Below are 288,358 nucleotides of genomic sequence, written 5' to 3' on the forward strand. Positions count from 1 at the left end.
GAGAAAGTCTGGTGCAGAAGGAAGGCAATTTAATGATAGATGGGAAAGCGAATACATGTTTGTGTTTCAAGGAGAAAAACCAGTATGTCTTTTGTGTTATGAGACAGTGTTGGTAACAAAAAGAGTACAATGCACATAACCGAGTGGCAAACACAAGGGCCAAATACTAAATTACATTTGGCCCTTTAAAGGCAACTGCGAGGTTGATGTGGCCCCCACTGAAAATGAGTTTGACATCCCTGAACTAAAAGTGTATCATGGAAGACTGAAAAGCAGTCTGCCAGTACACGTAGTCTATCCCTCCTGCAACTAAAGGCAGGACTGAAGTGACCATTTGGATACCTTCCACATGCGCAATAATAAATATCCGAAAAGTGAAACGTGGGGAAAAATGCACATGAATTCATTACAATAGGGGCTGACCTAAACTGCCCACATAACAATAAAGGTGTTCAGGCAGCGAGGCGACGCATGGTCCTCACTTAGCACAGCAAAGAGCTGCATGGTTGGACTCTGTCAGATTAGTAAATTCAGCCAGTTGTGTTAGTAGCTTGCTGAACAGGCAAAAATATTTCTCTGATGCTTTACTACAGCCACCTGTCAGAGGATGGGTAGAGCAGTCAGTAACCCACGGAGATCCCCAAGGAGCTTTCTTCTGCCTTTGTTTATTTAATCACAGCAGCGAGAAAAGATGATTCAGCCTTTCACAAGAGACGCATAAGAGGTATGAAAGTGAACGAGACTTCCTCAGCCAGCTGTCCTGAGCTGGTATGATCTGATCACTGCAGCTTGCACCTGGGGACCGAGGTGCTGTGGCATTTTTGCCATTCTTGCCCATCCCCAAGCCCCCGGCAGATTGCCGAGGGTGCAGGCTCCCATCTGGCAGGTCGACTTCAGTACCCATGATGGAGAACTCTTACCCATTCCTGATGGTCCTGGAAAATAGATGTTCACAATCACCCTCATTTTGGACACTAAAATAGAAAGCACATTTCTGTCTTCAGTCTCCTCAGCTAACCGTGATTAATTTCTCTCTGGATTTGGCTTTTATGTGCACCCCAACTGACACCCATTATTTTTGATTCTGTATTTGATGAGATTCTGCCTTTTCCTTTTTTTTCTTCCTCCCCATTTTACTGTAGTTGCAGCTCACTCAGTATCTCCCTAATTCAATAGCTCTGTTCTGGGATCTGGCACAGTACTCGATCAGTCTCTTTGCCGATACAATACTATTTCTTTCCTCACAAAGACTTTGTTTTCTTAACATCCAAATTGTGCAGAGAGACCCATATGTTCCCATAGTCCATGTGCTTTAAAGCATAGCAAATTACTATTTAGAAAAAGCACTCTGTAGTCCCCTGAGCAAGCTGAAGCATGCTGCTTGGCATGATGCCATTCCCATTTTACAGTACAATGTAGTCTCAGGGAGAAGGTTCTCAAGAGGGCACCAGAGCTGATGTGCACAGTGGAAATGTAGGTGCAACTAGACACCGACTCAACCACTGCGCTCAACATGTAGTATTCTGCAAGACAAAAACATCGCACGTTTTAAATGCTACACAAGGCACATGCTGAGCTCCCCTACCTGTGATCTGCAATGATTAAAATCCTTCAGCAATCCCTAAGTACACCAAAACCTACCTCTAGCGATTTGGAACCAGCAAGGGGTTGTGTGGGAGTGCACAGGGCTTTCTGCTCAAGCAAAGTGTTTGCTGGGGACTTATTAAAAGCCTTACCCCCTTGTCTTTTGTCTTTTCATGTTTTTCTTCTGTGTCAAATATCTGTTCTCACAACCCTCCCCCAATTTGCTCCAGTCACCATGTGAGCAGGCACTTTGATTTCAGTGTACCAGCACAGCTCCCTGAAAGCCTTGGGAGCCGAAATCAGGGGAGTGACCGGAGCTCACTTCTGACCTGCTACAAAAAACCCACATACTCTCCACAGGTAGCCCTTGTCTTCTGCTGAGCAGGGGAACTGTTCCTTGTCAGCAGCCCAAGGAAGGGCTCTTGCTTGCCCCAGGCATCTGTGAGGAAGCAGCTGTGCTGTATGTTCTCAGAAGAGCCAGGTGGCTCAGCTCACCTTTGGGCTCAGGCACTGCAAAGGGACAAAGTAGCTGCTGAAGGGGTTATTGCAAAGTCTTGGCTGGTTATCCTCTGTTTCAGTCCTGTTTGATCCAGTTAACCTTTTCAGCTGGGGAATCGGAGGTGGAGCATGCTTCTTGCTCCAGAGTCTTCCTGCAGAGTTCAGGCTCCCACAAAAAAGTGAACAGCCAGTGCTCGCTGGGACTGGGACCTCCTTCCCATCAGGTGGCTTCCTGGGGCCCTGCACCTCCTCTGCTGCATGATTTGGGATTAATTTCTTAATCATAGAATCATTTCAGTTGGAAGAGACCCTCAGGCTCATTAAGTCCAACCATAACCTAACCCAACTCTAGCACTAAACCATGTCCCTAAGAACCTCGCCTAAACACCTTTTAAACACCTCCAGAGATGGTGACTCAGCCACTTCCCTGGGCAGCCTGTTCCAGTGCCTGACAACCCTTTCCAGGAAGAATTTTTTCCTAATATTGAATCTAAACCTCCCCTGGCATGACTTGAGGCCATTTCCTCTCATCCTGTCACTTGTTACTTGGGAGAAGAGACCAACCCCCTCCATGCTACAACCTCCTTTCAGGTGGTTGCAGAGAGCGATAAGGTCTCCCCTCAGCCTCCTTTTCTCCAGGCTAAACAGCCCCAGTTCCCTCAGCCGCTCCTCATCAGACTTGTGCTCCAGACCCCTCACCAGCCTCATTGCCCTTCTCTGAACTCACTCCAGCATCTCAATGTCTTTCTTATGATGAGGAGCCCAAAACTGAGCACAGTATTCAAGGTGGGGCCTCACCAGCACTGAGTACAGTGGCACAATCACTTCCTTAGCCCCGCTGGCCACACTATTCCTGAAACAAGCTAGGATGCTGTTGGCCTTTTTGGCCACCTGGGCACACTGCTGGTTCATATCCAGCTGTTGTCAATCAACAGCCCCAGATCCTTTTCCACCAGGCATCTTTCCAGCCACTTTTCCCTGAGCCTGTAGCGCTGCCTGGGGTTGTTGTGACCCATGTGCAGGACCCGGCACATGGCCTTGTTAAACCTCATACAATTGGCCTCAGCCCAATGATCCAGCTGGTCCAAGTTCCTCTGCAGAGCCTTCCTACCTTCCAGCAGATCAACACTCCCACCCAACTTGGTGTCATACGCCAGCTTACTGAGGGTGCACTCAATCCCCTCATCCAGATCATTGATAAAGATATTAAACAGAACTGGTCCCAATGCTGAGCCCTGGAGGACACCACTCATGACTGGCCACCAACGGAATTTGGCTCCGTTCACCACAACTCTTTGGGCCCAGCCCTCCAGCCAGTTCTTTATCCATCACAGAGTGCACCCATCCAGGCCATGAGCTGCAGCTTCCCCAGGAGAATGCTGTGGGATATGGTGTCAAAGGCCTTACTGAAGTCTAAGTACACAACAGCCACAGCCTTTGCCTCATCTCCTAGATGGATCACCTTGTCATAGAAGGAGGTCAGGTTGATTAAACAGGACCTGCCTAGTCCTGTTTGGTTTTCCTTGCTGTGTTTTGTTTGTTTGTTTGTTTGTCTGGGGGGAGTGGGGAGGGTTGGTTTGTTTGGTTTGTTTTTTCCCCAATAGATTTGGAATAATCTGTTTTGGTTTATTTCCCTCTCTTTGCCAGTGCCTCCTCCCCTTCAGTTTTAGGGTATCACACATACTCTGCACACTCTTGTGGAGCAGCAGAACAGAGAGTCCGGAGGAGGATGAGAGCAGAACTGTACTCCTAGCCCTGCAGGTCCCTGAGGGCAACCGAGAGGCATATGGCACATGTAAATTTTTGTTTCACAAATTTCACTGGTCTGACCCATGGACCCACCCATGAGGAGAAGCCAGGCAGCTGTCACCTGTATGGGAGCATGGCCTCAGTGTTGTACAGCTCATGAGGGCCAAAGAAGATACTGCAGTGCTGGAAGGCAATGCCTGGAGAAAATTTGGACAGCAGCAAGTATCCAGCTGTGTAGGACACTGAGTATCTTCCTCTCACTGCTAGCAGGGGTACGTACACAAACAAAGAGGTGGAGATGCAGGAGGGCACCTAAGAGAAGCCCAAACTGCCTCGACACCCCCAAGCCCACACAGGGCGCCCCAGCATGAGGGCCAGGCCAGGCAGCGAGGGACTCAACTTCCCATTGCTTTTTCCAGGTGAGGACATTCCTGCTCTGACCTCCTCACAAGATTTGGACTCCCTGCATATACAGTAATTTGTGTATGTTTCAGGCTTTTTACTGGTGCATCAAACATAGTGGCAGATCACTTGGAGGTTTGGAGACCTTCTGATACCTGTCACTCCCACTCCTGCTGTCCTAGACAGCAGGAACCCTCATTTATGATGAATTCCTCAAGCCCATATTGTGCTTAGATTAGGCAAATTTCTTTGCTGCTTTGGTAAGAGGGAAACCCAACATCTATATCAGGTAAAATGGGCACTGTGAGTCATTTGCACCGGGGGCAGACTTCTGCCTTTTGAAAATAAATCGCTGTGAAATATGTAATTGGTTTTGTCTAAGATGGAGTTAATAGAGTTAATTTTCTTCCTAGCAGCTGATATAGGGATGTGGTTTGGATTTAGTATGAGAAGAATGTTGATAATACACTGATGGTTTGGGTGTTACCAAGCAATGTCTATACCAAGTCAAGGAGAAGAAGAAGGAAGGGGAGATGTTTGGAGTGATGGTGTTTGTCTTCCCAAGTAACTGTGACATGTGATGGAGCCTGACTTTCCTGGAGATGGCTGAACAGCTGCCTGCCCATGGGAAGTGGTGAATGAATTCTCTGTTTCACTTTGTTTGTGGCACAGCTTTTACTTTACTTGATAAACTGTCTTTATTTCAACCCACAAGTTTCCTCGCTTTTACCCTTCCAATTTTCTCCCCCATCACACCAGGGAAAAGCAAGTGGCTGCGTGGTGCTGAGTTGCCAGCTGGGGTTAAACCACGACAGCAACTCTAATTCTGGAAAGGTTTTATCTTGCTGGCCATAGAAGACTTTGGTCTTTGCATTTGCCTTTTTTTTTTTCCCCATTGCTACTCCTTCTTCTGCTCTCAGAAGTAACAGGCCTGAAGCTAGAGGTCTGAGACCATGTGCATAAATTGCTGTTAAGTATTGTCCTGGAATGCTGTTAAATTCAATATAATTTCTGGGAATATTTGTGTTCATTCAGAAACAGTTTTGCTTTATGCAGATTTCAGTGGTTTTCCTGTCAGAACCAAGGTAATGACACGTCTGAATTGATCCAGTGCCTGGATAAATTGCTCACGTTCAATACAAACAGATTTTGAGTCCTGCATCTGCATTTACACAGCTTAGGAGCACATCTATACTGAAATAATTCAGTATTTTGCACAGCAAGGTCTCTACGGCAGACATAGGACAGCAGCTCACTTTATTTATAGTAATTTAAAAACTGACTAGTATAAAACAAAATTATTGGTGCCATTTGTGGCAGAGAGGTTACCACTTTATTCTCAGGCTGAGTATTTTCATCACCTCATTTTGCTGCTTGGCCTCTGTTCCTCTTCTGGGCCCTGAAATCTCTGGATTTCTCATCACTGGATCTCATCTCGTCTTTCACTGGATTTTTTGATGCAAATTTCTACACTGGAAAAGCTCCGGTAAATCCTTGAGAATCTCCATGCCAAAGAGCTGCCTGTACTGAGGATACAACCTTTCTGCTCCTGCTGCCTTGTTGCACGACTAGTTTGTTGGTCATTTTCTACAGTTCTTTGGGGATGAGGCGGTCATGTTCCTGTTTGGTCTCCTCAGCCTCACACTACCCAGCTGCCCAACGCAAGAGGTCACCTCTGCATATCTCAGTTTGTTCACTGTGCAAATTGAGTCTGAGGGATGATCTTATTCTCCTGTCTTCAGGTTCAGCAGGATTATTCCCTCAGCTGTTCTGCCTTTTACTACTGGGGCCATGGCAGGCTTAACCTCAGGCAGAGTACCAAAGACCTAATAAACAGGGCTTATTATTTTGAGCTTGGTGCCACACTAACCTAGTTACAGAGCTTAGAGCTGGCACACGTCTGGCTGAGGGCTCTGCAGTGCTGATCTGAGCAGCGTCTCAACACCTTGAGAAACACGGGGCTGTTACAGTCAATGTGCCCACCAAGACTGGATCATCCCCAGCAAGACAGGCACAGCTACAGGGACTGGGAGGAGCTGCTGGTCCCAGAGCACAGAGGGGTCTGCTAGGGGCAATGGTTGTTTGCCACTGCCCCTTCGATTGCATCTGATACTGATAGGATGTGACCTCTAGTTTGAAACCAGTCTTTAAAAGCAAAACTCACCCTGCACAGTGGCCCCAGGAGTGTTTCTCAGCTCTTTGGTTTCAACACGTATCTGGAGAGAGTTGAGAAGGGCAATGAAGCTGGTGAGGGTCTGGAGCACAAGTCTGATGAGGAGCAGCTGAGGGAACTGGGGCTGTTCAGCCTGGAGAAAAGGAGGCTGAGGGGAGACCTTATCGCTCTCTGCAACCACCTGAAAGGAGGTTGTAGCATGGAGGGGGTTGGTCTCTTCTCCCAAGTAACAAGCGATAGGACAAGAGGAAATGGCCTCAAGTTGCAGCAGGGGAGGTTTAGATTGGATATGAGGAAAAAATTCTTCCCAGAAAGTGTTGTCAGGCATTGGAACAGGCTGCCCAGGGAAGTGGCTGAGTCACCATCTCTGGAGATGTTTAGAAGATGCACAGATGAGGTTCTTAGGGATGTGGTTTAGTGCCAGTGTTAAGTTAATGTTTGGACTCAATGATCTTGATGGTCTCTTCCAACCACAATGATTCTGTGATTCCCTGGTGGTGTTCCAACTGCTGGTCCATCAGTTCCCCTTGGCGCTCCCTGTCCTTGGGAAGGCAGCGCTGCACAACACGGTCCAGCAAGTCCTCACCTGAGAGACCAGGAATCCAGGAGTGCAGGTGGAAGCAGGGAACACGTATTGAGCATGACGTGAAAAGACCAGCTCCTACTGAATGCTGTAGTAGTAATTTTGTAGATGCAGCTATCCAAAATTATGTGCAGTAATCGAAGGAATGTAAGTAGCTCCAGTAGGGCATGCTGCACACCTAAATGTATACGGATGTCGCCCGTCCTGCTCTGCAGCTGTGGCAATTGCAAGTAGATCTGTTCGACATATCTTTTTGACAGATCACCATTATTGATTTCCCTTAGCTCCCATCCCAAAGGCTGCTTTCCAGTAAGGGTAACAAGATTCCTTTTGTTCCTAAAAGTCTAAGTTCTGAAAAGATTTAGTAGATAAAGCCCAAATTACACTGAATTATAAAACTGACACAAGCTCCTCTACCTGGTTCCTCCTGCAGATTGCACCACAGGTTTAGCACATCCTGCTGATGGGCAGACACCACCCATGTTAGGAAGAGGTGGCTTTGCAGACACCTTGAAAACATGGTGGGTGCTGCCACTGTAGACAAGATCCTTATCACAGAATCACAGAATCACAGAATGTTGGGGATTGGAAGGGACCTTGAAAGATCATCTAGTCCAATCCCCCTGATGGAGCAGGAACACCTAGATGAGGCTACACAGGAATGTGTCGAGGTGGGTTTTGAATGTCTCCAGAGAAGGAGACCCCACAACATCCCTGGGCAGCCTGTTCCAGTGCTCTGGCAGCCTCACTGAGAAGTTTCTTCTCATATTTAAATGGAACCTCCTGTGTCCCAGTTTATACCCATTGCCCCATGTCTTATCAATGGTTGTCACTGAGAAGAGCCTGGCTCCATCCTCGTGACACTCACCCTTTATATATTTATAAACATTAATGAGGTCACCCCTCAGCCTCCTCTTCTCCAAGCTAAAGAGACCCAGCTCCCTCAGCCTTTCCTCATAAGGGAGATGCTCCACTCCCTTAGTCATCTTAGTTTCTCTGCACTGGACTCTCTCCAGCAGTTCCCTGTCCTTCTGGAACTGAGGGGCCAGAACTGGACACAATATTCCATATTCCAGGTGTGGTCTCACCAGGGCAGAGTAGAGGGGAAGGAGAACCTCTCTCGACCTACTAACAACCTACTAATACACCCCATGATGCCATTGGCCTTCCTGGCCACAAGGGCACAGTGCTGGCTCATGGTCATCCTGCTGTCCACCAGGACTCCCAGGTCCCTTTCCCCTACACTGCTCTCTAACAGGTCATTCCCCAACTTATACTGGAACCTGGGGTTGTTCCTGCCCCGATGCAAGACTCTACACTTTCCCTTGTTATATTTCATTAAATTTTTCCCCGCCCAACTCTCCAGCCTGTCCAGGTCTCGCTGGATGGCAGCACAGCCTTCTGGCGTGTCAGCCACTCCTCCCAGCTTGGTGTTGTCAGCAATCTTGACGATAGTACACTCTGTTCCCTCATCCAAGTCGTTGATATATTGAATAGTACTTGTGTTTCTAGCCTGGCAAGAAGAAATATAATGAATACTGTGCAGGTTGATCGGTCGTTCAGCTCTAGGTACTCAGCTGTCTTCCTGGTGCAACACTGCTCCATCAGTGATTGAGCCATGGACTTGGTTTCAATGTAAAACACGCGTCTCTCCTGCTTGAACTTCAGCTGTCTGAGGCTGATTCCTGCTGATCTGGGGATAGTTATCAAGCCCTGTGTGTGCAGCTGAGTCACACAGAAGCAAAAAGAATTTACTCATTAGAACTTGTGCTTTTTGGAGGAAGAGAGTGTGCCTAACTTTTATTCTTGTACCACAAGTAACATTCATTATGCTTTTTGGGGGGTGCCATTCATAGAAAAAGTACAATTTTGAATGTGGCAAAGCTTTTAATTTGGATACTCCAAGTGCATGGTACCATTAGGAACTATTGTAGTGTATTTAAACAAAAAAGAATATTGCAGCCAGATATGCATTTAAAATGAACCATCTGCTTTAAACCAGAGTTCCTTTGATCTTTGCCTGTAAACAGTCACCACTTTGAGACAGGAAACTCCAGGAGCAGGGGGAGAGGTGTGAAATATCTGGGAGTCATTAAGCTGTGTGGCAGAAATGTAGTTACCAAGAGCCAGGAATAGCAAACATGCTTACACAAGACTCTTTTTAAAAGAAAAAAAATATTTTTTTCTTGGTTCAAGTGAAGTCCCGAAGATTTCTTGCCCTGTGGACCTGTGTGAGGTGGGGATGCTGCCAGGTGCCATCTTCCACCAGCACCTCTTCTGGTTGTTCAGCTTGGAGAAGTGAAGGCTCTGGGGAGACCTTATTGTGGCCTTTCAGTACTTAAAAGGGGCCTGTAAGAAAGATGGGGACAGACTTTCCAGCAGGGCCTGTTGTGACAGGACAAGGGGTAATGGTTTTAAACTAAAAGAGGGGAGATTCAGGCTGGACATGAGGGAGAAATTTTTCACAATAATGGTGGTGAAACACTGTCCCAGGTTGCCCAGAGAGGTGGTAGATGCCCCATCCCTGGAGACATTCCAGGCCAGGCTGGACGGGGCTCTGAGCAACCTGATCTAGTTGCAGATGCCCCTGCTCATTGCAGGGGGCTGGACCAGATGAGCTTTGAAGGTCTCTTCCATGTAGCATTACGAGCAAGCAAAGAAAGGTCCAGATGCCTCATCCCCACCTGCCCAGGACGTTCAAGGTTGCACTGCATCAGCTCTGCTGGCATGGGATGGCAGGGTGAGCAGTACCATGATGCTGAAAGAGTGCTAGAAAAGGGTTGGGGGTGTTTTTTTGGTGGGGTTGTGGTTGTATTTCCCACTCTCCCCCCCGCCCTGCCTTTTTTCCCCCTAAGTATGTAGTTTTCCACTGACTGGAAGCAATTGGTTGGCCACAGAATGAGTGGAGAAGTGTGCAAGGCCATATGTCAGAAAGTGTGCACTGCTGATAAAAGCTTCTGCCGTAGGTCGGCTCTGCTAGACAGGACAGCAAGGATTCCTTTTCAATTCTGGGTTTGTTTTGCACTCAGAATTTACTTTGATGTTTTATGAGGCAGCTCTTCTTGGATGTATTACATTTGTAATCAGAACGGCAGAAGCTCGTTAGTGATTTATAACTTGGCTATAAATGTTAAGCTGGGGTTCAACTTCAGACTGCAGAAGGACGATGATAGCTTGTCAAAGAAGTTTAGTAAAACAGACTTACAGAGAGCCTTTTGCCAGCTGATGGAACACGAGTCTGAACAAGGATCAGGATTTGATCACACTCAGAAAAGTTTGCAGGGTCAGAAAGCATTTGCAACACGTCTTGAAGCTGAGCAGCATCTCATCTTCATCTAATGCGTATCTCAAATGATAGCTTTCTTTTGCAGCTGTTAGAAGTTTAGACTAATATTTTATCTGGAATTAGGGGATCGATTAAAAAAAAAAATTAAAGATACTAACCATGAATGAAGTTGTGTAACTCTTCCCTTTTCCCTCTTCCAGCATTGCTAAACTTCAGCTGCTTGGTCAGAAATATTCGATATCAAAATACTGCCTGAATTTGTACTCACTCATATTTCTGCCAGCATTTGCAGATGGTTTTGAAAAACAAAACAGGAAATCAGATTTGGGGGGAAATAGGGCAAAACCATCTACATAAGCCAGAAAACCAACTGAAATTTCACACAAAAACGTGTGAAATTTGAGTCTCAACCAAAGACAGAACCAGGAGGATGATGAGAGCAACTGTTTAGCGTATTCCCTATGAAATTCATGGTGGTGCTGTTGAGTAAGTCTAGGCAGACGTAAGCTGCAGTTTTGGAAAACCATTCCCAGAACCAAGATGACAGGAAGACAGAACATCACCTAAAGTAACGTTTGGTTGATAAAAGCCATGAAAATTCTAGATTTGGACAAAAGGCCTGAGAACTAACAGTCCTACAATACTATTGCCCTCGCTAAACATAACACTTGTGAGAATTTAACTCAAAAAACCAGCAAACTTTTCAGGAACGGCAGAGCACAGCCTAATTAAAATGGCTCAGCACTGCCGGTGATCAGCAGGGGCTGAAACTTCGTTAATGCCGGACTGAAGAGGATTTATGAGCCCTATGAAGCTTCTTAAACTACATCAGCTGGTCTAACACAGTGAAACCAGGCAAGTCCTCAGTTATTTTCATTGTAAGGTATTTTAAAACAATGTCTCTGTGTCATCAGTGGTTACACACGTAAAGACAACTGGTAGAACTCATTCCATGTTTCACAATGTAAGTTCTTCACCTAACTCAGCACTTTCCCCACCAGAAATGCAGTTGGATCTGTTTGGTTCATTACTTTTTATCATTTTATTGCTTGCATGTATCTGAAATTAGAAGACAAACTGAAAAACAGGAAAATCCAATGAAACTTAAGAAAGCTTTTCCCGTGAGGGTGGTACGGGTACCATACGCATGGGTGTGCATCCACCATCTCAACCATGCTGTGATTCTTTGGCTCCCTATTTCACATTCTATCTAAGATTTATGCGATAAGTATACATGTTGTCTCAAAAAACACCTGTAAAAAGGCAGTCTCAGAATTCTTATAAAATTGGTATATAATGCTTTAAAAATTACTCTCTAGGCTGAGGTACCCTCCATCACACACTTCTATCTTGTGCAACATTAGTTGTAAAGGAAACAACCCCGCAAACCCACGCAGTGTGTCTACATCATATGGCCTTCACTGGTCTTCTACATTTAATTAGTATTTAATATCTAGCTTCCATGGGACGTGACAACCAACACAGACCTTGGCATCTGTCCCTCTGTTAGCAAGTGGCTGAACACACGCACATAGAAGTGCTTTTTAAAATAAAGCTGTAAGTTCTTTCTTTGAACTTGAAACACGGCGTCTTCCAAGATATTTTTAGGTGAAGAGATGTAAAACTCGTGTGAATAAAAACCAAATGTACACTTAAAAAAAACCCAACCCTGGCCTTATGAATACAGTATGAATATTGCTGTGCTCAAATGATGTACCTAAAATTTTACCATCAGCACAGACACACACAAACTCAGTTGTTACCCAAGGAAAATCCTTTAGGAATCAGTTTATAGCCATATACATAAGATGGCAGTGCTTATTGAAAGTTAAGAGTTGCTTTGATTTATTTGAAGCAGCACAAGAACACACACGCAGAAAGCTTGGAAAATACTAAAAGAACCCCAAACCAAACGCTGCAACAAATTTAAGTTAATACCTCATGTTAAGATAGCAGACAGGCCTCTGGGCGCTACATCAGCAAATTCAATTGCCCAAGGACAGGGCCCGGCCGGGTGCAGCTGTTTGAGCACAAGCAACTGGTCAGATGTGGGCCAGGAACAGCTTGTTTTGGGTGAGATTTGGGTTTCCTTGACGGTCTTGTTCATCTCCAGAAGGCACTGGGGAGTTTTGCTGGTCTGGTCAACCATTTGCAAAAGGTTGGTCAATTTTCCTATCAGTGCTGCTTGATGTGAATACACCGCGGGCATCCTGTGTGTGGATAGTGAACAATGCAGAGCGTAACGTCTGTTTGAAACACTGACTTCTCTGTCATCTGTAGAGTTCTGCCTAAACATGTTCAAAGGAGACTATAATTTCCATGAAAATCAGATGGCCGGTATTTTAACCCATTTTAGGAGTTCAAGGCCAATATAACCTTCATACGCAGAATAACCAGGATGTGTTTCTGTAATTCAATCGAGAGCAACTTATCAAGCTGTTTGGATTTGCTTCCATACACTGACAAAAGCAAGAAACTCCACAGCTGCACTGAGAAAGACTATTGAGAAATGTGATTTAAAAACTATTAAAGACTCGCTCAAATTGCCAATAAAATAATAATGTCTGAACAAAATATTTAGATACAATGTAATACGTTTCTTTATTATTTTTTTTAATCCAATTTGGAAAGGTCCCTTTTTAAACAAAACAAGAACAAAAAAACCAACACAATTCAGAGGGCTTATCTCATTTACCATATTCTTCCCCACTCTTCACTTATTGTAACACAAAGCAGCAACTTATATTATTAGTGCTCATATAGTGCACTTATATGAATTTTTTGACTTGTGTATTAAGCTTTAAATACAATGTATTTCCCGTGAGCATAGCCCAAAGGCTACACAACGTTACATTTTCGAAGCATATGTTGAAAAAAAATAACAGGACAATAAATGTATATCCAAGACAGTCAAACTCAAATATTTTGACTCGGCAAATTCTCTAACAAGTAACAGCAATTTTTAACTGCGTACAAAGCAGAACAGTGCCAACATGCCTCCGGTCCGTGAGCTATGGTAAAATATCAAGCGTACATAGAAAGGAGAGAAGCCAAAGAAAACCGTCACAAACTCGGAGCTAACCTGAGGCAACACCCCACGGCGACCGAACAAAGGCAGCCCAGTTTCCCACCCTACAATGCAAAGAGCCCAACGACAAGGAAAAAGCACTTCCACGCCACAGAAAGTGAAAACGGTAACTCCGTCCAATTTTGTCTCTGCGCTTTTTTAAAACAGCTTGTTCAAAAACTGGAAAGATGAACATCTAATTGCAGCAAACAAACGGTACAAACTATAGAGTCAGAGAAGCTCCAGAAGATTGCCACTTTCAACCTTGCATAGTGATAGCTGGCATTGATATTGCTACCATAGCTTCAGCAGAAGATATGGAAAGGAAACATCTTCACTTCTAAGTGATGCACATACGTAACATTTTCTTCACAAAATTCAGTTAAACAGTGTATTAATAAAAGGGAAAACAGCTCTAAAAAGGGATAGATAGTGTTCACAAGCTTAGAAATAAAAAAATACAAAACCAGAACATTCCATAATAAAAAACAGGAAAAAAATCAACATTCCATCATAACAGCACCTACTTTATCACTAAATAAGCCCCATACATGCAACGAACTACAACTATTGCATAAGGCTGTCAAATTAAAGGTTTACTTTTTCATATAAACAAAGTGTAAAAATAGCCATAAGTTGCAATCTTCAAATTTAATGCTATTGCGGGGATTCCATCCCCCCCACCCCCGTTTCATTTGGTAGCAATTTCGGTACACGCTTGACACAAAGGTCATTCACCTAGGAACCGTGATACAAATACATTGTGCCTAGGACAGTGTTGTCGTACCTCTGTTCCACCTTGACAGAGTTGGAATGCTCAACAACACTACTAAGCTCGGGGATGCTCTCGGCGGTGTCCCCAAACCCGTGGTAGTGTCCATAGTGCAAAGTATCTCCAGGGTCTTCCACCCACGAGGGCCGGTTAGAAACGCAGCTGCTCGGGCTGCCGTTCAGGTGGAGAGACCCACACATGTCGGTGGAATTATTCATGGCTTTTTCTGGTTCCTCGGTGCCGTTACTGGCGTGAATTCGGTGCCTGCTGGGAGAAGTTATGCCGGGGATTATCCCGTTAGGCGTTAACGTTAAACACTCCTCGCGCCGGGCGTCCATCCTGCTGTTGAGCTGCTGCGCGGCGGTGAAATCCAAATGCCCATTGATGGCACATCCATTAGTCAGGGCATTCAATATGGAGCTACTGCTATTCATATCTGCATTAAGAAATACACCTGTCACCAACAATTAAGAATAAATGGAAATACAGCAAAATGTCTCCACTATACTCCACTTATTTAAAAGAAAAGTTTCCGTACACAGCTTTGAAAATAAACCTGCCTTTCCTTTATAACCATATAGATAGTTCAAAGTAATAAGAGCTGACCAGTAAGCTTGTAGCATGGATTCTTATCTTGAAATTGCAACTATCTATCTACATTCAACGTGTAAATATGCCTCTATTAATCTTTGCAAAGACAGTGTGAATTTCTCATTTTTTCATTCAACTGTATGAAGTAAGTGTAGTAGACAACATTCTGGGCAGTATTTTGTAAGGTGGAATAAAAGGCATCTTTCCACCTCTACTGCAATTCCCTCTTGGGATAAAAGATTATGTACATACAAGAATTGAATATCTGAGTATCTGTGAGAGGGCGAAGGTGTTTTGTTTTTTCAGCTGTAATTTATCTGTGGCTTTTTTTTATTTTTAGTGGCAACTCTCACAGTACAGTACCCATCAGAATAGGTCAAATAAAGAAATGTTACATTGGGGTGCTAATATAAAATGTTTCCAAGTTCCTTTATTCAGAAAGTACTTCAATTTATCCAGCAGCTTGCTAGATAATGTACCGGACAGGTTTGTATTTAATGGAAAGTTTGTGGTAACATCTGTACAATCCACATGCAAAATGCCTTACAATAGCAAGAGCAGAGTGCACAGAAGACTAAAAAAGACCAGCAGCAGGAAACAAAATTCTAAAAATGTGCATGCAAAAACCACCGACAACTGTTTAAAGCATTTTCTCCTCTGAATTCAGTAATTAGTACAACAGTTTTTATTTCCATAGACAGATTTCCTCAATATGTCTGAAATGTGTGCTTTTGCAGTGGTACTCAAAGTACTAGCACAAAAAATGGGTGATATTTTCTGCCTTAAAAACACCTGCTGGTAAAGGACTTCTAAAATTTACAGCTATATTGGTAAAGATGAGCAAGGCAAATGTAGAAACTACAGACCTATCTGGTGACATTTAAAGCTTTTACATTCTGTTATTATCGTTAGGTACATGCACATATGTTTATGTATACATGAATGCATAAACCCATGTGCAGAAGAGGATTACATTTACTGTGTATTTCCAATTCCAGCCAGTAAGCCTATCGGTAACTTCCCACATTCATAAAACGCTGAGTTCCTGTTTAAGTAATGAGTACCACTGTTTGACAAGGAAGGATCTGCAGTTTTGGGTCTCTATTAGTCCTTCGCATGGGTATTATCTGAAATATGGATGACGATGCTGATTCTGCACACACAGCAATACCTAATGCCAAGAAACGTGTTTGATTTGTGTCTCATTGGATGTACTAACAGGAGTTTCCCGTTCAGTCCCTATACGAGTTAAAATAACCACATCAGCTGAACTCACTAACCACGAATTCTTACTGAAAGCTGAAAAAAACCCCAAACAAACCCATCAAGACGTCAGAGCTAATATTTCAGTGACGAAAACGCACAGAAAGAATTTCATACAGTGTTTATTAACTGAAAAGTGCAAAATTTTAACTGTTTAAAAAGAAACCCTTAATGGCTTTGCCAAATCAAATTTAATAAAAATGGCACTACTGTTAGGTAATATGCAGAAGTAGATAACGAATAGTTCTAGTGATAATTATAGAATCTTATTATTTGCTAAAAATTAGCACCTATAGTAATAGAGGATATTTATGAAAGACAATCATTTTTCCATAAATAAGAACACTTAGTAATTATCACTGGAATATATCATAGTCTACTCTTAAAGTACTGATTATATATATGTATATATATATATATATATTATTCCTAGCATATTAAAATATCTATTAATTATCATTCCCTTTGGTGAATCTGATCTGTGGCACAAAGCATAAACACATTTATCACAGAACAAATTAAAGTTAGAAATCAAGTACTGAATATAATAATGCACTATCATAGTAACTCCATCCCTTTACCTACAAAGTGCACGGAAAAAGCTGACCCAAGACAGTTTTACCCGAAACTCTATATACATCCTGGGCTTACTAAAAGCACCTTGATTAAGCAGCCCTTAAAAAACTTAAGAGCATTAATATTTACTAATCCTAGTAACACTTTGACTGTTTCATAAATACCAGTACAAAACACAAAAACTGTTTTCCAAGGTACGTTAGTTCCAAATACTAGTTAAAGACCGGTGGTGTTCAGTCTTTTATTTACATTAAAAAAACCCGCAGCAGGATCTTGTACTTATATCAGTGTCAGAACAACTTCTGAGCACATGGTATATGTCTAGACTATCCTTTATAGTGTTCAACTGTTTTAAATATAGTTCAGTTGTAACATGTTACTTTCAAAGCTATATAAGCAGTATGTTATGTTTCCCCATCAAGCCTTTTTATTAGCAATTAAATAGATTTAACGGAAATGAAGTGAATAACTTAAATTATTCCTGGATTTCCTTAGTCTGAATTATAGCAACTAAAAGCAAGGCACAAGGTAATACAAGCCTCACGTTAAAAGTGAAACAGCCATTGTGGATTTTTGTTTATCTGAAATAATAATAAACTACTAATAAACCTTCTCTTTCCCCATTACAATATATTGCATGAAACAGCTAATTTTAGTTACTAAACTCCCAATATAATGGGTGTTACAGCAATACAATAGTTTTCAGAACTCTAGACAACAGTGTGCAAAAATAAAGGACTAAGTTCTATACTTAAAAATAAAATGCATATTGATTCTTGCAACGACAAGGAGTTTGCATTGCAGAAACAGTGTATATTTCAATTTCTTTTGGTCCAACAGAAGTATTCTCCTGTTGTTTGGTGTCTTCAACCGTTTGAATGTTGTTGTAGTTAACAGGAAACTGTCCACTCCCACCTGATACAACAGCAAACTCTCTATCAACGTGCATATTGTCAGAATCGTCCTCAACTCCTCCGTTCATCATTGGTATTAAGCCATCAAAGCTGTAGGCTGATAAGAAAAGTCACATTTAGTCACTGGTGCACACCTGAAATCTCACCCAGCAAACAGATGAAACAAAAGCTTTTTGCAAAGAAATGTAAATTTTTCTCATCTGAAACCTTCTGACATGTTTGAGATTCCAAATGCAGAATAAGTACATGCCAAGTACTTGCCCATCCATATTAATCCCTCAAAATGGAGTTACCAGTGTAAGTATCACTTTGTACATACAAATCAAACAATTATTAGTCTTGATCTACGAACAGACTTAATAAAGAGCAGTTGAAGTTACTCACACAGCTAGTGTGACTGGTAGAGAAAAAGCATCTTGAGTGCCTACTGTCAGTCTAGACTGCTCCCTCTTTCACTACTAAGTCCCAGTTCCCTGTAACCCACCTCCCATTTACACCAGACTGCTCTAGGGACCCCTTCGAAGGCTGAACAAACAGATCTCCTGCCAAGAAAAGCCGACAAGTGGCCAGAATACTGTGGGAAATGCTTTAATAAGCAAGATGGGCTTGACTTCATCGCCTCTTACACCTCTCACACGAGGCACTGCTCCAGTACCATCTCAGGAGACTCTGTGCTGCTCTCGCTCTGACATCAACACACCTTCCTATATACACTGTACACACTCTTAACGTTTTGTTGTAAAGGGCTACTTCAGTACACTGCAAGTCAGCTCTCATTACCTTGTGCACAACACAAATTTTCGTGAACTACTCATTTTTAAAGAACCTTAAGTAACAGCTTAGAGGAAACCAGGGTCTGTGGATCAGTGGGCTTCAAATTAACCTAAACCAGGAAAGGTATTTTTCCTAGATATCTAAAGGACCATGGAAGTGCACTTTCATGTTAGCCAATTCCAGGGTACACCCAGTAATGCCCTCCATCCCCACCTCTCAAAGAACACCTAAAAGCAGCATGACCCAGTCACTAGCTGTGTGCAGCAAGTTAGTAAAGTGTAGCACGCACAGCACAGTGCAAAATCCAATGCACCAAGGGCCATGAACCATAGAATGGTTTGGGTTGAAAGGGACCTTCCAAGGTCATCTAGTCCAACCCCCTGCAATGAGCAGGGACATCTGCAACTAGATCAGGTTGCTCAGAGCCCCGTCCAGCCTGGCCTGGAATGTCTCCAGGGATGGGGCATCTACCACCTCTCTGGGCAACATGGGACAGTTTCACCACCCTCAGTGTAAAAAATTTCTTCCTCATGTCTAACCTGAATCTCCTCTCTCTTAGTTTAAAACCATTAGCCCATGTCCTGTCATAACAGACCCTGTCTGTCCCCATCCTTCTTACAGGCCCCTTTAAAGGGCTGAAAGGCCACAATAAGGTCTTCCCGGAGCCTTCTCTCCTCCAGGCCAGAGGGGCAAGGACCAGGCCTGCCATTAACACACCCCTGTGATCGGTTGGCCTGGTGTGCCACACCAACCACCCCAGGAAACAGGGTGAAATTTCTGGAATTGACTTCAGAAGAATGGACATAAAATCCAGCTAATGTTTCTAAGTAAAAATATAAAAACTATTTGCTATACATTCTGAAAGCAGCAAGGTATTTAGTTTTAAGTTCTGCTGCAGCCTTTGGAACTCATTCGTGTATCACAGTTAAAGAAAGTAATTAATTTGTATCACAGTATATTGTGTATCAGTGCTGCGTATTTTGAGGTGGAACTTTTTTTAATATTATGCACCCGATGGCAGATAGCGTGTGCATACAAACCAAACTACCCATAAGTAACCCCCACCCGCTACCCAATCTAGCTATTCCAGGACAAAGGGTGAAGCGCAGCTTAAGTCTTTATCTTCTTCCAACTCTGCTGCTTACAGGTTCTTGTCGGGGCATCTACTGTGCCTGCTCACCACAAGCAGGTTTTTTCAAGAAGCAATTGTTCTAACCTGTGGTATGGCCACCAATATCGGACCCTTCCCTGCAAATACAGGTTGCCTGCACTCTCCCTGAACATCTGGAATCTCCTCTGCAAGCAGTCTTTAAAACACAACAGGCCAGTGTGTTTTTGGTAAGGGTAAAATGACCACAAAATTGTGCCTGTTTTGTAAGAAGGCTCATTAAGCACAAATAGGTACCAATGACTTCTCACTACTCAGCTCTGTTATTCACAAAGCACCTCAAAACCAGTTATTCGTTCCCACACCAACAAACCTTTTACATTGACATGACAGGTATTATTGATGCCGGTGTCTTTGAGGGCATATACCTCAGATTAGAAATTTCAGTTTCCACAGCTGGGATGCATCTCTTAATTACTACCAAAACCTTCAGGCAAACACAGCAAAGCTTTTGCCTTTGTTTGCAATGGTCCTAAAAAGTCATACTGGTTAAAACTTCAAAAATTAACTACTCTGATTGCTTCTCTAACATCTCTGCACTTGCTTAGGAGATCTCATTCTCTTAAATGCATTGTCTTTTTGTTTGCTCAATCTAACACGCACTGGACCAACTGTTTATGCTGAAAGGTAATGTAAATACTATTTCATCATGACATATAGAATAAAATTAGGTCGGCCAGTGCCACCCCCAGAGACTGTGGGAACTGCTACCTATTGACTAGATTGGAGTCATATCTGAAACTAAAAGAGATTACTGGTTATGAACATCCAGGAGGAATAGCTCATCAAAGCAAAAAATAGCTATCTTTGACTTCAAACAGCACCTCCCAGTAACAGAACACGAACGCGCTGACGACATCTTTCTGTAGCTCTTAAGGGCATCTGTGTACTGCCTAAGATTTCTCTTTTCGTGTAGCTACTTAAGCACTTTATTTCCAAGAAGCAGTCTTGCATTTAATTGTGTAGGCACTCTTCTCAGTCATGAAATTATAGTTTAGTCCAATTATGTGAAATAACACATTCTGTTTATGATCAGCTATAAAGTCCTCTGTTAAGGTCTCTGATCCTGGTATAGTTGAAATGGTGACTGGATAGCAAGTACTAAAGCAAGTACTATGGAGTGTCAATATTGATCTAATTGATGTTGTCCATGCTGTATTTGGAAATGCTGCTTTACTCAGTTCCCTTCTTGTTATCTGGAATTAAGCACTCTACGAGCCCATCTTCTTTGGCTCACTGCAAGTCACATATGTTAGAACAACATAAACTTTAAACTGAAGAAAGTGTCTTCAAGGAAGACCTACAAAGTCCCTTTCCTGATGCTAAACACAGGAAAAAGGAACACTGAGTGCAGAATGCTGCATTCTTTTTAGTAAGAACTTAATGGGCTGATGAAGAGAAAAGAAGCAGAAGATATTCTCTCTCATGTTATTAATGGTGTTTGTAAGATGTAAAAAAGATTTTGTCAGATAGCCATCAAAAAGTATCTTTTGAGGCTGTACTATTGCATCATTGCTGGTAGAGGAAGCAGCAGTATCCTCAATGCACAAGGTTGAATAGGAATCCTTAAGGTGCACTCTAGTCTTACCTCCTCCTGAATTTATCAGTTGCACTTGGAACATGATCCTGGAAACTTAAGGTATGTTAACTTAAAATGTGACAGACATAATCCATCTTGATTTGAGAAATCTTTTTGCATTTATTTTTTTCTCATCCATCTCAACTAGTACACAGGTTTTGAATTGTGAATTACTCCTGAAGTGGAATTACTACCATCATCAGAACATCCAGGCATATCCGTGAATTAATGCAACATTTGGCTCTCCTGAAGGAGAAAAAATTGAGGAAGGAGTAGAAGCTAATTTCAGCTCCTAGTCTTCCACATACTATTCTTGGCATCATGTAACTTCAGCACTCTCTGTAAATAGAATTTCTGAACACACCAAGATGACAACAGGGAGAATCGAGATCTTGTGGCATGGAATAATTGTATTTATCTGCTTCTTGCATTAAATATGTAATTTAGATATGTCCATGAGTTTGTCAATAATACTCAACATCCACTCTGAAAGGCTTTAAAATGTTTATTTTCCTTTCTCAACAACAGCATCGTCCCATCCCTTTTACCTCTGGGGTCTCACCTTCCGTTCTAGCCTTCTTTACTCCAGCAGACTCCATGTCTTCAAAGGATCTCTTTCGACTTGTCCCACCACTGAACGGATTGGGACCTGCATTTTGATTAACCCCATTTAAGGTGCCATTGCTATAGAAACGATTCAGGTGACAGTTCTGGAGGTTCAAGAGAAACTGGGCACATTCTTGGAAGCCCTGGGTATGTGCAAGGTCTGCTGCTGTCAGGCCACTGGCATTTCTCAAGCTGTACAATACAAAGAAACTGAATTACACTCATTCATCAAGCCAGCTTGCTGCTGCTGCTGCCCTTACTGACTATCTATCTGTTGGTGATGAGAGAAAACATACACTTAGCAAATTTCTATTAAGAAATTAGTTATCAATCTTAGTTTTATAACTAACTTAACTTCTCGCACATATAGCTGGCTTCTAAGCAAAATTTGGGAGACAATACACTTTTAAATAAAATCAATATACTATGTGCCTTAAAAAAAAAAATCCTATTTAAACTTCTCAAAATGCTTTATTCTAAAACAGTCCGAAGTACCTGATCTTTACATAAACTTCAGACTAATTTAAGCCTTGAATTTTAATATCTTCTGCAGTTTATTCTGCAATCTATTGCTTTAACTTGAGCAAAAGATCAAATACTCAAAACAAACTTAACATGACTTGGCAATTGTTCATGGCATTCTGGTTTCTAAGGTAACAACAACAACATCACTGTTCTTCCTAATAATAAATATATACATATATAGAAAAATATAGATAAAGATGATATACTTAGTTATGCTTTGCTTATACTTCTTTCCTGGTTTGTTTCTCATTTCAAAGTGTGTGACATCATAAGTGCTGCGACTTGCTTTGTTATTTGAACCAAGACCTTTCCATGCAGGAGAGAAGAGCACTGGATTTTGAGTATTCTAATGAATCAAGGAGATTATAAACAAAATCAGGTAGGACATGTAGAGATACGGAGGTTTAATTTGAAAGAGTGTTGTATTGCATGCATTTACACAAACATACAGTATGTCTGTGCTTAGAAATACAGTAACTTTGTAAGTAAGTACACAAGAGTTGAGACAAGAGGGCTAGAAATGACAAAACTAGACTGTGAAGCGGAAGATGACAATAAATCCTTGCTAAGTTTTTTCCGCCCTTCCAGACAGATGTAACTAGTCAGAAAATTGAATTTTTGTTTCTTTGTTTCAGTAGTTTAGACAAGTCCATTACTTAAAAAACCAGAAACAGAGCAGCCAACAAAATAAGAATTTGGAAGATTAATAGATTTGATTCTGTAGAAACTCATACCAAGTGGAAAACAACTCACTCCAGCTCATGCAAAGAAAATAAAGAAAAAAGCACAGCTTTGCTTTCTAGATCATTGCAACTTGTTTGCTATAATAATTAGACTAAAATATCTTTAGAAACTATTATAGAAAGACTAATTCAATAAATGGATACAGCTGGATTACATACAATTTGGAAAAATTTGGTCAAAATACTACAGAATCAGAAAAATCATTAGGCTAGATCAGGGTAATTTCATTCCATATTACAGTCAACATTTACTTGGACTACCAGTGAAAATCCAGAGAACGGCAGCCAAGAGTGGTCTAGAAAACAAGACTTTAGAAGACTGAAAAACAGAGTCAAAAGAAATGATATCTCAAGGTGTAGCTATTAGTTCTGAATACCTGGAAGATAGCTGCAAAGAGAATAATCTGTGTTTCCAGTGCAGGCAGCATATGAATGGAATTAACATGAACAAAGGATATTTGAATCATATAATCGTTTTCGTTGGAGAAGACCTTCAACATCATCAGCTCCAACCATTAACCAGACACTGTCAAGCCCACCGCTAAACCATGCCTCTAAGAACCTAAATCTTCTCAATACCTTCTGGGACAGCGACTCAATTACTTCCCTGGGCAGCCTGTTCCAATGCCTGACAACCCTTTCTGAGGCTTGTTGCTTGAGAGATAGACAGGTCTTAGACATTAGGGGAAAGTTTTGGATCTGATCTCTAGAGGGTCCTCTATCTCCTCTATCTGATCTCTAGAGGGTCCTCTATCTCCTCTTAAGAGCAGATTATGATTTCAGAAATTCTGCAAAATCCAGTCAATCCCTTCCCATGCTGACCTAGACAGCCTGTTGAGGTCCCTGCTAACCAACATTCAATACTCTTTTGGTAGTTCTCATTTACTTGTGTAGTAGCATGTGGATGTAACACAAGGCAACTACAATTTAAGAAACAGAAATTACCACACATCTGCACCGGGCAAAAAGAACTGCTCAGTTCTCTGAAATCTATTTTAAACTTGAAAGCACCAAAAGGACACTAAAAGAAATCTCAACAAGACCAAATTAAAATTACAGAAAGATAAAAATGACCAATATGGTGTTGACTGATTACCTAATTTAATAAAACTTCAAAGAATAAGTAATTCTATCACTTACCAAATACTATTGAACAATACCTTTTCTTTGAAAAATGGACTACAAGACAGATTATAGTTAAGTCAGCATTTATCAAAGGAATGGCAATATAACTTGCCAGAGGCATTTTGAGATGTACAAACTAAGAGGCAAGTGTGTAAGGCTACATGAGCAAACTATGGGAAAGACAAGTTTCCCAGAAACAAAAATAAATGAACTTTAAATCAGCGTTTACCAGATTTAAAAATGTAATGACCTTTGGTATTTTTAGATCTGCCCTCCTAGCACCTCTTCCTGAACAGGTTACCATTAACAAGTAGACAAAGGTGTACTTGTTCTACAGGAGTATTTTGGAAGTACTGAAGAGTTTTTCAAGGGACTCAAGCACACTGGGTGTAACATGCTTGCTTCTGAGAGTTTAGAAACATCTCTCTTTAAAACCTCGTCTGAACTTAGCACACCAATTTCAACTGAACTTCCTGTGTTCAGAAGTTAGTAATGACAAAAGACGGGGAAAAAAGTTAAAGGACATTACAGGATCCAGATGACTCTAGAAACTGGCTGGCCAACTGCTACAGAAGAGAAGACAACTGTTTAAGTTCTCCCTGCTCCCTCCCGTTGGGAACACCAGTTTTCTTTAGCTGATTTTTCTAGCCTTCTCTACAGGGAAAATTCGGCAGTGGGAACACAAAAGGCAGCAAGAGCTAGATGTGCTATACTAGCTTACTGTAATAAAATGCAACTAAACCAAGAAAAAACAGATAACTCAATTAGCAACATGCACAAAGTAGGAAAGAAAATGCTTTTAACAGGTATGACAGAGTTCTACCAGACTGGAATAGTTTTATGAATTTCCAAACATGCAGAAATACTGTCATCATTGTGACAATTCTGAGTGCCTGACAGAAAAACGCTGTCTTATACAGTCCTTCTAGAAACCCTGAAGTGGTGTACTTGAATGAACTAAAAAGCCAGGGCATCTACTAGACCATTCTTTAAAAGCATCAATGGTACTACCCTGTCACAGCAGCAGTGACAAGGAACAGTGAACACATCTGTAACTGCATCTACAGTGCATGGTCCACCTCAAATGCTGCCAATGTCTGAACACGAAGCAGCAGCCTCAGCTTAGCCCATGAGTCAAGAATATAAAAGCCATTATTGTAAACAGACTCCCTTATAGGAATGAAAGCAGAAATGGTTCACTGGCCCAACTACACATAAGAGGAGTTCCATCTCTTAAGAGTAATCCCTATGACAGTCCTTGGTTATAAGCTGCAATTATATGTAAAATGATCATCAAGGGAAAAGAAGGAGCAGTAACTGAAGATTCATTTGGCTATTAAGTAGACTACATATGGCATGGACTGCAAAATCAACAGGCAAGGAACTCAAAGAGGTAATCAGTATTTTAAAGTAATTTTTCAATTACTTCCACTGTCAGAAGATGCACCCTGAGAGGTATTTATCTTCATTTCTCATAGCTGCCTACATAAAGGAAATTTCCTGCTGGTTTTGTGTTTTTTCCTTCTCTCCTTTTTTTCTTTCTCTCAATAAAGATGCAGAACTTAAGGACAACCTTATGTTCTTCTTCAGAGTTTTTCTCTAAGCTAGGCTACCTAACTGAAACAGGACTACGCAAAGAACAAGACTGGTATTTTTCAAATACGACCTTATGAAGGAAGAAGCTACCAGCAAGGAAGGTGTGGAAGGATGTAAGAAAGCTGTATTAAAGAAAATCAAAACTAAAGCTCCAAAAATATAATTCCCTTTTTGGCACCTACTCTAGCCAGGAACACACATGAAGGGTAGAACTGATGAACAACAGAAAAATTCCTTACTCAACCTTGCCCAGGATTAAACGTAGTTTTGGTAAGTGGTCAGAAAGTCAATTCACTGGATGCTTAGAAAACACATACCTTGCAACATTTAAAGCAATTCAAATATTTGAAACACGAATGACTCCTGTTAAGATCCTTTTACTTAGCTTTTTTTTTTACTTTATATTTTATTCATTATTTCAATGTAATTCATATTACTAGAAACAAATTGGAATCACGAAGCATGATATTATTTAGTGTCAGCCTTCTTGTAGGCTAAAATCCAGGAATGATAAAGACATTGTTTTTCTTGAAGTACAGAAGTATGATATGCTAACTCCAAAGCAAAAGAAGAAAGACAAGTGTAATCGGAAAGATATATTTTTGTATTTTAAAGTTAGTCTAAATAGAAAAAAATCCATGAGAAAAGTTGAGGAAAGTCCGGATATCGATAAGCAATCTTCAAGTTCCTTGCTGATGATATTTAACAGTTGAACTGTTCTGTAGTGACAGGTGTTTTTAAAATAATATAATAGTGCACATTTTGAGTTTAAGAGTTAAATCTCTTACTTTTTATGTACCTTTATTCACACAACTTCTACAGTGCTTAAAGCAGCATGCTTGTAACACACTTTTCTTCTTCCATCAAGTGATGTCCACCGGCAGTCTTCAAAACTGACTAATCACGTCACGAAGAGGACTTTTTAAAAACCTGTTTTTCTCCCTTTGGTTGACATCATCAGAACTCTATTTTAAAAGCTCAGTTCATCTGAAAGTCCTGGTACCAAATGAAAGCAGCTATAAAGAGGACACTGATGAAGCAGATGTTTACATTTCCTTCTGAAAGGCTTTAAAAATGCTGTCTCTGAGTTTAATTAAATTCTTGTTTAAAAACAAAAGAGATAAAAATAAGACCAAACAGGACTGGTGTACAGAAACCTGAAGTTAACTTTCAGTTTAATAAAAACAACCTCCTAAACTAAAGCTATTTCAAGCTAACCACAATTTGTTGTTTCAAGAAGTTCACTAAAGGAAGGAAAATCTGAGGCAAGCTCCCAAGAAATATGCAAGACATTGCCACCAAGATTAAGTTACAGAAAGAAAAAAATAACAAAAATCCCCAAATAAAACAAAACATAGAATTGTTTAAATATAACTACCTTTGTGAAAGAAAGATTTACTTCAAGATAACTTACAAAATTTACTCTTAGAAGGATCTGTAGAAAAAAAAAGATGACTTGTGCTTCTTACAGTGAAGTTGTTTCAATTGTTCATATTTTTATACTTACTGGAGGAAAAAGCAAGTACATTTCTATGTGTCTTTAACATAGAAATACATTTGAAATATGCTATTTTTCACTTATAATGTCACATACCTTGAAAAACAAAACAAATGTTTGCCACAAAAAGTCACAGTAAATCTTTTTGAAAAAAAACATTCATATATATGCAAAAAATTCCCTAAATGTTTAATTTTAAATAGTGATTACATTGCCTACAGCTTACTGTGTTTTTGTTAATGCCATGCGACAATCTAAGAAAATAAACCACAGTTTTTGTATATCAATGTAATATCTGTTAAAAAATACTGATCTCAACTTATCTATTGTTAGTTTACAAATAAAAATGTAGATACATGTAAATTAGGGTAAGCAAAGCATGCAAATCTATAGATTCTATATCTGAATTCCTAGATTAGCATTAAAACCAATCACCGCAACAAATACCTCAACAGTATGCCTTGTGTGCAGAAAGGAAGCGATACTGAACATTCAATGCCACAACTGTAAGGTTTTCGGAGAAGCACCTGTGGCAGTTTCAGCAGTTTCTATATGGAATGCTCCCCCTTTCTAGGATTACTTGAAAAAATCAAGTCAATTCGAATTACGTAGCTGTAAAACATTGACATGTGTAGTTTTTACAGTTTCAGAATCTTCTGTTTGATTTAAACGGGCAATGGTGCATAAACAGGAAACTTATATCATAAGGGATCACATATTTGCAGGCAACATTAAGATTAAAAGTTACATTAACATACATAAAGTGCTGTAGCACATTATTCAATATGTAAGCCATTATCATGTGACCACCTTAACAACAAGAAACTAAGCCTTTTATGTTTTTAAAGCATTATTACTTTCATCCTGAAACGAATCTGTCAGTTCTTCATTGAAATTTATATAGAATGGATTAAAATTACCGGTCAACTCATGGCTTCAATTACTTTAAATTTGGTAGGCTGTACCTCGAAAGAATTAGTAACTATTCCTATACAAAAATTAGCAGATACAAGGATTAAAACAAAACAAAAGAAGAAAGAGAAAAAAAAAAGATCAGAACACTAAAATGCCCACAGTAAGAAAAAAACGTTGCCTATATAAACATCAGTATACTAGTCTAAAATTTCTAAAGCAAAATGATTTTCAAATACTAGACTTTAAGTGTTTTAACCCTTTGGTGTCCAAATACAAAAGCTGTAAAATAGTTTCAAACTTTTTTTTCAGATACCAAGAGAAAAATCTTCTTAACTAAATAGACGTGTGTCACTGCTGGAGACGGCTATAAAAATTCATACCAGAATTACATACTGGGCATCTACAAAAGCACAAGTTGGTGCCACGTTTTTATTTCACAACAAAACATACAGCAGCTGAAATAATTTTAGACTTTTAAAAACAATGGTAAAGTTTCTCAGAGCATTCTCCAAAATCGTAACAAGGTGAATATCCTGGAAAGAAGGAAGCTCTTCTCTGTAAAGCCACTTTTTTCCACATCAAAATCAAGGTTCAGTACAAATTATGCAGCTCTAATCAGCTCCTACATACTTCAACTAAGGACTGAGCAAATGCTAGCAGAAGAATTCACTAACCATGGCAGGCAACATTACAATTATTAAAAGCATCACTATTAGGTAGTGATTTATTGCTGTATCTGCATTCCAGTTTATGTGCTTTAAGAAGACCTCAAACAGTGGAATGATTTTTAATATCTCTTGTAAAAACAATTCACATTTTCAAGTAAACTTTTGCTTGAACAATATAGGCCTATCTGACTTTGCCTGGTATCAGCAATCAACAATATTTTAAAATTCAAATCCCATTATGTAAGAAGTGATTCCTAAACACAACTCATAGAAGGAAGGTATGAAAGACTATAGTAACTCTTAAAGCAACAATCTGATTACAATAACACAAAAGACCTCCCTATTAAAATGAAAATAAATATTTCCCAGATCGCTAGCAAAAATGAACTCCAAATAAGCATCTTTTTAGTATTACAGCCACTTTAAATCCAAAGACAATGTAAGAGTTACTTAGGCAGCCAACTTCATGAAAATGAGAATTATCATTGCTGCTGCTGCTATCAAGTTTCTAGAAACAGACCACGAATTGTAGATAAAGTTGCTTACTATGAGGAAAGCTTTATGGAAGGCTTAATAGGAAAGTTTCAGTGCAAACTCTCTCTTGGAAAGATAAACAGCCCTACAACACAGATTCTGCCAAGATGCCTCTAGTAACAAACAAAATTACATTATTTCTCCTCAACAAGCCAACTGAAAACCAATTATAGACTAGAATAGAAAAAAATTAAGACAGGAAGCTTCTCTTAAATGTGCCAAACATGGAAGAAACTTCAAGAGATTTAGAACAGAAGGCATGGACATAATGCTTAGGAATAAAACTGAAGAGGTAAATGCATTTTAAAGTTTGTTTTTTTTTTTTGTGAAAAGGAGAAAAAAATATTAAGGACTAAAGGTATTAGATGAAATCATTATTTTCCTGTAATGGCATGGAGAGGGAGCCTGTCAAACTACAGAAAATTATATTTTTTGTGACAAAAATAACTTGATGCTCTTACTCAAGCAGACAGAGGATCTTTTGGATTAAGAATCTGCTGAAGTGCACAAAAGCAATTTAAATGAGCTTCGCAAGAGAGTTTTTTCAACTTTGATTTTTCTCCATTTAAAAGAAAAAAAAATATCTACCATGTGTGAGCAATATCAAGCAAAATACCAAGAAAAAAAGCTGAAACAGAAGAGTAACATTTTCCCTAAGATACACCTGGCAAAGATCCTCCAGCGTTTGTTAAGTATCTGTGCAAAGAGATACTTCTTGTCACCTGAAGCACTTGACAGATATTAGAAAACTTCTCTGACCAACCTGAGCATGTTCTAGGCCATTCCACAACTGCCTGGCAGCTTTTGTCCAGGTTCAAAGGTACCAGCTGAACTAGGATCAACTATACTGAAAAGACACAAACTAGAGCAAAATAATCCATATCAGCACAGCAGAAGTTAAAGCAAATACATTGCAATTAGTGATTCTTTCATCACATATCCATTCAAAATGTATCAGCAGATCAAGCACAGCACCCATACAGATCATCACCACCACCATCGGTGTCTGGACTAACTATCAGAACTAATCAGACTATTGTATTTGGGAATATACTGCACCCGTGTTTTTTCCACTGTATCTAACTTGTGCTCTGGCCAAGTTTCACTTTGTTTTGTTTCACTTGGGTTCTCCACCTGACTTAACCATATCTAGGTTTTCCTTGTCAGTAATAGCTTCTTACAGAAAAAAATAACCTGACAGGAAGCTGCACAGCGAACATTAGCACAGTATCATAGCCTGTTTCCCCCAAAGTAGGACAGGGTCTTATATTAATTTTTGCTTCAAAACTTATTACTTTTTTACATGTATAGCTGCCTGGGCACTATTTAAATTGACTTTTTAAATGAATTGTAACCAGGGCTTATTTTCAGAGTAGGATTTATATTTCAAGTATCCTTAAAAATCCTGAAAAATCATACTAGGGCTTATTTTAGGGGTAAGAGGTTATGTGAAGGCAGATCACTCCCAACAAAAAAAAAAAAAAAAATAAAAAGATCCCAACATTCCTGTCAAGACATCTGAGCTATCTTCATTTAAAAGTCTTGGTAATATTTCCATGTTCTTAATCCAGCTCTTTTGGACTTACAAAAAGCTGAGAAACCAGTGCTATAAATCATAAGGGCTTGTCACTAATGACTAAGGTCCCCTATGAAGCTGACCCATATCCTGTGAACTTCCTTTATGTCCCAGAAAGGTCACAAAATATCATTGTTTTATTAAAAGATTAAACTTTATTCATAAAAAAGTAGAACCTCTCACATTGTTCTCTATTTCTGAACTGATGTCAGTAACTACCGTTGTTATTCCATCCCCACTAAGAATAATCTACCCTCAAACTGAACTGAAGCTCAGTGGTAGGAGTCTGCCTCAGCTTCCTCCAACTATTCAGAATAGCTGGAACAGAAAACTATCCTTTTCCATCCTGGTTTACTGTAAGACTGAGCCTTTCTCTTCCGCCTTTTGATTTATCAATTATCCATGCATTTGTGTTCTGCTTCAGTATTTTCAAATCTTTCCTTGAGACTAAATCCAAATTACTGCCTCACTTCATGGTCACAGCCTCCCACATACCATGTTAAGTTATTCTACAAGCATGGGAATCAACTGTGAAACCAAACATGGAAGAAATTTTGTAGGAGAATCATTTTGCAGGAGAATTACAGTTTCACCACTGAAATGTACAAAACACTTTAACTTTGCCTTTCCATAAGAATTTACATAAGGCAGGAAAGGAAGAATCAACTCCAGCACCCATGGCCTCCAGACTGCAGAATAGCACTATGAGACTACAGTGACAGCCCTTAAAATGCTTGTTACATACAATGAAAGAAGAACAGCCACATCTTTTCCTCAACTATACTGCAATTAATTATGCAACAACAGTAATTAATCCAGCACTTTAACTGCTATGTGGAGAGCAGACAACCAGGTTTGCAAAAAGAATCATGTATGAAGTGGTCTGAGTTTGAAAAGTACTAAACAGATTACTAATATACTAATTAACAGATAAGAAGTGCACTATTGAACAAGCACCTAAATCCTATTCCTAAATAAATCATCAGTAAGAACCTAAAGCATTTTTCTTAAGATGAGGTTAATGACCATAAGGAAGTAGGATGTTGGTTATTTTCTGCTGGATCAATGGAGCACTACAGCCTCTAAAGCGAAAAGATGACATAGTAATAGCACTTCACAAGTACATTAACACCAGAAATGGACTGCACTCAATATTAAAAGTTTGGTAGTTACAGTTAGCTAGGTAAGAAAAACAAGCAGATGTTAAAAATCTACAAGAATCTGTTAAGAGTTTAAGAAGGCAGGAGGAAATCCAGAAACTAATGGAGATCTCTGAACCCTGAGACCATCAAAGAACAGGACATATCAGTTTCCTCTCCAGACCAAAATGGAATAGAAGGCTTAGGACACAAAGCAATGGCTGATTTCTGTGTTATCATCATTAAAACTACACATCGCTCTTCTGCCTCTTCACTACAGGTGACTGAATTTCACAAAGTCAAGAAGTCTGAGAAGTACAAATGAGAAGAACAAAAGCTGAAATATCACAGGAGTGGTCAGAATTAAAACATGAAACAGAATTCAAACAGAAACATATTACCATGCATTTCACAAAGGGCTAATCCAGCAGTATTAAAAAACTTCACATTGAACAGATTTATGTTATGGAAGATGGAGAACAGTTGTAAAGAAGAAATTAATGATGCAAAGAAGAATTAAAATTAAGCCACTGCCAAAGAATGAGAATAAAGTTTTTATTGAAAAACTATATACCAGAGATAGGACATTTCTGGCATTATACGAAGAAGGAATTTGCACATACAAATGTAGGCCAAGACAGCTTTAATGAGAAAGTAGCTGAAGCGTCTGCCTAAACTAGATCAACATCACGATATGAATCTGTCACCTGGCAGAAACAGATGCACTGGTATATTTATCCCAGCATGTCAGTTATTCTCCCCAAACCTGAAGATCAGAGCACAAGAAACCAGAAAGGAAAGTATCTCTTTTGGGTCTTGCACGTCCCACCACAGCAGACAAACCAGTTTTTCAAAAAGCCTTAAGATGTCTGGCAGGGAAATAAAAAGCTTTCCTGGGCTACTATTCAAGCACATTGATAATGAAACTCTGATGCAAACAAGTACTTGTGTTCAACAGGATGGATGTGTTACCAAGCCACATCCATCCCACATGTTCCACTTCTCTTTATTCCAGGATAATAGTGTTTGAAAATTCTCTCCTAGCTTTAAATTAAATCACTAAAGAACATACAACTGTCCAAGTGACAGTTACAGGAAGAATTTTTTTATTCAGAAGTAAGCGGACATAATATTCAGGTGAACTGCAAAAAAACACATATGAAGCTGGAAGAAGTTCAAATCAGTATAATTAACAGCTGCATCTGCTCATTTCTTTTAATTTGAGTGTCTTGTGTTTGTAGCTGAATTTTATATTTTTATATATGCTGTGGTGCAATCTATGTAACTACATTAATACCCAGCATTTCACAAAATAGTGTAAAAGAGCAAAACAAAACATGGCACCAAGAAGGCTTTTCCTCCATAAAGAGCTGTGGACACTCGTTTGTCATCATGATAAATAATACACAGTTAACCATACAGAAATTGCATAATTATGCTTTTTTAGTGAAAATCCAGCAGTTATTATGGATACTTTAAAAAGGTACTATCCACATTAAAAAGTCAGTTACACAGCAAACCTTTTCACCCATATGAGGACATTGTGACCACCTGCTTCCCCCTCTTCAAGGGTCCATGAATACCATAGTTAGTGGAGCAACCATTTTTATGGCTGTAGGACATACAGTGCACAGAATATGCTTCAGCTAAAATGAGAAGGTAAATACCACAAAAAAAATCAAAATATTTTCACTAGGGTACAATAATTATTTTTTAATATTATTAAAAATTTACACAGGAATAGAGACCCAAATTCTCTCTCATCAATTAGGAAAACAATGCAACAACTTCATGAAATTTAGAGACTGCAACATGCTGTATTTATCTGTAAAAATCAATACACTAACAAGCCTGAAATAAAGTAAGCTACAACAATTCAAGTGAGGCAATTTTATTCCAACTAAAATTCTTACTTTTATCCTACTGGACTACTGTCAATGTGCTTTGGCTTCCAATATAACCAAAGGAGTGAATCAAGTAGAAATACTGTAAACGCTGATATCAAAGATTACACTAGTTGAAGTTACTTCATTTTAACAACAATATTTCCATAATCACTCATTAATAAAAAAATGCATTTATTGCAATATTACACTACTGATTACTAGTGTTTGTGTAATAATGAAATCTTAACATCCCTGTTCTACTTTCTGTTAAAAGAGGGATGGTGCAATACTTGATGCATATTATACATATTGGGTATAAGCAGTATATTTCACTTTTTGCAGTCACAAGGGATATTCTCTGCATCTTGGCATAACTAGATTTTGATACCATAACTGTATGAAGAAGAAAAAATTGGATTAGAAGATCTCCATAAAAAGAGCCATACTCATCATCAGTACAGATCAGCACTTCAGTTCTAGTTAGTGCTTAGTTCTGTATTTAATAAAATTATTGCCTTGGTCATATATATTCAATTATAATTTCAGTTAACATATACAAATTAGAATTCAAATATATGGATGAAGTCTCTCTCCTCGTCTTCTACCTGAAGCCATAAAATAAAGGAGTCAAAATTTCTGGAGCATCTAGGTTTTCAAGATGTTAGAAAAATCAGGAAAACAACATTAGAGATATGGGGCCAGCTTTCAAAGCCAGATATCTCAAAATTAATCAATGTCAAAAGCACATACACTGATTTGGCCTAATTTAACATAATGAGCCAGGAGACTAGATTCTACAGAAAAAAACCCTTCACCTCCATCTGTTAACACCTCGCTCTCTCAGGTGATAGGGCCAAGTCCTGATATTCTAAATGATTAAAGATGGGTTGCTCCACCAGCCTATTGCATTTGCATTCCTGATTTTACCACTTCCTGGATAGCATCCGATATTTAGTTACCTATAAAACCTGTGACAAGTCTATCCTACTGAAACACAGGTGGAATGCTAAGTTAGAAAACCGACAATACAAATTATTTACTGTTGACTGAAATTGCTACAAACCTACGCTACTTCTGCTGCAAATAGCTTTGGTCAAAGGCAGATACCACTCTCCCTGTTTTACAGAAATGTTTTGCCTATGTCTTGCAAAGACAATGTTTAAAAAGCATAGTTTTAGTTCTGCAAGTAAAGTTGCAACCACATCTTGAACCTCAGCTACTCTACCATTTACATTTAAAGTCCTATGGATGTAAACACATCCTGTTCTTTACATCTGACTCTTATTTCACATGGTTTATGCAGATGTACAACTTCTATTTTGATTGGATACTTTGCAAAAATCACAAGATTACATACTAATTGATGATGATAATTAAGGTTTGCTCAATTCCACAGTAAATTTAAATCCAAGTTTATCTTAAGATATCTGAAAGAGAGTGCAAAATGGGAATTTATAAATTTAAGACTGATTTAATGAACTTGTCAGTAACTGACTGAGACAGCTGTGAAAATTATTTCAGTGTCATTTTTCTATGAAGTAACCTCTTCATATAAAGCAATCTGTTCTACTACTATTAACTTAAAAGGTACTATATTTCCTGAATATGATACGATTGAAAAGAGTTAAATTTTATGGTAGATTTATCAGGGCAGCATTTCAAAAACAGTAAGATGGAAACCAAAGGGTAAAACAAGAAATTAACTACATGACTCTTACTTCATTTACAACTTCAAAGTTTCATATTGCAGGTTAAAACACAGTAACTAGTTACCATTTAAGATAATAAGGCTAGTTCTAATTAAAACAAATTGCTAAAGTATTTACATTATTATAAGCCATAGAGCTTATACTCAACATTTCTAGGTGAAAACTGCATCCATTTTGTCCATGCTGTAAGTTGCAAAAGTTTGTGAGATTTTCTGAATGTTTTTTGCAGTACATAAACCTTTAAAGAAAAAAGTTAACAGGGCAAATACACGATATACTAACAAACAGTAATAAGCTAACTGTGAAGAGTGTGCGAGATGCTCTTTTGCACATAATGTTGCTTTTGCATTGTTGTATATATTTATTCACCAGTGCAAGGTGTAAATTTGTTGTAAAAAAATAACTACATGCTAAATAAAGTGTACAATTTGGGGTCATCTGACAGAAGTGTGATAAATATTTTAATACATCAGATACAAATGCAATACTAATGTAGCACACTGGTATTACTTAAGTAAAACAAACTTTATTACTAGACATGCCACACCTTTTGGGCTTCATTACAGCTGAACATGTCTAGCTGTCTTTTAATCAGATGTCTGCTGTTTTGACTTTTCTTTCTGACATTAGTATCTATGTTTACTGGTCTAAGTTAGTCAAACACACAACAATCAACAACAAAAAAAATACCTCACTTACTCTATTTGCGCACCATGAGCCACAAGGGCACTTATGGAATCCATACTACCAGATCGTGCTGCTTTATGAATAGGAGTTTCACCAACATAATCCTGTAAAGACAAACTACATTTTGTCAAGCATAATCTTCATAAAAATCAAAATCTTATTCTTATATTAGTCACTTTAATTCAGAAAGCAGAAATATAAAAGCAGCATTTATTAGCTAGCAAATGCATCAGGTACTTTATTACTACTTTAACATCTGCAGTAGGCTGTCACGTACATTAGATATTTAGCAAGAAATAATGCTAAGGGCATCTAACTCAGGAGGTAAGCCTTATGCAATACGTAGGCAATCAACAGTCGTATTCAGCAAAACTTGTTAAGAAAACCCCACAAGTCATACCACTGGAATGAGTTACTCTAACACCTTTATTTCCCAGCACTTCTGTTTCCCAATATGTTGGCCTGAGCAAGCCACGAATTCAGAAGCATTTGGCCAAGTCTGTGGGACTACACTGTTTTCAGATCTTGCTGACACATGTTGCTATACCACACCAGAAATACTCACCAGGTGAGGAGTATGTGCGTGTAACTCTACTGTACTGTAACAGCAGTACACTCAGAGTTAACAGGACAAGTCAGATCTCTCCTGAGACATACACATTGACTCAGGTCCTATACACTTTTCTGACTAACTTTATCTATTTACATTCCATTATTGTTAACCAGCACATCCAATCATTTAATCTTTCTGTATTATGTGCAAACATACTGGGAGTAGCGTATTATTCGGGAAACTCCTCTCTACAAGCTATCTTCTCAGATAACACGGAGAATCTAGAGCAATTTTACAGATGCAACTGGCAAGCAGCAGGTAAATGCCATGCATCATCACCTACAGGCTGCAGATGAAATTCAGTACTTGCAATTAACCATCAGTACTAAGAACCACAGAGGAGAATCTGTAATGAAATATGGCTTTGAAGTAGCAAGTAAATGTTCAGTTACTTGTTTATTATGATTTAATTGTCACAGTCCTCAACATTTTCAATGCAAGGCAAGTTTGTTTGTTTGTTTTCCCTTTCTTCCCCATCCTCTTTCTCTCCCAATTTTTGACAGACTCCACTTGCACGCTCCACTGATATTAAACATGCTCTACCTGTATGTGCCTATTTTTGCTTCCTCATGACTTTTAATAAAATATCAACACTGGCTCTTGAAGTAACCACAGCACCATTACTGAGTCACCAGTCTTCATACGTAATGGGGGTTGGCACCTAACTCTACAGTACTGGTTACACTAACTCTATTTGAAATGTGAATATATTCAAAATACGACCATACTACCACCTTCATAGATAGGAGGTAACAAGTGTTTTAAATTGCCTGCCAAGCTTCTGAGAAATTAAATCACGTCTTTTAGACCGTGTAAATATAACTTTAAGATGAATTTTGGATTATGTGTTATATACTCTCAATTTTTTACTTGCCAATTTTATTTCATGGTAAAATATTTTTGTAACAAGCTACAAATTCACTGAGAGTAAGCCAGTTTACCAGTGTTTAAGACATATACTCAGCCAGTGAACCACCTAACACAATAGTGGTATCTGACAAATTTTACCTTCTTATAAACTAAGGAAAATTGCTGAGGCTGACACAAAGTTTGGAGACAGAAAAGAGCAGAAAACTCCAAGAAGTCCTTAGCGATTAGAAAATGGCTATACAGCCCATCTTCCAAAATGGCTGTCTGTAGCTGATGAATAGAAGATTGTTTTCCAACTAAGTTTATATAATTTCTCATATTTATAACTATTATTGAAGTTACAAGAAGACAGAGGTTTTTAACAGAGCACACAATTTTATTAACCATCAAAACAGAAATTCATTTGGCACTAATTTATCCAGAAGATTATCTGCATAAGGTAATACATATTCCCATCATGGAAGCTGTCTTAAATTCATCATTTTGTTACTGCTTCCTTTCCCCAAGCCTTTTGTTAATGAGGTAGAAGTGTAGAAATATGCCTTTTTCGCTCAGCATTAGTATTTACAGACCCAACCTAATTTAAAAGATAATCACTCAATATAAAGTTCAGTTCACGGAAAGTTAGCTTAACGCTATCCTATGTTTGATAAAGATGACAAAAATCTTTACTAGCCCCATAAACCTAGCATGCTGCCCACGATAAATCTAGATAATTTAATTATGAAGTACTGCTGGGGGGGAAACGCTAGAAGGATGAAAAAATACCTTTGCAAAAGAACTCCTCACTACCGCATTACAAGAACAAGCCAAGCTTACAACAGCTAACAATCCTGCCACAAAGAACCAGGAAAACATTAGTATCTCAGAAGAGAATATATGTCTTGAGAAGGGTTTATTTAAATCACTGGCCCAAAGAAAGCGTCTCTTCTCTAAAGCTAAGGAATTGAGAAAGTACTTACAAGAATGACAGAATACACAATTTAGATTTTTATAGCATTTGTTTTAATTAGAGGACCTAAGCTTCAGTCATCACTAATGTTATCTTCTGTTGAAGTCCTCCTATGAGACCAAATCTATTGGCACTGAAATAGTTTCTGAAATAGTCTCCTAGCTCTAGAAAGAATAAATTCTCTGGGCTATAAACTAGATTGAAAAGAAAAAAATCTCCGAATGAAAAATGGATTTAAAATGCATTTTTCAACCCACCCAGAATCATGCATATAGAGAAAAATGAAATACTCTGTGAGTCTCAGAACAATTCTATTTTGATTCAACAATTTGATCGGATGGCACCAAAGAGAAAAAGCAGTAACACAAGAGGTTTTTCCAAGAAGTTTCTGAAAACTGTCTGGAGTCCTATACTAGCACATGTGTAAGACACCTCTTCCCTATCTCTTTTTGGTCATGTGGAACACACTAAGTTACTTTGAGGGGGCTCTACAAATTCCTAAGTATCTCTGGTAATATCTCACAGCCCTTCTAACTGTCCACGGTTCCCATATGTGCTTCAGTTTGACATAATCCCTTCTGCAGTAATATTCCAGGAAGGGAAACATCAATAACTTGTACTGGCCTTTCATATCTAGGGTAGAACTTTTCAGGGTCCCGTTTACCCTTCTGATGTAACACTGCACAAAGAACTCAAATTTCTCTCACAATCCAGAAATCACATTGCAAATAAACAAGCAGCAAGAACAATGAAGTTTTATAAAATCAGCATTCAAGGTAACAGAAATTTGTTGCTTCTGTGAAGACCAAGGATTTAGTGTACAGTGCTCCTGAAGACATGACAAAAAGATCCACAGGGCATCATAGGCACATTTAATTTCTGCAATTCGCTGTCACTGTCAAAACCCTCCCTTCCTTGGAGGAACACAACTAACCTTTTGCAAAGACAAGGGCAGTCTTCTCTAGCTTGTGGCCATGACTAGATTACCTTTGACTTCTATTTCATTTTAATGAGAAGTATCTAGCTTCCCTCCTTCCCCTATTTTTATTTATCTAGCTGAAGAGACTTTCGCTTTTTTGGCTTAAATTTTCTCAGTAAATCTATCTCAGCTAGGTTGACCAGTTTGCACTTACTCACTATACTGCTTAACCTCAAAAGACATTTCCTCTACTGATTGTTTATTTTCTCAAACTTCCTGCTAATTCCCAGGCCGCTTTTAGATCTGTTATTTTTCCAGTTATCTAAACAAATTAAATTTTTTACTCTATTTTCCCCCTTTTTCTTTTGGAGATCCAAACTTCTGTTGGCTTTAGGATATTTCAGTTAAACTTAGAACAAATTTCCCATTTTGTTCTCCAAGTCCCTGGAAAGTATTCAGATAATTTCACTCACTGTTACCCTTACAACCCTGTCACAAAAAAAAAAAAAAAAAAAAAAAAAGTACTTACCTGTAAATGTTTCTTTTTAAAACAAAAAGCCTCCATGCACATTTACACTGAAGGCTTTCAACTACATGTACTGGTTTTGGCTGAAACAGAATTTATTTTTTTCATAGTAGCTGGTGTAGTCCTATGTTTTGGATTTGTGATCAAAACAGTATTGATAATACATCAATATTCCATACTGTATGACATCATGCTCAGCAAGAAAAGCTAGAGAGAGGAGGGGGTGGAGTTTGCCAGGGCTGTCATTGCCTGGGGACTGGCTGGGCATCAGTCAGCTAGTAGTGAACAACTGAAGGATTTTTTTTTGTTGTTGTTGTGGTATGGTTTGGGTTTTTTTTAATCAACAGTTGATTTTCTTGGTTTTGTTTTCCTTTGTTTCCTTTACCTATTAAGCTGTCTTTATCTCAACCCACAAGTTTTCAGACTTTACCGACTCTCTCCCTCAGTCCACTGCCAGGGAATGAGCAAGCAGCTGTGTAGTGCTTAGATGCCTACTGGGGTTAAACCACAATACTATGCACTTGGAAAATATTTCTAGTATAGCTATCTGACTAAGACACAAAAGCACTATTTTACCTGAGAAGAAATATAAACTAACTCCATTCCTTAAATCAGGTGACTGAATTTCAAGTTCTATCAGCTGATCCCGTTTCCAAAAGCTGTTCCGATTTCTTAGAGCCAGCACCCTACACTCTCTCAAGGCAAGAAGTAGAAGCTGGAGAATGCTGAGTATTTTGCCTCATTCTTTGCTAAAGATGCTTTGAATTCACAATTGTTCCTCCTTCTGAATTTTGAGTACAGATGAGAAGAAATGGAATATTTTTCTACCTGGATTTAGTCCAAATCGTTGTTTAAAATACAAAACTGTAACATACCAAAGGAATTAGTGTTTTCTTCTTCCTCACCAAAGGTATCAGTGTGTTCAGTTCTTGCTAGTACCAGTTGTCTAACCCTCCTAAATCTATCTCCCATCACTGCCACATGATGGTAACTGGCTGGATGAAAAGTTAGAATCACCTGTAAGGATGCAGTATTTCTTAACCCTTCTTTAAAGACAGGCCACATAAAACTTTTTTTGGCCAATCAATGCAGGCAACATAGAACAGAATGTTTAATAGGCTGAGGCTAGAGGGAAAACATATTTAAATGAATAATAGACTTTTTGATCGAAAAGTACTTTGCACTGTTACAGTGAACTACAGCAGGCACTAGATGAGTGCAGGTCTTGAATCATATTGTTAAGAACTATTAGTAGGCACTGCCCACTTAACAAAACAAAAGACAACACAATGCACAGGACTTTCGAGTCCACTGCTGGGCAGAAATAGGCAGGTCATTACTTGACTCTTCAGCTTCCTCCTGTGAATTTTTATGGTGATCCTGATGGACAAGAACTGCCCACTGATCAGAGAGACATTTGTTTTTAGCCAGTACATACAGTTAAATAAGGGGGCTGTCCACCACAATATATACTCACAGAACTTATTTGGAGACAGCAAGGTACAGCTGGGACAAGCATTTTTCAGCATTTGTCCTTCACTGCTTCTGCTGCCTGAGAAATGTCCCAGGCAACTGTCACCAGCACCGAGATTTGCATTTTCAAGTTTTCCTAATCTTAAGGACTACAGCATGGGCTACAATACAATACCTCAGGGCAGATATGACAAAGCATGCATGCAAATTCTACTGAGTACCGGAGGTTTACGTTAAGACTGAGAGACTTGAGTGGATTCCTTTTCAGAAGCTATCCTTTTCTTTTTCCAGAGGTGATGGGTTAGTCTGTAGCCAATGACCAGGAGTCAGTTTGGAAGGAAAGTTTTACTAGTTTAAATATCAAGTATTCCCAGATCTTTCTCAGCATGTGTTTTGTATCCAGTGTCCATGGAACACTTGTCCTCACACAAGCATTAGCCAGTGACTATGTCTGTTTGAAGCACAGCATCAGTCAGCGAGCTGGAAGGAATAAACAAAATACACATCAGGAAAGAGTGCTCCAAAAGCTCAAAAGTGTGGGTGGAAGCCCTAGATGATCACCTGAAAGTGCCTGGAAGTTAAATAAGGAAACATGACCATTTATTAAGCAGTTCAAATCAAACAAGAATACTAGAATTTGACTGCAATTCAATAAACAGCCAGAAGGAATTGGGGAGAGCAAAGCATGCACTATGCTTTACACAGCCATGTATGAAACATCCCAAGTATCTGTGGGATGAGCTTGCTGCTGCAGGTATCACCAAGGTACGCTGTCTAGCTTTCAGTGCTCATGCATGTGAAACCAGTGTGACTGACCAGTTGCATCTTAACAAAGAACTGACATTTTTTGTTTCTACTACCATTTTAATTAACCACAGCTATTTTCTTACTTTATAACCAAAACAAATCTAAAATACCTCTTCTTGTATGTTCAACCAGTATTTTGTGGGGTCAAAAAAAGTCATTACATTCAAGTGTAACTTGAGCCTGCTGTTAACAACAGGCTTCCACAGTGTCAGCTCTTAGTACTATCTGTATTAGTGTCCTTTGCCTGTCAATACCTTAATCTGCCCTTCGAAATCTACAGGATACTATCACCACTATGTCATTTGAAAGCTTGAGAACCACAGTACTCTTCCTCCCGTGAAGGACCACAGATCTATTATTTGGATTTGCACTAGTAAAAAACCACCAATTTTTAAAGACTCCTGAGTCACTGGCTAGTCTTGGTGACTTCTTTAAGCTGGAACAAGTTTGCTGCCTACTTTTAACTGCATATTATACTGCCTTCTCCTTCCATTTAGAGCCATCTGCATGTTGCCCTCAGCCCACGGAGAAATCTCTCTGCATTCTTATCTTCTTTTGGAGGCTAGCTGCTACCGTCGTCTTTGCTATAACCTCACTCACTAGATGCAATTTTTCTTTCCCCCCATCACATTCCGGGACAGCAAGCTTGTTCTTCAACTCCATTTCAATCTCACTGGTCACTTCTTCTCTTTATCCTCATAGTTGGAAACTTTCATTCTTCTCATTCATTCATTTTCATTCATTCTTCTCTTCTCATTTAGCAGATACAGCAGACTGTAAGTCTTTATTCTGTGCATGCCATGTTTCCTCTCTAATCACTGTTTCTTTATATTCTTACCTGGTCTCCAGATGCATTTACAGTTCTTGTATTTTCTCGTGTGAAGATTCTACTACTATGCAGCAATAACTTATTGCATAAGTTAGTTTTCTCAGGTATCAAGGAGAAGATGCGATCTATAGCCTCTGCATCCAGTCACCTTCATTGTTTCTACAATTCTCCTGGTGTCTCACAGCTGTTCTCAATGCACCAGCCTTCTTTTCTGAAAACTCAACACAAACTTCCCCATTTCTTATTTTTGCATGGATTAAAAAAAAGAACCAAACTCTAAAAATGCAAATGTTCAAGTTCTTCAGCAGACTTAGCTTAACTCTACCACATATAAAATAGTCTGACTGTTAAATATTTTAAGAAAAATATGATGCAAGATTTAACAGACCAGACATTTTATGGATGCTGTGCTATACTACAGCTTTTAGTAAATGCATATTCTGTAGTACTAATTACTCTCATAGATTATTATAAACAATAGAGTACTGTCATAAAGGCACACATAACAAGTCTATTCAGAAATGCAAACACTCCTCCAAATGCATAATAGTTTTAAGCGCTCGATTATGTTACTGTACCAGAGTACAACGGTCCTTTACAGGAATGCATTCTCTGCTAACAAATAATTGTTATACATACTTACAGTAAAAGTAATGGAAAATTATTAAAAAAAACATGCCTTCAGTCTTTGTTAGTAAAATACATGTCTCTAATCTCTTTGCATTAAGTTACTGAAAAAGCTTTAGAATTAATCTAAAAAGAAGAGTATGAAACCAGATGCACCTTAAAATAAACCATGGCAGACCTTACAAGTTAAATGTACAACTAAATCATGAAGTACCACAAAGGTCTCATGGTTCTGTAGGTAATGGTGAATCGTTCCATTCTTAGCATATGTAATAAGCAAGGTGTTCCTCACTAGTCTTTTTTCTTTCCCCTGAAGAGGCATTACAATATCACAGTATTTTCTAATGCTGCAAACACCAGAGCAGCATACCATTTTCTTCAAGAAGCAGGAAGATGTCAATTTCTAAAACAAATGTTCTCCAAACCTTTAGCAGCTTAAAGAACATTAATTAGTCCTATCTCTTCTATAATAAAAATTGTCTATAACTGATAATTACATAATTTTACTTCAGTTGATGTTAATTTATCTGTTTGTGAATGTAAAGATCATATATGTAGTAAAAAAGGCCCAAGACACTCCTTCCAAAACTATATGCAGAGATGAAATATGTGTGAATCCATACCTGTTTGTTTATGTTGGCCCCCACTTGAATCAACCAATTCAGGCACTGTGGATGTCCTCCAAAAGCAGCAATGTGGGCTGGTGTTTGAGCAAAACGTGTTGTACTGGCATTTACAGAAGCTCCAGCTCTTACTAATTGCATTAGGCACTCCAGCTTTAAAGACATGAGGGAATAAAACCAAAGATGTTACACAGATGTGTTATGACAATTAGCACGTGCTAAATAAATAAATACATAAAATCTAAAAAACTAAACTTACCAGTGAAACTACATGGATGGAAAGCAAGAGAGAGTATTAGGGTTTTCCCCCTTCTCCCTATATTCCCTGCTCCTTTGGCCACAGGCCACACCTAAAAAATACTTAATTCTCACCCCCAAAACCAAATTCCAACATTTATTTTCAGGATGGCAGAAAAGAGGGTATAAATACCTCAGAGCTGACTATGAGAGCTATTTGGTTCACTTTCCTTAGGGAGAAAGGAAAAAAAAAAAAGTGTTCTGATCCAGCAAAGCTGCAAACATGATACTAAACAGACATTACTAGATGTTTGCCAAAACAAGAGTGTTGTTAGGAGATACATGGATGTATTCTCAAGAGAGTTTAGAGCAGGGATGTCAAACTCATTTTTGCCGGGGGCCACATCAGCCTCCTAAAATTACATTCAGCCCTTTGAAGGCAACTGCGAGGCTGATGTGGCCCCCAGCAAAAATGAGTTTGACACTTCTGGTTCAGAGGAAGGTAAATCAGGAAAACACAAGAAATATATTAAATTTCTTTAATGTTTTCTTAGAGTGACAGAAGCAGATTACTAATGAAAACGAACACTGTGAATACTATGCTAGATCTATAAAAGGAATAAATTATTTTCACCATTTTCTTTTTGTTACAGCTGAAGAGCTGATAAAAGCAAAATAGATTACATGTTTGTGGCAGCAGCAAAGAAAACCTCTTTGTTTTAATAAATTGCATTATTTTGCCACACTATATTCTGACTTTTATTTTCCCATCATACTAAACAGAAGTGTCAGATATCCAGCTACTATTTTTAGATGTTCAAAACATGACATTTGTAGAAGCTAGGCAAACCACAGTTATGATGACCTCAACTTTCAAAAACAGTCCAAAAAGTGCTCCTTTCCTGTCACACAGTAACATTGTCTTTTTGTTGACAGGAAAAGGAATACACTACGGTAAAATGAACAGTTTAGTCTAGGCTTGCATTTATTGTGGTTGGAAAACAAACACCACGACACACACATGCAACAGCAAAACAAAAAGCCACCACATTGACTCAAGGCATCGGTTCATATAAAACAAACTTCTCGAGGTCAGTCTCTTCCAGTTAAAGATGATGTTTGTTAGCCATAACCACAGCTATGGAATAATCTTTTCATTAAGGAGTAATTAATTAAAAAAAAAAAAGCATCAGAAAACCAGCTGTCAGCTTGATTACAGATAGATGCATAAACATCACAATTCCAACATTCTTCTCTACTGCTGTCAGTCTTTTTTTTTTTTTAACCTGTAAATTCCTCATTTTGATGAATTACATACATGACATAGAAGTACCAAGCACTGTAGTGAAGTATTTTGTATTAGTTCTGCAAATATATTGTGAACTTAAATTGTTTCCTCCCCCATATAATTTAAACAAACACTTACGAACTAAATCCTTTAGGATATACAAAAGTAGTTTTTTAGACTGCAACGGACCTGATACTAGACACAGATGTACCCTTAACGCACTGATTGCATGATGTAAACATGCAAGGGTGAGGGTAAGTTACAGTATTAATGAATCTAGTTCCATAAACCTCAACATTATCAAAGACAGTACATTTTCAAAAGCAAACAAGTACTTTTACTGCAACAAAAAAAATGCATTTAAAATGGTGTAAGAAAAATCTATAATTCTAGCACTAGACTACCTAAACACATTTTGTATTTGCTCCAGCTACAACAAGAGGTTCCTATACTATAACTGCAAACGAAGTTCAGCCAGTTTTTAAGACAACACACTTGTAATAGAATTAATTAGAAAACACTTTCAGACAAGCATTACAACTCTAGAGTAGAATAATATTTCCTGCACAGAAACCAGAGTGAAATTATTTCCACAAATAGAAAGGCATCATAGTCCATCAACTGAAAGGAGAAAAATATTGGACTGGTTCAACAGCATCATCTTTCACTGTTTAAATCCACTTTATAACATGGCTACATGTCATAATTATAGATACTTCTTTAAATGTGGTGGGTTTTTTCCTTTTCTTTTGGGTACCATTTTTTTTCATTGTCTCTTACAGAGTTTTAAACAATGAAGATAACATTTCATCCCATCAAAGATGAAGTGTGGGTCTTCTGCATCATGGCTGTCAGAGAAACCTGTTTCTTCCAAAATTATAGTAGAATGAAGTAAATTACTTCCATGGATAGGAAATGTCAACATAATGAAAAACTTCACTTGATTACCTATGCTTGAGATCAGGATACACAAGTCCACTTCTGCAAATAACCTTTTAGAAGATATTTTCCACTGTATTGTCATACCTAAAGTAGAGGTTAAACTGATTTAATGAAGAAGAAAGACAGGTCTCTGCACAGGCCACAACACTGGCAAAACACCAAGGAAGATACAGACTTTTTATCTGCACTACTGTTCCAAAAGAAACAGAATGTACTTAAGAGTCTTTTGCTTCCTACAATGTAAACAGTCAAATGGCAAAAATAAAAGTAGGAGAAGAGTGCAAGCAAATAGATGGGGTCAGAGAAAATGAAAATACACATGCACATGGTTAAAAAATGAAAATTAAATTAAGGGTAGTATAAGACAAAGTGAATTAACAGTGACTATGTTTTTATGCAAGCCCTTTATTTTCTACCTCTCTGCTAGCTTTTTAGATCATTAACAATTTTACATTGTGACCCATCTTCTCATAAATCTACAGGATGCTGGTATAATTTAGAGCACTATATAATTAACTCTAATTTGAATACAGCAACCATAATGGGAATTAATTTACATCTCAGGATACGAGCACTTCTCTGCAGCCAGGGAATATCCCAAAAATGCAAACTCAACACAGCAAGTAAATTTGGACTTGCTACTAACTCTAAAAGGAGGTCCACACTGTCTTTAAAACTCCAGATACTACAACTCCAGATGTTACAATCAGAAACACTGGATGTAGTATCAACCATTTTCAGTTGACTTTGCTTATATTTTAATTAATTCCAAGCTGTACAAGTATGTTTTGAAGTAAGCTATTAAAAAATGCTGTGTTTTCACTTTTAGTCTTAAGATAGTCCATTTTTATCGGTACTAGTATTAGATCAGTACTGCCCCCCAAAAGTTATCTTTTCTCTTTCATATATTCATTTATAACAGAACTTGATTGTTGATGCTACTGCCTTACTGCAGTACAAGTGCGTGGAAGAATATAGCTGTCCTACGATACGAGGGCTTTCTTCTGTGTTCAAATTGTGCAAAAGGTTAAAGGAAAAATACACCTCTATACTGCTCAAGTTCATCAACCCTAGACCAATGCTGTGTGTCCACACACACACAGGTGTTTCAGATCTCACTGCTTATGACAAGTTATTCCACAAGGCCTTTTTCTGGAAAGGAACTACATCAGTTTTGTAATTTCAGCCTCCTACAGAGCTGCACTTAGGACCAAAACATGTCTAGCAGACCATACTGCTAAACACCCCTATATCAGCACAGCTGTGAAGTTCTGTCACCATTTAATTTCCTTCAGGAAAAGAAAACCAAATGAGTGAAAATTCCACAAAATCTAAAAGCAACCAACCAAAACCCAAACAAAAACACAAAACCAACCAAACAAAAAAAACCCACAACCAACCAAAAAACCCCCATAAACCCACAAGTGAAGAAAAAAAAGGTCTTATTCAGTAACTACTAATAAACATTAAAAAAATTACTGGTTTAAAACTCTGATACTTCGAGAAATAGAAGAACTCTCCATTTGAAATATGGATGAATCTGAACTTGGAAAAAAACATAAATAAGAACATAAGACATGCATATGTATGCCCCCTAAAAGCAGTTATTGTTTCACTGCTGGCAACCATCTATTAAGTGGTAAAAGGTACAAGTATAACTATGCCACACAAACATGAGGTCAGTCAAGTTTGGGATCCAATTCCATTACTGTGTTCAAGTGTGTTGTAGTGTCTCTGGCTTTGAGAAAGGAACGTTACCTAACAAGACTATAAAATATGAAGATAATTTCCATAAATTGAAGTTGCCTGTACTTAAAGTGTCTTTTGCTTCCTACAATGTAAACAGTCAAATGGCAAAAATAAAAGTAGGAGAAGAGTGCAAGCAAATAGATGGGGTCAGAGAAAATGAAAATACACATGCACGTGGTTAAAAACAAAAATGAAATCAAGGGTAGTATAAGACACAGTGAATTAACAGTGACTATGTTTTTATGCAAGCCCTTTATTTAGGTTTTAGGAAAGCACATATATGCAAAGGTATATGAACCCCATTAATAGCCTATGTCATCTTTGCAAGTCTCATTTCATTTGCCAGATTTTTCCCCCCCTTATATGCAACACCACGACGTATCAAATTTTGCTGATAGTCAAGAAAGAACGTGGCAAATATAAACATAGTATTTTGCAGACCAACTTGTTCCATTTGTTAGCAGTTTCTGCAAGAGCCTCTTGAACAGAAACTAAAAACATACACAAAAACTCACATCACCTAGCATGGCTAGTAGAAAGCTGAAGTTGCTTAAAGGAAAAAACAAAACAACATACAAACACACTCGAAAGACAAACCAAGACTGTCACAAGCACATACTGAAGATAAATTTTTATGAGAAGAAAAACAAAAATAGAAGACTGTAATGGCAAATTAATATATTCGCATTTTCTATGAGTATACTTTATGATAAAATTCAAGGCACTCCACTTTTTTTTGGAGTGTAGACGATTCCTAGCTTCTTTCTGAACAGACAGAAGGCTGACTCAGGTTTTGGTGTTTGTCTTTTTATTAAGACTAAAGGACTACTTTGGTATGTTTCTAAAACGTTTCTCAAACAAGCACTGCAGATTAGATTACTTAACACATAGAAACCATCTCTTAATGTACTTTCATAAACCATGACAACTGCCTAAGTACATTCATCTTGCTTCTCTGGCACACAATCAATTAACAAATAAAAATATATTGGAAACGGAAGGGAAAACAGGAACAAGAGCTGCTCAAAATCTAAAACCAGACAAATCAATGTGAGGAAAAAAACCATAACAAAACCAAAACCCAACCCTCCAGGCTGGCATATTGCATAGGCCGGAACACCCACCCCATCAGAAACAAGAAAGGCCCACCAATTAAAAAAAAAAAAAAAAAAAAAAAATCAAGAAATTAAGATACTACTCATGTTAAGACTTGAAGTTAGAGACAAGCCAGAGAAGAAAGGTGCTTTAGAAATATTTGGGTACTTTTTTTCCATTTGCCTATCTCCTAAATAGCTGTTAATTCCCATTTTTGAGTTTGTCAATCCAACAAAGGAGATTGCAAACACATTTACGCTGAAAATGGTACTAGGATTCTCCTATAACATGGCTTCAAACACTGCCTGTCAGCTTCGAAAGATCATTGTCTTCTTTAATCATCAAGGTTCAGAAGAAATCGAATTCAGCGGTTTTGGGAACACAGGCAAATTCTACTTTTCACCTAAATACAAAGCTCTACCCATAGAATCGAGAAACACGTATACTGTTGCTATTTCGTATGTTTTGATCTCTTCTGCATTGCAACGACGTCAACGCTAACGCAGTTAATTCCGTATCCATGCATGCGTAAGACGGAGGAGCGCATCGCAAGCACAAGCATCTTCTTCCCGAACTCCTAACAAGTCGGTAGTCATAACACAGCCACCACAACAAACAGTCTCCAGGTGTGGGGCCCGCGGATGATAAGGGCCATGACCAGACTCCGCAGACAAAGCACGAAGGGAGGGAGGGTCAGCCGGGAAGCGGTGGCCGCCCCGGCGGTCCCTCCTGCCCCCGGCCGGGCCGCCTGGGAGGTCCAGAGTGGGTCAGCGTGGGAGGAGCCCCCTGCCCCTCCTTCTCCCCATTGGCTCCCGCCGCCCGGTGCCGGTGGCCCGGGCGCCTTTTGAAAGCCCGGCTGCCAGACGCAAGGCAGCCTCTTGTCACACACCTCACCGGGAAAGCAACAAAAAAAAGGGCCGCGGCTAGCGGGGGGTGGATGATTCGGGGACGGCAGGTGCCACCAACCCCATGATCCGCCCCACCCCCGCCTCACTGACCGCGGGGGGAGGAACGAAGCCAAGCGCTGCGGCTCTCCCCTCCCTCCCGCCCGATCCCCTGAAGAGAAATGAGCGGCAAAAAGCGGGAAGCTGGGGGGGGGGAAGAGAAGCGCGGCGGGCGCCTCCCGGCAGAGCGCACGCAAGGGGCAAAGATGGCGCCGCGTTGCGCGCCAGCGGGACTCGCGCCCTCCTTCCCCTTCACCCCCCGCGCCGCCCTCGCTTCGCCGGCCGCGCCGGGCCCCACCTTGCCGAAGTGCGCGGCCCAATGGATGGGCGTCCAGCCGTAGAAGGAGTCCTCGGCGGCCAAGTCGGAGCGGGGAGAGCTCTGGAGCAGCGCGCACAAGGCGGGCAAGTCCCCATCGCGGCAGGCGCGGTGCAGGGGGAAGCGCAGGGTCAGCAGCTCTTCGCTAGAGAAACCCGCCTCAGGGCCGGCTCCCAGCGACATGGCGAGCGGGAGGGCAAGGGGAGGAGGGGGGGAAGCGGCGAGAGGGGTGGCGGCGGCAGGGGCGAGGGGAGGGGGAATAGGAAGGAGGGGGGTGGGGAAGAGAGAGAAAGAAGCAGCGGGCGGGCACGGGCACGCTGTCCAGGCGGGGAGCGGCGGCGACTGCGGCTGCCGTTAGCTGCCCCAGCACAAAGGAAGCGGGGCGGGGCCGCGCGCGCGCCGCTCCGCCCCTCACGGGCGGGGCCGGGCGCCCCGCGGGGCGCCGGGGCGGGGCGCGGCGGGAAGCGCGCGGACGCCCCCTCATTGCTGCCCGGGGACCGTTTTTTTTTTTGCCGTTGCCCGAGGCGGGAAAGCGGCGCCGCCGTTTGAGGAAGCGGGTTTGGCAGCGGCCTCCGGGACAGGGCGGGAGCGGCCTACTCGGGCCTGGCGGAGAGGGACGGCGCCTCTGGGCTCGCCGGGGAAGGGCTGCCGGCGCCATGGGACGAGGGGAATGGCCCTATGTTTACGCTTCTCTCCCCCCCGCAGGCAGAATCTGCCGGCGGGAGGGCTCCGCCGCGGAGCACGGAGCATCGCCCGTGTTCCTGAGCCTCTCCTGAGGGGAGCGGGATCGTCCTTCCTTGAGGATGCGCTGCTGGCTTTCAACATACATTGAAAGGCTGAGGGAGCTGGGTCTCTTTAGTTTGGAGAAGAGGAGACTGAGGGGTGACCTCATTAATGTTTATAAATATGTAAAGGGTGAGTGTCACGAGCATGGAGCCAGGCTCTTCTCGGTGACAACCAATGGTAAGACAAGGGGCAATGAGTGCAAACTGGAACACAGGAGGTTCCACTTAAATACGAGAAGAAACTCCTGCACAGTGGGGGTAACAGCACTGGAACAGGCTGTCCGGGGGGGTTGTGACGTCTCCTTCTCTGCAGACCTGCCTGGACACATTCCTGTGTAGCCTCATCTAGGTGTTCCTGCTCCAGCAGGGGGATTGGACCAGATGATCTTTTGAGGTCCCTTCCAATCCCTAGCATTCTGTGATTCTGTGATACCAATTCAATCTTAATGCTATCCCATCGGGTTATTAACTTTCCAGAGCGGCTGTGCGATTAGCAGCAGTAGTGATAGAGGAAGAACATTTATGTGAAAACACGCAGGGAAGCAGATTTGAGGGAAACAAAGCATCAAGCCTTCCAGACATCAAGTAATCTTGTTCACCTGAGCAGGCCCTCCTCAGTTCAGAATGGGCTGTTCATGTGTGGAATATGTTTCCATGCTTGGGGCCCTGACCTAATACTTGAATACTCAGTTGTGGTGTTCCCATGCACAATTTAAGTGCTTTCAAACTAAAATCAGTGTCCCTTGTCACTGTGGGTTTGTGCTGTGTAATGGATAGCAAACAAAAGGATAACATTAGTGTCTGATTATAATGACAGTGCCACATTTTTAATCAAAACTAGAAACCAGTCCTTGAGTAATTACTCCAGAGAAACTTTAGGAAACTTCTGTTGGTTGCACCTGATTGTTTTCTGTCCAAAGTATTTGTCAACTACTTTTCTGACAGTGGTAAAATTAAATTGACGGTAATTTGTTTGTATAAATCTAAGTACATTCATCTGCCTCCAAAAATCAAAGGATATTTTTTTCAGTATACACTATTAAGCAATGCAAGCCAGGAATTATGTTCTGAGGTAAAGAAGGTAGAAAGTCATTTCTGCTGAAAGTACCAAGAGACCTAGGCATTTCAAAAGCTTTAAGGTCAGGTTAAATGGCCCATTAAGGTATTGTGAATTATCTTACTTAATACAGGAGTTATGATTTCTGAGAAAGTTTGTGTTTTTTCTCTCTTCTGGAAGCAAAAAATACTAATTAAGAAAAATAATAAAAATATGTGTAGTTGGCTTTGGATTAGTTTCTGTGCATAAGTAATGTGTGTTTTGTACTGAGGTGGGTAGAACCCAGTATCTGAAATTACTTGGTTTAAACTGATTATTTAATTACTTTTCTGATCGAACTAGTAATTAAATGTGTAGGGATGATAGAGTGTTTTTGTGTGTGTGTGGTTTGGTTTGGGGTTTTTTTGTGTGTTTTGTTTTTTGGCTGGTTGGTTTGTTTTTTGGTTTTGTTTGTTTGTTTTTATAGCATTTTTATTCCATATACTCTTTGAGGAGGAACTCTGGACTGTTGGGCTGACGTATCAATGTTAGTTTTCAGCTTTTGCTGAAACTGTCCCTGATCATGATTTTATATATTACTCACAACAAATATGTATTGTGGTTCCGTAAGTGTTCCTCATATTTATTTGCCTTCTGTGGATTTTGGCATAGCTAAAACTCTATATGTACAATACCCAGTCCTCATAGATAAAATACTAACATAAAGAAAAACACCTACTTGAAAGCAGAAAGAACTGCACCTTGGAATAGAGGCCATTATAAACCACCCTCTTGACATATGCTTCCCATAGCAAATAGAATTGTTGTACATATGTAAAACCTTGTAAAAGGAAAATAAATACTGCAGATGAGGTAATTTTTCAGTCTTTAGGGAGGTTATTAAGGAATTTGTACAGTGTGGAAAGGTGCCAATATGGAGTGGGTGCTTTGTTAGATTGTACTGCTCTCATGTAAAGAAGGTGCTTTCCAAAGTGCTATTGCAAACAGCAAAAAGGAGATTTGGCTAAAGATTTTTCTTAAAACATCACAGTGATGGCTTCAGGTAGAAACAGTGGATTTAGACTGTAAAAAAATCTAGGTAAACAAAACACCTTGCTTTTGTTCTTTAAGTTTTGTTTTGATCTGAACAGTCAAGTAATAACATATGGCTCTCTGTACTTAGGACAAGCAGCACAAGTCTGGTATCAAGAACTACCATATTTAACTATAAATTCATAAAAATAATTAACCTTATATGTGGTTCTATTTTTATAGCAGTATCAAGACAGAAAATATAAATACAGATTGCTTTCAAAAATTTTTGCTTTGACCCTAGCTGTGTTCTTCATTGTGGCCTTATTTAAACTGTAGAGGCTTATTTCATTAGTTTTTTTAACTGCAAAATGGGAATAATAAAAGCATGTCCTGAGTGGTGATAAGAAGCTAGATTAATCAAAGTGCTTTGAGGTTAAAATATAACACTATGATACGAACACATAGGTGAGGTTTTTCAACACTAGGAGTTACTGCAACTAATCCTTGTGTCCTCTAGATGTTTCTCTGCCTTCACCAAAACAAAATAATACTTAAGTCTCTACAAGGCTGCCAGGTTATAGATCTATGAATAATGTCTAAAGGAGGATGAATTACAAAGGAGCCATTTTATAGATGGTGGCACTAAAGCACGGGAAAGCTAAATAAATGCTTTGGCCAGGGGAGGGAGTGCTTCCAGCTACAGCAGCTTTCAGTGCAGTACCTGATCCTTTGCCTTACAAAAACGTTCATCTTACATTGAATCTGGCCTTTGTTTTCACAAGCTCTTAGAGTTTATCATCCTGTATCCACTTCTGTTTCCAGGTTATGTGGATTTTTTTCCCCACATATAGCTAGACAGATGCTGACACTTTATGTCAGTATGCCTGGTTTTGGGATTAAAGAATGAAGGTCCCATATGATAGAACAGTCTAAAGAAAAGAAAACAAAACAAAACCAACAAAAACAACAAACAACTCTACACAAACCTAACAGAAACAAAAAAACAAACCCACAAATTACATTATAAAAATGAGCATTACCAGAATGCCTGCTGTTAAAGACTACAGTTTCTTAGGTTGAAACAGGCGAACTGTTTCTTATGGTGTTATGTATAAGCATTGACACAGTCACTCACAGGTTGTTTATAACTACCATAAAAAGCAGTGAATATTAAAAACGTGGGTTATAGTGAAGATGAACAAGAATTACATATTCCTGAACTTGATTCATATTCAAGATTTGCATGTGGTTTTTGTCTCTTACTGGGATATAGAAACTGCCATACCAAGTAAAGGCAGTGTCCTATCTCATTTCCTTATTGACACTGTCTTTATTTGCCTTCTGGTGCTCCCTGTGAGGTGAACGAGTGCTGTTACTCCTTTTGGAAAGGGGGAAGCAGAATGCAGAGAAGCGAAGAGGCTTTAACAATGCCGTGCAGGAATTCCGCATGCGGAAATGGATCCTGGGATCTTAAGTTCCATTACTAGATTCCTCGTTATGAGGTCAACTTTTTTTTATTTCCTTGCTAGTGATCTACATCAAAAGTTCCAAAATAGGCAAGCACAAGTGCTCTCTATTTGACACTGATTCCGTAATCAGTCTGTAGTTGGCATATGACTTGTGGAGTCACATCTATCTCTCTCTGTTTTTTAAATTGTGAATCATTACCCAGATAAATATGAAAATATGTGGGGTTTTTATATTCTCCTTTTCAATTGACTTCCTTAATATATTTAGCAATGGGCTTTATAGGTTAATGGTTTTTAATAGAAATTACATTTTAATTAAAAATGTATTTCTTTAACTGCTGTCGTATGTTTTAAAACTGGGGACATGGGAATTGTGTGTTTAACTTTTTCACATCTCATTACATTCATTAACATTTCATTACATTATCATTCATTCTTTTGTACTTCTCTGTCATTATCGTAGCTAGCTTCTACACAGAAATTAAAGATAATTTTGACAATATTTCTGTCCAGAAGATCAGATATGTATCATATAAACCTGTTAAGAGGTTCAGACTTCTGACCAGGTGATAGATTTGGTTTCTCTGACAAACATAGCTGCTACTGTGATCTGTTTGCACATACCGTAAGTGAGGAAATTTAGAGTCATGGGTTAAACTGTAATTTACAACCTTTGGTGATAAAAGGGAAGCAGTAATACATAACATCTCAGGTTCTTCACACTTTCTGGTTTGTATGAAGACAGATTTTAGCAGTTAATATGTTTAATAAACTGAAATTCTTGAGTGCAATTAATAGTGTACTTACAGTATTATTTATACAAAAAATATATTCTTGATTTTTTTATGACTCAGAAGACTTCACCCACTAAATCTAGTAGCCCACATTTTTGTATATTTGAAAAGAATAGTTGTAGCTTATTTGCATTAATTTTTTCCTCAGTTCTATTTCTGGTCTTTTAAGTGAAGTGAGAGGCTTTATTTTTCTTTCTGTCAGATCAAGGAGGTAGACTTCAGGTTTTTTGGGGGCATTTAGCAGAACTAAATTTCCCCAAAGAAAGAAACAGAAAAACACATAGAAGAATTTATAGGTAGAGTGGTGTGGAAGAAGAGATTTGTTTTATTTTAGCTAAGTTTGCTTTTATGCTGTCGTTTGGCTAAAGGCTGAGAAAGCAAATGGTCTGTAAATGAGAACTTCTTGAATATTCAAGAGTCTAACAAGTATAAATTTAGAAAGTAAATACGTTATTTTAAACGATGTTTTGTGAACATAACTGTAACATACTCTACTTCTTCTCTGTTCCATTCTGATACAAATAAATTACATTTACCCACTTTTCAGACAGGTTGAATGTGGAGCATTTTATAGCTTGTACTGAACAAGGGTGGGTTTTTTTAATACTCTGGAATTTCATCAAATACATAATTCATTCAAATCCTTCCATTCTTGCTGTGGCAAGCTTGCGTTGGTTAACACTTGAGGCTTTCTTTGGTTGCCCGTACACACGTCTCATGCCATTTGAGATGCCCAGTTGGCAGCTGCTGCAGCAGAAAGGTGTCAGTTGGCGCAGGTCCTCTGCCGTGCCTGCACAGAGCTGGCAGGTATCACAAGAGTCTGAAGGCTTCTGAGGCTGCATCGGGTATCTATGTTCTGAATGAATCCTCCGCAAATGTCATTTGCATGGACATGCCCAGTCACATCAGGAGTTCCTCACATTTTGTCTGGTCTTGAATCCTATAAAACATCTTGTCTTTGGAGGGAGTTGTCACAGAGTTGCTGCCTGCCTCCTACATTATGCCCAAATCCAGTTCTGGGTCTGGGGGGACATTATGCTAGCTATTTGTGTTCAATTTTGTTTTCCTGTCTCAACTATTCAAGGGTCATTTTGCAAAAGGACAAAAGTATTATTTTTTTTTTTTTTTTTCCTGAAACTCTCGGTGAACTGTGATAAAAATATAACATTTCTTTAGATGCCAAGAATTTATTTTAGCAATGGTGGGAATTTTCCATCATTTTCCTAGTGTAAATAGTCTGACTCATAATTTTCAGGGACTAGTTCAAAGGTCAGGTTTTCTTCCTATTTTTGGTTAAATTAAACCAGAACTGAGTGGTGTACCACCTGAAGTATGTTGCTCTTATCTGGATTTTTTGCTGTCTTTAGTTTTCTTCCACGAAGACCAAGTGTTACGCTGTGATCACTCCTAAAACAGAATAGGAAATAAACATTATTCTCTCAAATGGAAGTTATTGGCAGAAACAGCCAAAACATTTTGTAAAAAATAATTTAATAAACTTTAGAGTATTAGCGCTCAAGTGCTGAAACTAAGTTTTCATAGTATGTGAGGCCTCTGAAGGCACGAAGATCAGAAAATTAATAGCAGCAGTAGCTGCTGACATGGGAAAAAAAAAATTAGTGGAAAACTAGTAAACTGAAAGTCCTTTATCCTCCTTTCCAGTCCTGAGTTCTCTGAGTTTTGTCTGGCAAGGAAAGCAGGGAATCTGTCTGACTTTTAAATAATTACTGACGTATTACTCTATTGCAGGCTAGTAGCAAAGAGCAGCTGTGCCTTGTAGCCAGAGCCAACTTCTTCCTTTCCCATCCCCCATTTCTGACTGCCTTCCCTGGAGAAAGCTATCTCACTATTAAATAAACTAGGGCTGGGTTGCAAGACAAACCAAGATTTCATTAGAAAAATATTTACTCATGCATAAAGAAGCCCTTTTCAAAAACTTCACTACTTAGGAAACTACGAGATTTTGAGGGTAATAAATAAAAGCAGATTTGTTGCACTTAGAGTTGTAAAGCTGCCATCTTTCGTGAGCCTGGGAAGAGTGACCTTATTCATCATAAGGCTTTGCCAATTCTGGTTCCACTCAACTATTCTCTTCCTGATATATATGAGTCATCTGGGCCATGCTTAACTGAGAGGTTTAGTGCCCAAAAAGTAAGGGAGTTAATTATAGTTGTTGGCTTTTTGACAAACTACCCTTCTTTTTCCCACATTCATTACCAGTTTTAACTGAAAATTAACATTTCTTGGGAGGCGAAATACCAGTACTGTGGTAAAAAGTTCTGTAAGAAATCAATACCAAACCATTTCCATTTTCCATTTATATTGAGCCAGAACCACAGCAATAAAAAGGTCCTTCAATGTCCTCATCTTCAAATTGTGTTCTGATTGTAAAAAAAGAAAAAGAAGAAAAAAAGTAGGAGTTCTTGGCAAAGTCATGGAACTGCCAAAATTCGTGATATCTCCGCTTAGCTTTGCATTTAAGATGAATGTAAATCTGGCTTCCTGACTCCTTGCATTTTCAGTAAATAACTGTTATCTGGAAAAGTGCACGAATGTGTGGAGGAGTCTTGCTCAAATTCCTGTTTTAATAATACACACGGTGACTCCTTGAATTCCTCTTGGCATTTCATTAGGGACACCATCTTCCTCTACTGCCCTGCAGGGGTAAGCAGGTGCCCTGTTGTAGCCCACCATCCAGTGATGAGGGAAGCGACATGTTTCACATCATTTGTGTTGTGCTCTGACGTATTTTGAGATGTAAGGAATGCAAAAAATACCATGAAAACATCAGCGCTCTTGCACCCTGAGGAAGGCTACTGTGGGGCGCCGCACATTAGGACTCTGGGCGTGGCTGCTGGTATGGAATCTATGTCATTGAGCATAACAAACCTTTCACACCAGACCTAAGAACCGTATTACTTACAATTACTCTGCATACTATTTTGTTTTGCACTGGGGTGGAAGCTTGGAAGTGGTACATTTATGTAATATTTGTTCAAATGTTAAATGAAACTGCAGCCAAATCTGTAGCTTGATTGCATCTACATGGATGTGGAGTTAATGAATCATGTAATAATTTTACAATTCAAAAATCTGGAAATCTTTCCATGGAAAAATATTTAATAAAGGGAAAAATGCCATGTCTTCTTACAAAGAGAACAAACAAAAATCTTGAGAAAGGTGAAGAGTGGGAAATGTCTGTCTCAGCCTGGCAGGTGCTCTTGAAACCTGCACACTGTTCAGTGAGATGAGATGCTTGTATTTGAGGAGGTTAGTCCTTACTCATTTGAGAAAGAGCATCCTCGTCCCCAAGCCATGATTAAATAAAGCAATTGTAGCACCATATTTTTGTCAAAGAGGACAGCCACTGGTGTTCCAGCTGTTTGTGAAAGGGAGTGAAAAGCAGCCTATGTTATCAGAATAGGTTTCAGTTTTAGCTAGCCTCATATGAAAGGAGCCATCTTGTGGTTGTCTCTTTTGCAAATAAAATGTTGCTGTAATATGGCTTTGAAAAGCTAAGCTTAAAGATATGTCTATACTTCTGTGATAATTTTTCTCCTTCTTGTTTAGAAATGTTACCAAAACTTGACCTTATACGTGTTTTCACTCAGAGAAATTTTTTATCCTATCAAATTACTGATTCTACCAAATCTTCAGAGTTAAAATACCACATCTCTCTATTCATACAGGATTAAACTGGCTATGTGCAGTCTGTGTCCCCTACTACTCAATCCACCCTAATATTTGCTAGTCCTCTGAGCTCTTGCTCAGAACTCTAATCTGCACTCTAAATTTTGCTTTAAACTGTGACAGCATGTCTTCTGAAATGTGACTCTTAGTGGAACTGCTTTCTAAATTAATGCCAAATATTTTTTTTTTTTTTAGTATAATCTTCATTAAAATATGATCCTTTGGAACTCTGTGCATTCCAGACACAAAACTGAAGCATCCTCATCCTTTGTTCCTGGACTTCAAACTTGAACTGGAGAGATAACTTTTAGATGATACATCAGTCTGATTTCTTCACTTCTTTGCTGATACACAAGAACACTTAGCAGTTTTAGGGTTTGATTAACCCACACAATCCTGAGTAGATGTCAGCAGATTTGGCTTACATAGATTAGCTCACTGATGCTTGTATCAATTTAATTAAGTATATTGAAAAACAAAGAAACCAACCTTAGTTAACCCAAAAGTTATGTATAAGCACAAGCCTCAGTCCTAATTTTTAGTGCTATCTCCTTAATAATAACGAATAAGGTTATGTATGATTCAACCTGGATAGCCATCTAACTACTAGAGCTATTATAATAGTACCTAAATGTAACATCAAGGCCAAGGATCACCATAATTTGCTGAAAGTGTAGAAAAATGTTGCACATTTGATTTGATTGCTGTCTAGATTATTGATTGAAGGCAAAAGTGTATGAAATCTATAGTTTCTGGTAAATTCAGTCACATATTACGACTAACAGATAAGCAAAATCCTACTTCAGAATGTATCATTTGAGGTTTATTGTATTTCTTGGAGCTGAAGAAAAGACTCTTCTAGGAAAATGCAAATCTGGAATTACTGTTTGAGGTGAAAGTAATATGTATTTGCACTGGAATGGGGGGTAGGCTTTGAGAAAAGGAGAGACCAGATTAGTAATAGTTTTTACTACAACTGGTTTGGGAACACAATGTAAAATATTTTGGGGAAGTATTTGAGCCACTGGACTAGAATTGGACCTGCTGGAATTTTCAATCAGAAAACACCAATTAATTTGGGAAAATTACAACTTTTTGACTGCTTGGAAGAGAGTACATTTTTAAAGTATTACATTATCCCTAATGTCTAAACTCTAATAAAACTGTTGAAAAGTATCAGTGTATCATCACTTAACGGAACTGAACTGAGTTTATTAGAATTACCAGGATTCAACTTCCAGAAATTTCTTGTTCTTAGGTAAATTTGTAGTCATATATCCATTCTGGTTTTTACCTAGCTCAGCACTTCCATATTAATAAACAAGAAGCAGGGTAACATTGTCCCTAGGTATAAATCACTACTGTCTACTGTTTATGGAAGCTGATAGCAGAACAGCCTTAAAGGTACCTTTGTATTTTTAATAGATTTTTTTGTTCCTATTAACTAGGATTACACTGACTTTGCAATCAGAAATTGTTTTATTCATATAGTAAGGAAAGAATTTTTAAACTGAATTGTGAAATAGTTAAACGGCAGGATCTCGAAGAGAATGTTGTAATGCTATCATCTGGAAATTCAGCTAAACAAGAAACTTTTTGTCTCGCTGCTTCTTTTTCCACTTTAGCATATTGAATGAATGTCTAATTTGCTTGATTGAAACCTTTTGCTTCAATAGTAAACTACTGGCTTGCTAAAAATACAGAGAAACTTTTCATGCATCTGTACAGGAATATGAGCTCTATTTGTATCCTAAAAAGCTCAGATGTTATACGCATGGTTCTGAATATACAGTGTGAGATTGTGGTATAATCAGTGATATTTCCTGTGAATGCACTTCCAGATGAGTGTTGTCTCTTCTTGTCTTTCACATTGATAGTATAACAAGTGAATACTTGTTCTCTTTTTATAGGACTTTAAATTTAATTCTGAGAAGCATAGCATATTTTTTACCATGTCCAGTAGATGCTAGATATCATTTAAACCAGCTAAACACTGCTGAAAGTCTATTGAACACCTTCGGTTCTTGCAGACACCAGCTTGTCTCTCATCGGTGCCATCTCTTCTGCAGTTATCCAAGTCCAGTTCTGATCTAATTGGAATGAGGTGAGTTTTCACTAACTTCTCCAAAATAAGCAGAACAGCTTTAAACAAAAAATACTAACTTTGCTAATTACATGGGTAATTTTACTAGATAAATCTGTGCCAATTGCTTGGACTGAAGAAATGGTTACAGTCCAAATTCGGCTCTGTAGTCTGTTACTGTGAAGACCTTGCCTTATGTACAACTTCAATACAGTTTTCTTTGTCTGCTAGACATAGAATAATAGAACAGCTTGGGTTGGAAGGGACCTTCAAAGGCCATCTAGTCCAACCCCCTGCAATGAGCAGGGACATCTGCAACCAGATCAGGTTGCTCAGAGCCCCGTCCAGCCTGGCCTGGAATGTCTCCAGGGACGGGGCATCTACCACCTCTCTGGGCAACCTGGGACAGTGTTTCACCACCTTTATTGTGAAAAATTTCTCCCTCATGTCCAGCCTGAATCTCCCCTCTTTTAGTTTGAAACCATTACCCCTTGTTCTGTCACAACAGGCCCTGCTGGAAAGCGTGTCCCCATCTTTCTTACAGGCCCCTTCTAAGTACTGAAAGGCCACAATGAGGTCTCTCCAGAGCCTTCTCTTCTCCAGGCTGAACAACCCCAACTCTCTCAGCCTGTCCTCATAGGAGAGCTGTTCCAGACCTCTGACCATCTTGGTGGCCTTATTAGAATACATATTAGAATATTTTCTGAAATAACACAGTTTTGAGCAGAACGTACCAAGAGTAAATGCTGGCCTGGAAGCAAAAGCTTTAGGCAGTGCAAACAAGCATGTTAAACTGGAAGCATCTCCATGTAGTATTTTTTATTCAAGTAGATGTAGTAGCAACATTCTTGTATGAAAATCTAGTATCCTAACATGCAAATGTTGTTTTTATTGAGCAGACTTTCTCTGACAGATACACGGACATTTTAGGGCGAAAGGAAGATCTGTTTTATATAGTTTTGGTCTTGGTCTTGCCATTCTGAAAAAGTTCGTGAAATTAGACTTAGCAAGCTTTATGAAGCATCTTACAAGGAAGCTTAAACCACAGCCATTATTTATATCAACATAAAGTAATTGAGTAACCCCAAAGGAATGGCCACATGTTATTTTAAGCAATCAGACAGGACATGAGAGACTGTCTGATAGCACATGTTGGCATGAAAGTCAATGCTGAAATCTTTAGCCATGTGAAGTTCTAAAATGACAGATAGCACTGTGTCTAAAATGTGTTATCTTTCATGAAACATAATTTTCTCCCTACATGGGGAATAATTGCTTATCACAGTAATGAAATGGATGACCCAACTTGCAAATCAGCCTTGACTTTCAAGCATTTGGGAAGCTGAGGAATATTCAAGTAGTTGGGATACCAGCCTGCATGATGGCAGAACAGGTTTGGTTCATCTTCTGTTACAGATTTCTTATGTTATCCTGGGTAAGGCATACTGGTCCAGATCCACAAAGGCTTCTTGCTCCCATTGATAGCAGCTGAAACCCACTTCAAATAGCAGTTACTTTCTTAAAAAATTTTGTGGGTCTGCGCCTAGGTCCATATTTATTGGGAAATAAAGTCTAAGAGAACAGCTGAGACTCCATTTCCCAAGGTTTGTGAGATAAAGTATAATTAATGTGATGTGCTCACCTACTACAAAAGCCGACGACATGGAAATACATAAATAAAAGCTTACAAGTTTCTCTAATACGTATTAATCAACCACGAAAAAGCTTTGGTACTAAAGCTCTAATATATTTATATCATAAGGCTTATTACTACTGAAAAAAAGAACAAAGAAACAAACAAAAGTACAAGCTATAAATCTGTTGTATGTTTGGGAAATGCCTTGTTATTCTCAGGGAAATGCTAGGAAAATAAAGCCCTGTGTGTGGACAAGAGCCATTTGCCTCAAAGAATCCCAAAATTTGACTCTATAAGTGAAGTGTTATTCAAAGAATTCCAGGCAGTTGTGATACATACAGTTATACAAAACAATAGTTCTTTGCTTTCCAAAAATGTAACACTCACTATGTGAAATTCTGGCAATATGAAGTAACATTTATTAACATGTTTTCTTAGCTTCATGCAAGTTATGATTAAATCATAACCTAAACAATTATTAATACTTGTTCACGTTTGTCAGAATCAAGCAGAAATATTTTTCACTTTTAAAAATAATATTTGTGTTTTTTTTTTTAAATGTGTGACCTTGAACTTGTGATCCTCTCACCAGGTAACAGCTATTTCCCAAAGGAAAAATGGCACTGTCACATTTTCTCCTCTTATAAAAGTATTTCTGCTGCCTTTTGAAGGGAAGGAAGAATGTAGGTGATTAGTTACTAGCACTCCCCTCACTGGAGCTCAGATTAAGGCCCATCAATTTCAGACATAGGTATGGGGTAAAGAGATGTGATGCTCTTTCCCCCAGCGACACTACTGGCTAGGTCAGGCAGTCCAAATTCTGCATACCGTCTGTTTTGAATTCCAGTCTAAACAGATTTACACTGTGGCACTCTTCTGGTCTACATCCAGCTTGATCTCATCCAGCTGCTGCTACCACGCATCAAGTGGGTCCATTTCCACTCTTGGGGGAGGGCAAGGAGAAAATCCGCTATTTTAAACTGCTCACTCTGACTTAGGCTTGCCCTCTACTCCAAGCTGCACTGTATAAAAGCCAAAGCACCTATTTGGGTTTAAAAACATTCAAGGTTATATGTTATAGTGCTCCCCCTAAATAAGTTTGTAGAACTGATGTATAAGGTTTTTGATGGTACTAGACTGAGGAATCAAGTTCATCCCTTGTACAGCAACAGAAATGGCAAAGTCAGCAGCCGGAAACGAGTGCTGAGAATCACTGCCCTGCCAGTCTCTCTCAGCCTTGACCAAAAACTAGAATATTGATGGTTCATTGTCAATGTCTGTTCAATCTTCAGTTTTCAGTAAAAATGCTATGAGAAAAAAGGATGCCTGGTACTGTTGATGTTTTAAAATATTCTAGACTTAAATGTGTTGAGGTGTGCGACCTCAGAAGTTAAAGTTATGCATGTACCATCTGTATTTGGGACCTTGTCTAGAAATGTGCATGCTTTCCAAAATGTATAGGGTTTGGGATGAAAAGAGAGTATATATAAACTTTTCAGTTTGGGGAAAAAGATTAGCTAAAACAGGAGTATGAATTCAGAAATTCACTGAGGAATTGTAATAATAATCAGGGATCAATCCTATAGTGAGTTTAGGAGCAGAGCTTCTGAAGGGAGATGTAGCTAGCAGACAGTTTGGGAAGGGGCACAGTGCTAGAGTCTCAAATGAACGCGATGTCTCCTGGGAATGAGAATCAGGAAGGAAATGGTGATTGTTTGAGCCTAACTTTATGCTTCTCACCTCTTGCCACCTATTTGGACTGTTCTGGCCAAATGCTAAAGAGCTCTGCCAAGGCAGGTCTTGTGTAATAAGTTCCATTATTCAAGTTTAATTCAGCAGTCTAGATTTGGGACATACTTAACTATTACCTAAAAGTGTTAGCTCAGTTTTATTCAGGATTTCCATGGTTTTACTGCCAGGCAGTTTAAAGGAGAGTAACTCAGTTTTCCCCTGTGTCTTATATTATGGGAAAGAACCCATAACTGTTAAGACTTTGTATGATGCTTTATGATTTTTTTCATGCAATATTGATATAATTCTTGCACAATATATGTGTTATAATATTACCTGGACTTTACAGTTACTATTATACAGATGACATACTGCTGGAAATGTAAATGGGAAACCCCGTCGCTCCAAACTATGTATTTATAAGAGCAGTATGTCAAGAATAGGAGCACTGAGGCTGCTGACTCACAAGTGGTGATGCCCACGTAGTGACAATTCCTGCTCCCAGCTGTCCTTTCCACCCCATGACATGCAGTTTTCCACCCTCAGTGCAGAGATGGTTCAGCTGCATATGTAGCAGTTGCTGAATGTCTATAATTTGCAGCCAGGCATATTAAGGTAACCCCAAATCATTTTTGGCTTACCTTAAAACATTGATCTGCCAACTGTAGTATTTCAGCAGCTGTTCTCCAACTGAGATATGGTTGCAACAGAACAAAAAATCTCTGGGAAAGGGAGACAGGACTTTTATCAATGGCCCAAAGGGGTCAAGATGTTGGATGGGAAAAAAAATCATATGGTATTCTGTGCTGAGAAGTTCAGGAGCATTTCTAGGCTCTTCGGTGTGAGTACATGTCCTAGCCTTAACCTAGCTACAGGTTCAGATGAAACACACATCCAGGACAAGTCACCTCTGACAGTGAGTCAGAACTCTTAGAGTGGGAGTCAGCTCCAGATTCAGAGCTAAATTTAGATGTCTACAGTGTAGATTTCTACATGTGAAGTGTATGCCTAATGTGCAAAAGTTTCAGCGAACACACTGAATGGTGCTTTGAGACTAATTTTGTACCTTGTTGGATTATACCCTCTCCTTTCATTGACTGTTCCAGCAATAACAGTCAGTGAATCACACTCATCTCTATTTCTGTAAGTAGTAATGACTCCTGGATGATCTTTGCCTCTTTTCTTTGTTGTTATTTCTCTTTCTCATTTGTTGGTAATACTTCTCAAGTTTGTTTGGGATGTAACTGCCAGAGACTTCATGTTATCTTGCAGGAATCTCATTAATATTAGTGGACTGAACAGTTTTTCCTCTATGTTGTGGACTCAACTTCTAGATGTGCTGGTTTGGCTCAAGACGCTAAGGCTATGAGCAGAAGACAGGCAACCTGCATCAATAAGAGTACATAAGGGTATGATCTTTTTTCTATCTTTCACCCACATGAAAAGGCATTATCTTATCCATCATTCAGTTGTGTCTTTCCCTCCAGTCTTCTCTTGAAGAGCACAACTGTTGTCTCGGACTGAGTTACAGTGAGTCTTTGTGGTTCACTTTATCCCTTGTTGACTTCATCTGCCATGAGATTGCCTGTAAAGCCATAGCACCTACAATTTTCTTCCAATATTCCCATCATTTTAATACTAAAAGGATTCTCCATAGGTCTGTGAAATGTACACTTATGCTGGCCATCATTATGTTTCCCTTCCAATACTTTCCAGGATTTTTCATTAGTTTCTCTTTTAAGCATTATTCTTAATAAGTGTGGCTGAGATTAAACAGAAACATTGTTCAGAGAGAAAAAGGCTTCTGGTGAAACAGATGTCACTTGCAGGACGATATATCCCCTTCCCTTGGCAACTGACACAGATTCTGGGTAACTAACTTATCAGTGGGCATCCTGCCCTCCCAACAGATGGTCAGAAGCGCAGAGAGCCAAAAGCCCATCTATGGACGTGGAATATGTTGGAGAGTGTATGTCTAGACACTAATGTTGAACGAGCTTTTCAAGGCTGAACTTCTGTGCCTGCAGTCAATCTAAAGGAAAGCTCAGCTTTTTAATAAAGGAGCATTCTGCATCAACATATGGCTGCTTCGGTGTTTAGAGCAGCTGATAGTTATGGGAGGGTTGGGGAGAGGGAAATCCTGAAGTAATCAGCATATTAAAAGAGTCACCTCATTTTTTATTTCTTTCTATTGGGAATATTTAGTAAGATACCAAAACCACAGTTCTGGGTCAGCTGAATTTCACAAAATTAATTCAGCAAGTTGGAGAAATCTTCAGTACAGTTGCTTAGATAAACATATGTAGCCTTAGAACAGAATTTCACATGTGTTTTAGTAGAAAACTGGACTTGTTTTTGTATGGCTTTGTCATATTTGCCAACAACTGTAAGAATGAGAGACATTTTTATTGTCACAAAACCATCTCACAAAATACAGAAGTTACCACATGGATGAATGAGAACAGTTTGTGTGGCTTTTTGTAGTCATGCTTAGGAACCTGACTAGTTCTTAGTAGGTTTGTATGGGAAAGGCAGATATTGATGCTTGTGTAGCTGGGCAAGGAAATGTTTATTGCAACAGGGATATATATATGTAATTAGGTCAAGACTTTTACCCTACATTTTCCTACAGCTAGAAATATTCCCTAATGTACAGTCTGTAATTTACACATGATCTGCCTTTGCTCATATCGGTTGAATTCTTACCCATCTAAACTTAAAAATCAAGGAGAAACACTACCAAATGCAACGATAATTTGGTAGTGTATGCACTTTCCTATGGAGGCTTGTTGGGAAGTTTTACTTACAAATCGTAGTAAACAGCTATCAGGTAATAATTTTCCCTCACTACCAAGACTGTTTTGGTGACCGAGGGCTGAAAAGTCATACATTGAATTGTTGTTCACCTACATGTTTTTGATCCAATTCCATCCTGCTTTCACATCGATTCCCCTTATACTTTTCACTGTAATTCCCGAGTATTTTAAATTGTCATTTTTCAGAGTGGTCAAAATCACGTCCCCTGATTTTTTTGTAACTTGATTCTCCATAGATGTGTTCTTTGTCTGTATACACATGGTTCTGCAGTTGATGATGATTATAAAGTCAATCACTGAGGGAGCTCACTAACAGAGCGCATTCAGTAGCGCTCCTCAGTAACTGGTGGATAAAAGCGTATATTTTTTCAGTTCTTTCTATACTGTTCTAGGGTGAAGTGCCCTGTGAACTCAATAGCAGCTTTCTGTTATTTGCCAGCCTGTTTCCTATTCTCTTTTAGCCCAGCTAAAAATGACTTTGACTAAATACAAGTTGATGTACATTCTCATGAGCAATGTGAGATTTATTTATTAATAGTATTTTATTTAAATAATGAAAGCGTTGTGTTATGCTGCTTGCTTCAGAAGTGCCTTAAAGCTCCATGCCTTTATAATATATAGAGCACATGCTGAGGGTGTAAGGAAGGGGAGGACATAGCCTAACTTGCTGGGTAGTAGAGTACATCTTTGTGTTAGCGCTGTGAAAAAGGCCTAATCAAGGACCTCATCAAGAGATTGCAGAAGCTAAAGGCTCTCTGAGATCGACAGGCCTGGCGTGGGGCTATTGTGTACTGGTTTAGAGCTGAGGCATTGTGCTTGCTATTCTGATGGAGCCCTGCACGGGCTATGAATGGGAAAATGGAAGCCAACGCCAGTTCCTGTTAATTTTTTCTGTACAAGAGCCTGTTGGCGATTTGCCACGCACCCTGAAGTCCTGCCATCACGTGGGCTTGTTTCCTGGCCGTGTCTCTGCCACGATTTCTTCACCATCCCTTGTTCATCACTCTCTCCCGGGCCCTCTGCCACACCTCTGTGCTTCTGAACTGCTTTATGCATCTGGAACAGTTTGTCAGACTCCGAGCAGTGGTTTTTCTCCCTCAGGAAATCTGTGTTTCCACACTGTATGGAGAAATCTGGCTGCGTTCCAGCCTGCTTGAAAGCGTGGTTTTGCACAGTAAAGTGTGTACACATGAATACAGAAGTGAGTGCTTAAGTAAATCTCTAGAACAAATCTATGGGAGCATTACCTGGGTGAGGGCTGCGTGACACATATCTTATGATCATGGAGTCATTATTTCACAATTCAACAATTACCTGCTACCAGATCTAAGTCCATCTAGTTTTTAAGGGGTGGTTGAATTTTTGTTCTCTCATATTGAGCAAGAAAGGAAGAGTTTTCATCCTCTTTTACTGGCCTAAGTCAAATACTACCATTATTAATAGGTAAATCTATAGATTTGAGATACAGGAAAATTAATCTGATAGCAATTTGTACTATCGCCAGGTCATTAGAAGGAATCTCTGTACTCTGATTTTTGGAAGTTGTAGCACATACATCACAAGCCACAGAGGCAGGTGCACACTGAGAAGTCAGACATACACCTACCACCTATAGGAGTGTTTTAGCTACTGGGCTACAGGCCAAATTGAGGGCAAAAGTATTCATCATTCTTGTTGAAGCTTATCTGCTGTGTGACATGGGAAGTTTGAGGAGAATCTGACGTGCTATATGTTCAACTTGGGGACAACAGGAATAATAACCATTTTTTAAATGTGTGGGTTCAGATTTACATGAACTTTACATAGAAAATAAACTGGCCGTCTTTAAGTCCGGATACGTAAGAGCAGTGTGCACAAGACCCTGCCTGTTTCCCCCACTTAGAAGCTTCTAGCTTATCAAATTATCATGTAGTCATTCAGTTAACAAATATGTCATGTCAATGAACAAATATTAATTGAATGTACTTATGCATGTTACCATGGTTAATTCTACATATCGCAGAACTACTGGGTAAATTAAGAGATTATTGGCATGGTTAATTTGTATTCCACATCTAATGCATAATATGGAATTTTGCTTTCTTATTTGTAAACAGAATGGTTGGGACTCAGGGTGGACTTGAGAGAGCCAAGAGGCACTGCCGTCTCATGTCAGTTTGGTCTTGAGTTAATGCTCAGGTTGGAAGACACAGGGTTGATAACCTTCATGATTCAATTGCAACATTTGGAATTTTCCCTTAAACTTCAGCCTCTTGTTGGACTTCAGCAAAGCATGCAACGCTGTTTCTCACAGCCTTCTCCTGCACAAACTGGCAAGATACAGATTGGGTGGGTGGTCTGTGAGATGGTAGGAAACTGGCTAACAGGTCACACTCAGAGGGTGGTGATCAATGGTTTTTACTCAGGCTGTAAGACTGTCACAAGTGGGGTCCCCCAGGGAGTGATATTGGGCCCCACGCTGTTCACATCTTCATAAATGATGTGGATGATGGGACTGAAAGCACCCTCACCAAGTTTGCTGGTGACACCAAACTGGGTGCTGAAGTGGACACATCAGAAGGAAGAGCCATCTTACAGAGAGAGCTGGACAGGCTGGAAGGCTGGGCCAGCAAGAGTAGTGTAAAATTTAACAGAGACTAGAAGTCCTGCACCTGGGACAGAATAACCTGTGTGGCTGGGGAGCAGCCTTGCTGAGAGGGACCTGGGATCCAGGTAGACAGTGAACCGAACACGAGTCAGCAGGGTGCTGCTGCAGCAACCAAGGCAAATTGGATCCCAGGCTGGATCCACAGGGGTATGACAAGCAGAGACAGAGACATGACCATCCCACTCAGCACTCATCCGGCTGCACCTGGAGCACCGCGTCCTGTTCTGCTCCCCACATGTCAAGAGAGATGTGGGCAGACGGGAGAGGGTCCAAAGAAGGGCCATGAAGATGATAATGGGCTGGACAACCTGCCCTCTGTGGAAAGACTGGAGGAGTTGGGTCAGGGGGGACCTTATCACAGCATACCAGCTGCCACTTAAAGGGTGGCTACAAAGAGGACAGAGGTTCTCTCTTCACAAGGAGCTGCCTGGAGAGCACAAGGGGCAATGGGTAGAAATTCCACCAGGAGAGGTTTTATCTCGATATAAGAAAGACATTTTTTTACAGTTAAAACAATCATTCACTGACACAACCTCCCCAGGATAAGGGAAGAGTCCTCATCACTGGTAGTTCTTCAGGATGTGACAGGACAGGGTGCTAGATAATCTCATCAAGGCTCCCTTTCCCCACAGAAGGTTGGGCCAGATGATCTTCCAAGGTCATTTCCGACCTGGGCAGTTCTGTGATTCTATGATGGTTGAAAAAGTTGTTTTATTTCAAATAAAAGTAGAGTCTTTGGCCCTACATAGCGAAGGGAAGTGCCTGAAATGTTAAAAATAAAGTGGGAAGAGCCTTGGAGGGCAAATAAAAGGAGCTGAGAATCAATTACTGGAAAGTGAATCTGAAACTTTCTGCAAGCCTGTCCTTTTTATATTTGAGGAATCAGTCCAGAATTTGTAAAGGTGTAGAGTGTTAAAAATCATTAAAAATCTCTTTTTGCTGCAGTGCTGCATTTGCTGCAAATGGCCTGTTAAGTTTTGGAGTTTATATTCCTTGGCACCACAATAATTTTTCCTTAATCTTTTCAGAAATGCTTGTGTGTTTCCAGGCCTTTTGCTGTCAGTTTGATTATTTTTCTCCTCTATTACATGTATAATATTTTACTGTGTTGTAGTCATGTAATTTTAGGATTTTTTTTTAAAAAACTTTAGATTTATCTGATAACCTCAACTTCTGAATTATTAGCTTTATGAATGCTTTCCAGCCTTCCTTGGAAATTAAGTATCTATACATTCCAGTTTCTAGGGAAATGCCTGAAAATATGACTGGAGCACACTCTAGAGGCTCAAAATCTCAATGGCAGATAACTTCAAATTTATTCATATTTCAAATCTCATTATTTTAGAGCCCATCTCATGATTTTTTAACGCATGTTTCATTTCTGATGAAGATTTGAAGCAAGATATGTGAATACTGTGAATTTCTTTATCTGCCATTCCTCCAGAGAACCGTATTTTATTACTCTTAATCTGCTGACAGAGAGCTGGGTTTTGTGTGTTCTGCTAAGTGTCATATTTGGGTCAAAGATGGATGAAACTCTGCCAGTTCATAGAGATGCTGATATTATTTCTGGAGTGTTTTGCAGACTAGCAAAATTTGTCTTGATAGGTTTTTTTTAAATTATTGTATCCTGAAAAGGAAGATGCTGCATTTCATAAATTTATTTGGAGGATCAAGACATAAGAATACACAAATATAAAAAATTCTAAACAGGTCTGTGGATGTCATAAAGTTGTATGAAATGTATTATGCCATTTAAAAGGGTCACTAGCCTACACAGGGGCTACATGTTTTCTGCTATTTTACTTCACATAACATGATTGGGAATCTTGCATGGAGAAGAGAAAGAGCAAGCTCAATAGAAATCCTGATTTATATGTTGCTCCAAATTGTCCAAGTTTGACCATGTGTCTATCCATCTCCACTTTGCAGGTATTTCATTATCTGTCTAATATTTCCAATAAAATGTGAAGCTCCTCAAGTGTAGCAAACGGATTAGTGCATTTTTTGGACTGCTGACACTTTAGGATCATATTTAGTAATGGGTTCACGTTACTCTCTTGAAGGATGGTGCAGATAGGGCGAAACGTCCACTTGAGTGACCGAGACAACTGGATGTTGTCACTGTGTCTGAGCAGCAAGTCGTAAAATCATTCGTGCTCCTTCTAAGCTGCCAAATAGGCAGCTATCAACACTGTCAAATTTTTGTTATGATTTTCAGCTATTTATTAAACATACATGTTGCCTGCTTGGACTCTGTTGATCATATATTATTTTATGCTGACACTCTAGAGCCTCAAAGATGAATCAAACTCAGGCATCCCTGTCTGAGTGTGGAGCCCACATTCAGTAATCACAAGACCTTTCTTTTTTTAAACTGCAGTTGCTGTCTCTATTCCCGCTTCTCTGGCTGGTCATCACTTCATTACACAGAAAATACGCCCTCAGTCCTCTGTCCTACATTGGCTCTGCTGCCTGTTTGAAGGCTTTGGGGCAGAATCGGGTATAATAACCCTGAAGGTGTTTAAAAGATGGGTAAGTGAGGTTCTCAGGGACATGGTTTAGAGGTAGACTTGGCAGTGCTAGGTTAATGGTTGGACTCGATGATATTAAAGGTCTTTTCCAACCAAACAAAATTATTCTACGACTCTACAGCCTGCAGCAGCCCTCCTGGGTACAGCTTCCAGGGATGACCAGCTTCCCCACAGAGGACCCACCTGGCACACTCGTGCTGTCAAGACCCTGTTGTGCCCCAGACCTGGAGTTGTGGCCAAAGCAGCTGAGGGATGTGCTGATGCCATGTGTCCGTGCTGGGACAGGCTTTTCCAAACCATAACCTGCGACCTAACACATCCGGAACAGGTGGAGTTGTTCTTCTTTAGCTGGTAGAAAGCCTTTACCTTCTGGAAATTGTTTGAACGACTGTTTATGCCAGCAAAATACTGTGATTGTAGTTACTAATCTGTGGCAAAAAACACACAGCCGGAAGTCAGGGATAAAAGGACAGAAAAAAAATTCAAGGATAAAAAATACCCAACTGGACCAAATCCAGAAGCATTTATGCCCCTTACATGAGGTACAGCTGAGAACATGCCTGAGCCACTACATCAAAATAAGACCCCTAATAATTATTAAGGGAAAGCCATGGCAACAAAAACCAGTGAGAACAAAAAACCTAATGTTCCATGTATCTCTAGAGTAAACTGGACAACGCATCCAAGCAGATTTGTTTTCTCTAAAAGGTATAGACCACTATATAAAAAGTAAAACTTTTCATTGGAAAATGCCCCTAGAATCTGGCTTAAAAGTGGAGAAAGACAAAGTATTTTCATTAAAAAAAACCAAACAAGGACATTTTTAAAAACTTGTAGGGTTTTGTACACTTTGTACACTTTTCCATCAGACGGCAGTTTTACCAGTCTTACTGGTTAGTTTTCAAGAGCAGATCGAATACCAAGTTTTTCTCCCAACCAAACCACCTAATTTCTAGAAAATATATTTTTAAAAGGTGGCTTGGGTGTTCATTGGTATTTAATCCTTACTGGCATTCTGTATTCCTTAAAATCCTGGGCTCGGCCAACCTCTGGTTACAGAAATGGTTTTGACAGTACTAACTACTGATTTCTAATGTACTTGTAGTTAAATCCCTCTGGGAAGAAAAGCTTACATTTTCACAGTAACTACTGATAATGACAAAAGATGAGGAGGGAAAAAAAAAGACAAGGGATAAGTAAAGCACATATGAAGGAAGGAAAAAGCATCAAGCTACACAGAAGAAAATAATGTGCTATGTGACTGGAGTTAGAGAAGGAAAGATCATACCCGGGGTTTAATCCTGAGCCTTCTCTTCATTTAGTGATTTTGGTGCCTGGCACTGATGCTGGGTAAGACAGCTAAGATAGTTTATGTATTCAATATTACCTTCCAACCAAATAAAGGTAGTATATAACAGCTATAGATAAGACAGGATATTCTTAGGGAAGACATCATTCATACTTGCTTCTTTCAGTGAGTTGGCTACAACACTATGGCTTTCATATTTTCAAAGATGTTCTTGATTGTGCAGATGCAGAATAAAGGCATGGAGTGATTTCTGCTTGTGTTGTAGCCTTTATGAGCGCAAACAGTACTGCTGTACATAAAGGCTACGGAAAAGTCAACATGAAATGGGCTTGTTTCTCACATATTTTTTAAATAATATATGTTCAAATACTACTGACTGTAAGTCTTCAAAAAGATTATTCTTTTTATTAACCTTATTTTAATGCTTACAAAATCAACAGGTTTATTTGTTAGTTACATTTGGATATTTTGTGAGACCTTTATATAAACATTTTTCATTTATTACTATTTATTCGCTCCAGGTTAGCCTCCAAATACACTTATTTTTAACTGCTTGCACAGATGCCTTTGCCCATTGCTAAAATTCAGAAGGACAATTACACTACAAGAGAATCAAGAAAACCATGCGGTGGCTGTATTGCTTTGAGTTACCATTACATGTGTGTGTAAAATCAGCTTTTGTGGACTGATAAGAATCATATTTCCTGGAAAAAATTTGTATGCACACAGCAGTCTGAACTCTGTGTCTAAAGCTGGGGAGAGCCTTTCTTCACCGGGACCATCAGAGGAAGCAGAAGCCACTTCTGGCAAAGACAAATAATGAATTAACTCCCATTCATCGAGCTCATCTTACTGGTAAGGGGAGGCACTGTAAAAGGAATTACTAAGAGACAGAGCTAAGAACATCAGTGAGCTCAGCATACTATGCTTTTCAGCTTTTGTGATTTTATTAGATATAGGGATGAGGTCACCTCTTGAAATAGCTGGGAGGAAGAGAAAGAAGAAAAGATGCTGGTTGCCTAACATCATGCTGCTAAAGAAATTACGGAGCCCCTGCCTAACACCCGGAGATTCATTTTGGACTGCTTTTTTTCTGTGTCTTGAAGGATATGCTAACAAATTGGGATTCTTCTGTTTTGTTTCCCTGAAAATTCTTGAAGAGTAAATCAGAGCCATTCTTGTAAATGCAACCTCTCATCCCAGAAAATCAGAAGCAATCACTGTAATTGTTTCAATCTTTCTGGTCTTGGGTGACCAAAGAGAAACCCTGTTTTATGCCTGCATTTTAAGCCCAGAGAGATGATTATTTAGTCTGACACTCTCTGTAACACAGGTCACATCTTAAGTCATATTCATGGAGGCTCCCTTTGATAACTGGCTGCTGTCTCATCTGCTTTTTCAGTACTGAGTAATAAAATGCCTTCAGCTTATTCCTTGATACTTGGTTTTTAATGTCACGGTGAATACTATGAATTTTCATTAGCAAATATCATTACAAGGAAACATTAGCTATTTTTTTCTAAAACTCATTGATCACTAATCTTTCTAGTTCAGATTGTATTTTTGACTGTAATTTAGGCTTTGCGGATTTTTTTTATTCCTATATTTGATATATAGAAGCTTCTGTATGAAATCATTGGGCTTGAAAGGACATCAAAGTTCATCTAGTGAATCTTCCTGTTGCCAGGCAGGGACATGTGTAGATATATCACTTCTGACAGATACTTGTCTCACGTTTTCTTAGAGGTTGTGAACAATGCTGAGGTTACAGCACCTCCCTAGAAAAGCTGTAAAGATGTTTCCCAGTGTCCAATCTGAATTTGCCTTGCTGCGGTTTAAACCTGTTCTTTCTCATTTCATGCACCACAGACATGGAAAACACATTATTTCCATCTGGTTTGCAACAGCCTTTCTATGTATTTGAAAATTTGCTCCATCTTTTTGCATAGGTCATATATTTTGTGTACCGTGCTGTTGTTCCTGCTTTGCATTCTCACTTTCCCCTTGCTATTATTTATAGCTTCATTAGCACATGTATCTGTTCTTATTTATGTTCTTTCATTTTTGCCTCAAGTACTTAAAGTTAGAATGTTCACAGTGAATAACTTCTTGGTAGTGAATGATCAAAACTTGCTTTTACATTTTAGCTGGATTATTTTATTCATACTGGTAAAGACACAAGATTTATTAGGTCAGTACATTAAGAAGTTTTTGCTAAGTCAGTGGAATTTAAATAGTTTTTGCCCTTTTTTCTTTTTTAATAGTGATTTCTGTTTTCAGCTCTGCAGCCGAAAAGAGGGTGGGCATCCCTTGCATCTGCCTCTGTTTTCAGGATGTCACACTGGACAATTCTGTGCACGTGCTGTTCCTTCCAGGGAAACAGCTTTGGGCAACAGGGCCACAGATCTTGTCCCTCAGAAAGATTTAGCTTTGAATTAGCCAGACAGCCAGTGCTACCAGCTAGCAGAGAGTTTGACTAGTGTGCCCCTAGAAGGTCGCTCTTCTTGATGGTTCTGCCCTTCCATGCCCAGCTTCCAGTGGTGAAACATCTGTGGTCCATGCACGGTGGACCTGGAGCATTTCACCTTACACAATCCTGAAGGAGAACCATGGAATAACTTGGGTAAGAAGGGACCTCTGCGGGTCTCTAGTCCAACCTCTGCCTCAAAGCCAGGCTTATGCCAGGCTTTCTCTAGTCAGGTTTTAAATAACTACAGGTGTCTGGTCTGGTCTCCTCTATCTGAGATACATGGAGCAGCTCTTTCCCAGGCCGAGCAAGCCCAGCTTTCTCAGCTTTCTCTTTTGCATTGTGTCCTTCGTGCAGGCCCTGGACCAGGACTGGCTCCAGATTGTCAACAAGTCTCCAGTGCTGGGGCGCCCGGGATGGGATGCACCACTCCAGATGTAGCCCCACAAACGGGAGGAACTGTCTTACAAGAAAGAGAGGAAAAAATCACTGTCCTTCTACACTCTAACACCGAGTACTTGAGGCAGCAGAGGGTTAATAGAGCTGAAATAAAGTTCCTGTATGGATTTTAAAGTTTTATTCTTTTTTTTTTTCTCCTTTTGCTTCAGGCTGTTTCTATGAGAATGAGTAATATTTTTGCTTAGCCCCCATGCATATAACTTTTATTTAGAGCTTAGCGTCCATTTGAACTTCTCTCTCAAATAGCAGTTTTTCAGTCCTTTATGCTACCAGTGCCAAACGCTTCCTGTGTCTTTAAACAGATCGTGGTAACCAATGACCATGCTGGACATCGATCCATTTGCAGGCTTGCATTGTCTAAAGCCTTTAAAGCAATAGCTGTCTGCAGATCTTATTTTCTTCTACAATACATTTCAATATTATTAGCTGAATATTCAGATTATTTGCAGCATTCCTGCTGTCAGCGTATTAATGCCTCCCTGCCTGATTCAAAACCCGAGGCTTAATCACGCTGTGGTCGGCAAACTCATCTATGCTTTATTTTGGGAGCCCAACGGGCTGTTGCGGAGGGGCAGTTTCCGTTCCATCTGAGCACATCCTGTGCTAATGAAATACCTCAATCATGAACATATGTTACAGGAAATACAGTTGCAGCACATAGAGTTTTTTTAATTTATTCTTGGACTTATGACTGAAGTGCAGTGTCAAAGTTCATGGTCTAAAAGGGAGTATTTCTTGACAGTCATCTTATTTTTAGGTCCTTTAACTTGAAACAAGTTTTTTCTTGGCTTGAAATGGTGATCAAAATACATACAGCTGTAATTTACAGTAAACAATTCAGTGCCTTTGTTGAAGCTAAATTTGTTTATGTGAGATACTAGTGTTTACAAACCTTGTAAAAGAACCTCAAAAAGTTGAATTATTTCAAAGTTTGTTTGCTTAGTTTTTTGAGTTTTTATTTTCCTTTTGGACGAGGAAGCTGAATTACATCCAGCTTTGCAGTCCTGCAGGCATGACAAGTCATAATTTCTCTTGTGCATTTCATTATGTTATTTTGCGGCACATTATATATAAGTATAGTTCAGACAGAGCTGTACCGTTTCATAAACAGACCCCAAAAATGTGCTTTAAAATAAAGCAAATAGTCTGTCCTGTGCTTTGCTAATTAAAAGATACAAACAGACTTGTAAATAAAAACCCCTTGGGCTCAAATTTTGGGGTCCTTATTGTGTGGAATAGTAACTGCTCCTCAAACAGTCCTACTGTGTTTTTCTGTGGAGTAAAGTCCTTTTCCATGTGAATAAGACTATCCAACTTTGTCACCCAATATTTAATTAAGTTTCATTACTACTATAGAAGACCTGTTCTTACAGTTGTTTAGGCAAAGATCTCAGTGTATTTATCAGGGACTGAATAAAAATTGTGGGGTCATTTTGTAGCTGCTATAGTTTTAAGTCAAACAGGTTACAGGCTGTTTTCATGTAGTGCTTAAGTAAGTATATAAGGTGTCAGACTACTTAATTCATTATTCTCACCAATTGGAAACTCAGATACTAGCTGAAAGAGCATAGATAAAGACCTCAAGTATTGCAGAATTCATTACTCCATTATTTTCACTGTTCATTTTTTAGGTATGCAAAATTTGTAGCTCTAGTCCAAACACAATGTTACATTTACTAAATTAATAATTTGTTGCAACTTGTGTATAGAGACCAAACTTTATTTACATCAATATTCAAAACCTGGAGAGATTCAGAACAATTTTCCCTGCACATGGATTATTTCTCCATGCATTAAAATCAAGAGGAGAGAGTGAGGAAGGAAAATCCCTATAAAGTTCCCTTTGGAGTTCTCTCCATCGACTTAATTTGGGAAACATGAAACTGGGATTCAACAGAATGAGGTAAGGAGCCTGGAAAACCTACAGTCTTCCTGTACTGGTGTTTATTTCATCATTTTGCAGTTCCTCTGCACACAGCTGAGTCTCTGGATCCATTCTCTGTGCGGCAGGACAGTGTGATGGTGTGTGGTGCTGTATGACCAGTCTTCTGTACCAACGGAGAAACATCCTTCCTGGAAAGAAGATTCGGAGGGGTGCTCCCTTGCCGGAGCTGGTCAATGGTCCAGTTCCACTTTTAAGGAAATAGCAGCAGCAGACGATGTCTCTGACTTTTCATTTGCCGTTTCAGAACGTTATGAATGACAGTAAACAGCAATGTTTGCCTTTTCTCTTGAAATATTTCATGTGTGTTTGGGAGATGCTCAAAAGACTTAGTTTATGTTGGTTTGAGTACCAGGAGTGCAGTCGCACAGGCATGACAGTGGCTGATGGCATGTTTCTCCTAGCTGGTTTAGAAAACAACCCAAGCTTGAAGTTAACTTCTGAACAGCTTTAATGTCAAGAACAAGAGTTTGAAACTGCCACAGGGGAGCCGATTTGTGAAAGATCTGCTTTCTGGTGGCCCAACCTCATCTGTGCTGCATCGGCTGAATTGTCTGAGCTTGAAATCGAAGGTGGAGTAGTCCTGGTGAAAATCTGTCCCCTGTGTGTCTGCTCATTCTATACAAGTTTCTGTGATCAACCCCTCAGCCTGGGAAACTGCACCCAAGAAAATGGGGTGCCACCTTTTAAATATTATTCAGCCGCAAGTTTGACAGAGGAGATTATTCTTGTCAACAGCAGTTGCAAGCAGAAGTTGCCACAGATGAAATTGGTCTGCTATGGTTATGTCTTGTGAATAAAAGATAATATGAGATTTCATACATTATTTTGCACTGAGATTTAAGATAGAAAAAGAGCTAGAAGTGGGGTTTGGGTTTTTTTTGTCACTCTTCTGTAATGTAAAACTCCTAGTTACTTTGTGAGAATTTGCCTGAGCATGGACTTTGGTGTTTGACTTCTATATCAACTAAGTAAATAATCATATTCTCAAGAAGGACTTGACCAGTAGACACAAATGTATATACTGGAATGTAAGGGTGTTAAGCTAATTGTTACTGGTCCAGACAGTCCTGTGAGTTTGGATAGGACAAAATTATGAGAAAACAGTGTGGATTTGAATCGCAAGGACTATGCTCCATTTCAGGCTTTTTTTTTCTTTTTTTAATCACCACCCCACCATTTTTTGCAGGCTTTGTCTCATTTCCTAGTGTATATCTGGAAGGTTAAATAGCCAGCTCAAGTTATTTTGGTGGTGCTATTTCTTCCTGGTGGCATTAAGCCGTGACATTCAATCCACAGCAGCACAGCCAAGCAGCATTTGAGGATCTCTGTGTACATTAGTTATGTCAGACATCAAAGCAGGAGGCTCACATTTAGGTCTAACCCCACCCATATTATTAAATTTAAAGATGATGTCAATACTGTTGTGAGTTACGCATCAAATATAAATTGGTTACAGAACATTTCTGAATGTTAAACGACCTCAGATTGCCTCAGTTGGTGAGATTAGATGGTGAATATAATTTACATGTTGAGCAGTGGAAAAATTCTTCCTTGTACTAACAAGGATACATTAAACAATGTCTCCAGCCAGTTTCCTTCCCTTAACATCCTTTGCTTCTCAAGTTATTGTTTAATACACTTCCTAATCCTAAATTAGCTCAGGTAGTACTGATTTAGTACTGTTTGGTATTGATGTAGCAATTGCACATTTTTTTTTCTGACCGACATACATGATAAGAAGCTTTTCATTTCTGAACTGAACAATTATAGGCTTGTTCTGCTGGTGAACTGAATATGCAAATAATTATGAGAAAAATAGGCAATGCTCCCAGGAAAGCCTCTAGTTTCCAAGTCCAGTCCAATTAGTAAAGAAGGAAGCTTTCTTACACAGCTTTTATCACGGACTGTTTCACTGATCAGATAGCGATTATTAATAGAGATGGGACTGAACACTCTCTAGATTGAAAAGTAACTAGGTATAGAGTAAATTATATCAAGTACTGATTAATGTAATGCAGGTTTATAAATATCATCACATCAAGTTATCACATGTAACATGATGAAAATACATAGACATCTGCAGTGCTTTAAAGGTGCCCTAGATAATCCAAGATAAACACTTAAAAACTTACTTTGCTTAATTTAAAAGGAGATTTTAGCTTACCTATGTAGTGTCTTTCCTTATTTTGTGTAACAGATGTATCTGATCAGGAGCTGGCATATGCCTTCTGGAAACTGGCTGAAAGATGGGGCAGCAATAACTGCTGCAGAGCTGTCTTCAGAATATACTTTACATCAATACAGAAAATCTCCATTGGGGGCATAGAAAACATGGACAAAGAAAAAGGAGACAAAAATTTCAGACAATCTTCAGCCCCGGGTTCTTATGATGTTTGATAGTCCAGCTCCTGTGTTTAAAAGCAAGAATATCCCATTACTATGTGGGAAACACGAGGCTTAACACAAGGCCATGGAGTAATAAAAGCCTGACACTCTCCTTAAAACAGGCATGTTTATGCGGGGTAATAACTTAAATAATAAAGTGGGATTTCACCTGAAATGTGCCAGGAGAATATGGCATAGGAGGCCTGACCTTATAGATGGTTTGTTTGCTAAATGACGAGGTCACCTAAACTTGAGGACTCCAGAAGTGCAGCATGTCAGTGACTCCCTTATTTCTCCTTCCTAACCAGCTCTGGTGTGACTCTGTGTGTGCCCCTTGGCTTTTATGAAGTTTTAGATCTTTAGGATTCAAGGCCTCTGGAAGTCCTTGTTTGGTAAGCTGTTTGTCAAGTGCCTACTCATTTATCAGAACATACTCTGTGGTTTTATTTGGCCAAAATTAAAAGCATTGAAAGTGATAATTGCTGCAAACAAGGCTATAAAAGCTTAGGAAAAACAGGCAACACTGGGGTTCTTAAACACTGGGGGCTTGAAAAGAAAGGCAGAGGGCTGAGTCAAATAACCACTGCCATAGTCTGTCTCTGTTGGGTGGCTGCAGTTTTGATAAACAAAAAAGAGAACAGCCAGAGGTGCACAGAGACTCTGGGGCAAAGTAAAAGATTTCAGCTGCTGCTGTCTTGGTGTATCCTGTCTGACGGGGCAGTAAACAGCACCCATGCAAACCCTTCATCTAGGGAGGTGAAGCTCCAGTAAGCTAGGTAAGCCTTCAGCAGGGCTTGTGCTGGAAGAGTTAATTTAGGTTTCTTTCAAAAGGAGCACTAAGAGAACATCTTACTGCTCACTGACAGTGTCAGAAGTAAATCTGAAGTGAACCAGGGATGATACAAAGGTCTATAACCTAAATGGATATAATATAAATATGGGATCATGGGGGCTAGAAGGGTGAAGATGCTAACTGTAAGGCAGATGGTGACATTTATCGACTGTAACATTTATTGACTGTAATACTTATTGACGGATCATTAAAAGGCTTCTATTGCCTTGGCACTTCAGTACCTACTGCATAGGAAACAGAGTGAGTCAACAAATCGTAGAACTAAAAATAAAAGCTCCATCAACTCGTGGTCTGATGCAAAAATAGTTCGGAGAGCACTTGAAAGCTTGGTCAAGCCGGCAGATGTAATGCTTACCCTTAACGCTTTAGGCCAAGCTTTGCTGTATTAGGCTGAGCCTTGCTGCATGCCAGGCTGGGGCTCTGGCCGGTTGCCAGAGGGAGCAGGTTCCCAGAACCCTCCCCTGAGCGTGCCTTGCTGTCAGTACTGGCCAGTGCAAACCCCGGACCCGAAAAATAGCAAGGATGGCCCAGCAGATGGTAACACTTGCTGTGTCACAGGGACATGGTGATTTCCCATGTGAATGGGGACCAATCCAGTTTTATAGTTTTATCAAATGTAGCCAGTATGTTGACTACTCCTACAACTGTGAATGAGAATCCCCTTGTAAACCTCAACAACCAATAAATCCCACCAAATTACCTGCCCAATCCTCTTCCTCTTTACCTGAGCAAAGTGTGGCCACATCGTCATAAATACGCGCATGGGTACATTTTGTTGCTGCTGCTGCTCAGTGCATTGACCAAGAGCCTCTAGCCTCTCTGTGTTCTCCTCTCCCACCCCATGTGCTGCATTTCCATCCTCCTGTACTTCAGAAATGTCTTGAAAACTGTCTGCCTCCTGCCAAAGACTTTGGAATAAAGTGGGGGACAGGCTATTCACACCAGTAGCAGGACACTACTTCCCTCTGGTAAGCACTGCATGTTTAAAACCAAAACGGGCATAGAGCTCTGGCAAACTTTTATAGGACTGAAAAATATGAATAGAAAAGGACTGTACAAAATACACCCAAGGGTCACTCCATGTAGCTTCCAGCCCAATGGGTCTGTATCTCAGAGAAAAGGATTTTCTTCTATTAACCTAGTTTACCAAGTGAATTTTCCACAAGGCAGTGAACGAGCATCATTAGCATTCACTCTGAGTGAAAGACTGGCTTTGACTGTGGTTCTGCTTATTTGACTTCTCTCACTAAGCCTTATCCATCATGACGAATGCTTGGCCCACTTTGATTCTGGTAGGCATAAGGCAAAGTCTGCTGAGGAATGAAACCTGGGTGAAGTCCAGTCTCTGCTACTGCAGTCAAGTCATATAATCAGTTTAACGCACTCGTTATATTCCTTTCTAAAAATGGTTGGGTTATTTGCCCCACTATTTCTTAGTAGCATTGACAATTTTAATGGCTAGAAGAATCAACTATCTTTTTCTGATTTCCATCACAAATTTAGTCAGGACCTGTTTATTTCCACTTGTTCATGCGCTAGCATTGTCCTTAAGCTTAAATACCTTTTGCCTGTCTGTCTGTGATATTTACCCACTGATGTATTTATAGACAGCCCTCCTGCCCCCTTTCTCAGGCTTTGTTTCACCAGGGCAAACAAGCCAAGCTCCCGTAAGATCACTGTCAGTCTTCCAATGACTCTGTTTCAGTGTGATTTAATTTTTCTGGAACACAAGTATCCAAGTCTCTGTGCTATACTCCAAATGAGGTTTTACTAATGATTCTGTAACACTTTTTACCTTTACTCTGCCCAAAATTCTTCATCAAATACATCCTAGAATCCAGTTTGCCCTTTTTTATGAATGGTCATGTCGGTCCTCTGTAACCAGAGCTCATTGCAAAAGTTTTGGAGCTCTCTGTTTAAGAAATGTCACAGATTCATCAGCTTCAAGGGAGCTGTGACAACTTCCACCAGCTGGGGATCTGCATCTGATATTTCAGCTTGCAGGACACAGCTTTCTCTGTGGCTGGCCTGAAATAGTGGAGCTCACTGCCAACTCCCCTCCCCCAAGACCTTCCCCAGGGGAACCACTGATTTGCTTCCACCCGGTCTGCAATGTTGAAAAAGCACTTACTCCATCTCATGCTAACAAAATACAGGGGAAAATTTGGCAAATACCATCCATTCAGTATGCCTGTGTTAAAAAAAAATAAATCTGAAAATCTCAGCTCCTTTTTCTTTTTGTTTAAATTCAAAACATTTTCAATCATTTTAGCCATTTTGATTTCTAGCCATTCAATTCTTGCTCTTCATTTCTTTCTCACTCCTTATTAAACGTCAAAAAAACTTTTGAAATGGCAATTAAAATAGATTTCTTTCCGTGGAGAAAGCCTATGCAACTGCACTACTGCCTATTGTCCTCCTTAATTTCTTCCTTTCTCAGGTCTATCCTTCATCTTCTATCATCTGTGATTTAGACTAAGTCCTTTGTGGCAAGAACCTTCATTTTATAAATGTCTCTGCCTAAAGCAGAGACATTATTTGTTTCTGAAAGTATAAAGAATGTAGCAGATCAATGCCATTATCCTGAACTGCACTTAGAAGACAAAGGCAGTGTGGCTGTGGAATTGATGCTCTCAGAGCATGGAAGCAGAGATACATTTTGGGCTACCACAAACTTGTGAGAGGACTCTGTGGATATTTCCATCTAAAGATCATAGCCAGGGTAAAAGCTACAAAAGCACTAATATATAATATATATTAATGTAAGGATACAGGATATAATATATAGTAATATAAGGCTACAGAGGAGGACCATGAAGTTGGTGAAGGGTTTAGAGCGGACGCCGTATGAGAAACAGCTAAAGTCACTTGATTTGTTCAGCGTGGAGAAGAGGAGACTGAAGGGACACCTCATGGCGGCTACAGCTTCCTCACAAGGGGAGGAGGAGGCGCAGGCGCTGATCTCTTCTCTCTGGTGACCAACGACAGAACCCAAGGGAATGGCAGGAAGATGTGCCAGGGGAGATTTAGGTTGGACTTTAGGAAAAGGTTCTTCCCCCAGAGGCTGGTGGAGCACTGGAACAGGCTCCCCAGGGAGGTGTCACGTCCCCAAGCCTGACAGTGTTCAAGAAGAGACTGGACAACACCCTCAGACACATGGTGTGAACTGTGGGGTTGTCCTGTGCAGGGACAGGAGTTGGACTTGATGATCCTTGTGGGTCCTTTCAGACTCAGGACATTCAGTGATTCTAATGACTGTGATAAAGGTTGTAACGCACAGAATTGTCTTGGTTGCCCCATCAAATGAAGCAGTTGTTAACAAAAATTTTGACTGCTAAGACTAAGATAGCTAAGGATCTGTCAGCAGCCTGGACTCTGAGCTCAGAGAGCATGGTGTCAATAGGCTGCAATGATTTGAAATAAAGATGTGGTGACAGTATTTCAGCTTTTGAATAGACCTTAAAGGCATTTGCCCAGGAAGTAGAAGAGCAACTGGGCTAGAGGCTTGAGAGATTTGGAATCCATATCCAGGGCTAAATAAATCAGGGAGTTGAGCTCTAAGGTATCTCTCTCACAGATAAAAGCCCTAACCATCTCAGCATCACTGTTTTCCCTCAGACCCTGTGACGGGTGCCTGCAGCTCCCATGGAAGAAAAAGGTTTATAAACACCTTTTTCTTTGCTTTTTCTTTTTAGGACTGGTTTGGACATTTCTGCATTCAGGACACTTCATACTGTGAACTCTGTCTGAGAGGACCAAGCCTGCCTGGCCAACCAACATAGAATAATTTTGGTTGGAAAAGATCTTTAACATAATCAAGATCAACCATCACACTGCCCTGGAGCTGAGCAGCTTGATTGACAGGCTTCTCAGGACCAGAAATTTTGCATCTGCCTATTAAAAATGTGCAAGATAATGAAGTAATTGGTTCTTTGTTGGTGTTTTTTCTCCATTGCCACCTGTGCCAGTACCATGCAGCTCACGGATCTGCCTTCCAGAGTTCAGCAACACCATCTTTGGCGTATAGATTTTAACTGACACCTTCAGCTGACAGGTAGTCAATCAACAGCAAAGAGAACTGGTGATATTGAACTTGTGATAGCTGGTTTCAGTAACTGCAAAAGACTAGCTCCCCTGCAAGCCTCCAGATACTTTTGAAAGGCAGGTTTAACTAGACATGGAAATATATCTCTGAGTTTAATTCAGAAGTGTTGCTTTGTTGGGGGTGAGGATTTTTACTCAGAGGGATGTAAACCTCCCTGGGCTAAAACTACAGTGATAGTTACATACAGCACGTGAATCCCAGCACAGTGATTGATCCAGTATGACCCTTACATAGCTAATTACAGACTGTCAAGGCAATTTCTGCTCAAGCCAGACCAATATTTAATTAGCCTCCTCCCCATTGGAATCCTGACCTTGGTTTGGCACCAGGAAAACAAAGAGTCGTGTATGCGGCCAAAGCATCTCGTTGCTGCTCCAGGGGAAGGCAGATGAGATAGTAACAGCTGAAAATGAAAAATGTCAAATGAAAGTCCAAAATGAAGCAGCAGCTTTCTCTACCTCCTATTTTCTTCTTCTCCTGCTCTCCCTCTTCTACAACCTGTTGCTCAGGCTAAAAGACTAAATAAAACCTGCAGAAGTACAATTGCTATTTAGTGACTTTCAGTTAATTTATGGCATAAAATATGGGAGATATCTCTACTGGCAACTTTTTGGTCAAATTGAAAACTGGCAATTTATTCCTGCTGTTTTGTCTTTCAACTGCTTGCTAATCCATGGCAGAAATTTACCTTCTACCTCATGCCTACCTGATTTCCTTAGTAACTTCTCATAAGAATATGATAAAAGCTTGGGAAAGGCTGAAAAAGTTGTCAACTGTTTAATATTTATTTACTGAAAATGATGCACTGTTAAATCTACTAGGTCTCTGCCAAAGATGGCTGACATATTTCTTTCTCTCTTGTTCAAAATAGTGTCCAGATACGATTAAACCAAAAAAAATATAAAAATATAAAAATTTCTTTACTTGCGTAAAGAGATTTAAGACCTGGAAGTTACCTGAACATACAAACATGCTCCATATCTATCCTTTATTTATGAGAATCTGTACCAAATTGACTTTTTCAGCTTTGCATATATTTAAAATGTTTTGCAGAAAAAAGTGGTTAAAATCATGCCTTTTGATGCCTTCAGAAAGAGTTTAGGTTGCTTAAACATTATCATAAAGGGTGCTTAAATAAGTATATTATTAGTTTATGATTTAGAAGCAAAAGTGGAAGCATAGTCAGGACAGAAGAGAATCAGCACAGTTTAATTGTGAAACAAAGGAGTGCGGATTGGCAATAATTATGTTTCATTGTTTCTGTTGCTTCAAAACTCCCACCATGGCATGGGTTCCACTTGCTGGATAGTGCGGATGCAAAATATCCGTCTGTCCTGTGAGCTTGTGTTATAAATGGTCACTACTAAGGCACACAGGAGGAATGGATAAAACAAGGAAGCAGTGCAGAGAGTTTGGATGGTTTGTAGTAAATATATTGTAAGGGAAAGTCTGACACGGAGGGAAGCCAGGAAGGGACTGGCATGCTCCTAAATCTTTTGGGCACTTCCACTTTTTTCCTCTGAAGATTTGAAAATGGTTTCCCCACTTGTGATAAGCGTTTTTCAAAGCTCTCCAGGTAGGTCATCCACATGACTTTCCAATGGCAAAAACCAGCCATGTTTGTGTTCTTTGTAGCTAACCAGCTATTGGGTAGGAAGCTGTTGCTCAAAATATATATGGAAGGGGCAAAAGGAAAGACAAAGTTTCAAATAGCTAATGTTAACTAATTTTGGAAGAGGTACCACACCTCAGGCATCAGAGTTTTAAGAAATCTGCTTCTATTATGGATTAGAAGGAGATCAAATGTTGGAGTTACATCATCTCATACCCAAACGGACCTCTGTCTTTCTGAGAAGCATGTGGGTCCAGGAGGGCACTCTGGACCAGGAAAAGAACCCAACAAAGATGCAGCTCTTGAGCTGTGGTGGATGTGGCAAGCTGGGCTGCAAGCAGAAACGGAGAGATGAGCTCAGTGTTGGCAATGACCCCTCTAACACTGCTGAAGGCAGTTTTGCCCCTCAAGGGGGTTTGGTGGGGTGCAAGGGGAAAGAGGCAGAGCGTGGGCCATGACAGCATCGCCTCTCCAGCATGTGTGCTGCATCAGAGAGGCTGATGGCGATAAGGGGCCCTGAAAAGCCCACACCAGGTCTTAACAAAAAAAATACAGATTGCACACTGAGTGCAGTCCAAGCCAAGTCTTGAGGCATGGGTTTTGCCAGAATAAAAAGCACAGCAATGCTTTCACCACTTTATTTCAGATTAGTCTTCCCCATCCTTTGGAGTATTTACACTGGCTTCACAACTAGTGCCACAGGCCGTAGGGGTGGGAGCTGGAGGGAGGAGCACTGGGGAGGCACATGGCAAGCTTCAGGTGTGATGCCCTTGTGGCCAAGAAGGCCAAGAGTATCCTGGGGTGAATTAGGAAGAGTGTGACCAGCAGGTCGATGGACGTTCTCCTCCCCCTCTGCCCTGGTGAGGCCACATCTGGAGAACTGCGTCCAGTTCTGGGCTCCCCAGTTCAAGAAGGACACAGAATTACTGGAGAAAGTCCAGCGGAGAGCTGCAGAGATGATTAGGAGTCTGAAGCATCTTTCTTATAAGAAAAGGCTGAGCGAGCTGGGTCTGTTCAGCCAGGAGAACAGAAGGCTGAGAGGGGATCTCTTCATTGTTTATAAATATCTCAAGGATGGATGTCAAGAGGACGGGACCGGACTCTTTTCACTGGTGCCCAACGATAGGATGAGGGGCAACAGGCACAGACTGTAACATAGGAGTTTCCATCTAAACATGAGGAGAAACTTCTTTACTTTGAGGGTGCCAGAGCACTGGAACAGGCTGCCCAGAGAGGTTGTGGAGTCTCCTTCTCTGGAGACATTCAAAACCCGCCTGGACACGTTCCTGTGTGATCTGCTCTGGGTGAACCTGCTTTAGCAGGTGGGTTGGACTAGGTGATCTCCCTTCCAAACCCAACCATTCTGCGATTCTGTGACGGAGCACACGGAGGTGAGCCAGCGATCCGCCACTGGGCTGAGGCTCCCTAACGGGCTTGTGTGTGAGAATGTCGAGCATAACGCAAAAATCGCTTCACCCGTGTCGAGAACCCGCCGCCGGTTCTCCCAGAGGGAGCCGGTGCCACATCGGTCTCCCACAGCCTCGCAGTAAAGGCCCGTGGGGGCTTGTTCCCAGCGCGACGGCGCTGGCCGAAGAGATGAGGGGCCGGCGGATCCGGTAACTTTTCCTCGCCCCTAGGGAAGCCACCGGCTGCTCCTTCCCTGCGGCGCGGCCGTCCCGCTGCGCGCCCGCGGAGGCGCCGTCCGCTCGCTAGGGGGCAGCCGCCGCCCGCCCCTCGGGGCGCGGGTGGGCGCGGGTCGGCGCGGTTGGGGTGCGGAGCGGTGCGCGCCTCTTCCGCGGGCGCGCTGCCCCCTCCGCGCGGCGGGGCCGCCTGCCGCCGCTGCCAGTGATGTCATGGGGCGGCGGCGGCGGCGGCGGCGCGGGGGCGGGGAGGGGGCGGCACTGCAGCTGCATGTGTCTGTAGCGGCGGCGGCGGGGCCGCGGCGTCGTCATCTGCATTCACATGGGGGCGGCGCCGGCCTCCGCCTGAAGCCCCCGCCCGGGGAGACACAAAACCCACGCGAGGCGCGGGGTGCCGCGACCCCCGCCCCGCCGCTGCCGCCGCCATGAATTCGGCGGAGCAGACTGTTACGTGGCTGATCGCCCTGGGCGTGCTGGAGTCGCCCAAAAAGACCATCTCCGACCCCGAAGGGTTCCTCCAGTCCTCCCTGAAGGACGGGGTGGTGCTCTGCCGCCTTCTCGACCGCCTGCTCCCGGGCACCATAGACAAAGTAAGAGCCCGGTTCCCCCCGCTCCGCCGCCCCGCCGCCCTTTGTGCAGCCGGGCCCGCCGCCCCCGGACGCGGCCTCGTCCGCCGCGGGTCCCCTCGCGTCGCCTGCGCCCGTGCGGGAGGGAGGGGGTCCCCGCGGCCACGGGGGGGTGAAGGGCGCGGTGGGGCGGGGGGAGTCAGCCCCGGTCGGGCGTGCGCCCTGGGGGGGCCGGGAAGAGAGCGGAGAGCGGCAATGGGCAGCCTGGCTGAAAAGGGCTTCCCCATTTAGGGCCAGGATTCTTCAAGTGTGTTTTACAGGAAAAAGAGCAAAATAGTGCCTTACTCTCTCAAGTGCTGGATGTACATTGGAGAAGCTTTTTTTTTTTTGGGGGGGGGTGCGGCGAGGGGAGCGTGTTATGGACCTTTTCTGGCGTGCTATGAGCCGGCCGCAAACTTGTCTACGCAACTGCTGGAATAGTCGGTGTCTCACCTCGCTTGGGAGGTGATTCAGCTCATCCCTTCCAGCTTCTGAAGGACATCTTAATGTTTGATGCTTAGTTCTCTTGAAAGCTGTTTTAGCGTTATTTGGGGTTTTTAACTGCTTGGTAGCCTGTGGGAAAAAAATCTCGTTCTTTTTGGGTTGAAAAAAAATGCGCTACAGCTCTATTCGGTGTTGCGTTTGAAGAAAATGTACTCTGTCAGGTAACTTTCATGTGTTATGTGTGCATTCGTAATTCCTGTCGTAGTTCAGCTAGAGGGAAGGGTTTTGATTTTTGATAGTGTGCCTCAAGACTTGGGACGATGCTGTTGTTTCCACCTGGCGTTCAACAACGTAGCGCACGTAGCGACCAGCGTATTGACAAAACTTCCTTGTGAGCTGATACGAGGTGGTGAAGAGAAGATTGATGAAGGTCATTGCTATGCTGGTGGGACAACTCTTTGCTTGAAAGTAACACCATATTTTTCACCTTTTGTGGTTGTCAGACCACTGCATGCATTGGAGCCTGCTGGTAGTGGGCTTTTGTTACCTTCTGTGGCTCTTTTTCAAGTAGTCCACTGTCACACAAAGCTGCAAACTGGTACCTTGAGCTCAGTAAGGCACTGGGCTGGGCTGTCTCCCTTCAGTTCTTCAGTTCTCTACTGACTGGGGCTGTTACTGGTTTGTGTGGTGCTGTAGCATGAAGGTTATGCCTCTGCTCTGGAGTCCCTCTCTACTGAATGTAGGTAGTTCCTGCCACCCTGAATTCACAAACAAAGCAGGAGGTAGCGCGGGGCTGCGGAAACCCTACAAGAGTCCCAGGTGCCATTGATGGGCGATGGAAGCAATGAAGGTGGGGGCAGTGTGTTGGTGGTGGTGTGAGCTTGGGTAAACTTGGGGTCTACTGTGGTGTCTGTTGGAGCTAGCTGGGACAGCTGAAGCCACTGCTGCCACCGCCAGCTTTCCCTGCGACTGTTTTGCTAGAAGGGGTAATAGAGCTGAAGAGTCTGTGTCTGCTCCTGGGGTGCTGTGGCTTTGTGGCACTGGTACATGAGGTGCAAACTGCTGTCCAGTGCACTGGGCTGTAAACGGTGGCTCTGGAGCGGGTAAATGTCCTGCTCCAGCGTCCGGGGTGATGCATGTGGTGTGGGGCTGAGGGCAGAGACCCCCTCAATGCGAGGATCCCCTGCCTGGCCGCCCATCTTCTCAGGCAGGCTCTGCCTTTGCCTTCTTGCTCCCAGGCTCTCTTGTCTGGTGCCACCAAGCCCAAGGAGGGATTTTGGCAGCCCATCCCACTGTGCCACTCCAGGCACCCCTTCTGAGCACCTCTCTAAAATTTTGGACTTTGGGGCAGAAAAGATCTTTCCCCTTGTGTTGATGTCAGGCTTAGTACTATGGAGTCCTGAATTCGGTTTGAGGAATGGGCTTTACCAAATGACGAAATAAATAAAAAGGCATGACAAAAATAAGTTTTAGAAAAGTGTTTCCCTACTTAACATGCTTTCCTGCGTATAGTGTAACTAGGGACAGCTCAGTGCGAGCGAGAGGCTCTCTCTTCTTTTCACGTTAAAAGGAGCAATACTTCTGATGTCCAGGCAGGCGTCTCTTGGTGGCACCCACACCCAGAGGAGGGTGTGCAGAGGGGCGCAGCTCCCCACAGCCTACCGCACCACCACCCTGGCACACAAGGAGCTGTCAGGGGGGCTTCTCATGGACATCGTGGTGCTGAGGCGTGGGCTTTGCTACGGGCTGGGACGGCTGCCAGGGCGGGAAGAGGGCTGGAGGTTTTCAGCATCTCGCCTCCCGAGCTTGCCCCGCATTGAGCAGGGTGCTGGGACGGGTGGCTGCTGGAGGTCCCTGCCAACCTCGCATGTCTCCTCTGGCTTTGGCTTAGGTAAAGTCTGGGGAGAAACAGCATTTTATTTTATTTTTTATTCATTTATTTTATTTTTTTTTTTAGAGAATCCTTATTTTTGTAAGGAGAACTGTGCTTATTTCTGTGGGCCTTTTATGTTGCACTTTCTAACTCGTAGATGCATCTGAGAGACTCATGAACTCATTTTCACGTCCAACATTGTGAATAGTCATTTTCTATAGAATCAGAGTATATACTACATACTTCTTTCATGCTGTCAGCTACCATTATAAGTCAGAGCTATTTCCGCGATACTTTCTTTTTATTTGTTTGCTAATAAAAACATTACATCTTCACTGTATTATGCTATTTTTTTCAATGTCTTTTTTGCTACTATTCATTAAGTAATTTCTTTTTATACCGTGTGCACTTTAAATGAGTCTTTTTATTCCTTGTTTGTCCTGAAAGCCTCCAGTTCAAACTGGACTTTTTTGAAGTCTGAAAGATACAAGATTTGTTCCGCAGATGTAGACTGATAGAGTTCTTAAGATCATTTGGGATCATAACTTTCTATAAATATCTGACATCAGCAGACACTTTGAAGACTCACAGAGCTCATTTTTCTGTAAATGCAAAGTAGTGACTAAAACCACAGAGAACATAAAAAAATACAAATTATAAATAAGAGGAAATGTTTATCAGTTTGATTTTTTTAATGTTTTCTAGAAAATAGTACAAATGTATTTCTTTCTTTCAAAAAATGTTTAGAAAGGGACTTCAATATGTGCAGGAATGCAATAATAAATTTTGTTTGCATTTTGTGCTTTTTAAAGCCTCTGGGTACCTTCAGAGTAATTAGTAGAAGATTTTTCATAAATAAAGGTTGTGTGACCATGAAAGGAATGAAACACTTGAAGGTCAAAAATCACATTTTTCCGAAGTCAATAAAAGAAATTAGTGGGTTTCAAGGCTGGTTAGAATGTTCTTCCTTTAGATTGCTGTGTATTTGTATACCATCCTTGCACAGAATAACATACAGAGCTGCTTGTCAGGAAGTTTTGGCTAAATTTGTTTACATTACAGTCATTTTCTATCTTGAACAGCAGTAAATAGCAAATATTAAATTCACCAGATTCCAAGAACTCTGAATTAAAATATGTTGGAAAGTAATGTTATTATAGACTGTTTCTCTCAATTTTGAGCTCCTATTTAATGTCATTATGATTCCTTTGCATTTTGAGAGAAACCATGACAGGGTAAAACAAAATAGTTGGGTTAGGCAGTGTGATGGGACTGCTCAATAACCTTGTCCTAAACACGAGAAATTAACAAAAAGGGAGAGCAGTTATTTTAAAAACAAAACACAAACCTGATAAAAACCACAACAGCTTCCCCCACCCTGACCAAACCCAGCCATGTCTTAATTTTATTTAGGATCAGAGATCTGTATTGAAACACACTGATGGGTTGATCTGCTCTAAAGGACGGGGAATTGCTGAATTCAAGGCTGTTTGAATGAAAAGCCGCGGTTTCAAGTTACAGGATTTCAACCCCGCGCTGTAAAATTGAGTGACTTTGATGGCAGGGGAGAGGGTCCCCGTGGAAGCATTGCAGTGCGCTTGTCTGCCGCTTAGATGTTTTTCCTCGCAGAGATCATTTTCCAAACAGATTCCTCCATCGCAGACCAGTTTGACCCACTTTTGACGTTGTAAACAGAGATCAGAACTGGAGCGGGAATTTTCCTTGTCATATGAGGCTTCGCGCTCCATTAAGTTTTGTTTGTACTTTCATTTTTGGTCATCTGTTCGACAGAAAGCATCGTTTTGAGGACAGCTTTGTGCCGTTCAGGGAAAATAAGGGAAGACACATTGGGGGATGCGACGCAGCAGCCGTTTGGCACTTTGTGGTGTCCCCCCCGCCGCCTCATGTCAGGGGCTCCTGGAGGGGACGAGAGCAGCTGGGTCAGCGCTTTCAAGCCAGGGCACGGGGACGCGTGCCGGCTGTGCGGTTGGGGCTCACACGCTTTGCCCCCCCTCCATCAAACAGACCATCCCCAGCCCTTGCACCGAGCGTGGGACTGAAGAGCCGCAGAAGCTGCTCTGCTGGCTGCGGGGGGCTGATCCGAACTGCAGCCGCCGCCTCATGCTGCTCCCGCATCGCCGGGATGTGAGGGGAGCCGGCGTGAGGCCGGCCCTGGGAAAATAAATCAGTTCTCTTTCACTGGCTGAAGCTCAGTGCGTGGCTGGATTGGGCACCTCGACATTAATTTGGCTATTGATTGGGATAGTATCAGGACTGATGTCAGCAAAGATAAGGATCTTTCTATAAATACATTGTATACCAGTATTCTCTTTTTAGTGATGTAGGTCTTCGGCTAAACAAGGCATTGTGAATTGTAGTTTAGGAAGAAATTAACTCTCTGCGACTCACAGGGCAAATGAATTGCTGTGTATGAGCGCAAGAACTGAAGAAGAGTCAGAGTCCCCAAAAGAAGGGTTCAGGCTGCCACATGTGGCACCTGTCTTGCCAGCCTTGTTGGTGCGATGGCTGTGAGCAACCGCGGCTCTGGCCAAGTGACATTTATGTTCTGTCCTCTCTGATTTCACATGGATGTATCAGGGCTAAATACTTTTGTCCTGTTGTGATGAGGTGTGACCTGAATGTGGTGTTTCAAGCATTGCAAAGGAAGAAAAAAGGGAAGGTGTTGGGGAGCCAGAGGTAATAACAAGTGGTGATTTTTATAGCCCAGTACCTTTGTAGAGGGTGCAGTGCTGGCCTTGAGCTGGCTGTGGAGCCCAGGCGGAGCTTGGGAACCATGGTGAGCTTCCCACCAGTGGTGTGTAGAGGTTGCTGCTAAGGTAGCAATGGCAAGGTGCTGGTTGCTCCTGAGCAATGTGAATTTGGGATATTCCTCTAGGATGATGGCTCTGCCCCTGCAGCCTCTGTGAGGCTGTTGGGGTCTGCCTGGCTGAACCGAAGGACTGTCCTGCCTTTGCTTGCTGAAATCCATTGGGAAGGTATTGCAGATGCTGGTATTACAGCAGCAGCAGAAGGTCATTGTAGGACTAGACCCGGGAGGCAGGAAGCAAAATCTGCATTTTAATATGCACATGCTCTCTCTCTTCCCCCCGGCAATAGTCCTTACGTAGAGCCTCCCAAGGAGATTATCGTGTTTCTGGCAAGAATAATCCATGCTGGGCAGCTGTGCCTGCCGTGGCTGCGTGCTTGGGGAGCGCTGGCGTCTGTGCGGATGCTGTTGCTCCGGGGTGGAAGCACCACAAGGATGAGCCAAGTGCTGGGGGAAAGTTATCCCAAGCAAAGTCGTTAGTGTGCCTTTTTCCTGAATAGATGCTGCGCTCATAAGTGTTACTGGGAGCTTCTTAATGGCATCGTTTTCTGTTGGAGTCGGTCCTGTTATGAAGTTGTCTTTGGCCAGGTTGCCATTTACCACATTACTCCTGTTGCCTTGTGGGAGCAATGGTGCATGCGTGCACTGAAGGAGAACACCCTTGCTTTTTCCATCAATGCGCTGGCTCTGTAATTCTGGTGGCAGGGATGTTACCTAGAGAAACATGGTGTGCCTGTGTGTGCTGAGGAAGCAGAGGACTTGCATCTGTCAGATCCTGTTAATGTGGAAAGGTCTAGACTGAATAAAATAAGGTCATGCCAGACCCTGAGAAGAGGGGGAAATTAAGAAAACAGTTGGTGATTAAATTGTTTTTGTGAGAAAACACAGAAAGATAATGTAGTTTTGCTTGTCTTACTCTCATTAATGTTCTTTCCACAGTTTCTGAATACATTCTTTCTATGCCTGTGCTTAACATGGACAACAAAAAAAGCAATTCTTTAGCCTTCATGTGCCCAGCTGCTACCAAGAGCATTCTCCGAATGCTGTGTTTTCGTGGGGAAAGGAAGAGCTGCGCGAATGCCACCAGCGTGCTCCCTCTGGTTACTACTGCGTGCTTGTGGCTGAGGACACTACCTTGTTAAGCTGAAAATGTTTAAGATTATAGCTCAAGCCTTAGAAAAACTGAGAGTCTGGCTTCAGCATTGAAGTTTGCAGATTATGTATGTGTATAAGCATATTTATACAAATACACTTTTAAAATCTGGCATTGAACCACTGGGGGGAATTCAATACACATCTTCCTTAAATAACAATTTTAATTAGTTGTTACCCAGTGGCTGTGATTTGAAGAGCTGGAACCTTAAAGCATTTCAAGTGTGACAGGGCTTGCAAAAAATACTGTGAGCTGGCAGCGTGGAAACGGTGTCGGTCTTCACCTTGGTTGGCTGCGCTTTGCTGCCTGATCCTCAGCCAGTGTGACACTCCTGCGCCCTCCCCGGCTTCGTTGCCTGGAGCAAAGCCACCTTCTCTGCACATCTTTCGGGATGATGTGGTTGCCACTGTCACCCACCGCTGGCACTGCGGAGTCGAGGAGGGATCACTGGCCTCGCCTGCGAGACATTCCCGTCGCTTGACTGGTCACCGCGGGACCTTTGGCACCCGGTGGGCAGAGTTCCCTGTCCAGCTGCAAAATGCTGCTCTGGTCTAAGAGTGTTTCCTTCAGGTCTCCATTTTCCTGCTCTGCAGAGAGCGCTGTCGAACGATGTTGGCAGCTTGCCCGGGAGAGGGCTTTGGTGGTCCTATGGAATATTTTCACACACAGGGAGGGGAAAAAGCAATAAAAATTGTGCACCCTCTCCCCCCAGCACCGGTGCAGCTGTGCTGACAGACAAGTGCTTTTGTTGGCTTCGTTAAAGTCATTGGGGGAAGCGGTACTGTTAGACTGGCAGAGGATTTCCCTCTCTGGCATATGTTACATCCACACTGAGGAGCGATGCCAGCATATCTAGCAGCAGAGCTCTCCCAGCGTAAACAAACCCTGAGTGATTGGACTCCTGAAGCCTGAGCTCGTGCCGCATCAAAACAGCGACGCTGTGTGGGAAGCGCTGCAGGGTTTATATGGGAAAGGGTGCAGAATCCCTACCCACCAGCCTCCCTTCACTGGGGAACGTCCTCAGGTAGGGTCTCCCCAGGTGCTGCCTGCATCTGGAACAGCACTTCATCAGGCTTTTTCCACTCACTGACTTCAGGGAAGTACACATTTTCCTGCAGGCACCTAATGCTGGCCCCCCTGGAGCTCTGCAGTGTCAGGCTGGTAACACTGCATGGGCTTGGTGACAGTGGCACGCTAGCTGATTTCCTCTTTGTCTTTGAAATACCAAGAAGATAATAAAAACCATGGGAATTAGGGGTAATACAGGGTGTTTCAAAAGATGGAACCAATTTCAAAGCAGTGTATTTCATGATGACAACACGTTGCATTTACACAAAAATTTACAAATGGTTTAATGAGTTACCGAGTTTCAGTAACCGTTTTAAAAATGCTTCATGTTCCCTCCAGCGATAGTGGAGGGACATCCCTTCAGATGATGGTTGAATTCACCCCAGACACCTCTCAGAATGTCTTCTTCCACTGAGATCACCGCTGCCATGATTCTATTCTTGAGGTCGTCCAGGTTAGTCACTAATGGTGGCACAAAACCAGAGTCTTTGGTGTATCCCCAGAAGAACAAGTCACAGTGATTTCAAATTTGGTCCATATATTTGAAACACTCTGTAGTTCACAGCATTTAGGAAGCACTGGAAAGAAGATTACTCCTGCAGCTACAACTAGTGCTCTCATGCATATATATTAAATTCTTCATGCGCACTCCTGTGCATGTGTTTCAGTAGGGCTCCTGCCTGGTTCAGTTCACAAGTTGGGTGTGCAAGTGGACTGTCATTGCCATTAAAAAGACAGCTGTCTGTCTTGTGTTTGCTAAATTTTACATGTTTGGCATTCTTGGTTTCTTAATGCTGTCTAATGTAGAGGTTTTTTTGATTTTTTTTTTTTTTTTTTTTTTGGGGGGGGGGGAGGTTGGTGAAAAATATAAATATATTGGAAACTTGAGAAAACAAAATACCATCTGGAATGTCCCAGCGCCCTTAACTTGCCATGTTTGTGTCTTAGGGCTTGGTTGAATACCTGTCTCCTGGGAGTCAGTTTGTAGCCTTTGATGGGAATTTGATCAGTGTCCAAGGGAAGTAACAAAAGTACTGTACTTTGACTGCAAAGAGTGGACTGTTTCCTTGAACATTGTTTAATACAGGTACATATCTGAAAGAATGAGCTGAAACAGCTGTATCAGTTTTATAGTATCATTTTCACAGGGCAGATTAAAGAAAAATGTGGCTGTAGTTGTTGTGTAAGACTCAAAGAACCAGTTTATTGAGGCTGCCACAGACCTGGCTGGCATTTTAACCAAAATGCATGTTTCCTTTACAAACTTGGCAGAACTTAGTTTTTGAGGGCTATTTCCAATAAATGACTGAGGCAGCTAAACCAGAACATCAGTGTATTTGAATGTAGGTCACTGTTAATGAAGGCTGGTCAAGCAGACAAGCATTTCTGAATACATGCAGGCGAAGAACTCGAAGAGCTGGAAGAGTCTTCGTTCAAAGTGGTCCTGGTTTGTATTGGGTTTGCATGGTGAGGTTTTGGTAGCAGGAGGCTGCAGAGGTGGCTTCTGTGAGAAGGTGCTAGAAGCTTCTCCTGTGTCTGACAGAGTCAATGCCAAGGCCAAAGCTGAGCCCATCAATGGTGGTGGTAGCACCTCTGGGATAACATATTCAAGAAGAAGAAAAAAAAACCTGCTGTGCAACAGCAGACTGAGAGAGGAGTGAGAAAATGTGAGACACAGCCCTGCAGACACCAATATCAGTGAAGAAGGGCAGGAGGTGCTCCAGGCACCGGAGCAGAGATTCCCCTGCAGACTGTGGTGCGGATCATGATGGGACCAGCTGTTCTCCTGCAGCCCATGAACGTCCACAGTGGAGCAGAGATCCACCTACAGCTCATGGAGGACCCCACACAGTAGCAGGTGGATGCCCAAAGGAGGCTGTGACTCTGTGGGAAGCCCAAGCTGGATCAGGCTCCTGGCAGGACCTGTGACTGTGGAGAGAAGAGCCCAGGCTGGAGCAGGTTTGCTGGAAGCACTTGTGACCCCATGGGGGACCCATATGGTGGAGCAGTCTGTTCCTGAAGGACCTCACCCTGTGGAAGGAACCCATGCTGGAGCAGTCAGTGGAGAACTGCAGCCCATGGGAAGGACCCATGCTAGAGGAGTTCGTGAAGAACTGTCTTCCATGGGAGAGACCCCACGCTGGAGCAGGGGAAGAGTGTGAGGAGTCCTTCCCCTGAGGAGGAAGGAGCAACAGAGACAACATGTGATGAACTGACTGCAGCCCCCATTCCCCATCCCCCTGTGCCACTGGGAGGGAGGAGGTACAGAAATTAGGAGTAAAGTTAAGCCTGGGAAGAAAGGAGTGGTGGGGAACAGGTGTTTGAAGATTTGGTTTTATTTCTGATGACTCTACTCTTTGATTGGTAATAAATTAATTTAATTTCCCCAACTTGAGTTTGTTTTGCCCACCACAGTAATTGGTGAGTGATCTGTCCCTGTCCTTATCTTGACCCATGAGCCTTTCATCATATTTTCTCTCCCCTGTCCAGCTGAAAATGGGTAGCGATAATGCAGCTTGGTGGGCACCTGACATCCAGCCGAGGTCAACCCACCACATGGTTCTAGGTGCCATAGCAAGGTGGAAGTTGAAGAAGCATGGAGCTGTGGCTGATGAGTCAGTATGGTCTGTAGGGCAGCAAAGGAAGGGTGGTGGGATAAGGTTGTGTGGTAGATTAGGTCTAAATGTGGGATTGGAGTTGCTGATTGGGAAGGTGATGTTGTGTGGTCTGAGGTGGGATAGAGGGAAGGATGGAGTACAGGTGCTGGTGTGGCGAGATAGGATGTGCACCAGAGGAGTGTCAGATGTGGGGTTAGCTGTGCTGATAGTTGTGGAGCAAGGCAGTGGGATCTAAGAGCTGGTGCTGCAGGTGTCATTAATAGCGGTGTCCAAGGCCAAGAGGTTTGGGAATTTCCATGTGAAGTTACTTAATAAGAACTGGACACCTGTCACTTGTCAGAGAGGATATACTGTTGAGTTCTTCCAGAGGACACTCAAAGGACCCTCCTAAGTCTAGGAGGTGACTGGAGTTTGGGATGCTAAGTAGAGGGAGGCACACTGTGTTAAAGTCCTGGATGGGGCCACAAGCATAGATCCACTTTTGCTTGCTGCATTGTCTTAGCTCTAGGTTAACTTCAAGGCCAGGTATCCTTCTCAGCATGTAAGAATTTTAGGGTGTATGTTAAGGCACCTACTTTGCCCCTTGTGTCATACGCAGAGCCTGGGTGAATTCTTGCGTAAACCCTGCAAATTTAAAATTTGGGCACTGTAGTTCATGGCTTGTAAGAGCTTCAGTCTGTTACTGGATCTAGCTCTTACTATCTATGCTGACTGCCTGCTGCTGCATTCTCAGAGCATGGGTTTCCTTATGCCAGAATACATGTATCTAACACACAGTGACTGCTGCGGGGGTTATTATTGAAAAGTTTGTGAGCAGCAGGTTTTATAGGTTGGGAAAAGTCAGTACTAAAGAGCTACTGTGCCACAGAAACAGTAGCATGGTAAGATCTGGCATTCCATCAAGGCACCTAATTTTAAAACAAAACTGTGCCTTGCTGAGAATCCTGATCTGTGTTTTTAGTTTAAATATAGCATGCTGCTAATGTCACCTAATGCTGCCAGCAAGATGTGCAATCCATGAAGCGGGTGGCTCGAACTGCAGAGTGCCCCTCACTTGGAGACGTGGAAGATGCAATTCTTTGAAGTGCAGCTGTGGCTCCTGTGGTCCTGGGAGAAGCTCCATGCACAGTCCTCTGAGCCCACCTCTGTTCGCTGATTGCAGAGGGGGCACTGCACCTGTCGTCAGCCCCTAGCTGATGCTCCCTCAAGAAGCAGATGATGTCCTCCTGTGTAGCTATGGATGATGCCAGTGTGATGCTGCTCTCTCTCTTTCATCCCTGCCAGGTGCAATTTATGAGGGCGGGTGCTCTGGGATGGAGGATGGAGTGAGAAACCCGAATGCCTCAAAGGATGGGTCCTGCTGGGCGTGAGTGCAGGAGCAGGCAGGAGGTAACACAGCTGGGGTGGTGGTGAGGGAAGGAACCTGCAGGAGTTGCTGGGCAGTGAATCACCCGCAGCTTCACAGCCCAAGTTAGAGTGAAAATGGCCTGACTTCCTGATCATGATTTTTTTTTTTTTTTAATCTCATTTTTTATCCCTGGACACAAACTGTGGCGACAAACCCCAGGCTGCAGTGCCTGTGCAGGAGGTATTGGCCTCTGTGCCACCATGCTCCATCAGAAGATCATTTGCCCTTGATGTTGTTGTGCCTTAGCCACTCAAGGGGGCTGGATGCAAAACACAGCTGCTGTGGGACTGTGTGTGATCAATAGGACCCTTTCACTAGCTTTGCTGCATTGTTCATTTATAGTATTTTTACTGATCAGAGTGTGGTAATGCTCGGTGTATACAAGGTGTTTTGAAACATTGAGAGAAAACTCTTTCTGGCTGTGAGGTCGATACAGTGTAAAAGACTCCAGGGAGAATAAGCAGGGTGCAGGAAAGGTGCAGGAAAGGTGTCACATTGTGACAGAGGACAGCACCCTTGTTCACCCTGTCCCTACAACACCTCCCTTTGGGATTGCATCCTTTTGCAATGCTCTTCACAGTGCAGGGCTGCCTCTTTAGGGGGTTTTCCCCTTCTTCAAGGCTGAGTCTTTGTACTGCAGATGCTGGCAGCTGTGCTCCTGAACGGGACATTTTTAAGTGGCTCTGGACATGCCTACTAGTTTGCAGTTGCTTTTTATGTTTTCTATTAGTTTCTGCTTTCTAGTAATGGAGATAGTCTTCTTACATAGTAAACCACATTGTACGTATTATATGTCATGCTAGATAAATGATTATATTTTTTTTAACTTATATGTTGTAATTCTGCTGTAATTCAGTTTCTTGCTGTTGCCCTCCTGGTAGATTCCAGTTTATATTTAAAGACCTCATACACCTCTCTTCCTTTAACTCATTTTGTCAACTTGTTCAGCAGATAAATGCAAGTGAACAGCTAGTTTCCTGTACGTATAGCTGAAGTTTTTATTGATCTCTTGTGTTTACTCATTGCAATCAAAGTTGTTGTTGCTGTTTCTTTTTATTTTCTTTTATTTTTCTTTTAAACTCATTATTTTACACATTCCTTGCTTATTTTCTTCATATGCTTTCCTGGTCCAAAGGCTTTCCTGGCCTTTTTCATTTTTTCTAAGACTATCCCTGTTAAACCTTGATGCTGCCTGCCTCTGCATTGCCTTTTTTTATGCAGTTGTTTATTAAAATCATAGATTTAAACTGGTCAAAATGAATCCAACATTTAGCCCGGTACCATCTATTTGTATCGCACATTGTTCTCTGTCTTCTCTGGATGGTGGAAAATGTGCTCTGCTCCTTGATAGCTGCAGTGCATCATGCAAGTGTCCTCATTGAACTAGCTGTGATTTCCAGAACTACTCCCTGAGAGATTAAATCTTAATCAGAACCTGTCCCTGAACTATGAAGAAGTGGTTTAAACTGTTGCTGCTCTGTGTATTACCTTCCACTTGTCTCTTTGGATTCCACTGTGGAGCCCTGGTCCCTAATTAAGAATCTGTCAGATCCCTTTGGAATACTTATATTTTCTAATTACTGTTAACCTTTTTTATTTGTATTACTGCAGCACGTAGAGGTTCCAGTTGGACATTGAGGCCTCTTTGTAATAGGAGTTGTATAGACATCTAAGAAGCAGACTTCCTATTTATGAACTAACGTGTTGGTCTGTGAAAGGAAGAGGATGAAGCAAATACTGGAGAGGAAGATACGTAACCTCTTTATTTCACTGGCTTTATGTACGTGCAATCTGTTTTTTATTAAGCTAAGTAATTTTGGCGTATGACACTATTTAAATTTTATTTTGTTTATCCTTTCTCTCTGATTGTATTTGCCATTTTTCAGGCAGTCTAATACTGTGGTCTGCTTACGTTATGTTCTGTTCTATTTTGAATAGTCAGTGAGTCTATGAACATGACCCATGAGAGAGACACCACCCTCCCTTTTAACTGCATGTAGAGGATGTCATAGACTATAGGTGTGATTTTTCACACTGGCTTGGCCCACATAATTGAGCTTTAAGATTCTGTCAGAGCTTCCAAGTTTGTTACTCAGGTCACTGTGTTTCTCAGCCATCTGTAGGAGAAGGTTACCAGAATCACGTTAAGATTTCCCAGGTAAGTAACTTAATGGGTTTGCTTTTTTTTAAGGGATCATTAACACTTTACATTTCTAGCAGGATACAAATGCTAAGATATTTTTAGATTTGTTACCCATATGCTTCTGTCTCCTGTTGGATAAAAATGCCACAATAGCCACAGAGCTGAGAAAGCGTAGTCTGCTTCTAGCATTGCCACTAAAATCTGTTCCCTTGTTTTGTGCAAGAAGATTTCTAAAGATTTACTGTAACTTATTTTATTCTTTTGGGGCAAGATGATTTTTAATTAAAAACATGCGTTGTAGTGCTGGGTAGGGCTGAGGTCTCTCAGACTTATACTTGGCATGGATTTTAGACTTTCAGACCAGACAGAGGACAGTTTGCAGGGTTTGGGTTTTCTTTGCTTGTTGTTCCTTTAATCTTTAAGTAGAAGCTTTTGCCCTCCTCTAATCAGATGTTCCTCCTTACCTATTTTTTATTGGCCTGTTTCCAGGTATAAGGTACATGCAGTCTCTTAGGAGGTAGTAGTAGCTGTGTCTGGGTTTTTTACAATTACTGAGTTATGTGCGTAACATGTGGGAACTTTGGGAATAAAGAGTGTTAACATTGATTATGTTATGAGACAAGTAATTTGCTTCTTTTGAGTGATATCTAGATTTACTGTAATTTCTTGTTAGAGGTTATTCTTGTTTGGGGAGTAGAAGTCATTTTAAGGTTTCTCAGAATGAAAAGACGTCTTGATGAAGTAGAAGCAACAAAAAAATCATTGGTGCAAAAAAGAGATGAGGAAGTCTGATCCATAAAGGGAGATCGAAACCGGTTATTATGCAAATAATTTAAAGAAAAAAGTTGCAAGCTGCAACTCTGTAATTATTGTGTAAATATTAGGAATATGGAGATGGGAGCATCTTAGAAGCATCAGCTTTCATGGAAATACTAATGGGATTCTTAGGAACCCTTTGTAACAAGGGACGCTGACGTGACTGACAATGCTTGAGATTTCTTACTGAATTAAGAAGTAAATTAATCAAAGTAATCAAAAAGTATAACAAGCAATTAATGTGAAACCAGCAAAAACAATGCAAGAAGGATGAAGCTCTTGGTGTTTCCAGGAGGGTTCTCTCTCCACTTGTATTCTTTCTGAATTTGTTGAGATCAACTTTTGGACTGTTGTACTCATGTAGGACTTCTTTGGTGTTCCCTTTATGGTTTTGTGTAGTAAGAGGGTTTTTCTTAACCCACAGCAGTTTACCAAACAATTTGAGGAGGTTTGGGGGTGCAGGGGGAGTGGTGCTTGCCTGAGGAATAGAAAATCATTCAACTCATGGCTACCAAACTCCTTGTATTATGAAATAGTGGCTTTCATTTAAAACTCATTTGAATTTTGTGCTTAGAAAGTTATAGTGACCTGTGTTTAAATTTGTTTGTACCAGGCTCACCCTGTCATGCTGTTGTATTTGTTAATTTTTGTGGTGTCATAGGGACAGAAATAACTTTTATGCTGTATAAACATAGGGAAAGGCACTACACTGGTTTCAGCTTGATAGAACTTTCGAACATTATGTGACATTCCCAATGCCATGGAGACGGATTGTGCTTGTGAGCTTGTGTAGCCTTCACATCCGCGTGTAGTCAACCAAACTTCCGAGTGTAATGCCTAATCGAAGGACATGACGCCGCCTGTTGCCGCCTCAGCTTCCAGCGACTTGCAATGCACTTGTGTGCTGGGCTGTCCCCTTCCAGCAGAACGAGGTGGCCAGGGCTGCGGTTCTGCTTACCTCTTGGGTTTGGGAAATGCTTTGTTTGCTAAACTACTTCATAGAAATCAATGAGCTTACTGGGAAATGATGCCTGTGTACGCACAGAATTCAAGTTAAGCTTTGTTAAGTTAAGCTGCAACCCCGAAGCCCATGGAGCTGGGCTGCTTTTCTGTGGAAGGTCTACACTTCACGGTGGAGGTTGAACTGAAGGCAGCATGAATGTGGCTACAGAAAGCACATGGCTGCGTTGCCAAAAGGTCTGTTCAGTTCAGTCAAGGTTTTCCTCTTTGTGAAGTTGCTTCTTTTCTGGGGTAGGAGGAGACTGCAGCTGTTTAAAAAGCTACAGATAAACGAAGCTCGTTAACATCGGACCCTGCAATTGGTAGATCATTAACTCTGGGTGCCGGTATTTCTCCACCGCGGTCTTTGGGGCGTTTCTGATCTATTTCCTTGTTGCAAAACCTGATTCTTAAGGGCAAAGGCAAAACAAGAGGGGCACTGGCAGCCCCACGAACGACACGGGTGTTTAACCCCGGACACCGCCGCGGCTCAGTGTCAGCCCGGGCAGGGGCTGTGTCAGCCCAGGCCCGAGGGGCCGCCCCTGCTGCCCAAACCCTTCGCGGCACGGGGGGCAGGGGGTGTGTGTTATTATCTAAAAAAGAAATAAAAAACGCCGAAGCGGCAAGGCCCGGGCGCGCTCTCAGCGGAGCTCTCCGCCTTCCCCCCTGCGGCTGCGGGCGGGCCGGGGCGGGGCCGCGCCTCCCTGCCCGCCCTCCCGTCACCGCCCGCCCCGCGGCGGAGCGGAGCAGAGCCGAGCGAGCTCAGCCGAGCCGAGCCGCCCAGGGCCGCGCCTGGCCCGGGACACCCCTGCCTGCGCTCCTGCCCGCCGCCCACTGCCCTCGCACGCCATTTCCTGTGCTCCGTGTTTACTTCCCGGTTCAACCCCTTCAGTGGGAGAGATCGGTGCCGCCGCCGCCGTTTGCGGAGGGAGCGGGAGGTGAGGAGAGCAGAGCGGCGGGGGACGGCTGTGCCGTGCCGTGCCGTGCTGGCCCCGCGCTGAGCCGTCCGCCTCTTCTCTTGCAGGTGTACCCGGAGCCGCGGACGGAGGGTGAGTGCCTGAGCAACATCCGCGAGTTCCTGCGGGGCTGCGGTGCCTCCCTCCGCCTGGAGGTGAGTCGGGGCGGGGGCGAGCGGGGTGCCCGGGAGGGGAGATGTCTGGTTCGATCCCCGGGTGTGGATGGAGGGAGGGTGGAGGGAGTGTTTCTCTGCCCGGTCGGGGACGCGGTGCTGCCCACCCTTTGTGCCCGGGGGCGGCCGGTGGCGGGCGGCTGACAAGATGGTGGCGGCCGCCCCTCCCCTGGCTGCGGGCCCGGGGGGCGGCGGGGGAAGAAGCCGGAGGAACCGCCGGTGCCCGCACCGGGGCTGCCTCCGCTGGGTTGCGGTGGCGGCCGTGCCACGGCTGGGCCCTCCGTGGCCGCGGGAGGGCTTGGCCGAGGGGCGGTGAAGCGGAAAACGTGCTGTACCGCGGGGAAGGGGCAGGGACGGGCCTCGCTTCTCCGCGGGCGCCGAGGCAGGGGGAGCCCCGTCCTTCTGATGCTGGGAAGCGGGGATGGGCTGCCGGCACCCCACCGGGTGCCGATGGGGTTTGTCCGGCTCCATTGCGGGTGAAACCTTTGCTTTGCTGCTAAAACGGCTTCTTGGTTTAAAAAAGAAAAAAAAAAAAGGGTATAAATTGTATCCGATTTATTTGTGGAGCTGTTTCTGAGGCGCTGGAGTTGGCTTGTGGAAATGCGGTTGGTAACAGCCGAATGAGATGCTAATTTAGGAAAATGGTAGGTGGTGTTTCTTCTGTTTTAAATTTGCGTTACATAAAAGCCCAGCAAACTGCCATATTTTCCAAACATGCATTCGCAGGGTTGCAAATTAGGTAGTTATATATTACCAGTATATTTAGCTATAGCAAGTACATGCTGCTGTCGAGTTTTCTTGGTACGTGTGGGGGAAGGAACTGGTGCGATTACAAACAAGTTGCAACTTCACTGCGTTGGAAAGTGAGTGGTATTGTAATTTCAGTTCTTAGAGGCATCTTTTGGGTGGAAGAAATGGTTTCTAGTGCTTCTGAAATAAAATTAATGAATCTTACCTTAAGTAGTTCTCAGTTCATTACAGTACCTCTGGTCCTGCCTGTGATTTTTTCCAGGAAGTAACAGAATATCATTAAAAAGACTCTGATTGCTTTCCTGAGGCCTCTAAACAGTGAAGTATCATTAGTGAAACTAATGATACTTACAGGACTTGCATTTAAGCTGAGGTTTCGTCATAGGGAAAGATGGAAATTAAGACAGCGTTTAGCACTGTTCCTTGTGAAATAAGACCTTGCATTTCTTACCTGCCTTTCTTCACCTCCCTGCCCCCAATTAATAGACAGTCTTATAAGATTTGTTGGGAGAGAAAAACCGAATTAAGTTCTAAAATTTTCAGAAACCAGCTTCTGGGGCGGACTTTGTATTGACTCAAGCATTCTGTTTTGCCTTAAAGCAGCTGGCTGTCAATTTGTCTTTCTAGGGCTGCATTAAGTTTTTCATATTTTGGTCGTTCATCTGTGAGAGCTGATTGAAAATCCAAGTAGTAGGCGTGCATGAGCTAGAGAGAGTTAGGTTAGGGAGGCACTCCAGATTTCAGTTTGGAAATAAACTGAGTATTGCAAATGTTGAAGCAAAAGGGGGAAGAAGAATACTGTTAATATTTCTCCCCCCTTACTTCCTAAAGCAGGTCTGTCACTAAGCTTGGGGTTTTTTTCAATTGTGACAGGCTGGGAAGAGTCACAGCATTGGAACTCGGTCTCTCTTTTGTAGTTGCGGGAAGCTTTTGTCAGCTCTTTTCCTTGGAGTGACAAGAAAGTGATGAAAAATGACTAAAAGAAAAGATAAATTTCATCTTTCTCTCAGAGCTTGAATATCTTTGGGCATAGTCAGATTGTTAAACTGGCCTCAGGGGCTTCTCAGCAAGACTGCCGGAAACTCTTTTCTTATGTGGAGGTAACTGGCTGTGGTAGCTTCCAGCTCAGCATGTTGGAACAGGAGTTACTCCCAAGCAACCTGAAGAGTTGAGAGGCTGGCAGGAAAGAGCACAAATGCTCGGGCTTATGGAGCCTCTCTTGTGTGTGTATTTATGGCTTGTACGTTGGCTGTTCCCTGTTGTTTTCTCATTAGTTTTTTCCAAGCCCCTGGCTGCGGCCAAAGATGAGAAAGGGATGGCAGTTTGGGTTCAGCCAGTGAGTAGCTGGCAGGAGCCTCTCGGCCATCCGCTAATCCTGGGCTCTTTGTCATGTCTCCTTTAGCAAGGTGTGAGTCAGCCCTCCTGTATCTCCGCCTTCCTCGCTGTGGGAACTCAGGAGATGCCACAGCTCCTCTAGGTACCGTCTGTGTAATTTTTCCTTAGTTGCAATCAGGTTTAGAGATTGTGTTGAGTGAAGGATGCGAAGAGGATCTCTGGAAGAGGTGAAGGGGATATTTTCAGCGTGGGCAAATTAGCTAATTGAGAGTTAATAGTGAGTATAAATATTTGACAAAGTGGTGGATGTGTACGTGATACCTTACATAGTAGGAACATTTGGATAATAGAGGTATTAGAGGAAGCTCTGGAGTGGTGTGGGTATATGTAACCTTGTTCTGTGCACTGACACTTTTCTTAACAAGTATTCCGCAGTGTGTAGCTTTGCATGGCTCTACAAGGGGTGTGCTTGAGCCTGGCATTGAATCTGAGTTTTACGTAGCTGGATCAGGTGATTGTGTATAATTTTGTGAGTGTGGTGAAAATATGGTACTGGTTTGTTTAGCCTAGGCTCAGCATTGTACAAGTATGTTTTTTGTTTTATTCCCAGATCTGAACTCATCTTGGAAGCAGTAGGGTTGTATTTTTATGAAACTGCATCAGAGCTCCTCGCCTTGCTGGAGCCCTGTACGGTTTCAGCTTTGGAGACTTTGTTATGGCATGTTTGAGAACTTGATAAACTGCTGCAGTTAATGGAAAGCTATACAGCGGTAGGTAGCTTCTTTGAGGTGCTTTCATCTGTGGCGTCCTCTTATTAGAGGACATGATGACTTTTTTCTTCCTACCCTAAAAATAAGGGGTGGAGATGAGAAACTTTGTTGGTTTGGAAATGTTCTGGTGTCTGAAAGGTATTGTTCTCTTTTCTTCCGCTTACTTCCCAGTAAGTTTGGGCTGTTAGAAAGATAATAGGATATTCAGGAAGAATATTTCAAATTCTAATGAGAAGGATTGCTATTCCTCAAAGGAAGCCCGTGGCTCCCTTCCCACACCTCCTGGTATTTTTTTGATGTTTAAGTGTTCCAGAGCAAAAAGAGTACTTAATCTGGAGCTTGCAGCAGTCCTTTTTAAGATGAAATATGGGTGGATAAAGGAGAGTGTGTTTGAAGAAATAACCAGAAGAATGTTCTGCAAGTATTGCTTTTTTATTTGTATGCAGATACAAAGAACTGAGACCTATTAATGAAATAAAAATGTTCTTAAGACCTCAACCGGGGACTGAATTTGCAATTCTATGTTATTTTTCCCTTCTGGAAATGGTTAGTGTTTGCTTAGAATAATTGTAGTGTTGAGCAGCTTATTCTGCTTCGAAGCTTTGCTGTCTGTGATGAATGTAGATAGAAGGGACTGTGGAATAGTGACCCACATTGCCACTTCACAACTTACTGTGCACTTTTTTCCTTAGACAGAGGATTTTTGCTATATACTGCCCTTGCCATTTTTGCTTTAAAGGCTGTTTTCCCCTCCAGTTTTTATTTGGGGTGGGAAGACGTTTAAGTGTACTCCCTTCTGAGAAGATTGACCCACTTTTCAGAATAAAGTCCTAGACAGTTGTTGCACATGCTGGGCTCTCTTCTAGAAGAGTATGGGTTGACATGTATAGTTGATATGGAACTTACTGCAGGTATGCGGTGTCTTCCACAGAAATCGGGCAGAAGAGGCAGAAATGAAAAGGTGGGGGTCACAGAGCATGTGTTCCTATCTGAGCCCTAGTAAGTTTTGCTGTAGTTATTATCTTGTACCTGTGTTGTGTTACTGCAGTTTGGTTACCCTTCGAATGAGTTTCAGCTTCCTGAATATAACATAGTCTTTCCTCTTTTTTTGGCCAGAGCTGCTTGACAGCTTGCAGGGCTGAAAAGAGGCCCTGGAGAAATCGCTGTATAGTTCAACAGCAGAGAGGTTTGCCTGGGGAGCAGTTAAATGTAGAATAATAAGCAAAAATAGTTTATTAGAAAGCCGTGTTAGTGTATGTTGTTTAAAAGGCAGAATGCTTGATATGTCCTGTGAACAATACCAAGCTCTATGTGATCAAATTTCATGATTAGTGTCTTGCAGCATTTTTCTGTTGGCTTTCATCAAATGAAAGATTAATGCCTGCTTATCTGCAAGTATCTAGTGTTAACAGGTTTCTTAAGCTCAAAATTGATTTGTATTTCTGACTTTTATACTGATGGGAATGATGGAAACTGGCAAATGGAAAAAAGGTAGACAAGCCATGGATCTGAGAGACTTTTCTGTACCTGTCAAGAGACATTCTTGCCTCTGGGATTCAGGATGGTCATTTTATTACAGAGGCAGCATTGCCAAAACCAGGATTTTATTTCTACAGTAAACCAACCAAAGAAGAAATAAAGCAAACCTGGCAGTATCATACAGTCTAAGAAAATCCTTTATTATTAAATCTCTTGTATAAGAAGGATTTGCCCTTAAGGTTCAGAACACGGCATGCAAATTTGGGATATTAAAGCTAGTGAGCTATGAATTATATCAAGATATACAAATGCCTGTAAATGTCTGTGATACAGCTCTAGCCCTGGGGGAAAGTTTGCAAAGGGTGCCAATGTCATTCTGTTATAGACAAACTCATCTTTTGGGAGCAAGCTCGCAAGCTTACACCCACCATAGCAGTTCATCCCTCAGGTGATGCTCATTTTCTGAGCATAGTTCTTTAGATCTTATGGCAACAGTCCTACTGCCGTTGTGGCCTTGAAAAGGCATTCTGCTAGTTGGCTTTCAGAGACCTGTAAGGAAGGTGAAGAGCTAAGCTGCTAGCATGGCACCTCTGTTAGTGAATTAGGAATAACTAGGATTCTAGTACTGAAGAGCATTAGGCCAGTCTTATGATGATGATGATCTAGAAATTCAATGACCCACCTACTCCTTTCAGTCCTTGTTTAGGCTATCTTTTATTTTTTTGTCTTTTTGTCAAGAGCAATATTTTCTTTAGATTTTATCTTGGTTTTATTCCAACAGAATGTCTTTCTGACCCAGAAGGTGTGCTGCCAAATGCCATGGCCAAATGCCTTCACGATTCTTTGTTATAAACATTTCCAGAATTTTGATCTTTTGAAGTTACCATTCTGTGCCTACAGACCACACATTTGAAAGTTTTATTTGGAGGCTGAGGTCTTACTGGTAGATTTTTTTCAAAAGGGAAAAATAGTACAAATAAATTGTATCTCTTATTACCGATATGTCTACTGTATTCCTTCTCTTCCCCCATGATTTTTAATAGTTCACAAAACTACTCTGAACAGATCTACACTAGTTAATACTTACAGCGAAGTGCCGTGTGTCACTGCAACTCACCTTGTACATATTGACCTCCAAGACACGACTGCTGCTTCCCTGATTTCTATCCTTTTTCCCATGTGTTAATATGACAATTCTGAAAAATCAGTATTTCATGATGTTTGTCCTCACGTTTTCTTTTTGGTCTGTTTCGTCCATCACTTATAATAGAGAAGCACAGCCTGACTTGCATGATTAGAAGGCCATGTTAGTACATCCCAAGATGTGCTCAGACAAGAAGATACTGTTAATTGGCTATTTATGGTACTTTTATAGAATGACTTCTTTTTACGATGTAACCGTTTCTTATGATGCACAAAGTAGTCTGGGACCGTGACCATGTTTTATGTGTTTACCAAATCTTTGTATTCCCATTGAGGAGAAGGCTTTGAATACTACTTTTACGGTGTCTTACAGATGAATGTTGGAAAAGTAGTCGTTTTTTTTTAAGGTCAAACCAGTTCCTCATCATGCGTAGTATCACTGTAGCTGAGGAGGTGACACAGAGGCAGGAACATATGATGCTGGACAGGGAGGAATGGTAGTATCAGCAGCTGTTACATTTTTATCCAGTAAAACACAGTCTAAAACATGAATGTGCATGGTAGCCTTTCGGATCCTCACACTGTTCCCTGCTCACTTAAACCTTCCTTCTCTTCCCGTGAGAATTTATTTCTTGTGGCTCTGCCAAGCTTGTTGCATCATCACGAGTGTGGTATCGTGCTATCGCCTCTTGAGTAAAGTGACTCCAGCGGCTTTCATTAAATAGGAAGAATGCCTCTACTTATTGGAGTATGACATTTTGAATTGGCCTATAAATATGTTCATTCCTGCCACTTCTTTTGCACACTGGCATGATACTTTGAATGCAAAATTATAAGTGACTGTGCATGTAGAGAGTCTGTGTGACACGACGGATCTGCCATGGGTGCAGATCCATTTGTCTGCACTGCGTGGACGATACACAAGGATGAGTCTGGCCTGTTAAAATACATCCACAATGTTTCAATCATATCTTGGAGTTCAGTACGTACAAGGCAAGTTGCAGTGACACGCTCTGATTTGCTGTAAATATTATCTAGTGTAGATCTGTTTGGAGCAGTTTTGCAAATGAGTTACTCTGTGGTTTGACAGAGGCTTCTGTGTAACTCTTTCATTTATGGCATTAATTTGGATCTTAAAATGAGCGTTCATCTGGCAATTAAAATGTATTGCGCTATTAATCTAGAATGCACAGAAGATATAATCATTGTATTCTTATGCTCTAATATAGCAAACTGTTTTCACAAAAGGGTGTCAGTGCTGCTTTGATAGAAGAGGAGTTAATAATGTGAGGGCAAAGCGTGGAAATAGGAAAACTGGGAGAAAACAGTGGGTAGAGAGGGCTGGAGGGGAGGAGGGTTTTGGGCAGAGCTTCTGAGTCCCTGAGGGGAAAAAAGGGAGAAGCTGCTTGCTGACTTACCCTGTTCTCCTGACTTGTCAGAGGAGTTCTTGCTCTGATTTGTTTAGCCCTTTCCTGCCTTCCAGCTCTTTGGTGTGAAGTGCGGTGAGGAAGGGCTCATCTGCTGGCTTTCCGAAGCGTGAGAGCTGCTGGAGGAGGGACTTCTGATGAGCCCTGAGCAAGAAGCAAGCTGTGCAGTGGTGGGGATGTCAGGTGTGACAGCAGCTCTTGGGAGGGGAGTAGGTGAGCTGCTCCATCCTTCCCAGCAAGGGAGCGACAGCAGGTACAGCAGGTTGGGTGGTGAGAAAGGAGAATGGAGGTGGCATCAGGGCAGCATTTCCACCTGCTGTGAGGTGAGTGCTGAGCAGTGAAGTGTGTTTCAGAAGGCAGGTCTGTGTACATGTCAGAGCCTGCCTGCCTTTCTCCTTCACAGAGGATGGCTATGGTTTTGTTAGTTGCTGTTGTGTTTTTTATGAATGACTTGTGAAGTTGGATGTCAGAAGGTTCGGGCTCCCTCCCCACACACATACTTCTCTTTACTAGTTTGATGACTTGTAAGAGATTTTTTTTTTTTTAATCTGGCAAGCATACTGAAAACAAATGTAGATAAAACTTGGACTCTGCAACCACAGTTGTGTATACTCAACGCAATTACCTTGTTATTAAGTGGCAGCTGAATTTCTCAAGCCTGTGTGTGACAGAGGGAGAACAAAAGATCTACCTCTATACATAATGTGGTATAGGAGGTGATATTCTGTGTGAAGAAAACTTGAGTACCTGTAGATCAAATGATGTAGCATTTTATGTTTTTAACCTATGCTTTTGAACTAAAAGTGTCCTTGTAGCTGAAGTGCATCTTGCAATATGGGAGATGGCAGTGCTTGGTCTCTGCAGGAACTTGGAAAACTCCCTGTGACAGTGACCATGTTGCATCTCTTTGGCAAGGGAGGAATTCTAGCAGAAGGGTTGCTTTGAAGATTACCCAAGATGAGCACTATACAGAAGGCAGTCCAGCTCTGCAAAACAGGCTGCTGCTTTTCTTTACTGTGACCTCTGCAGAATCTTCTTTTGATTTTACTTGGTACTTAAGAGTCAACATAAATGATTTCACCTATGTGAAAATGATGCAGTAGCAAATCTAGGTCTTCTGTGACTTGCTCTGATTTCTTAAATGCTTCCAGCTTTGCAGTTTTTTCTGACTTCTGCTTGCATGTAGATGTCTTGGCATGTGTAGGAAAGGGTGATATGTACTCTGCTGTGGAGAGGAGGTTTCACAGGCTTGATTTTGCAAGATTTGTGTTGATGAGAGGAGAAAAGTGTCTTGCTCACTTCCTCGAATTGAAAGGAAAAGGCGTATTTTAATATGGTGATTTTTCCTTTTCCTTAAGGGGAATTAATCTTATCTTACTGTGTTCAGATGAATATCCAGACAGGTCTAGCTCTGGCATGTTTCAGCTTGAACTCTCTATTTTGCTGTAGTTAACTGTGTCCAGGTGTTTCATCAGATGCTGGGCTGGTCCTGTCAGTATTACTGAGAGCTGGATTCTGCCTGTGTAGGAAGCGTCATGTTTATTTTTGATGCTGCTTACTTTTTCCAGGTATTTACATTTGTTCAGGAAATACTGAAAAATCCAAGGTAAAAGAGAAAATTGTAGTGCTGAGAAGCTCAGACTCTTGTTACTGAAAATAAGCTGTCTTCAGCTGTGCTGCCTCAGTTCATTGCCTACCTGTCTGATGGAGCCAGCAGATCTATTGTATCTGGGTGGGTAACGGGAGGGCAGGTGAGGAGGGAAGGCCAGCTGTGTGGGAAGCCGGTGTGATGGTTTCAGTAGGCGGCAGTCCTTCTCTGTGTCCGTCTGTCCGGAGCCAGTGGAGGGAGCAAAGCCTTTCTGTCAGTGCCATCTTGTGGGCCAAGCACAAACACACGAGCCTGAGCACTGGTGGCTTGGCAAGAACAGGGGTGTCCCTTCTGGCATAAGGTGGACTGCCTGTGTGGTGTGTGGAGGTGGCTCGGGCAGCCTTGGCTGGGGGGAGCCTGTGTGGGCAGCGCAGCAGCTGCCGGCTTCACCTTTGGGGCCAGTGGGGAAGGGGTGAGGTGTTCTCAGAGCACCCTGTGCTTCCTGAAGGGCTGGGGATAGAGGCTCATATTCAGCAGATGAAATCCTGATTGCTGCTTCTCCCCCCTAACATTCAGTTAAAGTCAAAAGACTCATCATTTTCTTTTTTTTTTTTTTTTTTTTTTTGACTGGCGTGTATTTTGCACAGTGTAGAGTGTTGCTCTGTTTCATCATCCAGTTGGCTGCACTTCTTTGAATGAAGTATTTAGAAACTATTAAGTAGCAGTTGCTTTTGAGTCCAATTTAGAAACAAAACATTAAAAACTGAGCCAAGCCCCTGCTCCAATACAAATCCTCAATGCTACTTGCTTCACCAGCCTGATGAAACCTAGAGTTTAGTAGTGCAATTGCCTTAGGTGGTGAACTAATAAAGGAAAAAACAGATGGTGGGAGGGGAAAACCATCAACAAATGTATGCCATTACTAGCGGGTGTGTTTCTTGATTGTAAAGGACCCTTTCACAGGTCCCCTCCTGGTAGTGCTGAATAATTTTAAATATATATACAAAGTTTTATTCCCCTGCCTGGCACTGTCTTATTTTCTACTCCCTACCCCTGACTTGTTTTCCTTAAAGAGGAGAGTGTTATCAGAGAAAGGACTAGTGATGGTTAGTGAGAGTGTGGTGATGGCATGCTTAATAGCTTTTTCTGGAGATATTTATATTTGCTAGATATCTTGTGAAATTCCTGCCTGATCAAGTCTTCTCCCTGTGATGTCCACTCTTGCTTCACAAGAACTCCTAGGTTGTTTTGCATGATGATTTCGGGGGCTTATTAGCTGGAGATGCCAGCAAAAACAGTAGCTCTTGTCCTCTTAGATTGATACTGCTGACAAACGAACCACTGCCTTAGCTTTAATTAAATTATTCAAATTATCCCTCCCTTTTTTCTTCTCCCATGTCACCAAAAAGGGGCCTTAACTGGTTCGATTCCTTCATGCAGATCACTCAGCAGGTGAATGGAAGCGTGGTGTGTGAGGAGCATTTTTGTTTTAATGGCATTTGCACTATTGGAACAAATTAAATAGTCCTCCATTTTTTAGGGTGACTTAAGTGTGTTGCTATTTGTCTAAATAGGGCTCTGGTCTCCGTGCTGAAAGCACTTTTTTTCTTTTTTTCTTTTGTATTGAGTTTCCTTCTGAAAAATTTTAAGAATGGGGACTCTGGGTGTCCCAGGGCAGGGTGTGAGTGCTGGTTAAAATGCTTTCCCCTTGCCCACCTGCCCAGCAGCGACTGAGCAGAACTTGTGATGAGTGGCTCTGTGCGTAGCTGTGCTGTGGGCTCCTTTCTCTGAAGCCAGGGGAATGAAATGGAATTGAAATAGCACAAAGGTATTTGATGCTGGGATTGTTGGTGGTTCAGTGTGACAGTAACTGGTGGTGAAATTTATGTGTAACAACAGGAACCAATTTAACTGGTCCCTGCTGCCAAAAGAGGGGATCTGCTGCCCGCGTTTGTCTTCTCTTGCCCTCTGTGCCATGGCCATTTCATCTTATGCTGGTTCTCACATGTGCCAGCTGCCTTCAGGAGCCACCTGGCTGAGTAAATCTGTAAAAATCCAACCTTCCTCTCCCTACCCCCCAAAAAAGAAACCCCACCAACCCAACAACAATGGAAAATGGTGCTTTCCCCAGCCCCTTTGCTAATGGGGTGGTGATCCAGGCTGCCTCAGCGTGGGGTCCCAGTGCCTGGCTTGGTGCAAGGGAGGTGTTAGGGACACCTGTGAGGAGGCAGACTGTGTCTTTCAGCAGATGTCTGGGTGGAATTTGAAATCCTGCTCTCGTTTTCAAACAAAATAAGTAATTTTTTTGAGAATCCTGTTGATGGGCAATTGTTCAAGCATCTGTCTGTGTAGAGGGCAGAGGATTGTTTGGTTGGTGGGGGAGTGGGATGCAGTGTTGGGCTGTTTAGATTAATGTGAGCTGCAGTGGAAACACCCCTAGCCAGGCATCCACCAATTCTGTGTTTGGCTTTCGTTACAACTCTGGCAGCAAGCACATACTGCTCGAGTATTATTTTACTTCATCTAGATGGGTTCATGCTGTGTTTCATGCTTATTTCTAGTGAAATATGAGCAGAAACACCCCTTGCTTTATTTTTAGATGAAGTGCCAGATTCCCAGTTGATTTTTGCTTCCCTGAGGGTCTCTGGTGGGTTTGAATTTTTCCTTTTTTTTTCTTTTGTTCTGCCAGTGTAACTGCCCACCCTGAACTGGATCAGAGTGGATCAGTTGAGTGACGGTGGCATGAAGGACACAGCAGAGAAAGGAGGGGACCGACCTCTTCTTTGGGCAGCAGCAACCCAACCTAAAATAAATAGACCTTTACTTAATTTTCAGCTGGTTTGGTCTATTCTCCAAATGTTTGAGTTCATTCAATCAGTACAAAGCAGAGGTACTGGGAGAAGGGGTGAAATTTATCACGCCCCACACCACCCCACTTATTCACTTAATGAATAAAAATGAGGTTTAAAAAAAAGACAATTCATAATTGTAATATCTGCCAGCAGAAAGTGCCTAGAAGCAGTTTGTTTTAAATCAGCAGGCACAAACACTTCTTATTTGTTAAATTAACTGGTTTTCCTTGCAGAACATGTTGAAACACTTTTTTATTGCATGTTCTGTATGTTTGTTAGCTACATAGAGTGCCTTCAAAATGTACACTTTAACTGATTACCATGATTTTTCTAAAGGCAGCTTCAGTGCAGAAATCACAACATAGTTAATAATTTTCTGTCACTTGATCAAATTCTTTGTTCTCATACATGTTCAAGTATTTAAGTGTGTGAAAATAGGGTAATCTCCCACTTTTTTTTCTTTTTCCTGAAAGATTGATACACAGTATTTAGGAAAGTTCTTGGACTACAAATATGGATGCTCATCTATACTATTGTAATCATTATTCAAATAGGCCATTTAAATCCATCCACCCTGCAGGCTTTTGAGCAGCGTAAATTACAAGAAAATGCATTTTCACACCCTTTGCCTTAGGCTAGTTCTTCACCCTGATGTCACGTGAATGTTTTGCAAAAGATAACTTTAATGTATAAATACAGGTAAAGTATTTTCTGTACTTGGCAGTGAAACTGAAAGAGCGATTCTTCATTGTTAAGATACAAAGTTGTTGTAATTAGCTAACTTTGATATTGTAAACTGCTGATAGTTAAACTGACTGCATCTAGGTATTATTTTTGGCCTAAGTTAATTAGATGGCTTGGAGGGCTTTGCCGTTTCGAAGATGCCTGTCAGCTTGTTTATTTCTTTCCTGCCTGTACTTGCTTGTTAAGGTGGCTTATCTTTTTTTTGTTGTTGTTAATGCTGCTTGCTAGAAGTATCTCATTTTCCAGTGCCAATACATCATTCCTAATTAAGTGAATGATTGTGATTTTATTTATAGCTGTTGTCAGCAAATGCAGAAGAAAATGTAACTGTGCCTTTCGAGCAGTCCAAAAATCTCACATCTCAGGGAAGTACTCTTGGAGATAGAAATGAGAGTATATTATAATTTAAAATGCTGCAGGCTGTTTTTTCTAACTTAGACGTTCAAGAGAATGTAATTTGGGCTTGTTGTGCATAGATGTAAATAAATCAGGTGTTTTATTACTACAGCTGATAAGTAGGTAAGTGGGGTACTTATCTTTGTCTATATTGTAAAAGCTTTTCAGGGCTAGAACAACCATAGACTAACTTTCTGCATATCACACTTTCCTCAAATCCGTTTTTGTTGTGGATGCTACTAGGGCTTTGACCAAAGAAAAACTGTTACACCAAAACAAATAAGTTTTATTGGGCCCCCTCTGTGTTCATTGTGATGACAGGTAGCTGCTTGGTTTTCTCTATGAACCTTGCTTGGTTTCAGCTGGAAGACTGTTCAGTGCTCCTTCTGTGTTCACTGGGTGGTCTCAGGCTTTTCTTGGATATAAGTCTTAGTTTAGGGACAGAATTATTAGCTTCTGCATGGATGTTCTGTGTTACTTTCCACAACAGTGTCAGATATTTACACTTTTCTTTTTTTCTTTTTGGTGTGGTTTTAAGACTGTTGATGAAGGAGTAGTATTATGCCTGTTTCACAGTGCTTGAGCTGCAGGCTGAGGTGCCTGTGGTTTGACACAGCTCCCGCGGACTCAGTTGTAGCTGCAAGTGCTAGATGTGCCACAGAGTGGACTGAAGCCAGGCTGTGGTCCTAGGGTAGCTTAAACCCAGGTCACACTTGTGCCAAGAAAGCCCGGGCCAAATGATCCTTGTGGTCCATTCCTACCCGGTACTCTACAAAACCTATTGCAGCAGTGCAGCAGCAGTGACTCATGCTATTGAATGCACATTCCTTGCCTTTCACTCTTCTAGCGCAAGTGCTTGGCGAGCTCCAAGGTGAGATGGGCTGGTAGAGGTAACCTGCACTAACCTGCTTTTTCCCACTGAATTGGCTCACTGTGGGGTCAGGAGGGAGCTGGGGCTGACACAAAGTGAGGGGATGCTTGCAGTGCTGCCTCAGGTTCTTGGGATCTTGCACCCAGGACATGACAACCCTGGCTGTACATGCAGACTCAGGGACGAGATGCTAGAAAGCAGTTCTGCAGAGAGGGATCTGGGGGTTCTGGTCAACAGCAAGGTGAATGTGAGCCAGCAGTGTGCCCCGGCAGCCAAGAGGGCCACCTGTGTCCTGGGTGCATCAAGCACAGCATGGCCAGCCAGGCCAGGGAGGTGATTGTCCCGCTCTGCTCTGCACTGGTGCGGCCTCACCTGGAGCACTGTGTGCAGTTCTGGGCAACACAGGATAAAAAGGATATAAAGCTACTGGAGAGTGTCCAGAAGAGGACTACGAAGCTGGTGAAGGGTTTGGAGAGGATGCTGTATGAGGAGCAGCTAAAGTCACTTGGTTTGTTCAGCGTGGAGAAGAGGAGACTGAGGGGAGACCTCATGGGGCTACAGCTTCCTCACAAGGGGAGGAGGAGGGGCAGACGCTGATCTCTTCTCTCTGGTGACCAGTGACAGAACCCGAGGGAATGTCAGGAAGATGTGCCAGGGGAGGTTTAGGTTGGACATTAGGAAAAGGTTCTTCCCCCAGAGGGTGCTGGAGCACTGGAACAGGCTCCCCAGGGAGGTGTCACGGTCCCAAGCCTGACAGTGTTCAAGAAGAGACTGGACAGCACCCTCAAACACATGGTGTGAACTGTGGGGTTGTCCTGTGCAGGGACAGGAGTTGGACTCTGATCCTTGTGGGTTTCTTCAGACTCAGGGCGTTCTATGATTCTAAATTAATTTAAACTCTTGTTTAATTCAAAGCCCTGGTTTCTGAGCAGCTGATATAAGCAACAAATCAACTTGAATGAAGCGATGACTTTTTTTGTAGTGATATAGCAGTGTTGTTGCGGATAGAAGGAATTAATTTCTCTGCGGTAGCTGTCAGCTGGCTTCACCATGAGACATGCACTTTGCTGGTATCATACCATGCCTTCTGATTTCTGCGGTAAATGACATGGGCACCTGAAGGCGTAGGTTTTGGGAGCTTCTGGCTCAGTGGCAATAGCACTACACACCACTGCACCAGCCTCCTTGTTTTACAAGCTCAACTCATTTTGGAGCTAGATTTCAAACCGAGACCCATTTTGTGAAGTTTCAAGTAAGTTAAATTATTTGCTTGAGTAATGTATAGAACGTGGTAGGTAGGAGAACATCTCGTATGGGAGGGATTTGAGGCCTGGGATAATGTCCTTACAGGCAAATCCTTTTTTAAGGCTTCCTCATCCATCTTTTGACCAGCCTTGCCCTACATACTGAATGGGGACAGAGATGTTGAGGGACATGGTAATAGTGGTTTTTGTACCTTCAATATGCAGATCGTCTTTAGGTGATTCTAGATTTAAAAAAAAAGGGAGAGGGAAAAACTAATAAGAAAAATCTCAGTGTGGGAGCAGAGCTGCTGTTTCCTCTGCTCAGCCTCTGTACCTGGGCAGTCAGCACATTTACTAATGGTGGTAAACTCATCTGCTTATTTCTGCCAAGCTGGGAAGAGATGGGCTCGTTCTCAACTGCTGCATTTTCTAAGTATTTGTTGATAGCAGAGGGATGACGTGTCTTGGCTTCTACACCAAGCTCTTGACAACTGTTTCTGTTTCTCCTCTCCTGTTCTCTCTCTCTTGTTGGCTTTGTTTTCCCACTTGGGTTTTTAGTCTTGATCTTCACTTCTGCACATTTTCACAAGTGATCTGCCTCGCTTTTTTCTCTCTTGTCATTCATTCCTAGCTTAGCATCAGCCGTTTAGCCCTGGTCTCCCAGGTCTCCATGACAAGTAAGTCAGTGTCATCTCTGCTCAAAGAGAAAAGTGTTTTTTCTGTTCATGCTACTTACTGTAGACCAGCTCTGGTGCTGGTCAGGCTTCTGAGCAGCACAGAACTATCCTAGCAAAAAAGTGCATTGGTGTCTTTAGATTTGGTTTGTTACCATGAAGGGTGTGATGGTCTCAAAAACTGATGGGAAAGGGAGGGCGCAACTTTGTAGCTCAGAGTGTAGTTAGGCAGGAGTTGGATTTCTGAAGACTGCAGTTCTTTCTAATGTTGTTGTTCCCTTCCCTTACTTTCAGCCCTGTCTCCTGGAACGCAGCTAAACTTAGTTCTGGAGGCTTCATTTTTATAGTCAACAACAGAAGCCTCTCTAGAGGATGACCTACAGTGGATGGGATACATGTTCCTCTGGGGATACAAAAGGAGGCAGCACGAACCTAGGCATCTGAAAGCCAGTTTCCTAAAATTAGGTTAAACTTAGTCTTGGTGTTGTCATTCTTCTACCCCCAGCTACTCAGTTCTGGATGCAGCTTTTGTTTCATGGCATTTGAACTGGGCAGTTGCTTTCTCTTGGCAGCTCCTTCTTTTAGTGTTAGCATCTGAATTGTGTTTAATCTGACGTGCTCAGTCTGTACTAAGCATGTGTATAGACTAGTTTAAAGAAGAAATGAACAAAACAAACCTAAAGGCCTTTCAAAAAGCTTTTCAAAATTGGGTGGATTTTAATTTTTTTTTTTCTATGGGACAATTTATGGTGCATTTTGAAAAGAAATTTTCTGGTGCTTTTTGGTGCATTTTTGAAAGAAATGTTGATAGAAAGGGCAGAGAGCCTTTAAAAATTCTTTTCCAAAGCAAAAGGAGCTGAATTATTTCAAGGTGTGGATTTCCCAAAGTTGAATTCTGGCAAACATTATTTTCTTGGTGTCATTTCTGGTAATGAAAATACTGATACAAAATACTGATAATGACAAAGTGAAGCATGAGGTACATGCACTACGTGAAAATACTAGTCCAAATGTTTACGGTTTAGGAAAGCTTAAGAGAAAATATAAGGTCTGATAATGGCAAATATTAGTGTTGACAGGGCTACCAGCTCCTGGTCCTGCAGGCTTCTGATGTGCAGTAAAGCTTGTCAAATATCTACTGGTGTCTCCTGAGGAGACTTTAATTGTTGGGGGGATGTTGTATTGCAGTGCTCAGCGCTTCAAATAGGGCCTTGGTGGTTTTGCTTCGCTACTGGAAGTCCTGAAGCTGGTTTGAATTCCACCTAATTGCTGCCTGTAATTGCTCTGAAGTTTGAGTCTGTTCTTGGTAGTAAAGGCAGGTCTCATTAAGGAGTGTCCTCCCTGCCTACTCAATTCTAGTAGTTTCACTAGATAGGCTACCCAAGTGAAATAATTATATTTTCATGGCAGCGTCTACCCTTAGGTAACTATGGCGATGCTTGAAGTACGTTGAGGTTTGGTTGAAATAATCCTTATTTTAATATTAAAACAACTTTTTTCATCTTTGTGCGTTTCTTTTTCTTCTGTAGAATATGAAGGCTTTGTAGTCTCAAAGAAGCAGCCTCAGGTGCCCTTCATGTGAGTTAATGAAGGGCATGAAATTCCCCTCACAACATGGAACTCTCTCCTCCTTTGTTTTCCTGCCATTTTCAAACAGTCTCTCCAAGGGAATTTATGCGAGCAGACGCATTCTGCCTTTTGAGGCACCGAGCTGTGGAGTGTGTGACAGTCGGAGAACTTCTTGCTCGAGCAGCTTGCAGAGGGCTCAGCTGGTCACCTGCTGTCTTGACTTGACAGAGGTTTGGACAGAAAACCTCGGCCAGTAGTGGGGGTGACAGGGTGGCACTGGGAAGGGGACGTCCTTGTGTTGAAAGCCACAACTGCTTTGCATAGGTCTGTGTAGGTTAAATTGTTGGGAAAGTACAAGGCTCGCGGAGTTTAGGGTGGTGAGTTGCCGTGGAGAAAAACTTGCGTTGCTTTGGTATGATCCAGACGCTACATCATGGCTTTATTTGAAGTGTGTTGTAGTAACTCCATTTCAAAAGATGGTGTGATGTTAGAGATTACGGTGCAAATGTCTGTCTGGAAGGAGCTGCTTTTATAGGTGGTAAAAGGTGTTGTGGAAGCTACTGCTGCATGCTCTAAGAAGAATCTTCATAGCTGGATTTATTGCCTACATACCCTAAAACTGATTATGTTGCAGGGTACTAGATATGAGGAGTATGTACTGTACATGTGGGATTGTGCACCATGCCAATCTTTGTACAAAATAAAGCAGACTTTTCTAGAAGCTTTGCAGAAGCTTGTGTAAACAAATTTGGCTTGACAGACTGATTGTACAAAAATCTGTTCTTAAAAACAAACAAGAAATGCTTTTTAATAGTTACTGTATGGGTCAGATTTGTCTAAAAGTTGTATGTTTGCATTCAGAGTTACTGTTGTTACTTCCTAATAGTTTAAAAAGTGTATTCACTTGGAATTGTTTGCTAGGAACTGTGATCTGTTGGAAAACTGCAATATTGTCCTAATTTGTTATCTTTGTGTTACGTTTATTGCAATGTATCTGAAAGGGTTTCTCACCTGTAGGAAAACTTATTTTTTTTTCATTCTGGATGTCGAGGGTTTTAATTGCAGGGTGGCGATAAAACCGTGGCAGATGTATTGTTAACCCCCTCTCCCTTGCCCCTTTCTCCCTCTTGCCCCTCTTTCCCCCCCTTTCCACTAAGGACCAGCGATCAGGAGGAAAAGAAGGACAGAGAGAAGAGAGTTAGAAAAATTACGTGTTTTACTAATGCTACTAGTAAGAATAAATAAAATAATACAAAATATACAAAACCAATCTTGAAAGTCTCAGCAACTGCAGAGCCGGCACCCGAAGTCCTGGATTGGACTCTGCAGCCAACCGGAGCTGGATTCAGTCTGTCACTAGGCCTCAGTTCGCAGGGATGACTAGCAAAGTCCTCTCCTAATGTCGGCCATAAGGAGAAGGGAAAAAAGGGACGAGATCTTTGTGATCTCCCACTTTTATATGAAGTATTCACGTGAATGGGATATTATACTTAGTTGGTCAGTTTCTTGGTCACCTGTTTCTCGTTGCCCCTCTCGCGAGAGCTGTATCCATTCATTATCAATAACTTCACATTCCATTGCTATGTTTACCAAAACATGTGTCTGGTTCTCCAGGAAAATGCAGCTAATATGAAAGCTTCAGCTGGCAGGCAAAATTCACTAAAAGAGAAACTTGTTTTTCAACAAAACCAGAACACTGGAACACAAGTCACCTTCTTGATGTTGTCTTCCATAAAGATGGTGCTTGTGGCAGCAGCTTTGTGAGAGAACATTGCTGGAGACTTCTAAGCAATTCTGCTGTATTAGAACCACATCTTTATTTCCTGAAGTGCTTCTGGAACATTCTATTGGAAAGATTTGCTTAATGTTTTGACCTGCTTCTGGAACAGCACATTCCACTCCATTATATTTTCTTTTAATTTCATTTTTTCCCTGCTCGTAGCATCTAATGTCACTTGTTTTTTTCACGAGAGGAAACGGAGGAACTTTGGAAAGCAGTCAGTTTGCAAGGATTTGCATTCATTTGTTGATTGAGAAACAGGAAAGATACGCCTTCCAGGAGAGATTTGAATTAGCCAGGGATGTGTAAGATGCAGTACAGATAACAAGCATTGTCATCACTGTTCAGGTACAGGGAACAAACCTGGTATTGCACATGGAAGTTGTGCTTCTGAACAGGTATCGATAGCTTTTTAGCTACTGTGTTTCCTAAGAACAAAGTCTTGCTGTAATTGCTTTGTATGTTATGTTGCTCTGTGTTGTTCCAGTCCTGGCTTGGATAAAACTGCGGCAGCTGACCTCTGCTCCAACAGCAATCCCACTGTGCACAAACAGCTCTCTGTGACAGCCTGGTGGCTTCGGAGCACTTCCACTGTTTCCCGTACACAGGCAAGGGAGAGGCCTTTGCTTTTAGCAGTTCAAGAAACTATCTGTACTAGGTTTTTAGGTGCTTGGTAGAGTTTGGTACCTGGTAACCTCTTACCCTTAGGTCACAGGCTGCACTTTGTGGTTGGACACAAGAAAGCTTTCGCCTCTTTTGCCAGCCAGGTTAGGTATAAGGAGCCATTATGTGCCTTTGCTTTAAGAAGCAAGTGAAATGAGAGGGCATCACTTTGGGAATTGCTTGATGGGATACCTGCTTTACCATCTGCAGAGCACCTTGGTAGGTTTCTTTGCGTGTACTGAATTCCACTGAGGCTGGATCTTTACGATCACTGCCCTAGTTACCGCTTTTCATGCCTGACCTCTTATTTTTCTGTTAATTTATTCAGTTGGGAACTTTACACTGCATTAGCATTTCCTGTGTTAATATAGTGGTATATTTTGCAGACTTCATCTCTCGTAGAATTAGTGTTTCCAGTGCGGTATTACTCTGGTAATAACAGGATATCTACTCTGATCTCACAGCTAAAAGGCTGAAGTCTTAAGACCTGTGTGAGTCACATCAGTGACCTCAGCAGGAGTTTCACATGTGTTGTAATGGATCTCACAGTCCGAAAAGGGTTTGTATGTGCCCTGGCTTCAGCTTGTTCTGAGACTTGTGCTAAGTGACAGAGTGTTACAGCCATTTATTCCTTTACAGTGGTGCCTATGATGAGTTGTGTTTCTGAGGATGGTGTAGCTTCATGTGATTCAGTTGGTAGAATTTATTCTGAAAGTGTTACGTAAATGACAGTTTCAGGTTTAAGCGCTTCCCTGTAGGGGTTTCAGTTGTGCTTGAAGCCTCATCCTTAACATTTTTAATTCTGATGCATCTGAGAAAATTGTGAGCCTCCTGAAGAAGTTCCATTAGTACCAAATGTGAAGAAGGGTCAGTATAGTAATCCATAACTTGTTCTTCTAGACTGAGGCTGATTTTTGTTGTATTTCAATAGCAAATATTAAGTTGTGGGGGGGGGAACCTCACGTGTTAATATACCCCGTGAAATTTTTATAAGTGTTATTCCTGTTCTGTGCTTCTGTGCTATAACTTTAACACATTGGTATAGTAATACGTGGAGCTGTTTCTTCTTGCTAGTCTCCTTGCTATCATTTAAACCCAGACATAATTATTAGCTAATTTTGAAGTAGCGTGAAGTTCACATCAGTGTTTAAGTGGTGCATTTAGCGCTATTAACGTTGCTGTGTTTGCATCTCTTCATGTTGAATGCGGTTTGCTGCACATCTGCTGTAGCTGCGGGCTGCCCTTGTGAAGAGAAATCCCAGTAGTCCACAGTTCTACACGTAGTCCTGCCAATTCCCCGGTGTCAGATCTACAGACTGTGCCATTGCCCAGCGAGTTGTTTCAGTGAGCTGATCTTACAGAATCACAGAATGGTTGGGGTTGGAAGGGACCTCTGGAGATCATCCAGTCCAACCCACCTGCTAAAGCAGGTTCACCCAGAGCAGATCACACAGGAATGTGTCCAGGTGGGTCTTTAGTGTTTCCAGAGAAGGAAAGCTAAGGCTGAGTCGCTTTCTGCAGCTGAAGTGACTCAACCCCTCGATTTCCCTGTGGGCAGATCCTGTGCTGGGGAGGTGTGTGGGGTATGTCTGTGGGAGGCGTTGAGTCAGCATTGCCCCTTTGGGTAACGGGATGCAGTTGCAGTGGTCTAGGTAAATGTTTTCTCAAATTTTCGAAAGGCAATTCTATCATTATAATGTTTCTGCATCTTTGCAATGTGACTATTCAATTGCTTAACTCCACTTTAAAATCCTGCGTTAGTTGTAAAATGAAGTCTGATGCATGGTTTTGAGAATTTGGGGAATAAAAGCTATTATCATTGCTCAAACAGTGTTTTACTGAGGGGTTTTCTTCAGTGACTAAGTTAGCATAACAAACTTCTTTTGCCTTACTTGGCTTTGGAGTTTAAAAATGTAGGAAATAATCATATAAAGATCAAATAATCATCCTTAGGTCCTTAAAGGCAGTAAACTATGCAAGTTCAGATCAAAGGTCTGTTAACCTTCTTATCCTGTGAGATGAGGGTCTGTAGTAGATGCCTGTGAGAAAAGGTGTAAAAAAACCAGTGAAAATACAGCATGACACCTTCTGTTAAATCTTCCCAGCTTCTGACAGTCCATAGCTGAGGAGCCTATTGAAGAGTCAGGGTGATACCTGTATCGCTGTGTATTTAGCAGCTCCTTGGTCCTCCTTCTATGGCTGGTATTTTTAAGTAGCTTTCCAAAGCTATTTTGAGATTTCTACCTTCACAGTATCCTATGGTTAAGTGCCAGGGTTAAATTATTCATTTTATAGAAACTTCCTTTTGTTTGTTCAGCTGCTGCATCTGGCGACAGCGGGTGACTTTGTTCTTATGTTATGGATCTTCTCCGTGCTATTTGTGACTTCATACAGCACTAGTATACTTTGCTAGGTCCCTCATTGTCTTTCCAAGACTAACACTTTGTTTGGTCTTTCCTATATGAAAACCATTGCATTAATTTAGTTGATTTAAACAACATACATCTCTGTACACTTGCATGTTTTATAGTATCGTGGTGGACCAGAGCTGTATTTGCGTTAGAGAGATACTATGGAAATAATGAAAGCCATCTGTTTGTTGCTTCTGTCTTTTCTAATTCTCCAGAATTATGTCTCTTGACATGGATGATCTTTGATCTGAAGCTGTTAGCTGATTGTAGTCTTTTACTTCTTAGTGGGAATAGCTAATTTAGAACTCATATTCATGCAAGTATAATGACGAGGTTTGGGGTTTTTATTATTTTGACTGAGGGTGGTTTTTGCATTTATTAGCACTAAATTTCACCTGCTGCTTTAACATTTGGGCATTTACGAGATCATATGGTAGCTGTTTGCTATGAGCTCAGGTTTTGATTACCTTAAATAATTTTGTATCATCAACAAAGAAACTTCACTTTTCATGCCTTTTGTGAAATTGTGTGTGTGTGTTGCGAGTTTGAGTCCTGAGTCAGCTCCCTATGGGATGCTTTTTACTCCCTTCATAGTGAAAACCGAACGTTTGTATACAGCTGTTGTTTTGTACTACTTGAGCACTTCTGAAGCTTCAAGAAGAGTCTCTTAGCTTATATTACCTTTGCTTAAAACAACAAAAAAACCCCCACATCCCTTGATGAGGTGTCTTTTCAAAGGATGTTCAGGTATGGTGTGTTAACTAGACTGCCTTATGTTTATATATAATTGCTTCAAGGAGCACGGATGCATTTTTGGAAAGCTTACTTCCTTCTATCAAAGCAATGTTAATTCCTTTTTGTTTCCATATTTATTCAAACCCCACCAATTCTTCTTCATTGTAGCTTTTATCAATTTACTAGGCTTAGGCATTTGCTTTATTGGTCTGTAGTTAGTTTTCTGGATCTCTTCCCTTCTTTCTTGCATTGAACTTTAAAGGCTTGGTTCGTGTTTGCTGCCTTCCATTCCTCTGCTAGTGAGGCTGTGCCAAGTATTATGTTGCACGCTATAGTTAAAATTTCAATTTAGTATCTGAATTCTTTGAACTGACAGGTATAATGTAGTCCTGGCAAATCACCAAGATACTGTGCTTGGTTGTTTTCTCTGACTATTCTGTGAGTTTTGGCATCGAGGTGATTTATATTTATAGCAATGCCCAAGAGAAATGCTGTATTTAAAGAAAATGGAATAGTTTGCCATTTCAAGACATAACAGAAGTTGTTACAAGAAGAGGAAGGAACAGAGTCCATGTGAGTTGCAGATAAATATATCAGCTCTTTTGTCCGCAGAAGAGATGAGTATCTGAGGTTGATAGGGTCGTACTAACGGGTGGCGTGGAGAAGATAGGAAGGTTGTTTTCTGTTTCTCCTTGCACAGGAGCTAAGAGCTACTCAGAAAAAGCAAGCAATTGGCAAGGTCATAACAAATGAAAACCGATTCTTCACACTGTAACTGAGCTGTGCAAGTGATTTCTGTGGGTTTTTGTAAAGTCTAAAAAATCCATTTAAAGCTTTTAAATGCAAGTAGTCCCTGAGACAAAATGTTAGAAGAACATCTCGGTTAAGTATTGCTAGGTAATATTTGCCTTTCTATATTCTTCCTTATTGGTGACTCTTAGATGCAGATTTTGGGGCTGGATAGGCTGTCATTGATTTGTTTTGTTTTGTTTTTTTTCCTTGAGTGCTCATCCTGATTCCACAGACGGCATCCCTGGGTGCTGCTTGGAGGAGTCCCTCTGCTAGAAATATTTGTTGTCAAGAGGAGCAACTTTAACTCCTGGGTTCTGCTGCATGAGCAGCGGTTATATTGGCAAAAGAGATCACAGTGAAATGATCTTTGCCAGTCACTGAGCTCTGGGGAAGGCTGGGGTGTGAGCGGTTGTGTTTTGGAGACGGCTTTGGAGTCAGGGTATCTGCAACGGGGAAGGTGGTGGCGTGAGGCCAGAAGGATCCCGGGCTGTGGAGATGAGAATACTTAGGAGAAGAGGAGGAATTGAGATAGGCTGTTAGGCCGTGGATGCTCATCATAACACTTTTGGCTGCCCTTGCCAGCTTTGCTACCCAAGCCCGTCATGTAGCCTGTCAGCCGATGAATCTGAACTATAAAATTTCTGCAGTAGTGAGTTTATTGGAAAAGTTATCTTTATTTCTTTCAGATTGTGTCCCCAGGCATTACTATGAATAAGCAGAATTGGCGTGGATTTCATTTTTTGTTGTTGCTTCTGACGTGCTAGAGGCCATTTTTTATTAATATTTGTAATCTGGAAATTTTTATAGATATTCCCATAAACCATAAGTTTGAATTTCTTACAGAAACTTATTAGTGAAAATCAGCATGATACTGGATGATTGGGGTGGGGGTGGAGGTGGATTGTAGCTAAGTTGTGTGGGTTCTTTTCTTCTTTTTTTTTTTCTTTTTTTCTGTTGGAAAGTATCTGAACAACTGTGATGTTTCCCAGCACCTGAAGTGAATCTTCTTCCCTTGACAGATGTTTCTCTCCCATGCATTGGCTCGGGTGCTAATCTCATCTGGTACTGAACCGGTTTAGCTTGTGAAACCTGCAGCAAACTTCACGACTCTTGATGGATTAATTTTCTGCCAGTTTGGCTGCTAGAACTGGGTTGCTGTGGGGGTTTAGTGTCTGCCGAAGTGTGAGCTCAGACAGCTCCACCAGCCCCAACACAGGAGCGGTGACCAGAGTTGGTGGTGGTGAAGCTTGTCCCTGCTGCCCGGGTAAAGTCCTGTGCCTGCTCTTTCAAGATAGGTTTTATAAATGATGGAGGATCCTGGCTCGTGTTATTATTGTGGGTGCCTGAGAAATATGCAGCCTATATCTCCCTTTTAAGAGTATTTGTATTGGCTGAAATAAAAATGGTAAGCTGTGAATCGAAGTGTTCGCTTGGGAGGAGCTGTAGCTCAGGGAGTGTGCAGTTTTGTGCTCCTCAGGGAATTTTTAAAATGGAAGTAATGAAATGAATTCACTTGGATATAGTTGAAACCTGAAATCTTGCTTTTGGGGGCTTATTCAGTTCTCCTAAGTATTTTGAAATTACTTTTTCCAGTTGGTGATTTTAAATCAAAGCTTCAACAAGCTATGTGGAAATTTGCTATACCTTCATTTTTGGCACTTTCCATAGTATATTCAGGAAGCAATTGAGATTTCTGATAAATCCTTTCTTACCAGAAGGGTGTAACAGCCTCCTTTTTTTTTTTTTTTTTTTCTTTTTTCTTTCTTGCATTCCTAAGTTTTCTTTTTCCCTCTCTCACTTATTTTTTCCCATCTGTCTAATCATGCTTAGTGAAATTATGACCAATGCCAGAAATCTCAAAATATCAATTCCCCTTTGGTCTTTTCCCCCTGGCTAATAATACATATTTAATGCTACAAGCATTTTCCTGTTTCTCCTGTTGATACCTTTGTTTTAAAAAGTGTGTGTGCACAATAAAGTGAGACTCCTAAGCATGCTGATGAGGAGTAGGTAAAATAGCGTTTTTAAGGTCAGTGGGGCTGTTTTAGTGGCTCGTGCTTTGTCTGTGGTTCATTCTCCATTGATGCTGAATCTGTGCATCATCTGATTACTCTGGCTGTATGCATTTGTTCCAGATGAAACGTGAGCATGTGATAGTGCTTAAGTTGTGGTTAGAGCACATGGTAATGTAGTAAAACAAGCCAGCAGGCTATTTTAAGAGGGCAGATGATAACCTCATGTAGTACAAAATCTTTTGCAGTAAGATGACTCCTCCCCCTTGCCCCCAGCTCTTACTCTCTGGCGTGCTGTGGGAATGTGTGTGTCTATGAACACTGCTGTTTTAAAACAGAAAGCCCATAAAACTATGTGTCTGTGATACTTCGATTTGGTGGTAATGACTTAAACTGGTATTTAGTTGCTGTTTTCCCTGTTTTGCAAATGGAGAGCTGGATTGCAGGTAATGTTACCTATTTTGGACCCAGAGAAGTTGATTTTCCTACTTTTTTTTTTTTTTTTTTTCAAAATTTTTAATGATATACTTTTTGCATCATTGTATTGGCTTCTTCTCACTCCCTACAGCATGGCTTTTGAAACTAAGCTGATACTTTAGAAATGAGTTGAGAAATGTTGGCAGAACATGTATCTAGACAGAAGGCATCTGAAATCAGTTATGGCAAGCCATCCTTCCTGTGTTTTTAGGTAAGAGTATGGAGATGTTCACAGTTTAGTTGATGTATACTTCATTATTTTGGAAAATAAATCTAAAATTCTAGTATTCCAAAAGGAGACATCTCCTTTCTTAATGTTTGTAATCTTGTTGCTAGTCTCCTGAATATATCAACTCTTTCTCCCTTAGGAACTGGTTTATTTGGAGCCTTAAAAACTTCTGTGTGTCACTACTGAGTTCAGCCATTGGCAGTTTGTAAAACCTTGCACAGAGGTGGTTTGGTTCTGAATGTTTGTGTTCAGGATCAGCTTTCAGACCCTGGCCAGGCCAGCTGGGCAGCATGTTCCAATAGTCTTAAGTGACTGTCATTGTTGCTGTCCCGTCATTCTGATTTCTGCTGTGACTACGTGTCATCTGCTTGAGATCAGTCTTCATTTTCAGTGCTCTCACTTCAGTTAGCATGAAGAGTTGGTTTGGTGTCTGTGCAGAGCCATTTTTTGTGTTGTTCTTTAATTAAGGCTTTTTCATGACTTGTTTCTGATTTATTATTGGGGGAAAAAAGAAAAGTCAAGAAGAAAATGTAGATGTATGAAGAAAATGTAGATGTATGAAGCCATAATGCACGTTTATACTTTAAGACGGGAAACAGTTTGCAGATTCCATTGCAGTGACTTTGCTTGCAAGTATGACATTTATCTATAAATTTCAGAGGAGAAGGTGGATATCTGCCTGTGAACTTTACCTAATGCTTCAGGGCGTGATAGACATCCTATAAACGGGAACTCAAGAAGGCTTGTGTTTCCATGCTGCTCTGTCTTGGTGGCGTTGATTGGGGTTAGTGCCAGGATAGGGCCCAGCAGGGTCTGAAGTAGCAGAAGCTGTGGGATGAAGGAGTAGCTTCCCAAAATCAGGATCTACTACTGTGATTTTAGAAAAAGAAGAAAAGGACAGCCACTCAACCGACCAGTTTTTCACATGACATGCAGTTGTTCACATCTAACAGGGATCTTGTAGGCTTGCAGAATGTGACCAGCTGATACTGTTGCAGACATGAATTTGGAAGACCAAAATTTGCTGTTTAGATTTATTTATTTATTTAGGACTCGCAAGTTATTGACAAACTAATTCAAACTACTTTTAGCATCCGTCCCACAGAAAGGCCTAAAAACGGACTTTGCAGGCTTTCTCCTGCTGCATTGATCTTTAATAAACTATTTGTACAAGAAGAAACTGGTTTCATTAAGTATAGTCATCTGCTCTCAGAGTCCTAACCTTGGAGTAGATACTAACGTTGTTCTGGAGGGGGAAAGGCAGGACCTAGAAGCTGCATTCCTTCTCTGCAGCCTGTTTCTTTTGGGAAAGTCTCCTGTTGGCTGTGTTGGTTTTGCTGCTGTTTGCTTTTGTTTCTGAAATTTTGGCTAGCTTTTTTATTAGCTGTGGCACTGTATCCAATCCCCACAGCAGTTTTGGCTTATAGTCCAATCACACCCTGTAGTCCTGAGGAAGTTTGTCCTCTGTGGTGTCCAAAAGAAACGCTATGAGAACAGGAGTCTTCTTTCTAGCAAAAGGTAACTGACACATTGCCGCTTTTCTGTTCTCTCTCTGCTGATAAGCACTGCAAATGTATATGTGTTTTCTCATAACAGGGTCATATGACACAATCATTTCCAGGAAGCAAAATACTTTGTGACAATCTTAAACTTCTTGCTGATTTCTTGCGAGGTACTTTTGTCAACGCAGAGACTTGAGCTTTGGCCTCTGGAACATTGCTAGGATACACAGGTGGCTTAGTAGAGTGCAGAAGATTAAATAGAACCATTAATGTAATTTGTAGTTAACTGAGCACCTAGTCTTGATCATCTGAACGTATCATGTTATTCTGTACAGCAGGCCTTTTTCTGAGCAGGTGGACGTACAAGCTGAGTGAAGTGCTTGCGTCTAATTTGTACTTCTTATTCAAATGCCTTTGGTTCTTCCATTCTAAGAAATTGTGGTGTTGGGAGAAGGGTAAGGTGGAGTTTTCAGTTCTTATTTTTAGAAAGAAAACTAGTTATGGTTCAGTAGGATATCCTTCACCTTTCTCTTATGGTTTTCCCCAGAACATAGGACTATTTAACTGTGTCCTTGTTTATCGGATGTGCTGGTAGTCTGTGCCTTGTGTGCTTAGTAGCAAAAAAAAAAATAAATACCATTTTTGTCACTGAGTGCTTGTGCTACTTCATAGCAGAGCTGTTTCTATTTCCTTCCAAGTGTGTGCTTGGTGTTGGTTTTGTGTGTATGGTGTGCGGTAGTTGTTTGTTTGTTGTGTGGTTTATTTTTATTTTTTGTCTTTTGGTCCTACGTGTTTTCTTACTTACATATGGTATTCCCTGTGCATTTTGTCCTGGATTTCCACAGCTGTTTCCTAACTTATTTTATGAGAGTAGTTTGCATAGTTCTTGTCTGTGTGTATCAGAAAGAGAGGTGCCTTTTACTGGGCTGAATCTTCCTCAGGGTATGTTTCTGGCCAAGTTTCCCTCTTGAGGTTCCTCTTCATGGACACTAGAAGGTGCTCCTTATGCAATTGCTTTAGTTTGGCTAAACGAGTAGTTGTAACCTGTTGCACTGGCAAGTACTGAGGCACATCAGCTTCAGTGTCCTGATCAAATTTTATCCTTGATAATTTAATTCCAACAACTTTTATTTTTGCTGGTAGTTCCAGGAGTGTGAGCTTCCTTAAGCCTTAGTACTCCATCATGGATTAATATGGCATGCCACTGATGTCTGTTTCAGTGACAGCTGAGATTATCACTGTGTGGTATCATATGTAAGATTCAAAACCTACAAAGCAATTTGAAAGTGCTTTAGGATGAGGGTGTGATAGATGTTGTTCTTGTTTTGCTGTGCAGGTACAAATTTGGAACAGACTCGAGTTTTCTTATGTGCTTTTACAAATATGCTGGAACACAGGAGGTTCCACTTAAATTTGAGAAGAAACTTCTCCTCAGTGAGAGTGCCAGAGCACTGGAACAGGCTGCCCAGGGGGGTTGTGGAGTCTCCTGCTCTGGAGACATTCAAAACCCACCTGGACCCGTTCCTGTGTAACCTCATCTGGGTGTTCCTGCTCCAACAGGGGGATTGGATTGGATGATCTTTTGAGGTCTCTTCCAATCCCTAACATTCTGTGATTCTGTGAAATATAGGCAGTGCTAACCTTTTTATTTCTATTTTTAAAGTACATCTTAGTTTGCTACTACTAGAAGTTTATGGCTAAAAATACAAAATTCTATGACTTCCTTACTAAAGAATTCATTTGGGGATAGTAACTTGCCGTGTCACATTCTAAAAACAGATTCGGAAAGCTTCAGAAATTGTACAGTTCATTTCCAATATGGAACTTAGTATTTCTTTGTGTAAGTTTTATTTTCAAGCCATTTTTGCTGGAGTTGGTGAAAAGTAAGTTGTATGTTCTTAGTTTTGGCAATGATTAGACTTTGACTTTGAAGCAGTGGCTTAGATAAAATGTTATATAGTATTTGAAACTGATACTCTGCGGAATCATTAGTCCTTTGCAGCTGGTTTGGGTAAAAAATTTTTTGAGCTGGAAAACTTTAGTACATCTTCAGGGACTCTAAACCACCTTTTTTTTTTTTTTTTTTTTTTTAAATCTTTCTGCTTTTCTGGTTTGTTATAAATGCATATTTGGATACACACACACACACACACACAAAGAACTTCCATATACATTTTTGGTCCTGGTTGTGCCTGCTTGTAGATAACGTGTAGGTCTTAAAAGTATTATGATTTGTAGGAATTAATTACTGCTTTCTACATGATGTGGTGTTCTTACACAATTAAGCCTTTTGAGGAACAGGTTTTTATAAGCAGCAGAATTTATTCCAGGTCTCTTAAGTTTATATCATCTTTACTACTGAGTTTTAATTTTTCTTGTGAACTGTTACCAAATCACACAGAAATCCTGCACTGCATGTCTGTTCTCTCAGTTGCTTTGAAACTTTTCCTCTTGTCTAACTCTTTAATCATTGAAACAGAACCTAATCTTTTTTTTTTCTTTTCCCCCTCTCTTGTGCTGTGCATACAGGATTTGGGCAACATTATGCTTCACAGAGATTTCCAGAACATTTGTAATCATCTCTTCTCCCCCCCTTCCCTTCCTCTATCAGTTGTCATAGTTCCCTGCTTTTCTTATCTCTCCTTTTACTGCCGCAGCTTTCAGATGATAATCCATGGCTCAAGGAGCAGCTGCTGCATAATAGCTGAATGAGACTCTGCACGGCTTGCAGCTGACCTAGTCTGAGGACAAATGAAGAAATTTGGGCTTCACATGTAGGCTGACCTACGGGGGTTTTTTTTCCAGCGTGGACACACTAGGTGTCACCACGGCAAGGTGGACCCTGGATGGTCTCTGTAGCTTCCCCTTGCCATCTGCTCTCAGGGTAAAAATACACTGGTGGTGCAATGGAGTGAGGTGTTGGAGGTTCTTAGTAATTTCAAGAAGGTCACCCGTTCCTAACCGTGAGTTGCGTGTATTTTTTTTCTTCTTTCTTTCTTTCTTTCTTTCTTTCTTTCTTTCTTTCTTTCTTTCTTTCTTTCTTTCTTTCTTTCTTTCTTTCTTTCTTTCTTTCTTTCTTTCTTTCTTTCTTTCTTTCCTTCTTTCCTTCTTTCCTTCTTTCTTTCCTTCTTTCTTTCTTTCCTTCTTTCTTTCCTTCTTTCCTTCTTTCCTTCTTTCCTTCTTTCCTTCTTTCCTTCTTTCCTTCTTTCCTTCTTTCCTTCTTTCCTTCTTTCCTTCTTTCCTTCTTTCCTTCTTTCCTTCTTTCCTTCTTTCCTTCTTTCCTTCTTTCCTTCTTTCCTTCTTTCCTTCTTTCCTTCTTTCCTTCTTTCCTTCTTTCCTTCTTTCCTTCTTTCCTTCTTTCCTTCTTTCCTTCTTTCCTTCTTTCCTTCTTTCCTTCTTTCCTTCTTTCCTTCTTTCCTTCTTTCCTTCTTTCCTTCTTTCCTTCTTTCCTTCTTTCCTTCTTTCCTTCTTTCCTTCTTTCCTTCTTTCCTTCTTTCCTTCTTTCCTTCTTTCCTTCTTTCCTTCTTTCCTTCTTTCCTTCTTTCCTTCTTTCCTTCTTTCCTTCTTTCCTTCTTTCCTTCTTTCCTTCTTTCCTTCTTTCCTTCTTTCCTTCTTTCCTTCTTTCCTTCTTTCCTTCTTTCCTTCTTTCCTTCTTTCCTTCTTTCCTTCTTTCCTTCTTTCCTTCTTTCCTTCTTTCCTTCTTTCCTTCTTTCCTTCTTTCCTTCTTTCCTTCTTTCCTTCTTTCCTTCTTTCCTTCTTTCCTTCTTTCCTTCTTTCCTTCTTTCCTTCTTTCCTTCTTTCCTTCTTTCCTTCTTTCCTTCTTTCCTTCTTTCCTTCTTTCCTTCTTTCCTTCTTTCCTTCTTTCCTTCTTTCCTTCTTTCCTTCTTTCCTTCTTTCCTTCTTTCCTTCTTTCCTTCTTTCCTTCTTTCCTTCTTTCCTTCTTTCCTTCTTTCCTTCTTTCCTTCTTTCCTTCTTTCCTTCTTTCCTTCTTTCCTTCTTTCCTTCTTTCCTTCTTTCCTTCTTTCCTTCTTTCCTTCTTTCCTTCTTTCCTTCTTTCCTTCTTTCCTTCTTTCCTTCTTTCCTTCTTTCCTTCTTTCCTTCTTTCCTTCTTTCCTTCTTTCCTTCTTTCCTTCTTTCCTTCTTTCCTTCTTTCCTTCTTTCCTTCTTTCCTTCTTTCCTTCTTTCCTTCTTTCCTTCTTTCCTTCTTTCCTTCTTTCCTTCTTTCCTTCTTTCCTTCTTTCCTTCTTTCCTTCTTTCCTTCTTTCCTTCTTTCCTTCTTTCCTTCTTTCCTTCTTTCCTTCTTTCCTTCTTTCCTTCTTTCCTTCTTTCCTTCTTTCCTTCTTTCCTTCTTTCCTTCTTTCCTTCTTTCCTTCTTTCCTTCTTTCCTTCTTTCCTTCTTTCCTTCTTTCCTTCTTTCCTTCTTTCCTTCTTTCCTTCTTTCCTTCTTTCCTTCTTTCCTTCTTTCCTTCTTTCCTTCTTTCCTTCTTTCCTTCTTTCCTTCTTTCCTTCTTTCCTTCTTTCCTTCTTTCCTTCTTTCCTTCTTTCCTTCTTTCCTTCTTTCCTTCTTTCCTTCTTTCCTTCTTTCCTTCTTTCCTTCTTTCCTTCTTTCCTTCTTTCCTTCTTTCCTTCTTTCCTTCTTTCCTTCTTTCCTTCTTTCCTTCTTTCCTTCTTTCCTTCTTTCCTTCTTTCCTTCTTTCCTTCTTTCCTTCTTTCCTTCTTTCCTTCTTTCCTTCTTTCCTTCTTTCCTTCTTTCCTTCTTTCCTTCTTTCCTTCTTTCCTTCTTTCCTTCTTTCCTTCTTTCCTTCTTTCCTTCTTTCCTTCTTTCCTTCTTTCCTTCTTTCCTTCTTTCCTTCTTTCCTTCTTTCCTTCTTTCCTTCTTTCCTTCTTTCCTTCTTTCCTTCTTTCCTTCTTTCCTTCTTTCCTTCTTTCCTTCTTTCCTTCTTTCCTTCTTTCCTTCTTTCCTTCTTTCCTTCTTTCCTTCTTTCCTTCTTTCCTTCTTTCCTTCTTTCCTTCTTTCCTTCTTTCCTTCTTTCCTTCTTTCCTTCTTTCCTTCTTTCCTTCTTTCCTTCTTTCCTTCTTTCCTTCTTTCCTTCTTTCCTTCTTTCCTTCTTTCCTTCTTTCCTTCTTTCCTTCTTTCCTTCTTTCCTTCTTTCCTTCTTTCCTTCTTTCCTTCTTTCCTTCTTTCCTTCTTTCCTTCTTTCCTTCTTTCCTTCTTTCCTTCTTTCCTTCTTTCCTTCTTTCCTTCTTTCCTTCTTTCCTTCTTTCCTTCTTTCCTTCTTTCCTTCTTTCCTTCTTTCCTTCTTTCCTTCTTTCCTTCTTTCCTTCTTTCCTTCTTTCCTTCTTTCCTTCTTTCCTTCTTTCCTTCTTTCCTTCTTTCCTTCTTTCCTTCTTTCCTTCTTTCCTTCTTTCCTTCTTTCCTTCTTTCCTTCCTTCCTTCCTTCCTTCTTTCCTTCTTTCCTTCCTTCCTTCCTTCCTTCCTTCCTTCCTTCCTTCCTTCCTTCCTTCCTTCCTTCCTTCCTTCCTTCCTTCCTTCCTTCCTTCCTTCCTTCCTTCCTTCCTTCCTTCCTTCCTTCCTTCCTTCCTTCCTTCCTTCCTTCCTTCCTTCCTTCCTTCCTTCCTTCCTTCCTTCCTTCCTTCCTTCCTTCCTTCCTTCCTTCCTTCCTTCCTTCCTTCCTTCCTTCCTTCCTTCCTTCCTTCCTTCCTTCCTTCCTTCCTTCCTTCCTTCCTTCCTTCCTTCCTTCCTTCCTTCCTTCCTTCCTTCCTTCCTTCCTTCCTTCCTTCCTTCCTTCCTTTCCTACCACTTGTTTATTCATGCTCCTGTGGCCAAAAACGCCGCAGCCTGTGCGCTAGGAGCAGGTGGAGCGACACGTTGTATGTGGTCACGCTGTGCTTTGCCAAGCCGCCCTGCTCATTTCCTCTCATTTCCTCTGGGTGAGCGAGCCAATGTTCTTGTAATCTTTTGCACTACGGGCCCCAGGCCACCAAGCTGAGCCGGAAAGTGTCCTGCCAGTTTAGTACACACAGCCTAGGGGGTTACAGCTTATTTTGGGGCTGGCTGGCGAGGTTAGCAGCGGCAGCCCTATCTGTGCTGCACAGATGCTTGGGCTGCTCCTAAGGCAGCTCCTCAGCTGCTGCAGTTGATGGTGCAGTGCTGGAAAGCAAGTTGTTGTCTATTTTTGTCAGATGCTTAAAACATTAATATTCACTGGGAATGCGGTACCTGTCTAGCAAAGAAATACTTACTAAGGAAAACATTTCTACTTTATTCTTAACCAGTACATGAAGTTTTCTTGCTGTGACTGTTAGATACAGCCTTATTGTTTCTCTGATTGTTTAAGAATATGAGTAAGTTAAGATTGGTAGAAGTGTGTGTCTGGAAGCTTGTCTGAACCAGCCCCAATTTTTTTCCTCTCCCTGGTTAAAGACCTTGCCTTATCAGGAGAAACACCTTATTTTTAAATCTGTTTCCTCCATAACTGCCATCTGACTTAATGGGCTAGAATGGGGCAGTAAAATAGTATAAAGGATGCCTGAGGCCTTGGAACTGATTTGAATAAAAGAGTGCTGCTGCATGCTTCCTGTGTGCCTTAGTCTGCTCTCGCTGCATATATGCTCAACGTTATTTTCTGATTTTCTCTTCACTAATTTCTCAGTTAATGTTTTTCCAATTTCAGTAGGTACTGGTTGTTGCAGGGATATGAGGGATGAAATTGCTATATTAGTTTTATTTCCTTATTACTATTAGGTCATAAACACCATTTGATCAGAAGTCTCCATCCACTCAAGGTTAATGTTTTAGATGACTTAAAATGACCTGAATGTATTACTGTAACCACTGGAATGTGATGGAGTTTAAACAGATGCATGCAGGGGTCAGTCTTGTTTTAAAACAAGAGGATGGATTTGGTGGTTGAACAACAAATATGTGGATGAAATGCATCTCTAAGGCATTTCATTTGGTGTTTAAGAAATGTAGAAAAATAAGTATGGTTCATATGAAATGAATGAAAAAACTTGCTAATTAATAGGCTTTAATACAATTACAAATGTGGAATGACCATCCAATGTACACCTTGCTATAGGGGATTTGCTGCCATTGGTACTCAACCATGTTATTTAACAATTCATTAATGACCTGGAAGGGTTCATAGCATTGTTATCAATAGAGTTTGCATCCAATTGAAAACCTAAGGGTAAAAAATGACAGGGTAGTTATGGAAAGCCGGGCTTGTATATAGGGACTTGGTGGGGGCTATGGAAAGGGAAGCCAGAATCTGTGGGTCAGGGCATGCAATCAGTGGGGCTTTGGAGTGTCCTGTGACCAAAAGGGCCAGGGTGCTCTTGGGTGTATGTGTAGTGCTATAGATCACGTAAGACCCCTTGTTACTGGACAGTTTGGTCTGGTCTGCTTCTGGAATACAGCATCTGCCTGGTATATGGATGTGTCCTCGCGGTATTGATGTCGGATGTTGAAATCCAGGAGAGAAGAATGTGAGGGAGATGCTGAAAGAACAGTAAGATCATAAGAGGCATATGGGGATGAGCCTCCTAAGATGGAATTTTTATCTTGGTAGGTTAGATTATTCTTAAACATTTGTTAAATTGGGGAAAAAGAGTCTCTCTGAAGGGTGTCATGCCGCCCTCCCCCTCTATCAAATGCTACTAATGAACATACTGACCATAAATGGTTTCCTGTCGGAATTGCTTTTTCTAAAATCGCAAGGAAGCAAACGTTTCTCGTATCCTCCCATTGTGTTATTTCCCGTGGAGTGGCAGACTGGATGCATGTCCTGGATACAGGCTTTTTTTATGGCACTATAGGTGTTGGGATGGTCCAATCAAATCATTCCTGGTATCCCCTATAGTGTCCGTGTAGCAGGAAATGAGGCTTCCTTGCATCCTGTTGTTCTCCAGTTAGCCTGACTTTGGAGGGCGATTTGCTCTGGCAGAATCCAGAATGAAGGTGAGCTTAAGGGGAATTTAGGATTCTGTTTATAGTTTTCATTTGCTTGTTTGAAAGGTACCACAATAAGCATATAGCTAGCAATGAAAATTTTACACTCCTGATGCTTCCTTATTCCATAACGGGGCTTTTTTGTTGTTGTTGTTTGGTTGCTTTTTTTTCCTCCCCAATTTGAGCAGTGGTTAAGCTATCTCCAGTCTGGTTTTGCTTTTATGTATCCTGCTGTCACCTTATTGCTATCTTTTATCTCTTATAAATTATGCTGTTAATAAAACGTAACGTATCTTTAGTCTGTGTCAAATCGAGTAACTTCTTATTTGCTTAATGTCTTTTATTGTGTACATAGTTTTTAAATATTTCCTCATGTTTCAGGAAGAACCCTACAAAATACACATCTGGGCAATTCCCTGGTTCCTCTCCTTACTCTTTACAATTTCAAATAAATAGAAGTAGTTATTTAAATTTTCTGTACTCCAGTGTAACTTGGTGAAGTACTTATGTGACTTAAGCAAGTGATAACTGCTTGTAATATATTAGTGTTTGTTTGAATTTTGTATCAGTTTTGTGGCATTGCTCTTCTGAGCTGTTTACGAGCTACCTGAGCTTGAGGGATGTGCAGCCAAGGTGCAGCTGCTGCTCACTGGGACCAGAGATGACCCTCAGTCTGAGGGGAAAAAATGTGGATGTCAAAATATGCAAGTACCTTAGATATTGTAAATGCTTTGGAAGATTTTCAGTTTTCCCTTACTGAATAACATTGTCATTAAATGTTTCCCAAATCTGCTGTGCCTTTGGCAGTATATCACATAACTGGTCACAACTCTTGGTTCTTTCATGAAAAGTTTCACTTCTTTTGGGTTTAACTAGTGTTTCTTTGTCCCTTTCTCTCTTCTCACCTGGGAATGTGTTGGGGGGGGTGGTGGTGTTTTGTTCTGTTTTTTTTCCCCTGCTCCTGCCTCTGAAGGCTGATTTCTGGGGTACAGACTTTCCGATAGTGCCTGTGGGATGTGTCTTTTATCAAAAGAATAAACAGGTTTTTGTTGACTTTTTAGGTAAAAGCTGCTACGCTGCAGAAAACTGAATCTCTTTCTGTTTCTTAAATCAGTTGGAACAACTGCAATAGTTGTCTTTTATTGTCCTCCTTCTATTCTTGCACAAGGGAATACTGCGACTCCTTTCAACCTATGCAGAGTCTATTGTGAGAGCTGTTTTCATGAGGCTTTGGACAAGTGTTTCCATTACCTCAGGCAAATATTATGGGTCTCTTTCTTTAATCTCCTCTTTCCCCCATGAAAATCCAGATGTTTAATGTCATCACCCAGAGCCTGAAAGTCACTGGAGTGTTTTCTACACGATAGTTTGAGGTTTGGATCTCTTTCCCACAGTTCAAAAAATAAAATAACCCTCAGCCATCTAACCTACCCAGCAACTTCACTCTTCGTAAAATTTATGCATTTTCAGGAACGTTGCTTTCCTCTGTCTTGTAGAATGAAGACATAGCATGCACATTGTTGTAGTACTTTTAAATAAACTATTTCTAGTAATTTTGAAAATGTTTTGTGAACTATCGGGTACAGTGCCTGTGAACTGCTACCAAAAAAGAAGAGTATGCCAGTAGTACTGGTACCCAGTAACTTTTTGAGCCAAACTGCCTAAGGAAAGCTGCTCTCTTTTGATAACGTGTTTTATTCAACTTTCCTGTAACTTAAATAACACTTGGTGTTCTTCGTATGTTCTTCATTTTTTTTTCTCAAATGGAGCTGTTTCTGTATTCTCTATTTAAAAATGAGTTGTTTTTTGGTTGTTTTTGTTTTTTAAGGGGGAGGGGGAAAAACTCCAGAGTTTTTTACTGGTCTGTGACAGCCGCTGAAAGTCTGACACGTTGGTCAGGCCAATAGCTTCTGCAGTCATGGTTTACGTGATAGCACAGAAATGCTTAGTTTAAAGGCTTGTTTTTGCAACTTATTGTATGTTCTTTTGTTTTCAGACTTTTGATGCAAATGACCTGTATCAGGGACAGAATTTCAGCAAAGTTCTCAGCTCTCTTGTGGCTTTAAATAAGGTGACTGCAGGTAAGTAGGCTCTTCTCTGTCCTGGTGCTTAGTTACCTTACTTTCAACTTGCATCAATGTGTATTTATACCTGTTGCTATAATGACAAAAAAATGAACATGCACAGTGTTTCAGAAGAGCTTATTTGTTGTAGTTTGTTGTTAGGATTTTGGCAGTGGCTTCTCTGGGTTCTCTTGTCTCTTCTTAAAGAAGGGTGCTTTGCAGTAGAGCTAAGGCTGAGCCTTTAAGCTGACAAGAATTCTTAGAAAAAGGCTCCACTTTTTGTTTTTTTTTCCCCCCTTTCCTCAGTGTGAAGAACTAAAAGTTGACTTTTGCCCCACCATCATTTTCCATGTTTGAACACTTTTGTCAATGTTTTTATTGTTCCTGTGTCCCCCCCCATTCTCCACTACCATCCTTTCTTGACAGTAAGAAGATGATGGCCAACATCTCTGATCCCTTAATCCACATGTGTTTCATTTAGTTAGTAGCTAGAAATCACAAACTATCTACCTCAAGTTCTTTGGGGGGAAGAGAGAGCTGTAGAAATAGCGCACAGGTGAGAGGTGTCTGTGATTTGTTGTAGGGCAAGGCTGTACTGCATGCTGTCACCTGGGCCTTGGGAGAGTGAAGAAACATTAACATTGGTGGCTCTTTTTGCTGCTGTATGGTGGGATTTTACATTGTCAGCAGCAAGTTCCAATAGTGGTCATCAGGTTGGAGTCTGGTGTGAGAAGTTATTAAAAAATAGACCGTGCTTGTAAGTTTTTATGTGAGGAGGAAAAGGAAGCTGATGGAAAATTTCAGTGGTGAATCATTGTAATTTTGTTAAATAGTAATATGGTAACTAGCTTGTCACTTTTCTAATACTCCTCTGGTCCATTACAACAGGGATTTCTTTTTTTTTGGTGGATTTTTTTTCTCCTTTTATCAGAAAACACCCTGTAGGAGTGAGCTTTACAACCAAATACTTAGTTCTAGTGAATGGGCATGGGGTAACACCATGGATGACTTTGGTGCTACTTATACAAGTTGAAGATCCTGCCTTTCATCCTAACTGCAAGTACAAATGTAAATTGTTTCAGTACATCTTTAAAGCTTACTGTAGGCTGACTATAGCTGTGTTAAAAGGGGAAAAAAAAAGTGTGGCTGTTTGGTCCAGATGTCAGTAGATTAATACCCACATCAAGCCACAATTGTAGTTGGCCTCAGAAAGGACACAAGCTGATCCCTTTCACGGAGGGAGTGGTGGTGGCATGGAAACCAAAAATCAAAACCAGATGCGAACTGTGGTGTTGCCTCATTGCTAGGAACAAGCAGAATTACCTGTTATTAATAAATATTCCTGACCAACTGTTCTTCCAAACAATTTTCTTTAAATGGGTGGCTGTGTAGGAGGCATTTGGGCTCTATCTCCATACACTAGGACTGGGAGATAGCTTTCAGATCCCCATCTGCTTCTGCAAGAATTTCAGGTATACATGTGTTATTCTGAGATGGGTCTTACTGCAGTGGAAGGAGTGTGAGTAATGAGTTTGAGAACTGGCAAAAGGCTCGTATGGATAGAAACTCTAACAAATTCTTTAAATTCAGAAGGGATAGAATCAAGGTACCAGTTGCTATTTGTAGACAGGTAAGAAGAGAGGAACTGGGATAGGGAAGCTGAGATAATGGTGGAGAAGGAGAAAGGCTGTTACAAACCCTGGAAATCTTTGGATGAATGGATGTGTGAAGCTTCTGTGAAATCTACCAAATTAATATTTGTTAAACATGCGTGTTGAGCTTTTAGCAGCAGAGCTGAATTATTTTCTCACAATGACCCCATTGAGAAATTCATTGAACATGTTTATTTGGTATTTTAGTGGAAACTTTAATGGACACATGGGGTCTGCAAACCATTTAAGTCTATAAAAAGTTCAAATTAATTTTAAAGTATTCAGATATTGGTAAAAATACTTGCAATTTGCATGTGGTTTGTTTGTAAGAATTTTCCTTCTTTTTATCTCAGACACATGCAGTTTCTAATTCAAGCCTCAAAAAGGGCACTTGTGTTGTATCTTAGCTCTGCTGTTGTGAACTGGGAAACTTTGGGAATCAGGCCCTGCTAAAAGAATTTCTAGGTAGGTTTTTTTAGGGTTGTCCAGAGGCTGGAACACACTGCCATGAATAAACCTGATCCTGCTTTTCCTGGTGAACTGTGTCAAGGTATAATGCTGGATTATGTGATGCATCTGTTCTTCTACTCAACTGCAGATAGGAAACATGGACATGGAGATGCTTTAGGATACTTATAACCCTTAAGTTCTATTAGTTACTGATGGTTATGGCAACTTTATAGTTTTTGGGTGAATTAGAATTAACCGTGATCTAATCCTGTTTCTCTCCCTGCAGTCTGTGAAAACAAAGATGTACGCTCTTTCTGTAATCGGACAGTAATCATCAGTGTTCATACAATGGCCTTCAAGTACTTTTACAAAAGCAGGTTCACCAAGCATGAGGTCTTTTGTGACTTCAGTGTGTACTGATACTGTCCATACAAAATATGCAACTTAATATGGATCGTTCTAATGTTGCACTACTTGAGAGTCTATAGGTTTTTTTGAAGGATGGCAAGGACTTGTTTAAAAAAGATGCACTCAAGGAAGTTTTTTGCTCAGTCTCTGAAGACTTGGAACAGAATTGAGACAATTAAATTAAACAGTATTCCCTGAAAATAAAACAAAGTTTTAGAACAAATATGAGGCCTTGGTACTTATTTTTAAAATGTTTTTAAGCTTCAATGATTGTTTGCTGCTATCCTTTGTCAACCCTTCCGTGCTCATTGTCCATCTAAAACCCCTGTTCTCCTCCTGTGTCTTGGCTGCTGTTAGGTGCCATGCCGAAGTTGAAAATCTTTCCAGTTAAGATGAATCAAGTTGTCCCTTCAGGTTTGACATGGAACACCACAAAATGCTTTGTTCACTAGTCTCATAGAACTGCACCTGTTTGTGTATTTCCCTTGGACCAAAAATAACTTGGATTTGCATAATCATGGTCTGCTTTAGTCTGACCGTGACTAGTAGGAGACTGCAGTTGTGTGTGTGTACCCCTTATGTGGGGGTCAAGTGTTGGAGGCAAAACAAATTCCTGGGAAAGTGAATAACAGGGGCATAAAAATCAGGGGAGCAGTTGGGTTAGTCTAGTAAAAATGTCTAAGTTTGGGACAGAAAATACTGCATTGCCTTCAGGGCTCCTGGAAGCTCAGATGCTCACTGAATGATATTCCTGCATGTGGGAAAATGTGAGGAAAAGGAATGACTTGCCATACTCATGCAAAATAGAGTGTGAGGAAGATGTGCCGAGAAGATTCACGTTGGACTTTAGGATAAGGTTCCTCCCCCAGGGGGTGGTGGAGCACTGGAACAGGCTCCCCAGGGAGGTGTCACGGCCCCAAGCCTGACAGTGTTCAAGAAGAGACTGGACAGCACCCTCAGACACATGGTGTGAACTGTGGGGTTGTCCTGTGCAGGGACAGGAGTTGGACTCGATGATCCCTGTGGGTCTTTTTCAACTTGGGACATTCTGTGATTCTATGAAAACAGCAAATTTTGTCTGCTATTAACATGTCACCGTGCAAGGGCCCTGGGAGCACCACCTGCGAGGGCTGCAACCAGCAGCACCCTGTCCCATCACACCATAACTCTGGGGAGGCCATGCGTGGCCAGCACCGACCATGGCCCTTAGGAGCCAATTTGGGTGCAGCCCAGCACAGACCTGCTGTAACTCGCTAATCTGCACCAGGACGTCCCACCCACAGGTGGGCTGACACCCCATCCCCAGGGAGGCGCCTCACATCTGGGGCTGCCCAGGTACCCCTGCTGCCCCTCTCCTGGCTGGAGTGGTGGGATGAACCCTGCCCGGCTGCCCCGTTGGTGACTCCAGGACCACAGGGACCCCAGCAGCATGCCGACAGCACGTAACGCTGCACTTCAGGTGAACATCCCACAAATGGGTGTGCTTCTCAGAGCAGAGGCAAAGGAAAGAGGGAAGAGGTTTTGGGGGGGTGTTGTTTTTTTGAGCAAGCAGCTTTCTTCCTTTCTACTCCTCCTATCCCTCCCCCTCCCTCCAAAGAAGAAGAAGAAATAGCTTAGTTGGCAAAAAGGGATGAGACAAAGGAACGTAGGAAAAAAGACAGTGGAAGGAATGCTTTAATTGAGAAGGAGATGGGGGGTGGGGGGGGAGTGGAGAGAGAGCTAAGAAACAGATGTGGCTGGCTTTACTTCAAGCAAGTTCTATGCATTCAAAATTCTTGGCCACTATCTAAAGTGATGCTGCTTAATTACCTTCAAATAGACTGGTAGTGAGTAGGAATGGAGAAATACAACCCTAACCTTTCTCTTCCTAAACAGCTCAAATTGTTTCCCTGTCTGTGTGGGGAAGAAACTGCTAGCGTCTCAGGATTTCAGATCATTTATTACTACAATTTTTTAAAAAAATCTTGAGTTATTGAGCAATTTACAGATACATCAAATCTGCTTTAAGCATGTGAGTTTTGCAGAAGTAAGCAGAAGCTTTATGCAGATTTCTCACATTTTAATACTTTTTTTTTTTCTTTTTCCCTCCCACAGACATAGGGCTGGGCAGCGACTCTGTATGTGCTCGTCCCTCATCTCATCGGATAAAATCTTTTGATTCTCTGGGATCGCAGTCTTTACACAGTAGAACTTCAAAACTCTTTCAGGGACAGTATCGGAGTTTGGTAAGTTCTCGAAGAAATGAAACATGCTGTGCTGTGATTTTTTTTTTATTTTTTTTTTTCCCTTTTGACAAGATTTATGAGAAAACAATAGTATTGCAAAGTAACTGTTTCTTCTCTTTCACCTCTGTATTTTAAGCCTGTGACATTCTATTTTTGCAGCTTTTCTTGTGAAGTTCCAAAATACATGCAGCTTTCTGTGAACTTCCCACTATTCTTTTTCCTCACCACTCCATGCTATATATACATATGCAGCATTTTTCTGGGCTTGCTTTTTCAAACGCAAAAATCACATTTTCTCTGTGTCTGTGAGTTTGGGGATGATGGTTGAAGGATATTCAAACCTCAGCAAAGGTGATACTTTTAATGTTGGCAGTGTCAGTAATTATTCCTGTTTTCTGTTACGTTTCAAGATAAATCCTTCAGCTAGCCTTCAGGTAACTAAATGGTGTGGGCAGTTGTTTTACAGTTAAGCCAAAATCAGGTTGGGGAACTGTATTGAAGCTGTGCTGAAAGGTACTTTTAGTGACTAAAAGGTTTGTGAGGACGGTTCATATCCCTACTGTGAGCCACTTTTTCCATGCTTGAAGGAGGCTGTTTTGAACTGTGTGATGATTGTGATGTGAAACTTAAACACAGTGCTCTGCTTAAGCTTTCTTAGGTGTGGTTTATGTTTTCTCTGGTAGCAGAGCCCTTGCAAGTTCTTGCCCTGGGCTGCTAATTCCAGCTCCCACTCTGCGGTTCACCACCCACTCGGTTTTGCTGATGCAACTATTTGTGGGACTGGCTGTTAGCTGGATTACTGAAGTAAACAGAGTTTTAAGTATTTCTATCACTTTGAGCTGGGCAGCTCTGCGGGAAGTTGCGAAGGGGCAGAGAAGTGCAAGGAGGGAAAGAGAGCTAGTGGCCAGACCTGGGAAATACTAAGCTTGGTTTTGCTGCTGTAGATGATCAGTGTGGAACTGTTCTCGCCAAATTTGTACTGTTTCCTCTACTGGAGACCCTTCCTGTCAGAGTGAAGAGACTGTTACTGATGTCACTGTGCAGTGTTGCTGCTTATTTTGTGTCTTTTTACTGTTTACCAAGGCAAAACTTGTATTGAGCAGCCATAGCAGGTGAAAGCTCATTATGTACAAGCAGAGTGCTCAGGCAGACAAACTTGTTTGAAAATGGTCAGATCTAATTGTCGAACATTGTGTCTTTCAGCATCTTGGGGCTTTCTTCATGTTTTCAAAGTTGTGCTTGCCCTCATTTTCCTCCAGTTAGTCACTAGAAGTCTCATTATTGAGTTGTGATAAAATAAGGTGATTGCTGTGGTTAGGAATTAAGCTGACATGTTCTATGATCTCAGTGACATTATGTAATACATCTTTTAACAGTCTCAACTATATAGACAACATGTATGTGAAATTCTGCTACCTGGAGAGCTGACTGGGATTGCTCACAGAGTCATTTCCTCGCTAAGTTACTTTTTTAGTAATAGAGGTATTTATCCTTTATGATAGAGAGAGACATGATTTATGGTCCTGCTCTATCAGCTCCAATGCAATGGATTATTTGGGTCATTTAAAACTGTGCAATTATTTAGTGGTTTTTTTAGCATAAAAGTTTGTCCCAACTCTTGTGAAAATGGTTATGTGATGCAGATATTAAAAATGGACATCCAAGAACAAAATGAAGAATTTGAATAGGAAAGACTTCTTAAAAGTAGCTATTAACATTTAGTTGCTACAATAGAGTGGTAATCTGCCTTCACATCTGTGATAGGGGATGAGTGTAGATAGATATATATACATGGACAGCTGGAAGTCTGACATTGCAGACTTGCAGCTTTGCTGACCTCGAGGAAAACGATTTGTGAGTACTTATTCAAGGTAAACTGCATAACTGTGTTGTAGGTTTTGTGGAAGAGCATTGTCCTTCTCTGTTGGCAGGCCATGGAGACTTGCACATTCAAGTGTGGAACCTTCCAACCTGATCTGTTACAGGAGGGAAAAAAAAAGTTTAAGCTGCAAACTATTTATATCCACAGTTAAATTAAATCCACTCAGTTCTGCCTTCTTCGCAGTCTGAAAAGTTTTAGAAACAAAACTAAACAAACCAACTCTCTAATATAAAGCTGTTTTTTCTTTGTAGGTGCCAAAGGCAGTTCCAATTTATACTATATATATAAAATAGAATTTGAGTTTTTGGGGGGAGTAAGACTTATTCTAATTTTAGCTCTGTTAACCCCTTCTGATTTGAAAGAGCTACAATAAGACAATATGCTCCCTGGACTGATACAAATCCATAGATTAAAAATGACAGAAAAGGGAAAATAATCCCCTACAAAAGCTTACAGTAAAAACGTGTGGGGAGTGTTGTGTGTGGAGGAGAGGCTATTTCCATTTTACGGATACTTCTGTTTTGTTCTTGAATTAATTGTTTATATCTCTAATGTGATCTTTTTGTTCTTTGTATTCTCACTTCCTAGGACATGACAGATAACAGCAACCATCAGTTGGTGGTGAGAGCAAAATTTAATTTTCAGCAGACAAATGAAGATGAACTTTCTTTTTCAAAAGGAGATGTTATTCACGTTACAAGAGTGGAAGAAGGAGGCTGGTGGGAAGGAACTCTAAATGGCAAAACAGGGTGGTTTCCAAGTAACTACGTACGAGAAATAAAATCAAATGGTGAGTTTTGAAGGAGAGCGTATTTGCACAAATTCTTGCTTTGGGTAGAGGTTGACAGTTGGTTGATTCATTACAAATCGTAATGCTTTTTGTTTAAGCTTGTCTGTATTTACTGAACTTCATTCACAGCAATGATTGCTCAGAAACTCATACTCCCCCACCCCACCTTGCTATATAGAATGCTCTAAGACTTGAATTAAGAGTAAACATGCAGAACACTCCTGCATTCTGCTTGCTTTTCTGTCTGTCCTGTCATGGTTGTGCTGCTCTGACTTCCTTGGTCCTAATTCCTAGAATGCTGGATTCTGGCTCTGGTGCCAACATACTTTGAATTGGTGCTCTGGGTTTGCATAGTGAGAGATTTCCTACAAATCTCTTGAAAAACAACAAAACCAAACTAAAACAATCCTCCCCAACCCAACCGAGAAACTACACCAAAAAATCTCTAAACATGTCCCATTACTTAGCAGCAAACAACTGCAGGAAAAATCCCCAACTCTACCCAATATACTAAGTTAGAGGCAGTTTTTGAAAGATAATGTATTTGTGTGTTTTTTTTTCTTTATTGTTCATGTGCCTTCAACTTTTCTTCATACAGGCTTTACTAAATAAATAAAATACTAAATAAATAAAATAAATAAAAAAATACTAAATAAAATAAATAAAACTCAAGTTTTATTTTTAACTTCATACAGGGAAAGCGCCTTCTGTAAATGTCATCTTCGTGACTGAATGCTAGAACTAACATTGCTTTTTAATCCACTAGAACCTTGATGTGGGTGACTTTTTAATTTATTTCCTGTCTCTGCTTACTTCCAGAGATTAGTGATAAACCTGGTAGGATAAAACTAGCCAGGGACACTCTGAGAGGCTTGACCACTCTTTCCCTTGTCACAGCTTCAGTGGCAATGTTGTCTAGGCTGTGTTAAAATCATTGGCATTACCTTTGTTTTTTTTTTTAGGCAGCCACAGAGATGTATGATTGCAAAGTGAAGTTGTGAGGGTAAAATTGCATTTCTAAGCATGTTCTTTCTCCTCCAATTACGTTCTCTTCCCCCCTCCTCCCCCCCCCCCCCCCCTTCTTTTTCTATCTACAGTCTATTTTTGCAGACTACTAGAATCTCAGATCTGTAACTTCGTCTTTATTTTCAACTAGATCCTCTTAGGCATAGTCACAATGTAAGAATTAACTTTATGTTCTTCAGACATCTCTCAGATGCAGCTTATCCTGAAAAGCAACTCCTGAAGCCTGTTTTTTCTCATCTGTAGTGTTGTGGCAGTCTCTTTCAGTCACGGTGGCTGTCCTATCCCATTGTTATTAATCTAAAACATTGCTGCAGAGGTCTTCTTTGGATTTCATCAGTTTCGATCTCTTCCAGCTCCTGAGACTGGAACCTGGGTCAGCAGTTACACTCCAGAATGGAAGTAGCTTTTAACAGTGAACATGTGAGAACCAGGAGTTACCAGCAACTAAAATTAAGGTTGTTCTTCCATTTTAAGAATAATTCACTTTGAGTGAACTAACTCCCCTAAATAAGAAAACCAACAAGCTGTGGGGCTGAGATTGGTACCAAGTGCTGTTTGATTCACGCCAGTCCTCACAACCCCATCTGCTTCCTGGAGGCTGAGATGAGCTGCTTCCAGTTCCTGCCTTAAAATTCACTTACCATCAGAAAAGTTTTCTGCTGAGCTCTTCTTTCCCCCCTTGCTGTATGGGAGTGTTCCCTGTGCTACAAGGACTTGTTTCTTGTGGCTTCTGTGAGACTTCTTGGGTTCTTGGAGCACTCGCTCATACGCTCAGGTGCTTCTTTGGAAGGGAGTGTGTGCCTGCACTTTTCTCTTTCTCAGCAAGTTGAGGCCACTGCTTTGTTTTCTGTTCATTTACAAAGTTAAAATGACCTGTAGCTCTCTCCATTCTCCTCTTGAAGATGGTTACTGTGTTTGGTTGGCCCTTTCCAGTGCTTGATGGAACTTCACTTGTCCTCTGTGGTTTCAAACATGGATATAGCTAGGTCTCTTACTGACAAATGAGCACAGCAGGTACTGTTTAATTTATCCAAATACTACTCTTAACCTGCTTTTACGCCTTTCTGGTATGTGTTTGACTTACCTAAAGTTGACCTTTTTATAATGAGGATGGAGGCGTGGTAGAAGGAAGTGTGACATACTAAGAGCTGCTTGATGTTTGTTAGTAACTTTTCTTAAGTTGCAGATTGGCTTCCCTCTGATGTATGTATGCTATGGAATGTTTTGTTGCTACTGGCTTTTTGTCTGTGTTCATTGAATTTCAACTGGTGACCTGAATTTTTCTGGTTACATTTGCTTCTTTTTGTATGTTTGAGGTCACTGTAGTAGTTGTGACATTTGATCATGTCAGTTTGCATCTACTTTTCCTGTTCTTCCTTTGAGATGCCAGATTTTTAAGGGACTTGTCATTCTCATAAGCTTTTTCCCCTTACATTGTCACTAGTGGAAATCCTTTTTTTACCTGTATTTTTAAGTTTACTTATTTCTTACTTTAAGTTCATTATTCTTACTTTGCTACTGTCTCTTTTTCTCCCATTTCTTAGTTGCTTCCATGGAATTTGTTACCAACATTTTTATTCTCAACTGATTTCTGCTTTGTGGGTATTGTTGGAGGTGCTAGAGAGGACTTTTCTATCATTCTTCTCCCTTCTGTATCAAAGTGCATGGCCACTGCATCCTGAGGTTGGACCTCCTTTGTTCTGCTGTCCCTGTTGAAACAAGAATTTAGTGCCATTTAGCACAGAGCTCTGAAGTTACATGGATGGCTCTGGTGGGTGTTCATGAGAAGTTTCATCTAGGTTATACACATGGGTTGATAATCTCTGTTGCACTCCCGTGCCCCTGTTCTTTTTGCTAGTCTTCATTAAACTGGCTTACATTTCTTGAGTTGATAGTGTTTCACTGCCCATTTTTCTTGGATTCCTGGCAACTATATGTACCCCACTTTAATATTTTCCTAATTCAAAAATATTTTAAGTGCCCTCATGCTTTAAACATGAGGCTGAAACAAGAAAGTGCTTTTTTTTTCCTGATGTATTTTAAAACAAATTAGTAGAACTTGCTTTCTTGCAAGCTCAAATTCAAAATGTGTTTTCTGTCAGTGTCACAATGAATTTATTAAAAAAAAGAAAAGAAAATACTTGCTTTTGATTAAGGTCTCTTTATGAACAAAATGTTCATCCTGGACACCTAATCGGTTTTCAGAATAGTGTGTAAAATGTTCTGTCATTGGCAGTATGACTCCACCTTTCTTCACTCAAATGTGGCTGAAAAATACTACAGCTAGTTAGAAATTCTGTACAGGCAACACTGTTTGTTATCATTTTTGATGATGCATTATTTGGAGAGCTCCTGGGAATGGTGGGTTTGATTAAATAAATCCCTTCAATCTGCTGGAACCTGACTTCAGCAAACTGGGTAACAGAAGAAAGGAAAATAGTTCTTTATGCATGTGTGTTTTAATTCTCACAAAATTCCTTGGCATTAGATGTTTTGATAAATGGATTTTTGTTCTAAATTAAAGTCCTCTAATGTCAGATAACTGTAGATTTGTAATCTTAGCTTGTACAGATGCTTTGAAGTTAGATAGTCAAGGAAAGGAATAAATAGCTGCTCATCAATGGGAGCTGCCTTTACTCACGTTGCTTTCTTAAAGACTTTGGAAGAAAAGTAAACTACATTACATATATTGCACGAGCACAGCATGTTGCATTATAAAGTATCTCAGAGCAGCTAAAGCATGGCAAAGCTGTGCTTACGTTTACTACCTTGTAACTTGTTTGCTAAGCTACTCCAGAATGATTAGTGTTCGCACAGATTGCTAATACATGTATGAGGTGAGCTGTGAATTGGTTGTAGGACAGATACTAAGACTATTGAGCAAGGCACAGCCTTTAGTTTCCTTAGGCCAGACAATGACTCTGTGTTTTGGGAGAAGGAAATTTGGCTGAGTGTGTTTTCATTCCTGCTGCCCCACCAAGGGGAAAAGGAGGATTAGTTTGAAATTCTGGTGCTTGTGATAAAACTTGCCATTAAAAAATGGAGTAGTTCATTTTCAGGTATATGCCAACACTGTAAGGATCAAAAGGATGGTCCATTTCTCTTTCCCTCCTTCCCTGCATGCGTGTTTTCATTTCCCTTTTTAAACCCTGTAACATCTTGCCTTTTTTTTTTTAACGTTCTTTGATCACTAGTCAGGAAGTACTTTGAAATGAGAGGACTTTATTTCATCCTGCTGTACTGTTATACATGACAGAGGGTAAAAGATTTATACTGTGTAAGCTTGTTAGATATTTGACAGCATGGCCTTATTGAGGTTTGTGGGTTTTTTTTCTTACATAAAACAAAGCAGGAGGGGTGAAGGTTTAGGAGACAAGATTCCACCTACAGTCTCGCACACCAGAGAGATTCTATGATTTGGAGACTTAGTTTTGAGAATTCTCTTGTGATGAAGAGAATATGGGTTAGCCAGAATAGGATGTGCTTGCTTAGCTGCTGTCGGATGTTAAGCAGATTTTTTTCAAAAATCACATGGTCACTTGCTGTGTTTTATCAAAGTGTAATCCATTTAAATGGCATGAGATTATGCGGAAGAGACTGTAACTTTGAAAAATAACATTTGCTATGTCACAAACTTTGTTCTAATTCTTCACAGAAATTAATGTCATTTATTACTGTCCTAGCCTCTCTTCTGTTATGCTTTCTTGACAGTTACGTTAGTATCAGGCCCAGCACAAATTACAGTGTTAATGGTTCTTCTAGTTAGAAGTTAAAAATAATAATAAAAAATAATAAATCAGAGTATGGAAAAAGGCCAGTGTATAGCGGAAGGGTAGAGTAGAGTATCTCCTATTCCCATCCTGTGGTGCATGAGGGAAGGAGAGAGACACTTTTAGCTCTGCAGGGGGAGGGAAAAGATAAAATAAAATTTAAAAAAGAAATAAGCCTACCAAGCTTTCCTCTGCCCAGTTGTGTACAATTTGGGGGCTATTTTGTTCTCTTGTTGAGTGTTAGTCTACAGGCATAAGTAGAATAGAGTTTGGGACAAGTGAATACTACTAGGGAAGAATTGTTTGTAGTGTCGATGTTGTAGAGTAGAGTTACAGTGATGGTAAACCAGCTTGAGAACTGGGAACAAATTTAGGTCTACCTTCCCGGTGTTGGACTTGGAACTTGGACTTGGAACCGAGTAGTCCTGAGAGATGGAACTTGCTTGTGGCACTTCAATAGGAGCAACCACATAGCTTTTGGTGTCCCAATTGGCATGTTATTTTCTCACATTCTGCAGGGTGAAATAGCCCAGGTCAGATATTTACATCTAGAATACACACTCCACAGCCTAGTAATAGAAACACATGGTGGTGATCTTGCCAGCAGTACAGTTGAGATGCTTCAGTAAATTATGTCCTGGAGGAATGTTCTGTGGAGCAGCATGAAGTAGGCTGTTGCATGAAAATGAATATGACATAAACTGGAGACATGACAGCAGAGATATAGGAACAAATGTGAGAACGACAAGTAATTTGGAGGCAAGTAAAAGAAATACTTGCATATTAATGAAAACAGAATGAAACAAAACATTGGGAAAGATTGGTTAAATTGTCCTTTTACAATCACTTAGGTATGTGTTTGTAAAGGATAACTTCATTTTAGACAGTTTGTGGAATCAGAGGTACTGCTTAGGGAAAGGTTACAGAAGCAGCTGCTCTAAGTTGTTTTGGTTCCACTGAGAAGAATTATTTACTGTAAGAATAATGTTAACAAGCCTGTGCCAACTTCATTCTCCACCCAAAGATGATCTGTTAAGTGAATTCTATCTGATTTATCACTAGACACTAGACACTTCAAAGCATTATCAAGTGTAACTGGATGCAACTGAATGTAATGCTTTGGTTAGGAAAGAAACTGAGAGGTAACTTACCTCTTGGTTTCAATTATCAGGTGGATACGGTCTCTTCCAGTACTTGAGCTGGACCTTTATGTGTTCCCACTATGCTGAACTGGGGTGCCACCTGCTTGAAATGTTTAACGAATTAAGCTGTATGTTTGCAAAAGTACTCTGATATTCTCTCATGAAGGATAATAACACTTATCTTTGTTTATGCTAAGAAATTGATTTCTTATGTGCCAGATCAAGATTTTCTTCTGTGTAATGCATTGTGCAATAAGCTAATTGCAACAAGACTGTTTCTTATTCCTCTGTATGAAGCAAGGCAGTGCTTGAAGGCAGAATATCAGACGTGATAGACAGCTGGACCAATTTGCTGTGTCTAATTCTGTGTTTCTACAATAGAAATGGCCTTTGCATTCTAAAAGCTGAATGCTGATTATAGCTGCTCAGGCAAAATGATTTGAATGTGTGATTCTTTTTTGTGTCCTGTGTTTAAATCTGAATCTGTTCTTGTGTCTCTGATAGATAACTGAATCAGCTGAACAGCTGGTAATATAAGTGACTATATAATTCAGCAAAAAATCTCCCACTTTCTGCAGCAGCTTAGGAGAAGAAAAAGTCAGAAGAAATGTATTTTTACACCCTTTAAGATAAAAAAAATAGCTGGAAGAAGAGACCCATTTCTATGGCCAGCCAACTTTCTCCAGACTAACAAGGGTCAGACATCTGTATTATGATAAAATTAGTAACAAATATTTACCTTTTTCTTTAACTTTCGTTTCTCCTTTCATGCTTTTTGGTGCATGATTAATAAACCTTTAGGTATTTGGTGAACCTGAAGGTCACTGGATATTTTAGGATAAGTCAAGAGTTTCCACAGAAAATGAAAGCAATTTGCCAAGCTTATATAAACTACGTCATTTTTTTGTCATTCAATACAAAGAAACAAGTTGTAATGGGTGTCAATATATATAAGTACATATAGATATATAAATGAGTAGCTGTACATACAACATGACTTTAAGTTCTTTTTCCACATTCAGTGTTTAATGACAAATCTGCTTGCGTTTATGGTTTTGGTTGAAGGGGATGGGAGGAGCCCTGTCATTTGGAATTACTTGGCTGTATAGCAGAGCACATACATACTGCAGGGCTGGTGGCTGAGAGCATCAGTGTTCCCAGCTGGATAACTGCTGGGGCTAATGGTTTGTGTGCTGTCTGTCAGCTTATAGCTGACTTGCAGGGGTGGGCGGGGGATATTAGCCAAGAGAGTTTTAATGTCATCTCTGAACATGGGAAGGAGAAATGTTTTGCCCATGTTTGGCAGTTTTAAGACCATATTTTATTTTTAGAATAGCTTATTTGAGGAGAATCCCAATGCAATACAGAGAAAATCCCATTAAGGATAATACCACTTGTGTGCTTTTGGGGCCTGAGCTGCTCCTTGGGGGCTGTTGGCTAAAGGTTCAGGTCCTGCTGATCTGCCTGGTGCTGCTGACACTGGAGACAAAAAGGTGGCCTGCAGCTCTAGTCAGCTTGCCTGAGATTGCAGCATCTGTGGGGCTGCAGCTAGGCAGCCTGAAGAGTCGTAGAATCATTTTGGTTTGAAAAGACCGTTAAGATCATCACATCCAACCATTAACCAAACACTGCCAAGTCTACCTCTAAACCATGTCCCTAAGAACCTAATCTACATGCCTTTTAAACATCTCCACAGATGGTGACTCAACCACTTCCCTGGGCAGTCTGTTCCAATGCCTGACAACCCTTTCTGTGAAGAAATTTTTCCTAATATCCAATCTGAACCTCCCCTGGTGCAATTTGAGGCCATTTCTTCTCATCCTGTCACTTGCTACTCAGGAGAAGAGACCAGCCCCCTTCATGCTACAACCTCCTTTCAGGTGGTTGCAGAGAGGGATAAGGTCTCCCCTCAGCCTCCTTTTCTCCAGGCTGAACAGCCCCAGTTCCCTCAGCCGCTCCTCATCAGACTTGTGCTCCAGACCCCTCACCAGCTTCGTTGCCCTTCTCTGAACTCACTCCAGCACCTCAGTGTCTTTCCTGTAGTGAGGGGCTCAGAGCTGAACACAGAATTTGAGGTGCGGCCTCACCAGCACCAAGTACAGGGGGATGACCACTGCCCTAGTCCTGCTGGCCACACCATTTCTGATACAAGCCAGGATGCTGATGGCCTTCTTGGCCACCTGGGCACACTGCTGGCTCATATCCAGCTGTTGTCAATTAACAGCCCCAGATCCTCTTTCACCAAGCAACTTTCTAGCCAGTTGTCCCTGAGCCTGTAGCGCTGCCTGGGGTTGTTGTGACCCATGTGCAGGACCCGGCACTTGGCCTTGTTAAACCTCATAAAATTGGCCTCAACCCAACAATCCAGCCGGTCCAGATCCCTCTCTGTGGCTTTTCTACCCTCCAGCTGATCAACCCTCCCACCCAACTTAGTGTTGCCTGCAAACTTGCTGAGGGTGAAGCCTGAAATTACCCAGGATACAATCTAGCAAAGGCTGGGACTGCATGGACTGTTCCGCTTCAGGCGGTGTTTCCCTGGTCAGCTTTACTGTCCATGGCAATTTCCCATAGCTGGCCCTTAGCTTGGCTGACTGGGCTTCTCCTGGCAAGACAAGTCTGCATTTGAGGCTTGCATAATTTATTCTTAGTGGCCTGAGGTATCAGGTAAACTAGAGTTAAATTATTCATATATCTTCATTAAATGTGATTGGAACAGGAGCTTGCTGTTAAAATAAAGGTAAAACTTCCAGTGGGTACATTTTGATGATGCCTTTTTTTGGCAATCTGCCATTTTACTGTTTGGATACAAATGACTCAAATACTTACTTGAAATGTTCATATTCGACAAGCCTGCTTATTACAAACCAAAACACCATAATGTCTTTAATGTTTTGATAAATACAGTCTCACAAGCATTCTTGGTTGTGTGCAGAGTCAAGTGTGAGAGGTCAAAAAGAGATGCTATAAATCTTACTTGCCCTTTCTTCAGCATGTAGCGTGATGCTTTTGGTTATCTCTTCCCTCATCTTTGCTCCTCTGTGATTGATTTAGAGGAATGGTAGAGGTGGGAGGCTTTAGCAGTGTTTTCTGTGCCTCTCCGTTCTGGGAGTCAGCACTCAAGTTAACTCTCAGGACTGTCGTTTTGATCTTGCAGACTTATGCATGTTCTTCCTGGAAAGACAACATTACCGAGGGGTAAATTCACCACGGGATGATAGGAAGGACTGCATTTATTGTTACAATGGACTCTGTTCTTAAGTGCATAAGCATGTTTATTTTTTACTGCATTAAGAGTAAAAGATAATTTGTTTTAAAAGAGCTTATTCTGGGATAGGCATCTGGTAAGTAACTCTGTTATTTGTATAGTGTTTTGATTCTCAGTTTCAACCAGACTGAGTGTAATGTCGCACCTCTGGTATGTTCAGCCTTTGATTGCTCATTTGCTTTTACATTGACATTAAAACTTAATACTACTTTTGTTTGAAAGTGTGTGTAGTGTTTGGAAATGCCTGTTGTGGTGCGTGGCTTTTTTTTTGGTTGTTGTTTATTTTTAAATTCCAGTCTGTGATAATATTTTGGTTTTAAAACATAATTTTCGAAAAGCTAAGTTTGTTAACTGACTTTCTGTTTTCAGGAGAAAGAATGGGAAATTTTCTACTTGCCTTCACTGAGAGCAGAGTTTCATTCATTGTAAATATATGAACCATTTTGATTCTTTACCAGTAATTTCGAGCACAAGCATGCACATTTGCCAGTGAAGCAGTGTTTTCACTCTGTCTTATGATTAATATTTTAAAGCAGTTTGTTTGACCTCTAGTGTTGAGCTATGAAATTGCACCCCATTGACACACAAATATCTTGCATTTCAGAAAAACCGGTCTCCCCCAAATCAGGTACATTGAAGAGTCCACCTAAAGGCTTTGATACGTCTGCAATTAACAAAAGCTATTACAATGTGGTGAGTGATCCTTTTTCCTCCATGTGAGCTGTTATGTACAGTAGATCGTCATTTAACTAAATGCTCTGTCCACACAAATTTTGGCAGTCTTGTCAGAGCCTTAGTGCCAAAACTAGACAGGGGGTTTAGTGAATTCTCATATAAACAAGATCATTATTAGTTTAATAGAATATCACACATATGGATTCTTAAGCATGATGCAAAATTATAGTCTAAATTAATAATAGGCATTGATGTAACATATCATGCTCATTTTATATGCTTTGCTAGTTGTTTATTTTCCTTCTCTCCCCGATCCCCCAAATGTGCAATCAGTCTTCCCCAGTCTCTATGAATTAGTGAAATTCTGCTGTGTTAAAATGAATATTTTTGTCCTTTTTGCTTAACAAGAGATTGAACATTTTTGATGAATTTGCCTCCTCTATATTCATACTTATAAATCAGCTCAATTATTAATTTTGGGAATGTCTCCCTTACACTGGTGAATAGATTTCATAGCAAAAGCAGTACAGCCAGGCACCCCCAGGAATTCTTAACCTAGTATTCAAAATTCTTTAGTAGATTTAGTAGATGTAGGGAACATCTTTAGTAGATGTACGGAACATAGCAAACTCTGTCTTCAGAAGTGTTGTTGTAACCATTTTGAGAATCCTTTATTTACTAACGTTGTATATATTGGGAACTGAAAAGTATCTTACTGTTTTGGTTAACCACTGCTCCCTGCTGGTGTAAAACCAAACCACAAGGTTTCTTTCCCTTTTCTTTGAAGCAGCCGTCATTGTTGTCACTTTTTATCAGGGATCATAAAGCATCGTTTTATGCTTTCATCTCTTGAGGTTGTGGCATGAATAACACCAGCCATCTGGAAGAAGGGAACGATTTTGCATAAAGTCCCCTAATTGAGCAGCCTCATGCTCCTTCCCTTGGCTTACCTGGTGCTTCTCTTGCTGTGCTAAAGAGAGGGATGCAGTTCTTTGGCTACTGTATCCCACACTTGCTAGCCACAGTGGAAAGTACCCCTGCAGGCACAGATACTGCAAACTGCAGGAAGTAATGATCTTACTGAGGTACATCCAGCAACAGAATATCAGATAGTTTTCCTTTTTATTTTTGGTTTTCACTATAACCCTATAGTATTTTTTTTTTTCTAAGTTACTGGAGTGTGTAGTAGCAAAATATGTCTTCTCTATTGTTTTCATGTTAAAACCTGTGTTTTTCAATAGAAGTACACTGAAGTGAATGCAGCGAAGAAAAGATTTAGTTCCTTCACTAGGCAGAAGACTGCTCATACTGTTTAATCTATGTTTATATCTATCGAATTTTTAATCAAAATAAATTGGCAGCTCTCTTGAAGCCAACCCTTTAGATTTGGGTTTGGTGGGTTGTGGATTTTTTTTTGTTTGTTTGTTTTTTAGTCAATGGTAAATACATGCCTCATATATAATCTTGTATTATCTTTTCCCTGGTAGATCATAATGTGGTGAAAAGTACAGGTTGCAGCTGCTTAATTTGGGCTTACCTAAAACACCAGTTTGACTGTGTCCAAACTGAAATGAAACTTGTGTTTGCGCATTTTACTTTGGAAGAGCAATACAGGCTGTTTCGGGCGATGGTAGTGTATTTCAGTCAAAATTATAGGAAGTAAATGTTTGAATTTGCCTAAAACCGTAGGTAAAGTGGCTAAGTTATGAAAGGCCATGCAATTTTGAATTGTCACATTTGGCTTGTGTGCTTTTTATACTTTTTCCCTGGATAACGTACTATCATAATCATGGAGACTCAAGCTACTATATACTTTGGGAAACAGCCATAGCTGGCTATTAAAGTAGATTAGTTAAAAAAAAAAAGGCAACCAAATTGTGAAACTGGTAACTATCATATCTACTCTTGGCATTAGATTATTTTTAATCTTGCTCACATGTAACTCCTTGGTGCACTAAACTGATGTAATAAGATTTTTCCACTGTTGTGACTGCTCGCATTTATTAAATGTCTATGATACATTGTGGGCAGCAGAAATGACCAGTTAATAATCTATAGTAAATCAAAGCACTGGCCCTAGAGTGCTGTTCTTCAGTCTGCCTGCACTGACCTGGATAATTGTTTTATTTTCACTTTATTCCACATTGTGGTAACCTCCCTCACTTTTTTTTTTAAGGTCATTGTTTTATTCTTTTTGTTTGAAGAATGAGAGGCTGTGCTGTAGCGTGCACTTTGTTTCAGAGAAGTAAGACTTTACTGCTGTGCTTAAATCCTAGATTAGACTAGCTAGCATCTATGTTTTATTGAAAAATACAGTGCTTTATGGCAATATAATATTTTCAGTAATTATTAAGTATATAATGATTTTTACATGTAGATAAGACAGATAGCAAACCTACTCACTGAAGAGTAACCAGTTTAATCTGTGAGTTGAGTTTTTGTTGTATTTTAATTCATAAGCTGCAGACATGGGACTTCTCTGTGCTAGAAGTCTTGTCATCAGTCTGCACTGATAACAAAGTTGAGCTCATACTAAGGGAAAACCAGAGCAGCTCCAAATAAACATTAGACTACTGGTAGCTAAAAGGATGTAGCCCAGGTTAAAGAGTGAGCATTAAAATCTGTGTTAAAGGCTCTCTTGACTAGCAAGCGTCACTTGAGGCTGGTACTGTGGGACAGCTTGCTATTTTTGAAGCTATGGCTATCTTCGACCATATAGGTATGTACTGGGACCCTGTAAACCTCATGATAATTTATTGCTGTTTTTCTTAGGGAAGTATTTGTGCCAGCAGCACCTGTGGCTGCCTCTGTGGGTGCAGAATCAAAGGGCAGCTCAGAGGAGGTTCAGCAAATGCTGGGAGAGGCTCTGCTGATCTATCTCCCTTTCTGGGAGAAGGGCTGGGACAGGCTGAGGGAAAGGTGCTTAATATACAGACGAGACTGCTTTCACCACTTTCTTCCATTCTTACCCCCCTTATAAATGCGTTCTTTGTTTTTATGGATTCACAGAGCTCCATCTGAAGTTCATAACACAAATCACATACGTTCTGGTCTCAGTGTGCTTCATTAGCTGCACCTTGCATTAGGTGTTGCTGAGGAGACAGAGCACATTTGGTGTATACAATCATAGAATCGTTACAGTTGGAAGAGACCCTCAGGATCATTGAGTCCAGCCATAACCCAACCTAACTGGCACTAAGCCATGTCCTGAAGAACCTCGTCTAAATGCCTTTTAAACACCTCCAAGGATGGTGATTCCACCACTGCCCTGGGCAGCCTGTTCCAGTGCCTAACAACCCTTTCTGTGACGAATTTTTTCCTAATATCTAATCTAAACCTCCCCTGGCGCAACTTGAGGCCAGATATGATTATATTTTGCCTAGCTCAGGAATGCAGGTTAGTAGAGAATGACTAGTGCTGCAAGGTCCTGTCCTCCATAAAATGGTGATGGTCTTACAGCAGTGGCTAATATGAACAAGATTCATGATCAAGCATGAAGCATTTTGCATGTAGAAGTAATTTAGTAACTTGTTACTGAAGAAGTGTGCATATTATTGCAGGTTATTCCCTGAAGACAGAGCAGGCATTATTCTGAGTTTTGTTTTCACTTGAGATCCATTGAGAATTTAAAACTTTGTGCCACAAAATAAAATTAGGTTATCTCCACTTACAAGACAATTGTCTGGAGATTAAGTAGCTACTCTAAAAGCAGGTAAAGGAATTGGCAAATTTCTCCACAGTATGAGTGTTTGGATGACCTCATTTTTCACTGAAGTGTTTGAGAACTGATAGAAAATAAGCACTCCTTTTGAGGCCACACTTTCGAAGCTGGGCCAAGAGTTTGTGTTTACTGAAGTTCATGAAAGTTTTTGAGGATCCTTGAAATATGGTATACTTGTATGGTGCCTTACATTGCCCCTCTTGAGGGCCTGTTTTAAGGGGTTCATCTCTCAGTTTCTCATGATCTAGGAAAATTAGACATGGATCACTATTTTGCTGGAGTACGTGATGTTTCAGTTGAGTGCCATTCTACTCCCATGAAACAGTAGTGTGCTACAGGATCATGCTCAGGTGTAGAAGAGAAGGACTTGAGACTTCTGGTTGACTAAAGGTTGACCATGAGTCAACAGTGTCCCTCGTGGCCATGAAGGCTAGTGGTGTCTTGGGGTGCATTAAGAAAAGTGTGACCAGCCGGTCAAGGGAGGTTCTCCTCCCCCTCTACCCTGCCCTGGTTAGGCTGCATCTGGAGAACTGCATCCAGTTCTAGGCTCCCCAGTTCAAGAAGGACAAGGAATTACTGGAGGGAGTCCAGTGGCGGGCTATGAAAATGATTAGGGGCCTAGAGCACCTTTCTTATGGGAGACTGAGAGGGAGTCTGTTCAGCCTGGCGAAGGCTGAGGGGGGATCTCATCAGTGTTTCTAAATATCTCAAGGGTGGGTGTCAAGAGGATGGGACCAGACTCCTTTCAGTGGTGCCCAACAATAGGATGAGGGGCAATGGGCAGAGACTGAAGCACAGGAGGTTCCATCTAAACATGAGGAGAAACTTCTTTGCTTTGAAGGTGCCAGAGCACTGGAACAGGCTGCCCAGAGAGGCTGTGGAGTCTCCTTCTCTGGAGACATTCAAAACCTGCCTGGACACATTCCTGTGTGATCTGCTCTGGGTGAACCTGCTTTAGCAGGTGGGTTGGACTAGATGATCTCTAGAGGTCCCTTCCAGCGCCAACCATTCTGAGATTCTGTAGCTGTGAAACCTGCCGTTTCTCCCTCTGATTTGGATGGCGATCAGCTTCATGTAGGTCATTTTTAAAATCCATTTTTGGGTGGTGTTTTTTTGCCTTAGGGAGGCGGCTGGCGTTTTGTGTGACTGAATTGTTAACCATGCTTGAATTCTCCACGCCGTGTGATTGAGGGAGCTCGTGCTGTATGAGCTCAGTTGTCTGTGCCTGCCATTCATCAGCGCTACGGGTTGCAAAAGCTGCCACTTCAATGCTGCTCTTTGGGTACCCGCTGTCATCTGTGCAAATGTTGTGGTGCAGTTGTGGAAACAAGGTCTTCGAGGTCTCATGGGATCTTGCAGCAGCCAGAACGCACAGAAAGCAGGGAAGGGAAGAAAGGTGATTATTAGAGCATGCGGGCGAGACGTGGATGTGAGGAACGTAAGGGTGCTCTGGTGCCAAAATAGTGAGTTGCGATACTGACTACTTAGCGCTTCAAGGGACAGTCCAAGCGTTTAATCCTCGTAGCTTCTTGGTGAGGTGGGTGAGTCAAGCTGTGGAAGGATGTGAGATTTCACAGCACTCATGTTTTAGAGCTATGTTATCAAGATTATTTTTTTAAAAAAGATATTCAAAGCAAAAGAATGCTGTATGCAGTGGAAGAAAAAAAAGAAATTGATTTAATGTATTTTGGGAGGTGTTTAAAACTGTGTATATCTAAAGTATTGTGTAGTGCTGAAATACAATGACATAAAGCACTATAAAGTGTATCTAGTACTCGGCATAGGCTTTGTAGCATAGTTTTATTTATAGTTGCATTTCTTTTCTTTTTCCAGGAATTTACCGGGGGCGGTAATTCTAGTTTTTAAGCTTTCCTGATTTTGTTTTGTTTTTCTCTCTCCTTTAAGTCTTTTTTCTCCAATCCCATTTCTCTGTATTGCGAAGAGGATCCTCAAAAATTCAAACTAGCAGAGAAAAATAATGGAATTGTGTCCAATATGAAACTAGGTTTTTTCCAAGCTTTTCAGACAGATGTTTATAGCAAAAAATGGAAATAACTCTTCAAGAAAACGGAGTGGTGGTGCAGCTTTTCAAGATCTCTAGGAAATCTGTTGATTTTTATCTTTGAATGTCTTTTAATGCTGTTCAGTGCTTCATCAGGACGCTGCGATTTTGTTCTCAGCTTTCAATCTCCTTTTCTCTACTAATGGCTGTGTAATGACTTTGAGCTGGGAGATTTTTGTAGGAAAAGCCATATTAGAAAACATAGGTCTTGCATTCAGTTTTGAATGTCATGGATCCTAAGTACTCTTATATTTTCATTTCAACCAGTGACTTTTTTTGGTTTATATAGATGTAAGAGAGTATGGGGTTTAATTAGTGCTGTGATCAGTGGAATTTTTTTCTCCCCTGCCTCGGTCTAGGTGGTCAAGAAAACCTTGGCTTTTCTAAAATCTGTGTGCCTATATAGTACTTTATGCTGTAGTTTCCTAGTTAGAAGCCATAACTTTCCCTGTGACATTCTTCTGTCACAGTGTTTAGCAGAGAATGGAGACATTTTAATCTTCAGTTCAGGATTCAGATTTCCAACAAAAGAATGAACTCAAAAGTGGTCTCTCTCCCTCTCTCCAAATGAATAGCAGCATTCAAGGAGTAAGCAGAATCAATGACACCAATGAAAGGAACAGTGAATTCTTCATTGACATACTGAACTATTTAAAGTTATTTCATCAGGTTTGCATTTAGGAATGAATGGCTTTTTTTATTTCCTAAGAAAGAGTATTGACTACAACAGTGCATAATGGACTCGATTACAGTTGTTACTATAAAATGCTGAAATGAGATATTACTGTAGGCTTAACAAATATGGCATGTAGCAAAATGAGGTTTGTGGTGTGGCTTACGACCAGTGAACAGCAAAAAGTTTTCAAAGCTCAGCTACATTTGTTGAACTACATTTAATTCTGATGATTCTCTTGCTAAATCGTTAACTTTTTGGAGGCAAAATATGTTGCTGGCTTAGAAGCACAGTAGAACTTGATGTGAATATGTTGGAGGATATCCTAAAGTGGGCTCCTTGGGACAGGACCCAGTAAAATGTTTTGTTGTACATATTTGGGGGTATTCCAGTTGTTTCATTTATATTCAGCGAAAAAAAACGAGCAAACAAAAACAAAACCAAAAAACCAAAGTGTGTGCTATATTTTATCAATTCTTGGCTTTGCATCAGTCTGCAGTTTTCTCCTGGTAGTGTATATTGCACTCCCAGTGGAAGGTTAGCCAGCCCCATTTAAAAAGAATGCAATACTGCTAATCATATTGCTAAATAAAGTTGGCAGTTACTTGATACTTATAAATCTGTTAATTTTCAGACCTTCTAGATAGAATGGCTCATCTGAATAAGTAAACACTTTGCTAGCGAGATTAGTTGTAATGTGCTGTAATTGAGACTGAGAAAAAGACACTAATTGTTCATTTCTCTTACAACTTCTGTTGTGCTTTACCCATATCTGATCTTTGGCTGTTCTGAAGTACATAGGAGAAATAAGTGCCCCTAGCTTTAGAAGAATGTTCTTTATAGCTTTCAAATTTTACAGTAAAAGTTGTTAGTGCAGTGAAATCCCTGTTAGCTTACCACTTGTTTTGGAATATAGCTAAAGAATGGCTTATTGTGTGTGGGTGGTGGGGTTTTTCCCGTGAATTTCATGGATGTATAGCATTCAAAGCTTTGTTGCTAATATTTAAACTTTTAATGTAGGAGCGCTCATTTAAGTCTTCCTAGTGCTAAGTAAACTTTGGCATGCTTTAAAACTGGTGTTGATTTGAACATTTTGAAGTATCTCTTAAAAATACCAATTAGCAACTGTCATTTTTTGTAGGTGCTACAAAATATACTAGAAACAGAAAACGAATATGCTAAGGAGCTACAAACAATGCTTTCAAACTACCTGCGATCATTGCAAGCCAGTGAAAAGTGAGTTTGTTTTGAGTTTTTGTTGTTTTAAAATGAAGTTTGAGATGTTTCTTCTATTGGGGAGGGTTTACATGGTCAAAATTTCACTGTCAATGTCTCTTCTGCGGATTGTGAGATTCTTGTGAGACAGGGCTTACTTTTTATGCAGTTTGTTTGCTGAATAAAATAGTCTGGTTCTTGATCTAAGAACCAGTAAGCATTTTCTTTTAAGGTTGTGGGTTTTATTAGAGCACAATTAGTCAATAACTGCAGACCTAAACACCTTTTATTTACTTTGGCTCCAGGCTAAACTCAACAAATACTTCATATTTAATGGGAAACCTGGAAGAAATAAGTTCTTTCCAGCAAATGCTTGTACAGTCTTTAGAAGAATGCACCAAGTAAGTACTATGCATACCAGATAATGTAAAATTCTAACAAGCAAATATTTTATTATTTTACTTGTCATGTATGTTGTTTGACATAATTTTTGTTCCTCTCACTTAAAGGATATTTGCTACAGCAGTGCAGTAATAGATTTTTGGATAATGCATCGACTGCTTGCACAGATAAGTATTGGCTCTAAGACGCAAATGCAGATGTAGGAATTTGAATGTAGTTTGAAAACAACTTTCTGAATTTCCCAGGTGAAATTGCATACCACTGGGGAAGTTGTAGTAAAGTGGTGGTTTTTTGCTTTAGAAGCATGAATTTCAATTATTTTCTTAGAGAAAGAATGAAGGGACCTTATGTTGTAGTGGAACAGTGGAGGAGGGGGTGACTTGGATGAAGGATGGTGTCTGAGAATGCTTGAGCTTAGTATTTGTCTGTCTTGAACAATGGTGGGCATCCAAATGTGCTGGGAGTGGCATGCAGGATAGTCAGAAAGAGCAATCTGAATAAAAAAATAGCCTTGATGCCTATATTGTACCATATAGGAAGCATGAAGCGCAGAATGAGGGGATAAAGACACCCATCCTCCTTCCATAGGTTAGGCTGAAGTGGTACCTGGATATTTTTCAGCTTATACCTCAGCACTTGGGGGTCTAAGTAAGAAGGTGACCATATCACGTTTGAGTTGTCGTAACAGTTACCTGGTGTTTAAACTCCACTGAAAGTGTAGTTCCCGTTCTTGAACTCAGTTGCGTCCTTTCCTTTGCCTGTGTTCTGGTTTTGTCTGACCACATGGTGAGCTAAGGCAACTTGCTAATCCAAATTTGCTTGTGTTCTGCCAAGTTAGTAATTTGAATTGCTATGGAGGGTTTAGATGAGATTCAGTCTGCTGGGAGTATGTGGCTGTGAGAGGGAATGAATGTCTTGGGTGGAGGAGAAAATACCTCTTTTGGCACCAGTGGACTTTGGATCAGCTCAGTGTGTCTTATTTTGACTTGTGTGTCTTATTTTGACTTCTCCCTCTTCTTTTCCTCTGAGCTGCTCTGCATGAAGAGGAAGCCTTGTCATGACAAAGGACGAGCTGCGTCTTTACTGAGGCAGCGATGTGTGCCTGGGTCTGTAGCTGAATTTGGATCCTGTGTCCTCCTGCCACTTGGCTTCTCACCCTTTCTTCTGCCTGTAGACAACTTGGACTGGAGAGAATGGGAAGGAGGGCAGTGTAGTTTAGATGAATATTCAGCAGTGGAATGGAAGTGTTCTTGAAATGGCCTTTCTTCCACACCATTGGAGAAAGAAGGATATTCTTTCTGGCAAATTAGACTTGATCAGTTAGGTGTCTGAATCCCTGAGAATGACCATTCATTCACATGCTTAGAAGTTTCCTTTCTTCTCTTGTCACTGCATTTTATTGTCTCACTGTCTTCTTACCATTATTTCGTTCTTGTGAATCAGAAGTTTGGGAAATGAAGTACCTGTTATCTTTAAAAAAAATTTGATTAAGGTGATCTTAAAAACAAGAGTGGAGGTGTGTTTGCCACACTTAATGCAAGCATTTTTTAACTTGGTATGTAGATCAATGTGATACTATCATGTAGCTTCAAGCTCAGAAAGCTTATTTAGAATTTCTTCCTTGATTTAAACGGTATTAGAGCACCTCATCATCATGTCCTTTATTTCTTCTTCCTGGCAAGTGGAATATTGCTGTGTAATACTTTAGGAACATAATGGATGCTAGTAGGTGGGCGGAGGAAGTGATGCCCCAGGGTTATTGAAGTGTTGCTGCAAATGTTTTGTGTTATTTTCTTTTTATAAATATGCTGGTCATGCCAAGTTGTATTTTCAGTTTAATTTTCATCATAGCATATTGAACTGATTGTCCACCTTCCTCCTGATTTGAATCTAATGCATCATAATTCCCATCATGTAGAAGAATGCTTGCCCTGGTGCCTTGTTTTTTGTCATTTTGCCATGTTTTTTTGGCTGCTGAACCTGTTCTGTAAACTCAGAGTAGCACCCGGGCTGTGAATAGATTTATCATTTTATTTTATTTTTGGCAGAGGGCTTATAGTTCCATCATTCAGCACTTCATACTGCAGCAGCCAATGTGGTATTTTTTCTAACCTGACGTGTCAGGATGACCAAATGCCAATTGTGGTGCTGCCAGCTGATGCTGCTTGACAAATTCCTCTTCTTGAGCGTGAGACTTGAATGTTTTTTGAATTCCACACCCCACTCGAGTCAGTTTGTCAATTGATTTTTCTCTTGACAAATGTACGACTTAAGAGGCATGTGCTTCATTGACAGAAACTTTTCATGCCGTGTTGGCTTGTTTAATCCTCATGATGTCAAATGTCTTCGGGTTTTTCTTTTGTTTTCAGAACACATAATGCTGTAGTGGGCTTTTTGTGTGTTTTGGGGGAAGGAGTTGTTTGGGGACGTGGTTTGGTTTTGATGGCGTGCCGCCCTCCCACCGCACCCCCAACCTTAAAAGTCTCCTGGTGCATTGCTGAAGGTTTGTCCGCTGTGAATGTGCCAGGGTTGGCCTCAGTCGCATTGTCCCTGTGGTGCTCCTGTGGGCTGCTCCATCTGTCACAGCCCTGGGATGACACTTCTCTGCCTGCCCGGATGCTGGGCACCACCCCACGGGTTTGCTTGGGGTTAACTGCTGCCTTTGTGACTTCTTTATTCACCAAACAGAAGTGGCATATGAAAGGAGTCTAACTAGCAGTGAGTGAGAATCTTCTGCTGGTCTGCCTCAAAATTGTGGCTTTTGACTGATCAAATGTGCTTTGATGCATGGGGAAAAGCTGTAACTGACAAGGCAGAGGGATGTGGCATCTTCGGTTGCAAAAGGGTGGATTTCTGAGAGTAAACAGAGCAAGAGTGCTCCATGCTCTGGTCTCTCGAAGACAGGAAGTGATCTGGTGCTCTAGGTCTCTTTCCAGATCTGTGATCCAGTGCCAAAGCTCAGCTCTCCCATGGTACACGCAGCAGAGGAATCTCTGAACCAACAAAGTCAGTGTCCGTCAGGTCATCTCTGGGCTGCTCTAGATGATCTTTGTTGGAAATATTGCTCTTTAGGTATTATTGTATAATAGTAGGAGATTGAACAGATGTCTCCTGCTCCAAGAAAAAATTCTTCTGTTCACCTGGGAATAGAAGCTGCCAGTCAATGTCTGTGCTCCTCAGTAAGGGGACACACATACAACACAGGCTGGCTGGTGACACCAGCCTGCACAAACTGCTTGGGTATCATCCCCTCTATGGCAAACTGGGGGCACTGGCTGTCTTTTAGGGAGTATCACAGACTTCTTTCTGTGCCATAACAGCCATAGCTGGATTTTGCGCTCTCTTTCCCTCATGTCTCTGCTCTTGCAGTCACAATAACTTTGTTTTTCTTTTGTGTTTGAGTGCAAGCAGATGCTTAATGTTCTAGGATGATCCTGGAGTGGAATGGGAATTTAAAAAGAGAAAAGCTGGGGAGGAGGTCAGGGCGTGAGACAGAGATTGCTTAAATGTAATCCAAAACTAATCAGTGTTTCAGGTTTGGTTTTGGAGTGCAGATACTAATTAAGTCTTTTAAGGTTTTATCTTGATATTACCCCTTGGGTTTGGTTATTGTATCAACAGAAATGAGGCTATCAGCATAAGTGAATTTGAACATAGTGTCTTCAGACTGCCTGAAACAAGCACACATATTAACTGTTGTCTGAGAGGGAAGGCAAACAGACAAATACTGAAAAAGGTATGGCTGTGAAGAGAGAACTAAAAGTTAGAGCGGTGGATTGTGAATAAGTTGCATAGTGCCTCCATTTGTGCAGAGTTGTTAATCACAATTATCCCTTTATAATTTTTCAGACCTTCACTTGTTCTGGGTCTTCTCTGCCATCAGCTTTTACGTTCGAGCCATTTCTCTGTACTGACCTCCTGCAAACATAGTAAATTTGTCATTGATGCTCCAGCTCCTTCAGGAGGCTGAGAGATGGGCAGGAGATTCTGTTTTCTGTGGGAGGAGATGAGGAAGAGTAGAAAATGCCACACAGATAACAGAAAGTTTCCAGTTTGTGGCAGGTTCTGCAGGTGTGTGTTTATATATACACAAATATATACAGGGACATATGTTGCTGCATGACACTCTTGTGGTAACCTCACAATCAAGTGAAATTTATGGACACCTGATCTTTTCCTTAAAAAACAAAACATACAATGCTGATTACACTTTGTTATCTAGTTTTCTTTTAAAATTGCCTCTGTTAGTCTGTGTTTAAATTTGTCTGGATTCATCACATTTTCCAGAGCCTTTCTCAGGATATTATAATGTCCACTGATACGAAAACTAAGGCATATTTCTTTAGAACTTGCAGGACATAAATAGATATTCTGTAATGTCATTATTTCTCTGTCAACTGCTAGTCTAGCTTTAGTTCAGTTCTGATCGATGGTTTTGATTAGAATCTTAAAGTAAGCATGATTGAGCAACAAGTTTTTTTTCTTCTTTTCACAAATTGTCATACAGTGGGAACTTGTTTTAAGTCTGGAGAAACAGGACTGATAGCTATTGGATGTAGCTCCAACAAGCAGGTAATGTTAGGTAGTTGAGATGCAGTCGTGTGATGATGCCTCTAGCATGTGTACAACAGCAGAGCCTTTCTTATGGTTCTCTAATTCTGTAAATGGAATCAAAACATGGCTTTGGCCTTGTTATAACTGAAGTTATTATCATTTATATATGTATAAATATAATACTAATGTGCAATTCCTTTTTAATTAAAGTATCAAATATGAAAGCAATACTGGGATAACAACTTCAGAATAAATTGTAAAATAACTATGCTCTTTACAGGACACGTTAACTACTGAAAGGTTTATGCAGTGTGGTGATAGACTTTAAATTGTTTTGTTTGGTGTGTGGTTTTTTTTTTTTCAACAGTTAAAAGGAAGTAGATAATTTATTAATTCCTCCTCTAAAATATTATAACACTTGCAACTAATGCATGGATTAGAAAAGTCAAAGGGGATGAGTTGCCACCCCCTCATGAAGTCTTTTAATCATCTTAATTTAACAAAGAATGTGCAGTATAAAGTTGAAATGAGTGTGCAACATGTAAAAGAGAATAATGTCAGTCTTTCATTCTGCTAAAAGAACAGCAGACTGAGAAGAAACAGATGTCTGCTTGGTGCAAACAGCCAAAATTCACTCTCAGCACTACAGCATGAAAACACAATTTAACCATTTTCAGCAACTGCTTGTTGGCTTCTCTTATTACTTAATACTGAGTTGTATGCCTTGAGTATGTCTTCAAAGTTCGGGAATTTTGCTGCATCTATTCCTTAAAGAATGTATTATTAGCTCATGCTTAGATTTATTGAAGGGGACCAGCTGCTGGGCAGGAAATACTGCTTGCAAGGCTGTAGGAATCGTATGCTGGGGATTGCTCCTGGTTTTCCCCTAAAAAACCTGCTAGAGCAGCCACTCTATTGATTTCAGAATTTCAGCTTTTCTGGAAAGAGAAAGAAGGATGCAGACAATAAAATACGGGCCCTAGACTTTAATGTAAGGAGCACTGATAATGTAATTGGAGTGTATCTTGGAACAGGCTGCCCAGGGAAGTGGTGGAGTCACCATCCCTGGAGGTGTTTAAAAGGTGTTTAGACAAGGATCTTAGGGACATGGTTTAGTGCTAGAGTTAGGTTATGGTTGGACTTGGTGATCCTGAGGGTCTCTTCCAACCAAAATGATTGTGTGATTCTATCTGCCATGATGTGCTAGCTGGGGATTCAGCTGCTGTTTTCTGTGTGTCTGTAATGACTGTTACCTTCAAATATGGAAGCGTGTTTCCTCTGCCTGGTGTTCTGAACACCTATACAGTCAGTTTTGGTTTTGTACTGGGTAGGTCTTCCCACACTGTACAGGGGGGCTGAACAGCTTAGTAAGAGACAGATTTATTGTTTTGAAATTTGAAATTAATCCCTGTGAGCAAACCAATGGAGTGGGACAAGAGGACTGTGCTTGAGCAAGATTAAAACATCCCCTGCCTGGGGGAGCGGCTGTCCTGGAAAGCTGAACTGTTCTTTCTAATGGGGTTCACTGGAGCATATCTCACTTTTTCAGAGGGAATACAGTGAATATTGATGTTTAGAGACTTTATGCACATGTTCAGGACAATTGCAGAAAATCTCAACTTTTTTAAAAAATAGGTATTTTTTAATAAAAATAATATTCTTCCGGAGAGGATTATTGGAACCAGTGTTAGCATGAAACCCTTTGACTGTGCTGGCAGTATATCTGTTGAGTACTTACTGAGGACTCATCTGGCTTTAGAGCAGTGTGGAATACTGGTTTTAAGAGCATTGTCCAATGGGTGATAACAAAACAAAAGCCTCAGTTCGTCTTGTTTTGCAAAAAGACTCAAGCAAAGACTGGGCATATTTATGTTGGGAGATGCAATCTTTATGCAAGGAGAAGAAATATATGGCAAAATTGAAACATTTCATCTCCTTGCACATTTTGTACAATAGGTTTAGAAAAGGCATCAAGGACAAGCTTGTATTCTAGGACTGCTGAAAACGGTGTCGCTTCTTCTGGTTAACTTCAGCGTGGGTTATACAGCTGGCAGTTGGCCATATGGTGCTGGAGAGGCTTAGCTCCTCAAGTGGGAGTTGCTCTGTAGAAAATAATAGGGTTTCATCCTTTCTGACACCCTTACGATATTGTTTGCTTGATTGTCCAATTTTTTCTTTCTCACATAGGAAGCATTCTGAGTTCTGAGAATGGTGCTATGGCAGCAGTAAGGAAGCGTGGCTGCTTAGAGTATGTTCTTCTTTCCATCAGTTTGTGTTTAACTTGAAAATTATTTTAGATCTAAAAAAAGTGAGTGTGCTTTTATTTGCATCTGAAGTCTGCAGGTTAACAAGATACTAAGAATACGACTGGAAGAGTTGCATTTTTCTTGTTGTTTCCCCCCAGCCATACAGATGCAAAATCAGAAGTCAGAACTGGTACAATCAGCAAAAAGTAAATGTCTAAGCTGGTGCCACGCAACCGATTTCACATATTTATACTCTAAATATTTTCTTAGTGCAATTTGAGATGATAGCTCCTGCTACAACCTTTTGAAAAATACACTGCTTTCTTCATACCCCGTCCTCCCTTATTTATGTGAATAAACGTGTGTATATTCTGCTGACAAACCTGATCAAAACTGATTAGGTTCACCAAGACTGTGTGAAAGTAAGCTTTTCTGCTAAATGCCGTTTCTCTTGCTGAGTCACCTTTTTTTTCTGAAGCCAGTGATACTGCTGTTATTTAAGAACCATTTTACACTAGACAAAATAACCTCTTCTAAACAGAATTATGAGTTTTTCCTTCACTACTTAGCAAATTTGTTGCATTTGAGCATGAAAGATGAAGAAAGTATGAGTTACAGGAAGTATTTCTGTACTGATGGTGGTAAAGCAGCACTCTTGCCTTGGTTATGAACCGACATAAAATTGCTTTATGGTCCTTAAAATAACAAGATGAGTGACAATTGTCTAAAAACAGCCTGTTACAGCACTGTAACCAGCATCTATTTGTGCTATAAGAACTTAATATGGTACTTAGATATTTTAATGAATATTTTAAGCCTATCCTCTCTGGTGTATGGTAGAGGAAGAGAATCCTGTTGCTGTTCCATCCACTTTTGTCCAAGTGCTGAAATACTGCTTTAAAGATTTGGTATGACATATATAAGTGGATAGTAAACTGTTCAGACAGATAGATAAGTTGATAGTAAACCAAACTCCAATAGAAGTTGCTAATTGCCACTAATTCTTGAAAAAAATTTGCTTAATGACCATCTTACAGATATGTACCTTATGCTGCCGATCCTGGTTTGCATAATCAGTTCTGACTGTTACAGGGTTGTAGCTGTAAAGAAGAAAGAGAAAAGTATTGTTGCTGGTCAGCGACAACATAGAACTATCAGTTGATTGTATTTAAAAGGCAAGCAAACACCACCACCACCAAAACAAAACCAAAACAACACAGACTGCTTTTCCAGGCTTTATTTCTGTGTCTGTTTGGTATTAGATTAATAGAATTATTACAGTAATTCAATCTTTATTACTCTTTTTAGGTTGCCTGAAGCTCAACAGAGAGTTGGAGGGTGTTTTCTAAATTTGATGCCGCAAATGAAAAGCTTATACCTTGCCTACTGTGCCAACCATCCATCAGCAGTAAATGTTCTCACAGAACACAGGTATGTTTACTTTGCAGTCTTTTAAGTCTAATAGAAAAAAACTGCATAAAATACACTTGTTGTAAAGCTGCGATGTCTCTTTTGATGTGTGTTTGGTATGGTTAGAGCTTGTTCAAGAAAAAAATGTGTATTTAAAAAAAACCACACACACACCAAACAAAACAAAACCAAACAAACAAACCAAACCTCACAACACAAAGCTGTTCCACGTGATCAGGACCAGCTCGTCACTTTTGGCAGTGTGTTATCAACGTATCAATGATTTCAGAGCATTTTCTCATTTGAAGAATACCACATGCTGGACTCTTGAGTACAAACTGTACTGACTGTCATCTTTGTTTAAAAAAATGTCAAGATCAAAACAAGTTTGTGGGATTACAGCGTAGTTGACATGATTACTAGTAGACAGTTAGTGAACTGTAACTTAGCCCTGTAAAAGCCTGTATGTTTGCATGTACTTAATGTTATAAAGATACACACTTTGCTTTACTTTCAAGTGATATGGAAGGAGTGTGAGCTTTTCAGGTTTACAAAATTTGTATTTCCTGTTTGTAAGAAGTAGAATGCTGATTTAAGATGATGGAAGTTGCTTAGCTTTGGGACTGACCTTGAATTTGCACAGAAGATGCCTTATATTGCCTTGAGGGAAGAGAGTTGAGACCAGAATTTGATTGAATAACTTTGCTTTCACAGACCTGTTCTATCTATTCTCCTGATGAGCACTTGATGCAGCAACTGTTAATTTGGGGCTATTTGTGTTTGCTTGTGGTGGAGGATAGAACCATGACCTTTTCTTAAACGTTATACATAGGACAAATGCAGAATATCTGTTCTTTTCGCTTTTTTGGTCTTCTTGTGATGGACCAAAGTAAATGTATTTTGAGTATTCTTAGGTCTTCCTAAACGAAGAGCAGTGTAATTGAGTTGTTTTCTGAAGTGTTAGCTTCTCCTAAGAGGTTGCATTTTGTTTTAACAGCAACAATATGTGACAATTTGTGAACTTTACTCATAATAGTATAAATAAAAAAAATTTCTAGCTACCAAATACTCTGAACTATCGCTTTTGCTAGTAACACAGGCAACTGTATTCCAAACCCACTTCGAAAAATCAAGCTGCATATTGATGTTGCAATTTAAGCAGAAGGATTTTTCTTCGTCAGAAGCAATGACAAATTAAAATTAAACAAGACAGAATATGTTTAAAATGCCCTGATGAAACCCCTTATTGTTTGTTTTCTTTCAGATGGCCTACTTCTAGTACTGCTTTCTGTAAATGGTAAAATATTTAGGTGATCCACGCCTATGGAGTTTTTAATAATCTTAGACTTGTTTGTGCCTTTATGCTCTTTCTATACAGAGGTCTGGGATTTAATCTATAGATGGAATATGGCAAGTAGTAGCAAAGTGACCATCTACATCTCTTAAGATTTGGAGATATTTATGTAATATTATCGCAACTTTCAGAACTCTTGGAAAAAAGAGGGAATAGCCATTTCTGAGAAACTGTGATAGAAATGCATGGAAGGAAAGCTACTTGTTTTGCAGATGGTGAAGAGTAAAATTTCTTCTCTTCTGTGTTGCTTTTAGCATGGGTTGTCTTAAAAATATTGGCTTCTGGTCTGTAAAGTTGCCCTGATATCAAATCCTGGTGAAGTCAATATAAGTATTATATCATAGAGCAGTTAAGTAATACAAATATGGAAGTAGGTTCAAAGCAATTGTATGGTTCGTAAGAGATAGCTCAAGTGGAGTTAACTTGTGATAAACGGCTTTCTGTTTAATGCTATTGTGTTGCCAGGCATGAATCAACAGAAGTAAATGCTGGGTTTTTTTTAATTACGCCAGCTTTTTATTCTAAGCCCTTCATTTCTGTTGAACACTGTTGCTGTTGGTACCAAGTGGCTTGAGTAAAAATTCTGCTTGAGACAGCTACCATGAAGAAATCAGCAGGTGGCTTTAAGCAGTTCTGAACCTTTTCCTCTCAGAATACAAGAAAACTTTTAATTACATTGTTTTAAAGGTAGGGAAAACCAAGACTTCTCTGTCAAAAGTAACAAACTGATTGAAGGTGTAAAGAAAATGGAAATACTAAGAACTATCTCCTTGCCTACTTAGTTGAAACACTTTTATTGTGTAAAAGCATCATTAGTAAATGATATAAAATTTACTGTGAGGGTTGGGGATAGTCATGATTGTAATAATAATAATGAAACAACTATACTGCAGTGAATACTAGATTAATAGTGAACTGGAGTTTTTCAGAGATGTCAGAGACCGAGGCTGAAGAGTTTTAAGAAACAGCAGTGATTCGTTGGCTGGTTTTGCGGTGTAGTTTTACCAGAAGGTCCAAAAGCATTACATGTGTTTTAATACCAGCAAAAATACGGCAGACAAATAGATGTTTGCTGAATTGTTGGAGTTAAGTATCATGGTTGTAACAGCTGTGCTATTCAGTAGCGTTTTAGAGAGAGGAGAAAAAGGAGCAGTCTGGAGCGGTTTGATGTGAAATGTGAACTCTTACTGTCTACAGCAGATTATTTCTTGCTGTGAACTCTGTGTGCTTCATAAACTCAACAGATAGGCATTAACTATACTTCTGAAACCTTTTTACAAAAAGAAGCATAGCAGATAATTTTAAGTTAGATTCTTATGTCACAAAGTCAGCATTTTATGTGGTTTATTAAGTTCACTTGCTTTTGTTGGGAACTGTACCAACAAAAAAAGAAACAAAATATTTCCTATGTAATTGCGTGAGATGAAACTTTATCTCTATTTTGGTTTTTTACATTCTGTAAAACATACTAGTTTTATTTTTACTGACACTGTCTAAAAGCAACTTAAACAAAAACGGCTGTATTTTGAAGCATTAGCTATATTGTTGGATCACTGTAACAGCAATGTTGTAGTGCCTGTTAAAATGTTGTTGACACCTGGTAAAGATGGTGTGTGTAAGCATATGTATAGATAAAACCAGTTGATGTTAACTTAGAATTATTTTGGACTTCTAGTCAAAAGCTTCTTTTTTTAATAGCATTTTTCTGAAGTCAATGCTAAATGACAGTACTGGAGATTTAAAAGGGGCATTCAATTGGAATGTGACTGTCGTGGGTTTTTTTTAAATGCCATTCAGTATGAATGCCAGCCTGTGTCTCCTCTTTTACTTCTTTGTCTTTTGCTTCTTGATCAGTTGTTGCAGCAACATGGGGCTTTTTAATTCAATTAGTACAAAATAAGGGGATGTGTGCATCTATGTGTTCATACGTGTGTGTGTTTATACAAATACACAGTTGGAGGTAAAGGGGATTAATTATATTACTTAATGAATAAAATGTTTTTCATGTTCCAGTCTTCAAAGCTGCAAACATATTTTATTTCCGTATGTTAATTGTTAGTAGTCAAGCTATGGAAATTAATAGCATCAGAGACCTGAGTGTACATGAATATGCAGAAATGGGAGTAAAACCTAATACAGCCCATACAGGAGTTCAGGTTCCAGAACTGCATGTTTCTGAGGTTGTATTTGCCTCTGATAATCACAATAAGAACAACAACAAAAAAATCTAAGTTTGGGAACAGATTCTCTTCTTGGTTCCACTTGTGGCACTGTAAGTTTTATTCAGGTGTAGGAGTTGGTATTCAACATAATTTCTCCGATTTTATACAGTCTTGAAATTTGGTGGGTACTTTTTGTCTTGCGAATTGTTTCTGAGCCATTGCATTTTTTACCCCCTCCTCCCCAGAATTAAAATTCTTTCTGTGTAATGAACCAAGAATTTTAAGAACTAAGTCATTTTTCCTTAGGTCTGTCATCGTCTATTCTGATTGTGTCTTAAGCCACTGGCTAGAGCTGGCGTTTGCCCAGTAGCGCTGGGTGGTGGCTCTGACGGAGCTCAGTCTTCTGCATGTTTCCACTGGCTCATTCTCCTTATTCCTTTATCTCATAGTTCCTATAGCGCAACTGTACGTGATCCCTATTTTATTTACTTTATTTTGTAACAGTCATACCTCTTTAGCTCCATTTTATGAACTGTCAGTTTCTAATATCCCATAGTTTTGTTTGAAAATCGCAGTTCGTGTCCAAGGGCAGGTGATCCAATATAATACAGTATTATTTTTTTAGGAGAGCATTTTTCTAGCTGGTGAGAGCAGGACTTCCTTGAGGGCATAGTGTTTATTCAAAATAGCATTGCTTCCTTTGTGTGCTTCTGCTCATAAATATAACACTTGCCTTCCAGTAAAAGAAATAGGCTTAGCAACTTAAGGCATGAAAAATGAATTTCTCACAAATAAAAAAACCCAGCTGGATACAGAGTCCAGAAATAGGTAGTTGAGTAAGGAGTCCCAGGAGTTCCCTACTGTTTGGGGAAGATCACAAGCCACAAAGTTCAGTGCAAGGAGAAACTCCAGCAAAGCAAAAGACAAGGCAGGAGCTAGGGCTGGGATTTTATGTGGACTTTGTCCAAAACGACAAGAGGAAAGATATTTGAGTATAGAACTCACTGGAGGGTGGATAACATAATGAAAAAAAAAAATCTTAATGTGCCCCACTGATCAGTGGACATAAAACTCTTTTGAGGAAATATGGAGAGTACAGCCCCAATGTAATCAGCATAAAGTATGTAATTATTGGGGGGAGGGTTAAGCTTTCTAACTTGGTTTAAACAACACCATTTATTTTTTTGAAACAAAGGGAAGAAAAATGTTTCCAAAAGAAAAATGAATTTGATTAAAACATAGGCATATATTACTGCTTTTTGGCTGCCTTTTTTTTATTTTAAATTTTTGCGAAGTGGCAAGCATCAAGCCAGTTTTCAGCTGAAAGCAAGCTATTCACAGATCTTTGCTTGCTCAAGCATTAATTTGGCTGGATTCTCCTGTTCTTTGATAACATGTCCCGAGCATATTCTATGCTTGCATCACAGACTGAGCAGTCTCGATAAAATTTGCAGAGCTGAAACATCACAATTACTCCGAGCGTAGAAATAGAGGTCGGCTCCGGCTGGAAACCCCTTTGTGCCTCCCCCGCTTGGGTGCATCCCGGAGGCTGCGAGGGTTGTGGGCTGATGTCAGACACCGAGAACAGTCCCAGGGAGAGGAGCTGGGCTGGGAGGTTGAGCACTGGGAGGTGAAAAGCGGGTTTGAGGGGTTGCTGAGCCGAACGGTGCCACCGCGCTGGCAAAATGCGGTGCCTGTGTGCAGTCCTCAGACCCATCAGCAGCGACAGCTCCTGCTCCATCTATTACAAACAGAGACCTGCTTCGGAAGTGTAAGTTGTAATTTTAAACGTCAATGTTTTTAGTTGCCAGGTTAAATGGCTTTTTTTTTCTTTTTCTTCTTCTGCTACTGTAGGCACATCTGAACTTGTTTTGTTCCCTCCCCCCAGTCTGATTTGCAGCTTTTGAGGCAGCTGTACTAAGGAAGATTTGGCTATATTAATAGGGCTCAGAGACACTTTTCATGGTGACCTTTACAATAGTTCAAGTTGGGAACTAACTCCATTGCAGACTGGGGAGAGAACTCTTCAGCTTGAGATTTCAGGATAAATGAAGCACGGCACTTCTGTATGCTTCTCTGCATTTTATTCTGTGAAATGGCTCAAGTAGTAATTCAAATCTCAGCTGCCTCTTTCTGAAAAGCTGCTTATTTAGGCAGTTGAGACTAAGTTGATGATTTCACTGTTCAAAAGTTTTTCCTGTTCAGATAAATAATGCTTTAAAAAATAAAAAACTGCTTAGCTCTGGGCCAGAGTTTTATTTAGCATATACTGCCTAGGAGAGTGTGGTACTTGCAGGCATCAATTGAAATTATGACATGAAAGAGCCTTTGTCTTTGGCAAAGCAGCTGTGCTCTTAAGCCAACAACATTGGCTTTTAAGCTGCTCTTAATTAAAAAAAACAGTTGTGAACTATTGTCATATTCAAACAGTATTTTTGCCCACCCATATTTCATTGAAAGTAAACCTTTCTGTTATGTTCTGTATTGTATTTGGTTTTTGCCAGTAAATAAAGGACGCTTGCTTTAAGCTCTGAGCTAAAATAATGTGCATTTTGCCAAATATGTGATGTCCATGAAACTGTAGAGGTAGCAGGTTGATATAGCCTGAGCAGACTGCTAATGGCGTCTGCGTGATGGAACCGCTCGGGCAAAATTTGGGGTACAGTTGTATCAAAAGAATCCACACATGTGTATTTGTACCAGAGCTAAAACAAGCTGGCATGTCAGAACTTGTCAGAAGGAAGCACTGGAGCGTATGAAAGAAAACATTGTCCTCTTGAGAACGTTGGGAGGAAAACTACATCATTCAGTTTTAATTACACCTATCAACGCTGCTTGGTGAAAAAGGCTTCCTGATGATGCCATTGCTAAGCTTGTTTTTCAGGACTTTGTGTCTGTTTCAAGTGAGCTGAGGTTTAAGCTTGCTATGTAAGTTCCTATACTGTGACTAAGTAAAAGGGAGGTGATAAAACAGCCAAATACCTTGTGTCAAGGAGCAGTGAATGGCCTGGAAACTGCTGCTACACTGTGTAACCACAGACTGCCTTTACTTAAAGGGATTGCAGAGTAGACAGTGAAAACAAGATAGTACCAGGTCTTTATTTCAGTTTTCCAGGTAGCCAATTTTAATTTGGGCTACAGTGAGTGTTTTCCTGTTTTCAGGCACATCTGTTTCATAATGCTTAAATCACAAAGAAATCATAGAATCATTGGAACAGTGATAATGAAAATTAGAAATGTGAATGTGGGTGAAATGGTAACCAGCGTTCATTCTACTGTAGAGACATTAAGTTAAAAAAAGGCATTGTGTTAATGGATAGCTCAGCAAATACCATTTATATAGTGCATTTGTATGCACCCAGCAATGTGGAGAAGGCCGAAGTAATTAGGAATGAGGATTTTTGTGTCTTTGCAATCTAAAGGCAAAAATCAGCGCTGTTCAGAACAATGTTAAATTGAATGGCCTGTGGTATTCACGATTGGCACATCCGGTAGAACGTGCTGGTTTGTTGGGGAGAAAAGAGAAGCTGCGTAAACACACACATGGATTGTGCTGCCCGAAATAGGGAAGAGGAGCAGATTATGTGTAAAGGGAATAGTTGATGAACTTAGGCGGCAGAGGCTGTGCATCTGGCTGGAGCAAACAAGATGCAAAGAATGAGTTTAAATGTTGACTTGAAGATGCATATCAAGTAGGACAGGTACTTGGATGCTGGCATGGTGGAGGTGCTTACAGAGAGAATTGATGGATGAAACAAAAGCAGTAGCGTACATGTGATCAGTGTCATATACACAGTGAGTTGAAATTTAAAACCCCTGAGTGCCCAAAGACCAATGGGCTTTCTCCAGTGAGCTGTGGTAAAGCTTCCTATGGAAACTGGGTGCCATACCCTCTTTTGTCCACCCCATCACCTTGCTGGAAACAGCTGCTTCCAGGTGAGTCAGGAGAAGAGGACGTGTCACCATTGAGCTTAGTGTTCCAGTGAATTACCCTGAATCCTCAGTGACTAAGTAGCTGGTAAAGCTGTAAAACTGAAACATGAGTCAAAATCCTGAGTCTTGTTTAGGGTGCCACCAAATCAGTTGTCAAGTTCTGAAGTTGGTGTGATTTTTGTGCTGAGTAAGGGCTATGACTGAGAAAGCATAAGGCAAAGTGGGTCTTCAGGTTCTGGGTATTCAGAGTTGGCCAGCTTCTTAAGTCTAAATTTAAGCTTAGAAAGTATTCACGTTTATCTGTGTTGCATTATTATATTTTTTTCCGTGCAAGGTACTGTAGAAGGTCTTCCAGTGGGTTTTAAGTTTGGCTAAAACCTGATCATGTCGCAAGCTGAATTTAGGAGGCCTGGAGCTGCTGACACGTCTCTCTTGAGAGGGCTGTAGCAAGGACTGCCTGGTGGAGCTGTGAGCATTCCCAAGGATGCCCAGCCCTTCTCTTTGCATCTTTAAAAGGCAAAATGGGTGTTGGGAAGTCCCCTCACTTGCTTTCTTGACTCTGCAGATGAGTACATCAGGAATTGCAGAAATCTGTGCACTGAGGAGTGCCTGGGCCTGGTCAGAATGGGGGTGAAGTACTCTGAAGGAGGTGGTGTGATGGTAATTCAGAAATGGTGCTTAATGTATTTAAGTAGTGTAGTGTAAGTAAATACCAGTTAACTAATCTGAAGTCAAGTTGACATTGAAGTAAACTGTATGGAAAAGTGCCTTCTGTGAACTTGGGGAAGCTTTAGCAGCCGGGAGGAGAGAGGTCTGGGTGGGACGATGGGTAAAGCACCTACATTGGGATGGGAAGGTCGTGATTCATGTTTTTATTCTCCTCTCTTCATCTGTTTGGACAAATGATGTTAATAAGCTAAGTGTCACTTCTGACATGGGAAGGAGTGTGTGTGTGTGTCTTGAGAGGGAGGCAGGGAGGTCTGTTTTGTCTTTATGTAATGATTTTATATAGCATGACTCACAGATAATTCAGTGTATTATGGCAGTGTCTTATTGGCCCTTTTTTTTTCCTAGGGAAATTGAGCAGGTCAAGATTTGCTTTTACTTTTGCATGGAAACACTATACCCTAGGTTTGGAGATCCTTGCCCTTCCCTTTTCATTAATGTGACCATGATGTACAAACATTCCTCCTTTATTGCTGTTTGTTGTTTGGTGCTGTTTTTACACATTCTAAAAGTACTGAATCTGGTAGCTGGCTAAGGCCTCCTTTGAAAAATGAGACTATGCCAATAACCAAGGAGGGGAAGAAAAGTTCTAAGTAGTAATTCTGATTTACAGGAGTGTAATGCTGTTAGTCAGTAGAAAGTAAGTTCTTTCAGGATACCTCAGAGTAGAATTTACAGGACTGTCACATGAGAATAGTCATTTTATTGTGAGTTTTCTGGAGAACTAGTTAATTTACTACAACACGGGCTTAAAACATGAGCAACTCCATCTGCAGACATCTAGAATGACACAACTTGAATGCAAGAAGATGTTATCTTTTTAATGAGCAGCTTTCTGAATTTCCTTTATTTAGATTTTGTCTTCAGAATCCCAAGTTTTTCTGCAACTTGTATTTTCTGAAGTCTGGAAATCAGCCCAGATGCTGCCATACCTTAGTTTCCCCACAGAGAGGATTCCTTTTATTTCCAGTCATTTGTTCTCAAGAAAAGCTTGTCCCTCACCATAGTTCTCCAAAACCTCTGCTTCATAAGGAAGCAGAAGATGTAGCTATTTTAAGTTTCCTTGTTAGCAAAGTGACTTGGAATTCCCAGAATGAGCTGCTTTTTTAAGTGAGTTCATGTAAAAAGTTGAAGGGCTGGGCCAGTTCTTGGAAATGATTCCAATATGAAAAACTGTGTGGACAGGGGAAGTAGCAGTTCATGGTATTTAGAGAGCATGGATTTCTTACAGCAGCTTTGCTGTCAAAACAGCTGTGTTGTGTAAGTACACCCCCAGTGAAACACTAACTCGTTTTATAATAGAATGCCCAGTAATTATTTCTACTGTGCTGTGCCATTTGTGTGGCTGCTGGTTAGTTGGTCATGTTGCAGTCACACCTTGGGTGTGTGAGATGAGTTCATTAAACATGTACCTGTAGGAGGAAAAAAGGTTCAGAAACATTCTGTGTCTTCCTATTAGTGCCTTGACACCTTAAAAATATTGATACTTGGTTAAATATGAAGCCGTAAGCACATTTATGCTTGTGTATTACTTGTGTAAACCATCTCTAAGGTTACATGTCATTTTACTAGAAGGAAGGGCTCAGTAATACTACATAGCTCAAATGGCTTTATTCTGTAATTGTTGTTCAGAGCTGTCTTTGAGCATCAGTTGCCTAGGATGGTGGGTTTGATCCTGTGTCTCTTGTTCCCTGGATGGACCCCAAATCTGCAAGTGTCTTTGTTCACATATTTTATTTAATGCAGAAACTGCTCACAGTGCTTAATTTGTACTTGAATTACTTTTTGATTTCTTTGGCTTTTTGTTTTGTTGGCAGATTTCATTGTGAATGAAAGACTGAAATGAAGTATCCAATGTAGTTTTCATTGTCTTGGTAATTTGATCTTAATTTGCTCAAATATCTTGTGTACGCAGTGAGGAGCTGGGAGAATTCATGGAGATGAAAGGTGCCAGCAGCCCTGGGATCCTTGTACTGACCACAGGCCTCAGCAAACCTTTTATGCGTCTGGATAAATACCCCACGTTACTCAAAGAACTTGAAAGGCACATGGAGGTATATCTTATCAGCATTTATGTTCCAGCTTAATGATGATTTGACAACAATTATTTTAAAGGTACATGTCAAACATGATGGGACCCAAAATTACATTTATTTGCTCTTCCGTCAGCCATCAAAAATATGGGCTGCAATGGTTTAAAACTCGGTAAAAATTCCTGTAAAAGCTAAATGTTTAAGGTAAAACTAGCCAGAGGAGCTCATTTTCACTCCTAGAACAGTTGTGCAGGATCTTTTATTTACTTGACATTGAATGTGTCTCCTGCATGCTGCTTGAGGCTACTCTGTCTTCTGGAAGGACTGCTGCTTCTCAGGACCTCAGTGTGTCAAGCATGTCACCCAAACAGTCACTTTGACTTCTACTGAACACCAGCCAAAATTGTCTTTCCAATACAGGAATATGTTTGAGGAGCTACTCTTTCCGCCTTGGCATTTTATAGGTTAGATTTTCTTTGGAGTGTGAAGGATGGATAGAAATAGAAAGCTCTTGCGTCTTTTTCTTGTCACACAATTTGGATTGTCAGTCAGTGATGATGGTGCATACTAGTCTGTAAGGAATCTAATTTCACAAAGCTAACATGCCTAATAAAATTCTTTAAAATAAGCACTTTCCTTTTAGGATTTCAAAATCTCTTGTCCACTAGGTCTTGTCAAACTTTCTTGGCTCTATTTCGAGCATAAGTAGGAATGTTATAAGTGGCTCTTCAATTTTACTACAAGCCACCAGTATACAAGAATAAGGCGGCTCTGAAAAGAGAGCAGATAGGTCTACACCTTCTTTTTTACGAAATTGTTTATTTGTTTTTAGTTAAGCCTCTACAATTTTTTATTAATATTACTAGAACTAAAGTTTTTGTGTGTTTTCTCTGTTGTTTTTAGGATTATCATCCGGATCGTCCAGATATTCAAAAATCCATGACTGCCTTCAAAAATCTTTCAGTAAGAGTGACAAAATATAGATTATGTACTATAAGTAGAATATTTTCTAATATCTTCCCCCTCCTATTGCTTTAAAAAACTTATACTTTTTTATAAATGTTTTTATAAGCAATTTTTGAATGCCTGGAAATTGATGCTGTTTGTTGGCTACGTAAGGATGGTAATTTGCTGGGGAGTTATGGCAAACAGACTGATTTAAGAGCCACACAAGTGTTCTGCACCTCTTGGTCTGTCCTCTTGCTTGTGCTTCATCTCCATCTCGTGACTGGTGTCACGAAGAAGGGCTTCTTTGCAACGCTTGAATATATTTTCTTTGTTTTTTCTGTAGTGGGTTTTGTCTAGGGAATGGTGGAGCTGGGGGAGGGAGAAAGGGGGAAGGTGCTAGTGAAGTTCAGAAGATACAAAACTTCTAGTAGTAATTGGAGCACGAAGCCTAATTTGGACAGATGAGCTGTCTGTTATTGTCTGTAAAAAGCAAACCAACCAAACAACAAAAAAAACAGACAGAAAAAGCCCCCACGCTGCAGCTACCACAAGTGTATACTTAATGTGCTCTCAGTTACAATAAACTTAATGTTTTGTGCTTCTTGTTAGGAGTGTGTGCTGGTGGTAAGCTGACATCTATTTTTTTTATTTTTTAAAGCAGAAAATTTGGTGTTATCTGTTCAGAAAAGTTTTGGGGATCCCATTCTTGACAAACAAGAGGAAACAATTATTTTTGAGAAAAATTCAAATGAATATGTGTATAGCTAGTAGAGCAGGTTGGAGATGTTTAATAAAAATAGGAACACAGGCTTATACACACTCATAGTTTGCACAATTCGCGTAGCTCTTTTTATTGAAGAAAGGTGCTTTGTTGTGTAGTCAAGTGTATTTGCGACAACTGTGTTATTCTTTTCTGCTGAGCCCAGCCCTTTCTGGTTGGAAGTACAGACATCTAAATTGTAAGGGAAGAAGAAATTTGAGAAACGGAGATATGACTGTGAATTTGCGTGGTCATTGAAGCCAGTGTCTTGAAAGGGAAAGTAATAATGTTGAAGTTAGCAAAACTAGTTTTATAAGAAATATTGGTAATAGTCACCTAAATGAAAATGCTTCAGGTTAGATGCTGTCTTCTCTGTACTCTGTACTTCTACCCTTAACCTGCTCCAAATTGATGGCTTTGATGGACATGGTGTTTTTCCCTACGTTTGTTAGGCACAATGTCAAGAAGTGCGGAAAAGGAAAGAACTTGAACTACAGATACTGACAGAAGCAATCCGTTGTTGGGAGGGAGAGGATATTAAAACACTTGGCAATGTGATTTACATGTCCCAGGTCATGATTCAGTGCGCTGGAAGTGAGGTAATGTCCTTTTCATATTTGCTATCTTTCTTTCTGTTTTGTGTATAATAAAATTAATTGTAATCATTATACAGCAGAAATAAACAAAATGCTTCAGAGATACTACTCTGGACTAAAATCTTTGCTGATTCAAGGCTTTTATTACAAAGAATGAAATAAATTTTCTTGAAGATGGATGGTCTCATCTGTAAAGTTAACTAAAACGCAACCAAATATAACTGTTATAAACATAATAAGATGATTTTGCAGGACTGTTTTCAAAGTGCATAGTGAAACAGGATTCTCCATATGCAGTTATGCTACAGGATCATTTTGCATAGCAGTTATTATTGTGTGTTTTAAGTAGCAAAAACTTAAAAGTTTCAGTTGTCCGAGGCACAGTTTTTCCTTGCTTTATTGGGCATATTTCTCAAGTGGTAAATTTGAAATACAAGATTGAGAACCAACTGGTTTTGGAAAAATAGAGTAAGAACAGACATTAAAAAGTTGGAAGTGACACTTCAAACACAAATAAAATGTTGTCTGACCAGAAATAATGTTAAAATAATCTTAAAAGCAAGTGCTATAGGAAGTGTTACACAGATTGGTGACATTTTTGTTCTGTAAGTTCTTCCCCTGGATAATCAATGAAGCTTTGAACTTGGTGGGGGCTTTTGTATTGCGACCTCATTCAGTCAGTTTCCTCCCTTAGAACAAAGATGTGCATAAATAAGAAGAAAGTGTTTATGGAACTGAATATCTCAAAATTTGTCACCTGGTATTTTTCTCTCAGATATTTTGTTAGCTGTTAAATAAGATTCAATAGAGCTGGTAGTGCATCTTCTGCAGTCATGTCTCTTCTTGTAGTCTTAAAACCAAAACACCACCCCATCCCCCATTCTCATCAGGAGCTAAAATGTCAAATGCAAGGGACTTCTAGAAGTTTTTGTCTAATACTACAACTTTTTGACTAGATACAGAACAGTGTTTGTGTAAAAGCAATTTGTTTTAGTCTTTTTAAAAATCACATCTGTATTTGTAAAGGTTTACTGAAAAACAGATAGAAACATTAAAACTTGGTAAGGACTTGCATTGTTTTGCAAAGATACTTGAAATTGAGATGATGGCTTTGTCAATGGATATATTTGTTTTGTCATTAAAATTAAAACATTATACCTTAATGCTTCTCTCTTTCATTGTTTGTCTATAGCAGTAGATTGAGTAAACCCTTTATTTCTTCCATAAAAACACTCTCAAAACAAAAAACAAAGGACAGCTTCATAAGTGAAACCAGCAGTTAAAACCAGAACAAAGTAATGAGCGTTTTTGTTGCAAATATAAGCATTAATACTTTTATCTTCATTTTCTTCTTTGGGGTATAATGTAACATCAAACAAAAAACCTGATCTCTCCAATTTGAGAGACCGCAGTCTTGACAGCACAGTCTGTAGCAGCATCCATCTAAATTATATTAAGAAATATATACAATGTGTAATTTTGGTCATGCTGAAATCAGCAAAACATTTGTTATCATGTTAAATAAGGTCAGTATTTCACCCAGACTGTAAAATTTCTGTTTTAAAATATTAGACTGTACTCTTCAGGAGGAAGTATAGGCCTGTGCTACTAACACTTCTCAAATAGAAAACCAAATAATTCTGTAGCCAAATATTTGTGGAGTAATTACGGAGTTGTAACATTGATGGTAGTTTTTAGCAATATAAAGCAGAAAAAGGGGGGGAGGGGGCTTGTGATGTTGTATTTACTTTTTCATTTTCTTCTTTTGATAAGGAAAAGAATGAAAGGTATCTTCTTCTCTTCCCTAACATTTTGCTAATGTTGTCTGCCAGCCCGAGAATGAGTGGGTTTATCTATCAGGTAAAGTAATACGTGTGCATATGTGTATAAATGTGTTGGGGGGTGGCTTTCTTCTAAATGGTATTTCACAGAATTATTATTATTATTATTATTATTATTATTATTATTATTATTATTATTATTATTATTATTATTATTAAAATTCTGCATTTATAAAGGTAAAAGGTAATTTCTGCAATAAGAACTGGTCATCAGTTTTATAAAATTCTGGGCTAGAAGCCTGGGTACGATTTTTGTAGCTGTGGCTGTCAGCAAGGTTTTTTTTTTTCTAGCTTGTTAGTAGCAGCTAATAAGAGGAGGTATCGGTGACTTTTCAGATCCATGTAGGAAGATGATGCTGTTGTGAGGCGGGTTTGTTCATGCCCTTCCAATGGCTGCTCCAGTCTTACACAATTACATAGACTGCGTGTCTTCGTGAGCATTCGATGTGTGAATCAGCAGAGCACTTTTGAAATTAATCTTCCAGTTTTCGTTGTTGACTGATACGTGTGTCACAGTGTAGAATTAGTCTCAGGGCTCTCAGGCGAGTCTCCCTCTGGGTGAAGCTGAACTGGAAGGTATGGTCCTCAAATACACCTGATCTGCTCCAGCTACTGGCATAGATCAAGTCCATGGACTGGCCCCAGTCTAGAGCTTAGCCCAGTGTGACACCACCAGAAATACATAACAATGTGCCCTTCAGGTCCTTAGCACCATGTTTCACTTCACAAATCCACTGCTTCCTGTTGGTAGACATGGTCTTTGGGCTCTCTAGCAAGTTTCACAGCTTAATTCTTCTCACCTGTTTCCCCACTACAGAAACAGAGCAGCTCTGGTATAGTGCGGGAAGGTCAGTGCCAATCAGGTTGGCTCCCTTGTACCTCTAGGACTTGTTTTGCAGAAGCATCTGCATTCTGGGTGTGTAGTTTCAAAGAACCCTGAGAGGTGAAGTTAAACGCACAGTCGATGAGTTTCTGGAATCTTTATGTATGTTCTTCAAGTATTGTTATGTGGTTTCCAGACATTGCAGTAAAACACCAAAAGTTCTAAAAAGAACCCTGAGATTTCGCCTGTTGTAAGTACTTCTGTCAGCCACGCTCTTGAGCAGTTTGTTCCTTTCTCCTGAGCAGTGATTCATCTGCCCTGAAGGAATGATGACGAGTAGTCATTTGGGGTTCCTATGTGATTGGCTACATCCAGTCACAAACTTTTTAAAAGCTAAATTCCAAAATTCATGTTTGGATTCATACCTTAACCTGCCATGGTAGGAGCGGGATTTGTCTGAGACTGTGTTGCATTAGGTGGTTGAAACGCACGATAAGGCTTGTCTTAGGTTTGTGCTGCTCTTCAGAAACTTTGGGCAGTGCTTTATCCCAACATGGATGGAAAAAAGATACTGGAAAAGGCAGGTGAGCCCTGTATCTCAGGTGACACATCCAGAATTCTGACGAAAGAAGATTCTTTTCTACTGGTTACAAAGACAACCAGCTGGAAATGTAGTCTGTTAACAAAATGTAGTCTGTTAAAGAATGAATCTGTCAGGCTAAAATTTTGCTCTGCTATTGGACATCACTTGGATTTCTTCCTCCTCACTCCCACCTTGTCCCCCAGACACACAGCATTGTTCATTACGGCCACAGCCCTTTCGTAGTGTGTTTTGTCCATACCTCTGGAATGCAAAACTCTTAATTTCCTCATAACCTCTCACGTGATTTTTCCCAACACTGAGTACTTCTCAGATATTAATGATTCATAGCCAGGCAAAATAATTTCATCACTGTTTGTGTCTGTCTGTATTGTTTAAAGTGGGCCACCTCGTCTTCTGGGGTTCTTGTCTCAGAAGTGGGTTGGATAGGCACAGAAGATGATGCAGCTCCCTCAGTCATTCCCAGGGAAACGATGCAACTGCTGGCAGCACCCCACAGTACATCCTCCCTGTCTTCCTGAATATTCCATTTATCAGCAGCCTTCAGATGTTCTGGTTTATAGTGCTGGTATCTGCCGCATGAGCTCATTGGAGGAACTTTGAGCAGTGGTAAACCGAAGCCACGAGGTGCACAAGCCATACAAAATGGCTTCACAGTTTTGTTGAAAGCAAGGGAATATAAATGATTCATGAGTTCAGTTCCATTTTCTCTGTGTTACGCTGACTTGGTACTTTTTCCTCTGCATGTGGCTCAGGTGTTCTTTGTTTTCTGTCACCAGTCTTTTGCTTGGGGTATCCCCGTATTCCCTCTTCACCTCTGTTAGCAGTCCTCGCACCTCTCTTTCATCGCGGCTGTATGTTGTGTTCTTCACGAACCAGCAAACACAGGAAACCAGAAGAGACAGTTTTAGGCTGTCTTGTAGCACACAACACCACCATGTTTCCTTCAGCGGGGAGGCTGTTGCAAGAAAACTTGTCTTTTCTCTTTGGCATCTTGGGCTTGAGCATGTTCTGTGCATACAGAATATCAGCTTTCCGATATTTTTAGTTTCCAAGCTTCTAAGAAACCTTTGTCTATTCTGCAGTCATTAGGAAAGAAAAAAAAAGTTGTAGGGTTTTTTTTTCCCTCTCCATTGGAGCCAAAATTCCACAGTACATAGTATTTGTGCTTTTGCCAGTGTGTGCTGAATAGTGTATCTGTGCAGGAGAATACAGTATCTGTCTTAAAGAACTTTATTATTAAAGTTGTGTTTTTGGTAAACCCTTTCATCCTGACAGTATTCAGTCTTACTTATTTTTCTGTGTTTCTAAAGGTTCAGAGAGTTAGCCTAAAGTGACATTTTTTTCCAGCTTGACTGGGTTTAAAATGAGGGGTTATCTTGTTCAAAATTAATATGTTCTTCTGAAACTTTACAAATTCAAAAGTGGCTTTACGTCTTTTGCTTTCTTTCCCCAAATATTTCTGTGAGTGAATTTAGTTGCGGGGTTTTTAAAGACATAAATCGTCACAAAGTAACTGATGCGTTTGTTTAGTGAAATCTTCTTTTCTAAATCTGCTTGCACCACAAACCTTATTTTGAGAGCTAATCAAACAGTTTGCAAACAAATGTGCTTAAAGATGAGTCACCATTGCCTCTAATCATGTAATATGGATGACCCTGAAGGTCTCCGTTCCAAGAACCTGTGGCAATGATTACCGACTCCTGTTAACGTTTGTATGGATTTCATAGCTTGCATAGTCACAGGTGTCATTTGCAAAAGTTTGGCATATTAAAAACTTCCATTATGAGGTGTTTGTGTAGCTTTTCTTTTTTTGAAAAAGGCCTATCAGTTTGCATGTGTTTATGTTTTTGTTCAGTGTTTTGAATGTGTATATTCTTTACTTGGTAATATATTTGTGTATTTTGTATTTAACTTCAGTGTTACTGCTCTTTTTTTGCCTTCTTTTTAATTTAGGGAAAACTGCCAACGACAGGAATGACTATCACAAAGCTAGAAGACAGTGAAAACCATAAAAATGCATTTGAAATATCAGGTATTGACCATAAATATTTCTATGTTTACTACTTTCTCGAGGATATGCCATTTTGAACATTGAATGCTATATCTGAACAGATGGAAAAACTTTTTCATTGTGAGGGTGACCAGGCTCTGGCTGGAAAGCTGCTTTTTACTGCTTGTCTTAGGCAGTTAACAAATGGTCCTTGTGTGGGATTCTCCCCTGTATTTCTGTATTTTAATGAATGGAGACAGTAGCCTTGGAGAAGATCCTTTATAATGAAGCAGTTCCAAGTATGCTGCTCACTTGAAGAGAAATTCTAGAGACTCTGGAAAGGCTTTAAGCAAGAGATTTCTTTTAGAAATAGTCCACTTCTTTCCTGAGACCTTTAGCATATCTGCTAATGATGGTTACAGTTGTGCTCACTTTGGGTAATTTCTGTTAAGTCATTTGTTCCAGCTTGTACCTTATTTCCATGGGGGATTTAAAGGACAGTGGGAGCAGGGTCCACACAGTGAAACTTCATATCTTCATTTGTTTCTTGGATCAATTCTGCCAGCAAGCAAGTTGCATTTAAGTGAACTAATTTTTGACCCTCTCAAGCAGCAGGCAGTGTCACACGTCAGTGCTGTGAGGCAGAGGAGGAAACGCTGTCAATGGTGCATTTTTTTTCTGAGATTATATCTATAAAGCTGGTTTCACATGAGGAATGTGATGGGTTAAAATGGAGTTAACTGCAGAAATTAAAGTAATTTTTAGTTAAGATTGTTTTCCCGAGTGACATTTGTCTGAGCTTTAGTATTAGATTCAGACCAACCTTATACTTTTTTTTTTTCCTGAAAGATTTTATAACTTTTTACATTGTAGCTTATAGACTCCAGAATGGCATTTTAGGCTATATGATTGCTTTTCTTGGGAACATGGAGAACCATAAGGCTGCTAGATCAGCCCATCTCTTACATCTATTTCTTATCATTAAAGGTCGTGTTTCATTATTAGAGGTGGGGAAAAAAGGTGGAACTCCTGTGCTTGGCACAGGAACAAATACATGGAGGAAACATCTGTTATTATAATCTGGAAAAGTGAGATGCTGTTGTACTGAAAATACAGGTTAAAATTTTTGCTCAATACTTAGGGGGATATAATGGTTTAGGAAATTAATGTCTTTATAATCATGTCAGATTGACTAAATTGTTTTTCTGTGGTTTCTTACATCTCCTGTTTTCTGTCACCTAGGAAATATGATTGAAAGGATACTAGTGTCTTGTAACAACCAACAAGATTTACATGAATGGGTGGATCACCTGCAGAAGCAAACCAAAGTCACAACTGTCGGGAATCCCACGATTAAACCTCACTCTGTGCCATCTCACACAGTAAGGAATAACTTCTGGATTGAAGCAAATAAGCAGCATATGCAGAATTAGGTTATCTGGCAAATATACCACTATGTAAAGCATTCTTAAAGCCATTAGTAACAAGAACTGAATGTTATGACTTCAGTTTAGTGGGTTGAAAGATGATTCTGAATTTTAGTTGTGTGAACAAAGAATAAAATGCTTACGTCTTCTTATAACAGTTTAACAGTGTAAAAAGAAAACTAATTATCATTACGTTTTCTATTTTGACCAAGTAATATGTCACCATAGTTTATGTATGTATTTGGCAGGCTGTGGAGAAAAAATTGCCTTAAGTACCTTCTTTTGGGTTCTACACTTGAGTTGTTAGATGCGAACGGATCTAAATTTAGCTCTGTCCTTAGCTGTGAGAGAAGTGGGAGCAGGGCTGCTCATAGCTGTTCCTCCTTTAGTGTTTGCTTGTCTGTGGTAGATAATTAAAAAATTCCTTTAAGCTCCATTTTTCAAAATAATAATTTAGTGTCGAAATTTTCAAAGGCCAGCTGTAATAAACAGAAGCACTAGCTGGCAAGCAAGATTATTTCACCAATCCTTGATGATATTTTGTTTTTATTACTATAATAACTCCTGTCACCTTTGTGTCTTTTGACAGCTTCCTTCCCATCCAGTAACACCCTCCAGCAAGCATTCAGACAGCAAGCCGATACCGCTGACTCCTGCGTACCATACTCTCCCTCATCCGTCGCATCATGGGACTCCACACACCACGATAAACTGGGGACCTCTGGAACCTCCGAAAACCCCCAAGCCTTGGAGTCTGAGCTGCTTACGGCCTGCGCCCCCATTACGGCCTTCGGCAGCTCTTTGCTATAAAGAGGTGAGAGGCTGCAGGCAAGAAATGTGACTCTGTAGCAGGCCTATAATGGGGAGTTTAACTTTCTTTTTCACACACCACCGTTTTACAGCTTTGTGCGTATTTTTATATAAAGATGATTTAACAGCCAATGCTGAACCAGTAGTAATAGACTAGTGTATGCTCGTTATTTCATGCAGGGATTTAGTCTTGCAGCTCAGAAGGAACTGCCTCCCCCAAGTGCTTCCACTTATTTCCACTCTTTATACAGTTAATAAATAAAACTTTTTTCATTATTATTATTTTTTTCAAACTAGCAATTCGTTTGTTATGTTGTTCATCTACGCTTATTGCAAAGTGAGTTATTTGCTAAGCACATTGCAAAGTATCTAGGGTAAGGGTGCTTCAAAGTGCTGCAGCAAATGATTCTAAACAGCTGTGGCGGTATAATTGACTCTTGGATTTGGTATTTACCACTGTTACTAGGTAACAATAGCATATTTAAAAAAAAAAAGGTTACTGTCAAAGATACATAATATTTTTGTACTCAAAAGAATCTGATGGCTAATGTTACTATTAGCAAAAAAAAGTAAAAGCTTAGATTTTAAGATGCCATTGTAGTTTTTAATTAGCGTATGGTATTAAACGGGAATCTGTTCCAAGATAAATAACATATGGTTTTAAACACGTGTGATGGTAGGTTAATTTGGTTCTGCCTCTTCATTTTACGTGGTTTTGTAAATAGTAAGAAAATGTTAGATTTGCGTTGGAAGTCTGCGTGTGTGCAAGGAGGAGAATATTGAATGCTCCGTGGCTTCGTGATATCTCCTGTTTCCCGTATCTTTGTCATACGTGCTCATGATATTGATTTAGTGTGAAGCAACAAGGCCCAGAAAGAGTCATGCAGTTGCGCCTAAGAATATTTTATTCTGTATGCGTGAGACATTGACAGAAAGATTTTATTTCACGCATGTACATTGCAGGTTCTTAGAAACTGTAGCCTAAAAACTGTGCCTCAGTGTGGCCTGGCTGAGTTGGGGTTTTTTTTGTGGTGGCTGTGTGTGGTGTCTCTTTTTTTCATTTTCTTCTATAAATCCCCTAGACAACAGGGAAAAAGTGATAGCCGATTTGCAATTGGAAGGTTAGTATTTAGGCTCAGTTGCTACAAAAGGTTCTGTTTGACTGTACCCTATGGTCATTTTGTAATTTAAGTTAAATGCCTTTCATGTGTAGGACACTAAATTCTCCAATGTTTAGCATACCATAATGTTCAAAACCTATCTTCATCTTCTTTGGTCAGTCCCGCTCATTCACCTTTTTACTTTCTTGTTCTGTATTTTTATAGAGGATGTCTTATATCCTTAAGGTAAGGGGTAGACCAGTATATTCCTTCTGTTCCTGTAACCTAGCATTGTTCCTGTGAATTAGCATGACCACGTTTTGAGCAGAAATGCTGTATTTGTTGCTGTATTTTTTTTCGTTTTTGCTGTAGAGCTTTGTAAGAACAGACCTAAATATTTACAGATTCTGGCTTTGAAGAGTATACCACTTGCCAAGCGTCCTTGTTAGGTCCTTTTTTAACTGCTTCTGAGTACACAAGTGAAATGGGTTGTCCCTTCAAAAGTTACGGAAAAAAGACCTGTGTTAAGATGTGCCTGCCTCTTCCCTTCGCTCTAGCTCCCAAACAGCCTGCATGCTTTTGCAGCAACTTTTCTGTATATTTCTGTTAGTAGAACAGATAAAATATCTGACTTTGTGTATACTCAAAGGAATGGTACAGAGAAAATCGGCCAGTTCGGGCAAATCGGATGTGCCAACAAATATTAGTAAACTGAATTTTGGTGCTGTAAAAAAGATTTCTAGTTAGTAACTGTATACATCTCAGAGGTTGAACTTTTGAAATATTGTAGAGAAGCTCTACTCTCTTTATTTTCCCCACACAGGATCTCAGTAAAAGCCCTAAAACCATGAAAAAGCTGCTTCCCAAACGCAAGCCAGAACGGAAGCCATCAGATGAAGAGTTTGCACTGAGAAAAAGTAAGAGAGACATCACGAATGTCTGCATAATATAAAGGCTGGAATCAACATCAGTTTCAATTCTGTGAACGTTAAATGTATGGTGTAACCCAGTCATCTGGTTTCCTCTATCCTGTCAGGGGAGTCGGGGGGACGTATCTGCAGAGGATGGTTTTATTCATATTGGGTGCTTATGTCGTGATGGTATTAGTTGCTTTCTAGAGTCTTGCTGTTGACTCCAGTGGATGATTTTTTCTGAAGGTCCTATGCTAGACAGGGAAGTGAAGTTGACTATAGAGCCATGTAAAGTTCAGTAAGGTAAATCTGTCTTTTAATACTGTAAAAAACAATTTTAAGAGAATATCTGCTTAGTGGCTGTGTTCTTAAATTGATCCTGGTAGGAGCTTCAGCTGAGCTGGGCGTTGGAAAGCTGGGTAGTGCTGCTGCTTCTAAGACTAGTTGCTTCCATAGCCACCAGTCAGTCTGCTCTAATCTAGAAATAAGGTTACTTGCTAGTGGCTGTGTCCAGATAAATTGCAGAGCTGTAGATTGCTTGAAGTCTGAAGAACAGCACTGAACTGTGATTGATTAATGTATAAAAAGCACAAGGGTCAAAATCTGGATGTTGGGGTAATGTGGGATGGGGGGAATATTAGTGTTATCAAGCAAACACAATATTCATTTAGTTGTCATTGTCACGCTAATTCTTCCTTATAACTTTGAATGAATAATCCACTTACTTGGTAAAAGACAGGGTATTTAATATGAAGGCCAGATTATTTTACTGCAAATTTTGCAGTTTCTGTTTCTGTCTTTTGCTCATGGGCTTTTTAAGATAGAGACTGTGCCTTGAGTGTTCAATGTGTGAAGTGTGTTATCATGAGCATTGTCTCTTACTGGTTCATGTAGGGTTGGAGAGAAAAAGCTTTTCCTCAGGGCACTCTTGGTTTGTCTAAGGTAGAGGTTCTTCTGAGTGTGCTGTGTATTTTGTATGGCAAAGCAGTCCTGAGTTCTTGAACTGAAATATCCCCTTGCACATCCATGATGTTCTGTCTCCTTACAGGAAGGTGTATGTTCAGGAAAAATGGAAGTACTGCAATACCGTATCATTTCAGATTTTGGACGATGGAGATTCAGTAGTCGTAATGACAGCGGTAAAGCTGTCAACTTGCAGATTTAGAAATTGTTAAAGAAAACCTAGTGAGAAGAGGTGACTTCGTATTTTGGGAAGGAGGGGCTCTTATAGCTTTCAGGTTCATTAGTTTACTCCTCTTAAATTAACACTTTTCAGGATTTTGTATGTAGGAGAGAGCTCTTAATAAATGGGGTTTTTGGTGGCTGTAAGTCAAAGTGTGTTACTTAACAGAAATACTGATTCTTGGTATATATCTCTTTATTTTGTTCCCTCTTGTGTCAGTAAGTAGAAGCTTTTGTTATGTGCTAGTGCTCCTTCAACCTTTTCCATCTTGTGGACCTGTAAAAGTTTTCCACTGAGGAACTTCTATTGAACTTAAAGCTTATTGATAAACAAGTTTTGGGTTTATTATTTGACTTCTCTGGAATGGGGATTTATGGGCTATGTTTTTGAGAACTGTTATGTCAAAGTAGCATTATAACAGACAAACCAAAATAAGGAAGGTATTTCAACTGAGTATTCTCAGGATACTAATTTCAGAAGTTAAATATTTGTCCTGCTACTGTAATAATACAGTGCTGCATTCTAGCCACATTGAAATCCAGTTATTTTTCCTAACTTGAAAGAGAAATAGCCTGTACTTTGGAGTACCTGAATCTCTTAAACTGTGACGAGAATGTATTGGGTCAAGAGAATTTCTTCAACAGTGAGCTTGTCAGCTGATCCTGACAAATGTTTGGACAGTTGGCTTTGTTCTGGTGATAACAAACCACAAAAACTAACAGGATGCATTGGCTGACAGACAATACTACTACCTTTTTATGTTGAAGGCAGCTCAGATTCATGAAGCAGAAGATCTTAGAGACTGTTTTTTTTCTTCAAGGTTTGCAGAGAAAAATGCTTTTAAAACAACAAATTGTGTAGCTTTACATATGGCCTCCTGGTTCTATCTAAATTAATGGGAGAGGTACCTCTAGAGTTCAGTTTGACTGGAATATCACTCTGTTGCAAGTGAACAATTTGACGGCATTTCTACTGAACTGCCTAAGGGGAACATTTACTGTGGCGCTCTACCTTGAAAATGTTAAGCTTGAATAGTTAGATTTTTTTTTCCAGTGGTGCTGTGTCTACTATAAAATCCAAGAAGTTTAATTAGTCCACTTTTCACAGATACACTTACATGATAGTGACATCTCTCCCTACTGCACACTGGACTAAAATTTTACTGATGTATTTATTATTAATTCTGAGTTTAACTTTCAATACTGTGCTGTTAAAAGGGTTAAATGTGATACATATACAAAATCTAAAAGTTTTCAGGATTTCTGTGAATTAATATTCTGTTCCTTGATTTCTTTGATTAAATAATGAAATACTATGTATGTAATAACTAGGGTATACGGGGTTTTTTTTAGGCTTAATGGCGGTTTGGTTTAGAACCGGGGAGATGGGATGATTAAGATCATTTTTTTGTTAGACTGAACTTTGGTCTCCATTGAAACGTAGTGATTTACAAAGGCTTTTCTGTGTTAAGAAACATCATGTTTAAAATTCTGTTTTTCCCATTGATTCTAGGTACAGCTGCTTTAGAAGAAGATGCTCAAATTCTTAAAGTCATTGAAGCATATTGCACAAGTGCCAAAACACGTCAAACACTAAATTCAAGTAAGTTAGAAAATACTGATGTGGCTAACTAAAACACAAAAAAATGAGAGGTTCTCAGGCCTTTGCAAGTAGCAAGTTGGACCAGGAAGAAGTAATAACGTGCTTCTGGCTTAATATCAGTGCTGAGTGTTTAAGAATTGGACATCAAGGTCCCTGATTAGAGACAACAATTCTTTCAGTATTTAAAAAAAAACAAAAACAAAACCAACCAACCAAAAACACAACAAAAAAAACCCCACCCCCTAAACAACAACAAAACAAACAAAACAAAACCAAAAACCAAACCAAAACCAAAACAAAACACCAAAACAACAGTAACTACTTCTCATGGTTTAAAATTGCACAAAACCTTCCCTGATAAAGGAGAGGTGACTGAACTGAATATGACAGTTGATCACTCTGCTTTTTGATAAAGTTCAAGAAGCTGGTAAGTAGTGAGGATGAATGAAGAAAAAGTCTTAATTTTGGAGGAGTTTATGTGTCTTGTTCTGTCCAACAAAGATTTTTGCTATGAAAAAGTAACCTAGACCTATAAAAACTTCTTTTATTGCCACTAGTTGCTTTTAGTATTAATTACAAATTTTCATCCTATCTCATAATTCCAGGAGAAATTGTTCTCAGGTCTGTGTGTTGTTTAAAGCCATTTTTAGCTTCTCAGATCAATACCTAGCTTATTGCAAACCTGTAACGTGCTTCTGGGGTCCTACTTCATTTAATCCAAATCAAGGTTGCCATGTGGAGTTCCCTCTGTCTTGTAAGTAAAACATTGCACAAAGCAGGGGAGTCCACCAGCATGTGTTACATTTACACGAGGAAGGAGAAAATGCTGTTTGTTGCCTTTGTTCCACTTTGCACAGTTTTGCACTGTTCTTCGATCCTTGGAACACAGTATAATTAATGGTCCTGACGTACTTGTCTGGTTTTGCTGTTGTCAGGAACTAGAAGAGTGGACATTATAACTTACTCCTTGTTCACTTAAGCTGTTTAAATTTGCAGCATTAATCACTGTTACTACTACCCACAGTGCCTGTGCCTGTTTTGCTTCCAAGCAAAAAGCAATTCAGTGCTGACAGTTGAGAAGTCTCAAAATGCAGTTGTGAACTTTTGGTTCACATTGGTTTATGGATTTTTCTAATATGTCTTTACTTACTATTATCACCTTGAAAAAAACCCAACTACTTTGTAGTTGTATGTACTTCGAAATGGGAATGAAGCCCTTGTATTAGACTGTAGAAACAGCAAAAACTTCATTTTATTTTTTGTCTTGATGAACTTTACGTCTCCAAGGTGATAATACTATCAATTTTATAAATTAGCCACTATTACATATATTTTAAATAATATTAATCTATTTTATAGCCCTACAGTCATAACAGTAGTGTATTTAATTGGATAAAAGGAAATTAATTTGTTCAAAATTCTGAAGATATACTGTTGTTCCAAACAAAATTAGATGAGATGATTGCTGTTTAAGTGCCTCGACTGCAATCTGTTGATTACTTGCAAGCATAATGTGACAAGAAATGGTTGGGAAAACATTTGCACTTGCACAGTAGTGTGTGTGTGCAGATATAAAATGGATTTTTTTTTTTGCTTTTTTGCCTATATTTCCTTTTCTATGTATATTTAAAAAATATACATAGTGCTGTGGGTATCATTGCATACATCAGAAGTCAGCAGCTTTTATTTGCTCTTAATTGCAGCGAGAAACATATTTTTTTACTGATTAGGTATGCAGCTGCTCTGTTTGGAAATAGTGGCATTGTCATCTAAGACTTCAGGTTTCAGAAGATCCATTTGTAGACTGGATATGGAACTGGGCAGTCGGGGAGAAAAATCATGCTGGAATTGCTTCCGTGGGAGCAGTAGTCAGTGTAGAACAATAGAATGAAAGAGTTCCCCACCATCCCTGAAGTACACCCCTTTTTTTACATGCTCCTTTCTTAACTCTGTGTTAATATTCTGCCTGTCCCTCACAGTACTCATTTGGCAATTCTCCTACCTGCACCTGAACCCAAAGCCCAAGGGGTGCTGCTTTTGGCAGTGTCAGTTCAGCAGGGCTATGGCACTGGTGCAGACTGGCAGGGAGTGGCATTAGAAGGTAGCAGAGCAACTTTTTTCCCCCTTTTTTTGTTTTTTTTTGTTTTTTTTTTTTTGGATGAGGAAGATGTGGGGGTTAATTTGAGGAGATGAATGCAAATAAAAGAACAGTTTTGCTTTCTTCTGCTTCTTATATACTGAGTTGATTTTGCATTTCTGCTCCAAATGAAGGCTTAAAATCTTTTGCAAACCGTGTGTATGGTGGCTCATAGCATGGCCACCCACATGGTTTCAGTCCTGGGATATTGATACATTCAGTCCTTAGCTATGTTTGACCCACTACCTTAGACATTTTAAAGTATTTAATTGGGGAAGACAGATTTAGATAGATGCATGTAGAAGAGGCCTGTGAGAGGCTGGAGTGGACCAGACTGTGTTGTTGTTAGGCCCTTGGCCCTGTTTTTCAATGTCTTAATTTACCACATGGTTAAGCAAATAATGAGTGCAGACACAGAAAAGCTGTAGCTTGACAGTCTCCCTGAGTGGGTGCAAATTGTTGCTGCTGATTTAGGAAGTCAGCAGCCCTGCTCTGCATGAGAACCTTTGCTTTTTCCCCTGCATTTTCCTCTTTCCAGTGGTGCCACAGACACTTTTGGGGCTGTGTTGTGAGCTGGTGGAGAAATTACCTGCTTGAAAAATAATCTTTTGCAGGGTTAGTTTTCATCTGAAAGTGTTCTCTGACCTGGTTCACCAAGCGGCCGTACAAATGCCTGTGTCATTGCAAGGGAAGGAAGGGATCGAGGTTCAGATGTGTGGTGGGGAAGGAGCTGCTGCTTTTCCCATCAGCACTGGATCACGCTGGCTTACTGTGTTTATTGCTCTGGCCCCAGTCAAATCCCCCCAGACCAGAACTGACTCCATATTTCAAAAGAACCTAACTCCCTCTTCCGAAAAAAAAATCTACTTTCAAACAAGATTTTGGTTATTCAAAATTCTCAACTGAGGCTGCTTAGAAGCTTAAAAACCACTTCAAAAATTGTGTTGTAACAGTTCAAACGTTATTACATGCTGAGTGTAATTTATACTTAAACCCCAAACAAACTAAAAAAAAAAAAAAGAAAAAAGAAAAAAACTTTGGTGCCTTTTTAACAATATTTTCTCTTTTCCTTCTCTTCCCATCACCTTTTTGCTTTTATTTCATGTGTTTGGTTGTGGCTATTCCTTACGTTCTCCTCCTCATCCCACCTCTGCCTATCCACATCCACCATTTCATTTCACCTATACATCCTTAGCATGGCAAGGCACTGACCTGATGCATAATCACGTCTTGGCTGATGATGACCAATCAAGTCTAGACTCCTTGGGTCGTCGCAGTAGTCTTTCTCGTTTGGAGCCTTCAGACCTCTCAGAAGACTCTGACTATGACAGTATATGGACAGCCCATAGTTACAGAATGGGGTCTACATCTCGTAAGAGCTGTTGCTCATATATCTCTCACCAGAACTAATGCACTTCTGAGCTTTTTCTTAACAAATGCTTGTTGTATCACAGCCTGCTTTTCTTAGATGTTTTCTTGCTGTTCCTTGTCTCTTTAATGTGGTATTTTAACAACTTCTGAGGGAGCTTCTGAAACTTCAGTTATACCTGGTGGAAGGCTCTATTGCCAATTCAATACATGTACAACAAAAAAGTCATTCTAAAAAGAGTATATCCTGTTAAGGATTATATTTCTTGAGGGGTTTTTTTTAACTGACAGATATTACTTTGTAGCTCTGAATGGTTTGGTTTTTTTTTTCTTTTTACTTGATCAGTGTAGTAACAGGTCCTTTTTTTTTGATACAGCACGTTTTTGTATTTTGTACTGAAACCATACCGGTTTGTGAGCCAAGTGCCAGCAATATGGAAATACCTTAGCAGTAGTGGTTGTATTTTTCTACATGTTACTAACAAAATACAAAGCTGGTAGAGTAAGGAAGATGCAGCTTAAAAATACACAGTACAAGAGCTCTGAAATCATTCAGATATTCACGGATCTGGCCCGTTTGTTTGGAAGAGCATTTGCTAATCCACAGAAATTTCTGGTTTTATACTGCTGTCTTTTCCTCATTGCTTTGATGTTTATATGAAGGATCGCACTGCTCCCCCGCCACCCCAGTCTGGCAGTTGTCATGAAATCCTGGCCGCCCATGCTCATCACATGCAGTGTTTTGATAATCTCATGTTACCTACGGTCATACTGTCACTGTACTGTATGCAGTAGTGTGGCAGAAAGCAAGGGTCTAGATGTTTACTTGCCTGTTAAAATACACAGCTGACAACTCTCAATTGACCATTCTTCTTGAAAAGACGAGATGAAAATGGTTCCCCTGATGGAGGCTGGAGTGTTCAGCATCTGAAACTCTAGGTACAACTGCGATCACGTTGGCTTGTCTGAAGTTCTGAATAATAGAATGCTTGGCTTTTGGGTTGTACTGTTTGGAGCATGTCCGTGATGGATTTTATTGTGTCTTGTAACTTCTCTCACGAGCAGATTTGTTTTCAGCAGCAGCTTTTCCCTTGCAGCCGCGTTGGCTTTTCAGAGAACTGTGACACGCTGTGCACAGCTCCAACCTGCACCTGGGGCACCGCTGGGGTGAAGCGCGTCTGTTCTGTCTTGTGGATAACGTAATTGGCATCAAACAAAACTGACATGCTTTTCCCTAATGCTAAGAAAGATTTAGAAAACGTCATAGGAGGACAGAAATGGTTCTGATTTTCACCAGGGTGCCTAGATGCAATTCCCTTACCCCTTTTCAAGTAAGCATGTTATCCAGTGTTTGGGTATTACTCTGTGAACGAGTTCAGAATAATTATGATGCAATTAACTGCCAACTGGGATCTTGATCACAGTGTTTAAAAAATAATCAATACCTTTCTGCAGGTTACATGATCAGAAAGTTAGTAGTCACTACACGTGTATGATTCCAGAAGGTGGTCAGCGTGGAGAAGCTATTTCAAAGCGGTTCATATCTGCAGATTTGCATTCAGTCTTGTTTGATCACCCGCTTTATCCTCTCTCACTGTTGCTGGCAATTCGAAAATGTGACTACGCAAAGCAGCGGTGCTCACTGAGGAGGGTTTTCGGGCGTACATTTTACTGCTAGTCATCTATTAACACAATGACCAGGAACTTGTGTATGTGTTGAACATTTTTCAAAGTGGAGGAGTGTTGCTTAGAGAAATGAGATAATTACATGTGCTCCATACCATTCCACAGCACATTTGTAACCCACTTCACTCCCCTATTCCTTTCAGTCAGTTTTGGGGTTTTTTTTAACAAATGGGAAGTATGGATTGTTGGGGTTTTTTGTTTTGTTTTTGGTTTTTTTTTGTTGTTTTTTCCTGTTTATTAAGCTGTGGTGTTCTTGTTGAATAATGTTTTCTGCATTGGATAAATAATAATTCCTTTATGTCTGTTTCATGTTGTATAGTGTAAATATGAGTTTGAAATACAGTTGTTGCACTTGAACTTTCCTTATCGCACAGAACGTTTTGTTATCCAGATCTGAAGACTTTATTGACTTTCTATGCACCAAAGCTTTGACAGTTTACCACCATTGATTACTGTAGCATTTAAGTCATTAACTAGTGTCTCATGTTAACATCAATGTACATTCAAAGTCATTCCATGTCTTCAGTGTTACAGGCCATAAGCTACTGTGAACTGATCAGGAGTATTAATGCAACATACTTAACAAAACCAAACAAACAAAAAAAGGCAAATGTGGAAATGGTGGTATTCAGTCCAAAGGTTCAGTGTTTCTATTTTTGTGGAACTTTAGTCATGGTAACACTAGTACCTTATGTTTATGCAATTCTGTAAATTACATGTATACAGTTACAAACACACCGGAAGGATGGAGAATCTGAATTAGAAGGTAGGTTCAAGCCATTGTCGTCCCCTCTTCACATGGCTTATGCAGTGTTTCCATATATTAGTAATTGCCATAAATTGAAACAAACCAATATTAATTGGGTGTTTTGCATAATCTTGCCAAAACACAGTAATGTGTATATAGTGACGTAAAACATAGAAAAAAATATATATTGTGCACTTCATTTGTGAATGGGAGAAGCCATCTTTGGTAGGTGACTGCCTTTTGAAAATACGAAATGGATGTATATCTGAATGTTGCATTGTACTGTACAGTATGCATATTGTTTGTGGTTGCATATATCAATTAAGTGTTTCGTTTTATATAAAAAGGACATCTGTTATGTACAGTTGAAATAAATTTTGCATTTGCTAGACTGTGACTTTAATATTTAATTATTACACGGGGGAAAGGACCGCATAATTTCAGAGTTAACACTTAATTCCCTCTTCCCCCTATGCTTCCTTTCTCTCCCTCCCTTTTTCCCGGAGGAATAAAATGCTGAAGTTAAAGCTTTTTTGACCTTTGTTCAGTGTAGTTGACAACTACAGGAAGTTCAATGTAATGTGAAGTGTGTATCCTTCTGTATTGTCTTTTTAAAAAATAACTATTCAGAGATGTCACCATCTATAGAATGTTTTTCTGTTGCCGCCTTCTCCCTTAATTGATATTATTTTCTTCTTTTTCCTTTTTGAACTGGTGTGTTCTCCATAAAAGCATTGGCTGCGTTGTTGGAACAATCTAAAACCTACTTCTGCAGGTCCTGTTCCAGAGAGCAATTTTATTAATGTGATATTGGTTTCTATAACCTTATATATTTTTCAAAGTTTAATATTACAACATTTTTCTCTTTAAAGCAAGAGTTATCTTTAGTGTTTCTACTTAAAAGGTGCTTGTATAGGAGTGAATTTAAATAAAATGATAACCTGATATACATACTGAAATTTTTACATCAGAATAAATGAATTGCCTGCTTTTGTTGAAAGGTCATAATGTTTTCTGCTTTGGTTGTAGCAACTCTAGTTTTAGCCCTACAGCTCTCGGTGCAAGTTTTTGTATTGGTTAGTGAAGTATAAGTTTAGTGGGACAGCTCTTTTTAAATGCTGTCTTAGAAATATCCCACTTCTGCAGATGGTGTATCTGTCTTTCAGACATATAGAGTTGTGTGTATTTCAGTCCACTTTAATTATTTTCATTTTACTTGTCAAAACATTTTGCTGTAAGCTGTGTAGATCTGTGATCTGAGTCATGTGGGGTTCCTTTTCTATTTGTGTATCACTATTAGTTAAAAACAAACAAAACAACCCACTTTATGCCAAAACTTTTTTTTTGTTACTCCCAAGAATTTGAAAAAAAAAAGGTGTATTTTATACAGTGAACTTAAGGTGGGCCTGATGTTTGGATTCTGATTTGTCTTTATCAGTAGAAGATAGTAAAGGGCTCCCTTTTGATTTTGGCAGATCTGTAGCATGAAGGATTTGGTTTTTTTCAATGCTTTAATCTCAACACACGCAGAGTCTGAGGGTACGGTCTTTAAGGTTCTTCATACTAGGATCTCATCAAAGATTCACTGAGAAAGAGAAGGTTGATTTGGGAGGTCTCCTCATCCACTTTCACATATTTAATACAACTGATGCAATGAAACACTGATCATTTTAAATGACAAGTAATTCTTATTTTCTGTCTGATGTTTGCTTCTCCAGGAAATTTTACACATCTGTACATACTGGTGGTTAATGGTAGATCTAAACAGTTGTGTATGCATGTACTTGTTTCGCAGTGGCAAGTCAGACTTCTGTCCTTGAAACTCAAGCAAATAATTTTGAAGAGCTTCTTAGCTTGTGGAGAGAGCCTAGGAAAGTTGGTGAAAACCAGACTTGTATACTTACAAGTACCGTTTCTAATTTTTGAGCTTTATTGTGCCTCGTTCCACTCCTTACCTCTCCTAATCACCCAATAAAGGTATGAAAAAAATTAACCACCATCACCACGGGTCTAACTTCCATGGCTTAAATTAGGACCCTCACAGTCACTGGAAGAAGGCAAAGTCTTTGTAGAGTGTAACTATGGGGAAGTACCTAGGTTGAGTCTTCTCCTCCAGATGCCCAGCTGAAGGAAGGAACCCTGTTCTTGACTGACTGGGGGGAGCTGGCATTTAACCGAGGCCCCGAGGTTAGCTAATTTTAAGTAGTAGATGTGAATACCCACCTCCATTTTACTCTTGGCTTGAACAGCTCCTGGACAAGCAAGGTCTTTGAATGTTGGCGGGGACATAGTATCTGGTTAAAGTGAAAAGCCATCTGAATTGTATCCCCCTGTCTAAGCTCTCTAGCCCTGAACTGAATGCCATCTGGGCTTTGTTATTATTTGCTTTGCTCTGCAGGCTGAATTTGCTAAACCTATAGTTTAGGTTATGGTATTGGCAAAAAACATTGTAATGCTCCATTCACCACTCTAGGTCTGGGAGATACTGATATTGAACAGATACCTGTATTTTTTTGACAGCATTTAATTGATGGAAACTTAGTTGAATTCTGATCTCAGTGATCAGTTGTTTGGGCTTTTCTTCAGTTACACAACCGATTTCTAAACACTGGAGTATTTCATTCTTCCATGAATTTAGGAGTTCCCCATTAAAGGGTTATAGCATCTTCCTCAACCTTAACATTTGTACACTAATCTTGAATAAATGCGTGGCTTTGCCAAACATATTTTCTTCTCCCATCCACCTGCTTCCCTGAATACCCCAAAAAAAGGACAAGAAAACAAAACTGTGATTTATAAAGCTTTTGGTAGGGGGTGTTCCAGGTTGTTGTTGTTGTTTTAATTAGTACTTTATATTGTCTCGAGGTGATTTAGGGCCAGAGCTGCTGGAAGTCAATTTAAACATTGTCTTTCTGCTTGTTTGACTCCGAATGAGACTGAGTATGTCTCTTAATAAAATTCAGTATGAAACTTACACGTTTAGGATTGAGGAGTGGCAGATACTGCAAACCGAAGTAGCTTTTGATTTTTCTACACTACTTCATGAAAATATGTTGAATATGTCTCAAAGAGGCGCTTAGGTTTACCAAACTTGCAGCAACTTCCTGGACTGTCCTTTTAGCTGAAATACCCACAAAACCCGCTGTTCATGTCCTAAAGCTGTAGCTTGTAAACTTCTGGAAAGAAATGGTTACATAAAGAGTAGACTTGGAGGACCTGGTGGAGGCACAAGGTGCAGTATAGGGAATATTGCTGAGTGCCAGTAATGAGGTGATTCTGCTTGAAGTTTCTTCTAGATGTATAATTGCCAGAAAAATGTATCTTAATTAAAAAAAGCTTCTGGCATAAATGGTGCAGAAAAGAAGCACAGTGATGTAGCTTTGTTTTGCCTTTAGAATTTGACTTATCTAGTCTGATGTTACTGTGCACATACTCATTTGATGATAGGGTCCTTTGCTGAAGGGTAAATGTGCTGAGTTTTCGTACCTTAGAGGCTTAACAAGTGCTTGTGGAGTTTAGGAAAAAAACAAACCTCCACAACAAAGGAAAAAAAAAAGCACCGAAACTCACAAAAAGCAAACCAAGATAAAGGAAAAAGTAGGGTTTCTTTTTTGTTGTTGTTTTTTTGTGTGTGTGTAAGTACAAACCACAAGAGCAGCACGTGTTCTGAGATGCAAATAAAAAAGTTGCATGACCGAGGGTATCGGAGCAATGAAGGCGAGGGTGAAACTTGTGATGTCCTGAATCCCACGGTAGTTAATGTGTTTTGTTGCACAGGAAGGTTGGTGTTCACAGCAACACTTTTGCATCGTGGATGTGTACTGTGTGGTCTCCTTCTGTGTGTTATGTTGGTGAACATTTTTGTTTTTAATGAAACTGCATTCTGTGTCTCAGTAGTATTGTTTACTGTGCTATGCTGTACGTGCATCAAGCTATGTTGGCGTAGACATCTGTCTTATATGCATGTGTGTATATAACTGTACAGCCGGGACATTTTTTTATTTAAAGCTGTCTACTCCATGCTATTTCTGCTTTGCGAGGACTCACATTACTCTGACCATGCAAAGACAATTGGATGCAGCTCTATATAGAGATAAATGTAATATGCTGGGAGTCACAGCGTGTGCTGGGCTGAGTTGCTCAGCATGGGTACAGAGACCCAAAATGCAGTGATCTGGCAGCTGCTGCCAACTAATTCCTGAAATAATATTTAGCTCGGTGTTCTGTGTTACTTCCTGAGCTAATAAAGCAGAGCAGTAACTAATTAACTGAACTACACATAAGACGAACTTTTTACAATTAAAGACTGACAGCGCAAACAGGGAAATGTCCTTGAGCTTCATACAGAGTGTGGATGTGCTTGTTTTATAGGTTGTTCCTTCCCTGGAAAATAGGTGGGAGTGGAAGAGCATTAACCCTTAAAAAATTTCTTCACTCTGTAAGATGAAGAACTTACAGCTTTCAAGGACAAGATTCTGTTCTCAAATCTGCAGTTATCTTTATTCCAAAAACTTTTGGCCATCACATACTGATACATTAGATCTTTACTGTCAGCGTAAGGAAACTGTTTTCTTCATTACAAGATGTTTGTCATTGTTTGCTAAAATAGTTTAAATAGCTGAACATGTGCTGCCAAACTACAGTCCCTACAAACTCATTGTTCAGAACTCAATACCACAGCTGTTAAGGAAGTAATTATTTTTCTGAGCTTGATTTCTTTAATTTTTTTGTGTGTTTAAATTATGTATTTTATCATGAACCATAGAAGAGAAGCACTGTTATCACAAAGCAGCTGTTCAGCAAGAGCTAACTGATTTCTCCTGACGTCACGCACTCTGTGGTACCCAGTTGAGTTCAAACATTAGACATTCCTGGCTAATAAAAGTTCATTGCAATGAATTGGTAGGCACTGCACCTTGTTTGTTAAAACTGATGTCTAGGTTAAAATATGCAAGAACTTTAATGCCTTACCTGCTGGGTTTGAATTCTGAACAAACGCTTAGACAGCAATTTATTCACAGACTTTTAAAAAAAAAATGCTTGTAATTTGTTGCAGCCTAATTAAATAACATTTCCAGAATACATACATTATGTATGAATGGATGCACATCTCTGAGCTATAGTTTTTTTCTTTCAGAGCTACTTTTTTAGAATCTATATGTATATCTTGATCTTATAAATTGTAATGATGGTGCAGAATGTTTTGAAGATGTTGGAATGTTTTGAATTTTTATTGTCATACTGTTAAGTGCTTTTTAAAACATTACATTCGATGTATGTATTTCATTTGTTAGAAATCTATTATAGGACTAAAAGGCTGTCTGCAACTGTATGTATATGTGTGTGCACACAGTTATGTTGTTTATAGTGTTTAAAGGGAGAGGGGTTTTAATTTTTTTTTCTTCTATCGCAGTGTCATTTGATACCACTATTCTGCTCCTTCCTGATGGAATAATTGGTTTAGAGTGGAATTTTTTCTTGGATTTGTGTCAGTGTGAGATCAGAATCTGTCCTTGAGGCTTAAATCACTGTTACTTAAAGACATCTATCCCTTTCTGAGTCAGCTGTGGTGAATTTGTAGAGCTTTTACTGATGGTTGACCGGTGCATTGTTCATGGAATGGTGTAGCATCCCCATAGACGACACAGGAGTTACGTCAGCAGCAAGATAGGAATGTCAGATGATTTTTTGTTGTTGTTGTAAGGCTGTGGTTTCAGATGTAAAAAATGTGTCAGTAACGTGTGTGTGGAGGGAAGGGGGAAATGGAAGGTGATATACCTTGGTCATGCAAGTGTATCATGTAATGAATTAAATAATAATCTTTAAGATGCCCCAGCAGTATCTGTTAATTGCTCACTTTGTAATTTATTTTTACAACAGGTTCCCGTAAAGAATCCGCTCCTCAAGTCCTGCTTCCAGAAGAAGAAAAAATTATTGTAGAAGAAACTAAAAGTAATGGTCAGACTGTTATAGAAGAGAAGTAAGAAAACATTTAATGAATGACAGATTAAGCCAGTAAACTTTGCACTCTTCTTCCTTCTCCCGTCTCCCGTTAATAGTAGTGAGTGTAGTGGGGAACAGAGCTGTTTGGAGTGTGCTGCCAGTCCTTCAAGTGCAGCTGGCCTTCACTTGAATGCTAATAGCCTGGTTTCTTTATATATGCCATGCAGCTTATTGCTTCCTTGCCAGTATTTTTTCCAAGTGCTGTAGGTTTCCAGTATTAAATTGGCATCATCTTTCTAGTTAGTGTGTGGTGTCGTTCTGTTTTGTGTTTTTTTGTAAAGTGTGTGTTGGAAATGAAATACAGTTCTGTTACGCAACTGTAATATAGAAACTGGTATAGGTCTGTATGTGCTTGAGAGGTGTATCCTGTGATAGAAACTGGTAACAGGTCCTTGCCTTACTGAATATGAATCTGGATAAGAGACAATTTTTTTAACACAAGTTGAAATTAGCTGTTAGCTGTGGGGCTTGGGGTTTTTTTAAATGCATTTCATGTAACAGTTTTGTCTAATAATAGATTTAGACACGTATTTCTGCAAACTGATGTAACGGATCATATTTTTCTTTATTTTAGAAGCCTTGTTGACACAGTATATGCGTTAAAGGATGAAGTACAGGAGTTGAGACAGGTTGGTAACTTGCTACATTTATAGCAACATGGAGAATGGAAAGATGCAAGGCTTATTGTAAAAAAAAATAGGGCTTGTAAGTTGATTCACTTTGACAGGCTTGAACTTGAATTTTGAACTAGATTGACTTCTAAGAATAAAACATACTGATTTGACAAAAAGCACCCTCTTTTGTGGTTGTCATCAGTCCTTGGAGCACCAGCCTTTGAGAATAGTGTTAAATATCCTCTCTCTGAAGTGACATGCTAAGCTGTGGTTGATTTCTTTTTGAATGTTGCAACTCGTGAAATGTTGAAAGCATTAAGCAAATTCAGTTCTGCTGTATCACCAGCAAAATAAGCTTATAGAAACTGTGAAATAGTATTTGCTCTAGGATGTATAATTTTACTAGTATAAATGTCTGGATCTATTTAGGCCTTTATTGACACTCTTTCAGTAACCTGAACTTAGAATAACTTCTTAAAACCTCTCATTTCCAGGGATGAGAGTCCTTTTCAGTGTCTGTCACGTGGCTTTTTTTTTATGAGGGCTTCAGCTTAGCTTAGGGTGCTGGTTTGTCACATGGGGAAATTGTGCAAGATTTCACCTGCGTTGCTGCTGTGGAAGTTGCAGCTGATTTAAGCTTGTTTTAAATATCCAAAATGAGGTGTTTAAGAATATCTTGTCAGGACATGGCCTGTTCAAAACATGTTACTGCTGCTGCACGTAGTCATTGCTTAGTGTGGAGATGGAAAAGCGTTGGATTATCCTCACTCTCCAGTGTGCGAATTTGCTAACTGGCCTTAACAGTTCTGACTCAGGAAGCTGGATAATATCTCCTGTGTTAATGTAAAACGGATTTGCATTCAAATTACTTTAGGTTTTGGGCTTTAAATGTGAATCAGAATTCTCTGCCCATCTGTCAGTGTGCCCAGTATTTGTAAGGATGTTGTACATGTTCCTTGAAATAGGACAGTTGATGTCTTAAATACTTAAATTCTGCTGTTTTCAACATGTGAAGCACATGCACCCCACGTTTGATGCAAATTTGACGATCTTATTTAAAACACAGTTTACTTAATACAAGCGGCAATAATAACCCACTAGTATTCCTGTGGCCTGGCTGCTTTTACACAAAAGGTAAACATGCTGCCTCACTGAGGTCCTGCAGATCTCAGTGTGACCCTAAAAAAACCCAAAAAAGGCACCTTCTCCTGAGCTTCAAAGAACAGCCCTCTTTTCATACGCCTTTCCAAGTAGATGGTCTTTTAAGAATATCACATTTTCAAAGCCAAGACCTATTAAAGGTCATTTTTTGTATATCATGAGTCTCAGCGTACAAACATTTATTGGTCTGCTGCTGTGATGCTGCCAGCTCGAGAAGTGGCAGAACTGATTTTCTGAGCTGGGAAGGTCCCAAGTGACTGAGGGCTTTATGGATGAAGGCTCTCTGGGACCACACGCTGCACTGGTGGGTGTAGACACCAGAATGCCTGATGGTGGGACTTACCACGCAAAGTGGGATCGCTCCCGTAGCAGCTTCCATAGGTTACCCATGGCTGTTGCTCCACAGGTGCTAAACTTGAATAATACAGTCCTGAATTGGCAGGTGATAGAGGAATAAATGAAAAGGAGAAGAAATTAAGTCTGTACCTGAAAGGAAAGAATGAAATTTCTGAGTTTCTCTACAGATGTGAGGAAGCAATGGAGTTAAGGAGATGGCAGCTCTTGATCCCATCCTGTTTCTAGAAATGTCTGTAAGTGACAGCCTGTGAGAGTCTGGTGGGACCCTTGGATTGCAGACCTGTGTTTAACACCCCTAGACTTGCTGTCTTGGGACTGTCATACAACGTTCTCTTGTCTTCCAGTTGCTTCCCCACTGTTTCCAGTGTTGCCTTGGCCTGTACTGGATTAAACAGTGTGGGCATTACCCTGGTTTGGTCAGTGAAATCCTTATGGTCCTATCATTCATGGTATTTCAGTATTGCCTGATGGTGCTAAATATAGAGAACTGACTCATAATTGTCCATACAAAGTGGTGGTGTTCCTTGAAATTCAGACTCCTGTTGGTAGTCATCTGTCTGGTTTAATATTTAGTCACAAAGCACTTTCCAGAGAACACAATGGTTTTCAAGATACTTCTTTTGACTATTTACTTTCCTAATGAAGCAAGTTAATTTGCATTAAGTTTTAAGCAGCTTTCCTGAGATTGTGAAACTAGTTGCAATCACAGGAGGCTCTTAGAGGGGATATTTAACCTACTTATTGCTCCATTTCCCTTCTCCATTAACAACAAATACATTCTCCTGTTCATTGATCAGATTTCAGCAGAAGAATTTGAGATTATTGGCCATCTGTTACAAGCACTTGCATTATAAAGGACCTCTAGGTATAAATAGGAAATAGCTCATTTTCCATTTGATGGGTTTTGTTGCATTGTGTGGAGTAACTGTTTGTAACTTGCTTTTGAGCAGCTAGTAACAGTCTTACTGAGAAGAGACTTCAGATTTTGTAATTGACAGTGTGTGTGTGATCAGAAATGATCTGTTTAAAAAAATAACCAAAACACACAACCCCCCCCAACAACAAAATCAGTAATATTTGTGTCTCTGTTAAACAGGATAACAAAAAGATGAAGAAATCCTTAGAAGAAGAACAAAGAGCTCGCAAGGACTTGGAGAAGCTTGTTAGAAAAGTTCTAAAGAACATGAATGATCCATCTTGGGATGAAACCAACTTATAACCTTTTTTTTTCTCCTTTTTCTTTCTATGGAAAGACCAGTTGTAAAACTGAGCTGGGAAGCCTTCTGACATTAGTCAGTGTTGCATCAAGAGCACTACAAAAAACAGGACTTAACTGGATCTAGTGATTTCTTGCTCTGAACATACAGAAAAGTCAAGCCATTTACTGAAGCAATCTGTACTTAAAGTGTGGAGACCGTGGATCCTGAACTCTACTAAACTTAATTTGTTTGCATCTAAATTACCTCATTTTGCAGAAAGTGCAGCACCTGACTAAAAGTCCATGTTTTTCAGTGGCTTTTTAATTGAATATGTATTTTTCTTGTAAATATCTGTAATTTTGAATGCATATGTGATTGATGTATCAGGGCCGATGTTATTTTTTTTTTTCTCTTGTTATTATAATGGTCACAAGTGTTAGAAATGACGGCAGTACTGTCTTACATAAGAAAGGTCAGACTTCTTTCTGGATAATTATGGATTTGTTCCAAATTACCCGCTCATCACACATGCAAATTTAAAACCATTTTTCCTATTGACCACTGTATTTAAGTCCTTTACTGTTATTTATGTCTGTGCATACCTTTTTAAACAGTTTACAATTCTTTAAGAACAGTATTAAAACACAGAAAACTCTTTATTGGCAGTAGAAACAATTTTTAACAATGCTAATGCCCATGATCTACATTCACGTTCACTTGTTTGGCAGACTAATCTCTTGTGCTTTGGCCACCAAAAGACTGATGTACTTGCCTGCTTTTTATGACTGTGATTTTTAGGTGTTTATGTACTACTTTTTCTATTGTCGTGCTTAAACATACAGCTGGCTGATTCATGGATCGCACCATTTGTTAAAGCAAAAGAAACCCAATCTAATCCAGAATTTTGTGAATAAATTGTTGCTATTTATATTTTGTGGTCACAACAATTACATTTTAACTAACCTGTGTTCATAAGACACGTGGGCTAGGCCAAACTTCATCCAGAGCTTTGTTTTTGTACCACTATGTAAGACTCTGTTTGGAATTCCCAGGCTGTGGAAGCAGAGTCATTCCTTTCCCACCCTGTTTTCTCAACGTGTTGCTGGTTTCTGTCCTGCTGGGATTTAAATGGAAACAAATCTGGAAATAAGATTTTGGTTTTTTAAATCATATTGTGATTCATGACTTGCACTGCTGGCAGATTCGAAAATACATAAATGAACGTTTATTCCCTAGTCTGATAGGTGCAATTACTGCAATCCTTCCTTGTATTTAAAATAGGAGATGCTGCGTCACTGCGAGTGCTGAGCTTCAGTTGGAGCACTTAGAACACTAATCCCATTAAAGCTCATTTTTGTGTTTCAGTGTCTTCAGCAAACTTTGCATCAGATGCCAGACAGTGCAATTTTCTGAGGGGTTTTTCTTCAGCTGGCAGTCAGAAATGCAGGTATAACAGCACAGGCTGGGTCGCACCTTCTGTCATCCTGATTTAAATCCTATTAAATCAAGTGCTCAGACTTGAGCAAATGTTTATACAAACTTTAATGAGTTGGAGCCGGGATGATTAGGGTGGTAGGAATTGTCATGCACATTTTGAATTGAATGAAAGATCTATTTTTAAAGCTGGCCACTTTTGTCAGCCAAGAACAGCTTTTTTAAATAGGGAAGAATGACAATGATTACACAAACAATTCTGTGAGAATAGATACTTAAGAATCTGAATAGACAATTAGTTGTCCAGTGTAAAAAGCTGAATATGTCCGTAGGTATTTTAATTTCTGTTCTTACAGTTTAAAAATATCTTTAAAGGAGCAAGCTGGATAAGAACACTAAAAATATCTGCAGTATCAGAGTTACATCTATTCACAGAACTTTCTGATAATTCGTGATACCAAATTCTTTTCCTGTTGTTAGCAGTTGCACAAATATGTGGCCTGACATTTATGATTATCTTGATATTTAGAAAATACTCTTGCTAAAAGCTAAGCGATACTAAACCCTGCAAATTCATAGCATCTTGGCTAAATTTAGATTTGGGAATGCCAATAGAATTTCGCTAACATTTTTACTTTCTGACATCCAGGCTGTTTTCGGAGTGAATTTTAATTTTCAATTGAGCATATGTGAAAGGACATTCCAGAGGAAGAAATACAAAAGGAAAACATGGATCTTAGCGGTATTTAGCAAGTTTTAACTCAGGAACAACTTCCATCATAACAATTTGTTTTACACTATATTGTAAAGAGTAGCACCGCTGTGTAAATTTGCTGGCTCTTAGTACCTGTGAATATTACAATTTCTGACAGTACCCCTATACTGACATCTAATGAACATGCCTTAAACACTGGGATTAAGCAGTTGTTAAATACAACCAGGATTTAGGGACTGATTTGATTCAAGGTGGATTGGGATGACTAATTTTTACAAAAATAAAAATTAAAAAAGAAGGAAAAGCCCACCTAATATTGTAGGTATCTTTTGTCTCTAGTGTGGAGAGTGAGCTTCAGGCTTTTGGGAGCCAAGGAATATCTGAACCTTTTTCTTTGACAATTTGTTATACTGTATATAGACTGTAAATTTCACCATGGACCTTCTGTATTGTTGGAAACTTTATATAAGCATGGATAAATGGGGCACTGTTTATTTAACCTATTAAAAGGTTATTTCTTTGCTCTCATCATTTAGGGATGAGGAGATGAAGCCATTTCTTATCCTGTAGATGTGAAGCACTTTCAGTTCTGTACTGTCCAAAATGTAGCATAACATTTCTCTGTACTTACTGATGTACGCGTGTTTGTCTCACCGTGTCCTGACACCTTAAAGATTAAACAACTGACCGCCTTTGTATAAACCTTCTGAATGCCAATCATTTAGGGAATTTAGCGTCTGTTTGTGTTATCTGTGGAGAACTCAAGTTTAGTTTAGACATCGCGACAATATCATGGGATCGACTACTGAAGTGTTTATGCTACACTGTTGCAATTAAACCATGATTTTTTTCCCCTACCCTATGAAGTGTTATTAATACATTTCATCTAATACGTGGGCTATGAGTTTAAGAAGGAAAATTGCTTTAGGGTTTTTTTTCTTTCATATAAATAATGTATTTAACAGTTGATATACTGTATTAGAGGGCCTTTTATTGGTCTTTTATAATAATAAAATTGATGCCTGGAAAATAAATCAAAGCAAGATTTGTTTAGAGGGGTGAAAAGGAGGATTTTAAGTGTCTTGCACTGAGGAATTTTGACTTCGGCAACCTGACCCGCTAGGGAGATGTAAGAGATGCAGGAGGTCAGAGACAGAAGAAAGGGGAGAAAGCAAGAAATATCAGAGAATCAAACTGCAGCATAAATAAATACTGGTCTGCATGCGTGATTTATCTGGATAGACCTGAGATTTGTGGTGCGTATTATAGAGACTTGGCTGGTGCCACATGGAATAGCGGGGAGTGATTTTTATGGTAGGAGCATCATTGGTATTGTTTTATGCAGGATGATGGGATGGGTAATGGAAAGTGAAGGGAGTAATTTGTTTGGAAAGATGGCTTCAGTCTTTGGACAAGACATTTGAAGGGATTAATAACTGAGCTTAGATAAATGATTTTTATTTATGTTGGCTTGGGAGGTACACTTACAAAAAACATAACTTTTTATAACTTCAGTCAGAAGAAATCTCATATCTTCCAGATTTTCTCTTGGCTCATCGTTGTGAAGACAGGTTTTTCCCCACAGTTAAAAAATCCTCGTTTGCCTTTTGCAGTAAGAAATATTTTGGGGGTTTTGTTTCTGGGTGTGTTTTATTGTGGTGGGTTGGCCTTGGCTGGCTGCCAGGTGCCCACCCAGCCACTCTCTTACTCCTTCCCAACAGGAGGAGGGGAGAGAATAAGATAGAGAAGCCCATGGGTTCAGATACATGGAGATGATTTGTCAGTTACTGTCACAGGCAAGACAGACTTGACTGGGGGAAAATTAACTTCTTGCCAATTAAGAGTTGCAGGGGGAGGACCCAAGACCAAAAATAAACCACCTTTCTAGCTGCTCCTTCTCCAGACTCAACTTCACTCCTTCATTCCCAGCACCCCAAGCAGCAAAGGGAGATGGGGAATGGGGGGTTGTGGTCTGTCCATAGCGGTTCACCACTGCTGTTCCTTCCCCCTCATGATTTTTCCTGCTCCAGTGTGGGTTCTGTCCATGGGCTGCAGTCCTGTAGAGTAAACCTGCTCCATTGTGGGTCCCCCATGGGCTGTGGTTCCTGCTCCAGTGTGGGTTCTACAAGGGCTGCAGCTTTCTGCAAGGCACCTGCTACTGCTGCTTGGGGTCCACCATGTGCTGTACTGGGGGTATCTGCTCTGGTGTGGTCCTCTACGGGCTGCAGGGGAGCAACCTGCTTCCCCATGTTCTCCATGGGCTGCAAGTATCTGCTCACGGTGGGATGGGTTTCCAAGGAAGCAGTCTGAGTAGATCTTGAGATGTTTTTCTCTATGCGTGACTGCAGCCACCAGCGTTTCCCATTCAGGGTTATGCCTCTCTGAGCTGCTGCTGCTGCTTGTCTAAGGGGGAACTCATTTACACCCTGTTGGAGCTGCTGCACCTGGTAGGCTGAGAAATCCATGTGCAGAACCCAATCGCAGTGTGCACCTTTGCTTGCTGTGAGAGGACAAGAGATGGGAAAGAAGGGAGCACACAACAGCTATTGATTATGGGAATGAGAGGCCTAAAATAGTCAGTGGAGCTGTGGGTGAAATGTGTATGTATCTGTGTATACACCATGAGTCCCACAGTCCTGTTGCTGAAGGATCCAAGGAAATGTGGAATTTGGCACTTAGAAGCAATGCTGAGGTGGAATTTGAAATGAAATTGCAAGGCATGCTTCATAAACTGGAAAAGTGGTGTAGGCTTGCCATATGTCACCTGCATGCTTTACACTTGAGCTTTGTCTTCATGTGAATCAAATATCAACTTAGAAGGGGAACTAAGCCTGGCTTTGGAACCAAATTAGCTTCCCTAGCTTTTCCTTCATTGGAGTGGCTGCTCTCAACCCACTGTTCAGGCCCAAATCTAATTCTTGTGTTGTCAGAAGGAAATGAGAGCTACAGTTCAGTGGGTTACTGTGAGCAGTCACAACTACATGGCTATTTACGCAGTGCAGATCTTAGCCGTCCAAAATTCTCTCAGATGCTCCTGTTAGCTCCTGAATATTCTCACTGTTTTCCTTCCCTTCCTCTGTTGGATGTGCACAGGCCCTCCTTTATGCATGGCAGAGCTGACTTCTGTGCTTTTACCCCATCATACAGCCACGCATCTGTCCTGTCCCCCATGTGCCTGGCTGTCTCCTGTCCGCATGCAGGTACATCTACTGGCTTTCCAATTGGCGTGGACTAGGGTTAATCATAACAAGCCTGGGCAGGTGATGCTCTGGGCAGCTCTCACCCCATCCTTCTGACTTTCCTCCGAGTAAACAGTGAGTCTGATCGTGAGGACGGTTTTAGGCTGACCTCTAAAAGGCTGATACAGCGAGAAAGCTTTTACCTACGGCAATGCACCATTGCCAGGAATGTAGTGCACTGTATGTAACATCTAGGATACAGTAGGATCATAGAATATCTCGCATTGGAGAGGACTAACGAGGATCATCAAATCCAACTCCCTGTTCCTTGCAGGACTGCCTACAACTAAACCACAGGACTTGAGAGCATTGTCTAAGATGCTCCTTGAACTGTGACAGGCTTGGTCCCGTGACCACAGCCCTGGTGAGCCTGTTCCAGCAACCATCCACCCTCTCGGTGAAGAACCTTTCCCTAATGTTCAATCTGATGGTATGTGTAGGCCTGGTGAGATTCCCCAAACAATTTTTTTAAGCCAGTGTGCCACTCAGGTTTTGTTAGACCTCTCTTGCCTGTCAAACAGCCTATAATAGCTCTGTATTTGCTATAGACATAGATGAGCGATACAGAAATAGCATGTTTTTACAGTATTTTTCCAGCAGGGGACTGTGTTAGCTTCTGCATTGTCAGAAACTATTCACCATTTCCCTGAAATTTGTTAATATTTGTACTTTTGTATGCTTTTGTAAGTGCCTGGAGTTAGCTTTTTGTTTATTTTGGAGCTGCTTTTCCAGCTCCAGGCAATACAGTCTATTAACCTTTTGTCCTGTAGAACAAAAGTAGGCAGCCACAGTTGGAAGTGTTCGCATAGCATTTAACCTTCAGGATTTGTATGGGGGTTTTAGCACTTCCCCACAGCACACGTGACTTATCCCAGTGTCTGTACGTTCAGCATCACAAGGGCTCTTTCAGCACAGCGCAATGTGGAGGTAACACAGGATCAGGTTTATTGTGAGGCAAAACTAAGCAAGGAATTTGGCTGTGATCACCAGCTCATTTTAGTTCAGGCCATGCACTAAGGCGGGCAGAACTTTCAGAGGAACTGAGAAACATCCACTGCTAAAGGACTGATCTTACAAGTTCCCACAAGAAGTCGCCATTCTGAGGTTGAGTTGTGAAAACACTGGGATGATGCAATGCGTGTTCCATCCGCTGCACTCTCTCATTACTGTCTACTTTACCACGGGAGATTTCTGCCGAGAATGTAAGATACAGGACTGTTTCACCTGTGCTGGGAATGGGAGATGTGCTCTTTCCTGGTGGCAGAGAGGGAGGATGGTGATGACCTTGGACTTGAAGTTAGCATTTGAAAATACAGGTTCAGGAAAGTGACCCTGCTTTGGCCACCAGATCTTCAGAAGGATTTCTGCCTCAGCATTTAAACCTGGTTCCCTGTATCTGCTGACTGTCTCACTTTGCTGCCATTATGAACAGGAAAGCACATTCTCTATGCTTTTCAGAGCTGCAGATGGGGAAGGAGATAGAGAAATCAGGAGTAAAGTTAAGCTGGAAAGAAGGGAGGAATGCGGGAAAGGTGTTTCAAGATTTAGTTTTGTTTCTTGTTTACTCTACTCTGATTTGATTGGCAATAAATTAATTTCTGTGAGTCAAGTCTGTTTTGCTTGTGATAGTAATTAGTGAGTGATCTCTGTCCTTATCTTGACCCATGAGCCTTTTGCTGTATTTTCTGTCCTTTGTCCAGCTGAGGAGGGGAGCGATAGAGCAGCTTTGGTGGGCACCTGGCACCAAATCTGGGTCAACCCACCACACCCTTGGACTTATTGCAACTTTGCACTGCCTACTTGAACAAACAATAATGGATAATAATTCAAGGGCCGTACCAGGGTGAGAAGTTTTCTTGTAGCATCTTTACCCCAGACCCCAGGGAAGCAGCAGACTTCCCTAAGAAGTATGTCTTGTCAGCATATTTGGCCTTCTGTTCTCCTCATAAGAGCATCTCCTATGACAATAACCTGGCTTTGTTCTTAATGGATGTGGTTTCGATGCAGGGCCAGCTTAACCTTGGCGACATCTCCAACCTAGATGGACCATTGTCCTCATCGTTCTTCGGTTCTCCTTGCAGAGGCTCATGTGTGTTGTACAAGGGCACCTTGGGAGCTGAAGTAGTCATGGAGGACATGCACCTACTGTCTCATCATCCCATTGCTGCAGTGACCTTGATGCTTGGACTACAGGGCAAGATGTGCTCTTGTGCACGTTCAATGTTAGTGTAAAGGATTCCCCAACTCCCACCTGATAGTGGTGTTGGTGAGGGACCACTATCTGGAGGAGGAGATAGTTGACTTGAGGAAAGAAAACAAAATGGGCACCATCCAAACATGGAGTTCTCTGACATGGGCTGCTGTGTCTCACTTTCCTTCACTCTTCTGTCAAACTCTGTGCAGGAATCTTGCTTCTGAGATATGGCAGTTCACAGGCAACCAAGAATAAGTCCCATCCCGCATCTCATCTGCTGGATCAGAAAGAGGGCTGGATGTCATAATCTTCAGTTTTGTTGTTTGGGTTTTTTTTGACCCCCAAGTAAGTTATGTGGGACTGCTCAGAGAGGGAGGGACTCGCTATTCATCTGTACCAAACTGAGCCTCCTGGGTCTTGGTGCTTGGGTGGGTGTTTCAGGGCTACAGTTCATGGTAGGATTCAGGGCAGAGATGTGAGGAAAGGGTTATAGTTCAGGAGAAAGCAGAGCAGATGTTCATTTTGGTATATCTAGGTGAATCCTGGCTCTGGTGCACTGACAGATACGTACATCTGTTTGGTGCTTGAGAAGTTACTTTGAAATTTGCGAACTTGTGTGTTCTTTGGATCCTCTGCTAGTTACATACCCACAGGGGGACTTTTTCTTAATCTCACTGAATGCAGTAACAACTAAGGAAAAGAAGGGCTTTGTCCAGCTTGGTCTTGAAAACCCTTCAGGATGGAAAATTAAGCAGAGGAACCCCGCTGATGGACTGCTGATGCTGTTGAAGGAACTTTACTCAAAAGGTAGGCTGGGCAGGTCTCCAAGGCTACCATGGAACTGGTATGGGTCCTAGCTCAAATAACAACATAGTACTCTCTGCAGTCAACTACTTGCCCTGTCCTTCATGTGCTTCATGCTGAGCATCAGGGCACGTGCTCCCGTACATCCAACAACAGGTTGAGGGGCAACGGGCACAGACTTAAGCGTGGGAGTTTCCATCTAAACACAAGGAGGAACTTCTTTATATTGAGGGTGCCAGAGCACTGGAACAGGCTGCCCAGAGAGGCTGTGGAGTGTCCTCTGGAGACATTCAAAACCCTCCTGGGTTTTGAATTCCTGTGTGATCTGCTCTGGGTGAACCTGCTTCAGCAGGTGGGTTGGACTAGATGATCTCCAGAGGTCCCCTCCAACCCCAGACATTCTGTGATTCTGTATCATAATCACATTGTGTACTGCAGCATTAAAGTACTCTCAGATGGTGGTGCACTATAATGCCTGTACTTCTGTAATTTATCTATAGTTTTTAAAATGCTGTGTAAGACGGCGCTAATGGGAATGGTTGGCGTAGAGTTGTTCTGAAGCTGTTTTTGAGAACCATGGTGCCGCTGACAGCTGAAATGGGCAATGGACTTTCCCTTCTCAGTGGTTGAGGGGAGTCAGCTCATGCCTGTGGTCCTGGGCCACTGACACCTTCAAAGGTGCAGCTGCCAAAGGGCTTCTGCTGAGACAAAAATCCTTTTAAATTTTTGACTTATTAATGTTTATGTTCCATTAATATCAGCTCTGCATCTGGGAGATGTATCCTACTGCGGGTTCCGCTTGCCCTTTTCTGTCACGTGCAGTGTCTTGTGTGAGCCCCTGGATGTGCCTGCATACAGCTTTCCCACTTTCTTTTTTATTTTTTTCTGGTTGTAATAATTTTGTATTTCCATTTCCACTTTATGTTATAAAAAGCTTTCTTGATTAAAATGTTGAACTACTTGTAAATATATTGAAAATGGTCAGTCACAGAATTGGTACTTTTCTTTAATCTTATTCTGTAGTACATATTCATTATCTTTCTCCCTGTCAAAATGGGAGTAAAAATTTCTATTCCGTTTCACAGACATGAAATCCTAACGTCCTCTGATGTGCATAATTTAAACTTATAATACATTAAAATATGGAATAATTATATGTTACTAATCGAGTCTCAGAATTTCTATTGTCTTCAGCCTGGTGTTCTGCTGGACTATTCAGACTGGCATCAGCAAGAGTCTTCCACTGAAGTGGGTTATGACTTGAAGACTGTGTCGCTATGAATAGTCAATTCTACTTTTATTCTGTTTGCTTCAAACTTTAATTTATTCTAGATATGAATTACAGATTTCACTTTCAGTGATTATGAAAATAAAGCAACTGCTTTCAGTGGAATTAAATGAAAAGCTAACATTAAAGTTGCTGCCTTTTGTTTCTATGGGGTATTTTTGTTTCTGTTTTCCTATTTTGTAGTTTGTGAGCATCGGGTTTATGAAATCCATCATGAAAAAATGCCAGGAGAGGTGTATGTAACCACAGACTGCTCCTTCTGTGGGCAAGATAATTATCCAAAACCTATGCCATGAGAGCATTTAAAACTATAGGATAGCATTGTTCAGATCTCAGACTTTGCTTCTAATTTTGGAGTTAAGGCCTTTTTGTGGACCGTGTTTGTGGTCTTAGGCAGGAAGAGATGGGCCTATAACACAGTCCTCCTGCTCTCATTTTGAGCTGGTCAATGCCCTGATGTCCCTTTGTCCTCCTCCAGTGACTGACATCACATTGTTGATACTAAATGAACCAAGAGAACTTTCTTCAACCATGCAGTTAATGTGGGAGGAGAATTTGCAGGAATAATACACAGATTCCAATTAAAATTTATTTAGAAGTTCATTATAAAAATCCTCAGGACAGGCTGTGTGTGTTAATATTTGAGGAATCAACCTATTTGTAGACAACTAAAGACTGACTAGAGTTTCAGCTCTGTCCAAAACTTGAGCGCATGTTCATCGGTTCACTTGTAGTTGCATTTCAGAGGTTTCGGCTTCCTCTTATAGACCCATAGGACAAGAAGAAGACACGTTAGAGAAGAAGATCTTTATGAATAAAGAAGCAGAAATAAATATACTCAGAAAAATTATGGAAGAAGTTTGTAAAAATGTAAAGCAGGCATATTTTCTCTATGATGGAGAACAGAAATCTGCAAAAGATCTCCTTCAGAGAGAAGTGAAATGGACAATTTTTCCTTTGCCTTTTTGTATGGGTCATATGCATATAATTTCGATCTGTGTTTCTACAATTCTGTGATACTTGAAATGCTGTTCTCTTAAAATCTTGTGGTTAAAAACATGTGGTTTTCATGTAAAAAGGTTACCTGGACTGGCCGAACAGATGAAAATTAAAACAGATTGGTGTAAGTGTCTTAGAAAGACGGTAATGAAGAATTTTAAAAATGGTGTAATTCCATAGGAAAGAACATTAAAAAATTATATTAAAATTTAGACAGTATGTGTGGAAGTAGGTAATGGGACAAAATGAAACTCAAAACCAGGAAAATTCCTGACCTATAATTATCTAACCTGAAGAACTGTGCAAGAGAGGAACTCACCTTTGCTAGACAGATTATTATTAAAGAGTGGAGAAAAAGGCATCTGACGTACAGTTGAGGGTAGTCCAGGAACAGCAGTCAAAGTAAACCGCATGGTCATGTTTTCATCTTCAGATTACGGCATTATAAGCTTCCCTGCCCCTTATAGTTTCTTTTTTCTCCCTCTAACTCCTTTTTCTTTGGGGAACCAGTGTGAAACACACACATATGAGTATGCATGGCCTTCAACAACCTTTTCTGAGAAATGGGTGATTTCATGTTATGTAAAATTCACTTCTCTACATTTCCCCGTTTGTTTTTGTTGACTCAGTGTTGATGCAGCAGATTCATGCTGCATGCAGAGAAGACGGTGTGTGGTGTTGCTTCTGGCATAGGGCACCTTGAACTCAGACTCAATATGAGGTTTTGCTGAAAAAATCTTTTGCTGAGCAACGGGTATTGTTTTTCATACAAGAGTATTTGCCAAAAAGTGCTGCTTTGTTGAGGCTGCTCAGAGTTTCACATCCCAATGGAACTGGGTGAAGAGCTTTGGCCAAAAGAGGGAAAAACATACAACATATAGTAGCGCTTGATTCAAATGGCCCCAGAGCAAAACATCCCAGTGTTTCAGGGTGAGTTCATGGAGAAATGCAGGTGCCATCTGCCCAGGGAGGATGCGCTGGTCCTTTTCTCCTCTCCTGGGTGGTAACTTGGGAATTTGGTGGGGATACAGGGTTCAAACCTTCCTTGTCCTGATTCAGGTGAGTCTGTAAAGCAGGGATGGGAACCCCACGGCCCTTTGCCTGGGCTCTGTAAGTAGACATAGAACATGGAAATGCTTCATATTTTACTTATATGCCAGTACAGAGATATTCAGATATTTAATTCCTTTGTGGTAAATAAAATGTGTTTTAGGTGCCTTCGTAACCTTGCCAGTGTTCCAGCAGTTAACCTCCAACCTTATAATTTCCTGTTTATTGTTTTAAATGTCATGGTAGTTAAGACAGCAATATTATTACTGTTTCTAATGAAACATTTGGGGGCTTTTTCTTTTAGCACCCTACTTTTTGGCACATAGTTTTCATGAATCTTTTTCCCCAATGAGCAAGGCTGAAAAGTATGACTTTGTGGATGGTTTGAAAGGTAGAATTATCTTTCAGATTGCAGGAAAAATGAAATATCTTATAAAAGCTGAAAGCATGATTTCTCTGGATATATTTCCGTGTATATTTCAAAGGAATCCACCACTTCTTAATTTTGTGCTTAAGATAATTCCTGTGTTGTAAGTCAAAGGCAGAGACCAGACTCTTTGTGTAAGAAAAACTAAAAGGAACTCCCAGCTAAGGGTTTAAACTACCAATATGTGTTCCAACAGTACCCTTGGAGTTTCTCTAACTTGTGAGAAGGTGGCACATGTCAGTAGAGACAAGCTGTTCCTGTGATACTCAACATTAATCGTGTCACTAAATGTGCGCTGTCATTGCCACTCCTGCATGTAATCCACTTGGATTTGTGGCTGCTGCCACCATTATTTATAGAAGGAGGAAAAAATAATGTTGAGGAGTTGTAGATGACAAAGTGTAATTGTTTTTCAGCCTATGGAAAGTGCTCGCCAGCTTGATAATGCCTGTCCTGGTCATCTTCATTGTACTTATGTTCAGCACGTGAATGCTTTTACTCTGTAAAGAAAATGTAGTTCTATTGACTTTGGCAAAATTGGATTAGTATTGTATATAACTTAATTTCAAGTTTATAGGGGCTTTCACAGATATTGCACTTCATCTATCCCCAGAAATGTCTGTGCTTCCTGCTGAGGGAATACAGAATGAAGGCAAGGAATGAGAATAACCTGAGCGGTGAGCCACAACAAAGCCATTTCGAGTCTCCTGCCCTAGAAGCTTGGATGGTGATTTGATGTGAGTAATTCCATTCAGCTGTGGAATAAGTATGACAGGCTGAATATAACTTTATCCCTCTGAAGAGAGGGTTTGAGAAAAATGGTTTGTGCCCTTTTGGATGGGCCTGAGCTGCTTAGGCAGCTGGATCCTGCCCTGACTGTGCAGTTCAGCTACAATTAAGACACCTAAATGTGGGTACCTTTGTGTGTGCCAGGTGTCCGGGCTCTCCTGGCAGCCAGTCAGTATAGTCAGTGTAGCCTAGAGAACCATCCAGCCATCTGATGTCTGCTTTAGGGGGTGAACCAAACCTTGCTCTGGGCTCCCATCACTTTCCTCTTTAGTGGAATTTGATCTAGTTACTTAGATAGAGGCATATCTTGCCAAATCTGGTACCCTAGGGTATTCAGACATTTGTCAGCCTCACATACATGTTTCATAGAACCTATGGGAAATCTCTGCCCAGCTGGAGGCCGGTCAGAAAACCCAACTCAATACCAGATACCCACGTTTAAGCAACTGAACCCACCCCTATCTCTCTGTTGGCTGTGATGGCACCTTTGGGACGCAGCTGATGGCAGCACCTAGATTCAAGTGACTGAACCTCAAATTGAATCCCCACTAGACTTCTCTTTCTCAGTGCCTACCTCTTGCTCCCTGGCAAGCTAGCAAAGCAGTGGCTTGCCTTGCCACTATTCATGCAATTTATAATATTCTAAGTAGGCTAAAGTTCATGTTTATATAAGCTATGAGTTAGATTTCAAAATTTTATAGAGCAAGGGCAGTCCAATATGTCCTTTCAAGACCATATGAGGTGGGCACAGAGTTCCAGCTCTCGATGTCAGACCTTCATGGTAGAAGGTACAACTGCTGCCCCATCATTGCCTCCCGTGTAGATGGGGAGACAATTTCTCTTTCTAGTTTTGGCCTTTATTTGTAGCTGGTGAAGGGTCTGGTGCACTCAGTCTTCAGCTCTTGTCTTGCCTGAAGACAGCCATCCTAGTTCTCTTCAGTCTCCTTACACATTAAAGTATTAGAAGTGAAAGGTGGATTAGTGGGGAGGCTCTTACTCCTCTAACAATGCTGTCTTTTTTTTGCAGAAGGTCGAAAGATGGAATAAAAAATGAAATTAAGAACTCCACTGGTGATTAAATCCTGCAGCTCCACATAGCACAAAACCATACACCAACAACTGGAATCTTCTTCTGACTGTCACACTGACTGCCATTTGCATAGATCCTAAAATATTCCTAACACCAATATAATAAACTCGAAATATTCTTGTATTCCTTATTCATTCATAAAAGGCATTTGTCTATAAGGTACTGGTAACCACTTTAAAGTGATCCATTAAATATAGTTGTCTGGAATTTGTGAGGAAATTGCACTATTGTGTTAATGATTTTGGACCTGTGGCAATACATATCTTCTTTATGGACATCTGATACTCATAAACGCAGAGAATCTGTGGCTTGTTTATGTATTTATGACAATACAGAGTGAGATGGATATTTATTTTAGCAAGGGCTTTGGAGAATTCCTGGACGAGGGAAGAAGTTTTGAACTTGGTTATCACATCATCTGTTGGTGTTAGAAATGCTTGTGGGGTGAGCTGTGGGGCTGTGGAAAGGCTGAGTGTTCTGCTGTTTGCTTGTGACTCAACACTGACTGAAGTTATTATTCCTGTTACACAGCTTAAACCAGATATTGACAACAATAGTGGGATTTTCCATGTTGTAGTTTTTGCTGCACTGTATCACTGTTATGGTCTCTGCTTTCTATAGGCAATATTTACCTCTTTTTCCTCTCTTTGCCTTAGGCTTTCACTCCTGCTAACAAACTCCCTCTGCTCCACAGGCACCAACTCCTCCTACCTATTTAATTAACATATTTAATTTAAACTCACAGATGTTGTGCTCATTCTGTCTTTAGTCTAAAGTGTGCTGCTTCTTCCAGACCTGAAGAAGGGTTTATGTGCCTAAAAGCTCTTATCTTTCTCTTCCAAATACATCAGATGGTGTTAAAAAAGACACTGTCCCCACAAATCTTACCTTGATGGAGTGTCAAGAGTGGGCAACCCATGTTTGATGGTATCTCTAATGACTTCAGGTCAGACATACTATTTCAGTATTGTGCCTCTTTTCTGGAAAACATATACTCTTCAAGCCTGCTTGGTCTCTTTTGTGTTGATCAAGATAGTGATCTTACAATATTGAATATATTCCAGGCTTTGTAAGGCAAAAAGTACCACAGGTAGAGAGGGCTTAGTTGTGTGCCAGTCACATTTCCTGCCTCTCCAAGCTCACTGTTTGAATGCTAGGCCAAACATTCTTATTCTGAAGTGGGATATTGTGGTTCTTGCATGCTCAGATGTGGTTCTGGGGTATTGTTAATATTTTGGTGCCTTCTCCCATGCTGCCTCCTGTGCTGGCACCCTTTCTTCTTGTCTCCTGAAGGTTCTTCCTGCCTTCTTTCCTTTTTTTAAACAAACAAAACCCAAAAACCAAACCATAAAAACCACCCAAAAGAAAAACCGAACATCCCCCCCCCCCCCCAAACTACCAAAAAAGCTCTCAACTTATTTCAAGAATTGTCTTTTTGTCTCTTTTTCCAATAAGCCTAAAGATTTGCAATAACCATTAATGACACTAAGCTTAGTAAAAAAGCTAAGAGGCTCTCAACCTATCTTTTTGTTCGCAGGCATTAGAGTTAAACAGATTTTTCTTTTTCTCTTTTGCGCATATTTGAAAACACATTCATAGACACAAGCTAAATGAAAGCCTTGTCAATTGCTGTGCTACTTTAACTTCCATTTTGTATATCTTCTCATTCTCAATATTCCTATTTATTGGACACATTATACTCTTTCAGTATTAGCAGTGAAGGGTGTATCTTTTTCCCGTGTATTTTTTCATTCTATGAACCACTGCAGAAGCTGACTTTTCACATTTCTGATTTGTGAATCACTTTTTCTGTGTGTTGGCTCTTCAATCCTGCCAAGGCTGTTAAAGGGAGATTAGGTTTGAGAGTGTACTTCAAAGACCGAACTCCTCCTAGAAAAGTGAGTTGTGCTGTTTCTGAGGCCCCAGTACTGTCCTTTCCTTGCACATCATATTTAGGGCCAACAGGGATAACTTTTATGATCTGTGACCCCAGGCTTCCCGCCTTAAGCCAATCCATTGTCTGTGAATCTGTTGATTCTCTGTTGCTATAAAGCTGGAACTGACCACGCTCTGTCTCCCTGATGCTCCTATTCTTCCTTTAGCGTCCGGTGGTTTGTCAGGACGAGACCCAGACCAAAATGTAGCTCCAAGAACACCTGCAGCTGAACATAGGGAAGAGTTGAATTGACTTTCCAAGGTGACCCTTGGCCCCACCTCCTTGGTGTGGGACATCCCAGCTTGAGAACTAGCCCAGCATCAGTCCATGAGGGTGAGCTGCTATGCTATGTTTATTGTTATATGCTGTATTGTCAACTATTAGAAGAGGGTCACTCTTTCACTTTTTTACTTTGGTTAAAGATGTTTTAAAACAAAGCAAAAAGTCACTTAATAATTGGCACTGCTGTGCTGGGGTTTGTTAAACATGTCCCAAGCCCTGAAGATTACAAAGGGAGGGTATCTAGTTCTGGGCATTACGTGGTTTCATGCTGTATCATCTTGCCATGGCAAGGGCTTGTCTGAGTAAGCGAAGGCTTGTCATGTTAGGCTTCCAGGGAACTTCATTATGGAAAGTGGGATGTCCATGATGTTTGCCCAGAGGTAAGCAGCAATGAAGAGGATTAGGAAGATGACTAAAGTTTTAAATATCTAATTTTGGGATTAAACGTGAAATCGTATGTTCTGTAATGGGTGATTTGAAGTTCATATCCTTAAATACTCGGTGGTGTTACCAACTTTACCTAGACAGGTTGGCTGAAACATTTGTGCTGTTAGTTTGTAAGTCCAGATGCAGAATTTTTTAAAACCGTAGCACTTATTTTAACTGCTTGTTTTCCAGGTATGCTCCAGAAAAGGCAAGAGACAGTGAGTGGGGAAGGCAGAGGTTCCCATTTGCCATCCCCAGGTGCTTGCTGGGCCCTTTTTCTGAATGGCTCAGTACAGTACAGATGGTGAAGTAGTTTCCAAGAAAAAAAAAAAAGATCTATTGTGCACTAATGTATTTTTCAAGGAAAATCCCTTTTGAGTCATCACAAAAGTGCTGTAATAGTTACTAGAGGACCTATTTTCCACCCATAAATAGTTTCTTTTATACTTAACTTCAAAAGGCTGTATCTTTCCGGCTTGGAATTAAACTCAAAGTGTTGCTTTATCAGACCATTTGTTGTTGCAGTAGCTGGTTGATTACAGATGTACATAATTTTTTTTCCTGGTCTTTTTAGAGGGCAAATCACTATGGTAACCACATTACAGAAAATTGCTTGGTCTCCTTAAAATACCCTTCAGAAAAAGGTCATTTGTTATTAACATTTTCTGACTAAACTCGAAATGTTAACAACATCAAGAATATTGTCATTGTTTCTACACTTAGGTGGGTTTTTTCTTTCCTATGTACCTTTCACTTAACTATCAAAACAGGACAAAATATTGAGACTCCAAAACAATTGTAAAGCTTCAGACTTTTGTGCATGTTTTGAAATACCAGGATTTGCTCACATTACCTTGTTTCTGCTGCTGGCATGCACAGCTTTGTTTCATTGTTTTCATTTCTCTGATTCTGAGAAAAATCCATGCTGAAGTTACTCTTTCAACCTCTGTATGCTACGATTGAAATGAAGAGGCAGGTGTATGACTATTACAGACAGCCGTCTGTTGTTGGATGATGAAATAGCTGTTCTGGATAGTCATTTAAAAGCGTGGAAATGGCTGGTTAAAGGTTTCTACTCTCAGAGTAAAACGCATCCAAGGGGTGTTAGATGGGAAAAATCAGGTCTGATTGTAATAATAGGGTCCTAGCCTGTGAAATGAGAACACACAAAGTTGTTCTCTTTCTGGCGTATGCCACTTGTGTTCTGCCTGATTGGACATGTTGTTTCTTTGCCATTTTACATTATCTACATTGCCGGCAAAGGATTCTCACATTTGTATAGATTTCTTGTTTTGCAGATAGCTATTTGAAGCTTTTATCCAAGCCCAGTAAACAATAAAAAAAAAAATCCCCTTTCTTGGAGTTCCATCTTTTTGGAATTGACAAACAAGTTAAAGAGGCTGCCAAAAGAAAGCACGAGTTGGAGGAAGTTAATTCGCATTGATGTGTGCATGCCACTGATAGCAAGTTCTGCCTATGACATTCTGACATCCCCTCTCAAAAAAGAGAAAGAGTGGAGTGGAGTGAAAGACTAAGAGGATGTTCATTTAATTGGAAAGCCTACTGAGATCTGAGGCAGCTGAGGCAAAGGATGCACCCTTTTTCTGCACAATGGCGTTGGTTGAAGGTTGTATATAAGGTGGCCTTATTAAAGTGACAAGGCAATTTAATTCTTTTGTGCACAATGATTCTACTTCATTGATTTACAATGGGAAGGATATAATTTTGCTAGTGTTGGCAAAAAGCTCAAATGTCAGGCTTTTCAAATTGCCATACTTGCCTTGTTCAGGATGAATAATGAATAAGTCACCTTTTGTCTACAGTTAAATATTCTTGAATAAATACAAAGAACATAAAAGACATAAATGATTGCCTGATTTATATTTAAAATAAAGATCAACATTATGATAAATGGTTGAAAATGCTTAGTGTGAAGTAATATGACTATGCTGATAATTACATTATCAATTAAGGGACTGCCCAGGTGTGGAGTGTTATAGAATGGATGGCAGAGAGAAACCCCAGTGTGGAACATGCCAAACTTGGCTGTCTGGAAAGGGTGTGTGGGGGTAGTGAAGAGACCCTTAGCTATGCAGGGGATCTCACATTTGAAATTGGAGCTTTTAATGTACTGAAACATCCATTCTCCTAGGAAGCGGTAGCTGTTGCTTCTCACTTTGTCGCTAGCAGGGTGCATTGGTCTTGTATCTGGAAACAGGTTTTGCTCCATTTATTCCTGATGGTTTGGGTGGGCAGGGAAGGCTGCTCATAACTTCTTAGGATCTGCATTTATTCAGAGAGGACCAGATCTTGAAGACCTTCCAAGCCTAACATTCATAACTGACAGTGTTGTCAAGGCCTCAGTAAAAGAACTGGATCAACTTGGAAGAACATGAAACGCAGAAATATACCAAATGCTCCCAACATCTGATTTCTAGACCAAAAGCAACAGGCCTTGCCTCTGTATGCACAAGAGCACAGCCTTCAGTTTGGCTAAAATGATTGTGTTAAAACCGTGCCTACTCATGACCTGTTGTTCTTCCTCTTTTAGAAAACTTTCTTTGTCTTTACTAAATTTCTCGATGTCTTAAACAAAGTGACCAGAAAAGGTGGAGGATTATCTCCTTAGACATTTCTGTTAGATGAAATGTATACTTTTAGCTTGTAGTAGGGCAGCAGGCAGTCTCAGAAGGAGGTGGCTGGCATGAGAGTGTAGTATGGTGAAGATCGCAGGACGCTGAGCATAGAAATGTGAGATGGAGTACGATGGAGTGGGTACAACATGCGCCTGGGCCCTACGGTGTGTGGGTCATGATGATGTAAGGAAGAATCATAGTGCCTACACACAAGGAGGCCTTATAACAGTGTTGCAGGCAAATGCAACACCCCCATAGTATAATGTGCTTAACTTTACTGCTAATCTCATACTTTAATTCTGTATATGTATATCTGAGAGAGGAGGATTTCTGGGACTCTTAAAAAAATGCCCAAACTGACCACCCCCGAAAAGCCTTCCAGCAATGTGCCATATGATGCTAAGTTGCCATCAATAAGAGATCATCAGCAGGAACAATTACATCCACCATGCAAACATCTTCCATTGAATGAACCAAGTATTATGCAATAGTAGCAGACTGTAGCTCTTTAAATGAACCAGAGTGGGGTGTGGGAGTTGCAGGAGAGTTTTATGTGCATTTCTGGCAGCAGAGATATGGTGAGATTCTTCAGCTTTGGGCAGGGGCAGCATGTGCTCTTCTGTCTACACTCTTCTGTGACATCTTTAATCTCTCATTGTACCAGTCTTTCCCTTGGCACTCCCCAGGCCCTCCTGTTCTCATCTTCTCATTCTCCCACACATTCCTTGTTCAGTAGGTCCAAGGTTCTCCTTTTGATACCTTGTCCCAGACCCATAATCTCAAGAACTATTCTTGCTTTCTATGTGTATGAGCTCACATTTCTCTCTTTTTTTTTCTTCCCAATCTCGTTTCTCACTTCCATGAGGTGTGTTCTGATGCAAATTGAGAAGGAGTTATTCTACCGTCTTTCCTGAGCATTTGTTCCAAAAGCCCAGCTAAGAACAGTAGCTCAAATAAAAGTGTTCTCACCTTACCTACTTGCAGTGTGCTACTTGCCTGTCTCTGCACAGAATTATGGTAATGGCCAGCGATGTTGTCTAGGAGCAGAAACTAACTTTGTCCACCCTGTCTTGTAGTGTTAGGCCAGATGTTGGGAGTGATTAGTTTTTCTCTTCCTACTAAGAGTTCTTCCTATGGGTATCCCCTAGCCTCTCTATCACAGGTTTGTCATTGTCACTTGACTGTTTCCTGAAGGAGTTTGTGTGTTGGCAGCTGGCATGTGAAAGCTTTCAGGTACATATAGGGTTTCCTGCTTTTTCTAAAGTATTGCTGGCCAGTGATTCCTGTAGTACTTATTTCTGATGTGGCTTTTAATTTCCAGAGTTGAGTAGTTTTGAAGGTATATTAAATGTGATGTTAAATGACTCTTTTGCAGTGTGTCATTGTTAGAAAATGAAATGTAATTTCTTATGATGTTATCTGAAAATCTATATACATCGTGATAGGGACTTACCATTCTGAAGCTGCCAGATTTCTTCATTTCTTTGTTATTGCTCACATACCATTGACTAGGGTGAAGTCCCAATGTTATTTTATAACAAAATACAAGAAGAAGACGAGCATTGCATTCTACTTTTAGAGATTCTGAATAATTTTAAGCTAGGTTGTGGAGTCTCCTGCTCTGGAGACATTCAAAACCTGCCTGGACACATTCCTGTATAACCTCATCTAGGTGTTCCTGCTCCGACAGGGGGATTGGACTAGATGATCTTTCAAGGTCCTTTCCAATCTCTAACATTCTGTGATTCTGTGTATACATGATTTAAAAACTTCTATTAAGCAAAAATGCATTCATTGCATGTTTCCATTTACCCGCAAGGGTAAATAGCATAGCTTCGACTGTACCTTTTCTCTCAAGTTACTGCTGTGGACCTAATTGACCAAGAAGCTGCTGTACTTCTGAGTGTGTGGAAACAACCTGGCTCATGATTTGTTTGAGTCCTGCGATAATAGCATAGTTACGGTAGCTTTACTTGCAAAAGCAGTCTGTTGTATTGAGTAAGTGTAGTGAGCTACAAGGGGAAATTAAGGTAGATAGGAAAATACAGTATGTAATAACATTCCTTTTAGACTGTGCAGAGTCAATCAATGTTCTATCTGCAGCAGTTGTTACATCATTCTCCCGATAAGACTGCACAGGCCAGCTTCTTCTCAAATCTTGCTTTCTCTGGTTCTGTTTCAGGTCCATCCAAGATCTTACATTCTTCCTGAATGAAAAGCAGACATTATGATAAATCCTTTTCACTGGTGTTTTTGGGGGCTCCAGCTTCACCATTTGACCATGAGATACAGGAGTGAGGTGTGTTATCAGTATAATAAAAGCATCAGTCTTCATGGAAAACGTGCAAGAGGCTGAAATAATGTGTTCTTGTTTGTGCATGTTAGCTATGGTTAATAAGGACCCCCCTGGCATAGAATCTTCATTCTTTTTCTATTTGCTTAGACACTGCTGTCATGAAAAGCAAATGTGAAAGATTATCATGGACTTAACTGATAGTGTAATCAGAAGAATATACCTCGTTTGAACACTACCCCTCTGCATGGGTAGAATGGGAGAACGAGACATGTAACTGCTATTCCAGTGAGGACCAAATGGGCACCAAATTTTCATTTTCACCTGAAAGGAGACTCACAGAGGACAAAAACTTACAAATCAATATCTATTAAGCAAAAGAAATCAGTATAAAATGACCACAGAATCATAGAATAGTCCAGGTTGGAAGAGACCTCGAAAGATCAGCCAGTCCAATTTTTTGTTCCAGTGCAAAGGAAAAAAAGCATAACGGAAATTCTTTGTTAACTCCAAGTATTTGTCCTGCATCTACAAAATGGTGGAAGAATGGACTATTTAAAGGATTCAAATAGCTGGCAATGCATTTCAGGACTTCTTCACAAGGTTCATTTTTGCAAGAATATGCACAAAAGGATATCTTTTAGTACTGGGGACTGTCAGCATTTGAAGCCCAACCCTGAGCAACGGAGTTAGCCAATTTTATCAGTTTCTGCCATCCTCCATTCATTCACCATGAGAAATGTCCTGTAATAGGTTTTCTTTTTAAATACAAGCTTTTATTATGGCAGTATATTTTTAAAAACTCAAGACTGAGGAAAGTGGAACTATAAAGATGAATACTGCTTTTTGCTCACTTATTTAATTCTAGCATCTCTCTTTATTTTGACATTAAAACAAGTCTCTTGAGTAGAAGCTGGATGTTATACAAGCAAGGTGCCATTTTTAGGAAGGATTTATAAAGCATTGTTCAGGTAACTGGCTCTCCAAACTTCCTTTGTGTGAGAATTGTTTGAGAAAGTACTGGAATAGCAAGCAGAAAGTAGAGTAAATCTTTTCCATCCTTCTTTAAGCAAAATTCTGAGAACTGGGCAAACTCCTGGACTTATGTGAACTGCATTTTGCAGGTTATTCAATTACTCTGATCTGTCAGCATAATTTACATATAATTTGAGGTCTGGGACAGATCAGTGTCTGATGTTCAGAAACTTCTTTGTGTGTGAAAGAAAATTTCTTCATATCTGGAAACTATAGGTTAAAAATAAAAATGCATTCAGTTCAAAATACAAATTCAATGTATTTTTGTTCTAGATAGAAGTTGCTTTCTTTGTGCCTTAAGGGCAGGTTGAACTAAAGAAGTATGTAGTGAATTCTACACAAAGATGTTTCTCAGCAATTGAGCTAGGTCTCTTCCTTAGTATATGATGGAGGACTGAAAACTTGTGGGCAGATTTTATATTTCCTCATGCTAAGCTTTTACTAACATGTAGTTTAAAGCCAGCAAGCTGCTTTCTCTCTCCTGTCTCTGTGGCTGAATTTTGACAAATATTTTCAAAATTTTTAGAGCAAGAGACATCTGAATTGTGCAAATATTTCAGGATAGCGTGCCCTTAGGTAGAACCCCCTGAAATGCTTTTGCAGAACATGGTTTCAGTTGGTGTGAACAGCACTGTTTGTATGTATGAGATGAACTAGCACAGAGTGGCTGGGAGGAGAGTTATTTGCAAATCTTGTTCCTCACTGTCTTGTGTGCCTCAGTTCTGGGCCTCACAGGAGCATGGGCAGGAGGGCAGGTAGAGGCAAAAGAGGAGTGATGGGGCTTTGCAAGGGACTTGAATTTCAGCTCCTGGATTGCTGCTGAGCTGATGGAAAAGGAGGGATCCATGGGGAGGGTGTTTGCCAAACACTTCAACTCGCTGACTGTGAGAAGGAGGATGGCTGTGGCTGTCGGCTGCTTCTTGTGTGAACCCCAGGGGGTATGAAGGTGCAGTCTGGGTGAGAGACTTCACTTACCTCCCCACAGATTTTGTGAGCTACCAGGACCAGCAATCAGTGACAGCGGTCTGAGAGGAGCACAATTCAGGCTCTGGATTCACCTTTTAAGTAAGCTAGAGAATTTTGCATGTGGAGAAAAATCATTTAAAAGCGCTCTTTGAAGGTTGCCTTTGGCTTGCATAATACAATATGCTAATGCACACACTTAAGACCAACATTTGTTCTAATTTTATTTGCTTTTAGGAGGTGTGTACAAGATTTAATCAACAAAGGCCTGTCTTGCTAGTAAAATGAAGACCAGTGGGAGCAGATATACAATAGAGAGAAATAAAGAGAATGAACAGTTGCTCCTTCTTTGCCCAAGAGTTATTTTTAAATTCTTTCCCAGGCATAATTTTCCACGTGCTTTTTTTTAAACCTTGAAGTACAGATTTAAAAAAAAATGATACTTCTGCCCCTTGATTCCTCAGGGAGAGGTGTGATATCTTACTATTGACTAGAAATTAGCTTTAGCTTTTTCTCCTGGCTTGGACTACAGTCAAGCTGTGATTCTGTTTTCTGAGAGTGGTTGCTAGAGTAGACCATCAACAGGGTAGCCTAAAAGATGATCACTTAGCAATGAATCATCTTCACTCTTTTTCACTACTTACCTTGGCTTCTTCCTTTTGTTGGATTTAAATGTTTGTGATTTTCACCTCTTTATCCATCATAGCACACCATTGACTGAATAATACACTTTTATTAAGCTTCCCTCTTTCTGTGAAATAAATGCCAGTAATAATCAGTCAATCATTCAGTCCATATGAATGTAGAATTTAGATGTGGCTGTTTGAAACAGGTTTATAATATACCATTTCTTGGTACAGCATGTTCTTCGATAGCATTCTTTTAAATGTCTGTTTCCAACTGCACTTGAAAGCACCTTTGAAAGAAACTGTTTGTGACGCTATACTTAGTTTAAATATCCTACTCTTTTCTTCAGCATTTTTGTCTGTGTTTCATTTCTATGCAAATTATAGCTTTGTGAGTTAGTAAAATTTTACAAACCAGTTGAAATGCAGCTATGGAATGAATTATCAGAGAAAATTTGGAAAATACACTCATGAAAGGAAAACTGAGGAAAACATTTAAATCTAATTGTGTATTATTCAAAGAGAATTTCAGAGCAACTCTTAGGCAAATATTACATAAATGTATACCTATATTAAATGATTAATTTACCACAGGTAATATACTTGAAGGCTCAGGGACTATTTTCCCATTAGCCTGTGCATGTAGCACTTCTCATCTGAAATACAGCCTAGGTACACAAATGCACTTAACTCACTCATGGCGAATTGCAGAGAAGGAATTGTGAATGTAACACTTGTAAACATCTAGAGAGCAAAGGCAGTTGCTACCAACTGTGCCAAGGCTTCGTTTCCATCAGACTGACAGTAATTGAGTTTAACCTCACAAGGAAAACAATCCTTCATGACCAAGAATGATTTTGTATCCTCCCAAGTGTAAAGCATCCAACACCCCTACATTCCTTAACAGCAGCTGGCAGATCTACTGTGAATACTCTGAATGAGTACCTGATTCTCAGCAATTGATCTCCAAAATGGGAGACTCGGTAGCTGCACGTTTGTCAGTCAAGAATAATTTCTGTGATTTGTGCCTCCATGTGATATCTGCTTCCCTTCATGAGACAGGCTGCCTTTGTGGATAGTTCCATCCCTCATTTCAACATTTACCTAGGAAGGATGTGGGCTGAAATGCAGAGGCACAGGGACTAAATGACCTTCAGTACTTTCAGAGACTCCATTTGAGACAGGAGTTGCAGTCTAACCCAAAGGTCGTGTTGGTGTCTCCAGAGTCCAGGAGATACTGTAACAGAGCTTGACACAAGACTTTAAAAAAAAGAAAAAAAAACAAACAACATATTATAAAAGGCTAATTCCACTCGTGCTTTCCCATTCACAAGTACTGAGCTGCTTGTCCAGAGGGTCTGACTAGGACAGAGGATGAGGGGTACCAGGGTACCCTTTCCTCTTATCTCCTGTGTTCTTCAGCACATGGTCAACAAGATGAGGTCACCAAGATGTGCCATTTAAGAGCTGAGAGTGGTTGTGGTCTTTTGGGACATTCTGAGCCACTTGCCTGCATCATTAGGATTTATTTCCTTTTAGCTCCTTATCCGTGTGTGTCTTACCACTTTGGTCCCGTCCATTATCTTTCTGTCATCCTCTCATAATTCAGATTGTCTTTTGTTTAAGTCTGGGTGCTTTCTCCATCTTTGTGTCCTGGGAAACTGTGTGTCTGGGTGTTAGGAACTTGCAGATCTGCTAACCTGGGTGCTATCAACACCTGGCATTCTTACAGCCCTGCATCTGATTTTTCTTTCGGTGTTTCTGCAACCAGGCATGCTCGTTCACCCTCCATTCATACCATTCTTAATATTGTTATTACAAATCTCTGTTTTCATGGATGGACTTAATCAGTTTGGGTTTCTGCACCCAGCAGAACGTCTCCTCAATCTGCACAGATCAGCAGTGACAGCCCTTTGCTTCTGTGGAGCAAATACGCTCAAACAAACAATATTTTCTGAAGTATCGATGTAACTAAGGAGAAGCTTCAATAGAGCACATTGGGATATATAAACTGAAATGTAGGCAGACTTAAGTAATTGAAGTCTAATGTTGCAACCCAAGCTCCCTCTTCTTAGTTGCCTGCTCAACCTGGAGGTTTATCTGGTGTCTCCCATTTCCTTGTGAAGTTCCCCAGTTCAAGCAGACAGGCAATTAGCTGAAGGTCAATCAACTACCGTACATGCCCTTGAAGAAGCCAGTCTTCAAGGAACAAGCCTGTGCAACACATGCTGGGAGAACTCAACCCCATGTGAAAACCCACAGCAAGAAATTCTGCCTTGAGGGGCTGTTTTGGAGCTGTTTGGGTTGCTGCTTGGAGGCTCCTAGCTCAGCCTATGTCCTCCAAAGGGAACTGCAGTGCCAAACAATGCATTCTGGCTCACACTTCAGGGGCCAGGTACCCTACACTGGGCATCCTTATGAAGCAGTAATGATATATGCAATGCCCCCACAAAAAGACCCCAAACAACCCTGTGCCTCTGCTCTGCAGTGAAGTCCATCTACTTACAAATTGTTGTTGACTGTAGGATCGCTTATATTGAGCAAAGATCACAAGAAACTTTGCATTTCTCTTATTTAATCAGACACAGTAGTAGTCATCAGCTGGTATTTTATGTATTTCTAAATGAATGACAAGGGAAATTTAATCTTTAATTTGAATCTCCATCAAAGATATATTAAAAGCTTGCAAATATTTTTCTGTAATGCAGAATAGAGAGATACAGAATCATATGGAATCACAGAATGGTTGGGTTTGGAAGGGACCTCTGGAGATCATCCAGTCCAACCCACCTGCTAAAGCAGGTTCACCCAGAGCAGATCACACAGGAATGTGTCCAGGGGGGTTTTGAATGTCTCCAGAGAAGGAGACTCCACAACCTCTCTGGGCAGCCTGTTCCAGTGCTCTGTCACTCTCAAAGTAAAGAAGTTTCTCCTCATATTCAGGTGGAACCTTCTATGCTTAAGTTTGTGCACTTTGCCCCTCATCCTATCGTTCAGCACCACTGAAAGGAGTCTGTTCTCCTGATATCCACCCTTGAGATATTTATAAGCATTGATAGATCCCCTCTCAGTCTTCTTTTTTCCAGGCTGAATAGACTCAACTCTGTCAGTCTTTCCTCATAAGAAAGATGCTCCAGACCCCTGATCCTCTTCATAGCCCAGAATGGTTTGATAATCTATACCAGGGGTGTCAAACTAATTTTCACTGGGGGCCACATCAGCCTTGCGGTTGCCTTCGAAGGACTGAATGTAATTTTAGGACTGTATAAATGTAACTACTTCTACTGCCCTTTGAAGGCAACTGCAAGGCTGGTGCAGGTCCCAATGAAAATGAGTTTGACTCCTCTGATATGTACTGTTAGAAGAAAATATGTCATGCTAGATGGAAGAATCTGAGAGAGGTGAGGATGCTACAGCTATGTATGCCAAGGTCCAGTTGGTAGTGAGGCTGGAAAGGTACTCCTGGTAGACACACATACATAGAATACACATATATACCACATCTGTGTGTATGTGGTCAGCCACAAGATCACCTCAGACAGACAGAGCACTGGCATGAACATAGGCAGCACAAATGGTTTCATCCTGCTCCTCATCCTGCTCTCTTCTCTGGCTGAGCAGGATGGAGGTCAGCAGTGAGAGTGTACCCACACACATATACAAGGTGGATCCCTCCAGCAGGTGGGCTCAGACACTCAGTCTGCCCCATAGCTTCTCCCTGGATCCCAGTCTCACCAGTTACTGGCACCTGAATGTACAAATCCCCATGGCTGGAGCCCATCTGTAGTTGCTGGCACGGACCACCTTACTCATACCCCCACCCCAGGCTGGCTGGGACTCCTCTGGTGCCCCAGCAGCCACCACCCACAGTCTCACACTTAGACACAAACACACACATGTGGGTCTCACTCCTAGAGACCTCCAGACCCCACCACCTCTCTGGCAGCTGGTGGGACTCCCCTGGTGCCACCAGTAACCTGTGCTTCCTATGGTCTCACCCTTAGAGATGGACAGACGGACAGACAGATGCACACAGGCTCAGGTCCCAGACCAATTAATGTGCTCATAGGTGTTTCTGCTTTGCTCACACACTCACCAGCACTTGCTGCAACGGCTGCCAACACTGACACATGGGTCCCTGTGACCTGATGTCCCACTTTGGTTGCTGCACCCAGACCCTGTAACACACGTGCACACAAAACAGAGACCCTGCACCCAGGAAAGGAGAAAGGAATTTGATTAGGGAATAAAACAGGCTGCACTGATCAGGCAGGGTCATGGCCAGAAAGTGTACCAACCAGCTCCCTATTCAAATGCATCCAGCCCTTTTTATCCGCTTATGCCTCTGTTTGCCCACATTGTTCCTCCTTAAATCACCTAGATGCCTGCCTTCACCTTTGGTTCCTGCCGTGAACATCCCATAGTCCTTTCTGGACAATTTCAAACTGCTGTTTCCCTGTATCCCTTAGTATGTCCCCCTCCTAGGCAGCAACTCCCCTTAGTAGCAAAGATGATGTGGAGAGCTGCTCCTGATGCTCATCTTGGTGGGTTCCATGTCTGGACACCAGGGCTGGTGGCTCTGCTGGGCTAATCCTGGAGGGGGCCTGGACAAGGTGTCCATTCCTTGGGAGTCCTTAACTCAAGATCGCTGCCTGCTATTGACACTCTGTTCTCCTTTGTGGGAGCTTTTATGATATAAACTAACATATAACACTTTTCTGTGTCGCAGAAAAAAAAATACAAAGGCTCTTTTTTTTTTAACATTATTCATTGCAGCAAGGCAAGGGTAGTTGCAAACTTCAAGGCTAGATCTGTTTTACAGCTGCCACGTTCCAGCTTCTCCTCATGCAACCACTGCACAGAGTTTGGGTACTATGGGTCATACTTTATACGTGTAGTAGGACAGGTCAAAGACATTTTCACTAGTAATAGAATTACAAAGAATTCTGACACCAGAGTATGTGAACATCTCAGAATAAAAATGAAAACTTGTGATCCACACCCCCAACAGAGTGCTGTTCATCTAAACAGCTGCTCTTTTCCTGAAAATATATAGGGACATGGATAACTTGATTTAATATTCTTAGGAAAATATTCAAACTTTGTTCTTAGGAGCATCATGGTTTAGCAGGCTGGCCAAAGCTGCCCGAGAAATCCTTTCCTTTGCCATCTTCATGGAGGTAACTTTGCAGAAGCAAAAATTACAGATACCTCTTCTCAATGTTGAGTTTTGCTGGTATCACACCATGCTTTTACTAGACTACTTGAGGCCTACACCTGGCCAGCTGACAGCATGCTGGGGGAACAAGTGATTGATCCAAGTGTGCTGGGGATATGTGTTGTGTGGAAAAAAACAGTGACGGCAGCATTGTTGGTTCACATTAATTTGTCCCCAGATTGAGACCAAAATCAGGACACATTCTTGCTGCAGAGGCTTGAGTAGAGTCTTACTCTTCACAGTGTCTGAAAGACAAATTCAGACTAAAACTAAGGGCATGATAAAGGAAGCTAACGGTATAGAAAATTAACCAGTTATAATTTATCCAGGACAGCAATGCTCTTCCTTGCACAAATTTCAACTCAATATGAATTCAGGCATACACTCCAGTTCAAGAAAGGCTTTTGAACTTGAAATAACACATAAAGGAAAAACCTTATAGTGTCCATAATGCACAAGCCTGGATTAGATGATTATTTTTTGCCCTTCAAGTCTGTGGGTTTCATGTAGCTCCTGTCTGCAAGAAAGAGGAGCCTTGTTAGTATGCTCTGAAGCTGTAGCAAATCTGAAGTGAGCACATGTGCAAATAGGAAGACTGTGATGGGAAGTGGGAAGACTCTTTTCCATAATGGTTATGATGTGGTAAAACAGCATCTGGTCTTTGCAAGGATGTTAAGATACATTAAAAATACACCTTTCCCCATCAGAAAAGACAAAACTACACAAGTTGCATAAAGAGGAAGCTAATGTAATGCTGCAATGAACAGATGTCAAGTAAAGGGAGAGGGAGAAAAGCAATAAAAAGGTCCATAGACCAGAAGGGGATTTAGCATAGAGGAAAAGGGGTAGAAAGGTAGAAGAGGTGACTGCGCTTGCAAAAGATGAACATCTCTGACACAGTGTGGGACGTTCTTGTGCAGAGTCTCAATCACTACAGAGAAGTGGATCACTTTTCTTTAATTTTTTTCTTTTTATTTTTTTTTTCCCCATTCCTTTTTCTTTTCCTTTTTCTTTGTACTTCAAAGCATCATTTAAGATTCACATGCCTGGTACATCACACATACCTACTCAAGTGCCTTTCTTCATGAGAAAAATTGTATCTTTCATCAAGGTAATGTATTTTTTTTAAACTGTCAGAATCATTCTGATGAAATGCATGAAGAAATCAATAGCAGAATCGTATTAAAGAAAAACCACAGCTTTGCTCACAGTTAAAGGTTTCAAGTTCAATAATGTCGGACTTTAAAGAGAAGGAAAGAAATCTCCTTCATTTTTACTATAATGCACTTAATGCACCATACAGAGAAGAATAGAAGTGCTGTCCAATAGGCCCTTTGTGTTTTCCTCAACCTTTGCTATCAGCTTCCTTTTCCATTTCTTTTTAATTCTCCTTGTTCATTTTCAAAAAAGACCCCTCCACTGCAAACAAAACTAATTCCTTCAAGTGACCCTGTACCAGATATCCCCACATCCTGTCACAAACAATATTCGTGACGTTTAGAGGACTATCTATTATTTTGAAATATCAGTAGAAAAGGTATTCCTGGTTCTGTTCTTTCTGAAATACTACAAAGAAAGATAAAAGAGTGAGCCACTGGCATAATGAGTGCATTTTTCTTTAAACATACCTGTTCTCAGCATGTTAATACACAATGAGAAGAACCAGATAAGCAAGATATAACTGCCTGCAATGTGCCACAAATAAGACTAGTTATTGAGGATTATTTTCTCTGCGGATCTTTTTCTGTCAGAAACGTAGGACTGGTCCAAAGCTGCTGCTGTTGTTTGCAACTATTCTTAACTTCCTAGCTACTGTTCATGGCTGTGGCTTATGGATGCTGTTGTCAGTATTAGTTTCTTTTGGTGTCTCTAAGTCACCTTCTTCCATTTAAATCTACTTCAGGCAGTCATTTATCACAACCTTCCTTTGAACTGAGCTCACTTTTTTTTCCTTGCTGTCTTCAAATATTCCTCCCACCAACAACTAATCTTTCTTTACATTCTTTTTACATTACTTTGCGTGGGTTTTTCTGATAACTGGCTCTCACAGAGAGTTTTGATTTCTGATTTTAAATAGCATTTCTAATAAATAGTATTTACTTTTCTAAAGTAAATACTTGCTTTTCTGGTGAGGGAGAAAGGATTTCTACCAAGGAGCAGACAATTACCTGTATCCTTACAAAGGCTGAAACTGGGCTTTAGGTTCACATGATCTGATTATCTCTGTGATAACAAAAATGCATAGTGGGTTATGTGGTCTTCCCTGTCCCACTCTAATTGAAAAGCTGGTTACTTTATACCAGTAACAAAACATGATCCATTTTCCACCTGAAAATCGGAGTCTTTGGGAATGCTTATAAAAACATGAGTGTGATTGAGGACCTGATGTCCTGGGAGACTACAGGCAATAACATGGACTGACAGTATGGCCTTGTCTCCTCCTGCTCCCATGTCCATTGATATCTGCTTTGGGCTGTTCACTCCCCATGCCAGAGAGCAGTTTCTGTTTGACATAATGGGCTCAAAGGCCATTGACAGGTTTTCTACATCCTACAGTAATGCAAACAGCGATGACAAGTTACTTCTTAGCTAATTTTTCAAAGATCCCATCAAATACCTCTCATCTCAGAGGAAGAAAAAATACGGTGTTGATGAACACTTACTTACCCCCTCACTCACACAATGTTAGTGCTTTAGCCAGTGTGTACCAACTTCTACTGCTTCTTCTCTTGCCTTCATGGACTTAGACCAAATAGAGGTCTTTTATCTCTGCCTGAGATTCCCAGACTGGTGAGCAAGGGAGCAGCTGTGCTGGCTGAAAGGTTGCTAGAAGGCTCAGCTGGGGAGGAATAAAACATTTGAGAGGATGTTTGGTTTTGGCTACAGGTAAGTCTAAGGCCTTTCTTAGGGAGCAGACAAAAGGAAAAAAAAAAGGAATATTAGTCAATACATTAATTATTCTGAATTAAATGTATCTGATCATAGCTGAAGTGGAGACAGTATAAAGAGAGCAAACTAAGTTGTAGTTTGAAGTTCTGCAGTGCCTACCCCTTTACCTTTAGCTGTAGGAGGCCTCTGGTGTCTCTTGTGTTTAACTTCTCTAAGGCTTTCCTTACCTGCTGAGTGCTCAAGTGCAAGGTGACCTGCGATCTGGGAGACCAGAAAGGTGACTGGCAGTGCTTTGGCCTGCACTTGTAAAGCAATGAGAAAACAGTGTCTCCGTCTTCAGAACAATGGGGATCACCTGGTACTGTCTGCTTCACACAGCTTAAAACAGATTCTGTCACCTCCTTTTGAAAAAGGACAGTTTCACCGTATCGGCCAAGTAGTGAATTTACTAATCAAGTTCTGACAGATCAGGCACTTCAGCATTTTTGTTGCGAGGTATGGTCAGCTTTCACACCCCAGGCTTGCACCCAGAGATACTGATTCCCCTCTCTCCTGTGCTAGGGCACTCCACTCCCACCACAGACACTTAAGTGAGAGCAGGTGAAGGGAAGAGGAGGGTCAGGACCTCCAGGCACAGCCTTTGCTTGGAGGGGAGGAGGTGATGGGAGGTGGTTTGAGGCTGCTGCTGAAGTTAGACCTTATGAGGAGGAAAACACCAAAGGGGTTTATGACAAAGGCTTGTTGAAACATGAAATGGGGGGAATAAGAGGCCTGAGGCAGTATAGTGTCTGCTGGAAAGGCTCTGCTGGTAGTTGTTGCTCTTCTGTGTGCTTGAAGGCATCCCAATCATATTTTGTTGAAGGCATGGGAAGGACATGTGTGTATCAATCTTGTAGAAAGGTTAATGTGGAAGACCTGGTAGAGGCAAGTCCTTCTGTTTCAAACATCTCTTGTACTTAACTGGTGGCTTGGCAGCTTCCCTTGCTTTCACTGTGCAACACTCCAACGAAACGGTGTGGACAAATCCTGGGGCTATTTTCGTACTTACTGTCATCAGAGCGCTTCATGCTCATCCATGACCTTTGCATTAAAGGACGTGTTCCTTGCTCCAGAATGTCAGGCTCTTGTGTATGCGGAGGGACCGAAATCCATCACGGATTTCCACCCCCGGGCTCTCTTTTATACAAGTAAGTTGTCAGCTGGTTTAGCTCCATGTCAAACATTGCCACATCTCTGCAGCTTGGGCTTTGTAACAGGCAGCAGCCTGTTTGCAGTTGGTTTGCATGGTGCCTTGTGTGAAGGGGCTTTTCACACCTGCCCTGAATGCTACCTGTTCTGACCTATGACAGTAAACATTAACAGGTGGGAGAAGGAGCAGGGTGCAGCCATTACCAAGGGGGTCCAAATTCTGTATCAGCTCAGTCTCGTATGGTAATGTATTTAAATAGCATCTATTTGTAAGACTTCCTTAATCTGTCAGATCCTCGATGTTTTAAAAATGTGGGATGAGAGACAAAAGATATTTTCAGAAAGCATCTGCCATAAACAAAAATGTGCATGTGCACGTGGCTGCATATAATAGATACACACAAACAAATTATGAGAGTACTGCAAAACTGGCTAGATTTTCTGTGTGGGTATATATGGAGACCACTTTCATAGGCTGCATGTGCACACATACACACATTTAAATACTTTATGCAATGGAATGAGGTCTCTTTTGGTGCTCAGTACTTTCCTGATCTTCAGCAGCTTTTTCACACAGAAATGTTGGCAAGAATGTAAGAATTTGTGGTAAAATTTGTATCCCTTGGTGGTGTTATTGTACAGATACTCTTAATGCCTTGATATACCAAATGGAATTGCTGTATCTGAACAAATATTTTTCACTAGTTACAGTATATTTCCCTAAATTATACTAGTTTTCAGAATGCAAGTGGTTGTATCCTTCTTCTCTCTGGCATACCTACACATGCATACAACTTTTCTCAGTGTTTTATGGATGTTAAACCAGTATGGAATTAGAACTTATTTTTTCCTGGTTTATACCTTTTTTTTTAACTTGGTTTGGAAACAGAACTTTCCCGTGTTTCCCACATCAATTTGCCAATGTTTGGTTGCGTCTCAAAGGAATGCATAGCCATTGCCACCAACTCTTCAGAGATATTTCAAACACAGTATAAACAATGAGAACACTTGAAGATGTGAGTAGGACGAGATTGTGTAGCAAGTATAGCCATACAGTGGAATTTTAAAATACCTCTTCATACTCAGCTTCTGTGAGTTGACAGTGGTTTGTGTGCACACTGAGTTTTGTAGGGAGCTACCTGACTTTGAAAGATAGCTCTGACAAAGCCAAACTGCACTATTTTACTCAAAATATAGTTCTTTTAATGTACATGCTGTTTCTCTGACGTTGAAGCAGGGGTTTTCAGGCTTTGCTTTTATAAGCTTTCTTGATATTTTCTAGTGAAATCACTCCATATCAAAATTTACAAGAACAGATTCATCTTTTCTTTCTTAGCTGAATTTCACAAAGGACGTTAGCAGTCCGATCATCCCAGTACGGAAACTCGGACACACCGAAGTCAATGTCAAGAACCAAACCCCTTTAACCTTTAATGGATTTGGACCTAGATATAAACCTTAGAAATAGTATTTGCCTTGAGCAGGAGCTGAACTCATCCAGCTCTTTAGTGTGTGCTGTGCCCATCCTGCAAGAGAACCAGAAAAGAAGTTCGGATTATTCTGCAGTTCCAGGTGTGGGGTCCGCTATGGTTATGAGTGACCAACACTCAAAGACGGTATTTTTGTCCACAAAATGTATATGAGATTGAGAGGAATGCCTTAAATATGCGTCTTTCTCAGGAAAGGTAGAGTTTAAAAATGCACAATGAGTTCAAAGGTAGGAATAAAGAATGAAATGAGAATTGTTGGTTTACTTGTGAAGCTAATTCACATTTCAAAATTTCTGTGTTAGTCAAAGAGCCCCAAATGAGACTTATGGTAGCAACTGCAGTTTATTTTCCTCTTTTGCTTTTCCGAAGTTGATGTCAAAACCATTGGAAGATGAAAACGAATAAACTGTATTTTTACTGAAGCTGTGTAAAGAAAGAGTGTCTCAGAATCAGTAGTCTTAAATGTGCTGCATTTGACTCATTCTGAGCTGCTGTATGTGAATTTTTTGGGATGCTTCTTAATTTAGTGGCTGAGCCAATTCAAATCATAGTGGTACAGAGGCTGCTTTCATAATGCAGCATCCAGGTGTCTTTGGCAAAGTCTACATACTAACAGTTCAGTTCCACTCTTCTATCATACACGGTCTAGAAACCATTTTTAAAAATCAATGATTTTAAACTCTTTTTGTCCAATACAACAAAACCAATTTGTGCCCTTCATGGTCTGACAGCTTAATTTTTTATTTCTTTAAGAGAAAATATAATCAAATCCTAAACCCAGTCTTGAGTTACACAATTGTTAAAAAGCCTCAGAAATTAGCAAGCAGCTTTTAGAAATGTTTAACTTAAAAACAGCCAGGAAGGGTTGCTTTCTTTTTTCTTTTGCATTTGTTTAAAAAAATTATATTCCCTCAAAATGAGACCTTTGTGCCAAGTTTTATTCTGGAGCACAGCTTTACAGCTGAGCTAAAACCCCCTATAATAGGAGAAAAGTGACAGACCCTTAACTATAGTAGCATGAACAGCACTGCTATAATTCCTGGGTGAACTTTGTCCCTGGATGTGTGTTTTTGGAGTGTGCCGGGGTGACATTCAGCCTCTACATTCATTTTTATGATAATTCAGAGTAAATTGTGGTGCAATAAACTCTTCAAGCCTGTCTTTCTTGTGAAAGCCATGAATCAATCAGCTGCAGGCTTTTTTGGGTCTTTTCAATGTATAGTGATCATTTAGATTTGACATGCATTGTGAGACCTTGGCTTAGCTCCTCTCTATGGTCTGTCATTAATTCCAGCCTTTACTGTTCTGAAGTACAGTGAAGGATGACTGAGAAATCATTGCCCCTCTTCAGCTCTGTTATTGCACAAAATAGCAGCGCAATAATTTTTTGTCAATGTTTTACTCTAAAAGCTTTCTACATCAGTTTTGAAAAGGAAGCAATAAAGCCCATTCAATGGTATGAATAAAAATCCTTTGAGGTTTAGGCGCAGGGCTGCTTTTCTTCAGCTGGTAATCAAATTGGAGCTAAAATGAAATTGAGTTTTCTTATGAAAATAGCCTTTGTTGCTGGGAAGGCTGGTAATTCATAAACAATAACCTGCTCTTTTGTGTGGATAATAATATATTCATGTTCTTTCAATAGGGTAAAAGCCAGACCTAGTGCATTATGGTACAGTAAAAATAGCAGAAGGAGCTTGCTGGAATAATCTTGAAGAAGAAATGTAGCATTCGGTGACTTAAGCTTTCAGCTCCCATCTGAAATTGTACTTTGCTTTTATTTGTGAGCCGGGGTTTTTTTAGTTGTTGATTTGTTGCCGCTATACAATATTTGGTTAATTGTGGAAGATCTCAAGCTGTGCTCATCACTGCTCCGGCGAAGGCTGCTGCCAGCTGCTAGAAGCAGAGCCTGCTGCTACAGGATGTACACTATTCACAGGAGCAGCCTCTCAGCGCTGATTATCACTGAAGAGTTCCCCGCTCTCCATCACTCCGCGCCCTGCACGCAGCCGGACTGCCGAGCGCGGGGAGGAAGGCTGCCTGCCCTCTCCCCCCGGGGTAAGCTTCAAGACGTGAAGCCGGGGCTGCGGAGAGAGCGGTGGGTGAACTTGGCTGGGTTTGTGTTTTCTTTCCAAGTGCTGGTGGGGAAACAGGCTCCCAGCCCACCCCCCGCCGGGGAGGACGGTGTGGGGCTCAGGCACTTTGGAGCTGAGCAGGGGCTGGAGGAGGAGGTGAGGGGCAAAGAGTGAGGATTGCCAAGGGCACGACGAGGTGCTCTTGGAAGTGTTGCCTCGGGTTTCGGTGTTTTTTCCTAACTAGCCAGGCGATCCTTTGGAGGTTTCATCTGGCACTGGTGCTTGTTGGTGTTTTGGGGCGTAGTTTGTTGTCACATCTGTGTTTTGTGGCTCGACGTTGAAGGTCTCGGTACAGGTGGAGGATGCTCCTCAGATAGGTTGTGTGAGCAAAGGCAAGAGGCTGGCAGAAAACTCTGGGAGCGTGTCCTGTCTGTTGCGACTCTGTTTCTTTGCCTCAGCTCATGGGGAGCGGAGGGTAAACTTCAGACTGAGTACCTGAAATTACCTCCCTCCCCCTCCTCTTCATCAGTGTGTGATTTTAAATTGTTGGTAGCTTTGATAGACTTGAGCTCTGAGTGGTGTTTAAAAGAAAAAAAATGCATGCAGACACAGGCATGCAAAAATGCTGATTTGGGGGGGTCTGTTTACTTGTAAGATGCAGACTTGATCAGTCTCACCAACTCTGAGGTGAGAGATTGCTTCAGGATTTAGTTTAATTTTGACTAGTCTCCCTGCCTGGGGTAGTACTAAAGCCCCTCATCAGAGTGCCTGGGGAGATGCAGCATGAGATGTGGTAGCAGGTCAAAACTGTGCCATTACTTGTGGATTGCCATTGCAGGGAGGACCAGAGGACAGACCCTGTCTTGATGGCAAGTTGGTAGCAGCTTTGCACGGGGTTTTTTTACAATGAAAGGGTCTGTAATCCAGAACCTGCAAACCCCACTCTTTTTAACCAAAATAAGGAATGGATTAATACCAGCTGTATTGTTCTCCCTATAAACTTTCCCAAGGCTTCAGAAAAGTTTTAAAAAACCAAACCAGAACATACCCTAGGCAGATATAAAGTAAATGAGAATGTAAAGTGCAAAGACTTACAATGGAGATTATTTTCTAAGTAACATTGAAGTTAGGTCTGTACCATATGCAAAGCTGTCTTGAGGCAGTTGCACAGGTTTTTATTCATTTTTAACAGTGAAATTACATGCTTAACAAAAGGAACTTTTGAAGGCACAGTGGTAACTGACAGTCAAAGCAATATATGTCATTATCCAATTAGTACACACAAGTGTGTTTTTATTATTCACTTAACATACCTCTGTGTTTGGCTCTCAGAAATACAATGTTTTACTTCTCCAAGTGTTTTAAGACTGGTATGTGTTTTACTGCTGTAACTGGAGTAATATATTTGCACATTACGTGTATTTATATCTTTGTTGCTCATTGGCTTATCTCTGTTTAGAAGAAAATTTTTGAACTGAAAAATTGTTTTTGTGTGTAAATGCTGGTTAGACAAAATGTAGCATGCACTCAATTCTGATTTTCTTCACAACTGGAAAATCTGCTTAATGTTGCATCCGGAGTTGAATTGAGATGAATAATATTGCTTTGTGTTTAAAAGAATGATAATACAACGTTTTCAAGTGCATTTGAATGAAATGTATGTTAGCATATAATAGAGCATTTGTTGGTACTTGCTAATCTGACAACAGAGAATCTATTCAGTAAAACCACCCTTTTTGTTTTGTTGAAAAATAAACTATCTACCAATGTGTTGTTGGTATTTGTTTCATTGGGAGACTGGTTAACTGACAGTTGTGGTGGTGATTTTAGTTTTGTAATTATAGGCTTAGCAGAGTTGTGGTACGTTGTATTATCAGAGTTGTCTAGGAGCAATGATTTAGGTTGCAGTTGGACAGTGCTGTTATCCTAGTGCCAAATAGGTATCACAAGTTTTCCAAAGAATCCATCTTGTCTACAGCTTTCAAAAGAACAGTTTTGCTTCTCTTGCTATATTTAGGTAAGATTTGGTGAACACGTTTGAAGTGCAGTATGTTTCCTAATGTTTCTTATACCGAATTCACCTTTGTCATGGAAATGCACGCTTTGTTCTGGGATTCGTGCAGAAAGGATGCTTCACTTAGGTACACGGTGCTCTAATGAAGCTCTGGTATGTGCATAAACCTCCATGAAGGCAAATTCAGTCTTCAAATTTCACTAATGTTAGATATTCCCCATACTGATGGCACCAGAGTGGGACAGCTGTATGCTAAGGAAAGTATAAGCTTTCTGTGAGAGAACTGCTGTTGCATCTCATGTCCAAGTACTACTCTGTTATTTGACATATTACGAATTATGAAAAATCACCCAGCAGTGAATCACTCCAAGACCTCCAAACTCATCTCTTGGTGCCTATGTTAGACTATAAGTAAATGTGATGTTTAACAATGTTAACTTTATGTACCAGTGTAACTCACAAAAGTAGATGTTTTCAATTGCAGTTAGAATTTTCAAGTTCACAAATGAACACATTTCCACTTTAAGCAGTCATAGATTACATGCTCATATTACAGCACACAAACTTGTCCACTATTGGCCACGTTGGTTGAATTATGTACTGTACATTTCCCTTGAAATTTTAAGTATCTACTGATGCTGGAGCATAAATTACATGAGTACTGTGAGTACAGTTTTCTCTACAGATGTAAAGCAAACAAGGTGATCATAATTATTGTGCCATAAAAAGCAAGTTCCAGCCATTGCAGACAATAAGGTAATGGAAAACCCTGAAACTCCGTAGTCAAAAAAAACATTGATATGATCAGTTTTGGCATATCGTACCTAATGAACGCATCCTAAGACTGGAAAAAAGCTGACCTTTAACAAGGTAAACAGGGTGAATTAAGATTCAAGATTAGAATAAATAGGAGAACTTTTAAATGTGTTTTTGCACATCTACTTTCTCTGTACTAACTGTATTTAAAATTTTCAGCCTTGCTTTTCAAGTAGTTTGTGGTCACCTTGACTGGGTTTGCATCTAGTGTTTGTTTGTTGTTTTTTTTTGAAGAAGAGTATTCAGTGAAGTCATACCTGGATAATTTATTCATATGGGAATTCTGGTGTTAGAAAAGACCTGATCACTTTTGAGTGTGTAAAAATAATACTTAAGAAGAAATATGTATTACAGAACCCTTATTAATAATCATGGTAATGGAGGTCACAAATTGTAACCCACATCATTTGGATGAAGGTCTGTGTGTAGAGTGTTGTTTCATGGATCTTCTTACTTTTATTCTTCTAATTCTTCTGTTTGCTGAACCTTTAGTAGATTTTAGTAAAATGTTGTACTTCTTTATGTAGATTGCATAGAAAAAAGTTCAGAGCAGCATCAAGTTTCAATACTTTCATGTCTCTCTCTACTTCAATCCTTGAAAACTAAGAGCTTGTATACGGGTGACTTTTTATTTTCTACTAAAATACAAGATCAGTAGATTCCAATTTTTATTGCCTTCTCAACTTTCAATGCAGTCTGCCTTATCAGTGTACTTGAATCCATGTGGTGCATATAAAATGAAAAGCTTCAAGTATTTTTATTAAGACATTCAAGGAAGATCTCTGTAAACAAGGCTTTGCTTTCCAATGCTCAGGCTTTGAATTGTCAGCTGCTATAAACACACTTGTAATTCCTCATTCTGAAATGTTGCCAGGAAAAAGAGCAGGTCTCTAAGGTGTGTGATGCTATTTAATACCAATAGCTTGCCTTGAAATAGGAATCTTCTACTTTATTAGTAGAGTTGGTCCCTCAAGCATTCTCCGTGCATCTGATGCCCTGATGGTAATGTTATTTTACAGTGTAATTAAGCTCATTTTACTAAGACTGTTCTTAAAGAAGGTTAAAACAGTGTCTTTCTGCTTTGAGACTCTCAAATATAGTATGAGCCAATAAAAATTTTGCAGGCAGATGGGTTACTTAAAGGGCTTCAGGAGCTGAAAGAAAGTAGGGGTCCCACTTCAGTAGCCTTTAGGGGTTCAAAATGGGCTCAAAATAAGCAGGGAAATATTAACTAAACAGTGAGCTGAAACAAAATGGCTCTAACTTGCTGTTACAAATGGGAAACCAAGGTCCTAACTTTCCACTGTCTAGTACTTGGCACTTTCTCTGGTGATTCCAGAAAGCAGGTAAAAAATGGAGGCATTGTAGTTCAAAGACAAGGGTATCCTCCAGGTTAGATTACAAAACTGGGGTTGGGGTGGAGGAAATGGTGGCTGGGCACAGCAAGTTTCTGGGGCCATAGACAGTCCCACAACACTAGTGGTGTAAATGTAAGAAAAATGCTCACTCCAACCGTAAGGAGTTTTATTAATAAATCACTTTGCACAGCTGTGAAGAATCAGGCTCAGATATTTAAGGAAGTAATTTTTTGGTTAAATGAGCTCTCAGAATATTTCCAGTATCATCTCTGAAGGCACTGGTCAGAGAGAATAGAGGTTGCAAAATCCAACCAAGAGTTATTTGGTATATTGAGTATGTACAGCGCTGAGGGGAGGAAGTAGAAATTGGCAGTTCTTTGGAATCTGAAGAAGACTCCCACACAGCATGAAACAGTCAGGTTTTTTACTAAATTTACTTGTGCCTTTGTGATATACAGTTGTGGGGGGGGGTTTTTTGTTTTTTTGGGGGTTTTGTTTTGTTTTGTTTTGTTTTGTTTTCCTGTCCATGGAATTTCTTTTCCTCACTGGTTTTCTTACTTTGCTGCAAAATAATTTAATCTTCTTTCGGTGTTAACTTATCATTGCTAAAAGCACTGGTCCCGATTTCCCCAGAGCATTCAGTCACTTACAAATCTCTGTAACTAATTTGAAGTCACATCTATACCAGTGTGAAAGTGATGGGAAACCGGATCTGTTCTCAGAGTAAAATGCTAGCTTTGTAAAAGTTTTTCAGATCATCTTTTTTATTGTCAAATATAAAAGCATTGAAGATGAACAACTTTTCTGTTTTGCTCCTTAAGCCAGCTGTATTTGCCCATGCTAAGGTAGTCTATAAAAAAATTGTGTTCCTGCGGCCACACCGAAGCCAATGAAATAGGAGCCATGTCAGAATAGCTGGGGCAAGAATTTATTGGTACATCCAATAAACAGTACCATAGCAAAAGGACAACTTTTAAGATCAATCATTATTCAAAGTGTTATGGGTCATAATCTTCATGGCCTATGCTTGATAGCACATCTGAAGTATTAAACAGCCATCCACAGACACTTCAATAGCTTTTTTCTGTACACTGCTTACATTGAAAGAACAGAGCTTATACTTCTACCAATCAGCAAAGACACAAAACTTACAGAGATTTAGAAAAATGTAATTTCAGTCTCCCTGCAGAATGAAACATCCAGCTGCAAAGCATTTGTAAAATACACCAAATACTTAATATCACATAGCAGCTAGTAAAACATCTTGATTTATATGTTCGAGAGCTGATCTCCAATGTCACTTTGGAGCTGGTCTTAATCTTTCATCAAGGCCTTTCATAGAAGTTTTAAACCATATTGGAAATGTGAAAATGTTGCTTTTGAATCGTATTGAAAACGTGACATTGTGTTGCTTTAATTACAAATTTTAACAAAATCAATACAAACATGCCAATAAATGTTAAAGGATAAAATGACATTGGATTCTACACTTGCTTTATTAGGCTGTGTCACAAACATGTAAAATGGGTAATGGACTATTGAGTAACAATTCATAAGCTTACATAACTGTACAGAAACCATTAAAATAGTTCCAAAGTTTGTAAGAAGACACACTTTGAGTTTTTAAAACAGATTTCATAGTTTTAACAGGTCTTCAAGCCAGAACAGTAATTGGAATGAGACTCTACTGCCTGTTATCTTAAACAAAATAATGCAGTATTAAAATGCAACTAATACTCTGCTTAGTCTAGTAGAATAAGAACATGAGACTTGAGCTACTCAGAGTTGCAGGTATGGATCAGAGACTTTGACATTGCAAAGTCAAAAAAATTGCATTAACATTGCATCCTTGTTGATCTTGGAGTGCAGATGTTCTGGGTTGGCTGGATATAGAGAACGGTTCAGTTGATACAGATCTCTAATCTAGTGGGAAACTTGCCATTTAAGGTCAAGCTTGAGGAGACAGTTTTCTGTCTTTTATTTTCTACAAAAGCATGTTTTGCTGAAGATTCTGCCTCAATATCTCAATGCTAACCTAATCCAGAACAGACCAGCATTTTTGTGGTACTAAGTGGAAAAAAATATTCAACTTTGTAAATGTTTGGATTTTTATCCTCCTGAAAAACAGCGCTTGAGTCAACTTTTTGATGTCAACCTGCTCCAGAGTAGCACCAGTACATCACCTTATAGAAATTCTGTCTGGTTGGTGATTTGTAGTGAGACCTGTATGAGTTAGAGAAAGATGGCATTGATCTTCTTTCAGTATGCTTCTCAGTGTTGAATGCAGAGCTTAGAAAGATGATCTTTGCAGTTATTTTTAAAGCTAAAAACAAAGTATTCAATTTAGTGGGGGAGCTTACTATTTGGAACACTGAATTCCCATTGTCCTTAGAGATCAAATTTTTGTGTGTGTCAAGGCTGCCTTGGATGGCAGTGCAGCAAAAGGAGAAGTATTGTTCAAAGAAGCCAAGAGTCTTTAAGCTGCAAGAGTCTGTGGTTTCACAATAATTGCCTGCCTGAAAGTGGGGATGTAGCTGTGTACAGAGAACCTGAACCAAAGGACACACATATTGATGAAAGTCGGCTGGCAGTTTCATCCAGAAGCTGGCAATGCTGTACAATCTGTGAACTTTTACAAACTTACAAACTTCCTGTCATATTCTAGAGAACACGTCTTTTGATGAGCATTATGCATCACTCTGTAGATGTGCTGGATGTTTCTAAAGGCTGTCTCTACCTGGCAGGGGCAGACGTGCTCAAACAGAATGCTCTTCATTGCTTTATTCATCATATCAATGTATGGTAGGTAGTGAAGACTTCGACAGGTAGTGACATCTTATCACTGTACAGTTTGTGACTTGGATCTGGCACTGGATGGGATATGGGATAATTCCAAAATACCACTGAGTAGAGCACGAAAGACTGGGCTTTATAACACAGAGAGTGGATGTGTCAGCTCTGTTTGTGATAGATTGGCTGTTTTCAATTTCCACATAACTGGGAGGGGGTGGTACTTGCTGTACAAAATTGTCAGAGAATGAAATCCTTGCATTAGTGGATTTATCTCTGAAGAGAGCATTAGGATTGTTGTTTGGAAGGATGGATCTAACCGTATCTTTTGTGTTGTAAAAATATATGTGAACCTAAAGCCTATGAGCTCTTTTCCTATTTTATAATGGAAATTCACCAGTGACTATTTTCCTAGGTAATGTTGACAAACAGAAATACTTTGAGACTAACTGGTCACAAGGGATAGCCCATGGCACAATCATACATGGTAATAATTTATAGCTGCTCTCATTTTAGACTGGATATGACTGAGAAAATGAAAGATAGAAAGATATTTGTTCAGTTACCAAGCTCTAGCACCAGTCACATGCTGTAGTGACTCTGTTATCTGGAGACTACATTTCTGTTCTAAATGTCCAGGGGACATTACGTGTCCCATGATTTCCATTTTGTGAGAGGGAGAAATATCTTCTAGCTTTATCCAATAATGTGTCTCTCAGTAGATGAACAGCTAATGCCTTATGCTCCGTTGAAGCTGATTGTCAAAAGCAGCAATGAGAGCTTGCCAGGTCCTTTTGGTAGCGTGTCAAGTGGATGCTGACCTTGTGTGGCAGTGACATTGCATCATCTTTTGTGTTTAGGGTGGGTAGAGGAGACTGGTTGACTGCACAGGAATGATTATTTCCGAGGAGGCTGACACAAGCTTGGGTTGTGCAGAACACTATGGTGTGCTCCCCTCCTCACTAACACCCTCCCCACACAGGACCTGCCCTGTGGCATATGGAGGGAAACTACTGCTCATTTAGTTTGTGCTGGATCCTTAAATTAAGAGAAGATGATGCTGTCAGGTCTTAGTCTTTTTAATATTGAAGAAGAAAAGGAAAGCACTGATTCTCTCTCTCTTTTCCTGCCTGAATTTCATTCTGGGGAAAGGAAAAGCCACTAAGCTTATAGAAACTGGTCAAAAAAGAAGTGATTGCCTCTCTAAATCAGGACTATCTCCTTTTCCTTCACTGTCTCTTCTCTTGCTGGCTTTACTCTATTTGCTGGCAAGGAAGATTTGGGATCCTTTAATCTCCACAGAGATTAGCTTCTTTTGATGCTCTAGCTTCTTGCTTTTAGCAAAGGAGGAGGACAAATCTCTACATTGTTTTTCTGTCCTTTAAATCCTGCTAAGTCTTTCTAGACCCTTAGGCTATTGGCAATCTTGTACCACTCGGAACTCACACTGTCATCTCTAACCTGCTAGGAAGATGCTGCAATTTGGGGCTCTGTGGTCACACTGACAGAGAGCATCTTTAGCTTCTTTAATGTATTTGTGGGCATGACCTTCTGGTGTGTCTTCAGCTGCTCATTGATAGCAAGAGCTTTTCCATGTTACTGACTTGTACTCTCAACAAGGATGGAGCTCTGCAAAAGCTGACTTGTACAGGACCATGAACCTGTGAGGTGCCAGGTTTGGGATGTTTAGCTTACTGACTTGACACAAAGATCTTTGTTTCAATGCAGTTACAGGTTAAGCATGCCTATTTTGGGCTCATATTAAGATGCTATTAAGGCTGGAGCACAATTTAGTACTTAAAGTAAATACTAAGCATGTTTCAGCAGATGCATCGGCTAGATCTGCTGGCACACAGGGCTTTGAAGTAAGTTCAAATAGGAAAGGTGATGTATTAGATTAGCTAATACTCAATTAAATGAACAAAGCAAATGAATGGGTTATCTGCAGAAAGTATAACAGATAAATTGTTTGTCGTGTGATATCTGTCAGAAATTGATCACTTGGGCAAAAATCTCTAAATTACTAGTCCTGCAATACTTTCTTTAAGCATGCTTTTCACAAAATATGTGTCTAAACATCAGAACCATCTTTGGATTTCTGTCAAGCTGCCCAGCAGGCACACCACAAGGCCCACAGAAGCAATGGGAAAGTTATGTTTTCCCCATATGCCTATTTTCACCTCTTAGTAAGAGATTCATGTTAATCCCTAAACACTGTGAGGACTTAAATACAGATGAGGGTGAACTTAGTGTCAAAAGGGCAACCTGCTGGTAATGCCAGTACAAATGTTGTGCTCATTTGGAACTCAGGAGCACAGGAAGGATTGTGAATGAGTATATGAGTATTACTGGATTCCAGCACCAACACGTATGTATGTGACACACTCAGGTACAGATGTGGTCTCCAATATCTTGTTGCCTGTCAGTCTTCTTGCTCATTACTGGTCTTCTCCTGACCCTGGGTTACCATGTTACCATGTGGTTTGTGAAGCATCTGTGGATACTTACTCTGTAACTAACATGGAGAATATGTTGAGAGCTGATAAACTTATTTAAGATACCTATATAAGAAAGACAAGATTAAAACTTTAAAATTGTTTTTCAGGAAAAAGTCTTGACATTTGTACCAACTGAAGTATGTAATTAGAGTATGCTAACTGAAGTATCATATCCTTGGAGGTTTCATGTTATGCCAGTAACTTCTTTTTGCTTCATTGAGGAGTAAAACCTGCTCATGTCTCTTTATTGATTAATGTGCATTGGTCAATGAAATATGTTTTCTCCAATGAACCATGTAATCAAAAACACCTGATGCAAACAGCTAAAGGGCATAAACTTGCATATCTCCTGGCTTGCTCTTGACTGAGACTGGGTGCTCTAGTGACCCTGTGCTTTTGAAAGAAAATGGATTTGGGCAAGCGACTCCCATCAGCTTTATTCTGAAGATACTATCAGAAGGAGTATCCATATGTAATTTTCCTCTGTACGTTGAAGCTAAGTAGTATTGCCATGTTTTCACATATATTAATCTGATAGGGCTAACTTTCCAATAATTTCTCTATGAAAAACATGTGATGAAACCCAGCAGCAGTTATAGTAGAAACGATTAGCCATGGCTTTTAAAAGGAGTTGTGTTACAATAAACAACAGGGATATTCCTGAAATGTTCTTATTTCATCAAGTCAGTGTAAGATTAAACAGAATAAACCATATGAACCAATAACTATAATTTAATAGATGTTTTAATTAGTGATAGCAAATTTTGATAGAATAGAATAGAATAGAATAGAATAGAATAGAATAGAATAGAATAGAATAGAATAGAATAGAATAGAATAGAATAGAACTATTTCAGTTGGAAGTGACCTACAACAATCTAGTCCAACTACCTGACCACTTCAGGGCTGAACGGAGGTTAAAGCATGTTGTTAAGGGCATTGACCAAATGCCTCTTACACACTGACAGGCTTGGGGCATTGACCAGCTCTCCAGGAAGCCAGTTACAGTGTTTCACCACCTTCTTGGTAAAGAAATGCTTCCTCGTAACCACACAGAACCACAGAATGGTTTGGGCTGGAAGGGACCTCTAAAGATCATCTAGTCTACCCTGCCTGCCATGGGCAGGGGCACCTTCCATTAGAACAGGTTGCTCAAAGCCTTGAACCTCCTCTGGTGCAGCTTTGAGCCATTCTCACACGTCCTGTCACTGGATATCAGGGAGAAAAAAATCAGCAATTGATTAAAATAATTAGGAATTGTAACATATTATTTGCAAAGATAGTACTTTGGGAAGTATAAATATCCCATATTCTGTTGTAATTGTCTGAGAAAGAAAATATCTACACTACCTGTAAGATGAGACTAAAAAAAATTGAGGAATATATGAAACTCTCTATTTAGGGTCTGATTTCTTTTGGTCTATCTTTATAAACTCCTTCATTTAATTGCATCAGGATCTGCATTTTTACACTTGAAAAACCACATGGAATTTCATTTCTTATGCCTGAGTGTTTCAGCAGATATGAAGTTTTCATTTTCACAAATATTTGAAAATGCAATGTGAACATGTTCTGGAAATGGATATTTGAGAGTATTATCCCAACACTATGAGTACTTGTGTAGTATGCTGATAATTTGCTGTTCTAGAATTGCTGGAAAACTTGGGTTTATAGTGGTAGGCAAATTTTTAAATAATTTCAAACATACAGTAGAGTTTCTGTACAGATTATCTTTGCTTATAAATTTGGGTTTACTCTGATCTTGATAAGAAATGAGAATTATTGCTTGTAATATCTGCTCTCTACTTTTGCAGTCTAGCTCAATAATATTTGGTTTTGACTTATATGAACATCAGCTGTTAACATTTAGAAAATTACTTGTCAAAATCTTCCCCCTACATAGTCAGTATTAATTTTAAAATGGAAATGGCTTAATTGTTTGTCTTAATTATTTTTTCAGTAGCAAAAGGAATAAGTTCAATAGTTCCATTAGACTTACTGTGTCTGCAAACACTTTGCTTGGTTTTTAGCTCATGAAGAGTTGTGATGAGTGATGCCTTCTCTTTGTCCAGCACAGGAACCAGTGTGCCAGCCCAAGGCCTAGTTTCCTGTTCTAATGTCTCAGCTGAAGGCAGCAGAAAGGTTGCTCACTGAGGACTGCTGAAGCTTTCTTTGCCATCTTAAGCTCTTAATTTTTTTTCTGCAAATGCAGTGTGTCGTAAAGATTAGTAAGCCATCCATAGATTTCTCTCAGGTATCAGTTCCTCTTTTATACAACAGTTTTCTCTCAGTCATTCTTATGGGAAGTCTCCTTGCCATCACATTGTAGCACAAAGTGGAGTTCACCTACAAGCAAAATAGTTGTCTCCAGATGTGAAGGATTTTCAAAATATAGCACGATAGACAAAATCCCATGAGCCCTTGAGCCACCACCCCTTGCTGAGGCTAATGCAATAGGATGTCCCATGCATGTGCGACTTTTAAAAAATACAGCAAGAAATCTGCCCCAAAACTCTTCAGTAACAAATGACAATTGCAGGCATTGCCAATCAGAGTGCTGCACATGCCTATCCTGGGACTAATCTTGAAAACTGGGACTCAAACGGATGAATGCAAATTATCATAAATATTTCACAGAAATACTGTAGATGGAAGGAATATCATAATCAAGACTGGGTTATGACCATGTTCTCATGTTCTTCGTTTTCCATTTAACAGAGGAAGTTTGAAAGTTGATAAATAGTTGATAAATACATCCAGTACAGAACTTCCATGTAACTCTATGAATTAAAATTTTAATAAAATTAACATAAAAGATTGATACAACCCTTACCACTGTGCTGCTGAGGCTATCCAGTCAGTTGCTGATGTGTGTGGGACGACAAAGCTCTGCAGGCTCCCCTGCTGTCTCCAAGTGCTTGTACCAAGGCATTTACTTGGTGGTTAGAGAACTAGTTTTAGGGCTCATGAAGGGTCATCGGCTGATTTTAGTAAGAAAAGAAGCTTGAAACTTGTGTAGTGATGAAGAAAGAGATCTGATGGAGCATATTTTACTGTAAGACTGATCCCCTGGTTAACTACTGCTCCTTCTAGCTTTTCACAGCTTTTTACGGGGTTGGAAGACTGTTTCACCTGCTTTCAGGTTGAAGTAAGACTCTGCTAGACTGTTTGCCCTGTTCTTTCACAAAATGGGCCAAATCCTCTCCACTACTGAGTTTTCAAACTTAACTCTTTAGAGGCATCTAGGACCTCATTTTTCATTTTCTACTTTGTTCTCTGCTTTCCTGGTAGACTTGTCAGAGGTTGGGTGATTGACTAGGATTCAGTCTTGGAGGATACTGATTGCACAGGAGTGGACTGCATGGAAAAAGAGGAAAAAACAACATGCAAGCGGTGTTATTCCGTTTCTGAGGCATCAAAGGTAAAACTATAGAAGGCTTAACTAAAGATAAAACTGAAGGCTGTGCTGAGATGTCATCTGTGTTCCCAGAACTAGAAGAGCTTGGACAATATGTTATTTAATGCACTACATTCTATATGCCTTGAAGGCTTGATGCAATGGGTCCCTCTTTGTGGATTTTGATAGTATTTGAGTTGAATGTTTGCTGTTGAGGACTGTCTGAAAAGCAATTTGGGTAGTAAGCCACTGTGTGGGGTCCTCAGAGAGATGGCAGGCAGGTAGTCCCATGGGAATCCAAGATGCGAGAAGGCCAGCACGGTGACTGAGTATGTAGCTACACAAAATGTCATAATGTGAGAAAGTGTTGGATTGATCTGTATGAGCATGAGCCCAACAGATTTATTGCCTAGATGATCTGGGAGGGCCCAGCAAACTAGGAACCTGATGGAAGGTGAAAACCAGTAGAAAGGCAACTTAACACTATGATGCTTAAACCTTCATGGCTCACTTCTGTCCCATGCCCAGCTTCACAGTGGAAAAGTGAGGTTTGCAAGGATTGTTTAGAACTATAGCGGTTAGTGGGATCCTGACTCCTGTTGTCTGTGTTTTTCTAAGAAGATTTTGTTTACAAATGCAATGCTAAGGTTGGTCTGAGATAAGATACATTAGAAATCTTTCTATAGCTGAAATGTTGGGATTTGTATCCGAGGAAATGCCTGATACAGCTCTGTGCTCAGCCTCTCCTCATATGGTAGAGGATCCAAGCCTTTTGTCGTCTTTGTGACTCTTTTCTGCACTCATTGCAGTAAGTCCATGTCCTTTTTGCACTGTGGAGCCCAGCACTAGACCCAGCGCAGCAAATGTGTCCCTCTGGTGTGAGGTAGAGGGGAAGGATCACCTGCCATTACCTGCTGACAACACTTTCCCTATTGCATCCCAGGATGTGAATATTTTCTCATTTCCTGAAGAAACAGTGATCCTGAACCACTGTTTCACCACTTGCCAGTGGGTGAAATATTTTCATCACTATAATGAAGTGAGGCTTCAAAAGCTCTTGTACTCTGTTGCTGCTCCAGGTGCATACAGCTACGCAAGCCTGTGTACAGATGCTTATTAGTGTTAGGTGCAAATATTACAATAAACTGAATGCAGTGTGCTTGGGCTGGAAAGTGTGCTAAAAGCAGAAAGCTGGTTATCTTTCACTGTTTATACATTTATACATAGTAAGGCATGAGCACAAGCTATGTCAGTGTGCAGCAATTGCATCTTGTGGGTTACCTCAGACTCCTCTGTGTGATGAGAAGCCAGTGATTTTGATTTTCACTTTCCTGTGCTGATTTTGTACTAGTGAAACTTTCAGGAAATCGATGGAGTTACCTGGGTGTGAATCACAGAACAGCAGGTTGCTCAGTTGGCTCCTTAATTCCCACTGAAAGCATCCTTCAAGACCCAGTGCTGTCAGCATTGTAGGACCGAGGGGCTATAGTCAGCCTACCTTACCTTCTCAAATTAAGCATTTGTTATTAAATGTAAGGCTATCTCAAACACAGGGACATCAAAGACAGTTTTGGATTCATCGGAACATAGATGTCTGGCCTCATTATTGCAGCTGGACTGCTATTGATAGAAAAATGACCTCCAAGTAGATGTATACTAATACTGCTATGCTGGGAAACCGTGAAACAAGGCCGGTATTTATTTGTGAAACAGATCTTGACTCTATTGACAGTGTTTTGCCACTTTTGGTGCAAAACTGGAATATGCAGCTAATGTAATTTACAATCATGTGATGAAGGGCAACATTTGAAAGTTGTTTGGCAGTGCTTTGAACTCTTAAAGCACATAAACAAAGCAACATTTGAAAAAAAATCAGACAGGACTCTTCTGTCGTTGCCTTCATTAGGATGTGTTTGAATCCATTCCAGCCTTGCCTCTCAGGCATTACAGGCTTTTACATTTAGTTACAGATCTAAAGGCTTTTGAAAGACTTTGCATTTTATCAAAATAAAATATACACAGCAGACACGGGCACATAACAAAATCCAAGCAACACTGAAGAGTAACCTGCTGATGCTCCTCAGTGTCTATAAAATACTGAACCCTGAGATCATGGGACAGTAGTGTTTCCTCAAAGCACAGCATGGGCAGCTGCTGGCTTCCAGGGAGCATCCAATAGAGGATGCCCACTTGGGGGAGAATAGAGAGGTTGTTCATACAGTTTGGACCAAATAAATCGTGGTAGACTTTTTACAGACCTTTAGAAAGGCTAATTGAGGCTTGGAGATACATCGTGGATGTTGTTGTGGTGATGAGCAACCAAGAAGACAGATCTTAGCCCACAAAACAAGTGGACTGCACATAAGGGAAAGACAGGACAAAACAGAAAAGTGCGAATGAATGAAAGCATAGAATAGCAATGAATTTTACAGGAAACCAAAGTCTTCAGCTCATATTTTGCCCAGTCAATGTCAGAAGGGAGAGGACGGTCCAACTTTAGAATGGTGCTGTGTCTGCATGAACAGACATCCCCTCAAATAAAAGATGGAAGGACAGCAATGGTGTGTTCATGGCAGCAGAGAGACTATAGCAGAGTTCACATGATCTCATCAAAGCCTAATGGGGTAGGAGGATAATTCAATTGCAATCCTGTAATAATAACTCCAGTATCTCTAATGTGAAAGAGAGACAGAGGTGTTCAGCATTGCTTAAAATCAGGAGGCATTTTGTTAGTAAAATGGTATTTATGTTAAAAAAGTAAACATATTAAAGACCATGAGTTGTTGCTGTTCCGTGGTGTTAGGGCGATGTCAGTCCATCAGAAATACTGATGAGGAATCTCACAGCACCACTATGACACAGTTAAGTATTGCTCCATTTATAAGCAAAAAAAAAAAAAAAAACGCAAAAATGAGCTTAATACCTCAGCTGAGCAGGGCACTTGGAAAATGCATGAACGGTGAAGTAGACTCATTGACTTGAACAATACTGCTTTTTCTTAAAGTTACATAGGGATGTAAGTGCCTTGCTGAATTGAGAGCCTAAGGGTAGGGATTAGAACTTGTGCTTTCTTGGCTCTCTGCCTGAGCAAAATTGGTTATGCCACACCGATCCTGAAACACAACTTCTGTTTATATTATTTGCAGAGTGCTGTGGGGAAATGAAAGCTGGTAAGGCATAATTTTATTTGTGTGCTTTGAAATTTTATATTATTATGTATTTCTTGTTGCACTGTAATGAAGCTCTGATTTTCATATTAAAATTAATAAAATGAAAATAACATGAATGCAATATTCCTGCTGAATACACATTGACTAGAGAATGTTTTCATATTATTCCACAGGCATATTTATGACAGCCTATTCAACTCTATCTTGAGACGGCTGCAGGTCCAAAGGAACTTTAATAATTCACATTTTTCTTACCCAGTTACAACAGAATTCATACACAATCCACATTTGAATACCACTTTTAAACTAAGCAGTAATAGAATAAGTTCCATTGTAACAATGTATAAGCATTTTTAGACTGCTGCTAGCCTATAAAGGTGTATTTATGAAAGCAATGACACTAACTGGAGAGAAAAAGTAGAGCTTATATTTTGTAATTCGCAGTCCTTTGTTTTATCATGGCTGTTGAGCAGAGAAAAAAGCGTCACAGCTTTGATCTGGGTTGAGGTAAGTATATAAAATTCATTCAGATGTGTCTTTGTTACTTGGACATCTCAACCTAGCAAGGACCGAGTAGTTTGCAATAAATAATATCAGTGCTCTATAAGACCTGGCAAATATGCATTGTGCATTCAGAAGGGTGGTGGATTTTAAGTTCTGGTTGTCTGTAATCACTGGTTTATCCTGATGAATTCAGGGATCAGGGGTTCACAGAATCACAGAGTCATAGAATAGTTTGCGTTGGAAGGGACCTTTGAAGGTCATCTAGTCCAACTCCCCTGCAATGATCAGAGACATCTGCAACTAGATCAGGTTGCTCAGAGCCCCATCCAGCCTGGTCTGGAATGTCTCCAGGGATGGGACATCTACCACCTCTCTGGGAAACCTGGGACAGCATTTTACCACCCCCACTGTGAAAAATTTCTTCCTCATGTCTAGCCTGAATCTTCCCTCCTTTAGTTTTAAGCCATTACCTCTTGTCCTACTGTAACAGGCCCTGCCAAAAAGTCTGTCCTCATCTTTCTTACAGGCCCCTTTTAAGTACTGAAAGGCCACAATAATTTCTCCCTGGAACCTTCTTTTCTCCAGGCTGAACTTTCCCAACTCTGTCAGCCTCTGTTGTTCCTTACATTCATACAAAGGTATCATAACTTACATTTCACCAGTGATTCAGTATGTTAGAGAACCCTCTGCTCAGTGTCCAGTTACAGAGGAAACAGACAAGCAGGAGGAACATGAGTACCTGTACAGCACAGAGACTGCAACTCCATTGTGTCACAGCCTTTGTGCCGTCTCTCCTCTTTCCTCATTTCCCCTTAAAATGTTCATGGACATGACAGTGGGCAGAGCATTTCATTGTGGTGGAGAGAGATACAGGTTAGATGAAATTTTTCTAAGGCTCCTCACTTACTGCCAGTCTTAAGACACACACCTTACCTCCCCCAGATAACTGGTTTTTAGGATGGAGAAGCGATCTGACAGGTCCACCTATAAAAGGCGTTTTCAAGACATCGTCATAACAATTCTCCCTGCCATCTTGGTGAAACTTCTACCTATGGGATGGGGAAATAGGCATCAGATGGACAAAGGTGTTTAGTAAAAATATTTTCCCTTGTCACTCTCACCTGGCCACCTCCCATGTGATTTATGATTTCAGAAGCACTACGACAAATGAATCATTGTTTCAATAGATTTAATTTCAGGGTGCCAAAAGGCTGTCATTTACATCAACATTTGGTTTTGTTTGGTAACTCTCTGCTACCGGACATGAAAAAAGCAAGCACTGACACTAATAGCATGGACAATATGATGGTATGTGGTGGTTCTTCCTGCTCAAGCTGTTGTGAATACTCTTAATGAAGAAATGTAATTGGGAGATGTTATTCCTTCCCTGCTTCCACAAATTCAGAAAAAAATAGATGACAAATTGTTTATTCTCTGTGTCATCAAATAGAGATTCTTCACTTTTCTTCAACTCGTCTATAGTTGTTGGTCTTTCATGTCAGAGGGAACTGCTGCTATTGTAAATAGTTTTTTTTCCAACAGATTTTTCTGGAGAGAAAACTGTATTTTGGAGTATATTACCTAAAATAGAACACCATATACTCTTACAGAGGTATAGGTATATTATTTATGATACAAAACAAAAAAAGCATACTGTAATAACATGATATAATACCATTTAATGGTTTTCAGTGTTTTAGCAGTAGGACAACTTTCTGACGAATCTGCTTTTGTAGCTGGTCCATAATACTCCCAAAAGCCTAGAACTAAATACACTTCTGGACTCTCTCTTCCATGCAATCTTACTGATCAGAAAACACAGTGCTTCTATTTGTATTCCTTCACCTTTTAGTTGATTGTACTTTATCATCAATAATATTTTCAGTAATTAAATACTTGCAGGTCTATTCCCTTTTAAACCTCAAAATTAACTTCAGTTTTAATTATATGAACTAAAGGAGGACTCAATTGTTTGTTCAGAATAATTGAAGTACATTAAATATCCATTTAATAGTTACTTGAAAAGGAAGCACATTAACAAAGCAGTGACACTGAGGTGCCAGAGAACTAGAAATGCTCCTCTTGCTTCTCTGCTCAGCTCTCAAAAGCAGCATCAGTCGCTATGGGGAACTATAAAAGGCCATGGCAACATCAGGGGAAAATGGCTTTTACTGCAGCTTTGGTGGGAGCCTTTTGTTCGTCCTCCTTTGGCTTTTGAGTCACACTGGAAGAAGGGTGATGTCAATGGTTTTTGATGGTGCTGCACAGCACAGATTAATGCTTTCCTCTTTGTCTGAATGTGTTTTGCAGCAAATACATCATTATGGAGATGTGTGAACATCACAATGCTGAATTAAATACCTGTTTTGGGGAAGACCTGCTGATTTAAGTGCTATCTAGCAGCCAATTGGGCATTAGAATAAATAAAGTACATTTCTCTTTACAAAATAAGGTGGGAGATACTTTTGGTTTGTAATGATAGATTTATGGCAGTTATGGGCAGGATTGTTTCTGTAGATAATTACAGATGGAGTTCATCGCATCCCACTTTAGAGTTCTACCTCTGAGCTAACTGCTCAGGGCTTCTTAAAACCATTGTGGAGAAATAGACATAAGAAAATAGTTCACTCTGTCTGTAAGTTTGGAGATGAAAGGAATAATTTTCTAGAGATGCCTGCTTCTCTCTATCAACTGCAGAAGGACCTGAGAGGATGCCCATTTTCTGGTTGCCTAAATTAGGGCATAGCAACTCCACCTGGCAGCAATACTGAGAATGAGAGTGGTAGGTGTCTCGTATATGGCCAGCTTGGAGCATGGCAAGGGAGAAAGGGCCATATGTCTGCCTCAACACCCTCATTTAGACCCTTCCTCTCTCGGGGTCTTTCCCAGCACTACCGGGGTGGGCCTCAGCACCAGGTTCTTGCCACTAGCCTTTCCCAAATCAATCTGGGACTCCCCCATCCTGTCAACCAGTGCCCATGCCAGCTGGCTGCCAAATTGTGCAGGATTTCCTCCTTCTCCACATCTATCTATCATTAGTGCTTTTATGTCAATGGAACAGCTTCCAAGGGGAAAGTTAAGAGTGCTCACTTATGGCCCCTCTGCCCGCCAGCCACCTGCCATCATCATGGCACTTTCAGGAGGCTGGGATGAGTGACGGGCTGGTGTCCCTCCCTGGGGACAGGGTCCTCTTTGGACCAGAAACCTGTTATGCAAGAAGTATGGGGTGGTGGGACAACACACCCTTCTGCCTTGCTCAACCCTCCAATATGCGAGTGTTCTTCTGGACGTTGAGTTTTAGGTGCCTGTGAAACGTGCTGTTTGAGGAATGAGCCATCTCCAGAGAGCAGGTGTTCCCAAAATAAGGAAGAAAGTCTTGGATGGACATATCTACATGTGTATTTAACTCTATTCTAAGCACTCAGGATCTTTTCATATGCTTGGTACTAAATGCTTTTCTTCATTTACAAATACAGTGAGATCACTTAATTTGTTAAGGTGGTGTCAAATAGACAGAAAACCATAGGGCAAGATATTTGACTTTCAAATATTTGTCTTCAAATTCCCTGACTACAGAGTGTCTTTTAAACATTGCAAAAGCTGGTAGGAATAAATTAAACGGGGCAAGTGTGTGTAAGTACTCGACCTGCATGAAATTTAAGTGCAAAACATGAGCTGAATTTTGGGGGGAATTTTTTAGTGATGATTAATTTTGTTTTCAGAATTATGTTTGGCTTCTAATTAAGACCCACAGCAACCATAGAAGTCTTTGTAACTCTGAATGACAGGAGTATTAAACCTTTCCCATCCCTATGAAGTATTATAGGTCTACCATTAAGGAATCAGAATGTAGTGATGTTTAATTACTATTTCATTCTATTAATGCTTTTAAACAGGTCATTAAATATTATTATGCACTACAGATAATTCACCACTCAGCAGAAAGTATCCAATTGTTATCCTGAAAAAAATATCTTGAGCTACATGTAACATTTACAAAGATTCCTTTAAAGTCTCGTTTATGTTGTGCTATTAGTCTAGGTCTTGGGGTGCTTAAAATTTAGTGATACTGCTATCTGCTTTTCTACATGCATTGTGAAAATAGCCCAGGATCCCCATCTGCTCTGATTTTTGCTTCTAGGTCACTGTGGAACTTCACATCACTATTTTTTCCAGGTATCTATTTTCATTATTTCCATATTAAAAATATACTGAGCTGGATTAATTTAAATAGGCTACATAGCATGTACAAATCTTGCTAAGGATAGGCTTTTTTCTTTGAAATTTGTTTAGTATGCAATAATTCCCCACTGTTGCACAACTGCACCTGGTATGAATTTTTGCTTTTGTTCAAAATGGAAAAATACCTTATTTAACAACACTCTGCTAGAAAAGCTTTCAGGCAATTTTCTTACAGACTGCTGGGTAATGTCATGAGCTCTGTTACATTTAAAGTGTGGCTGCTTCCAAATTTTTGTTTCTTTATAGCAAACCGACCAACTGCAATTAAGTAATCTGTTTTAATAACTGTTGAGGCTTAGGCTTGATGCTTTCATTCCAAACTCTATTACAGATTGTGGATGCTTATCTTATTTCACTGATCAAATAATAAGCTATAGAAAAAAAAATCATTTTGCCTTTAAGAGCCTTTTCCTAAAAAGGGAGATAGATGTGCAGATGGCTGCAGCAGTGTTTCAAAATCCTTATTCTCTCACTCTCTGAGATTTTTTGGATTTTTTTTTTAGACTGTCATTGAAATGATATTTCCTGATTCATACAGGATTTTGTTGTTGTTGTTGTTAGCATGTATTAAAATAAACCGAAAAAAAAAAAGAAAACAGTACAGATAAGTAGCTGGAAAATCTTGAAAGTATGAAACTATTATATTAACTGAGATTTTGTGACCTTAACTAACAATTATATCTGCTTTCCAAATAACACAGGCCTCCCATTCCTCTCTGAAAATCCAGTCGTTTCAAGATTACTGTTCAAAACATAAGCCATATTATTTTGTCATTACTTTCTGTAGTTTCCATAAGAAAAACTCATATTGAATTTGCGTAAAAATGTGAGTCCCGTAAGAGGGCATTCCCATTTAAACTGTACCCTGTATTGTGCCATAACATCCCTCCATTTCCTTGACTTTTCCCCTTAGTGACGATAGAATACTGTGAACAGGGAACACTAGTTACGATGGCTACCAGGAGTAAATCTCAAACAGCTGATATGACATGACACATCAATAAGTGTCACAAAACCAGAGCTGGTCTGAAAACTGTTAGGAAAAATAAGATTCCTTGTCTCTGTGTAGTGGGTGTTCTTGTTTTTCTTTTGTTTTGTTTTGTTTGTTTGTTTGTTTTACTTGTTTAGATATTGAAGCAATTTGCTTTCAGAGCTAAAACCATATAGGACTTCTTAAATGCAAAAGAAGCTACTATATAGCAGATATTTTTGACAATGGCCACCATGCAGTTTATGCTGTTGACAGTATTTAAAGAAATCAACATCACCAGTCTGCACAAGAAAGAACTTGGGACTAAAGTTTGAGCTTCTGTGCTGGAGCAGGTAATACTAGTAATACCAATGCTTGATAGAGGAACTGTCAGGAAACGAGAAGTGACTTTATTGCTGGGAATAAGCTTCAGTAGTAGTGGCATTACTTGCTTACTGCCAGTTTGTGCTGTGCTTGAGGACAAGCTGGTCGCTAAGCAATCACTGAGCTGGACAGGCAGGCGGAAGTTGTTAGCTCTGCTTGAAGTGGGAATTTCACAATTCAAGCTTCATGTCCACTCCAAGGAACGAATAAGCAGATGAACAAATCCAGCAGTGACCTACCCAGTGCTACATCTATTGAAAATCTGAAGAAGCCTTAGAATGTTTGTGTTCCCTGTGTGGCACGTCCTTTCCAGGTAATGACAATATGGTCCAGAAGCATTCTGATTGGACTCAGTTGCTCAAGGTATGGTACAGAAAAGGTCTTTGTTGGACCACATCAATGTCTCTCTGTCTGTTATTATAGGTCATCTGCTAGTTCTCAGTTTTGTCCAGCAGACATAGGCTTCTTCCAAATAGAAGACAGAAGGGTGTATGAGTTGCGTGATTCATATCAGTGCTATACATGGACCCTCTAACCTTATACCTCACCAAGGCACACATTTACAGCCCCTGTATAACAAACTTCAATAAAAAAGGTAAGCTCTAAAGGACTGACAGTCTATGTTGTATTTTGTCCAGCAACAATGTATCATACACTTGGTATTTGGAACTATGAAAGTAGCTATGGCTGGAAAAATAGCTTCTGAAGCATTGTTTGTCCTGGTAGCATGAATTAAGATGCAAGATAGGGAGGCAAAAATTACTTCTTACCAGTAAAGAAAATGAACAGTCTTGGTTTTCTCATGAGCTCAGTATAGGAAAAAGAGAACTAAACCTGGAAAGTGAAATACACCTAGATGAGAAAAAGATGAGCATAAAAATAAACAAGTTTCCTCAAAAGGTTTTTGGAGTATATCAGTGCAAAACAGGTAAGCACAAAAAAAAGGTGTTATGCTGAGAGAAATCCCATCAGAGTTCCAGACCCGAGCGGACGGAGGAAGAAATGCAGCCGACTCAATATGAGTGATAAAGCATACTTCAACTTTATTGCCCGAGATAGCGTGCATTTATACTAAATACCATAATTATGCATACTTGTCTCTATCTAATAGGCTAAGCACTAAAAGGTTACATTTACTTACTCCACCTACTTGGGTTTAGCTAGCTATGCGCATCCCCCATTCTTCTGACTCTTATCTTTTCAAGGATATCCTGACCCTGCCTTAGTTAGTACTTTTCCGTTCCCCCCTTTCCCACGGCCTAATAGACAAGCTAACTAAGGCCTACTTATGTCAACTAAAATGGGCTCTGCTCGTACAGTTGCTTGGTGGACTCATGTCCGTGCTCCTTGAGCCAATCCCCGACAGTGTTACATAGAGGAAGCTGGAGCAAAAGTGAAGGAGTTAAAATATGGTAACAGAGTCAGGATTTCTGGAAAACACAGATAAAACTTAATGGCTATACACAAAAGAATAAGAAAAATAATGGTCACAATGGGCAAAGATGGAAAGACAAAAAAAGATGAAGGTTCATTGAAAAACTCAGACAATGAAAACTCTGACTTCTGATATACAGAAGGGAACACACAGTTCAGGCTGACAGAGTCTCATTGTAAAGGACAGCATAAAAGGAGAGCGTAAGCAGGTGAAGATAACATCAGAAATGCCAAAGGAACAAAATGAGATATAACTAGCAAGAGACATCAGAAATGTACCTCTAGCGACAGAGAAATATCAAGAAAAGAATTGGTCTACTGTGCAGCAGAAAGAGAAAGCTATTGATTGACAATGCTGAAGTGTCAAAAGCATTATATAGCTTTTCTGTTTATCTTTACTGAAGGTGTCAGCTCTGATCAGACAGAACCAAAGAGTGGCAACCCAGAGCTCTTAGTCTGGTTACAGTCAGCATGTAGTTGCAGGCACAATGGTGACACATTGTCTCACTCGTGAAAATCCAAATGATGTAATTACTTTCTAGTGCCATAGGAAGCTGACATCTAGCATACCACAGGCACGGTGAAATGTTTATGGGAACTTGCATGCCCTGAATTTGTCAATATTTTATGTTACATAGAACTTCAGAAAGCTGAAGGAGCAGTCTTTGTTTTGCTCAGGTCAAGTTGGTTTCTTATTACATGTATTGAAAAGATAATGAGTATCTCTGAAAACAAAGTTCACCTGTGCTTACCTGGATGTGCTATGTAATTGTCATACAGAGTATTATGTCCTTAGCTGGACTGCATAATCTTTTAGTGCTAGCAATTTGGTATCTATTTGATATGCAAAATATTGTACTAAGCCTAGGCACTCAAGGGTCTCTCTGTTGTAGAACAAGAAAAAAAATCTCTGCCGCAATTTAATTCCATCAGCTTTCCCAATCACTTCAAGCAATTAGTTCTGAAGACTTTTACTGAAATTTACATAAAACACATCTTTTCCTCTAATCCATTTTACAAGTGGTAGGGTATTTCTTAAGTTGTGTGAGGGTGAGGAGCAGAAAGGCAGAGTGTGCTTGGGCTGCAGCAGGCACTGAGATGGCCCCAAGGAGAGTGAGCTCCCAGTTTTCTCCATTGCTCTCGGTAGAGTTGATATAACGGGAACAAGAGACTAGCTGATCCCGGTTAGTGAGAGGAGGTCATCCATAGAGAAAATGCTCTGAAAGTGAATGGTGGTTACATTTTCAGGTGTGAAATTGTTAGACAAGAAAACTGTTGTCAGAAATGGGAGGCAGACCAAGCACCGAGTGTTTGGGTGGGCAAAGTAGTTGAGAGAATTAGAACTTGTTTGCATGTGCTTAGCTTCTGTGACCAGATTTCATGTGAGTGTAGGATGAACAGGCTGGGTTCTTGCTGCTTTCTACCACTGCTTGGAGCACCAGAACCTACCCTGTATGGACAAACCTCAGCCAAAACAAGGGCTTTAACTGATGTAGGCTTTTTTTCACGTGAAGGCCAAAGATATGTCAGAGAGCACTCTTTGGAGTAAGAGTGTGAGTAGTAGCTATTGCAACTCTGCAGACGGTATTATCTTTGTGTCATACATAAAAGTATTTATTTCATTTCATACTGGGTACAGATTCAAAGAAATCGCAGTGCAAGGTAGACTGGATTGCATCCCTGGCTTTCAAACTGCCAAAGAAAGTTAGTGGTGCAGTGAGAAGGATCAGTCAGGCCTATATTTATACAGACCTAAAGTTACCTTTGACCCTTTGAAGGCAACCATGAGGCTGATGTGCTGTCTGGTAAAAATTACTTTGACACCCCTGAGTTAGACTGGAAGTTATTTTATGTGTGCCTTTAATGAAGAAATTTGTCTTTAATTTGAACTCTTGGACTGATTGTTAATGTTGGGGACGTGCAAAATAATTATTTTATGTGTCAGTGCATTTAGAGTAGCTACGACAGTTTTAAAACTAAAATAATAGTCTCTGATATTCTCAAGTCTGTTTACAAAGTTAAAAGCTTCAATATAAAATAGCTTAATTGTTTTCAGTTGCTATTTCCTTACTCACCTAATTAGGGCCAGAAAAAATTTGTTATATTTTGGAAAGTAGAGAGTAAACTCAGTGTCAACTGAGTTTAGGTTTGTTCTTCTTTCAGTCAGTGATTCAATTTTATTTTGGGGGCTTATTGCCTTGATGTTTCAGTATCTCTGTACAGCTGAATGTGGACTTTTGCAGAGTAGTAACAGGGGAAGAGGAGAAAGGTGAGACACAGCCATGATGTGAATGGGAGATGCAGGAGCTGTGCACACTACGCTGCATGGCACACTTGTTCAACCCTGACTGTGATGCAAAGTCTTGGAGTGTGTGCGAAGTCAACCGATGGTGAGAGAGGGGACAAGATCTCCTTTAGCCTTCACAGGAATTTCATGCTACTGATGCAAGAGCAACTATCCTGCTTTGCACTGGAGTGGATTCAAAATCAGGCCTTGTGCTGTAGCACCCACAGAAGGGTGAGCCTGTGGTTAGATCTAGGAGTTGGGAAACTTTGCTTCACCTTTCTGTTCTTCCCCAGCATCCAATGTCATCTTGTTAGAGTTCTTAATGCCAGATTTCCAGAAGCTGTTTGGCAAAAACCCCTGGGTTTCGGTTTTGTTGGAACAGGAAAGAATACATCTGTAGCTTTTGTGCTAGAGGTCTGCAAAAATGAGGATAACCTGCTCCCATACATGGGCATGTAGATGAAAGGGATGCAGTCCAGTACTCCTGAATACGTAACTCATGGAGATAGGTTAAAAATGTGCTTTCAAACATATATAGCTAAAACCTATTACCCTTCTGTTAAACTACTTGTGTTCTTTAGCAGAGCTTTGGTGTGACTGGTTACGTTTTAAGGAGTTTTGAATATGTTTCTGTAGAAACACGACAGAGATGCATTGTGGAAATGTCTTCTGACTCTTTTTCTGTTTTCCTGCAGCACCTAATATTATCTGAAGGAAGTCAGTGCCCTGTATCATGCATATGCTTGATTACTTGTAAGCCTGCATTTACTTCTCTAATACTTCTGGATGGGTATTTCTACAGGCTAAATATATCCTGATATGCCAGTGTAAGCATCCAGGTAGTAGCATGAACACATGACAATTATATTACTTTGTTAACAGTTTTATAATTTTATACTTGCAGAAGTATCAAGTGCTTCAAATAATTCAAATATATATATTTCAAAGATGTATATACATTCAAGTGCTCAATATAATTCAAATTACATCTGAGGCAAATTTGCCTGGTTTTAATTTCTGATACATTTGACAAGTACAATGTTTCAAAATCAAGGAAACAGCACATGGCAAAAGCCTCACTTATAGATGCTGATTAAGTTAAAAAGCCTGAGTTTATAAAAAAGATGGAATTAGTTATAACGACTTTGAACTTTGCTGTGTCTATTTTAGGGTTGAATATTGAGTGAGTAACTGGAGGGGGGAGTATAGTGTCACTTTCACTACTGTGTCTCTGAAAGTTTTTCTTTGCATATGTGAAAAAGAAAGAATTTAAGAGTTTTCAGAAAAATCAAACGTTGGAAGCGATGGAGACTTTTGTTTGTTTGGCTGGTTGGTTTTAAAACCATGGATTCTTCCTGCCCTCCCTCTCTGCCTTTTGTTCTTTTTTCTTTATTTTTTATTTTATCAAAGAAATTAAAATTTCAACCTATATTACTGGTCAAAGCAGCTTTTCAGCACAGGTCCCATTTCCTGTTAAAGTAGAAGATTTTCCCATTCACATAATGAGCTAAACCTGATCTCTTAAACCGCCTGAAAGTCTAGCACCTGTTAAAGTTTTGGAGTAAGTAATTGTCAGCTACAAGGTATGGGATGTCAGAATCGATTTGAAGAAAACAAGTAAGTAGTTATATAGACAGATTAAAAGCTTCCAGACTGCAATTTGAGATGGTATTATCTAGTTTTGTTTTAGCTTGGTCATATGACCTGGGTTTTCTTCATGTCTCTGAGTGTTATGATGATAGCAGGTGAAAATAACAATCTTGAGTTTGCAGTAGCACCAGAATAGTTTGGCCAAAGCAACTGGCAGTTTATGGCTAAGTGATTTCTGGGCAGCAAATGCAGGAGGACGATATATTAAATAAGAAAACTTGCAATTAAAAGATGAATATTTTGGTCTGAAAAATCCTGGACTATGCTCCACAAAATGGTAGATCAAGTATATTCTGCTTCCATTTTTTCCTGTAGGATGAGTTCTTAATTAAGAGATAAAATTCTGATACAGCATGGATTTTCTTTCTTGAGACCAGAGCCATAAATCATGAAAGGTTGCAATGTACTATAAAAGATGAAGTTGCCAGTGGGGAACTGAAACCACAAAACTACTTTCTCCAGACAGTGAATAATCTATGCAAAAATTAACCTTTCAGTTTTCTATCAAAATGTGGAAAGCAGATTCATTTAATCAACTTTTTTGTTTCACGATGTCTTGCTCTTCTATCAACTTACTTTAGGTACAATTTTTCAACAGTTCCTAGGCTTCAGTCTTGAAAGTTCACCTGAAAAACTATATTGTTCAGAGCAAATGTAAATTTGCTCTGAAATATAAGTGACAAATATATTGGTAAGACTGTAACTTAAACTCAGGAAAATGCAGTTTTAGGTATATTTAAGTATCTAGAGTCTGAGATATTGGGACCATTGCAGGGAAAATAAAGTCCAGGGAGATCAAGCCAAGAAAGAAGCTTTTGCAAAAAGATTTTCTGAGGTTTTTGTGTTCTTTTGCTAACAGTCTTATTTGCAGATTGAACATTTGATTTGCTTTGTTTTTCCAGAGAATGTTATGGGACATCCTATGTGGGAAGAAAAGGGGGGAGTGAACTGGTTAAGACTGTCTTACCAGAGCTTCACCCAACAACTGGTTTGAAAAGCGATAGGAGTTAACTCCTGTAGAAGAGTTTTCCATTTCCCATATTGCCATTTGATTCTGATTTGACTGGACAGTTTGTTTTCCTTAAAAGCCTTAGAATTACTGTGTATTTGACTCAGTCATTTGAGCCATAGATTTTAGCACTGTGGATATAGCATCTGTTTATGATTTATAAAATGGCATTAGCAATCCAACTGATTTCATCCTCAGTTGAGGCTGGTATGACCATCAGAACTTGGTAACCTTGCGGGCTGTGCTTTCTGGCAGTCTTATGTCAGGATATTCTTTGGGATGGTGCTTTTTAACTGTCTGAGGAAATCAGAGAAACCTTCAAGCCTGTACTCCGAACCAATAAAACAGACTTTGAGAATATCTTTTGGATGTGTAACAATTTGTAACTTTCATGTTTGAAATACTGCTAGGATAGCTAGAAATACTTCTTCCTTTCTGCTTTTGTCCAACATTTGGCAAAAAGCGTACCCTTTTACAGCATACACATCAATTCAGTGTGTGTGTTGAAGGTGGAGGAGGCTTAACAAGGACCTGGAACCTCAGATAAATGTGGTCTTCCCTCATTGGTACCTTATTGCAGTGACTCTTCCTACCCTGAGTCAATTCTTCATTCTCTCCTTGGACCTGAACTGGAAATGGTTTAACCTTTCTTAATTCCTTACCCCATCTGCCTCCCACCTCCTTCCTGATCACACTTTTTGGTGTTGAATGTTGCTCATAGAGGCTCTATTGCTCTATGCATGCTGCCACCAATTATATAGCACCACCCAAGCAATCATAAACCTTTCAATCAATGCAAGTACATTAGGTCCAGGAAGGAGGATTTGTGAGATGCTAGACATAGGTATTAGGTCTAATTTCTCCCTCCTTTTGCTGTACCGCATAACTTCTGTACTGCTGACCTGTCTCTCTGCTGGGCTTCAACAAGAACTGTGTTTTAAGTGTGAGCTTTGCTGTGGTGGTTGCAGGCCTTTGCTTGCCTTTTGCTATCAGATTGATCAGTGATGAAGGGAAAAGAGGCCCATGCTCACCTTAACAAACCTCGTAGACCACCCGGTGCTTCTCAGCACCATGGTCTGCTCCTTGCCTGAGTCAACCAGTGACTCAGTAGAGAGCGTCAGCCAACAGAACCGACAACGCAGAAACCGGTGTTGGTATTCAAGAATAATTGGTCCTATATCCATATCCTTCCTTAAGGTCAGAACGTGAGAGGTGGAAAGCTTACTCATGATGTTGATACAGAGTGGAAAGACCAAGAAGATAATGAGATAGAAAAGCTATGTACTGTTCTTAAGCCATGATTGTATAGGATTGTTTCAGAGCATTCAGGAAAATAATGAATTCAAGCTGAAGTTGGTAAGGAAGGAGACTACGAAGTTGGCTGAGAAACTGGGGAACCTTTTTTATGAAAGAAGATGAAAATAACACACATTTGGGTCCCTGCAAAATGAGTTTTGAGAGAAGTGGCTAATTTCAATGTACTCATAAAAGAAGTAAACAGTAGCAGAGATGGGTGGGAGAAGAATGATTGAACCTACACTGAAACTTTAAAAATTGTCACCCTTCCAATCGACCTGGAGATGAGAGACATTCCATAGAGCCGCCTGAGTAAATTTTTCAATTTGCTCCACTTGTTTTCAGACTATGGTTAGCAAGCTCAGTTTTTCTTAAGCAGACAGGTAGCAATCCAGCTTTGATCACAGCAGTTATCTGAGGATTGTATCATGTTGTAAAATGACAAATATAGCTAAAAATATTTGAGAGCTATAACATATACAAGCTGTCATTGGTATCTGGATACTTCTGATGGAGAAAGAGAATAACTAGTTCTCGAGGTTATTTACTTCATGGCTACAATAATATTTTTGTACTTTAGAGAGATTATGTAACATTATTTAAAAGTTATTGTGATGCCTAAATATTTTACCATGTAGATCATATTCACACCTAAATTTCCTAATGGATAAGAGTTTTGCATCAGCATCTCTTTATCTACAAGGGCCTTGCTGGCACCTACAAGAGCAAAAGCTGAGACTTTAGCCTACAGTGAAAAAAGGACCACTGTGAAAGTTAGTACATCAAAAGGGGAAAAATTCATGTCAACTGCACCTTGCCAAAAAAAGGAGCAATATTTTGTTTTCTCTATATGCGCAGTTTTTATTGCTGGAAAGAAACTCTCCATGGTTGTTAGAAGAAACTGGAGGCTTTAGTGTGGAGCAGCATAGTTCATAGTTCCTGTGTGCTTCTCTGTGCTGGGTGGTCTCTTCTTAGATGCTGCCTTATTATAACTTTGTCATTCTCAAAAATAAGCAGAACTGACATATTAAATAGAGGTGGCTGAGTAAAATATGCTGCCTACATCATGACAAGTTACCAATATGAGAGCAAGGTAACACAAGAGGCTCATAGATAGCGTTGCCATCTCTTTTCCTGCTCAGTGTAAGCAAATATTTTCCCTTGAAATTTGTTAGGATTTGCTTTGCAGTACAAGAAAGTACATAAATTATGCATGTTTATTCACAGAGACTAAAGGCAAAGTGAATTGTCAGAAAGGGTTTAAGCAAGGTCTTCTAACTTCAGGCTCTCAGAGAGGTGCCCATATGATGAGTCATCTGAAGCAGCCTCTGTAGTCAATGAAAAGGAAAGGCCATTCTCAGAGGCACAATTATTCCACCAACAAACAAGGTGATTGTCTTCTCAGGCTAGGCAGTCTTTTAGATGCCTTTTACAATGAAGTGGAGAGAAAGGAAGACCTCATAAATAGAAATATGAAATATCATATCAATACACTACATTAACTATTTCAACTTTCAGCAACTGAAATATTAGGAAGACATTGGTAAGCTTTCCCTCTCATTGAATGTGAGTTATGTCCACGGCCCATCCTTTGCACACATCCATATTACATCAGCTGATGGACAGTGGAGGATCACGTCATACTTGCCTTGATTTTTGTGCCCTTTATTCCATGTGTTCTTCGGCTACTCCCTCATTAGCTCATCAGCCACCCATGGTTGGGCCTGTCCTCTGACTTGCAATGGTCATTCTTACATATATAAATGTTTATAGCTGATCTGTATGTAGATATTTAAGGTGGGGAGGATTCTTAGGTGACAAACTTTGAGAAATGTCTCAAAAGTCTTGGTCTTCAGATAATCAAGGACCCTTTTGTCACAAACACCACTAAATCTATCGTTATACTAAATAATATGACAGTAAGCTGTTTCTATTAGTAATCACAAATATTTACTTAATAGTGTCTTTGAATTAGGTACATATTTTACTATAATTTAATTAAACATGGGGTAGTTGTGACATTACAAGACTATAAACATGTAGTTAAAAGGTTTACTTTTGAAAACATGATTCTTTATTTTTTTATGTGTACTTTGCATAATATGCTAAAAAATTCTTAGAAATACAACAGATATTTATTTTAACAAACACTAGGATTTCTTTCAGTTTGTTAGTCTTAAATGGTGGAAATTCTCAGTGTTTGCCTCAAGCTTAGCACGTTGAGATCTGTTCTGAAATGACATGCAGTTTTACGTGGAATTTCTTTTAGACAGGCTTTCTTTCCACTCTGATCTTCAGAAGGGCCAGATTAAAGTACCTTTGCACCCTGGCCGATGTCATTATGGTGGTATCCAGGACTGAACTTCAAATTGGCTCCAGATGTTATGTGATCTCGGTACTGTGGACAAACCTGGTGGGCTTCTCAGTCCCTTTGCCACTTGTGGAGAATTGTTCTGTGTCAGTTTGCCTCACCTTTAGCATGGAAAAAAATACATATGTGTATATATATGCATATATATATATATACATATATATGTAAAATGCCCAGCAGTCATTATGCAGTTTATGAGACTCATGACAGTTTCCACATGAAGAGGATGTACCTTTTCTAAGTTAGGTCAGGTGATCGAATGGGGGAGTTGTAGTTCAAGCCTGCGACTGGGATGCATAAATCTTCCAACAAGGCTCCTTAGACTCCATGTCCCTGCTAAATGCTGGTCTTCTGCAGTGCTACAGCCTCTTCTCAGCCCCAGGTTCCCACGTGTGTTGTACCTCTGACTGACATATCAGTAAAATACTAGTGGTAATGCAGGCTTTTGGTGCTGGAGAGATGTGACAATATTGCATGCGGGGTGCAAGAGTTCCCAGGCCTGCAGAGAGAGGGCAGGGGGGAATGTGAAGCTGGCCCAAGGGGGTGACTATCACGCAAAATTGTGACACATGGCAGGACTGCTAGACAGGGCCAAAGGACCTTCTGAGGAGATGGGGGAGACCTGTTACACAGACGTTCTCCCTTCGTGTATTGTGTCCCTATTTTTCTACAAATTGAGTGAGGCACCTTTTGCAAATACCTAGAAAAAATAATGGAAACTCGAAAGGAAATAGCTGACTTCACTATCCCTAATGGGATAGTCCCATAAATATAACACAAGGGAAACACAATAAGGCTACAAACATTCTGTCCATACAGACTTGAAAATGAAAACAGATGTCTCCTAAGGAAATTGGATATAAGCTCAGGA

General features: G+C 40.4%; 2 protein-coding genes and 1 long non-coding RNA gene across 16 annotated transcripts; 2 read left to right on the forward strand and 1 right to left on the reverse strand.

Moving 5' to 3' along the window:
* Window positions 1–12,851: 12,851 nt before the first annotated feature.
* ANKRD10 (ankyrin repeat domain 10) lies at window positions 12,852–51,381 on the reverse strand. Of its 6 annotated transcripts, none has more exons than XM_065058650.1 (7): window positions 50,979–51,370; window positions 44,426–44,578; window positions 36,199–36,290; window positions 35,648–35,737; window positions 21,542–21,777; window positions 17,460–17,555; window positions 12,852–14,550 (listed from the first exon to the last, which is right to left on the reverse strand). In XM_065058650.1, exons 1-7 carry the CDS (start codon window positions 51,177–51,179, stop codon window positions 14,081–14,083), a joined length of 1,338 nt encoding a protein of 445 aa, XP_064914722.1. In that variant the 5' UTR covers window positions 51,180–51,370; the 3' UTR covers window positions 12,852–14,080. The 6 variants fall into 6 exon arrangements, with proteins under 6 accessions (XP_064914722.1, XP_064914717.1, XP_064914733.1 ...); XM_065058645.1 differs by having other exon boundaries at window positions 12,852–14,568; XM_065058661.1 differs by lacking the exon at window positions 35,648–35,737 and having other exon boundaries at window positions 50,979–51,381.
* Window positions 51,382–51,508: 127 nt separating this feature from the next.
* LOC135579144 (uncharacterized) lies at window positions 51,509–87,249 on the forward strand. 2 transcript variants are annotated; one of them, XR_010471661.1, is made up of 4 exons: window positions 51,509–61,909; window positions 66,528–66,664; window positions 77,386–77,587; window positions 79,197–87,249. It is a non-coding gene; the product is annotated as an uncharacterized LOC135579144 (long non-coding RNA). The 2 variants fall into 2 exon arrangements; XR_010471660.1 differs by having other exon boundaries at window positions 79,451–87,249.
* Window positions 87,250–90,306: 3,057 nt separating this feature from the next.
* Window positions 90,307–221,220, forward strand: ARHGEF7 (Rho guanine nucleotide exchange factor 7). 8 transcript variants are annotated; one of them, XM_065058706.1, is made up of 22 exons: window positions 90,331–90,617; window positions 107,006–107,092; window positions 144,504–144,588; window positions 149,175–149,305; window positions 151,776–151,977; window positions 161,785–161,873; window positions 169,453–169,547; window positions 169,832–169,927; window positions 178,037–178,159; window positions 188,229–188,367; window positions 189,250–189,309; window positions 190,507–190,653; window positions 192,424–192,510; window positions 195,872–195,950; window positions 197,151–197,290; window positions 197,925–198,149; window positions 200,069–200,162; window positions 202,852–202,941; window positions 206,274–206,450; window positions 214,761–214,860; window positions 215,458–215,512; window positions 218,112–219,142. In XM_065058706.1, exons 1-22 carry the CDS (start codon window positions 90,453–90,455, stop codon window positions 218,232–218,234), a joined length of 2,589 nt encoding a protein of 862 aa, XP_064914778.1. In that variant the 5' UTR covers window positions 90,331–90,452; the 3' UTR covers window positions 218,235–219,142. The 8 variants fall into 8 exon arrangements, with proteins under 8 accessions (XP_064914789.1, XP_064914778.1, XP_064914807.1 ...); XM_065058745.1 differs by lacking the exon at window positions 90,331–90,617 and adding an exon at window positions 106,726–106,919 and having other exon boundaries at window positions 218,112–221,220; XM_065058717.1 differs by lacking the exon at window positions 206,274–206,450 and having other exon boundaries at window positions 90,307–90,617; window positions 218,112–221,220.
* Window positions 221,221–288,358: the final 67,138 nt, after the last annotated feature.

The sequence above is a fragment of the Columba livia genome, chromosome 1 (assembly GCF_036013475.1).
Source record: "Columba livia isolate bColLiv1 breed racing homer chromosome 1, bColLiv1.pat.W.v2, whole genome shotgun sequence".
In the NCBI taxonomy this organism is placed as follows: domain Eukaryota; kingdom Metazoa; phylum Chordata; class Aves; order Columbiformes; family Columbidae; genus Columba; species Columba livia.

What these genes read in the sequence shown, in the direction of transcription:
- ARHGEF7 (XM_065058706.1), top strand. Translation starts at nt 90,453, where the DNA reads ATGAATTCGGCGGAGCAGACTGTTACGTGGCTGATCGCCCTGGGCGTG. An exon ending in TTTAAATAAGGTGACTGCAG is followed by an intron (nt 144,589 to 149,174) that starts GTAAGTAGGCTC and finishes TCCCTCCCACAG; the next exon opens with ACATAGGGCTGGGCAGCGAC. An exon ending in AAGTACAGGAGTTGAGACAG is followed by an intron (nt 215,513 to 218,111) that starts GTTGGTAACTTG and finishes TCTGTTAAACAG; the next exon opens with GATAACAAAAAGATGAAGAA.
- ANKRD10 (XM_065058645.1), bottom strand. Translation starts at nt 51,179, where the DNA reads ATGTCGCTGGGAGCCGGCCCTGAGGCGGGTTTCTCTAGCGAAGAGCTG. An exon ending in GGGCCGCGCACTTCGGCAAG is followed by an intron (nt 44,579 to 50,978) that starts GTGGGGCCCGGC and finishes ATGTCTTTAAAG; the next exon opens with CTGGAGTGCCTAATGCAATT. An exon ending in GCTCATGGTGCGCAAATAGA is followed by an intron (nt 35,738 to 36,198) that starts GTAAGTGAGGTA and finishes TTTTCTTTAAAG; the next exon opens with GTTTATGTACTGCAAAAAAC.